The 288,358-nt window shown below is 42.4% G+C and overlaps 3 protein-coding genes across 11 annotated transcripts; 2 read left to right on the top strand and 1 right to left on the bottom strand.

Annotated features, from left to right (window-relative positions):
• Window positions 1-33,055: 33,055 nt before the first annotated feature.
• ANKRA2 (ankyrin repeat family A member 2) lies at window positions 33,056-46,858 on the bottom strand. 4 transcript variants are annotated; one of them, XM_077817070.1, is made up of 10 exons: window positions 46,509-46,828; window positions 44,264-44,364; window positions 43,435-43,839; window positions 41,142-41,300; window positions 39,394-39,459; window positions 37,669-37,766; window positions 36,869-36,994; window positions 35,227-35,293; window positions 35,029-35,109; window positions 33,056-33,588 (listed from the first exon to the last, which is right to left on the bottom strand). In XM_077817070.1, exons 3-10 carry the CDS (start codon window positions 43,721-43,723, stop codon window positions 33,533-33,535), a joined length of 942 nt encoding a protein of 313 aa, XP_077673196.1. In that variant the 5' UTR covers window positions 43,724-43,839; window positions 44,264-44,364; window positions 46,509-46,828; the 3' UTR covers window positions 33,056-33,532. The 4 variants fall into 4 exon arrangements, with proteins under 4 accessions (XP_077673196.1, XP_077673198.1, XP_077673194.1 ...); XM_077817072.1 differs by lacking the exon at window positions 44,264-44,364 and having other exon boundaries at window positions 46,707-46,858; XM_077817068.1 differs by lacking the exon at window positions 44,264-44,364.
• A 112-nt stretch (window positions 46,859-46,970) lies between these two features.
• Window positions 46,971-63,166, top strand: UTP15 (UTP15 small subunit processome component). Of its 6 annotated transcripts, none has more exons than XM_077817063.1 (14): window positions 46,971-47,127; window positions 47,670-47,725; window positions 47,989-48,178; window positions 48,955-49,047; window positions 49,133-49,317; window positions 50,398-50,576; window positions 51,628-51,753; window positions 54,033-54,168; window positions 55,227-55,311; window positions 60,207-60,356; window positions 60,741-60,842; window positions 61,049-61,176; window positions 61,843-61,901; window positions 62,463-63,166. In XM_077817063.1, exons 3-14 carry the CDS (start codon window positions 48,089-48,091, stop codon window positions 62,684-62,686), a joined length of 1,557 nt encoding a protein of 518 aa, XP_077673189.1. In that variant the 5' UTR covers window positions 46,971-47,127; window positions 47,670-47,725; window positions 47,989-48,088; the 3' UTR covers window positions 62,687-63,166. The 6 variants fall into 6 exon arrangements, with proteins under 6 accessions (XP_077673189.1, XP_077673188.1, XP_077673192.1 ...); XM_077817062.1 differs by having other exon boundaries at window positions 47,670-47,772; XM_077817066.1 differs by having other exon boundaries at window positions 46,974-47,127; window positions 47,673-47,725.
• Window positions 63,167-80,188: 17,022 nt separating this feature from the next.
• Window positions 80,189-277,582, top strand: ARHGEF28 (Rho guanine nucleotide exchange factor 28). The gene is made up of 38 exons (XM_077818012.1): window positions 80,189-80,358; window positions 86,688-86,788; window positions 99,269-99,312; window positions 135,247-135,394; window positions 138,408-138,701; window positions 153,922-154,105; window positions 156,083-156,263; window positions 161,002-161,074; window positions 168,184-168,236; window positions 173,058-173,118; window positions 197,709-197,839; window positions 205,597-205,898; window positions 208,425-208,614; window positions 210,754-210,865; window positions 213,698-213,778; window positions 214,524-214,566; window positions 216,043-216,166; window positions 217,203-217,329; window positions 217,702-217,757; window positions 219,401-219,452; window positions 220,915-221,062; window positions 221,155-221,276; window positions 223,531-223,671; window positions 225,383-225,633; window positions 229,326-229,448; window positions 230,145-230,262; window positions 231,179-231,433; window positions 232,482-232,558; window positions 239,340-239,518; window positions 240,555-240,643; window positions 242,810-242,992; window positions 245,403-245,531; window positions 246,329-246,417; window positions 249,788-249,826; window positions 249,913-249,960; window positions 253,063-253,548; window positions 255,215-255,485; window positions 277,419-277,582. Exons 1-38 carry the CDS (start codon window positions 80,189-80,191, stop codon window positions 277,580-277,582), a joined length of 5,439 nt encoding a protein of 1,812 aa, XP_077674138.1.
• The last annotated feature ends 10,776 nt before the right edge of the window (window positions 277,583-288,358 follow it).

Here is a 288,358-nt window from a genome sequence, read left to right as displayed (position 1 = left end):
TGGACTGCTGTAGTGTCTCAAAGCACTTATCAGAAGAGCAGTGGGATAAAGATGGTTGATGGAATGTGTTGCACAAAATCAAGATTTGATATAGGATGCTGGTGAAGAACTGTTCCTCAGCAGAGACTTCCAAGAGGTGGTACAAAGCGGAGAACCATTTTCACAAGACTTTACTTGAACATCGCAGAATAGCACCATTTCTGCCCGCCTATAGAACTAGCCAGAAACTTTCTTGTAAAAGTGTCCATTTTGTAAATTTACTGGGCAGATTTAATACTCTTAACTGAGTCTACTGGAGTTCAGGGCACACGGCATTTATCAGGAAATACTTACATTTCATAAGATAGTCCTAAATTAGTCAACTGACTATCCAAATATCTATCAAACCATGACTACAGTAGATCCTAAAAGTGAGAGGGGGCACGCTTGTTGTGGTTCGTGGTAATTGACTCTAGCAGATTCTAATTTTTTCTGTATGTACTCAGTCTGATTCCATGTTCTGTTGTCTCTACCTCTTGAAGTTAACATATTGATTGCCCTAAACATTTAGAGGTTGTCACTAAATATTTCCAGTTTCTGGAAGTTATGAGCTGATTTTTTTATTAAGTACTTTCATCACTCCAGTCTGTGCCATGTTGATTACAACTATTACAATACTAGGTATAGTCAGTCAGCAAAGAGAACTTCATGTCTCTACTCTGAACAGCTTGGACAACACAACTGCAAACATGTTCACATTTCCATTTAAAACAAAGGCCTATGCAAAACATTAAACCTTTGACCTAACTTCCCTGTACATGTTAAACCTTATAACAACTAGATTCTAGTATAGTAGTTCAGTGCTGAAAGAGCATTCTTTACCAGTTTTTAGGGTCACAGTTTGAGCTCTAACCTAGTTTATTTTTAAACTTGCTACCTATCCCAAACTGTAGCTGTCCTGCTGTCAATTAAAAAATAAAGTCCATAATAAAAACCAAAGCAGCTGCAGAGCCCTTGCACTGGACAACAGCAAGTCAGCAAAACTACCAAACAATCTCTCCTTTTCACAACTGCTTGAAAGAACCTTCTCAATACTCCTGATGCACAGACCTCAGCATGTCCCTAAATACATATGCCAAAAGTTACTCTTTGCAGCATATTCTAAGGATCAAAACATTTCAGGCCATTGTGGAACAGGGGGCATAAGCTCCAAAGTTGAGAGAGCCCTCAGGTTGCCTTTCCAGTTCATGGGAGTTTTAGCTTCAGTGACTTTGCTAATGGCATTAGGACAGATCACTTGAATGTGAGTGCCAAAATTTTCAAGCTTGTGCCTAACATTAGATACCCCAAAATCAATTCTTAAAAACCTAAACAAATGTTTCAGTGGAGGTTGTAGGTACTCTGTACCTTTTGGTAAACAAAACTTTTACTTGCCTAAATACAGTCTCTATAGAAAATCCTATAGATTCATGCTTCAGCTGGAATAGCTTTCTGTGTCTCCATGGCACTGGGTATTTAATCTAACATCTTTTCACCTTTTGCCTATTAATTTCTCTTTTTAAATGTTTAGATCATTTTGGGGATATAATTTATTTTTAGGGTCTAAGCTGTTGATCCTTTTCCTAAGATGGGAGGTTGAAAAACATGGACATTTAAGAAATTTGGCTTATCAAAGAGTACAAGTGAATTTGTATTTTATACTTGATCTAACAAACTTAGCAAGGGTACCTAGGAAATATGAGGCACCTTTGAATTTGGGTACCATCGTTCTGTCAAGAGGCTTTGATGACAAACCTTGAACTGGACTCAAGGCACTAAGACCTTGAGAAAATTTATAGCTCTGTAATTTTAAAAATTGCCTATGGACCCAAGTCACTGATCCATGTCCAGACACCCTCTTGCCCTTCTGTCTCAACATTTTCTGCTGCTATTCATTGGTCCTCTGACCTTTCTGTTGATGCTGCTATCTCCCTTCAGCCAGCCACTAATGGCTCCTATCTGCTACCTTCTCTTTGAGCAGTCCCAAAATGTTTTCTCCTTCCTTGGCAGCTTTTTCCCCCTCTATCCCTGGTCCAGATATAACCTTCCACTGTAGCTCTCTCCATCACTGAAGTGACTCCCCTTCTCAAATAGGGACTCTCTTATTGTCTGAGCCCCCACCTTCGCTGCCAAAGCTGCTATTTCCAGATGCTGTTGTGGTTCTGATTGAGGTAAACTGCTGGCTGAATGACTATCTTTTATCTTGTTTGGATAGAGCATTTTTAACTCTGCAATCCATGTGTGGTAAGAGTCCATGTTATACAAGAATTTATGGAAAACAAGCATCAGAAGTTTGCTTCTCTGAGATCTTACCTGGACAGTCTCTGCAGCCCTTTCTTGTGTCTCAAACTGTTTGGAGAGCCAGGTGGTCTTGTTAGGGCACTTAAATATCAAGTGTTGTGGAAGCCTGCTCAGTAGATTACCTGTTCAGATGAGAATTAAAATATAACTTCTTGCTATAGATATTTACCACTCATATACAATGACTTTCATCTTCAAAAGGCTTTACAAATTACTTCATTCTCCCAGTTCCCCTTGCAAGGTAGGAATATTACCTCCTTTTTACAGATGGGGAAACTGCAGCACAGTGAGGCTATGTGACATGCCCAAGGTCAAAGAAGTAGTTTGTAGCAGAGCCAGGGGGCCGTATTTAAGAGTTCCTAGATCCCAGCCCTGTGCTGAGACCACTACAGCATGCCTTTATCTTCATGCATGTTGGATCTGATTCAAAGTCCATTGAAGTCAGTGGAGTTTTTCTACAGATTTCAAATGGCTTTGGATCAGGCTTATTGCTATGACACCTCAGACATTTCAGCTGTTCAACTTGAGAAGATCCAAACACTTTCATGCATAGGTAGAGCTCTTTTATTGGACATTAAGGTGGAGATCTTACAAGAAAGCAGTTTCTTCCAAGATTGCTAGTCCGACCTGGTTTCATCTGGACTAGAAATACTCTTTAGCTTTTTTTTATTGAAGTATTTCTGCTTGCGATTTCTGACAAAAATGTGCTGAAATGCACACAGTTTAAGTGAACTATTAAGGGAAGATAATGTAGTGGTATTGTCCAGGGAACTCCTTCCATGCATAAAGAGAGGATATGGGAAAAAGTAAGAAGGTGGTTGTTGGAAAACTCGACAAATGGGCAATCAATGCTGGCCATGGTGATAAGGCAACCTCACCTTTGCTCTAATAAAGCATAGGTTCAATAGGCTAAACCCACAAGGGAGTCCTAGTCAGCCCCTCTGCAAGAACTTCAGGGGGAAAATTCCTCTCTCCTTCCCCAACCCCACAAGATGACTCGCTAGAATTTGAGGTATATCTTGAGGTCTCTTTCTCTGCAAGGAAAAGGACTAGCTTTATTACTTTTTAAAAGCTAAAACTTTAGGTTTCCAGCACCTTTTTTACATATTATGCTAAGCTTCCGAGAACTGATGTTCCATAACAATATTACTAATTTAAAAGTTAAAACCTTTTTGAAATTAAACTTTAATGGGCAGCAGGTTTAAAACAAATAAAAGGAAGTTGTTCACAGAGCACACTGTCAAGCTGTGGAACTCCTTGCCTGAGGAGGTTGTGAAGGCTAGGACTATAACAGGGTTTAAAAGCGAACTAGATAAATTCATGGAGGTTAAGTCCATTAATGGCTATTAGCCAGGATGGGTAAGGAATTGTGTCTCTAGCCTCTGTTTGTCAGAGGGTGGAGATGGATGGCAGGAGAGAGATCACTTGATCATTACCTGTTAGGTTCACTCCCTATGGGGCACCTGGCACTGGCCCCTGTTAGCAGACAGTATACTGGGCTGGATGGACCTTGGGTCTGACCAGTATGGCCATTCTTATGTTTAATCAATGACATGTTGGCTATGGGCATTAGATCACTGGGGGAGTTTACTAAACTAAGACATTTCTCTCCTGGGGGCATTTTTGTTTTGGGAGCTTTTGTGACAAAGTAGCATAAAATGTTACAAGACTTCTTTAACTTTGAACCATCCCTGTAGTTAGGGTGTGGTCATGAAGAACAAACACCCTATCCAGTTTTCTTCAAATTTTGTAAAACAATTGTCTCTACCTTAGATCTAATTATCAAAATTTTGAGTCTATTATGTTACTTTGTGGATTTTTGAGAAGGGCTCGAAATAGTGCTTAGAATGACAACTCAGTTGCAACTGTAACTATCCAGCAATTACTGTTGCTTCATAAAACAGATGTATCTGTCCTCAGTTGCGTCGTCCCCCCCCTCTCCCCCGCCACTCTAATTGTTCTGAGTCATATGTGAATCCTTTTAGTGTTGTTTTATGGTACAAGTCTTACCAAGGCTGTATACAAAGGAATTATTAATTCCCTCTTCTCTCACGCAATACTTCTCTAGATACATTTCAATATAGTAATAGCTGCTTGTTTCAATAACTTCACATGTAAAATACAGACTGTTAGAGTTCACAGACTAGCTGCGTACTTGATGGTTGCCCTGGTATTCCAAAATTAATTCCTAGGCTGCTAGCAGCAACTATTATACTGTGTGGCAAGGGCACCCCTTCGGCCTTGCTGGGCTTAGCGCTCCCTCCTCTGGCAGGGACAGGGGTAAATCAGCTCCCACTCTGGAATGTGTCTGTCTTCCCTCTGGGGTTTTTTCTCAGAGCCTTCCCGGTAGGCCTGTGAGCAGGCCTGAGGAGTGCTCCTCTGCCAAACAAAGGGGAACAACTCTATAAAGCACCAAAACAAAAAGGGAATACCTTTCCCTGGCCTCCTCACTGGGACAGGTGTTGTCCTGTCGCTGGCCCAGGGTGTCAGTCCTGTCCCTAAACAGGCACTGGGTTTTGGGTATCTTGCCTATAGGGAGGAGCACAGTCTCTAACACTGGAAAAGCCAATCTCCCTGCTGCCTCCAGCCTTGCAGCAGTTTGTCTCTCCCTGCTTCACCAGGAGAGAGATTTTGACAGGTTTCAGGCAGCCCTTAATTGGACTCAGGTGTCTTAATTGACTTGGGGGTATGTCTACACTATGAAATTAGGTTGAATTTATAGAAGTCGGTTTTTTAGAAGTCGGTTTTATATAGTCGATTTTGTGTGTCCCCACACAAAATGCTCTAAGTGCATTAAGTGCATTAACTTGGCGGGGTGCTTCCACAGTACCGAGGCTAGTGTCGACTTCCGGAGTGTCGCACTGTGGGTAGCTATCGCGCAGTTGCCGCTGCCCATTGGAATTCTGGGTTGAGATCTCAATGCCTGATGGGGCAAAAAAACATTGTCGCGGGTGGTTCTGGGTACATGTCATCAGGCCCTCACTCCCTCTGTGAAAGCAACGGCAGATAATCGTTTCGCACCTTTTTCCTGAGTTACCTGTGCAGATGCCTTACCACGGCAAGCATGGAGCCCGCTCAGCTCACTGTCACCGTATGTCTCCTGGGTGCTGGCAGACGCGGTATTGCATTGCTACACAACAGCAGCAACCCATTGCTTTGTGGCAGCAGATGGTACAATAGGCCTGAAAACCATCCTCATCTCGTCCGAGGTGCTCCTGGCCGCCTTGGTAAGGTCGGTCAGGAGCGCCTGGGCAGATATGGGTGCAGGGACTAAAGTGACTCGACCAGGTCATTCTTTTTAGTCCTGCAGGCAGTCCTATTGCACCATCTTATGGTGAGCAGGCAGGAGATGTGGATGCTCACAGTCCTATTGTACCATCTTCTGCTGGGCAGGCAGGAGATGAGGATGGCTAGCAGTCCTTCTGCACCGTCTGTTGCCAGCCAAAGATGTAAAAGATAGATGGAGTGGATCAAAACAAGAAATAGACCAGATTTGTTTTGTATTCATTTGCTTCCTCCTCCCTCCCTCTGTGAAGTCCTGCCTGAAATACCAGAGGGAGAGATAGCTTAGTGGGTTGAGCATTGGTCTGCTAAACCCAGGGTTTTGAGTTCAATCCATGAGGGGGCCATTCTGTGTGACAGGTGTTTTTGTTTCTCCTTGATGTAAAGCCACCCCCTTTGTTGATTTTAATTCCCTGTAAGCCATGTCGTCAGTCGCCCCTCCCTCCGTCAGAGCAATGGCAGACAATCGTTCCGTGCCTTTTTTCTGTGAAGATGCCATACCATGGCAAGCATGGAGCCCGCTCAGATCACTTTGGCAATTAGGAGGACATTAAACACCACGCACATTATCCAACAGTATATGCAGCACCAGAACCGGGCAAAGTGAAACCAGGCGAGTAGGTGACATCAGCACGGTGATGAGAGTGATGAGGACATGGACACAGACTTCTCTCAAAGCATGGGTCCTGGTAATGCGGGCATCATGGTGCTAATGGGGCAGGTTCATTCCGTGGAATGCTGATTCTGGGCCCGGGAAACAAGTACAGACTGGTGGGACCACATAGTGTTGCAGGTCTGGGACGATTCCCAGTGGCTGCGAAACTTTTGCATGCGTAAGGGCACTTTCATGGAACTTTGTGACTTGCTTTCCCGTGACTTGCTTTCCCCTGCCCTGAAGCGCAAGAATACCAAGACGAGAGCACCCCTCACAGTTGAGAAGCGAGTGGCAATAGCCCTGTGGAAGCTTGCATTGCCAGACAGCTACCGGTCAGTCGGGAATCAATTTGGAGTGGGCAAATCTACTGTGGGGGCTGCTGTGATGCAAGTAGCCAACGCAATCAAAAATCTGCTGATATCAAGGGTGGTGACCCTGGGAAATGTGCAGGACATAGTGGATGGCTTTGCTGCAATGAGACTCCCTAACTGTGGTGGGGCGATAGATGGAACCCATATCCCTATCTTGGCACCGGAGCACCAAGCCGGCGAGTACATAAACCGCAAGGGGTACTTTTCAATAGTGCTGCAAGCACTGGTGGATCACAAGGGACGTTTCACCAACATCAACGTGGGATGGCCAGGAAAGGTACATGACACTCACATCTTCAGGAACTCTGGTCTGTTTCAAAAGCTGCAGGAAGGGACTTTATTTCCAGACCAGAAAATAACCATTGGGGATGTTGAAATGCCTACAGTTATCCTTGGGGACCCAGCCTACCCCTTAATGCCATGGCTCATGAAGCCGGACACAGGCAGCCTGGACAGTAGTCAGGAGCTGTTTAACTACAGGCTGAGCAAGTGCAGAATGGTAGTAGAATGTGCATTTGGATGTTTAAAAGCGCGCTGGCGCAGTTTACTGACACGGTTAGACCCTAGCGAAACCAATATTCCAATTCTTATTGCTGCTTGCTGTGTGCTCCACAATATGTGTGAGAGTAAGGGGGAGACGTTTATGGTGGGGTGGGAGGTTGAGGCAAATTGCCTGGCCACTGGTTACACAGAGCCAGACACCAGGGCGGTTAGAAGAGCACAGGAGGGCGCAGTGCGCATCAGAGAAGCTTTGAAAACCAGTTTCATGACTGGCCAGGCTATGGTGTGGAAGTTCTGTTTGTTTCTCCTTGATTAAACCCCCCGCCCCTTGGTTCACTCTGCTTCCCTATAAGCTAACCACCCTCCCCTCCTCCCTTCGATCACCGCTTGCTGAGGCAATAAAGTCATTGTTGCTTCACATTCATGCATTCTTTATTAATTCATCACACAAATAGGGGAATAACTGCCAAGGTAGCCCGGGAGGGGTGGTGGAGGAGAGAAGCACTGGGAGGGGTGGTGGAGGAGGGAAGGACAAGGCCACACAGCACTTTAAAAGTTTAAAACTTTAGAATTTATTGAATGCCAGCCTTCTGTTGCTTGGGCAATCCTCTGGGGTGGAGTGGCTGGGTGGCCGGAGGCCCCCCCACTGCATTCTTGGGCGTCTTGGGGAGGAGACTATGGAACTTGGGGAGGAGGGCGGTTGGTTACCCAGGGGCTGTAGCGGCAGTCTGTGCTCCTGCTGCCTTTTCTGCAGCTCAACCATATGCTGGAGCATATTAGTTTGATCCTCCAGCAGCCTCAGCATTGAATCCTGCCTCCTCTCATCTCGCTGCCACCACCTTTCAGCTTCAGCCCTTTCTTCAGCGCGCCACTTACTCTCCTCAGCCCGCCACCTCTCCTCCTGGTCATTTTGTGCTTTCCTGCACTCTGACAGTGTCTGCCTCTACGCATTTGTCTGTGCTCTGTCAGTGTGGGAGGACAGCATGATCTCAGAGAACATTTCGTCACGAGTGCATTTTTTTCGCCTTCTGATCTTCACTAGCCTCTGGGAAGGAGAAGATCCTGTGATCCTTGAAACACATGCAGCTGGTGGAGAAAAAAAAAAAAGGACAGTGGTATTTAAAAAGACACATTTTATAGAACAATAGGTACGCTCTTTCAGGGTATTGCTTGCTTGCTGTTAACTTTACATACCTAGCACATGTGCTTTCGTTCCAAGGTCGCATTTTGCCTCCCCCCACCACGTGGCTAGCCCCTCCCCCCTCCCCGTGGCTCACAGCGGGGAACATTTCTGTTCAGCCACAGGCAAACAGCCCAGCAGGAACAGGTCCGCTTAAGAAAAGCACCCTATTTCAACCAGGTGACTATGAATGATATCACTCTCCTGAGGATAACACAGAGAGATAAAGAACGGATGTTGTTCGAATGCCAGCAAACATACACTGCAATGCTTTGTTCTACAATGATTCCCGAGTACGTGCTACTGGCCTGTTGTGGTAAAGTGTCCTACCATGGTGGACGGAATAAGGCTGCCCTCCCCAGAAACCTTTTGCAAAGGCTTTGGGAGTACATCCAGGAGAGCTGCAAATGCCAGGGCAAATTAATCATTAAACATGCTTGCTTTTAAACCATGTATAGTATTTTAAAAGGTACACTCACCAGAGGTCCCTTCTCTGCCTGGCGGGTCCAGGAGGCAGCCTTGGGTGGGTTTGCGGGGTACTGGCTCCAGGTCCAGGGTGGGAAACAGTTCCTGGCTGTCGGGAAAACTGGTTTCTCCACTTGCTTGCTGTGAGCTATCTACAACTTCTTCATCATCATCATCTTCCTCATCCCCAAAACCTGATTCCGTGTTGCCGCCATCTCCATTGAGTTAAACAACACGGCAGGGGTAGTGGTGGCTGAACCCCCTAAAAAGGCATGCAGCTCATCATAGAAGCAGCATGTTTAGGACTCTGACCTGGAGCGGCCGTTCACCTCTCTGGTTTTCTGATAGGCTTGCCTCAGCTCCTTAAGTTTCACGCGGCACTGCTTTGGGTCTCTGTTATGACCTCTGTCCTTCATGCCCTGGGAGATTTTGACAAATGTTTTGGCATTTCGAAAACTGGAACGGAGTTCTGATAGCATGGATTCCTCTCCCCATACAGCGGTCAGATCCCATACCTCCTGTTCGGTCCATGCTGCAGCTCTTTTGCGATTCTGGGACTCCATCATGGTCACCTCTGCTGATGAGCTCTGCATGGTCACCTGCAGCTTGCCACACTGGCCAAACAGGAAATTGAAATTGAAAAGTTCGCAGGCCTTTTCCTGTCTAGCTGGCCAGTGCATCTGAGATGAGAGTGCAGTCCAGAGCGGTCACAATGGAGCATTCTGGGATAGCTCCCGGAGGCCAATACTGTCTAATTGCATCCACAGTGACCCAAATTCGACCCAGCAAGGCCGATTTCAGCACTAATCCCCTTGTCGGGGGTGGAGTAAGGAAATCGATTTTAAGAGCCCTTTAAGTTGAAAAAAAGGGCTTCATTGTGTGGACAGGTGCAGGGTTAAATCGATTTAATGCTGCTAAATTCGAAGTAACCCCTTCCCAGCTTGTAGAAAAAAGAGCCTTTAGCATTCTAGGGCTAACATACCTGTTTTCACAGACCCTCCTGCAGCCATCCGCTCTGACTTTGTCACAACAGGTAATAAGGACCTATCTCCTAGATAGAAGCATGACCTCTAATCTAGCATGAAAAGTAGAAAAGGATAGGATTTCTAGTTAAATTGCTGCTTATGATGTAGATGTTTTCACACAATAAAGGCGTAGTGGATTTAAAAAAATAGGATTTCCAGTTACATGTTCAGTGAGCAAAGAAACAACATAAGTTAGATTGGAAATATTTTCTATTGCAAGGGAGGCTTGTAATGAAGGAGGTTGCAGGTCAACAATAAAGCGCTTTCTTGGGTAGTTGTGCTACTGTATTTTATTGTGGTGTGTATCGGCACCATTAGTAAATGTGGCTGTTGTCCACGCATAGTTTAAACAAAACTAACAAAAAAATTCACTGCATGTCACAACTGCTCGCCATCATTTGATGATTCATGAATTTGTGTTTGTCATTTAAAACCAAATACTCCCATTATTATGGGCCTGGTCTGGAAGCTAGTGGGAGTTTTGCCTGAGTAAGGGACTGTGGGTTTTGGGCTCCTTTTCCACTTATGGTGAGGAGAGGAGGAAATTAAAGTAAAAAGGGAGAGGAAAGCTACCAAAGCAGCTGTCCCAACTGAGGATTTGGGGTATCCTGAGATTTTAAAATGAGGTGCACAGATACCTACTGCTACAGTGATGAGGTATGTATACATTCTGATGGATAGATGGATGTCAGAAATGTATGCTGGGGAAGGAGCCAGGGAGCCACTGCTCTGCAACACCCTGCACTGTTCTTAGTTCCTGGCAAAGCTGTGGCAACCCTCCCACTCTGGAGCTGCATACAGTCTCTGGCTCACAGTGATACATAAACCATTCATACCCTTAATGCACTGTGGTCCCTAAATATTGCATATATTGTGGTTGCAATATGTGTCTCAGTAATCCCGTGCTAGATCATTCACTTATACTGAAAAACTCATCAAAGGAAGAGAGAGGGCTTTTTAAAATCTGTGCAATATTATTGTAATTTAAAGACTCTCATTGATGCAAATGTTGGGCACATCTTGTGTTTGCATAAATGCATGGAACAGGGTTGTCTACTTTTCTAGACTGTTCTTTATACCTGTTATACATCCCTGACTTAGGGAAGTCAGTGAGCATTAGATCAGGTACTTAAAGCACTTAATGGGATTTGAAAGTTCTAATGAAATCTTTCTATGGAGAAGGAACTGAAAGTAAAACTCTCTACCCATGTAATCTGAGTGATACTGTACATACAGTGAAAAAATATTGATCTTTGTGAATCAACTTGGATAGTTTTAGAGAAACTGAAAAGAAGGAGCTAATTTTGTAGCTGTGGTACTGAACAGGACTTTATTTACCCTGATTCTTTTGTGTACTAAAATCTGATTTTAAGCAGTAGTTTATGGGTTAAAGAGCCCTTAGGCTGAAGCACTTAGCAGAGCAGAACAGGTCCTTTTGACTTTTCTATTGTCATAATAGTCACTCTTCTTCTGTAATTACTTTTCATAAATGGCTTACCATTAGGGAATGATGGTGCCCAGCAGAAAGAAAACATTTATATAATGACAGGTTTCAGAGTAGCAGCCGTGTTAGTCTGTATTCGCAAAAAGAAAAGGAGTACTTGTGGCATCTTAGAGACTAACAAATTTATTTGAGCATAAGCTTTTGTGAGCTACAGCTCACTTCATCGGATGCATGCAGTGGAAAATACAGTGGGGAGATTTATATACATAGAGAACATGAAACAATGGGTGTTACCATACACACTGTAATGAGAGTGATCACTTAAGGTGAGCTATTACCAGCAGGAGAGCTGCTGCAGTCTCTATTCAAGCCTAAGTTAATTGTATCCAGTTTGCAAATTAATTCCAATTCAGCAGTTTCTCCTTGGAGTCTGTTTTTGAAGTGTTTCTGTTGAAGAATTGCAACTTTTAGGTCTGTAATCGAGTGACCAAAGAGATTGAAGTATTCTCCGACTGGCTTTTGAATGTTATAATTCTTGATGTCTGATTTGCGTCCATTTATTCTTTTACGTAGAGACTGTCCAGTTTGGCCAGTGTACATGGCAGAGGGGCATTGCTGGCACATGATGGCATATATCACATTGGTAGATATGCAGGTGAACAAGCCTCTGATAGTGTAGCTGATGTGATTAGGCCCTATGATGGTGTCTCCTGAATAGATATGTGGGCACAGTTGGCAACGGGCTTTGTTGCAAGGATAGGTTCCTGGGTTAGTGGTTCTGTTGTGTGGTGTGTGGTTGCTGGTGAGTATTTGCTTCAGGTTGGGGGGCTGTCTGTAAGCAAGGACTGGCCTGTCTCCCAAGATCTGTGAGAGTGATGGGTCGTCCTTCAGGATAGGTTGTAGATCCTTGATGATGCGTTGGAGAGGTTTTAGTTGGGGGCTGAAGGTGATGGCTAGTGGCGTTCTGTTACTTTCTTTGTTGGGCCTGTCCTGTAGTAGGTGACTTCTGGGTACTCTTCTGGCTCTGTCAATCTGTTTCCTCACTTCAGCAGGTGGATATTGTAGTTGTAAGAATGTTTGATAGAGATCTTGTAGGTGTTTGTCTCTGTCTGAGGGGTTGGAGCAAATGAGGTTGTATCGTAGAGCTTGGCTGTAGACAATGGATCGTGTGGTGTGGTCTGGATGAAAGCTGGAGGTATGTAGGTAGGAATAGCCATCAGTAGGTTTCCGGTATAGGTGTTTATGTGTGTGTTTATGTGACCATCGCTTATTAGCACCGTAGTGTCCAGGAAGTGGATCTCTTGTGTGGACTGGTCCAGGCTGAGGTTGATGGTGGGATGGAAATTGTTGAAATCATGGTGGAATTCCTCAAGGGCTTCTTTTCCATGGGTCCAGATGATGACGATGTCATCAATGTAGCGCAAGTAGAGTAGGGGCATTAGGGGACGAGAGCTGAGGAAGCGTTGTTCTAAGTCAGCCATAAAAATGTTGGCATACCGTGGGGCCATGCGGGTATCCATAACAGTGCCGCTGATTTGAAGGTATACATTGACCCCAAATGTGAAATAGACAGAGACAAACACCCCCCACCTCCCACTGTTCCTCAGACGTTCTTGTCAACTGTTGGAAATGGCCCACCTTGATTATCACTACAAAAGGTTCCCCCTCCCCACCGCTCTCCTGCTGGTAATAGCTCACCTTAAGTGATCACTCTCATTACAGTGTGTATGGTAACACCCATTGTTTCATGTACTCTGTGTATATAAATCTCCCCACTGTATTTTCCACTGCATGCATCCGATGAAGTGAGCTGTAGCTCACGAAAGCTTATGCTCAAATAAATTCGTTAGTCTCTAAGGTGCCACAAGTACTCCTTTTCACTTTACATAATGATATTTACATTTCCTGTTGCTAGATTCGATGCCCTTGTGAGAAGTATGTTTAAAGCAGGAGTGTTTATTGCTGTCACCTACACACCACACTGAAGTTCTAGCTTGGCAAGACATGAGTCACCCTCATAAATAGTCCTCTGTTCTGCAAGGATTAATGACACTTTTATGGCATTGGAACTACAGCCCAAGCCCTTTGCTTTACTAACGATTCTGAACAAATCTTAGGCTAATTAATGTTTGTAAAGTGCACTGAGATGCATAAGTACTATCATTATAATTCATTGTGCATCTATGCCAATTATGATTATGTAGGTTTTAGAAATTACAGACTCTATCCTCCCTCCCACTCCTGGGCCAGTTGAAGATCAAAATGGCCTGGAATAATTTAAAGCAACCTAACAAGGTCTCAGATGACATGCAATGGCAACCTCTGCCTCACTCCGAACCCTCTTTCCAAACACATTGGGTAATGCATTTCTTCCGCTGTTTCACAACCATCATGTGACTTTTTGTGCACTGCCTGCTGGTTCCATGCTTGAATGTCAAGTAGTCACAGCTGTTACAAATATGTTATTAATATTTTAACAATCCTATTAATTTAAAATGCAGAACTGGTGTGTTCCACTTCATTTTTTCCCAAGCTAAGAATTCAAAGCCATTTGAGAGTTCTGTCCTGCTGCATGTGATGGGGTGTACCAGCCCCACACTGGTTCAGCAGGGGTTAATCCTACTCTGGGCAAAGGAGGCCATGCTCCCTTGGCTGTGCTGAGCATGCTCCAGTTGGAACCAGGATATAATAAGGAGCAACTCAGCTCAGTCTGGGCTGACTGCCAAAGGGAGTGGAGGTGCGGTGCAGGTAGGCTCCTGTGGAAGGACTGCTGACACTTTAGGATTTGGAGGCCAGCCAGATGGTGGTGACCCATGGCCCTCAGGCTTCTGAGGCCACAGGGGAAGGAGAGACCATGAACTCCAAGATGACGATCTGCAGAGAAACGGGTAGGAAGTAACCCATAGGAATTTAACGGGGAATGGGTGGTAGAACCAGAGATTAGCGTGGCAGTTTTTTGGCAGGATCCCTGCCAAGCTGGTGGTGGGCAACCCTGCCACCACCAGGGCCCTGGGTTGGGACCCAGTGGAGAAGGCAGGGCCTGGGCCCTCCTACCCTGGCCACCACCCACTTCAAAGTGGCAGCCTATCCCTCCAACCCATCAGCTGCTAGGCCTCACAGCCCTGACAGAAAGAGCAGCCTGTGGTGTTTTGATGTTGCTTGTAATTATTAGAATTGGGAGCGCTGGCTGTTGGGAGTCTGAAAGGACAGGAAACAGAAAGGAGCGGGGAGGAGTTGAGAAGCTGGGAGAAAGCTGCAGAGAGTACAGCAGCAGCTTGGTAAAGAGGTTTCCACTTTGAAAATAAAGTCCTGTTGAAGCTTGTTAGTACCTTGCCTGGTTGATACAACACAGCCCTATTGGCTCTGGCCACTAGACCACACAGCCCTGACAGAAAGGGCAGCCCTATTGGCTCTGGCTGATAGGCCATACAGCTCTGACAGAGGAAGCCCTATTGACCTCAGCATTAGGCCACACATCCCTGACTGGGAGGGCAACTACAGGGAGTCTGGCCATTAGGCCACCCAGCCCTGACCGGGAGGGCAACTATTTGGGCTTTGGCCATTAGGCCACTCTGCCCTGACAGAGAGGGCAGTCATATTGACTGTAGCCATTAGGCCACGCAGTCCCATGTGGGAGTGAAACCTCATTGCCTCTGGCTACTGAGCTGCACAGCCCCGCATAGGAGTGCCACCTTGTCAACCGCAGACATTAGGCCATATGACCCTGAAATTACGGGCAGTCATTCATACTAACCCACAAGACCAGAATGCCCCTCCACCTCTCCCACAAATGGTGATGGGGTGTACCACTCTCGTGACACTGCAGTTGAAGCAGAAGAAATCTCTGGGTCCTACAGGAAACAAAACCGCAATACGGGTTAAATAGCTGATTTGATCCAGTGGTTTAAAAAAAAAGAAAAGAGTCATTGAGAATATAGAAATGTATTGACTATAGAAACTCTGCTAGGTCGCAGCAGGCCTGAACCCTGTTATTTCAAGAGAGTCCATCAGTAATGGAGGAGACGACTGTCTAAGACCTCTTTTACACTGGGTTTACAACTACATTTAAACACAGTCGATGTCAGATCTGCTCTGAAAAGTGACCTTTAAGTGACAGTGTGAGGTTCCATGTTTGTGTCTCAGTGATTTCTATAGCACCTGTGCTCCATTTACAAGTAAAAAGATATTTTAACTGCCAGTCCTGAAAACTCAATTGGGATCTAAGAGTTAAGCTGTGGTCTTTGCTTCGCATGCATTAGGACCCATAATAAAGGTTCTGCAGGCAAAATCAGACCCTCAGCTACATCTACAAAGCCATATTGTTGTCACATTATGCCTACAGTCATAATCGCTGGGTGAAACTATCTGCAACTTAATAAAAAATTATATGAATAATGCACAAGCTAGAATAGAATCCATCTTCTCTGTCAACTGTGTTGTCTCTGCAGGGCTAACATGAGTAAAAAGCAGTGAAAACTCATTTTAGCCACTAAAATGGGGCAGATATGCCTCTGAATACCCAAAGGAAGCAAGTAGGTACCATTTTTATAGTACTTTTTTTCATAGTAGAACCCCACTTTAAGGTCCATTGCTGTCAAACTGGTTTCTAAAATTGCTTGGCCTCAACTATGCAGGCCACTCTGCCAACATTAATATTCTATATTACTGCATGATGGCAATTCCCAAAGGTGCCAAACAAAATTGGGCCTTGTATAAGCACATAGTGAGAGAGAGTCAGTGCCCCACATATTTTACAATCTAAGATCCCGATCCTGTAAAGTTACACAGGAGTGTAAGTGTTTGCAGGATTGGGATGAAACCAAAAACCAGATTAAGTGAGGGAGAGCTGGACAAAATATAATACCGAAGTGATAAGGGACAGAACATGTTAGTTCCAGCTTTTGACTGGGCATTTTTATTTTTGTTCCCAGGACAAGGGACAAACAAGGGATAGGAGACAGAGATATCATAAAAATGATCATCAGTCACCCTTCTGGCTGCTTTGCACTGCTCAGACAGCACACAGGAGCTGGAAAGTTGCCTTATAGAGGCAGCTGGGGATCCCTCTGGTACAGGGGAATTATTGGATGGTGTCAAGTCATCATAGCCAGCTCTCTGCTAGCCAGTCACTCTTGTCTCCAGCAGGGATAGGGGACGTGATTGGTGCAATGTGGGGATACGATGAGACATGACTGGAGTGTGTTATGCTCCAGTAATCTCCAGCCAGAGGAATGGTCTTCAACAGACTGTTCCTGCCCGTGTAATTTAGAGCAGCCTAAAGGTCCCAGGATCGGTGTAATGTAGAGAAGTGCTGGCACATTAAACATACTAAAAGGGCTACATGACATCCATCATTCTCTGGCTGATAATGTTCTGGAAGGGTTGGTTCATTCGTAACATATTATCCCAGGATGCGTGCAAGAAAATAACTGGATTTCAAAGATACCAGTATGTGAAGAGAATGCCAGCCCTAAGGCCACATTTTGTATCAGTGAAATAAAAATGCTAACGTATCATAAAATTGTGCTGGCTATGAAAAGGTCTGTCATCCAGCTGTATTCACCACCCTTTCATGCAGCTGTTCCACAGAAAAAATGAATCCAAATAACTTACCACCAATACAAGCAGTGCTGCTTGTTGGGTTTCTAACAGTTCAGAATTCCTTTGAGGTACCCAGGATTACTTAGCCTCCTTCAGCAGAAAATTCACAAAACATACAAATATCTGTGTGTGGATAAAAAACTGCTGCAATTCACCTTCCTTGCCCTCTTGCTGCTGTGGCTACTTTGTGTTCCGGACTGTTTCTTTCTTTCCACCTAGTTTTGCTACTCTCTCCAGATCCTCTAATTCTCTTGTGTGCATGGTTGACTTCATCAGTGCTTGTCTGTTGAAGACGGATGTGCCCTTCACTCCTGTATGCCTAAAGAACTGCTAGCTTCATTTGGTGACAAATCAACCTCAACTGAGAGATCTATTCAGACATCTTCCCTGGGAATAACCCCATACAATATCTTTGATCTTTTAACGTTCCAAGTGACTGGATTCTTAATTCACCCAGTTGATACATTCATTGCCAGACATTGCAGTGTACTTCCTGAAAGCATACATGTTGCACAGCAGGAGGTGCATGCAAGCGGAACTGCTATAACAATACTAATGAAGATCTGTCCAGTGCCAGGCTATGTCTACACTCCATGATTTTTATACCATTGTTTGGAGAAAAAATTGCTATCCACAATGGTCAGGGAAACTGTGCTGGAATGCTAACAACCATCTTTCTGGTGTAGGAGTGAAGGACTGGAGCAGTCATCACATGATCAGCCTTTTCTTGTTTCCATCCCCCTGTCATAAGAATGATGAAAAACATTTTCTTTAGTGAGTCATGAGACTATGGAGTCACATGTGGTTCATTTTGCAGTTTATATACAGCAGTAACTGAACTATTTAGGAGGAATAGATTACCTAGAATTGTGGATAAACTCTGTTTGACTGCATCTTTCATTGGTGATAATATACTGCTTCCAATATGCTTGTCCAAAAATGAAAGCAAGCCTAAAATAAAAATAAAAGCAATAAAATATCTTTGTCTCTAGTTTATTGCTCTCTATAAATGTTCTCAGTTGATTCAGGACTCAAAGCTTGCTTCAAAATCATATAAAGGTGGTTAAATGATGAGGCATAAGAAAAGAGGCACCTTCTCTATGGAAATCTAAAATTAGTCCTAGTTTGTCATGGCTATAAAAAGGGCAGCTCGTTAGTGACTGACAATGAGATTGTCCTCAAGGCATGTTTACTCTGTGGAGCCTGCATGAGATGGGCCATTTTATTTGCACAAGGAAACATAAGAGGTATAATGAAAACAGGCCAAGAATAAAGGATAGGAAGTGGACAGTTTTCAAATCTGGCTCACAGGATTCCTTGTTATTTTGTGTCTTCTGCTGCTCCCATTGAAGCCAAATGACAAATTGCCCACCTGGCTCTGCAAGAGCAGGGCCCTTTGCTAGTACAGGTCTTTAATAATCAGACTTTAGAGAGAGACTTGCCAGCAATGACATGTATTGCTATACTGTGCCTTGCCATTTCATCACTGACATCCACTCCCAGCCCACATCCTGATTCCCCCCTCCCACCCCCCAGATATAGACAAAGTGTTAAACAAACAAAAAAAAATAAACCAATAAAATGCAAATAGAATAAGAAGTATCTGTAATCTGACACTGTTGTGACCCTTTGTTTGTCATCCCAGGTTGTTTTATTGTGGTTGGCCTGTGCATGGGTGCACATGCAGGGGAGCCAGGAGCCTTCTTTTCCCTAAAATGCACAGGCTAAGTTCAATTGCATTCTTTGCACCGGGGGATGAAAGACCGGTTCCCTCGAGAGGCCCAGGAGGCATGAGACATGGCAGTGGGGAAAGGGTAGGAGAGGTCATGTAGCCAGAACCTGCCTCCAACTCCTAGCTGGCCCCACAAAGGGTATGTCCACACTGCAGGTGGGAGCAAGCCTCCCAACTCAGGTAGACAGACTCATGCTAGCAGGCTTTGAGCTAGTGCACTAAAATTATTGGTGTGGATGTTGAGGCTCCAGCAGTGATTCAGGCTAGGTGGCTCAACTCCCTGTGGCCGGAGCCCCAGGGGGCCACACTGGAGTTACTCAGTTAAGGTGAACTGCAAAGAATGGGGCAGACAATCCCCAAAGCTGGTGAATATTCCAATATTTAGATTTAACAAACCAGTACAAAACAGCTTCTTTAATACATTACTGGTTACCCAGAAGCCTTAAAGCGACCCAGTTTTAGGCCTCCACCCAGACACCCTAGTCAAATATGATGAGGATTACTGAAAATTTTATTCATAAGAAAGTTCTACCAATCCCAAAGGATCAGACACATTACCTCCCAGATTAATGAATATTCCAGCTCTTACCCAAATACACGCTTACAGCCAATTCTAATTAACTAAACTAAAATTTCTTAAAAAAGAAAAGAGAGAGTATTGGTTAAAAGAACCATATACATACAGACATGAGTATGGTTTTTGAGATTCAGATTCATAGTAGAGATGGTGAGCTTTGTATTTGCAAAGAGTTCTTTCAGAATTAGTTCACAGGTCATCATCCAATGTTTATATTCAGGGTGATTCAAGGTTAGGACTGAAGATCTTAGCCTTTTGGCTTAAGCTTCCCCTGCACGAAGCATCAAGCAGATCTGAGATAAAAAGGATCAGGACCCCAGACATTCTTATATAGTTCCAGGTCTTCTTTGACAGCTGGGAGTCCTCAGGTGCACAATAGGCAATTATGGAGACTTTGAAATAGACCTATTTCCTAAGCATCACTGATAATTAGCTATATAGCTTAACATAAGGCAATTGCCCATTTCCCACCATTCTCTGGTGATTTGCTATACATTTCAAAGAGACGAATACAGTGATTTACTATGTTTACAGTTCATTTAAATGTTAATATTTCCTTTTGATCTCTGAATTAATAGCTATAGTGACAGACAGGAACTGTTTACATGGCTAACATCTAACACGATATAAATACACACACACAGGTAACATCGCCTCCAATTCTCCAACAATACAGGTTTGCACTTCAAAGTTCTAGCCTATCTAACAAGGAGTGGCCCTAATGACCATTTATATACTTTTCTAACATGGCTCTACTGGTTGATTCTGGGTCATTTAGCCTGCAGGATGCTTAACCCTTTCTGGCTATGTATTGCTCTTTGTATAAGATTTGTTGCAATTATATAACAGTGGAAGCAACAATGATTTGCATGGTCGTATTCTAATTAAATAACGTCACATCCCCCCAGGCTTGAGCTCAGGTGGCTAGCCCAAGTCTCTGCCAGAGCTGCAGAGTCCAAACAGATGTTTGTAGCGTCCCAGGTTGAGCCCCACTAGTGTGAGTCTATCTACCTGGGCTAGGAGGCTTGGCGGACATACCCAAACGGGCTTACTCCAGCCGGCAGCAGGAGTTGCTTAAGGACACAAGGGGAAGCCCCAGAGACTACCTTTGGAAGTGTCTTCTGTTTGGCTGGTTGCGTGTACCTGTCTCATAAGCACAAGTAATGAATTCAGTATGGGAGGCTGATGGACCAAGAAGGCAACAGCGTGGAGCCAAGAGGGCAGGGCCCCAGAGCAGAGAAGCAGCAGGGTAATATATACTGCCTAGCAGTTTTATAAAGTGTCTAACACACTTTGGACACTAAATAATAATAAAGTTACTCCCATTACTTGTGGTTGAGAAGAAATTTCCCTAATGGACAGATTCCCCGCACCCCCATTAGCCATTATAGGGATTCTTGCATCTCCTTCTGAAGCATCTGTTACTGGCTCCGGTCAGAGACAGGACCCTGAACTGGATGAAGCACTGGCTCTAATTCACATATGCTAAAAGACTGCATGGTTTCTTCAGGCCTGCCAATCACTACAAGCTACCACAGGGAGATGCGTATGGATTTCAGAAAAACAAGTTCTTAAGTTTTATCTTTTGTATAAAACTCTCTTCACAGGAATGTAATCTCTTGTGATGTAAATTGCGTATCTATTTATATTCTCTTATGAGGACTATTAAATGAGTCCTTATTTTTTAATAGTGTAAATATTTAAAGTGTTTTATTTGCATTTATTCTTTATCTTTCCATCAGCTCTGCCTTCTCTCACTACTGCTGCCCCTCTAATCATGACCACAAGTCAAATAACAGTTCCCCTATCTAGACCATTAACTCTTGAAATGACATGGAAAGCAGAAGTGTTAATTTTCAGTTGATGTAACTAGTACTGTATTTACTGCTGCATTACATGAACAGAGCTTCTCTTTTTTCTTTGGCTTTCATTAGCCTGTCTTTAAGATAGCTCAAGGCTGTCTTCCGCTGCCAAGTGAGCTCAGCCTGTCACTAACAAAGTAGCAGCTGCCAATGTATTGCAGTCACGTAATTTTAGCTCTAATTAATGTATTATGTGCCCTACGCAAAGTAGATCACAATACACTGCAACTTGGAAACATGAATGAACAGAAGAACGGCTATACATTGCTCTGGAAATGTATTAGTTACTGCACCACATAAAACTGTAACAAGCAGCTGTCCTTTGTGAGGCAGACTGCAATCCATCTAGGAAGGAAGAGCTGCTCTGGTGGTAACAGGTCCATGGTATGCAGAGTAAGGCTGGTCAAAAATTTTCTGTTGAAACTGTGTTATCAGAAAACTGGGTTTTTGACTAAACTTTATTTTTTTTGGTATGCAAATTATCTACTTTCCAAGGAAAATTTTGATCTTTTTGTCAGAAAAACAAATACCCCAAAATCAAAATATTTCAACTTGGACATGTAGCTCCAGAGCCTCATGGGAGTTATAGTTTGGGGACACAAGGCAACTGTTCTCCTCTATAGGCTGAACTCCCTAGCCAGACTATGTCTCCCATGATATACCAGGGTCAGGGACTCCCACTATGCACCACTTCCCTTCTCAATATGTGAGACTGTGGTGTACCATGGGAAACAGTCTAACCAGAGAGCTCAGCACGTAGCGGAGACTTGGAGCACAAGGCTCCTGAACTGCAGTTCCTGTGATACACCACGGCAATATTTTCAAATAGAAATATTTCGGTTTTTTTTAATTTCTTCAGGAAAAAAATCAGTTTTTCTGTGAAGAAACATTTTTGACTAACTCAAATGCAGAGTGGCAACACTGAATGTAACACTTAGAACCGTGCAGGGAAATTGTTTTCTTGTGCCATGAGAATCTGAGATATAAAACAAAACCCTCTCTCTCATCAGGATGGAATGTTAAAAACCTGAAAATTTTTCCACACCAAAAATCCAAAAAGTTTTTTGGAATGAGTCAGTCAAAACATTTTGTTTCAATAATTTCTACAATTCCTTTAGATTTTGACCTTTTAAAATTTTACATTTTTCTTAATTAAAATAAATTAAATAATGAAACAAAAAAGGTTTTCAACCAAAAATGGAACTTTTTCTTTCAAAAATGCCAAAATGGGACATTGACAATTTGAAAAGAAAATCCAAAATGTTTTGAAATGGGAAATTCATCAACACCAACTTTCTCCCATGAAAGGTTTCAGTTTTGATAAATCGACATTTTCCAGCAAAAACATTTTGTGGAAAAATTCCTGGCTGACTACTAATTTGCAGCATGTCACACTATGTTTTGAGCTTGATTTGCTACTCTCTCACATCAGCTTTACTTCATTAATGTCACTGGGAGTTTTTGCTGATTTACACTGGAAAGAAGGAAAATCCTTCATTTTCAGAGCACTCCAGCATCCTTGTGAGATAGGTAGGGAAGCATTATTCTCATTTTCCGTATGGAGAGACTGAAGAAGAGAGATCAAGTGACTTGGCCAAAGGCACAGAGGGAGTCAGCATAAGAGCTGCAATCAAAATTAAGAACCTTCTGGTTTCCCAGTCCTATGGCCCAATCATAAGATACAACTATATTCAAACCCAGGATTTGGCTCACAGGTAACCAGTAGTACCATCAGAACCATATGACCCAGAAGATGAAGGCTAAAGAAGTCATTTATTCTATCAAAGCAAGTGTGATGGCCTAACTTTTGGAATGTCAGCAACTGTAGCAACTTTTGGAATGTCAGCTGTATGTCAGCAGCTTGTTCCAATTTTCCTCCTTTAAGGTACAAAACAAACCCTTTTGTATTTTGTACCACTGTTGTATTTTTATACTGAGTAGTGTTTACACCAATAAAAAAAAAAAGAGTGTACTTACATGTGGACTAGGGCCACCCTGTTGAATACAGAACAGTAACAGATCTCTACACTTTTTTTTTTTAAACTCAAATAAAAACAGTACAATAAAGGTAGAAGAGTTTTTTGTTTTCACTTAAACTCTCCCTTCCCAGTTCTCGTGCTCTTGATGGAGCCTCCCCCAGGATGCTAGAAGCATAGTTCATGGAAACACTTATCTATTCCCTATAGTGCCATCACAATTGCTACTGAGTGAAATTCAATTCCAGTTGCATTACTCTAACAGCAAAAGGTCAAGCTACAGAAAGTGCTCCTGACTTCAGAAAATAGGTAACTTTCTAAAGATGAACATATTCATAGGCATTTGTATGACATCACTGTACAACCCACCAAATGGTTTGAAATTCTACAGCAAAAAAGGTAAAGACAATTAGTTTTTTCTACTTTGTTGCTTTCCATTTATTCTATCTTTCATCCACCCAATCTGAAAATCCAAGTTAGGTGAAATCACATTTTAAAACTATTGGACACCAATAAATAAATGTATTGATTCAATTTATTCAGTACCAACTGAAGGTTAAAACAAAATGTGAAACAGCTTTTGAATGCTTATACTTTAAATGACCCCCTTTCCGTTATATAAATCCACAGGGAAAAGGATATTTTTGTTCTTTATGCATATTTATATACCATATATACTGTGACATGGTCAGGCCAGATGGCTATAGGAGAGTAATTTTTTTTTTTGAAGCAAAAGATGTTTTTTTATTTGCATAACACATTTACAAAGTAAAAACAGCAGCATATGCAATGTGTAACACAGCAGCCAATCACAATTGTTTTTTCATTAGCTTCAGGGGAGGGAAGTGTTCAAGCTTGCCTGGGCCCAGAGCGGGGGGCTTCCTCGACTCTCGTGGTCTTCCACCCTTCCGAGTTACCTGGTGGTCCAGAGCGAGGGGGCTTCATCGACTCTCGTGGTCTTCCACCACCTCGAGTTACCTGGCGCCACGCCCGAGTGTCACCAACAATTCCCTCCTCTGAAAGCACCCAACAAGAAGGGCAGGCTGTGGGGTGGACAATCCGGGGGGGGTGTGTGGATGTGCACCCACGTGTGAAAGGACCCCTCTAAGGTGGTGGTGTCCCGCAGCAGCAATGGCTGGGTCTGGGTCCCTTACTCTCCCCCAATCAAAGGGACCCGGATAGGGACACCGAGCAGAGAACCTCGGACAGTGCCCACGCTCCTCAAAAGCGTCAAGGGAGTCGATGGATGCTGCCCAGAGGAACTCCGCCCGGATACGTGAACGAACCGAGGATCGGAAAACAGCCCCACAGTCACAGGAAACTCCATCGGCCAACCTTCTCTCTCTGGTTTTATAGATGGCCATTTTAGCCAGGGCCAGGAGGAGGTTAACTAGGAGATCCCGCAACTTTGTGAGGCCACGGATGGGGAGTGCATAAATAAAAAGGTGAGGGGAAAAATGCAACCAAAAACGTAATAGGAGATTTGTGAGGAGCTGAAACGGGCTGCAGCCTGGCGCACTCCAAACATACGTGCACCAGGGTTTCCCTCACTCCACAAAAGGGACAAGTATCTGGGACGGGGGTGAACCACGCCAAGTACTGCCCGGGCTCACAGCTCCATGAAGGAGCCGCCAACTGATGTCCCTGATGGGCCTCAGAACCAAGGGGGAATATAGGCTGGCCCACCGGGGCTGCTCACCCTCCAAAGGTGGCAGAAGGTCTTGCCACTTTGTGTCAGGGCGGGACACTAGGGTGAGGGCGTGAAGGGTGTGGAGCACGAGCGTGTATAGATGTTTCCTTGGCGCGGTTTGGAAGCGTTCCGGCTGCAGTTTGTGCAGCCGGCTCGCAGTGAAGGTGTGAGGGGGTCGATTGGGTCTGCGGGGCAGGGGTCGAATTAAAAGGTCTGGCAGGCCTGGGGTAGAGGGTGGGCGGGGCGTGCCCTCAAGCAGGACCCGGTCGAGGTAAACTTGAGCAGCGGGTGGCAAAGCGGCCTTCGCATCCTGAAGTATGCGCCGGGGGGTGCGAGGTCTGGAGAGCCCCATGCGCCAGGCGAACGTCAGGGGATCCAGCCAGTCTCCCCGGTCATAGTCCAGGAGGTCTCCGACTCTCGTGACTTCTGCCAGGATCAAGCTCTGGCGCACCGAGCGGGACTCTGCCACCTGCACACGGAGCTGGTGGTTGTGTAGCAGGGGCTCCGCGAGGAGATCTACCCCCTTGGTGGCGGCAACGGACCTGGTCGTTAAAAACAGTTTCCAAGTCCAGAGGAGGTCCTGGTAGAAGACCGGCAGCCCCGAGAGGTCTCGCGGAAGACCTCCCGGATGGAGATAAAAGAGCTGCCGGTCATATCGGAGCCCTCGGATGCGGCGCAAGATGGCGTGCGCCAGTGTGCTCCACGCCGAACTGCCTGCACCATAGAGGAGCCTCTGTAGGGCCTGGAGATGGAAGACACGGACCTGAGTGTGTAGACACTTCAGGCCCTGTCCTCCTTCCTTCAGGGGTAGATGAAGAACCCCTACAGGGGCCCAGTGCATTCCTGACCAAAAGAATTCCAGAATCGATGTCCGGAGGTTGGTCAGGGAATCTGGGGCCGGGACCAGGGTGTTGAGCCGGTACCAGAGCATGGACAGGACTAGTTGATTAAGCACCAGCGCTCTCCCTCGTAGGGAGAGACATCGGAGTAGTCCCGTCCATTTCCGGAGCCGCTCTATCACCCCGCCTTCTAAATTTTCCCAGTTTTCCGGCGGAGAGGGATGCATGGCAGAAAGGTAAACGCCGAGGTAGAGCAGTGGACCCGCGCTCCACCGGATGGTCTGAAGCACGGGTGGGAGGGAGCTCGCCTGCCGCCAGTCTACTACTGCCAAGCCAGAGCTCTTGACCCAGTTGACCCGGGTGGAGAAGGCTGCCGAATAGATGGCCTGGCAAGCCTCCACCCGCGCCAAGTCGCCGGGGTCCTGGATCACGACGAGCACGTCATCAGCGTACGCCGACAGGACCAGCTGCAGCTCCGGCTCCTGCAGCACCAACCCGGTCAACCTCCTGCGGAGGAGACAGAGGAAGGGCTCGATCGCCAGAGCGTACAGCTGGCCCAAGAGGGGGCACCCCTGCCGTACTCGCCCGAAGCTGACCGGTTCGGTCAGGGTCCAGTTGAGCTTAACCAGACACTCTGCGGAAGTGTACAGCACCTGGAGAAAACCCATAAACTGGGGTCCGAAGCCAAACACCCGCAGAGTGCTCAGGAGGTACCCGGGGTCCACCCTATCAAACGCCTTCTCCTGATCTAGGGACAGGAGGGTGAACGACAGACTGTCTCTATGCCCGAGTTCCAAAAGGTCCCAAACCAGAAATAGGTTATCAAAGATACTGCGGTCCAGGACGGTGTAGGTCTGGTCTGGGTGGATCATGTCCGCCAGCACAGACCCTACCCGCAGCGAGATTGCTTTCACTACGATTTTGTAGTCCATGCTGAGGAGCGAGACAGGACGCCAATTTCGTAAATCGCGGAGGTCCCCCTTCTTCGGCAACAAGGCGAGCACAGCTCGCCTGCACGAAAGAGGGAGGACCCCACTCTGCAGAGACTCGGCCCAGATGGTGACTAGGTCTGGGCCGAGGACGTCCCAAAACACGCGGTAGAACTCCATGGTCAGCCTGTCCACGCCTGGAGACTTATTAGTGGGCATACGATGGAGGGCTTCTGAGAACTCGGCCAGAGTGAGAGGCAACTCTAGCCGATCTCGGTCGCTCGTGCTGACCGTAGGGAGCTCCTCCCAAAGCACTTTGCAAGCACTAGGGTCGGTCGGGTCCGGGGAGAAAAGACTTGTGTAGAAGGCTTGGGCCCTCCCGCACATCTCCGCCGGTTCTGTGAGGGGTGTGCCGTCTTCAGCCAGGAGGCAGGTGACGTGTTTCTTGGCCCTCCTCGTTTTCTCCAGGACATAGAAGAAGTGGGAGCTGCAATCCATCTCCCGAAGGAGGCGGATGCGGGATCGAACAAAGGTGCCCCGGGCCCGATGGTCCTCGAGGGCCCGGAGCTCCGCACGCTCCGCAGAGGAGTGGGTCTTCGGGGCTAGTGGCCAGACGCCTCTCCAGCTCTAAGACCTCCCGTTCCAACTCCTCTATTGCCGCATTTCTCCGTTGGCTGGTGCCGCGGGTGTAGTTGCGGCAGAAGAGCCTGGCGCGCACCTTCCGCGGGTCCCACCATAGCCACGCCAAGGGAAAGGCGCACCGCTGCCCTCGCAAGGCCAGCCAGAATTCCCGGAAGGACGTCACGAAGCCCTCATCTTCCAACAGGCTGTTGTTAAAATGCCAGTAGGTCAGCCCTGGCCTCTCCGCACAGAGGGAGGCTGTCACGGTGGCTAGGTAATGGTCAGAAACTGGGGCCAGCCGAATGCTGGAGGAGTGGGCTTGTGAGAGATGGAAGCGTGATAAATAAATGCGGTCCAACCGGGAGTGGCTCGACCGATGGGCTTCCACCTGGACAAAGGTGAACGTGGAAGTGTCAGCCGGGTGGTGGTCACGCCAGATGTCCACTAGGGAGTGATGTTCAACTGTCTCCCGGAGGGTGTCTGCGGCGGCCAGGGTCTGCTCGGTCCCCGAGCAGTCTCGCTCCTTGAGGGTGGTATTAAAATCCCCTCCCAGGACCAGGCACTCGTGAGGATCTAAGGTGCCGAGGAAAGCGGACGCCTGCTGATAGAATTGCAGCTGCTCCTGGCCCGATGTCGGGGCATAGACATTAACAAGGTTAACGACAAGCACCTCTATACGGACCCGGGGATGCAGCAGGCGACCCAGCACGGCCTCGGCGACCCCTAGCATCTCAGGCCACAGGTCTGGGGAGAACAGGGTCGCCACTCCAGCTTGCCGAATCGTGGAATGGCTAAAGTAGACCCTGTCCCCCCACTCCACCCGCCAACTGTCTTCGGTGGTCGGATCCGTATGGGTCTCCTGCAGGAAAATCACAGAGTACCCTCCCTCCCGAAGGAAGGAGAGTGCCTGGGACCTGCGAAGAGCCATCCTACAACCCCGGGTGTTCAAAGCTGCGATGGTGAAAGTTGTCATGGGGGGGCCGGGTGGGATTCTCACTGGCAGGGACGCTCGCATCCCCCAGCGGGCCACGCAACAGTCCTTGACCCATCCCGTAGGTGAGTAATTGGTCACGGAAGACGCAGACCCGCCAGTCGGCCGCGGCATCCTGCTTCCCCGTCCCTTTACCTTTCCCCATGAGGGCCCTTGTGGCCCGGAGGATTTGAAAAAAATCCCCCCATCGCCGGAGAGCAAGCTGTACCTTGTTGCGGGAGCCACAGACATCCTCTAAAAACTTCCGCAGCTCTCCTTGCAGCTTATGGGGGGGTGGGGTTACGGTTTCCCGGTTGTTCCCCAGCAGGGCCCTTGGTGCAGCCCTGTGGTCCACTAAAACGGACAAGCAGGGTGCGGACCCCCGACGGGATGCCTGATGGGCTGGAGCTTCTAGGCCCGCCTCAAGCTCTGGGGCGATAGGGGGTGGTGGAGAGAAAACAGCAGCTCCTAATGGGTCGGGGCAGGAGAACACAAAGGCCGCTCCCTAGGGGTCATCAATTGGGAAAGGGAAGGAGACAGCCCAATGATATTGCAGGAGGTAAATTGGATAGGGGTAGGGGCAGAGGCAAGGTTCTGAGTTTCGGGAAGCAAGCAGCTGGATGGTGGCACCTCCCGATCCGGCTCAAGGGTTAAGGGGGTGGGGAGGGAGCTCTCAGTGACACTGGGCATGCGCTCTGTGGTGGATTTAGTGGCCACAGCATCAAGAGGTGGATTATCTTCTGTAGTGCCCCCGCCCGGGAAGGAAGTCGATTGCTCCGCACCAACGGGGGGTGCCCCTGGTGACTCGTGCCCCGGCCGCGTGGCGCCGGCTGTCACCTGAGCAGGCTCGGTGGTCGTCAGCGGGGTGCCAACAGCGGCTGGGTCGGTGGAGGAGTCCAGGGGCTCCTCGGAGGTGGGAGCGGAAGCAACAGTTAAGGGGAGGGAGCATGGGGAAAAGAGGGGTGGAGTGAGGTCGCCCAGATCGAGATTTGCTGGCAAAAGGTCGTTCTCACCCTGGGCGACCGGGGTCAGATCTAAGGCCTCGATCTCCTCGAACATGGAGGAGAGGACACTTTCCGCCGCCCCGGGGTTCTCCCCGCTGGCACTCACCACGACGGTTGTCTCGGGGTTCACGGGGGCTTCGGGTAGCGTCAGGACAGAAGGGGCTTCCTCGAGGGTCTCGAAGGGGAGGGTCTCCCGTGGAGGGGAGACACTACCCTCCGGTGCTGCCCCGTCTTTCCCGGCTGACACTGGTGGATGGGACGCACTCGTGGGCAAAGCAGAAGGTTCGGCATTGGTGCCCCCCTTCCTGGTCTTCCGGGGGACCTCTACCTCGGGTAGATGAGGCGGAGCTCGAGCCTTCCGCTTGCCTCGCTTCCCCTGGACTAGGGCCCAGCCCTCCATGGCATCATCTGGGGGCTGGTTAGCAGGGGTCATGTCAGGGGGTAAAGGCATTGGCTCAGGGACTTGTGGGGGGGAATGGTGGGGCAGCATAAGGGAGGGAGGATTCTCCCTGGGACAGGCTCTCTCCTATGCCTGGTTGTATCTCTGCCACACCCTCCTCCATAGGCCTCGCTAGCTTGTCAGCAGCGAGGGCGGGGCTCTCCCACTCGTCTGGGCGTTGTAGGGAAGGTGCCCCTTGGGCCTGAGCGAGAGTAGCGGTGGTCCGAAGAGGAGGGGGGGCGGGTTTGGGTGGCCAGGGGTGTCGGCAACGATGGGGCCGATGTCCTGCCGGGTCTCGGGGATCCCAGGTGCCCCTCCTTGCCGGGCTAAGGGGCAGTCCCTCCAGACATGCCCTGACGCCCGGCAGAGGTAGCACCGGGCTTCCCCCATGGAAAACTACACCTGGTAACGGGTCCCCTGGTGGGGGACTAGGAAGGACCCTTCGAGCACCACTCCGTTGCGCGCTGCCGGCGGCAATAAAAGTTGCACTTGCCGGCGGAAGGAAAAAATGTGACGGAGGGTGGGGTCTTTGCAGCCCAAAGGGAGAGGGCTGATAACAGAAACAGGTTTCCCCACGGCGGAAAGGGCGGGTAGCAGGGCAGCACTGGGGAGAAAAGGAGGGACAGAGATCAGGACCAGCAGATGCCCAGGTCCTCTAGCGGCTCTAGGGGGACAAACACCTCCCCGCCACTGCCAGGCCCCTCTACACCGCTTCCTAGGTGGCAGCCTCTGATGCTAAGAAGAAGACGACCTTCCCGTACATTTTGGAGGCTGCCACAATGGCCGAGGGCCTTACTACCCTCGCCAACACCCGCACGTAGGTCTCCACGTGGAGCGAGGCGGGCACCAGGAGACATCGGACACCGTGCTTCCTTGTCATGGTGGGAAAGGGGCCCCGGCCGCTATTGATAGCGGCGGAGGCGGTGGGTGGGAGAGATGATGAGGGGGTAGTTGGGGGGGCTGCCGCCGCCCGGGCATACATCCTGGGGGCTGAGGGAGGGACATCCACAGAGCTGGTGGAGGGGGCAGCAGGGAAGGACGCCATGGTCGGTGGCGGGGTCGCAGCAGTGGGGGTGGCCCTTGCCATGGAAGACCCGGTGGTTTTAGCGGGGCCCTTCCTCTTCTTCTTGCCCTGGCCTTTCCCACCGGCTGGAGGGGCTTCCCTAGAGTCTGGAGAGGCGATGGGCATGGCAGCGGTGGAGGTCACCCCGGTGCCCTCCATTGCCGATGCCCCAGCGGGGGTGGTGGCAGGTGGTTAACAGGAGTTGGGGTCAGATAGAAAGGGACAAGCTATGGGGTGGACAATTCGGGGGGGGGGCACATAAACCACTGTACGCTTGTCCAGAGAGTCCTGTTTGGTTGGCTGGTGCTTCTGGTCCACGCAGTGGAATCAGGGCGAGCAGCTGAGTCCAGAGGCAGATGTTAGATAGCCAGCAAAGATGGCGGGGGGGGGGGGGATGGGACAGTGAGGAAGGTCATAGTGTGGGGCTTGGGAGGACACAGGTGGATCGGGGGGCAGCTCCGTGCCACACCCCCCGTGTCCCTACAAACACAATTAAGACACAGTCAAGGCCTCCCCCCACACTGGAGCACAGTTCGAAAGTTACTCAGTCTTAGGCCCCCTCCATGGCGATTTGTAGATTCCCTGGGTGGTGTTCCTTTGGTGGACGGCCTTTTTTCTGTCCATTCTGGGTTTTCTTTTTTTCAGCAACAGAATTCCAGAAATGCCGGAGTAAGTGATAAGAATCCTCTTGACCGAAAACGGGTCCACAGACAAACAGCAAGTGGCTGGGTCTGGGTCCTTCCACCTCCCCCCGCTCTGGGGAACGGGCCAGCAGGCCTGCCCTCTCTCTGGGGGAGGGGTTTCAGCTGAAGCAACAGCAGCGTCCGAGGGCAGGCTGGGGGGCCTAACAGCCAGCCGGCACTCTAGGAACAGCAGGAAAGAAAAAAAAACAAAAAAAAAAAAAGAAAAAGGGAGGAGAAGGGGTTGAGAGTGTCTGGCCTGGTCAGGGGGGAAGCCAAAAGCAGGGGCAAAAAGCAAGGAAAGCCCAGGCCAAAAGGCAGCAGCAGGACAGCAGGCTAAGTAGGTCCCTTTTCCCTGGGTAAGGTAACAGGGAAGGTTCTAGAACAATCAGGAACCTTCTGGAGACAATTAAGACAGGCTGATTAGAACACCTGCAGCCAATCAAGAAGTTGCTAGAATCAATTAAGGCAGGCTAATCAGGTCACCTGGGTTTTAAAAAGGAACTCACTTCAGTTTGTGGTGTGCATGTGAGGAGCTGGGAGCAAGAGGCGCTAGCAGCCGAGAGTGAGAACATGGACTGGTGGGAGACTGAGGTGTATAAGCATTATCAGACACCAGGACAAAGGTCCTATGGTGAGGATAAAGAAGGGTTTGGGAGGAGGCCATGGGGGAAGCAGCCCAGGGAGTCGTAGCTATTACACAGCTGTTCCAGAGGGCACTCTAGACAGCTGCATTCCACAGGGCCCTGAGCTGGAAATCGGAATAGAGGGCGGGCCCAGGTTCCCCCCAATCCTCCCAACTCCTGGTCAGACACAGGAGGACTCGACCTGGACTGTGAATTCAGAAAAACGGCCAAGCTGAGGACTGCCGTGAAGCTCCACGGCGAGCAAATCCGCCAATAAGCGCAAGACCCACCAGAGTCTAAATTCTGCCCTGATTTAGGCTTGATACCACTTCAGTGAAGGTACAGTGTAAATTAGGGGAGAATTTGGCCTGGAATTCAAGCTAAATTCATTTAGCTTGATTTAAATTTGCCTTCTTGTGGTTCATTCACTTTGAAACAATGAAAACAGTATTTGTATTTTATTATATCTCTGGTTCTGACCCAAGGACTGGTCTGGGGAGGTCCATGAGCCTTCCCAAACTCTTTGTTCTGAGGTTAAGTGTATTATACATTTTACATGGTGTTAATTTCCTGTTTTCATGGTGTCCTGTTACTTTTTTGAGGATAATTCTCAAACAGCGCAGTGTAAGGTACATGTAGTGGAAAAACAGTGCTAAGAATCGGAAGCTTTCTAACATTCTGTTTCAGAAGTTGATTTGTTGTTTGTGCAAAGATAAAGCATCACATTCTTTGCCTACTAGGGAGCCAGTTACTGCTTCCAAATTCTCTGCCTTTACCCAGTGCAGGTTAAATCGGCTTAACAACTGCTCTAACTCTTCACCAGCTGGCAAAGAGATCCTCAAGGGACCATCTCAGCTGAAAATAGATGGGTTACAGTGCACTCTAGGCACTCTTCCCCCCGCCCTGATGGCTGACATCCACTATGCCAGGCACTGTGAAGAGGGTGGTTTATGAGCCAGGTGTGCTGGTCTAAGACTGCTGGGGACTCCCTCATGCCAGGGGAATCCCAGCTAAGGGGATGCTGTCTCTGGGCCACTTGATTGGCAGAAAAGAAGCAGAGCAGAGAATCTGCCCCAAAGGTTTTAAGGACCTAAATCAGAAAAACTACTGAGCAGAATTGAGCCCATTAGGCATTAATAGGCATAATGCCTAATTGCTTCCCCACCCCAAAAAACCCCCCACAGTTTAATCAGACAAATACAGATACTGACAAAGTATTTTAATTCAACTGCATAAGATTTTGTAAACAATCACACACTGTGCACTTTTTTTGTCCTATAAACAATAAAGAAACTTGTCTTCTGTGGTACACACCTAAAAATCTAAAACAAAGTCTACGTAGATACCATATCATTGACACAACCTAGTGGAATACTCTGTAGAAAGTCAACTACTGTACTTAATGTGAACATTTACACAGCTACAATTATATTTTATTGAAGGTTTTCATGCAGCACACTGATTAAATTTTTTAAAATTTACATAATACATTTACAAAAGGATCAATCATCACAGATTTCTATGAACATCAGTGAAATACATAAACAAAGTGTACTAAAACCAGAAAATATTTCCACTGAGGTAAAGTTAAATAAGTTAATAAGCCTTTATCACTGATTGTGGGGCTAAAATACAATCCAAATCTTCAGGCATGGAACAATTTTCTATTAACAGCAGGCCATTACTCCTTGATATTTTGAAGGAGCTGCAATAAATGAGCCTCAATAACCTGTTGAACTAAAGTGGAGAAACAACCTAGTTAATTACTGTTCAATGATTTCCAAATCACTCTGTGGTTGTATTTTACTGCCAGATGCTGACTTGTTTATTTTGACTAGATGATTGTACAGGACATGAACTAATGCATTACAGGTTTGCATCACCTATGAAAATTTAAAGCATTATATAATGCAAAACAACGAATACACTAACACAGGACCAGTATGTTGAGTGAGAATGGGGGAAGCCATGGTCTGTGGCCTGGTTTGGAAATGCAGATGGGATAGGTTAAGGTAGGGCATGGGGGGATTCTAACCTATAAGTGGAGAGTGGGGGAGTATTAGGGGGTAAAATCATAGTCACAGTTGGAAACTTTGTAGTGATTTTCCTCAGTGTTCAGAATTTACATACTGAACTCCTATGGGTTCCACATCTGAGTGATCCATGAAGTTATCAATTCCAACATAAGCCCAGGGGCTTTCAGCAGTTACATGCATGGGTGGGCTTATTTTTTATTCAGTTCAGGGGTTAAAAAACAAAGATTTCACATGGTTCAAAAGCCAGGGTGACCACTGAAGAGGCCCCTTTTTGACTCCATACAACCCAAGGAGTGAAAGTGGAGCGCCAAACTTTCCAGCCTACCGTGCAGGACCCTGGAAGAAATGCCCTCTCTCCCAGGGAAATGTTTGTGGTTTTAGATGAAAAAAAATAAACAATTTCAAAATAGTTCACAGAGGTAAGTCCAAGAATACTGTGGCTATTTAATGTACATGACAGCAGAGGCCTGGCCCAAGTGTCCAAAAAACCAAACAGCCATGTCCCCCTCTCAGAGAAAGCTGGACCCAGGCTGAAAGTCTGCCTGGAGTGAGAGGGCAGCCTCAGCAGACAGGGCTCCTGTGTATCCCAACATACAGTTTAACGCTGTCTTCCTATGACCAAACCCTTGGGGGTGGTAGAGTCAGTGTGCTCTCCTAGAATAAATCTCCCCTCTGGTACGGTTGTCTCCACATTGACAGAGGAGTTTATAAATTAGATTCACTGTTCTTGAGCCATGTCTTTAGGCATAGTTGGGAGTGTCTTTCTCTCACTATTGACCTGAGCTCATGAACTAGAGGTGAAAGACTCCTTACCTGTTACTAGTTCCTTGAACAATCCAGGTCTGTCCTCTAAATTACATATTGCAAGATGTATACAGCGCATGCTGCTAGAGCTAACATTTTAATGGACTTTGAAAGCACAAGTCAAGCAAATAAAACAACGTGAGTTTAGTCAATTAACATTTACATAATTAAGATGTTTAACTAGCCCATAATCAACTGGAAATAACAGCCTAACAGCAATCTAACCCATTTTGTGGCAGGGACTTTTGTCTTCTTACATCCGTAAAGCACTGTTACTGTAACTACATAAACAAACTGCAATAAAAATAGCCAAACCTAAAGGGCTCTAAATACTCACCGCTACGATGGCCTAAAGCCACAGCCAAATCCATGGAATTATAACCAGAATCTGTCTCAATAGTTGGATCAGCACCATTTTCTATGTAAAATAGAAGGAAAAAACCCCTAAATTATGCAGTTAATTAATTAGTTGATCATTATCAGTAATATAATTATTTTAGGTTTGATTTCTTAATGTTATCCTTAATGTGCTCACCTAAGAGAATTTTCACACATTTCACATGGTTTCCATGTACTGCATATAGAAGAGGTGTCCCTCCATTCTGCAAAAGAAGAGAAAAGACTTACAGTCTTTGATAGCTGGAGTTCATGTATCTAGTTCAAAAACTAAACAGACTGTATTTTTAATTCCCTCCTGAGAATAAGAAGTACACATATGTGAGTCCTTCAGATAACAGTGGTCATAATGTGCAATGAAAAGGTCACCAGCTCTTCTCCAACTGTGGTTTTGTGTGTCCCCCATCTTTTATTGGTCTATTTTTAGGCCACAATCCTGGAAGTGGGTTGTGTCTGCAGACCCCTGTCCCTGTGAGGAGTCCTAGTGAAGTAAAAGGAGCTTTGCATGGGCAAATCTGTTCCTGTGGGTCAGACTGCAAAACCTGGTTTGTAGACTCTTCAAGACAGAAACTGACCCAAATTGTTTGGGTTTCCATGAAGGCTGTTCTAAATTATAGCAGCTTCCAACAGCCCAAAGGGCAGGAATTAGCAGATCAACTCCTACACAAGGGGTGATCATTCCAGGGCTGGTTATGCCAGTTCTATGCCCAGACTCTAGCATGACACAAATTAACCAAACTACATCTCAGTTCTGGGTCACTGTTTTTACTGCTATTGCTTAATACTGAGCAAACTGTTGATGTGATATAAATAATAAATTGGCAGACATTTTTATTGCATTAATATGGAAAATATTTAACTTGTACAAAATCTTCTGAAGCGCTCATCAAGTACAAAAATTCTAGCCACTTTAGAAAACTGTCTGTAAATTCAAAATCTGAAAACTGAAACCTTTTCAAATGTGACATTAACCTGAAATACATTCTCATCTCTTATTTATATTTTTTACTGCTGACATTGTTCTAAAGGAATCCTTATGGTGAAATAATTCAACAGTAATATTCAAACCATAAAAATTGATTAACTTGACGTTTACGTTAAAAAAGGGAAAATTGAATAAGTGAATATTTTTTTAACGTAGACCTTTTCTCTGGCATGTTATGATGCAGGCTTTTTTGCCCTGATGTTTCTGGCAGTGCAGTTTAATCAATGAATGACATCTCCTTTGAAATAAAAAAATCACAAGAGTCAAAGGCCAGTTTCTGTCTTCTAAAAGCAATTACATTTTAAATGTTACCTCAGCTTTTGCTCTTGTCCCAGAGATATTTTTTTCCTGGCTTCAAGGAGTAGCCCTCTCCCGTGCTGATAATATCATAGGTAATTCTCTGTAGTTTTCTGCATAAGGAACTCTTCTACAGTAAGTACTACTATAGCAAAGTTCTTCTGTGGCAAGAAGACCTGGGTAGGGAACATCCCATAGTTTGGGGAAAAACAAACATTTCACCTCCCCAGAAGGTCCATAGGCTGTTCTGGGGTGTGAGGACAACACTCAAGGTCCCCAATTCACAGCCAACAAGTGAGCCCAGGAACAATCTCATCTAGCCCTCCTATTTCGGCACAGTACATTAGTACACCATGTCCTAGGTTTTCCAAGCTTACATTTCTGAAGACTTAACATGGTTTTCAAATCCATGTCAGTTCTAGAGTTTTGAGCAAATTTCTGATCAATGCACACTAAGTCACAAGTCACACACAATGTCACACTCCAGTGACAGACTTACCCAGTCATATTCATTTACATCAACTCCACAATCAAGCAGCATTTTGACAATATCCGTGTATCCCTTACTACAGGCCAATGACAGTGCACTTTCTCGCCCTTTCCCCAAAATCTGAGCATCTGCACCCTGAAGAAAAAAAAAAAAGGTGTTAACAGTCCTATTTAAAAACCTTACTGTCACAGTCTGGAGGGCCCTTTAAGACAAGCTGGGATCAGCCTTGCCCCTGATCTAGCCACAAAAGGGCAATTAGTGATCCCAGCTGGGTGCACTAGAGTTAGAGTGACAGACCCCAGCTGCAGCTCTAGAGACTACAGAGGAAGCAGAACTCTACTGCAAACAGAAACCCAAAGGGACGGAGTTTGGGGGGTAGTCCTAAAGAGACCCATAGTGAGTAAAGACGGCTCTTGTGGGGGTGGCCCTGAGATAGTCTTTTACTTACAAATCCTTCAGTAGCTGAATGGAGCAAGAGCTTTATTCAGATTTGTTTGGATTTTCATTTGGACCTTTCAGTTACCCAAAAGGGGATTTAAGCTGTATATGACTTGGCTGGAGAGCTGAGCCACAGAAGAGCTGATGAGAGAAAGATACTTGCAGGAAGTGCTGCAGCTCACGATACCAGTGACATTATGCACTGATATAAGTCAAAGCTCCAAAGGTGAGTATGCCCCCACCACACTTGCCTTTTATTTCCCCTTTGTGGGGCAATTAATGCTACTACTTTTAGAGATGTAGTAGCATCTGCAAACTTATCAATATAAAATGAACTAAGGATTTTGAGAAAAACTGTATTTTCTCCTTACATTCTGAAGCAGAAACTCTACCACTGCTATCTGCCCATGTGCTGCGGCCCACATCAGAGGGGTAAAACCTTCTTCATCTTTATGGTTGATTACATTTTCTGTTTAAAAGAAAAATACAGTTCAATGATCATTTTTGCTGCTGTACTGCAAGTGCTGTTAGAGTAAAGTTTGTGTCAACATTTCTGTTATGAACAGCTACGTTTATAATTCTCCCATAAAGTCCACTCTGGCCTGACATTTTACATATAAAATCTACCCCTGACAGTGACAGAAATACACTTATCTATGCTGAATGTGGAGTGGGGGGAGGGGGGAAAGAAAACCTAGCTTCTGAGAACTCTCACATTTTTACAAATAAAGCTGCAATATTTTAGTATAAAAATAAAGGTCATTTGTCCATAATGTTGGCTATGTATATTCTTGGAGATAGCACAGCAGATGCCCCCAAAACAAACAAATGTTCCATATTAATAGTTTTTAGGCAATCTAAAATGTGCTTTTCCAAGGTAGTGAGCCATTCTAGTCTCTCAAATAAATAACATGTAAATCTAAGGGACTAGAATAAAGAATTGGCAAATTAATGTATTTGATTGAGGTTTTGTGCAGAGGGTTAAGTGTGTTCCCAGAAATGAAGGAGGGTGGCAAGCATGTTTTTTGTAGCTGATTCATTGGCTGGATGAGTTGAGTTAATTTGTTCCTGATGGAAGTTTGTTTTTTTCTAATACTGCAGAGTATATTTACATTGCTGTAAGATAAATTAGGTGTCAGGGTGCCCAAAGCTCTTATACAGGTAACTTTTTTACCATTAGTCAAATCTAAATAAATATATGCTCAAATTTTTAAAAATGAATTTGCTTTCTCTGGATTCCCAATCCTTTGCTTCCTACAAAGGCGAGGTAGTTTTACTTGCATGAATGCCCAGAGAAAGCAAATTTGTATATTCAAGCATACCACCACCTTAGGCCAACAAACAGATTTCAGATGGTAATGACTTTCAGTGACTGCCTACAATGGCCAGATTCGTACCAGAGAAGTTTAATGTAAATGCTTGTATAGTCTGTTGAGCCAGCCAGTGAGTCTTCCATCTTCACACTAATATAATTACTTAAAATGACTGATTTACAGTACAGTGGATGCTATTTCACAGTTTATTTTACAGAAAATATCCATTAGAAAATTACAATAGTTTAACTGCAGGATACTGCATAACTCAGATTTGGACTGATAAGCAGTGAAGAGCTGACTGAAACTACAATATAATGCTGTATAGGTTAATTGATAAAATTGAGTATAAATACACTCACTCTAGTAGGAATTTGTTTCAAACTATAAATACAGTAAAGAACACTACGGTTAAATCATCCCAGAACTCATTTGCGGATTTTTGCATATCTCACTTTCACATTTTCTCTATATGCAGTGTAAAGGGTTTTTCCCCCTGCTTCAGAACAGAAAATGGGAATTACATGTAATTCCCATTAACACTAATGTTACTTTGCACACCCAAACTGCAGATATGGGAGAATAGACAGCTTTAAATGTACAGACAGGTATAAAAAAAATCCATGTTAATAAAGAATGGATATCATGAGTTTATGGGGTTTGTGATAGATCTGTGGGGGATATTCTATGCAGTTCATGCATGTCGGGGGGATATAATCCAGTGTAACAAGGTTAAAAATCCTCCTAAGAAAAGAGGAGATTTAAAGCCCCTCAGACTCTCACCTTGTTCAATACGTGTGGCCAAATAAAGCATTTCCCCTTGAGCAGCCAGCTGGTGAACTGACAGAGCTGCAAAAAGAGCACAAATATGTATTATGTGCACATAAGGCATGGTCCTGCTCCAGCTGAAGCCAATGACAAAAGGAAGTGCTCATATTGATTTCAGCTTAACTGCTGAATCAGGTTTGCAGTCTTCTTAAAAGTGTTTCCATATGGCTTAATATTTTTCCACCTATCCTATTAGAAGGCAAAATATTTTCCATTGATGTTAAATTACAAACTCTGTTATCAATATCTTCATGAGATGGCTTTTTGCCACCCAGCTTGTAATTTAATGTCACTTTGCCATCAAGATTATATTGTCTTCAAGAACATTTAAAGGAAAAAAAGATTAAAAATACCAAAATCACTGATACACTGAGGACATGTTCTTTTCAGTTTTGAAACTATTAACCAATGTTTCCTCCAATGTTCCTTCCTTTCTGTTTAATTCTTAAACTTATCTCAGGTTTGTTCATCAGCGCTGAATTTTTATAGAGACCTGCTGATAATGGTTAGACAAAGGGAATACTCTCACTTGTCTTAAGAAAGCTGCAAGCACTTATCAAACTCTTTGTTCATTAGAATATCCAAAACACGCTGTGATGGATCACCTAGTGTTCAGTATGAACCTAGTTGACTGCCTGTTGAAGTCAATAGCATGACTCTCATTGAATAGAATAAGCACTGGATCAAGTCTTTTGTAAGCATACACAACATGACCTACTTTTCTACTGAAGAGGAAAATATTTCCATTAACTTCCCTCCCCCCACAATCCCCTCCCACAAAAAATTTGTGGATAGAATCAATTACAGCAGAGTGCTTTAATAATATAAGAGCAAACATTTAAGGCCTTGATCCTGCAACATGCTTTGTACAGGCAGAGGGGTCTGCCTATGTCAAGCTCACTGTGGGTGTGGAGACTGAGGGTACAACCATTCTGTCTTGGGGAAAGGCCATAGTTATACATACTAACTGATAACAGTTTGTGATGTTTGCCAGTGGTTATCCATTAAATAAATGTCCATTTCACTGTTAGTTTGATTTCTCAGAAAGGATACACCTTTTATTCAGAACAGGGCATTCTATGGTATACCTCTATATTCACTTGCCCAATAAGAAAGGGGAAATTTTGTCATCGAACTTGCTGAGTTTAAGAGGGATGTATGTTTAAGATTTCAAACTGTGGCCAGTTGTAGGGTGAAAACTCTACCACATTATCAGTTTAAGAATTTAAAAAAATTAATTAATTTTACAACTTCCTCTGTCAGTCCATCTTCTGTCTCCTTAATTATAATGGCTACAGAGCAGAGACTGGCTGAATATTTATTATATAACATCCAGGACATTGTTGGCACTTACCGATTAATTAAGTTCTACTTGCTGTACCTACACTGATAACAGATTAACAGGGATTTAAAAAAAAATCAATACTTTCATTTAAAGACTACAAAGAATTAGAAAGGTCATCTGTAAGGTCTTCAGCTCAAGATTTGGATACTTTTCTGGAAGATGTGCTTAGCTAAAGCGTAACTCATTGGCTTCAATACAGAGTGAATGGATGAAATTCTATGACCTGTGCTATGCAGGTCAGGCTAGATGGTCTATTCTGGCCTTATTCTATGAAAGGTCCCAATGAAAAAGCCAAAACATCTGACAAGCAGTAATTAACTTACGATTCACAACACTTACTATACCACAGAATACTTACAATTTACAAGGAGAGGTGTTGTAGAGACCTCATTTCCCCTATGTTTGTTAGTTAAAGTAGTTGACTGTTTTATGGGCGAAAAATGCTTAGTTGTTGATGGAGTGTAGACATGTCTTACTTGAATTCCAGGAGAAGGGGAAGTATGGATGTTGCATTCAGCTAAATTCAACAGGGAAAAAAGATAAATGGTTTTAGTGACTGTAAGAATGCTAAAAGGAAAGCTACAGATTCTAAATCAAAGTAGGATATGCTGATGTTATAGAATATTTAAAACCTGAATTAAATAAGAGTGATGGAATGTATTTCTTTCCACTATTAATGACATGTACAGAATAATAAAGTGAAAGGGCCAAATTCATCCCTAAATCAATGATACTCTAGGGATGAATATGGCCTACAATCATCAAATGGCCATAATGCAAATTTTCAGCCACCTGTCTACATGAATGGTTTCCTTGTTGGTACAGTTTCACAATTGCTTTAGCAAAACTACAACTGCATTGTGAACAATGTCTTATGACTATTGGTCTAAGAAAACGGAGACCTCCCAAATTAATTGATGTCTAGCTGTTATAGTGTGAGGAAGCTAGAGTCCTAAAGGTCACTCTATGCCATGTTTTATCTGCACTTTGCACAGGCTTATTTTCCTAACTTTCCATTAGATGAGCATAGGAACAGTAGTTTAAAATGTTATTTTATATACATTCTACTTTGGATTCCAATTCTTAGAAGAGGCTATATTACTTCTGAGAACTTAGATTAGAAGCCACAGAATTAGAAAAACAAAACAAACCCATCCACTTTAAATGTCAGAAGTCATAACTAGGATTAAGTTTCATTACTGGCTGAAGTGATTTGGCATTAGTGAGCAATAGTAATTAAATTATTTGAGGTTAATTAACATGTCCAGTAACTCTGTAGTCATATGGTAAAGAACTTCATGGTTACAAATCTGAGTGCAAATTCAAGAAGAAAACTGATTAAAAAAAAAAGCGCGTGACCCTGGGGCAAATGTAGTTTAAACAAAATTACATTTTACTTGTAGGTCAAACAGCTGCAGCTGTGGTTACAAAGTTAAATGCCCTCACCTGGTGGCCAAACTGCAGCCAAGTACAAGAGGGGGAAAAATGGAAACCCATAATGAGTCAAAGCTTGTATTCATTATGGCAAATTGATTAGATTCAACACCATGACAAGACTGATCACTGATGGTTTGATATAGTACAGAAATGTGAAAATTAAGTTTAAAATCACAGATATTTAAAAAGTAAGACATAAACCTCAGTTCTGCAAGCTGTTGTGTAAGCAGCCCAATGCCTGCACAGAGCTCCCCTCAACCTCAATGGGACTGCACACACAGGTGTTAGGGTCTGCCCACATGGAACCGCTCACAGAATTGGACCCAGAATCACTAACCACTTTCAGAAATAAGTGAAAATGACTCAACAAGGCAATTATTGCAATGACTGCACGTCTAGCAGCATTATACTGACAAAACAAGATCAAAAGAGGCCACTGTCAGCAACAAACTTATTTTATCAATATTAGCGAAAAGATAAAACTCTCTGAACTTCCCCCAGAAGTGTATTAAAGCTAACAACTGATCCTGCAATTCTTTCAGTGGGGCACTGTGTGGATAAAAGAGTCTACCTGTGTGCAACACATTGCAGGGTTGGGGACTAAGCCAGCAAAAGACAATTATATTCTCAATATGGCAGTATTTAATTTTTCCAAAAATACAGACATCTGCCTCAATATAGACTCATGGTCTAAGTACATTCATTTATGACTTTTCTTCAGTCCTGTTGCTTTTTTTAAAAAAAAGTCTGAAAGACATGTATATTTATGTACTCTCAGGCAGGAAATGAGTTTTGAATTAAGCCATTTTTGAACTGGATGTATAATAGAAATGTTAGGGAATAAATTATAGGAAATTGCTAATGATTAAAACATCAAGAGGTTAGGCAAGATAGTTTTACAAGTCAGCTTGCATGCTTTGCAATGGAACTTGCCTCCTGCACCCAAAATTTTCAAAGACTTTAATGGGAGTTTTGGGTGCATAAGGAATACAGGAATGGGCACTACTTATATTTCCCTATGGAATCTTTTGCAAATAGAAGACAGTAGCATAATCATCCTGAACTTTGTTTTTTAGTTTTAAAACCACTCTAGAATGTTAGGAAACTATATGAATTGATCTATAATCTTGAGGACAAGAAGCAAAGAAAATACTGAAAAGTGAAGGGGGAAAGGGGAAGATACTCCACACACAACTTGTACCATAAAGTTCAACCTTTAAATAAGACAGACGCCACTTCAAGGTCAGAGTTGACCTGGTCTTGAATATTTTTACTATCTTCTTCATTCAATGACTTCACAAACCGAGAACAGACATTCATATCAAATCTATTAGGCAAAATGAATTTCATTCCCATGGCGACACTCTGAGCTGGGCCTTCTTCTGTGGTGGAGTCAAGCTGATGCTCTACTTTAATGTCTGTCATGTGAGACAGACTATAGCTGCTGGTGCACTCTTCCACAATTATCTGTGCCCCAACGTCTAGATTTGTTGAAGATGCCATGATTTCAATCTCAACTATGTAAAATGTTGATTCATGGTTTCCAGTTGGTAGTGGTTTACTAGCATAATTTCCAACCAGTCACGCAGTCTTTGAAGAGATCTGGACTTCAGAATAACCTACAATTGAACACAAATATTCTTCAAGTTTGAATACGTCACAACTTCATAATGAAATAAAAATACTTTATTACGACTACTTTTAAAGTTGCTGCAATTATGTTAATATGGATACAAACTTCAGACCAAATCACAAAATCTGTATTAGATTTTATTTAGTTTTTATTCAAACAAAATTCATATTGAAGCAAACAACAATTGTACCTAAATAAGGATTTCAGGATTGGACCTTTTAATTACTAAGATTACAGTCTGCTCAGTGCAAAGAAATAAGACATAACATTGTTGATAACAAAGGATTTTGCTACTCTGACTATCATTAAGCTGTCCCCAGCTATCGCATGGAAAATGTGGTTTGAGGAAGCACTGAAAATGTTAGTCTGAAACTCTGATTTATTACTATGCACCTGCCTGAAACACTCACCCTTTTAGTGGATACTCATCTTGTGAAGAAAGGATTAGGTGCATTTTATGACTCACTGAGGGAGGTGGTTCACTTTTTCCCACATGGACATAAGTGACTCACTAGAGAAAGAGAATCAAGACTGAGCACTAATGAGGTAGGAATCCTAGAATCAGCGACATCTCAGGAGAAGTCTTAACCTGAACTCTGTTGTTAATTTCTGTATTAAAGATGTCCGGGGTAGGGGGTGGAAGAGCTTGGTCTTTCTGATTCTATACAGTGCATAAACTTTGCTCTAAAGCAGCTTGAGAAAAGCATCTCCTCCTAGGGCCATATCTTGAAGGCTTCATTTAGAGCTTTGCCTCAGTAAGAACTGTAGGATTTGGGCCTAAGGCCAAAGGAAACATTTTTTCTTTGATCAGAAAAGAAAATTGCTCAGGAAAAATGTACCGTTTCAGTGTTTGGTAGTGGTTGTTTTTTTCTCCCATAGCATGACTGTGTGTCTTGGGTAGAAAACGAATCCTGAGTGTAACCTGCTGGTTTATAGTGAAACTGCAACACATTATTGGGCCTGATTCTGATCCACTCATGGTTGTTTTACACCATTATAACTCAACTGACTTACAAAAATGTAAATAAAAAATTATTTTTTTCTGATATCAGGACCGGACACAATGCTGTTAAACAAAGCTTCTAGATTTCAATAAGCATAATAATTCATTGAACCACGTGAGTTAAGTGACTTTACATCTCACAGGACTGTATCCTAAATCAAAGCCTAAATTGCCATAGACAGGATCCAGTTCGTAAGTTAGCAAGAAACAGTTAGATTGTCCTTTATCGTACTATATGTCACCTTACAGAATCAAGAACTTAACAGAATTAATATGGCTTAGGTGAAACAAGTGGCCATCCATTTCACTGTACCTAGGAAAACCTTTTCCAGCTAATTTTGCTCTAAAAGAAGTGTGTGTGAGAACTGCAATACATTCAGAACTAATTCAAATCTCTAACTTGTGTAGACAAAATCCAGACTATTATTAAACCAGAACAGAGTTCAGGATTCCAGACGTCGTCATCTTTTTTTCTAAATAAATAAATAAATAAAAATAAACTCCAAGTGCTGGATCCTATAAGGAGGAAAAATAATTTATGGGTTAGGACATAGGACTTGCAGTTAGGAGAGCTAAATTCTATTCCCAGTTCTGTGTTATCTTCGGGAAGTCACTAATGTAAGTCTTCCTGGGCCCGTGTAAAATAAGGATGTTTCCCTAACTTGCAGACATAATACAAGACCTAATTTGTTAATGTTTATGAGCTACTAAAAAACTTTCACAATCAGCCCTAAAAATGCCTATATGTAAATTAGACTGTGTAGAATTACATGTTTAGTTCCTCCAAATTCAGAGTCTTCTGTAATTCAGTCTTTCAGAGAGAACAAAGATGAGGTAGGAAGGAAAAGGAAGACAACAAGGTGCAAAAAGATTGTAAACATAAGCACAGAGAGCCTAAAATGGCAAGAATTTTTAATAATCATATGTTTTATTTTTATTGTATTTAGAATAAATAAAAGCACCCCTCCCCACATTGAACCCCCTACAATTATCTACAATTATAAAAACAAAACTCAATTATCTTAGCTCATCCTTTGTACTAGGCAATTAAATACTAATACCCCCACCGGCCAGAACTTTAGTTACTAACTCTCTTCAAAAGTCAAGTGAAACAAGCCCTGAAAGATGGTAAATCCAAGCTGTTTCAGATGAGGGCAGAAAGGCAGTCCAGAGTCCTGGGATCCTTGTTATTATTCTAAGGTGGAGTTGTCATCAGTGCCTCCAATGATTACATCTGCAGCAGTGTATTATGGAGGCAGGCTAGATTTAGGTTATTTATGACTTTCTCTCTCTCTCTCTCTCTCTATATATATATAAACCAACACCTTAAAATTTACCTGGAAGTTCACAGATCCTGAGTATAGGAGTCAACTGATCTCTATAACGTGTCCTGCGTCCTAAGCAAGCAACCACTTTCTACCCCAGTCCCAGCTTCCCACTCAGGGTAAGCGGTGACCTCCTGCAAACCACACTGCAAGACTCCTTAGGCGTGAAGTGACAAAGACACTAGCTAACGGCAGCGTGATCAGTATCCGGAACACAAGTTCTACCCGTTGGGCCGCAGCTTCTAAAGCAGCGGTTAATCTAGCAAGAGCCCCACGTTACAAATGCTGGTTGCACTGCAGGTAGTTTCTGGATACAGCGATTGTTACCTTATTACGGCAGCGCCGCTGGCAGAGACTCACCCAACGCTGCCTGGGGCGAACCCTAGGCCCGCTACCGCCCGCTCGCAGCCACTTTAATACTCGGCCGCGAGCCTGGTGTCCCCGTTATTCGCACGGCGAAGCAGGGGGCGGGGAGGGAGCTCTAGGCGCGAGCCGCGGCAGGTCTCTGGCGTCGGCCTTTCTCACCTGCGGCTCCTAGGTATTATTACCGACGTTGTTGTTGTTGTTGTTCTCAGTAACGTCACTTCCTCTCTGTTTACAGGCTCCGGAACAATGAAGTTCCTCCCAACCACGCGGAGCGCGCGGGTCCCGGAAGGACGTTCCCATTCACGTTACCAATAACGCTCGGTGCGATTGGACACGGATGGTGCCCTTTTCTCATTGGGCCCCTCAAGAGGTCATGCGGGTCAGAGACGTGGGTGTGAGAGGCGACGCGCTGCGTAGCGTAGCACTGATGACGCAGTTCTTCAGCGACAGGACCAACCTGATGCTTGATGGCAGCCGCTGCGGGACACAACGTGACTTCTGCCTGCTGAGCCGGCACCTGGCTCCTTTGTCCGGAGCTCCCCCCGTGACATCCGGTCGGGACAGAGGATCCGGCTCCGAGGTGGGGATCGCGATGAGAGCGAGCAGCGCCCCGCCCCCCGCATGGCCCGGCAAGGAGCCGCGCCGCTCGGCCTGGAGAGTAGCCGGGCCCCGGTCTCTCCCGCCCGCCTCCTGAGGCTGGTGAGCTGCTGGCTCGTTCTGCTCCGGCCGACGCTGCAGCTCCGCTGCTGGAGTAACGAGCCTAGATACCCCCGCCCCGTGCAGAGCGCGGTGTGAGCCCGGCCCGACCGGCGTTGGGCTGCCCCGTCCCATGGCCTGCAGGCGGGGCCTGCTGCCGAGCGACGGGGCTGCTCCTGTCCTAGGCACCAGGCGGGATCCCGCTACTGCGCGCACCGCTCCGCAACGGCAACTCCGCAGCTATTGGCTAAGCTGGAGTCCTGCTGCTCTGCCTGGGGAGGGGCTGTCGCGGTGTCTGGGGGCGGGGAGGAGGTAGCCGGGTGGCGTGGAAAGCGGGGGTGGGGGAGGGGAGGTATCACAGTGGCTGCGTTGTGCAGGCGCTGACTAGTGAGTCCTTAGTCTGAAATGTATCTACTATCTCTTCAGCAGGGCTCAGGGATACTGACACGTTTCTGTTGTGAGGAGCGTGGATGGAAGCTAGGGTGAGCGCACGTGTGATCTGATCTGATCGAACTGCAACGCTCTAGATGTAAGGTTGCTGTATTAACCTACTGTGTCCCTCCCCACTGTCCCCTTCAGCCTTGGTCCTTGCCCCCAAAACTTAAAATCAGGAGGCTGGATAAGATATTTCAGCACATTCATAATGGAATGTCACTTGCATTTTGAATGATTTCTTAAATACATTCACATTTGTTGTGTTGTTACGGTTCAAATTTAAAATTTATTGTAAACTCTTGTTTTTCAGCTGCACTTGCAGTTAAAAAAAGAAGTACCCCTTTTGCTTTACCGAGAGCATAAAAGTAGGGGCTGCACTTGCTGCTTTTGGAACTTCACTGTACGAAATAATGGCTAGTTATAAACCTGTAGTGGTTCAGTCATTTCCCAAGCTTGGTAAGAAAATCACACAAGATACTTTGTATTGGAAGAATTACAAGGTAAGAATGTATAGTTAATATATGGGGCTATAACTTAAGTGTTTTATGTAGTATTTTTTGCTTAAAGGTTTTTGTCTTGATTTTATGCAACAGTATAACTTGTGGCCAAAACTTAAAAACAAAAAAGACTTTCCCATCCATTGTTGTAACTGGACTAACTCTATGCACTTAATAGCAAAATAGCTTCAGTAGGGGTGACAACCTGACTATGTTTTTTTTTAAATCAAGTATCCATCTTACTTATGTAATGGGTTTGTCAACACTTCAAGATCCCAGACTGACTTGAATCTCAAATTGCTTCCTATAATATATGCAGTTCACTCTAATAAAATATGGTCCCTTTCATTTATCTTACTGGCAATCGTCACAATAAGTTTGTTCTAGTAAGTCTTTTTTAAAATGAAAATGTATACCAGACAATTTAGGTATAATGTACATATCAGCATTTGAAAAGTACATATTTATACAGTATGAGCATGTTTTGCATTTTGGCAAATTCCCTAATAACAAAGAACATCATGCTTAAAACATAAAATTAGAAACAAAAATTTCCTAAAGCAAAAAAGAAGTAACATTTGGGGAGGGGGGAAAAACTTAAAAAAAAAAAAAAAATACAGCCATGATTTTTTCTGTTCTAATTTATAAGGATTTTGTAATTCAGTTTAGAAACTAGACCATGGTAGAGTATCCATGTCAAACTTTCATGTTTAAGACTACAGCTAATAAAAATCTTTGGTAATAATTACATTTCTTTAATTTCACTTCAATTCATTTAGACTCCTGTTCAGATAAAGGAATTTGGTGCAGTGAATAAAATTGACTTCTCTCCAATTTCTCCACATAATTATGCTGTCACAGCCTCTTCAAGGGTAAGTTTTCATAATAAGTCCTATATCTCTTTTCAATTAGTGTTGTATGAGAATGTACTAATTTAAAATTTGTGATTTTTATTAGATCCATATTTATGGTCGGTACTCTCAGGAGCCAATCAAAACATTCTCTCGCTTCAAAGATGCTGCTTATTGTGCTACTTATAGAGATGATGGCAAGCTACTTGTTGCTGGCAGTGAAGAAGGTGTCATTCGGCTATTTGATATCCATGGAAGAGCAGCACTGAGACAATATGATGGTCACACTAAGTAAGACAACATGACTTTTTTCATTGTGTATAAGCTTTCTCCTTTGTAAATTTTATGATTGAAATACCATGGAATACTTTGTGAAGGCCAAGACACTAACAGGGTTCAAAAAAGAGCTAGATAAGTTTATTACCCTAAATTTTAGATGTCAATTAAAATTAGCCTACGATAGTGTTTCTAATTTAACGAAAGGGAAACAAGGTTGTGGCCCGCCCTAAAGGAATTGCCAGGATGTTACCAGGCAGCTTGTCTCTGACCCGCAGAGTGCTCCCCAGAGCAAGCTCGTCTTGCTAACCCTTGAAAGGATACGGTTTCAGCCTTCCATTCAAGGATGGACACGCAAGCAGAAATTCTTAGAAAACAAAAGAATTAATTATTTATTTAAAAGAAATAAGTGGTTACAATATGTTTAATAAAGCAAGAAAGCATAGAGGATACTAAAATGCAATATGATTACATTTAAAGAATCATATAATTAAAGCAGCACACCAATATAAAGGACACAGATTATAGTTCTAGATGTGATATAGGAGTATTCCAAATAATGTGATTACATTTAAATGATGTTACAATTTGATATTACCATTCTGCAAGCGGGGGCCAACCAGTCACAGAATGGAATGGGGTGGATGTCACTCAAATGCAGGCATCCGGCTTTGACAACCATACTTAGGCACTCCTTAACAAGAAATAATAAAATTAGACTAACATTCACACCAAAATCCCTTACAACTTTTGTATAGAATTACTAGGCTCCTACCCTATTTGAATCTTCCCTTTATAGGCAAAAGAATATGTAATTGTCCGTGACGGAGGGGTGGGTGGTGTTAATGCTTGTTCTAAGAAGAAAGTCGGTATAGCCCGTATTTTGTGATCTGTGCTTTTAATATAGGCTTTGAACCACTGAAGGAGTATCTGACTTGCAAGCTGCGGCACTATATCTTCCAGCAGCAGATATTTCATTAGTCAGTTTATCGTGTACCACTTCAGATTAAGTGGACATATTTTCCTATAATAACTCTGCACTCAAAGTTTGAAGCACTTGTAGTAATCTTGGACATTGTTCATTCTGGTTTCTAGAGCAGTACATGTAGCGGACTTTCTGTCTGATAAATACCGTATAATCTCTGGTGCTGACGATTATACTTTGAAGTTGTGGGATATTCCAAGTGCAACAGAAATCGTGTCGTACAGCGAGCACACGGATTACGTGAGATGTGGCTGTACAAGTAAACTGAACACAGATCTTTTTGTAACAGGTTTGTTCTGTAAAATACTTGTCTGTCTTGAATTGGTCTCATATAAGGAACTCAAAAAAGTAGTTTCTTCTTGGTCTGGGTTCCACATCTTAAATGGCACTAATTCTCTCTCTTTCCTCTCCCCTGGGATTCTCCTGCCTTTCATGTGTCGTCTTTCCTTGATTTTTTCTGTTTAAAATCTTGATTGTTTTCGCATTTATCTTTACAGGATGACTCTTGTTCCCACAGTAGGACAGTGGGCTTGCCTCTTATGCCAGTTCTTTGGGTTTTTTTGTTTTTTACCATGTTTCATCGTGAGTAGAACAGTACTCTAGTCCTTTAAGGTTAATGATTCTGCTAAAATACTGATTAGACTATTTCTTTGAGTTCTTAAGAATAAGTAAGCAAGCATTCTACTTACCTAATACATCAATGCAATTGAAATTTTTTGCGAAGTCTTTAGGAAAAGATGGCACCAGTGAACATGGCTTGTGTGGTCTAAAAGTTGAAGTTTCAAAACTGGAATAAATGCAGTTTAAGTAGCTATTAGAACCAACTACTGAGTTTCCTGATATTTTCATCATAATCTAGATTAAATACCATGCACGCTTACAGCACGATACAACTGATAACTCTTAACCGTAACTTTACGTTAGTTGTGTTCTGTGTATCAAACCACTGGTTGGACTATAGTAATGGTTCATTACGCTTGAAAGCTGACATTCCAAGTTTGTACATGGTATAAAACATTGACTTCTAGCTCTAGTGGTTCTTGTGATAATTGCTGCTAGATTCATATGAATTCAAGGGTGGGTAGGAAGAAAAGTGATCTGAATGACATGGTTTGGAAGGTCCAGTGTCTTAGTAGGACTTATACCATCTAAAAGATGAAAATTCACTTATGTAAGATACTGGCTAAGTGCTTTTCTGCTGGTCAGCAGTTCCTATGGACTTTGGTTTGAGACTGAACATTTCATCTTAAATGTGTGTGTGTGGGGGGGGGGGGGGGGGTTTAGTTCTTGAACTGTTCTGGGTTCTTAAATTAAAACCTGTTCACTGGGGTATTTTTCAGGTTCATACGATCACACTGTGAAAGTATTTGATGTACGGACAGAAAAAAGTGTTATGACTGTAGAGCATGGACAGCCTGTGGAGAGTGTTCTTCTCTTCCCTTCTGGGGGTCTTCTAGTGTCTGCAGGTATTTGAACAGAATGAAATTTCTTTCCTTCTCCCCCTTAACCCACTCTGTGGCTGCAAGTTATTGCATTTGTCATTGCTGAGACTGAAACACCAAGGCTGCATGCTTCAACTGCGTTATGAATTAATAATGTATTGAACTCTCGATTGTCATGCAGCTAGCCATAAGTGGCCTGGTACCAGCTGTCTCTGAGATCCCACTGTAGTAGTGAATTTGCTGTCTGTCCCAAGAGCTAAACTCAAGGAGTAGGTAGCAGGACATTCTCAGGAGAGGGTCTGCTCCCACTTGCTGTTAATCAAAACTAAAAAAGAAGCCTTTAGGACTGGAAACTGACTCTCGTTGGCATAGTGCCATATTGTGCAAGGGTGGAGGAATGGGATAAATTGTTTCATGGGACAAAGATTATTCTTGAAAGATGTGACTTTTTCCACCCCTGATCTGAAGAGCTAGAATATTCATCTCCTTCAGGGTCTTTTTCCCCCACATTGCTTGAACACAAACAGAAGATCCCCCAACTCCAAACTGAGCCTCCATAATATTCTTATAGAGGAGGGGTTGGCAACCTTTCAGAAGTGGTGTGCCGAGTCTTCATTTATTCACTTTAATTTAAGATTTCGCGTGCCAGTAATACATTTTAATGTTTTTTAGGGGGTCTTTCTCTATAAGTCTATATATTGCTGTATGTAGAGTAAACAAGGTTTTCAAAATGTTTAAGCAGCTTCATTTAAAATGCTGATCTTATGCCACTGCCCCGCTCAGCCTGCTGCCAGCCTTGGGTCCTGTTCACATAGGATGGCCGCAGGCTGAGCGGGGCCTACGGCCGGGACCCTGGCTGGCAAGGGACTGGCAGCCAGAACCCCAGACCAGCAGTGGGCTGAGCGGCTCAGCCTGCTGCCACTCAGCCCGCTGCCAGTCTGGGGTTCCGTCTGCCGGCCCTGCTCAGCCCGCTGCCGGTCTGGGATCCCGGCCCTGCTCACATAGAATGGGAACCTAGCTTCTCCCTGGTTCTAGCCCATTCTCTTCCTCTCTCTCTCTGCACTGAGCTGAGAGTGGGAGTGCACTGAACACAGGGCTGGGGGTGAAGGAGCAGGCTGGGGGATGGGGTGTAGGGTCTGGTCAGGAGCTAGAATGAGGGAGGGGGCTCAGGGTTGGGGCAGGAAGTTTGGGTGTGGAGTGCTTACCTGGGCAGCTCCCATTTGGTGTGAAGGGTGCAGGTGGAATGTGAGGGGAGGGGCGGTGCAGGAGCTACAGTTTGGTCCTCAGGGTGGGGGTGGGAATGTGGGGGGGCTGGGTATGTGGGGGGGTGCAGGAGTCAGGGCATGAGGTGTGGGGGGCTGGGTATGTGTGGGGGGGTGCAGGAGTCAGGGCATGGGGTGTGGGGGGAGTGTAGGGGTCGGGGCAGGAGGCTGGAGGGTGTGGGCTAGGGTCGGGGGGGGTGCTCACAGCCCTCTTCCCAGAGTGGCTTATGCTAGGGGGCTGGCAGGGATATGCCCCGTCCCCACGGCCCCATCCCCACCTCTTCTCCGCCTCCTCCCCGGAGTAGCCAGTGTGTTGCAGCTCTGCTTCTCCCCCTCCTGCGCAAGGGCTATCAGCTGATCGGTGGCAGGGAGGGAGAGGAGGAGGGGCAGGAACCCAGCACGCTGGCGGAAGAGGTGGGGGAGGGGAGACCTTGCCTGCCCTGCAGCAGCAGCTGGCAGGACCAAGCTTCTTCACCCTGTCCCCGCAGGGGGCGGGGCAGAGAAGGGTGGGCCGGGGCGGGCAGGATTTTTAATGGCACCTGCTGCCTGCCGGGGTCCCGGCCGCCAGCCCCACTCAGCCCACTGCCAGTCGAGACTAGGGTTCGGTGGCGGGCTGAGCAGGGCCAGAGGCTGGGACCCGGCAGGCAGCAGCATGCCATTAAAAATCAGCTTGCGTGCCATCTTTGGCATGCATGCCATGGGTTGCCGACCCCTGTTATAGAGGGAAGTTACAAGTTTTCTCCTTTTTAACATCTCTAATAGACCGTGATTGACACCCACAGCTGCTATAACCCAAGTGATACAATATTTTTCCTCCCAGTTGCTTCTAGAGGAAGTTCATGTCTCCTGTAGAGTATAAACTCAAATTGTTCAACAGCCATAATCGTAAGTGGGCGAGGGTGGAGGCAGTAAACTTAGTGTTAAAAGGAAACCATGACTTTTTGCTAGTTTGTTCTTTTGTGTTCTTAACTTGAAAACTTATGCAAAGAAGCTTGAACGTGTGCATGTCAAAACTGCTTTGAATGTGTTTCCTGTTTATAGGAGGCCGGTATGTTAAAGTCTGGGACATTCTAAGAGGAGGGCAATTACTAGTATCACTGAAAAATCACCATAAAACTGTAACCTGTTTGTGCCTCAGTAGCTCTGGGCAAAGGCTGCTCTCAGGATCATTAGACAGGTTAGTGTCTTTCACTATGATCTAACTTTTTAGGGGTTTTGTTATTTTTAAATTTGGGAAAAACACATTGTAGTTATGACTGCTATAGATCAAGGCAGGAGACTTAGGAAAACGCCAGACTAAAGTAATAAAAGCAATATTTTCCATAATAACACTTCAGTTACTGGTGCAAGTAATTTTGAAACACATTCTGGGGCCTTGTTCTACTTTTAATTGTGCACTTGTAATTCCCATTAAGTGGCAGATGCATAAATCATTCTGAGGGCCACGCACACAATTGATCCCATTTTAATATGAAAAGATAGCAACACTTACTAGTGCCTCTGATTTCAGTCTAGGTCAGAGTTGAGCCTTACATCAAAAATGGCAACCTCCACTCCACTCTTCGTTCACATTAGCAGTTGTTCCCTACCCCCAAAAGTGCGTGCTCTGGTCCTTCCTGTCTACTCGTGGTCCCTGGATTTAGTGACAGTTCAGCAGAAGAGCTCAAAGGGAAACTATCTCCTCAACTTTATTCTGAGTATTTCCTTCTAACTCACTAGCAAGAGCGGTCCAAACAGGCAGAAGGAAGTACCTAATGCAAGAAGAGCTTAAAAAGATAAAAGGTTCAGATGATTGAGCCATTGTTTCTGGCTTTTCCTTTGGTGCCTAGGGAAGGCAATAGTACGCTGACACTCCGTTCATGTTTGGAAGATTATTTGAAAACTAGAAATTGAAATATTATTTTAAATGAACGTTAGTTTCCGCAGAATCTGCACATCATACACCACGTAAATATATCGTGTAGGCCAGGTCTGGACCATGAGCCAAATGTTTGAACCACTACCATATGGTACAGCAAGTGCGAGAATTTGAGAGTATGAAATCTTTCTACAGGCAAGAGATCTGAAGAGACTAGTAAAAGCAGAATCTGTTGTACAATGAAGAAACTTTTATGTAAAATTTGTTGAAATCTCTGTAGACAAGTCTGTAACATTTGTAAGAGGTGAAATTCCTGTAAAATATCTAGACTGAGACATGGAAATGTAAAGTTGTAAGTAAGTTGCTCTTCTATGCAGGCATGTGAAGGTTTACAGTACAACCTCCTACAAAGTAGTCCACAGCTTTGGTTATGCAGCGTCTATTCTGAGTCTTGCATTGGCTGTAAGTATAATATTAAAATTATTTTTTTTAGGCTCTTTGGGAACTGGTGTATTTAAAAAAAATTGTAAGTGGCCTACATAACTCACTTTAGCTTTTGTTGTAATTTCTAAATGTCAGAGGGATTCTGTGTGTGCGAGGATCACTGAATGAATTCTACACCTACAAATATTACCTGGAGACTTTGAGTATTACACATTAGGCTGCCATAGCAGTCCATTGGCTTAACATGCTGTCCTGCAGCTGAGTCTGGCACTTGTCTTAGCATTGTACTCTGAGCTGGGAGTGTCTCAAGAGCAGTGTGCTCCCCCAAGGAGTGAGTGATTGGAAAGGGAATGTTGCTGTGTTCTGATCTTCACTTTATAAAGAAGGCTGTACTCTTTCTTGCTGGGAAGGCTTCTACAGCTCCAGCTGAAAGTGGACCAGTTGTTGGAGCTAGTTAGCAGCTGTGGGTTGTGAGGGGACCTGCACCAGGAGCCTTTTAGACATGGACCTAATCAAATAATTCACCTGCCGATACCTTCCTCACTCTCCATACAGGCTTCCCCTGTGCTGAAGGGTTAAGGATAGAGATATTAGAAACTAGTTTCCATAGGAGGAGCTATGGAAAAACAACCTCCTGGAAGGGATTGCAGGGCCTGGCTTTGCTTTTCTCTGTCTGCCTGACAGCTCACTCCTACTGCAGGCAGAGCAGGCTGGGGCTGCTCTCCTGTCAGAACTTCTGCAGAGGAGGAAGGGAATGAGCTGCTTGGCAAGCTACCCCTTTACATTCCCTGCCTGACAGTCAAGGGAAGAGCCAAATTCTCTGCTTGGTGGGGCTGAGAAGGCTGGGCAGACACAGCTCCCGTCTCCCACCCCAGTGGTAGTTCAGAGGGCCACCCTGATAGCTGGTAGAGAATCTGGCATCAATTGACTACCTCTTCTCCCTTCCCATAACGCGCACACCTTTCCTCCCTCCCACCCCCTTTCTCTGGCTCTTCTGGGGGTCTGCTTGTCTTGGCCCCTCACAGCCATCTCTTGGTGTGTCGGAGTCCTAGGGGGTCTGTGGTATTTAAATAAATCTGAGCCCAAAGAGTCAAAGGTGTTAACACTACCCTGTAACTGTACAAGATTAACTGTTTTAAACAAAGGTCAAGGTTCAGAGTATAGAGACCTCAGCCTGTTTAGTACCATGGCAAACATAAGAACTACCATACTGCGTCAGATCAATGGTCTGTCAAGTCCAGTATCCTGTCTTCCATCAGTGGTCATTACCAGAGCTTCAGGGTGAGTGTACAGAACAGGGCAATTTTGGAGATATCCACCCTGTCTTCCCTTCTTGGCTTCTGGCAATCAGAGATTTAGGTTTGCCCTGAGCATGGGGTTACATTCCTGACTATCTTGGCTAATAGCCAGTGATGGACCTATTCTCCATGAACTAATTTAGTTCTTTTTTGAATCCACTTATACTTTCAGCCTTCACAACATTCACTGGCAATGAGTTACACAGGTTACCTGTATTGTGTGAAGTGCTTCCTCTTGTTTGTATTAAACCTGCTGCCTATTAATGTCATCAGGTGACCCCTGGGTTGTTTTTTTTTGTATTGTGGGAAAGAGTAAATAACACTTCTCTATTTTTTTTCCACACCATTCATAATTTTGTAGACCTCTATCATATTCCCCCATAAACATTGCTTTATTAAGACGCCCTAATCTTTAGTCTCTCCTCTGGAAATTGTTCCATGCCCTTGATCGTCTTTTTTCCCCCTTCTCTGAGCCTTTTCCAATTCTGATGTCTTTTTTGAGATGGTGCAGGCACAATTGGATACAAAATTCAAGGTGTGGGTATACCATGGATTGATATAGTGGCATTATGGTATATTATCTTATTTTCTGCCCATTTCCTAATAATTCCTAACATAGTTAGCCTTTTCGACTCCATGCACAGCAGCAGCTGAAATTTTCTGAGAACTATCCACAATGATTCCAAGATCTATCTTGAGTGGTAACAGCTAATTTAGAAACCATCATTGTGTGTGTAGTTGGGATTATCTTTTTCTACTGTGTGTTACTTTGCACTTTTTAATGTTGAATTTCATTTGTCATTTTGTTGCCCAGTCACCCAGCAAAGATCCCCTTGTATTTTTTCACAGTCCACGTTGGTCTTAACTAACTTGAATAATTCTGTATCATCTGCAGATTTTGCTACTTCACAGTTTACTCCTTCTCTAGATCTTTAATGAATATGTTGAACAGCGCTGGTCCCAGTACAGACCCCTGGGGGACGCTGCTATTTACCTCTCTGCATTGTGAAAACTGAACATTTATTCCTACTCTGTTTCCTGCCTTGTAACAAGTTACTGATTCACAAGAGGAACTTCCCTGTTATCCCATGACTACTTAGTTTCCTTAAGAGCCTTTGGTGAGGGACCTTGTCAAAGGATTTCATATAGTCCAGGTACAGCAGGACCTGGTTTATCCAGTGTAATTGGGATTGGTGCCAGATTGGATAATCAAAAATTTAGATAAACCAGAGAATGAGAGTGCAATGCTACGGTGCCATCTAGCAGCCACAGGAGTGATCATCCTCTTCTGGATCTGTGTGTGCTGGTTGTCTGATTAACACAGACAGATGGATAATGGAGGGTTGGATGAACAGGGTTCTACTGTACACTATATCCGCTTGATCATTGTTATCCACATACTTGTTGATACCCTCAAAGAATTCTAATAGATCAGTGAGGCATGATTTCCCTTGACAAAAGCCATGTTGACTCTTCCTCTAACAAATCATGTTCATCTATGTGTCTGAAATATGTTCTTTACTATGGTTTCTACCAGTTTGCCTGATAGTGAAGTTAGACTCACTGGCCTGCAATTGCCAGGATTGACGCTGGAGACTTTTAAAAAAATCAGCGTTACATTAGCTCACTTACAGTCATCTGGTACAGAGGTTTTTTTGTTTTTGTTTTTTCAGCAGTAGGTTACATACTGTAGTTAGTAGGTATCCATATTTGAGTTCCTTCAGAACTTTTTGGTGACTATCATCTGGTCCCCATGAGTTATTACTGTTTAATTTGTCAGTTTGTTCTAAAACTTCTTCTATTGACACATCAGTGTGGGACAGTACTTAAGATTTGTTACCCAAATCAGAGCTGTTTTTTTTGGGCATCTCCCCTGCATCCTTCTGCAAAAAATTCATTTAACTTCTCTGCAAAGTCCTTCTCTTCCTTGAATGCGCCTTTAGCACCTCTGTCATCTAGTGGTCCCCCTGCCTCTTCAGCAGGTTACCTGCTTCCGATGTACTTTCAAAAACATTAAGACATTTTTGAGTTGTTTCTCAAGTTCTTTCTTAAATCTTGTCTTAGAGAAAAGGAATATTGGTTAGTCTCTTATTCGGTCAAGAATCTGTTGTCTTGCTGGGGAAGAAGGGGTTCATTCTGTTCCGTCTTGTTTGGGAATTATAGATGCTTTCTTGCTTTCAACAAAATGGACACACAATTGGGAGAAGAGGTAGGATACTAAAGATGGCTGAAATACAGCTTTTGTTGACATTCTCAAGATAGAGGGTGGCTAGTCAGTCACTGATGGGTGCTTTGGACTGGCAGATCAGCCATGACAGCTGTTACTGTGGACCCTGGCTCAAGTGCTTGGTCAGAAACCTCATCTAGTTGTTTGATGAGGCCTCTCTACTTGACGGTCTTGCTCAGGCCAAGCAGAGATGCATGGGCCATTTCATCTCATGCTGGTGCCTTGCAGTCCAGTTGATTTCAGGAACAGGTGAAACACTAAGAGAGGGGTCAGGAGGAAGATCAGGGGGCACAGAAAGGAACATATGAGAGAGGAGAAAACAGAAGGAATTCACATGTATCAGGCTGGGGTCCTCACTGGTGCAGTGGTGATGGTCAGGTGTCACCAGTGGTGTGTCCGTGTCTGGATGTCACCATAAAAAAATCCTGCAGCAGCTGTTGTAGTGGTTGGTAGTCTTCCCCACCTCCCAAGTCTCCAAAAAGGGGTGATGGGCTGAATAGCCCATCTTCATTGCTTTGTCCACCAATTAGGCCTAATTTCTGGTCCCACGCTTCTCATGCCTTCCAAATCTAATCTTAATACAGTCTTCGGGTGGTATTAGCAGATCTTTGTTTAAATTAATTCTGTCTTTTTCTTCTTTCTTAAAGAGTTGTAACAGATCACTGACAATTTGTGAATGTTTACCCACTTTCCTCCAGATAAGCTTACAATTGGAGTACGATTCTTAGGCCCCAGTTATTACCAAAGGAGATATTTTGAATATCAACAGGAGATACGGTTTATTCCTCTCCTCAAGCTTTCTTTTAGAGATTGAGAAAGCTAGTTCATTGTTGGGCTACTGGCCCTGACAGTTCTTTACAAAGTGAAGAACGTTGGGGTGGGATGAGAGTTAGGAGGAAACCATCCTGTAGCTCTTTCAGGGTCATCAAAACATTTAGTGTTTAAAGCTAGATCTATTTATCTAAATATTAAGTGATAGTCAGAATAACACATATGTGGAAAGCAGTATTTTGAATAACTTTCATTCAGTTTTAAACTCTGATATCCTAATAATCCCTCATTCATAACAGTTACTCATTACAACTGTTTAATATATCCTCTTATGTATAAACTGGTCTCAAGAATCTGGGTATATGTTGTACATCCTATATTTTTAACTTATGTATAAATATTCAAAGTAGTGTTCAAAACCTAGAACAGCAGAGGCTAATGGGTCCAAAAAATTGTGCTTAGATCAGCAGGCCTTAGTACTTGGGGGTTTTTTATCAGACCTGTTTCATACAAAATATATTAACAATATTTATATAACCTGAGAACTCTTCCTGCTATGGAAAGCTTCATCACAGCAAAAACATTTTGTTACTAAGTCAATTTCTTCTTCATTTTAGCCTGAAGATGAAACTATAGTTGTAGGTATGACCAATGGGGTACTAAATGTTAGACACAGAAAACACGAAGAAAGCAGAGAACGTTTTCCGAAGAAGAAACTGCCAGGATACAGAACCTTTGTAAAAGGAAAAAACTACATGCCAAAGCAGGTATGGGGGAGAGGAAGAAAAGTGTGTGTGGGGGTGTGTGGTAGCTGCATTCTGTATAATTCTCCAAAATAAAAATTGCTCTTTAAAAAAAAAAATCTATCCACCTAATATTAGTACAAAGGGTTTTAAAGAGAATAATCTAACTAGCTGTGCTGACCACTGTATTTTTAACGTGACTTTCCAAATACACTTTTTTTTTTTCCCCCTGAAAACTTTCCCAGAACTCTGATAAGAACAGAAGGCACCTGCTGTGGCAAATTGCAGCATCTGGAAAAACAATATAAAGAAATTGAGAAGCAGCGTTAATGCTAACAAAACACTTCTAAAAAAAAAAAAAAAAATTAAACATGTTTGCTCTATCCTGAACTGTCCTTTCAATTCTAGGAGGATTTCTTTGTCAGTAAACCTGTGAGAAGTCACTTGAAAAAGTATGATAAACTACTAAAAAGCTTCCAGGTATCCAAGGCTCTTGATGTAGTACTTGAGGTAAGGCCATTACTGCTTTGCGTGTCAATACGCAGTGCATTCATTTGAAATTTATATTTACGGTACATATTATGAAATAATATAACTATGAGACAGTGCTAGAAAGGGAAGAAATCTCTTTGTGTACATAGACCTGCTTATGCCTATGTAGATTTCATTTCATGTTGAAGATGAGCACTGGTACTAAACTCTCTACATACACTTAGGCCCGTAACAGGACACCAGAAATTACAGTTGCAGTCATGCGGGAGCTAAATCGCAGAGGAACACTGAAAAATGCACTTGCGGGACGAGATGAAAGACAACTTAGCGTCCTCCTGGCTTTCTTGATAAGGTATCACTCACCTAAATTACCTCTGACCAGGCTATTTCATAAGGCAGATGTTTCTTGTTGCCAGCTTTTGCCACACTTACCTGCAGACCCCTCTTTCAAGACCATTGGAGTGAAACCCTGGCCCCACTGAAGTCAACAGAAATTTTGCCCCAACCTCAGTGGAGGCACAAGTTTCGACTTTACCCCTACCATTCACAATTACTTTGTGTTCTTAATAGACTTGTGCTTATATGGTAACTACACTGCCTTTCATTTTATAAAATGCATGTTGATCAAGTTTGCTGCTCTGTCTCTTTAGAGGAAGTCTGAAACCCACCAAAAAGAGGATGAAGTTTCTTTAAACTTGCCACCTTGCCCCTTTGCCTGAAACCCTCCCACTCCACCTTAATGAGTCTTGTTGTCTGAAGTTTGTGTTCCTTTATTTAAAAAGAATATTGCCACCTTTTGAAGCCCCAGTGCTTTCCCCACTGAGGGGTTGCCACGTGTGACTTCCTGATTATCCCATCCCTGGGACGTCTTTTATCCCTTCTTGTGAATGAAAAGTTGTCTAGTTAAAATTTTGTGTGGAAAGTTGTACATAAGTATAGGAAAACTGTTTTATGGATACTGGTGGTATGGGAATAAATGGCTAGTATCTTAATTTTAAGAATTGCTCTGTCTCTGCAGGTATGTGGTTGAGCCAAGATTTGCCCCTATGCTGATAAAAGTTGCAGAAATGATTATTGGTAAGTACTATACCAAAAGGAAACTCCTAGTATTACAAGCTAAGCTTATGCTGTTCCAAAGAGTAAAGTTCTACATTTTGCCTAGACACCCAGCGTGGAATTTAAAACTGATATAATAAAAAACCAGTGGTCAAAGTAGAGATCAGAAAATTCCAAGCTTTATTTTTTCTTGCCAGATGATTGATCAGACTATACACTTCACTTTGATTAATGCTCACTATAAAAAAGAGCATCCGTCCCAGGCTCTGAGTGCCCTTGGCACTATTCTTATGTAGTTGTGTGGTATGACTAGCTTCCCCAGCTTCTCCCAGTACATAATACCACAAGTAGTAAACATGTAAACAAAATTTAAGCCCCCTTCAGGCTTACTAGCTTGAAAGTTACTATAAGACTATATCAATAACTTTTCAGAAGGCCATTAAAATATTCTCCATCTTGCCACAAAGCAAAAGTTAACAGAAAACTATATATTTAAAAAGTAAAATATATGCTTATAAAATATGAACCAAGTGAAATGGATATCCACACATAGACTAACTTAAGTAACTTTCCTTCCTCCAGATATATATCTCCCAGTGGTTGGACAATCGGCAGTCATTGATAAACAATTCTTAAGACTCCAAGAGATCATAGAAAAAGAAATTGATTACCAGGCGGAACTACTTGAAGTTCTGGGAATGATGGATGCACTGTTTGCTACCATGACAAGGAAAAAGGCCACTTCTCTAGAGGAGAACAAAACTAATGGTATTTTGAGGGTTCTGGAACAAACTACGAGTAACTAACTGTCTAATTCCATACATCATATTTGTGGACAATTCCTTGGATTTGAAATCTGCGAAGCTTTCCCCAGATAACTTTTTTTTTTCTGTAGCAGCTTTCAAAATACTACTTTTCTTCAGGAAATGGAAACAACTCCTGCAGAATGTGTTTTGAAGAGACTGGATTACTGATGACAGAAAGAATGGACCCTTTCAAGACAAACTTTCCATGTAATTTTTTGACCACCAAGATTTTAAAGTTTTATTCCAAAGCTATTTAACTACTAAAATACATCTTGTGGATCAGTACAAAGTGAGACTTTGTTCCTCTAAATGTGTCTATGAAATTCATTTTATATTGCTCCTTTTTTCTCCTCCTCCATCCCCTCCGTCCCCCAAAAAAAGATTGTTTAACTTTAATATTCATCAATCCTGTAAAAATTGGTATATCTCAAATCTCAGGTACTTGGCCACAGGAATAAAACTAAGTATGGCTTTGATATAGCTTGACTGCATTGTGGCGTTTTTTTCATTCCCTTTTCATTTCCCAGTTCAAATCTTTGGTATCTTAATAAAAAAGCAATTCTCTCTGTCTCAGAAAATAGTGGATAATAGTGAAGCATTTTTTAGGGGTACAGGAACAGTCTGAGCTCAGTATCTTTACTGAAATTCTTGCAATGTATTCACTTTTGAAAAGTGAATGCTAACTCATAAGAAAAATCAATTCTAGGCAAAATAGGTTATTTGGATTAAGTTTTTCCCTTAAAGCAACTTAGATTTATTTTATTTTTTTTTAAACTAACTAAATGACTCATCAGTGAGGAAATCCTCAGTTCCAGCTCCAGCATCAATATTAACTTTTGCTCCTTCCCCTCCCACTCTCCCCATATCTGCTGAATCCCTTCACTTGCACTGTGCAATGTACTTAAATCTGCCTTATTGCATACATGAATTGTTTGTTATAACCTGCACCACCCTTCAACCTTCTCTCGAGTGTTTGGGAAGGGAATTTTTTGTCTATATTGCAATGAGGCTTCTGGTGGTCAATAGTGCATATATGTAGGTTGTGGTGAGGACACAAGTTGATTTCTAACATGCATCTGCTCTGACCTGGATATGGAAGGTGACTGGGATACAATATGATCTGAAGCCTACGAAGGGTGGTACACGTGATCTCGGTATCTTGGCCCGATGTGGCAGATATAGATATTAGTTGCAGAAATAAAATGAAAAATTCATGTAGATTTTAGCTAAAATCCTGGATATCTTGCAGTTTAGAGCCCTGATTGAATCTCCAGCCTGCGTACCCATTACCATGTGCAGGCCAGTGTGTATTTTACTTATGGACAGTACACAGGGAGAGTGAAGGAGAAAGATTACACTTGATACTGGGACACTGAAAACTTTGATTCCTAAGCATTAATTTATTGTATTTTTTTTTGTTTTTTGTTTTTTTAAACATTCCTGGAAACATAGTCTGAATGGTGACTTCATTTTTTTTATTTGGAATTCAATACATTATAAAATTAATATGTTAAAGTAATTCAGGTTCAATCACCTTTTGAGACTTCATGCGAGTTGGAAGGGCTGCTGGCACACAGGTGGTGGGATGTGTAATTTTACTTAGCCCTCTTAGTCCATAAAGTGCTCTTGAAAGTTTGCTCACGTAATCCCTCTGGTGGGTGAATTTGAATGCAATTCTGAGTCACAGAGGGGGATGTTTCTCTTAATAGCCAGATGTTTTATGGTCTTACTAGGGAAAACATCTTGGAAAGCTGCTTCGGTGATGTCTAGTTTCAATCTCCTGTGTAAAGAAATCTGGGCCTGTGAGGCAGGTATCTGGAACTCCAAGACACACTATTATATGGAGAGCAGAGCCGCAGGAAGAGGAGGTGCAATTAAAATGGTGGAATAACCAATAGCCCTGCTTTGGTCATTTAATATGAAAAAAGAATTGGTCATCAGTGGATGTCTTAAAGATGAGCTTGCTAAAGTAAAACAGTGGAGGTAGAGTGTAATTAGAAATATATAATTAAAACAGAAGCATGGCTCTCTTGTACTGCTAATGATATTTGAGATCTTAATTTTAGGAAGATTACTTAAATAACCTTGCAGGCTTTTGATTGAATTTTTCACTGGTACAAGATTGTACGATCCTAAGATTCATGTCATCTTGCTTGAGAGGAGTTTCTCAATAATGGTAAGTCAGGTGGGCATTGCTATTCTGACACAACAGCACTTCCAGAAACTGGGAGTATCTGGGTTGTAATCAGGTTCACTGCCCCGTACGGCATCAAGTTTCAGCTGGCTGCGCGTGTCTAATGTCATGGCTGCACCCACAGCTCCTACTACTTAACAGGATTGTGTTCATGCTATTCTGAAAATTACCTCAAGTCTTCTGTAGTTAGCAGGATTTTTTTAATAAATTTATGTTTTTCTCTCAGCATCTGTAAAGATCAGGGATATTTGTTACCAATAGGGCTTCTGTAATTTGTTTTCTAATTTTAGCATTCTAATAGGAGAGACTATCAAACTGAACAAATGACTGAAACAGATATCGACCAGTAAATGTCTACAATGGTCTGTCTTTATGTATGCTAGCATATGCTTTTTTTAAAGCACTAATGCATTGTTGATTGCAAATGTAAGAGAAGATACTTAAAGAGAAGCTAAGATTCTCATATACCATTAATCCTCCTGAAGTGCATGTACTAAAGACTAATATTGTATGCCTAACAATCTAGTAATCCACAAATATTAGAATGCAGTAGGATGGCTTTACGTTGCTATAAGAACACTAACCATGTGTGTCGCCTCTTGAATGTAGCTTTCTGGGTGTATGTATGGGGCTTTTCTCACCCTACAGGGGGCAAGAGGAAGAAACCTTTCATGTGCACGCTCCCTAGACCAGCAGGTCACTTTGGTATTACCAGGTTGGTATGTCTTTGAAATGCACAATTAATACACTTTCACCAATCCAGTTGTTATACAAAATGTGCATCTACCTGATTTAGGAAGGCTTTTGATGGGATGTGTTCTGCAGTTGCCTCTTTCAAATAGCTTTTGCATCTTATACCTTTGGTCCTCCCAAACATGGATAATGTGGAAGAATGACAGAAGAGCGGCTACCAAGTCCCTTCTCATGCACCCAAAAATGATGCTGTGTTGTGGGTAAAGTGTTAAAACTTGTCTCTTCCCTTTCCTGTGTCACTTGAAATGCAGGGGAGGAAGGACCAGGTGGGACTGTTCTCTTCTCCGCCCCACCCCCAAGTTTACTAAAGAAAGCATTCCTCAATGAGAACTCTGACCTCTCTTCAGTGGACGCTTTTTTGTGGCGCAATATGATTAAAGCTTTTATTGCCACTAAGTGTTCTAAAATTCTCTAGGGCCAGCACCTTTTGAATATCAACTGTCGTCCTTTGAATGCTGTTATGTTGGACTATACTACCTTTAATCATATTACTAAAGCTACTTAAAATGGGGAAGTTGTAATAACTTAGACTGTAAATAAATCTATTTTTCCCCATAACATTGCTAGTAGGCTATTTGGAAGACAACTGAAAGACTTCAAATCCCATTCAAAAGAACTATCACAAGTAAATATTTCACAAGTATAGTCAGCTTACCTTATTAGCCTCATGTTTTTTATTTTAACCCAGATATTAAGACCTTAGATATGTCATGCTGCTTGATCTAGAGAAGTTTCACAAAGTGTGATCTGTGGACTACTGCTGGTCCATGGAACACTTGCCGTTGGCCTCTATAGAGCTAGCTGGTTATGTTGAGTGTGCTCTTGTTTTCAGGAGCTAAACTTCTTTAGGCTAGCCAAAAATACATTTACTGCTACTCCTCCATGTGAACAATTTCTGTAGTTGCCAAATGGATGTTACATGAGCACAATTGCAGCAATGGTGGTGATTTGAGAAACCTTGGCTTTGAGTTCTTTTTTCATTAACAATATTAAGCCCTTGTTTCTTTTGCCAGCAAAATGGAGTAAAATGGTGATGTCGCTACAATGGCCTGAAACCCTGAACTGATACTTTGTTCTCTAATGTGGGCGTAGAGTACAAGCAAGTGGAGAAAGGGACAGAATGGTAGATATACGCTTGGAAAGATGCAGCTCAAGTTTCCATCTGTTGTGATAACTTCACCCTAGTCCATTCTTCCAAAGAGTCCTCCAGCAAGAAGAGGAAAGTAGGGACCTGCTATTTACATGGGAAGTGTTAAAGCCTGTGTGAGCCCAGATGCAATGGAAAAACTGTTGAGCAGCAAGAAGGAGGGGAGAAAAGTCCTTGGAAGAGAGGAGGTTGTAAATCTTAGCTGGATTAAGACTGGAAATTAGGGTGAACTCTCTTAAATTGTTTTTTAGCTAAAGACAGTCATTGGCAATGACTGCTTATTTATTAAAGGGTGTAAAAAGTAAACTCTTAAAGGGTTCATTGCTAATACTTGCATGACCACATTGGAGCCAACAAGTACAGGTCTAAGCACTCCTGGGTTTAGCCTGTTTGTAAGTATCTTGATCAAATTCTTCTAAATGTTTTGTTACTGTTTGGATGTAGTAAATTGCTTATTAGTTAGGCTTTTTAGGCATGTTTCGAGCAAGTGTATAAATACCATTTGGCCTTTAGATTTAACAAAGGAATGTATGGTTAAATTGGTGTTTGGCTTCTTATATCAATGTTAATTTCAGATATTAATAATTCTAACAGGATCTTAAGATCACACTATAGCAGCTCATGCTTTAAGTTCTGGAGGCTCCTGGTTCAATGCCTGATGTGTTAGCTAAGACAATGACTGTTACATAAGCATTCTGGGCTTCTTTGGAGAGCAACTGTCATTTCCCATGCCCCTAAGAAAGAGGTCCCCAAAGTATGGGGGCATGGCAGAGCCTGGGGGGGAGGAAGGAGCATCACCCAGCCTCTTCTTGCCCCCAGCTCTGCTCCAGTCCTGCCATTGGCTCCCAGCCCTATGCCTGATCCCGTCCCCTGTCTTGGTGCGGCTCCATTCTCAACCATGCGCCAGACCCCAGCGTTGGCCGCTGGCTCCATTCCTGGCCGAGGGCCAAGGCTGGGGGCAAGGTCAGGAGCAGAGCTGCACTTGGCTGCAGGTCCAGCTGCCAGCCCCCACTGCAGCCCAGCTGTGGCTCTGTTCCCGCCTCAGCCCCTGGCTGCAGCCCTGCTTGCAGCCACAACCCCCCCCCAGCTGTAGTCCCAGCCTCAGCCCCCTTACCTCTGTCCACATCCCTTCTCTCCCCCCCTTCCCTGAGCCACGGCCCTGCTTCTGGCTCCAGGGGGAGTGCCAACAGGGGTAAGGCGGGGCAGGATCCTCAAAAGTTTGAGGACCGCTGCCCTAAGGATAAGAAGTAGGGTGTGATGCTGCTCAAAATTGTGATACTTGAGTTGATGGGAGGAGGCTTCAGGGAAGTTGCATGAAGTTGTAAAGACTGGGGGTAGTTCAGCATCCTTTGCCTTCATCACAGGGGTGCAATGGAGAGGTTATGAGGTTCCACGCTGACAAAAGGGAAAGCTTAGGGGCATTGTGGCTGAAGGATGAGAAACCAGAGCCTCTTGGCCTCTGGGTTTGTATTTCTAGTGAGAACAGCAAATGCCACCGCTGTCTCTAGGTGAATGGGAGTCTCCTCTCCATGAAGCTTTATTCACTTTCTGATGTACTCGAATAATCTAGTCTTGGTTTTATAGCAAACCAGTGTGGACTGAGAGACAAGGCCCAACACCAGCTCTGAGGTAAATCAAGTAGGTCAGTTGCTGGCAAGAGAGCAGTGGTGTGGCAGAGGAGTAAAGTAGTGAAGCCATATTATTCATTTTTAATGGTGGAGAGCTACATCAGCCACCCCCATTCCTGGGGTACCTGCCTCTGCTTCTTGCTCTTCTCAGGACATAATGCTATTAAGAATGGTGCCATAAACCTCATGTCCTGGATTTAAAATCTCACGCATTCAGTTTGGTTTGCTGACTTTTGAGCTCTACCAAGTGACAGCCTAGCAAACCCAAATCTGGGAGCGTTACACCCAACTCAGGGCCACTCTCTCAGGGTCCATCCTCATGTAGACTTAGAGCATGATGAAGCAGACACAAATTGCATTTTTCACTCAGGGAATGCCTTATCATACTCTGGTATCCTGTCTTTTGATTTTTGGAAAACAATCTTTTCCTGATCTGCCTCACCAAAGAAGCATCAGCATTATATTGCACAGGTTTATCTGTACTAGAGACTTGTCTCTATCACCAATTTGGGCATCGTAATACCTCAAGAATACTGTCTGTGCATCAAAATGCTCTTAATGTTGCACAAACACAATCAGAACTATTAGCCTCCAGCTGCAGTGTAGTTAATTTCCAGATGGGTAGATGCACACAGAGTAGCTTTGCTTGAGTTAGGACACTAAAAATAGCAGTGGAGCCATAATGCCACAGGCAGGGTCTAGCACTGCCATAGCTACTCTGCTATTTTTTTAGTGCACTAACCTGCTCACAGCTAGCGCATGTACGTTTGTCTGAGCTGGTAATTAACCTCCAGTGAAGCTCTACACTCTTGTAAATACCTTACTTGTGTATATCATATGTTCATCAAATACCTTTGTGTACATAGTCACCATCTTCTGCAGTGTTATGTAAGCTACTGTTTTCTCTCTGGAGTTGCAATGTTAGCTTCTGACGTTCCTATCATTTACAGCAGAGCCTTTGAACCCCTGGGCCTAGAATCACAGCCTGCTGCTAATAGGTATGGTGAGAATTTGGGGAAAATAATCTTTCAGGCAGGGTATTGTGCTATATTCCCTTTATTATGCAATATTTCAACATTTAAAAGAATTAAATTGCTGGACATGTGGTGTGACAAAGTTCCTGTTCTACCTTGGGGGGTCTTGCGCTTATTGGCAGATTTACTCGCCTTGGAGCTTCACGGCAGCCCTCAGCTTGGCAGTTTTTCTGAATTCACAGTCCAGGTCGATGACTCCTGTCTCCGACCAGGAGTTGGGAGGATGTGGGGGGAACCCGGGCCTGCCCTCTACTCCGAGTTCCAGCCCAGGGCCCTGTGAAATGCAGCTGTCTAGAGTGCCTCCTGGAACAGCTGTGCGACAGCTACAACTCCCTGGGCTACTGCCCCATGGCCTCCTCCCAACACCATTTTTATCCTCACCATAGGTCCTTCCTGCTGGCGTCTCATAATGCTTGTACACCTCAGTCCTCCACCAGTCCGCGTTTTCACTCTCAGGTCCTAGTGCCTCTTGCTCCCAGCTTCTCACATGCACATCACAAACTGAAGTGAGCTCCTTTTTAAAACCCAGGTGCCCTGATTAGCCTGCCTTAATTAGCTTCTTGATTAGCTGCAGGTGTTCTAATCAGCCTGTCTTAATGGTCTCCAGAAGGTTCCTGATTGTTCTAAAACCTTCCCTGTCACCTTACCCAGGGAAAAGGGACCTACTTAGCCTGCTGTCCTGCTGCTGCCCTCTGGCCTAGGCTTTCCTTGCTTTTTACCCCTGCTTTCGGCTCCCTCCCCCCCCGACCGGTCCAGATGCTCCCCCCGATTCTCCTCCCTTTCTTTTTTGTTGTTTTTTTTTCTTTCCTGCTGTTGCTAGAGTGCTGTTAGCCCCTCGGCCGCTGCTGCCGCTGCAGCTTAAACCTCCCCCCCACCCAAGACGGGGGGCCTGCCAGCCCGCTCCCCAGAACGGGGGAGTGGAAGGACCCAGCCCCCGGACCCAGCCCCCAGACCCAGCCGCTTGCTGTTTGTCTGTGAACCCGTTTTCAGTCGAGAGGATTCTTGTCACTTACTGCGGCATTTCTGGAATACTATTACTGAAAAAAAGAAAACCCGGAATAGACAGAAAAAAAAGCTGTCCAACAGAGGAACACCACCTGGGGACTCTACAAATTGCCGTGGAGGGGGGCCTCAGACTGAGTAACTTTCAAACTGTGCTCTCGTGGAGGGGGAGGCCTTGACTGTGTCTTAATTGTGTTTGTAGGACACGGGGAGTGTGGCACGGAGCTGACCCCCGATCCATCTGTGTCCTCCCAACCCCCACACTACAACCTTCCTCACTGCCCCCCCCCCCCTCGCCATCTTTGCTGGCTATCTAACATCTGCTTCTGGACTCAGCTGCTCGCCCTGATTCCACTGTGTGGACCAGAAGCACCAGCCAACCAAACAGAACTCTCTGGACAAGCGTACTGTGGTTTATGTGCCCCCCCCCGAATTGTCCACCCCACAGCTTGTCCCTTTCTATCTGACCCCAACTCCCGTTAACCACCTGCTACCGCCCCCGCTGGGGTATCGGCAATGGAGGGCACCGGGGTGACCTCCACCGCTGCCATGCCCATCGCCTCCCCAGACTCTAGGGAAGCCCCTCCAGCCGGTGGGGAAGGCCAGGGCAAGAAGAAGGGGAAGTGTCCCCCTAAAACCACCGGGCCCTCCATGGCAGGGGCCACCCCCACTGCTGCGACCCCCGCCACCAAGCATAGCGTCCTTCCCTGCTGCCCCCTCCACCTGTTCTGCAGATGTCCCTCCCTCACGCCCCAGGATGTATGCCCAGGCGGCAGCAGCCCCCCCGTCTGCCACCTCATCATCTCTCCTGCCCACCGCCTCCACCACCATCAATAGCGGCCGGGGCCCCTTTCCCACCATGACAAGGAAGCACGGTGTCTGATGCCTCCTGGTGCCCGCCTCGCCCCACATGGAGACCTACATGCAGGCGTTGGCGAGGGTGGTGGGGCCCTCGGCCATTGTGGCGGCCTCCAAAATGTACGGGAAGGTCGTCGTCATCTTAGTATCGGAGGCTGCCGCCCAGGAAGCGCTGGAGAGGGGCGTGGTGGTGGGGCCGAGGGGGGTGTTTGTCCCCTAGAGCCACTAGAGGACCTGGGTGTCCGCCTGGTCCTGACCTCTGTCCCTCCTTTTCTTCCCAATGCTGTCCTGCTACCCGCCATTTCCACCCTGGGGAAACCTGTTTCTGTTATCAGCCCTCTCCCATTGGGCTGCAGAGACCCCACCCTCCGTCACATTTTTTCCTTCCGCAGGCAAGTGCAACATTTATTGCCGTCGGCAGCGCACGACGGAGTGGCGCTTGAAGGGTCCTTCCTAGTCCCCCACCAGGGGATCCGTGACCGGGTGTACTTTTCCATGGGGGAAGCCCGGTGCTACCTCTGCCGGGCGTCAGCGCATGTCTGGAGGGACTGCCCCTTAGCCCGGCAAGGAGGGGCACCTGGGATCCCCGAGACCCGGCAGGACATCGGCCCCATCATTGACGACGCTCCTGGCTGCCCGGTACCCGAACCCGCCCCCCCCGCCTCGGACCACCGCTACTCTGCTCAGGCCCAAGGGGCACCTCCCCTACAACGCCCAGACGAGTGGGAGAGCCCCGCCCTCGCTGCTGACAATCTAGCGGGGCCTATGGAGGAGGGTGTGGCAGAGATACCACCAGGCATGAGAGAGAGCCTGTCCCAGGGAGAATCCTCCCTCCCTTATGCTGCCCCACCGTTCCCCCCCGCCAAGTCCCTGAGCCATCGCCTTTACCCCCTGACATGACCCCTGCTAACCAGCCCCCAGATGATGCCATGGAGGACTGGGCCCTAGTCCAGGGGAAGCGAGGCAAGCGGAAGGCTCGAGCTCCACCTCATCTACCCGAGGCGGAGGCCCCCCAGAAGACCAGGAAGGGGGGCACTGATGCTAAACCTTCTGCTTTGCCCATGAGTGCGTCCCATCCACCAGTGTCAGCTTCTCCACGGGAGACCCTCCCCTCCGAGACCCTCGAGGAAGCCCCTTCTGTCCTGACGCTACCTGAAGCCCCCGTGAACCCCAAGACAACTGTTGTGGTGGGTGCCGGCGGGGAGAACCCCGGGGCGGTGGAAAGCGTCCTCTCCTCCATGTTCGAGGAGATCAAGGCCTTAGATCTGACCCCAGTCGCCCAGGGGGAGGATGAACTTTTGCCAGCAAATCTCGATCTGGGCGACCTCACTCCACCCCTCTTTTCCCCATGCTCCCTCCCCTTAACTGTTGCTTCCACTCCCACCTCCGAGGAGCCCCTGGACTCCTCCACTGACCCAGCCGCTGATGGCACCCCGCTGACGACCACCGAGCTTGCTCAGGTGACAGCCGGTGCCATGCAGCTGGGGCACGAGTCGCCAGGGGCACCCCCCTTTGGTGCGGAGCAATCGACTTCCTTCCCGGGCGGGGGCACTACAGAAGATAATCCACCTCTTGATGCTGTGGCCACTAAATCCACCACAGAGCGCATGCCCAGTGTCACTGAGAGCTCCCTCCCCACCCCCTTAACCCTTGAGCCGGATCGGGAGGTGCCACCATCCAGCTGCTTGCCTCCCAAAACCCAGAACCTCGCCTCTGCCCCTGCCCCTATCCAATTTACCTCCTGCAATATCATTGCCGCCCCCGGGGCTCTCTCCTTCCCTTTCCCAACTGATGACCCCCAGGGAGCGGCCTTTGTGTTCTCCTGCCCCAATCCATTAGGAGCTGCTATTTTCCCTCCACTGCCCCCTATTGCCCCAGAGCTTGAGGCGGGCCTAGAAGCTCCAGCCCATTAGGCACCCTGTCGGGGGTCCGCACCCTGCTTGTCCATTTAGTGGACCACAGGGCTGCACCAAGGGCCCTGCTGGGGAACAACTGGGAAACCATAACCCCACCCCCCGATGAGCTGCGAGGAGAGCTGCGGAAGTTTTTAGAGGATGTCCATGGCTCCCGCAACAAGGTACAGCTTACTCTCCAGCAATGGGGGGATTTTTTTCAAATCCCCCGGGCCACAAGGGCCCTCATGGGGGAAGGTAAAGGGACGGGGGAGCAGGATGCCACAGCCTACTGGCGGGTCTGCGTCTTCCGTGACCAATTACTCACCTACGGGATGGGTCAAGGACTGTTGTGCTGCCTGCTGGGGGATGTGAGCGTCCCTGCCAGTGAGAAACCCCCCTGGCCCTCCCCATGACGCCTCTCACCATTGCAACGTTGAACACCTGGGGTTGTAGGATGGCTCTCCGCAGGTCCCAGGTGCTCTTCTTCCTTTGGGAAGGAGGGAACTCTGTGATTTTCCTGCAGGAGACCCATACGGATCCGACCACCGAAGACAGTTGGTGGCTGGAGTGGGGGTACAGGGTCTACTTTAGCCATTCTACGATTCGGCAGGCTGGAGTGGCGACCCTGTTTTCCTCCGACCTACGGCCCAAGGTGCTAGGGGTCGCCGAGGCCGTACCGGGTCACCTGCTGCATCTCTAGGTCCGTATAGAGGGGGTTGTGGTTGACCTCTTTAACGTCTATGCCCCGACATCGGGCCCACAGTGGCTGCAATTCTATCAGCAGGCGTCCGCTTTCCTCGGCACCTTAGATCCTCACGAGTGCCTGGTCCTGGGAGGGGATTTTAATACCACCCTCAAGGAGCGAGACCGCTCGGGGACCGAGCAGAGTCCAGCCACCGCGGACACCCTCTGGGAGATGGTTGAACATCACTCCCTAGTGGACATCTGGTGTGACCATCACCCGGATGACACTTCCTCGTTCACCTTTGTCCGGGTGGAAGCCCATTGGTCGAGCCACTCCTGGTTGGACCGCATTTATTTATCACGCTTCCATCTCTCACGAACCCACTCCTCCAGCGTTCAGCTTGCCCCATTTTCTGACCATCACTTAGCCACCGTGACAGCCTCCCTCTGTGCAAAGAGGCCGGGGCTGGCCTACTGGCATTTTAACAACAGCCTGTTGGAGGATGAGGGTTTTGTGACGTCCTTCCAGGAATTCTGGCTGGCCTGGCGAGGGCAGCGGCACGCCTTTCCCTCGGCGCGGCGATGGTGGGACCTGGGGAAGGTGCGTGCCAGGCTCTTCTGCCGCGACTACACCCACGGCACCAGCCGACGGAGAAATGCGGCAATAAAGCAGTTGGAATGGGAGGTCTTAGAGTTGGAGAGGCGTCTGGCCGCCAGCCCCGAAGACCCGCTCCTCTGCGGAGCGTGCCGGGAGAAGCGGGAGGAGCTCCAGGCCCTCGAGGACCATCAGGCCTGGGACACCTTTGTTCGATCCCGCATCCGTCTCCTTCAGGAGATGGATCGCGGCTCCCGCTTCTTCTATGTCCTGGAGAAAACGAGGAGGGCCAAGAAACACGTCACCTGCCTCCTGCAGAAGACGGCACACCCCTCACAGAACCAGCGGAGATGTGCGGGAGGGCCCGAGCCTTCTACGCAAGTCTTTTCTCCCCAGATCCGACCTACCCTAGTGCTTGCAGAGTGCTTTGGGAGGAGCTCCCTACGGTCAGTGCGAGTGACCAAGACTGGCTAGAGTTGCCTCTCACTCTGGCCGAGTTCTCGGAAGCCCTCTGTCGTATGCCCACTAATAAGTCTCCAGGCATGGACGGGCTGACCATGGAGTTCTACCTCGTGTTTTGGGACGTCCTCGGCCCAGACCTAATCACTATCTGGGCCGAGTCTCCACAGAGCGGGGTCCTCCCTCTTTATTGCCGAAGAAGGGGGACCTCCTCGATTTACGAAATTGGAGTCCCGTCTCGCTCCTCAGCGTGGACTACAAAATCGTAGCGAAAGCAATCTCGCTGCGGCTAGGGTCTGTGCTGGCGGATGTGATCCACCCAGACCAGACCTACACCGTCCTGGACCGCAGTATCTTTGATAACCTATTTCTGGTTTGGGACCTTTTGGAACTCGGGCGTAGAGATGGTCTGTTATTCGTCCTCCTGTCCTTAGATCAGGAGAAGGCGTTTGATAGGGTGGACCACGGGTACCTCCTGAGCACTCTGCGGGTGTTTGGCTTCGGACCCCAGTTTGTGGGTTTTCTCCGGGTGCTGTACACTTCCGCAGAGTGTCTGGTTAAGCTCAACTGGACCCTGACCGAACCGGTCAGCTTCGGGTGAGGAGTATGTCAGGGATGCCCCCTCTTGGGCCAGCTGTACGCTCTGGCGATCGAGCCCTTCCTCTGTCTCCTCCGCAGGAGGTTGACAGGGTTGGTGCTGCGGGAGCCAGAGCTGCAGCTGGTCCTGTCGGCGTACGCTGATGACGTGCTCCTCATGATCCAGGACCCCAGCGACTTGGCACGGGTGGAGGCTTGCCAGGCCATCTATTCGGCAGCCTCCTCTATCTGGGTCAACTGGGTCAAGAGCTCTGGCTTGGCGATAGGAGACTGGTGGCAGGTGAGCTCCCTCCCACCCGTGCTTCAGACCATCCGGTGGAGCGCGGGTCCGCTGCTCTACCTCGGCGTTTACCTTTCTGCCACGCATCCCTCTCCGCTGGAAAACTGGGAAAATTTAGAGGGCGGGGTGATAGAGCGGCTCCGGAAATGGACGGGACTACTCCAATGTCTCTCCCTACGAGGGAGAGCGCTGGTGCTTAATTAACTAGTCCTGTCCACGCTCTGGTACCGGCTCATCACCCTGGTCCCAGCCCCAGGTTTCCTGACCAACTTCCGGACATTGATTCTGAGGTTCTTTTGGTCAGGAACACACTGGGCCCCTGTAGGGGTTCTTCATCTACCCCTGAAGGAAAGAGGACAGGGCCTGAAGTGTCTACACACTCAGGTCCGTGTCTTCCGCCTCCAGGCCCTACAGAGGCTCCTCTATGGTGCAGGCAGTTCGGCGTGGAGCACACTGGCGCACGCCATCCTGCACCGCATCCGAGGGCTCCGATATGAACGGCAGCTCTTTTATCTTCGTCCGGGAGGTCTTCCGTGAGACGTCTTGGGGCTGCCGGTCTCCTACCAGGACCTCCTCTGGACTTGGAAACTGTTTTTAACGAACAGGTCTGTGGCGGCCACCGAGGGTGTAGATCTCCTCATGGAGCCCTTGCTACACAACCTCCAGCTCCGTGTGCAGGTGGCAGAGTCCCGCTTGGTGTGCCAGAGCTTGATCCTGGCAGAAGTCACGAGAGTCGGAGACCTCCTGGACTACGAGCGGGGAGACTGGCTGGATCCCCTGATGCTTGCCTGGCACATGGGGCTCTCCAGACCTCGCACTCCCTGGTGCGTACTTCAGGAGGCGAAGGCCGCTTTGCCACCCGCTGCTCAAGTTTACCTCGACCGGGTCCTTCTCGAGGGCACGCCCCGCTCACCCTCTACCCCAGGCCCGCCGGACCTTTTAATTGGACCTCTGCCCCGCAGACCCAATCGACCCCCTCACCCCTTCACTGCGAGCCGGCTGCATGAACTGCAGCCGGTACGCTTCCAAACCGCGCCAAGGAAACATCTACACACGCTCATGCTCCATACCTTCACACCCTCACCATAGTGTCCCGCCCCGACACAAAGTGGCGAGACCTTCTGCCACCTTTGGAGGGTGAGCAGCCCCGGTGGGCCAGCCTATATTCCCCCTTGGTTCTGAGGCCCATCGGGGACATCAGTTGGCGGCTCCTTCATGGAGCTGTGAGCACGGGCACGTACTTGGCGCGGTTCACCCCCGTTCCAGATACTTGTCCCTTTTGTGGAGTGAGGGAAACCCTGGCGCACGTATGTTTGGAGTGCGCCAGGCTGCAGCCCCTATTCCAGCTCCTCACAGATCTCCTATTATGCTTTTGATTGCATTTTTCCCCTCACCTTTTTATTTATGCACTCCCCACCCGTGGTCTCACAAAGTCGCGGGATCTCCTAGTTAACCTCCTCCTTGCCCTGGCTAAAATGGCCATCTATAAAACCAGAGAGAGAAGGTTGGCCGATGGAGTTTCTTGTGACCGTGGGGCCGTTTTCCGATCCTTGGTCCGTTCACATATCCGGGCGGAGTTCCTCTGGGCGGCGTCCACCGACTCCCTTGATGCTTTTGAGGAGCGTTGTGCGCTGTCTGAGGTTCTCTGCTCGGTGATCCTGTCCGGGTCCCTTTGTTTGACCCTTTGATTGGGGGAGAGAGTAAGGGACCCCAGCCATTGCTGCTGCGGACACCACCACCTTAGAGGGGTCCTTTCACACATGGGTGCACGTGCCCCCCCCCGGATTGTCTACCCCACAGCCTGCCCCTCTTGTTGGGTGCTTTCAGAGGAGGGAATTGTTGGTGACACTCGGGCGTGGCACCAGGTAACTCGAGGGGGTGGAAGACCACGAGAGTTGATGAAGCCCTCTCGCTCTGGGCCACCAGGTAACTCGGAAGGGTGGAAGATCCTGAGAGTTGAGGAAGCCCCCCTTCTCTGGGCCCAGGCAAGCTTGAACACTTCCCTCCCCTGAAGCTAATGAGAAAACAATTGTGATTGGTGGCTGTGTTACACATTGCATATGTTGCTGTTTTTACTTTGTAAGTGTGTTATGCAAATAAAAAAAACATCTTTTGCTTCAAAAAAAAAATTACTCTCCTATAGCCATCTGGCCCGATCCTGTCACAGTGGTTACTAAAAGATATCTAAGCTTTAAATTCTATAGGGATTCACTACATTTTTATTGCAGAAAGACAATGGAATATTTAAAATATGGTGACATTTCTGTACCGTCTCTGTGAAGAGGCACTCTCTTGCTGTGCCTTTCTTAAAAAGTGAGTACAACTCAGTTTAAAATAAAATGGATTCAAAACTCTTCCCATGTGAGCTGTTTAGAAATGCAGGCACACAAATATTCTGTCATTTCCATAATAAAGTATTTCCTAGATTTTTGTAGAAGAGTAGGGTTTTTTAAATCTATCTACACAACCTGTCACAAATTGTGCAAACAATTGCCTTAATGATGAAGGGTGACTAAAATGGCAGTGCTTTTTAATTAACAGGTTTCCTGTGATGGGAGTTGTTTCTGGAGCACTCTGTGTTGCAAATTTTAATTCCCAAGTGGCGATTAGTGGGAGCTGTTCTCATTTTGAAGCAAATTAAGCCTGCATCTCATGTGCAAGAGAAGAATGACCTCCCTACTTTTGTAGCTGTCCCGTTCTTGGGGTAATGTACTACTTCATGAGATGAAGAAATGATCCTGTCACCCTGGCCCACAATGATACGTTGATTATGTAATACTATCTTAAAAAAATAATTTTGAGTAAAGACTCAATTTACTTTTGCAAATTGAATCAATTAACACTCAGCAGATCAAAAGTTTCAGTTTAAATGACAGGTGGGTTATTTCATAAGAGGCATCAAAGAAAAAAGCAGAGCCAATCAAGCTGCATAATTTTTTTTATGCAAAATTGCATGATAAATAAAGGATTGTCCATTAAACTTGGCCTGTTAAATGGAGCCAACAACTCTTCTGTTCACCCACATAAATATTGCTATGTGACACCTTTATTTCCTTGGCTGTTATTCTCTAAATAAAGTAGAGACACACAGTGCCTGTATTATGGGAGTAACAGATATGAATGACTTTTACTTCCATATTTGCTGTGCAGTAAAAAGACATTCTATACAGCATGACAAAATTAAATAACTATTAGTTAATTACATTTAACTGCATGACAACTCAGGTAACTTGATGCCAGGAACACTGCAAGCAGTGTATTTATCAAATATCCTGGATCTACATGTGATAAATACATATTTTAAATTGGGGAAAGTACTTTTGAGTTAGTAATGCTAAAATCTATATTATCTCCCAGTAAACCGCCTTGAGCTGTGGTCTATGTTAAGCAGAAATAAATCTGGTCAGCATTTGTTTGGGAGTCCTTTAAAGATACTTAGGGCATGTCTACACTGCAAACTTTTGCTGACACAAGTTGCATTGGCATAGAGCTGCCACAGTTAGTATATCACTTGCGCGCATGCATATTTGGCTTCTTGCATTGGCACTGCGTGTATTTACCAGAAGTGCTTGTTGTGATGCACCATAGGTAGGTATCCCAATGTGCAACTTTTCACTGTCTGGCACCCTGACTTTTGGGAAGTTTTGGCAATGAATAATTGGGCAGAAACAAGTTGCACAAGGGTGACTGGAATGAGGGGTCAAGTTCCCATCATGCAACTTTCTCCACCCCATAATGCCATCTCTATCCCATAATTTTCATGCCTGTTTTGAAAATGAACCTGTGTGGGACTTGTCACTGTCTGACATCTCTGACTGAAGCATGGAGCGTGTGGAGCTCTGCACTATTGTTGTTAGCGTTGCGAGCACAGAATGCACAATCATCCAGTATTTTCAGAGCTGCAAGAAGAGCTGCGGGGAACATTATGATTTCCTGGAGGGCAGACTGCTGTGGGACAAAGTGAAAACCATTTCAAGGTTGTTGGTGGCATACATGAAGCAGCTGCAAATGGTAGAGAACCACTTCTGCGCCCAAGAAACGAGCACTGGCTGGTGGGATAACATCATAGTGCAGCTATGGGATGATGAGCAGTGGCTGCAGAACTTTCAGATGCACAAGGTCACGTTCCTGGATTTGTGTGCTGAGCTTGCCGGCCCTCCAGCACAGGGACATGAGAATGAGAGCTGCACTGACAAGAAGTGAGCGGTGATCACACTGCAGAAACTTGCAATGCTGGATTGCTACTGATCAGTGGGAAGTCATTTTGGTGTTGGAAAATCCACTGTCGGAGTCGTTTGTCATGTAAACATGCAGGACCATTAGTTGTCTGCTGCTACACAGGACCGTGACTCTCAGCCATTTGTGGGACATAGTGCATGGATTTGGGGTTTCTGAATAGCAGTGGAGTAATAGATGGCATGCATGTCCCTAATTGGGCACCAGACCACCTTGACACAGAGTACATCAACAGCAAGGGCTATTTTGATATGGTTATGCAAGTGTTGGTGAATCACTGGGGATGCTTTACTGATATCAGTGTTAGATGGTAAGAAAGGTGTATGAAGCCTTCATCTTTAAGAACACAGGATTGTTCAGAAAGCTACAAGAAGGGACATTCTTTCCCAAGTGGTGGATTACCAGTGGCGATGTTGAAATGCCAGTAGTGAACCTAGGGGGACCCGGCCTACCCCTTACTACCCTGGCTCATGAAGCCATACACCTGCCAGGAAAGACTTAAATACTAGCTCAGCAGGTGCAGACAGTTCAATAAGCTTTTGGCAGATTGAAGGGATGCAGGCATTGTTTACTCACAAGAATGGAACTCAGTGAGAAAAATATCCCAATGGTTATTGTTGCCTGCTGTGTCCTGCATAATATCTGTGAAGCAAATGGTGAAAAGCTGCTGCCAAGCTGCAGGATGAAGGTGGAGTGGCTGTCTGCTGAGTTTGATCAGCCTGATGCAAGTGCTATTATCTGAAGAGCTCAGCACAGAGCCATACGGCTCATGGAGGCTCTAAAAGAGTACTTTAAGAGAGCCACAGTAATGCATTGTGGTGTACTATGCTCTACCAGGCTTTGCAGTTTGGGGGCCTGTTAGGAATTGCGTGGTACTTGGTGTACCTCTATGAATATAAAACTGACAATGCATCTATTCATTTTGTGGTGTTTGCTGTACATTTATAATTATTACAGAGTGTCACTGATCCTATGAGTTGTATCAAAGTATACAATCGCAAGTAAGTTGGTGCTTTCAATACCACCAGACAGTCTGCAGCATATGTTGGGAACTTATAAAAATGACTTTGTTTTCCAAACAATAGAGTTCTATTGAGTAACAAAAACATTTTAAAAAATTCTGTGCAAGTTAAAAGCAAAGATATTAAAACTTTAATTTATGGAACAGAGCTTAAAGAAGGGGAAGGAACATTCATGTCCATTTTAGCTACACATGCATCAACCGTGGCTTCTCAGGTCAGTGTATATGAAGTTGTGATTGTCCTTAATATCTCCCTGGTGTGGAGTGGTAGGAGCAGGGATGCGTCCCCTGATGCCACATGGAAAGTTGAGGGAGGTGCTAGCCTGGAGCTCTCCAAGGGCTGCAAAGGGAGGTGAGTTCAGGACTGTTGAACTTGCAGGTCCACAACAGTCTGAAGTATCTGTGTTTTCTGCAGAAGGAAACCCCATTATGTCCTGGTACGTTATGTCCCTCTCCAACTCCTGGGCCTTTCTCCTGTCCGCTCTTTCCTTCTACATACAGTCTGCATTATTCATCCTTCAGGCCTTCTGTTCACAGCCTGATGCATCACTGGCTTGCAGGATCTCACTGAACGTGTTATCCGGAGTCCTCTTTCTCTTTATCTGGCTTGGGCGTTCCATGGGTGTGGAGCGGGAACCCCTCAAAGCTGCACTGGCAGCTGCTACAGATAAAACACAGAGGTACCATTGTTAGTATAATCTCCCTTCTCTTGCTCCCCCAAAGTTTTAAACAAGACATGCTGATTGGCGCTTCTCCTTCAGAGTGCTTTTTGCATGGTGTCACTCACAGCACCAGCCATGGTGAGTATGGCCTTCCAGAAGGGAGGGAATTGTTCAATTGCATGAAGCTATGAGTATAGAGAACTGGTACCCAATACTGGCACCATTTTCAACAGGCAGAGGTGATTTTAGCTGATATTTCATTCCTGAGTTTGCAGCTTGGCACTGGATCATCTGTTGTTCTCTTTGGCCTTCTGATATGTCTGATGCAGTACCTTTGGTCTCACAGCTGTGGAGAGAGAGCTCAAAAACTGAAGGCAAAGCAAAAGATACAGTAATTATTTTTCAAATGTAATGCTTCTAAAGCCAATCTTCTGACTTTTTTTCTACTGTGAGAATTAATTGCTTGGGTTCACTGGGCCCATTGATTTCACTGGGACTGCTAACAAGAATAAAGTTATGCAAGTGCTCAAGTGTTTGTTGGATCAGGGCTTAAGTGACACTTCTCTCTAATTCAGTTATGAACCAATGTCCCAGCCTAATGCTAGAGGCCACTGTACTGTTGGAGATGAGATGTAAATGAAAGATCCTGAGCACTTATTTTCAAGAAAGTTTCCATAGCACTTTTTGCAAAGGGAGTGGGGAAGGGAAAAGAGATCTTCATTTGTATAAGTAATTCTTCACTTGCTTCATAAATTTTAATGAAGTGTGCAGGTGCCAGATGGATTGCTTGCAGATGAGAGGTGGCTGGATTTCAATGGTGGTGAAACAATCCCTCTGTATGCTGTCTTTAAAGCACATTGGGATTGGTTTGGATGAAAGGTCCTATATAAATAAGTTGTTCTAGTAAAGATTTTGCTGCAAGTCATCATCCGATTGTCTTGTTCCTCCATGGATCTGACTCTTATGTTCTTTTCACTCTGAATTTACACCATAATTTATTCTCTTTTTCCAGCTCTGACATCTAAAAGACCTGTATGCAAGATTACATCCTGGTCCCACTGAAGTTAATGGGACCTCACTGTACCCTGGATTTGGCCCAGAGAGCACAGAAGGTGACAAGCTTGGTGTTAAGCTACAAAGAATGGAGGAATGAATGATGATCAGCAAATTCTGAATGCAGGTTTATTTTTCCTTGTGGAGGGCAAGGTTCCTGGTCTTGCAAATGGTGAGTACATCACCTTGTTCTGATCTCCTTCAGAAATCCAATTCATGTGGGGCAGGGCTGCCTCTCTGAGCTGTATTTTTGTTGCAGCAGGGTGATAGGTCTGCTTCTTTAAATGGGATGGCAAAACTATTTATTTTTAAATAAAAGAAAATGATGGGCACGTAAGCCAATAATTACATTGAGGGCATCCTGTGCAAATAAATTAGAAGCTTGAGTCTTCCATTATATAATTTGAGTCTGGTAATGACCTCATGTTCTTAGCAAGGAGCCTCCAGTGTATTAACGTTCTTGGCCACAACTTTTCTATAAATTAATTTAATGTGTGATGTGTGGCTCTGGCTTTTAACACTGAGACAATTTTGGACCTAATTCTGTAGCTGCTCTCTATGCAGAATGTTTTGTTTTATTTATTTTGTGCATGCAGACAACTTACCAAGTGCTGTACTAAATGCAGACATCCTTGCTGCAAGGGGCTGGCAGTCTGAAAGGCACACAAAGATCAGACACAATAGATTGGAATCCTTTGAGCCTGGTAGTACATACGCTGCTTTTCAGTCAGTGGGTTAATATTGTGAACCTTGCAGAAGTGGGTTTCAGGAGAGATCGGAATGAAGAGAGTGGGCACTTGGCACACTGGGATAGGGAGAGCACTGTAGGCATGGGAGAAAGAAATATTGCATATGCAGCAGGTTTATAGTGATTTCCCAGGCAAGGAACCAAAGGAAGACAATTGCTTTCCAGATAATTTTTATTTTTTAATTCCAAGGGAGGCTCCCACAGAGCACAGTAACAAACCTCTAGCAAAGTGAACTTGTTACATTAGCATCTGTGCGTAGTGTTGGAATAACAGAACCTGTGAAAGAAACATAAAAATATAAATAAATGCCTGGTAAGGAACCACTTTCCCAGTTCTGCATACCTTTGGTCCAAGGTACACTATAAATTATACCCTTTGGGCTGATTGGTTACTACAGACTAATGCCCTCATAGGCTTCACGTGATTTTGGTGATGCCTGTGTAGATGGGACCAAACCATGTCTTAACTTTCTTACCAAACTGTGCTATAACCCAGTAATATCTGCATTAAGTGGCCACTCTAATATATTAATTTTCACAGTGTAGAGGGCAACAAATTTATCTGGGCGTAAGCTTTCGTGAGCTACAGCTCAAAGCTTATGCTCAAATAAATTTGTTAGTCTCTAAGGTGCCACAAGTCCTCCTTTTCTTTTTGCGAATACAGACTAACATGGCTGCTACTCTGGAACAGTGTAGAGGGTGCCTTTGGCCTACTGCCAGGTCAGCCACTTTGCGGAAAAGTCAACAATCAAGTCTGAGGGAAGGCTGGGAGACACTATGAGGATTTTCTCCTTGTCAGATAGAGGCAATCACAAAACATAATACAAGCAGTTTGAATGGGAGGTGAGCAATACCAGGGATAGGCTCAACAGAGTCTGTGGAAGATTCTGTAGGGAGTACTTCCATCATGATGGAAGAGGTTGTGCATTCATCAGGACCAGTTTTCCAGCAAATCAGGTTAAGACTTATGAAGTAAGACACTAAAACTCAGGATAACCATAGTAACCTTTTAAAATATGTTACAAAATGCAAATTTGTGTTAAATGTTTGATTATTTTAATAAAACAGCCGATCCAATATCATTTTAAAAAATAGGTAGGAAATCAAGAACAAAAAATTCGGCCAATTTGGTCAAGAGGACAATAGGTTATTTATCATTTTATTATCTATTAAAATTGTAAACATTAATAACTGATTTAAGACATCCCTTATTCTGCCTATTCAATGACACTGCAGTGGACCATTTCATTTGGGGATGAGACTAAAAAAAACCAACACAGGGAAAACTGTTAATGGTGGGCATGTAAGTGACTATTTTCCTTGAAGTTCTAACAAGCAGCTGCATAATGTAGTACAACAGAGATTGAGGTTTTGTTGCCCATAAGGGCAGGTTGCCAGGGTTAGTAGGTGACTGTTAACAAAAGTTTCACTATAGTTGCACCTGTTGTATCATATTAGGAAAATGCCACAGACATTGACCAGTTTATACCTAAATAGATAATTTATCACATTAGCAGTACAAAGGGCATATATATACTGTACATTCAGGATGGTATGGAAAGCAAAATGTAATGTGATCCTTTAGAATGAAAGTACTATTATATAAAAGACTATTGCATTATCTGGACTCTAGGGTATATTTTGCAAAGCCACTGTGTGGCTTTGAGTTAGTCAAGAAATCTTTTTGTATCTGTTGCCTTGTCTGTGAAGCAGGGATAAGAATATTTCTACACCTCACTGGGGCTGAGGGGCACAAGGGTTAATGTTTGGGTAGTGCTCTCTGTATTATAGAACACAAACCAGGCAATGATTAGTAATAGTGTGGCAAATCTATGGCATTCGAAGAATGAACATTTCTCACTATGCACTCTAGCTGCTCAAAAGGTGATGGCGGAGTGCAGGATTTAGAACTTTGATCCCAAAGCACAGCCTCCTACAAATTGAGTAAAAGGAAAGAAACGCTGCTAGATATATACAGACTATGGCATACAGTTCATCCCTCATGCCTTGTGAATCCATCCAGTAGAGGGCAGTGGTACCATCCTAGAGCATGAATTACAAGCACAGCCATACTAGAGAGACAAGGTGGGTGAGGTAATATCTTTTATTGGACCAATGTCGGTTGGTGAGAGAGACAAGCCTTTGAAATAAAAGATATTACCTCACCCACCTTGTCTCTCTAATATCCTGGGGCCAACATGGCTACAGTAACACTGCATACAAACATAGCAATAGTTTTTAAAAAAACATTAACATAGCAAAAGATGATATATAAGTTATTTTAGGATTAATAGGGCTTCCTTAGAGTTCCATGAAGGACATTGCGCATCATTGAGCTTTGTCTGTCTGGGTTGATGGAATAAAAGCTGTAACATTTCAGAGCAGAGACTGTGGCCCAGACCTCAAAGGTATTTAGGCACAAAACTCCCATAGAAATTGGTGGGATTTAGGTGCCTAAATACCTTTTGAGGAGCTGAGTCTGTCTGACTATGCATTTACAACAGTGTCTGTAACAATGTGGCTTTTGTGTGCTACCACAGTACAACTGGAGCTAACCCTCCTTAACACAGTTCCTGACTCCCAAGAAGGGAAAATGCGATGGTGCTGCTCCCTGTAACCTTATTGCTCATCTCGTGATAGTTGATGGTTTTTCTTAAAGCCCCAGCTTCTGGAGGCTGGTGACTCCCTGAGGCTCTCCAAAGCGCGGGTGTGAGGGGAGAAAAGGAACCTTTGAAAATGATCGCAAACCAGAAGGCAAACAAAGAATAATTAGTTTGGGGCCCTTTTCAATAAAGAAAGAAAGAAAGATAAAATCCCAGGATGCCTGGCAGCCTGACTCAAGAGTTTTAAACGTTTGGGGCCTGCCATGCCCCGCGGAGGGGTGCTATAGAGGCAGCCGGCCCCTTTCTCGACGTCTCTGTCCCCCTAGCTGGGCAGCGACCAAAGCTCCCCAGGAACCGGCAACAGGGCCAGCGCGTCTCGGGCGCCGGAGAGGACTGAGCGCGTCCCTCCCCCCGCTCAGGCGCGGGGGAAAGGCGGCGGCGCTCACACGCAGCTGCAGGTCCGCTGGGCTGTGCAGCGCCGGGCTCCTCCCCTCGGCAGCGGAGCCCGGCGGGCGCCGGTCTCTGGGCAGTGTAGGGCGTCCTCTCCATCAGCACGTCTCCAGCCCGGCTTCCCGCCTCTCCTGCAAAGACCGGCCCGCCTGAGGCGGGGGCAGCCCGGCCGCCCAGAGCGGGGCTGAGCCTCCCTGCCGCAGGTAAAGGTTGCAGCCTGGCGTTTGCGCGGTGCCGGGGGCTGAGTGTCCAGCTGTGGCCCTCGGTCGGGTGCCTTCGCCCGAGGCGGCTGGTCTCGCCTCTGCTGCGGGTTCGCGTCCCAGGGTTGGTCAGTGCCTCCGAGCAGCTGCGCTGCTGCATTGCGGGGCGAAGGGCTGGGGCGAGCCGCCCCTTGGGCAGTGTGACATGCAGGGTGCGGGGGGGCAGCGCTGATCGCCACTAGTACTGGGGTCCTTGGAGGGAGTGGGAGGCTAAGGATGTGTTTGCCGGGGAAATCGCACACCCGAGGGAGGGGCTGCTGCTGCTGAGCGCATCACCTCCCTTCCAAGGGCGGGTCCTGCTAGGGAGAGCTCACGGGCCAGGTGTCTGTCCTAGGCTCTCTGTTTTTGTAGCGCGGGAGTCCCAGGATATTAGAGACACAAGGTGGGTGAGGTAAGATCTTGTCCTGGACCAACTTTTGTTGGTGAGAGAGACAAGCTTTGGAGCTTACACAGAGCTCTTCTGTAGGCCTGGGAAAGGTAATCCCAGTGTCCCAGCTAGATGCCAGGTTGAACCGATAGAATGTGGTAAACTAGGGGCAGTCCATTATTGTTTGTCCAGGTCTAAATTTCTTGGTCAAAGTGTAGTGAAGGGCCAGACTCCAGAGAAATTAATAATAACAAAAAAACATCAATGATGATAAGTAAATAAAAATATTTCAGGGTCCATTCAAAAGCATCTGGTGGTCTGGATTTGGCCCGTGGTCCACCTAGTGCCTACCCCTATGCTAAGCTAAGGGACGATTCAAGGTGAACTGGCCTATTAACACCATAGGACAAAAAAGGGGCTTAGTGTCTTATAGATTGTTGTAATAAGCCATGAATCCAGTGTCTTTATTACGACTGTGATTTCCAGTGTCTAGCAAAATTATGAATTTAAGCTCTGAGGCTGGTCTTACGAGTGTGCATCTCTGACTGGGCTGTCATCGGGACAGCTGGTGAACCAGGTGCTGGCTTCCAGCCAACAAGTGGATTCCCAGAATGATTCTGGCTGGACTGACCCAGGGTGTGAAGGAAGCAGCAGTTATGCTCCTGATAATTTTTCCGCAAGTTTGAGCTAAGCACCAGCACTTTTGCTTGTTTTGATAGTATCTCAATTAACAATTGAGTAGCAGAAGGCAGAAATAATAAGCTAGGACTTTCAGCGAGTCACTTACATTATAGCTGTATTGAAAAATGCTTATACTGGTACTTCTGAACTGGAGTCAAACATTGTTTCAACTGAACAGCAACAACAACAAAGATGAACTGGAAAGCTAAAAGAAATAAAATTATGAAAGAAAACAGGAACAGTTTATTTGAGACTCTGATGGGAATGATAGGTTTCAGAGTAGCAACCGTGTTAGTCTGTATTCACAAAAAGAAAAGGAGTACTTGTGGCGCCTTAGAGACTAACCAATTTATCTGAGCATAAGCTTTCGTGAGCTATATTGGATGCATGCAGTGGAAAATTTTCCACTGCATGCATCCAAGAAGTGAGCTGTAGCTCATGAAAGCTTAAGCACAGATAAATTTGTTAGTCTCTAAGGTGCCACAAGTACTCCTTTTTTTTGTGTGTGTGGAATAGGATCAGATATGAGAATAAGTGTAGGAACAGGGCATTAAGTCTGGTGTCACTCTTGGAGGGAAAGAAAGGGACAATGTGGAAGGAGACAACATCTGCCATGTAGGATGAGAGAGCTGTGCCAAAGCCTTGAAGGTGAGGATGAGATATGTCAGCTTGGTGCAGTGTACAAGGGACCACCAGTGGAGGAATGTTAAAGGGCCATGTGTCAGTTTCCTACATAGACAAAGAGTTATCTTTGTCTTCACAAAACTGTACACATTAGCAAGCCAAAAACAAAAATTAGAGACTGGTATTTTCATAAATGTTTATACTAAAAATATATGTTTGGTTTTTTGGTTTTCTTCTTGCAGAGCAGTTTTTGTGTACTTGATGATAAAATAATTAAATTGATGAGCAGATCCTATGGTCTGGTATGTTTTAAAAATAAAAGATCAGGTAATCTCCTGGTCTTCTCAGTTAGGCAGAAAAGCTTGAGTTAAAGACTAGGTTTTGAAGCCCACAATCAGTTATTTAATATACAGCAATGTTCTCCCAATGAGCTTAAAACTGCTGTCCTAATTCAGCCCAAAATCCTATTGGCTCCATTGGGAGCTTCCCCTGTGGAGACTTCAGCATTTGGGCGCCAGAGACATTTCAGAAAACTATGGTTTAAACTTTCTTTTAATCCAAATAGCAGTTTTTAAGTATATGCTTCAGGGATGATAGGAAGGATGGTCTATGGCTAAGGCGCTGGGCTGTGATTCAGAGATCTGGCTTCAGTTCCCACTTTTGCCACAGACTTCCTGTGTGGCCTTGGGTCAGTCACTTAATACTTCTGTGCCCTAATTTCCAATCTGTAAAATGGGATGATGATAATACTGTAGACTCTTTGGGGAATATACTCTTACATAGTATTACATGTGTTTGTACAATGCTTAGTAGAAAGGGGCTAGTAGGTGCTATTGTAATACCAATAATAAAAATGATACCTGTACTGGTAGGTTTCATCTTATCATAGTCAAAGGTTATGGTCAAGTGATGAATTTCTGGAAATATTTATTTACACTGAAAGACCCTTTATTCTAGCAGCACTAGTTGGTGATGACATGATACTGAACCCAGGTTGTTCAGCAGGCTCTTTAGGTTTATTAAAAATGCATTGAACTGTATTTTATTGGTCCAGTATGGTTTTTTATTATTATTACTATAGAGATGTAAGGCTTCCCAAGTCACCAGAATCACAGCCATGCTTCGTTGCTTTTACTTGCACAAGCAAGACTTTGGAGAAAGCTGCTGTAACTTGTGGCCTGGTGCAAGGTAAAACATAAAAGAAACATAAGACAAACCTTCTGTTGAGTGCCCAGCTTAGATCTGGGCTATGCATTGCACAGATATAGGGAAGAGGGCAGGGGGCTCAAGGGAGGAATGCTCCCTGTCCCCACCAGCAGCTGAGCCATTCCAGTGCAATGTATCAGATAGCCTCCATGGGCCCTTACGTAGCTGTGCTTGGTGGATGATGGGAGAACCTGCATGCTGCTACGCAGGCAGCAACACAGAGCAGAGCTCCACGCTGTACACAGGGTGTACATGCTTATACATCTGAAGTCCTTAAAAACACAGGAATTTTCCTGTTGACTCTTCAGATCCTGCCTCAAAATCTCTCTTCAGCCTGGCACGTTATTACTATAGTGAACATTAAACGTTAAAATCCTGGTCTCTGAGCAACTCCATTTCCCCGACACCAATTCACTCTTCATGAATCATTTCCATTTTCCAGCCAGCCATACCGCTTCTACAGATGCTAGCTGTGTGATATACTGCAGCCTGCATAGATGCCTTGTACTTGCATTTATAGACTGTAGTCAGATGTGATGAGGTCTGTGATATTTTCATATACAAGACCCAAAATAGGTTACAAAACAGTTTAACAGTACTGAAGGGAGAAGTGCATCCAGAAATAATAGTTAGAAGGATAACTTAAAAGGCTTGGTCTCTGCACACAGCTCCTATTGATAGCATTTGGAGCTTCTCCATGGAGCAAGAGCAACACATAGCTTTAGGGTTATATCCGCATCACCCAGATGCTTGCACTCATTGTGGAAGTTATATTAACATTCACTGTGCCAAGGTGGGTGAGAGAACCTTCACTACATTTCTAGAACCTAGATATTTTTAGACAACAGAAAAGATGATTTCTTATTCCAGCTATCAACTAATGTGTGACTCCCTTTGTTAATATAAAAGTAAGAGGTCACACAACTCTTGTTGCCTGCTTAGGTGATGCCAGTGTCTGAGACAAAATTGAGGAAAGAGACCATATTATGAGGAGTGTGTGGTGTGTAGGGTAGAAATGGATCTATTTTACTAGTACCTTATCTAGAGGTTGGGAAATGCTATTGTACGTCAAAAAGCAAATTCACTTTTGTTGCATTAAGATCATTTGAGCTGAGCTACATAGTTTTGAAAACTATGGACCCAGTTTTCAGAAGTGGCTGCCTAGAATGCAGATTCCTCATAATCATTTGCATGCATATATGAACGCTTAGGTGGACAGTTAATCATTATGTACACCCAGGAGCCCATTTGCAAATGGGTTAGGATTTGCACATGCATTTCAGATCTACATTTGACAATTTCTGTCTGTCTATACCCAAACATTTAATTTATAGGGAAACTTTGTAATGAAAACTGTATTTAGTATACTTGTAAATCATCTCACATATATTGCTACAACCACAGCTTTTCATGCATCTAAACTTCCTTAGATGTCACTTCTCAACTCTATCTACTGATTGTATTTTACTCCTTTTGGTTCTGAATGGCTTTTCTGAGCATCTTGACACTTTTCAGATAGTTTCAGTTTTTTCTTCAAAGTTGTTCATTGATAAGTTAAAAATCAATGTATATTTTTGAAGTTACTACAGGCTCGTTGATACTTACAGTCTGAGTATCATTAAGATGGATACTGAAAGCCATAAACCAGGGGTTCTCAAACTTTATAAGGGGGTGGGGCCGCACTCTTAGGCCTGCTGTGTGAAAGGGGTCATCAGTACAAAAGTTTGAGAACCACTGCCATAAACAACAAGCTGAATTGTATTTATGATCAGAAAGAGACCATTTAAAAATAATGCCATCTTACCCAACAAAATCTGCTCCCTATGACACTGAGTCATATCTGATGACTTTACTGACAAAAATGTTACAATTACTTACTCCTTAATTGTTCTGCAATGCTAACGTGGCCATGGGAGAGTGAGCAGAAATCCGTTCTGTCTCATACATCATTAACATAATTGTTTAAGCAAGTTTAAATTGCAGAAATGTTATTACTAAGGATGGCGGTGTGAATAAAACAACCACACCTAGATTCTTAGAGCTCAGGTTGGATTTGCATTGCTGGCAGTTGAGGGATAGGGGGAGGAGGAAATTTCCATAGTGCTGCCACATTTTAAGGAAGATAGCAGGTAGAGTTGTAGATTAGACTGCTACAGTCCAGGACTGAATATATATCTTTTGTGAGCCTTCGTACATGTACAGCTCATGCTAAGGAGGAATGGATTTTCCTCCAGCACTTCTTGTGGAACTTTCAAAGCTTGCAGAGCTCATGAGCTCCCCATTGGGAGAGGGAGGAGCAAAGGGAAACTTCATGCTTCATCCTTAAGAAATTAGTTCTGCAAGAGGGGAAAGAGAATGGGAGGGTGACTGCAGGAATAGCTTGTGGATTTTGAAAAACCTGGGGGAGTTTCCTAGCAAACCCCCAACCCCCTTCATCCTGCAGTTAAAATTGAAAGCATGTATCGCTTTAGCCCAGGGGTTCTCAAAGTTCATTGCACTGTGACACACTGCATGATTAATGCATGTCCCAGGTCGGGGGGGAACCAAAGCTGAAGCCCGAATCCCATCACACTGGGCGGGGTGGCTGAAGCCCAAGGGGTTCATCCCTGGGTGTGGGGACTATAGCCTGAGCCCTGCCGCCCAGGGCTAAAGCTGAAGCCTGAGCCCCGCCACCCAGGACTGAAGTGAAAGCATGCAGATATATAGCTAAAGTCACCTAAACACCTTAACTCTGTTCCATAGTCACCCTCAGAACAAGACAGAATGCTGAGACAACTTTATGTCAACGTAGATGTATTTCAGCAATTCCTAATTTAGACAAATAGCATACTCATAGCAGCCTTTTCCCACTGCTCAAAAAGGCAGATGAACTGCATATTACAGAAATGTGATGAGACACACAGCTAGCATAGCTTGGTAGAGAAACCTCCTAAACTTTATTCATGAAGTTAGAGCACTTATGTGGAAAAGTCAAAGGTTGAAGAGGTGATGAACCATCACATTTAGTATTGGATTATATGTTTGAACACAGTTAGAAAAGCATTGCTCTAGCATTCATTTATTCAGTATTCTTACCAGTGAACAGTACAAGGGCAGAGTTTTTATATCATCTCCTACCTGTGACTGTGAGCTTTGTGGAACCTTTATGAAAAATGATGAAGAAAGAAACATTGGTTTTAATGGTGGTACAAAATTATTGCCCCCGTACAATGGCTTCTTTAGTATTTAAAATATCTTCATCAATAGTGTTAGCAAACAACACTCTTAAAAAGTAACACAGCTTCCAAAACTGGTACTAAAGGAGCATTTTTATTTTGGCTCTTCGAATATTTTCTCTGCAGTGCAACACAAAATAGTGGTGGCTTTAACTAATGAAAACACTAGTATTTTAACTGAGCGGTGAATTGGGTGATAATCTTCAGGAAGATAAGTGATCTTTTATTTTAGTCCCAAATAAAATGAGAAGTGTGTTTCTCTTGTTGATATGAACGGTGTTTGTAAAAGAAATTTTAGTTAAGTTTCTCAAGTTCTCTTGATTTCAAGAGCAGACGAGTGCAAAGTGAGGTGATCAAGACCTATGCAAGCTGTTTCATTATACATTTATAGGTAAGGGATTATTTTACTTCTCACTTTGAAAAATATTGGAATGAAGTGAATGACTGCAAGGCTGGTAGCTGTTCCCCACTTCCCCCCCCCCCCGCAGTTCATGCTATGCATCTTCATCAGAATTAGAATTAAGACTGATTTGAAAAACCTTGGTTATATGGTACAAATCCATGCATTTTGGAATTAAGTAGTCATCATATTTTTGCTTCAACTGGCTACTTTTTTTCTGTCACTGAATTATTTTAAGATCTTTTAGTTTTGGTCCAGGGCAAGAAGCTGTGCATAAAAGTACATTCTGTACTGACTAAGATTTGATCTCTGTGCAGTGTGTCCTGACAGGAAACAATGATAGTGCCTTTTGGTATATAATGTATTGTGATTCAAGTTGCCACATATGTTGCAATAAAACAGTTCCGGCCAGCAGTATTTTACTGGAAATCTCTGGTTTTATAAGCACCCCTCAGAATCTCATAATTTTGTGTAAGGGGCAGTAAGGGTATTGTGGGGTGAGGATGGGGGGTGTATGTGCGCGTATGTGCTCAGTGGAAGTATTTTCTTGCCTGCTAATGACCTTTACATGGCCACTATTGTTAAAATACAAAGACTCGTTTTGTTTCATGTTGCTCCGTGTAGCAAAGTGAGACTCACTGGCACAGCGCCTCCTGCTGGTGATCTTGGGAATTAGCTGTTTTCCAGCATATGGAGCTCCCTCTGCAGGCCAGTATCTCGCCTGCTGCTGGCCCCGTCCCTCCCAGACCCCGGTGCCCTTTACCTCAGGGTTCTGCCTCAGCAGTACCCCACAGTCTGGGTCTCTCCTCCACAGGGAACCCCCAAGTCTCTAAACCCACCTTGCCTAAGTGGCTACTGCCAGTCATCATCTAGCCCCCACTCACCGGGGCAGACTGAAGTCTGTAATGGCCACTCATCATTGGCAAGGGGTTAGGACCTGCTGCCTTTGCCAATTTCCCAGGCCGTATGTCTGCAGCCCCAGTACCTCTGTAGGCCTTCAACAAGGCTTGCAGCCTGGGGTTTTACCAGGCTGGAGCTCCCCAGCACTGCTCCAGTTCAGGTACCTTCCTTTCAGGCAGCTAGCCCTTCTCCCTCCAGGGCTGGAGAGAGACTTTTTTAGCTCCTGGCCCCCAGCCCTCTTATAAGGGCTGGCTGGGCCCTGATTGAGGTGGCCACAGCTGTGGCTGCTTCCCCAATCAGTCTAGCTTGGCTGCTTTTAACCCTTGCCTATCGGAGCGGGTCAGTTGCCCCACTCCACACTCAATCGATCAAAATCAAATTTGGGGTGCTGGCCTCTAAAATAATAATAGGACTTGTATTCCTCTAAAGTGTTTTACAAACATGTATTAAAGTATGGGGCATCACAATCATGGAAATGAGATATACATTCCAAGATACTCATGGCTTTTAACTGTAGGTTTATTTTCACAGGTCAGCATTTTGATGTTAGTAATTTACTCTACAGATTATGGGATGACAATAGATCTGTGTGGTACAGAGGAGTTGGACCATTATGCAAAAAGGAACATGTAAATGTGTCTACACACATAACTTTGTATTCTATATACAGTTTAAGAGACAATAGAAATATGAATTTAATTTATCTTTTGTCCTATACTTTATTCTGAAAGGCTTACAAACACTAAATGATGGATGCTCCAATCCTGATTCTGAATCTGATCTAGGCAGTCAAACTGCTTACCTGTGTGGAGCCCCTAGTTTAATGGTGCAGCAGTTTGTCTCTCCTGGATCACAGTGCAGGACCTCATTTTTGGGGAAGGCAAGGCTCAAATACTGAGTTGCAGGCCAACTTGTGGGATCAGGGCCTTTGACTTTGGATCAGAAAATATGTCCTTCTCCTTTTAGAAAGCATCTAACACACAGTAGGTGCTGCTGCAATCCAAATAAGATTCAGAAAATTCTCGTTGAAAAAAACACCATTAATAAAGTAATGTCCAATGATCACCTTGTCAAGCACGATAAAAGGCATTATTACTGGAATTTTTCCTGTGTACTTTCCATTATCTAATTTCTCTAGTATGTACAAACTGAAAAGGTTTGATAACAGAAACCTTTTCCATTTACATGTTCTCCGCATGACACACTTCCATTCACATTTTCCAGTGACAGATTTCCTTGCTGGATCCCTTATTAAAGGTACCTCCGGTATTTGGAAAAAACACAGTTTTAAAAACTAAAAGCAGTCGTGTATTTAAAAAAAAAGAAACTGAAATGTAATTTAAGATTCTTGTAAAGTAAATAGGCAAAAATTGTTAAAATGTATCTTTACTACGATAAAAGTAATAAACATTCTTAACCATCTCAAGTAGGTTAGGACACAAAAAATTCAATTTCCATTGGGGAAAGTGGCAAACTAGACATTTTCAAAACCCTTTTTGGGTAAATTCTATTCTTTTAAACTTTGGGGATAATCACTGATAGAATTTACCTACAACAATTCTTAAATTCACAGATTTCCCATTTGCTCCAGTGGTAAGAGAGTGTAAATTGATGTACTTGGTGCAGATTTTCTTAGATAAAGCGCAGATATTCAACTAGATTGGACAACAAGCCTATGCCTTGGACTTCTCCAAATTATGGCACATAATCATGTGCGTTTTTTGTCAAGTTCACTACTGAACTGACTCAAATTTGCGTATAATGAGGAAAGATCTGATTTATAGGCTGATCCTGCCGCTGTTGAAGTTAATGGGAGTTTAACTTCAGTGGGAGAAGGCTGAAATTGGAAATGGTGGTTTTTTAGGTCCAAATCCTTCTCAATTTTCTCTCCCATCACCCAGATTGACCCCTGACACAAGGGAACTCATGTAGTTCCACTATGTGGAGGGATGTATGTATAGCAGGAAATTCCCAGCAGCCAGGTGAGTGACTTGGGCTTAGCACTGGGGGGAAGACTTGGATCACTTGAGTGGAACTTTTTCTAAACAACAACTGCCATCAAAACAAATGTGAAAAAAAAACAACAAAGCAGAACTGTTTGCTTAGAACATTATTATTATATATATTAATGTTAACAGGTTCCTGTGCAGGAAGTGAAAAGAGGATCAATTAAATGCCCTTTTGTTTCTAAGAAACACCATTAAAAGTTGATTATAAAGTTTGTTTATAGACAATCACAAGTATGTTTTAAACCAGTACAGCCAGCATTCTACACTACATTTAACATTTTCATAAGGCTAGGCAGTTTGCAGGTTATGGGTATTTATTAGAAGAATATAAAAATACTAATAAAACTGACTACTTGAGAAATTGATCTTTTGTGTAAATAAATTTAAAATTTAGATATTATTGAATTCTGTGAGTTTGTTCTTGTTAACTCAGTGACACATTAGGGGTTCAATAAAAATTATGTGTATTTTTGATCTTCATATGGGTATACATCTCATGTGAGCAAGATCAAAGGTCAAATTCAAGGCCTCATTGGAAATGTAAAAGCTTCTTAGTATGTTAATTGTGATTTACATTTTTGAAGTGCTATACAAACGATCATTAACCAATTAATCCTAATAACTGGAAGGCTAGGTTAGTAAACATCATTTATTAGGGGAAATTGCCATTCAAATGACCTACTGTATTTATATTATTTATTGTCTCTATGGCATCAACATTATGCTAGACACTTTTATGTGTGGATATGAAGAGAAGATCCCTGTCCTGAAGAGCCTATGATCTAAATAGCATATAAATAAAGCATGAGGAAATGTATGTGCTAGGTCCATGTTTAAAGTGAATTTTATTTATTGTGTGTGCTGTATACATGGTATGAACTTCACTTCCTAATAAATTAAGAGTTGTACAAGTCTGACCATTGGCACTACCATAATCCCCAAATTAGGTACTAAATTATGCCTCCTCTTGCATAAGTGCACTGGAATAGGAAGAGGACATAGGGAGCCCTGCCTTTCCCATCCCCCTGTGCACTCATGCAGAATGAGAGGGGGTTGGTGTATATCTCTTGGAATTATATCTATTGTGTGACCGTAATTAGATGCATGTTTTGTTTTATTGAGATGCTACTGCGATTTATGTGAGGGTCAGTGTTCATGTTGTAAAAGAGGTTGTGTGGGTTTAAGTCTGATGGTCTGTGTACTCCTTTATGTACATGGACAATTGGAGATTAATAGATTCTCCAGAAAATAGAAGAGAAACGTTGTGGAGATTCTGTTAGCTGTCATGTTGCCGCTCAAAAGCAGATGTGACATGCCTTTCTTTTCATTGTCATGCATGACACCAAATGATGCAGTTCCTGCTGACTTGTTTATAAATATAACATGTTGGTGGCAATAACTGTGGCTTGATGAGAGATCCAAGATAGGAGGTAATGGGCTTCATCCTTTCTGAAATATGATACTTTTGGAAAACCAGTGTATTTGATAATTCCTCAAGAAACAACTTTTTGGGTTACCTTTCGTAACCCTCTTTAGTCTGCACAAACACGAGTGTGCTTCAGATGTTAATCTCAGTTTGGGTCAGATTCAGGGCTGTCTGCAGAATAACTAAAGAACCTTGTCTGTGCTTGGCAGTCAGAACAAAGCACCTTGAAACCAACTTCCTCCTTCTACCCCCCCCCCCCAACAAAACAAAACAAGCGCTTCTATCTGAATGTAGCTATTGACTAAATATTGACTTCATTTGACTACTGTTTGGGAGGGGTTAGCAGGCAATGCCTGACCTGTTAATCCAGACGTTGGTTTCAGAATGAGTATGAAATAGGGGGAGATCTACAAAGCTTATGGTGTGAAAGACTGGCCTTAGTTTGACATTTGCGCTCAATGTTCTTGCAAAGGAGTTTGCCTTTTTGTCAAAATTGTGTGAAAATCAAAACCTAGCAGCATGCCCAGTTTTGCTTGTGTGCATATGAAAAGATGGGCTGTATGAGACTAGTATAAATAAACCATTTGCTAAAGAAGTTTTTTGTTCATGGTGGAAACTCTGTAAGTAAATTTTGCAGTATGTAAAAGGGGAAACATTCCAATTATATCTGACTCATAGCAGGCTATCCATATGCGTGAGCAGGCTATGCACAACATAATCATATTATTACTGGAAAGGGTTCAACTTTAACAGCATAGCCACATCTGAGTTGAGACAGCCTTCTTTTCGGACAGGCTTTTTTTCTCTGTTTCAGTGAGTTGAGGAAGAGGATTTGTAAGTATATATGTCTGCCTGGGCTTTCTAAAGGCTTGGTTGCTTCCAGTTTGATTTTTTTCTAATTTTTTAAAAAATGTTAAATTTAGGGAATGGTCTCTGTGGATGCATTGGAAAAGGAAATCAAAATATAATACTAGAAATCAGTGTTATCTTGAGTATATTAAAATAGTAATAATTGAAATTGATCATCTAAAATGCATTTGTTAAATTACTCTAAGCAGTTGCTTGTCACTTTACGTGCTTTTTTAGGTAACCAATGACAGACTGAAGCCTGTGGGGTTCTTAAATGAAGGAGTTAAAAAAAAAAACACACCCAAAAACCAGACACTTGATTTATGGTGTTAAATACAAGAGTAGGTGCAACTACATCCCTGGATCAAATTTACAATTCCTTTCTCTGCCTCTGATATACTCAACAAGTTTTAATACTTCACTTATTGTCAATATTAACATCTTGGTGGCTGGACTCAGAAATGTTCACTGACCTGTTTTGTTTAGTTTACTGTGTATAGTATTGAAAAAAACACACAGCATATTAACTAGAAACGACCCCTCCTCCAGAAATACACATGCATTTCTTTTTCCCATGAGGTAAGAAACTGGAGAAGAACTGCACATTTGATAAAGTTAGTCTCTTAATGTCCTCATTCTGGAGGATATTCAGACACCATGGTGATTGGCGTGCTATGAGAACCTGAATAGTATCAGTGCCCCATGATTCAATGTGTGACAATTACTCTGGTTTATTCTGTTTGTAGATGCTGTAACAATGAAGCTGAGCTGCACTGAAGTACCTCTTTATGTAAGTTCTACAACATTAGGCTTTTGCCCTAAGAGGCTCTTTCTTTTCGATAACAGCTTATTCAAGGCAGAATGAATGAAACAGAAAGCTGTTCTCTGGTTGACTGAGACTTTAGGCCGCTGAATGTTGCTTTCTAATTCAGGCGTTTCTGGGGATAATGCTCTTTGAATGTTATGGCTCCCATTGCTGAAGTCAGTTTAAAATTCCCTTCATGGTCATTATTTTAGATTTTCTTAATTTCAGTACTTAGAAACATAGATAATACTTAAGGAGGGAAACCAGCTACTCCATAGTTTAAAGTTGCAACTGTGTTTCTGCTATAAACCCAAATTTTTCATTGTCCCCCCCCCCACCTTTTCCTTCCTCATCATATACAAAAGTCCTCTCAGTCTCAAAATTGGTAGTTTATATTTGGGGCTAAGGAACAGTTTTTCAACAAAATGTGGAGCAATTGGACAAGAAGTTTTTGCATGATGACACCCTAAAAATAGATGCACTCACCAGAGTTCAAAAAACCATCTGACTTTGAAGCAAAATAAGACATACAGTGAATAAAATTTAGTTTACTGGGCTCCTTACCTGTGATCTGGTGTCCAGGATGAAAAGTTAGAGGATTAAACTTTTAATTTCAAAAGTTATTAATGTTCAGATTTGTAATGGTGCTTTCTGCTGCAGCAAGCTTAGTATTTGGTCATCAAAGGACTGCTGGAGTTCTGCTCTTTCATTAACAACAACATCTCTTTTCCTTGTAAATGTAGACCTCCAAATGTTGTAACCTGTTGAGAGCCTTATTGATGGAAGAAGGAGAAAATGGTTGCAAAAAGGCTTGCAGTGGGGATGTCTGGGGTTCTCCTTTCCTGCAGACCTCAGAAAGTTCACAAGAAAGGGGGTATCCTTCTGATCCTCTTCTTTTCCAAGCCCCCTGCTCAGTCTAAGGGGCTGTAGAGAGCAGGGTTTGGATTGGTGGTTAGGGGCCAGGCATTCCCTCTTTCCTGTGGAGCTACTGAGCTTTTCAGGAGAGGAGAACCCGTAGTGAGCCTTAGGGGGGCTTATCAGCACCCCTGCAGGCCTTAAGAGGGTTGCTGGGTTAATCCCCCAAACTTTAGAATCAGTGAGTGCCTGTCACTATATTTGAGCTTTGGGAGGCTCATTGAAGGTCATCCTCAACCACACATAAACCTTAGTGGATTTCTTAGTCCCAGATAAGCCTATTTTGGGTATTTGGGCAGGGATGGTGTCAAGGTTCCTTCCCCACTCTGAACTCTAGGGTACAGATGTGGGGACCTGCATGAAAACCTCCTAAGCTTATTCTTACCAGCTTAGGTTAAACGCTGCCACCACCAAAGTGTTACACAAAGAACAGAGGAAGTGCCCACTTGGAAACGTCTTTCCCGCCCCAAAAAATCCCCCCAAGCACTACACCCCCTTTCCTGGGAGAGGCTTGATAAATATCCTCACCAATTTGCATAGGTGAACACAGACCCAAACCCTTGGATCTTAAGAACAATGAAAAGTAATCAGGTTCTTAAAAGAAGATTTTTAATTGAAGAAAAAGTAAACAAATCACCTCTGTAAAATCTGAATGGTGAATACCTTACAGGATAATCAGATTCAAAACATAGAGAATGCCTCTAGGCAAAGCCTTAAGTTACAAAAAGATACAAAAACAGGAATATACATTCCATTCAGCACAACTTATTTTATCAGCCATTTAAACAAAACAGAATCTAACGCATATCTAGCTAGATTGCTTACTAACTTTTTACAGGAGTTCTGACCTGCATTCCTGCTCTGGTCCCGGCAAAAGCATCACACAGACAGAGAGAACCCTTTGTTTTTGCCCCTTCAGGCTTTGAAAGTATCTTGTCTCCTCATTGGTCATTTTGGTCAGGTGCTAGCGAGGTTATCTTAGCTTCTTAACCCTTTACAGGTGAAAGGGTTTTTCCTCTGTCCAGGAGGGATTTAAAGGTGTTTACCCTTCCCTTTATATTTATGACAGATGGTGTCCCTAGTCTCTTTGGCCGGAAGCTGGGAATGGGTGATGGGATGGATCGCTTGATGATTACTTGTTCTGTTCATTCCCTCTGGGGCACCTGGCTTTGGTCACTGTCAGAAGCCAGGATACTGGGCTAGATGGACCTTTGGTCTGACCCAGTATGGCTGTTCTTATGTTCTTATTGGAGGCCCCATGAGCATAATTTGGTTTGCAGTTGGACAGCTGCCAACTATTCCTCTGAGGCTTGCTGGGGTGGTGGTTGTGGTTTGGGAGGGCACTAAAGATTCCCGCCAGGATGAGTGATTGTGAGTTTTGCACTTCCTAGGATTAGTGGAGGGAGCTCCTGGAGCAGCTAGTGTCCTGATGAGTTTTGTAAGTCTCTCAGAAGCTGGAGTTCAAGACATCCCTGAATAGCCTATTAAGACTGGCATAGAGGGGTTGGGAGATGAAAATCTTCTAGGGCTCATGGAGGACCCTACATGCCTCCTGGGGCCAATGGGAGAGAGAGATGGTTCCTATAAACTGTAGGTCTTGGGAACTCCCTGACAGACCTCATGAAGCTCAACAGGAGGGTGATGTAGTTACTCAGGTGGAGTCTATTTCTGTGCATCCCCCGTCAGATTCACAGGCGACAGGCTTCTTTCCTAAGGATCTTGCCAGTCATATTTTTCCCTGCCTGGATAATTTTCAGTTTAGATCTGAAAACAACCAAAAAGTCTGTTCTATCCTCTATGAAGGAGCCCTTGAATAAGGGTATTTTCTTTTAGCCAGGTCCAATTAGTGTACATGTGCTCTAATAGAGGGAACTTCCAAGACGCAACTCCTGCCTTATTTGCATGGCTTTCATGGAAATCACAATCTAGTCAGTATTTAAATTAGATGTGAAATTAGTTCTTTTGTCCATTTTCATGAAGCAGTTTTCTGGCTTTTTGAGTTTGTCTGAAATACTCTGATTTTTGGTCTCTTAAGAAGACTCTGAAGAGGTGCCTGAGGTGAGTTTTTGCATTAATTAGAAAAATAATGGAATTAATTGAGTTTCTCTCTTTTGAAGGAGGTGGTGGGGGGGAGGGAAAAGGGAGAGGGGGACACAGAATGAAAAATGATGATGCTTATATACCGAGCACATGTAACTTGAAAAATTCAGTGTTACATTGTAAGGTATTATGTCCAATAGGAGTAGAATTATTTTTAGCTCAATGTCTTCTCCACTCAGTCTGTTGGAGAATCTCACAATGAAAACTGGCAGAAAAGGAAAAACGCACTGGTTGTACTTCAAGACTGACTTATCTACTTCGTATTAGTAGAGCCCTGCAAATATGCAGATAGCTGTGCACCATTTTTGCGGCTGGTGGATCCGATGCAGATACACCCACGCAGGGCTCTATTTGCTAGTGGCACCTGGCCTGCGGCATCTGGCTTGGGCAACCCGGGGAGCGCAGCACACTCGGGGCTGGCAGCCAGTGGCTGGGACTAGGCAGCAGGTCGGAGTCGGGGCTGTCCAGCACCCACTCACCGCGTCACTTCCTGTCCAGCAGCTTGAGCCCCTTAGGGAGCACCAGTGTCCCCACCATGGCCTGGCCCGGCAGCACTGGCTGAGCACCTAGTCCTGGGCCTGGCCCTCTGGCTCCTGGGCAGCCAGGTGCATCCCTGCCCATTGGGATTGGAGCAGGCGGGGCCCCGGGGCCCCACCCCTCTGCACCACTGTGAGGCAACACGCACTGCTGCTGCCATGTGCTGTCACTTGTGAGCCCCCAGGAGCAGCACGCGATGCAGTGCCCCTTTCCCCCAGCCCCCCGCTCCACGCTGCCCCTTCTCCTCGGGACCCTGCCCCTTACCCCCAGTCCCAACCCTCGCACTGCCTCTTCCCCACAAGACCCTGCCCCCCCACTCGCTTCTTTCCTCCTCGCCTCTCCGCTGCCTTCCCCCAGCTTCCCTCAACCCCTCATCCCCCCAGTCACTAGACCTTGTGAGACGGCTTGCAGCTTCAGTTGTGGATGTGGATACAGGTAAAAGACAGCTAGTGGATCGTGGGTCAGATTGCGGGTTGATCCTGGTGGATGCAGATCCACATTTTTGTATCTACGCTGGGCTCTACGTATTAGGGCTAAATGGGCCCATGGAGTGTTTGTTTTTCAAACTCTTTCCCATTATTTTTAGCATCTGTGTTCACTGGTATCCACTGGACTATACTGCCTATAATCTGAGAATATCTGAAGTAAATATAAGACCGCCTCAGTGATGTATTCTAATAATGAATAATAATAATTAGAACAGAATAATCATAGGGTACGTCTAGTATTATGTTATTCTGTTGTAACTCTAATAATCATGAAGTTCAGGTAGGAGGTGAATTTTTAACCACCTGTGTGCAAGCTATCATTAAAAGCCTTCAGGAGACTTATTGAGATTGGTATGTGTAATGGAGTGTTATTTAGAATAGTCACTCAATACCTGAAATTCTTTGCAAGTCTAAGATCTTACCAGCATAGTATAGTCTAATCTGGTCAAATGAATAATGACTTCTGTTTATTTTTTGTTATTTAAAAGGAAATATATTCAGAAAAGTCAGTCAATGTTAGGTTATCTGATTTTATGTGAAGTATAATGAAATACATATGGTCCATGTTATTCCTCAGTTTGGAGAATGCATTATCTTGATACATTTTCCATATACATAATTTCAGTGACAGCAACAGGATCATAATCTAATTACCACACCTTTAAACGTCATGGTTTCAAAAATAAATTATAATGACAGAGAAAATTAGAGGTTTCAGGCACATGTTTTTCAGTTAATTGAAAGATCCGTTTCCAGCTCTCAAGAGCAAAGTATTATAGTCCACATTACAGAAGATTCCCTTGTAAACTACACAAATGTTCAGGGTTACTCAAACCAATAACACCTGATTAATAAAATAACATCATGTGATTCTGGGTAGTCCATCTGTCCAATAATTAAGATATATCATTTGAGTCAATGTAGTTTTACAATGTAGGTAACTTGAACTTTTAATAGTATCTTTGTTTTCTTCTCTTAAAATTTATTATTTTAATTTTTATCTTGAACAGAGTAAAGTGACAGGGACAAAACCAGCATTTGATGAAACACATGCAAGATGTTAAAAGTAGGTCTGTCAAGTTATTAAAAAAATTAATCGTGATTAATCACACTGTTAAACAATAATAGAATACCATTTATTTAAATATTTTGGATGTTTTCTACATTTTCAAATATATTTATTTCAATTACAACATAGAATACAAAGTGTACAGTGCTCACTTTATATTTATTTTTGATTACAAGTTTTTGCACTGTAAAAAAATAAGAAATAGTTTTTTCAGTTCACCTAAATACAAATACTGTAGTGCAGTCTGTGTATCATGAAAGTTGAACTTACAAATATAGAATAATGTACAAACAAACTGCATTCAAAAATAGAACAATGTAAAATTTTGGAGCCTGCAAGTCCACTCAGTCCTACTTCTTGTTCAGTCACTCAGATAAATAAATTTGTTTATATTTTCAGGAAATAATGCTGCCCACTTCTTGTTTACAATGTCACCTGAAAGTGAGAAGAGGTGTTCTCATGGCACTGTTGTAGCTGACATCACAAGATATTTATGTGCCAGATGCGCTAAAGATTCACATGTCCCTTCATGCTTCAACCACCATTCCAGGGGACATGTGTCCGTGCTGATGATTGGTTCTGCTCGAAAACCATCCAAAGCAGCGCAGACCGATGCATGTTCATTTTCATCATCTAGTCAGATGTCATCAGCAGAAGGTTGATTTTCCTTTTTGGTGGTCCATGTTCTGTAGTGTCCGCATCGGAGTGTTGCTCTTTTAAGGCATCTGAAAGCATGCTCCACACCTCGTCCCTCTCAGATTTTGGACGGCACTTCAGATTCTTAAACCTTGGGTCGTGTGCTGTGGCTAACTTTAGAAATCTCACATTGGTACCTTCTTTGCGTTTTGTCAAATCTGCAGTGAAAGTGTCCTTAAAATGAACAAAATGTATTGGGTCATTATCAGAGACTTCTGTAACATGAAACATATGGCAGAATGTGGGTAAAACAGAGCAGGGGACATACAATTCTCCTCCAAGGAGTTCAGTCACAAATTTAATTAACACATTTTTTTTTTAACAAGCATCATCAGCATGAAGACATGTTGTCTGGAATGGTGGCAGAAGCTTGAAGGGGTATACGAATGGTTAGCATATCTGGCACATAAATACCTTGCAATGCAGGCTACAAAAGTGCCATTGAAATGCCTGTTCTTGCTTTCTGGTGACATTGTAGATAAGAAGAGGACAGTATTATCTCCTCTAAATGTAAACAAATTTGTTTGTCTTAGTGATTGGCTGAACAAGGGACTGAGTGGACTTGCAAGCTCTGAAGTTTTACATTGTTTTGTTTTTGAGTGCGGTTGTGTAACAAAAAAAATCTACATTTATAAGTTGCACTTTCACAATAAAGAGATTGCACTATAGGACTTGAAAGAGGTGAATTGAAAAATACTATTTCTTTTTTTGTTTATCATTTTTACAATGCAAATATTTGTAATAAAATATACACTTTGATTTCAGTTACAATATGGAATACAATATATATGAAAATGTAGAAGAACATCCAAGATATTTAATACATTTCAGTTGGTATTCTATTAACAGTGTGATTAAAACTGCAATTAATCGTGATCAATTTTTTTGAGTGAATCGCGTGAGTTAACTGCAATTAATCGACAGCCTTACTTAAAAGGTTTGAAATAAGGGAAGTCTACTATAGTCCATAACTGAAAATAATTGCTAACCTACAAAAAAGCAAGTGGCTGCATATAAGAAGCCAGGCTTTTTATTTAGCAGTAAGTAGCTATTTTTTAGGAATGTTATTGATTCTCCATATTAATCTTTAAGCACTGGTAGAGTAAATACTTCAGAAATATTTCAGGAAGTGTCATGCTGCTATGGGGGAGAGACGGTCATGGGGACAGTAAAACTCACAGAACGGAGACAGAGGGCTCAGAGAAGTCTGTAAAGTACACTGCACTGAGACTCTGACAGATGCTGCACTCAGGGGGATGGGGTTTGGAGGACAGTGGAAGAGACAGGGGCATGTCCTTGAGATCTATCAGGAGAGAAAGCTCCAGTCTGGTAGGAGGGCTGCAGAACTGCATGGTGTCTCCCTCCCTTCTCACCTCCGACTGCACCTTACTCACTAGATGCCTTTGGTCCTCAAAATGTGCTTTCCTGAAATACCATACTGCTGTTTTCTATGACCCTATCGCTTACTCTGCTGAATTGAACAAGCGTGGGTCATTGGTTCCAAGTTTCCCTTGGATTCTGACATTCTCAGTCAGTCCCCTTAGCTTATGTTTCTTGCATTATGGGAGGATGTTTGTAGTTTCTTAAAACTTTTCAAATGATTAGACGTACTTCCTTATTTAAAAAACAGACTTCCGGTGTTTGCCGGCTGTCCATTTAACATTATTCAGTGGTGACACTGTCATCTTTATTTATTTAAAGTACAGTTAGTCAGAAAAGTGAGTATGTAGAAATGATACATTCTTACTCAACAGACCTGCACCCTGCGTGTATCCACTGCCCTATATGCTTGCTTTAGGGCTTAAGGCCCTATGTTCCCCTCTGCTGATGTGCATGGAAGGGAACAAATTCCTATAAAAACCTGTTGGAAACTATTCAGGTAGTGCAGATGTGGTGACGCCATTGTATGTTCCCCCTCCTCCCCTCAAGTCACTCCGGCCAGCTTTGAAGTCAGAGCTCTCCACAGGTTGTGGAGGAGGTATGCTGGGGCTGCAAAGGTGCTGGATAGGCTCTAAAGCTGTGTCTACACTTATGGGGCCTGTGAAGTACATACACTGCATGCCCCCCAGCCCAGGTATAAATAGCAGTGTAGACAGTACAGCTTAAGTGAATAGAGTAAAGACATGCCAGAACCTTAAAGTATATACCCTACACCACTCCCTGCATGCCCAAGCTGAGCCTCCCTTGTCTACTCTGCTCTTTTTAGCAGGTAGTGTCCTGCTGACTCCCTGCAGTGGGGAAAGGCTCCGGCAGCAGGAAGCTGCTGGAGCCTTTGCCCGCCACTAAAAGACTCCAGCAGCAGGGAAGGTTCTGGTTGGCAGCGGCAGGGGGAAAGTCTCTGGCAGCTTCTGGAGCCCTTTTCCCACTGCCAGAGCCTTTCACTGCTGTGTGTAGCTACATACCACAGTGTGGATGCAGCCTGCTTTTTACTGCTGCATGTAGCTACATGTACCCTAGACGCCACCATCACCACTATACACAAGGCCTGAGGCACCATCAACTCACAAAGTTGCAGATATTTCCTTGTAGAACATAACAGTGCCCCAGTTTGTATAATCAAGCAGATTCATCTTCTGTGCTGTGAAATCCTCTTCTGCTTCTGCGAGGCTGTTCTCCAGAAGGAGCCATGTTGCTACAGGGGAGAAGAGGCCAGGAGAGCAATTTGGAGATACTGGGTCTTTATGACAGGTTTCAGAGTAGCAGCCGTGTTAGTTTGTATTCGCAGAGAGAAAAGGAGTACTAGTGACACCTTAGAGACAAACCAATTTATTTGAACATAAGCTTTCGTGAGCTACAGCTCACTGTAGCTCATGAAAGCTTATGCTCAAATAAATTGGTTAGTCTCTAAGGTGCCACTAGTACGCCTTTTCTTTTTGGGTCTTTATGTAGCTGTGTTGATATCCATAAGATTCCCCTGCAACCCATAAGAATTGGGTAGGTCTCTCTTCCATCTTGTTTGGTAGTGCGTCGATCCCGTCCCTCCCAAAGGAACATTGGGACACTAACTGCAGTTTTTTAAATTCATGACGTTTCCTTGGTACTTTTGTGGGTTTTTGCCACACAGGAGACAGTTTGCTCCTGCAGTCAGTCATTACTGCTTTGTACTCCTGTAGCATTGCAGAGCCAATATAGCATTGTTTAAATGACCTGTTCCTCACAGATCATTAACAGAATTGTTAAAAGGAGAGTGTCAACTTGAAATCTTGTCTAAAAAAAAAAAAAAAGGAGTTAGCAGAAGCTTCAGGTACTACATCTGCCCCTTAGTTTCCCTGCCAATTTTTATGATTTTACAATCAAACTCTCCTATTTAAAAAAAAAAAACTCCCATTCAGTTCTGCTGTATTAAAGACCCATGTAAGCAACAGAGGAAATTGGCTAACAGGCTATACCAGGCAAACAGTGAAACTGACCATTAGAGCTGGTCAAACTTTTTCTCACAATAAACTTTCCTGCTGGGAAATGTAGTCTTGTCAAAAAAGAAAAAAAAAAACACCAGAGAGACAATATAAATTTTCTTTTTAATTAAAAAAGAAAATAAGATTTACCACTTGGATAATTGAAAATGAAAAATTTCATTCTGATTTGACACTAAAAATAAATGTGTTTGTTTCGTTTTGACAACAAGGTCATTTCATTTTGGATTTTTGGAATCCACGTGTTTGTAAAAATGTGTTTCCCTTTCTGATTCTGATTTCTGATTCCCTTTCGCTCACTTTTTTTATTCCCGCTCCTTTAGCTGTTAGAGGAAATTGTGGAAAGGCCCAGTTTTCACACTTTTTACTCTGTTCCAGCTGGTAAAAGTTAGAAAATGAAGCAAAATATTTCATTTTGTTTCAAAAGTCTGAAACAAAACGACGGTTTTTGTTTCGAAATATCATTTTAAATCAAAATTAAGTGTGCCATCTAGAACTCGCTCAGAGCATATGTAGACAATAGTGTGGTTAAAATGCTACCAGCCATTAGCAGCCTGTTTGATGGAACTTTGCTGCTAGTGCAAGGGATGGGAAATTAGAAACAAAATGCTAATGTAGCCAAGATCTGTGTTGGCTGTTTTTCTCAGAAGTCAACGTACAAATAGCCTATCCCTATAAAGGCATCTCTATATATTACAACTTACTTCAGTTAATTATACCTTGAGATACAATCTTCATTTCCTTCTGCAACGGTACAAGCATTTCAAAGTTCTTTTGATCTTTGATACCTTTTCAGAGGACGTTTCCTCTCTCCAGGGGTGCTTGGGCAAACACCTGGGCTAGTTAGGTTAATTAACTTCTTAATTATTTTCTTCTTTCAGGATATTTCTTTCTGGTAGGGTGAGTGGGCATAGTTCCTTAAGACCCAAACTGAAACCCATTACAGGTGTTTGTGAACAGCTACCTTTATAGTACATGGTATCGGAATAAGAACATACACAAAATTATGCCTGATTTTAAAAAAGTTAGTTGGCGGATCTTTTCCTAAAGATACGAGAAATGAAAAATGAAATAAAGGAAAAGTTACATCAGGGCTCCGCCCCAGGCCACCTGGGATAGAGAGTGAAAACAACAAATTCCTTGACTGACTTTCAAGGTTTTTGAAAGCACAGGCTGCCATACTCATGGGCAATTTTTAACTACCCAGATATCTGGTGGGTAAGAAACACAGCAAAACATGCATCCACCAAGAGAATCCTTGCTTATGAAAAGGATCGTTTTGTGATCCAAAAAACACAGCATCATACCAGGGAGAAACGATAATGAGTCTACTCTTTGAGAGGGAGAAATTGATTGAAAAAGAGAGAGTAGGGAATTTTGGTACTAATGACCATGAACTATATGAATTCATCATTATTTGTGTCACAGTAGTCTCTAGACGCCCCAGTCAGGGATCAGGGCCCCATTATACTAGGCACTTTACTCACATACAGTGAAAAATCTTACAAAATCTCCCCCCAAAAATCTTACAATCAAACTACAGTATAATAGGGAATGGATGTTAGATTTCAGGAAAGCACATTTCCCATTGACTTCAATGGGAATTTTGTCTGAACGAAAACTGAATGAAAAAGTGCATGAGGACTAAAGGAGATTACCCTTTGGACTGGATAACTTCAGAAAAATCACAGGGAAGAAGGAGGATGTCCATGAGAAGGGGGAAAAAAATGGATATGATATAATTCCACACTTGCCATTTACAGTGAAAAATTGTGTAGGCAGCTTCCATTATACTTAGACCCATTTGGTAAATTAACTGCTGTTGTACATGTGAATAAATTAAACGTGAAAACATTTAGACACTTGTTTTCATATTAGCAGTTAAATGGTTTTGGATTAGTAAGAGGAGCCCCTCTTAGAAGGAACAGAGCCCATAGGAAGGGATGGTGAGCATAGGCGTCACAGTTCCTTGGAGTCACAGTTCCACCCAGATCTGTCCTATTATACTGGGGAGGGTAACTTGTGAGATCGCTTTATGGGGTGCAGCACACTTCTTCCCTCATGCTCCCACATGTCCACCCTATTCTTTTGGCAAGCACTTGAGGGGACAGTGCCATAACTCTGCCTACTCCCTGCCACCTTTCTCCTGGGAGACTGAGGGAGGCTCCTCTCTCCTTTCTGCTCCTGTGCTCAGCTATGTTAGGGCCAGATACAATTCTAGCCAATAGTTTGGATGTTCAACCAGCCCAAAGTAACTGTCATATTTAAGGGTGATTTCAAGCTGTACAAATGAAAACACTATTTAAAATGTGATGACCTTTTATAATGTATGTTAATCTCCCATTTACATTGACTGATGCATAGAGCCCCACTTGCGGGGCTTGATCCAGATCTGATTGAAACCAGTGAGTGTTGCTATTGACTGCTGGGTTGGGCCTTTAGTGGGTAGATGGGTTGGTGTGAACACAAAAGTGCAAACATCGTTATTGGCCTATGTTTATATGCAAAGTCACTGCCAAAATAAGACATGCAGAGGAAATATATTTAGAACAATGGGATCTATTTTAAAAGAGAAGGAATTGGAGCTGACAAACCATGTCCCTCATCACCCTGACCACTTTGCTTGTATGGTGTATGCCTCTCCTCTCCCTTTTATTTAATATTTGGTCTTTAGATTGTAATCTCTGCAAGGCAGGGACTGTGTCGTCTTATGTATTTGTGCAGTGCGTAGCATATAGGGGCCCTAATAATTACTGGGGACTTTTTAAAACACATTATATAATAATAAATAATCAAGGTTATCCATTTACAATGAAGTAAACTGAAGACAATAATCTAACTAATGAGTCGTCTTAATTATTTCAGCTAATAGTAAAAATCAGAGGGCACATATCTCTTCATGGCCCTTTTGCAAATCAAAAAGAAAAAAAAAAGGGTCTCTGAAGGTTGGCAGTAAAACAGGTGAAAATTAGGGAGATGGGGAATTTTCAAAATTCCTCTCCATTTTGCATTAAATATCATATTGATGGACACTTGTTGGCTGTTGTCAACAGCTCATTCATAAGGTTCTTGAGGTAGCTCTTTTGTTTCTTAGATATGTTTCTATACATTTTGTATGATTTAGTCTAGGTAGTGAGTTTTAGCTTTTATTGGTGTTGCGAGAAAGGAAAGGAGAAATCTTGAGTGACACTTCTAATAATGAACAAGATTTCCCCCAAACTGTGTACTGAGTGGTGTAATGTTTAAAAACTGGTTTGATCACAGACAGAAAAATTGGGCTGGTTCGTCCAAGGCCTCCAGGTGAGCCCCATCTTCAGCCTGCAGCTCCACTGGAGTTAGGACCTGGCTGCCCCCTTCTCCAGCTATATTGATTACATCACCAAGCGGGAGAATCTGAAAACTCCCTGCTCCTTTCCCCTCAGCCTAGCTGCCATTTATACCTTTAGCAATGTGAATAGTGTTGTTTTATGCTGGGTTTTTTAAAAAGAGATTACAGGGAGAAGCTGGTCATTGAATATTTCAGAACGATTTAATGGGCACATCTGTCTGCTTTTATTCTTTAATAATTTTGTTAATGTTTGTGGTTGCTGTTTCTTCCCTGAGGCTGGACCATTAGCCTGTATTTTGAGTTTAAATAATGCTGACATAAAAGATCTTCTGAAGAGGTCAGGCAGCCTAAACAAGTCTGTAAGACACAGAGATCACTTGGCATGAGCCTTACATTTGGAGAAGTGGCTCCCGTGGGATCGGCTGTAGGTTGGTGGTTTTTAACCAGGCCTTTGTTATATGTCATATGTTCAGTTGTTTAGAACATAAAAGACATTTGTCTTTACCTTGTTGTAAAAATATCATTTTATGTTTTCTGAGCAACCATTTCCATTAAAGACTATTCCACACAGTGATGCCAATTCAAATATTACTTGGGGGAGAGAAAATTCAGGTCCCTCCTGCCCTCTGGCTGGGACCTTATTCTGGTCCCTGCTTGTTCCCTCCCCGTCAGGGACCTCGGGTCTGCCTTGGCCAGGGAGTCTGCCCTCTCTCTTATCCACACGGTGCATGAGCTGGTGCCGCCAGGATTCCCATGCTCTCTGCCATATAGGAACAGACTCCCTGTATGCTAGGTTGCAATCCCATTTTGGCTTGGTGGTCTGGGCAGAGGTACAGCTAGGCCATATTTGAGTGTCATTGTGACCACATGCACCAGGTCGCAATGCCATTCACTGCAGTTTGCCCTGGCCGCCTCTCTGTATGGAGGGGTGGCCGGGTCAAATTTCTGTGGCATTGTGACCATGCAGCTGGAGCAAAGCTTTGGACTGCTCTGGCAGCAGCATACTAATTTAGAATGGGACCGTTGGTTAAAAGTGGTCAGGCAATGCCTTCCCGTCCCGTCTCCTTGACTTATGGAACTTTGAGCAAACCCAAAAATCTTGGGGTTAGGGGAGAGGGTGTTTGTTCCCCTCAGCCCTCCCTAATTGGCTCCACTGATTCCACAGCTGAATGCATCTGATGAAGTGAGCTGTAGCTCACTAAAGCTTATGCTCAAATAAATTTGTTAGTCTCTAAGGTGCCACAAGTACTCCTTTTCTTTTTACTTTCACTAAGTTTTCCTGGATGTTCAGCCTAAATTTCTGAAGTTTGTCCCAGTACTCCCAGTTATATCTCTGTGTATCACAATAAATAACTCCTCTCCCTCCTTGAGGATTACACCTTTTGAATACTCATAAACTACTAGGTTTCCTTGCCATCACCTTACTTGACACTTGTACAAGTTGTACTCTAGGAACTTAAGCCCTCAATCTTACATTATGTATTAATCCCTTCAGTATCCTGGTAATTTTTATTGCTGTGCTGTGATAAATCAGAGGGATTTCAGTGTTTAGCTGGTAATGTGATGCCCAGACTTGAGTGTAATATTCAGGGTGTCTCCACACCAGAGTCCTATGCAAGAGGTCTTGTTACCTTCTTGCTGCATGACACAGTGTCCACCGTTTTTGTGTGCAACCATAATTAATTGTAAATTCCTGTCTTGTTTGTTTGCGTACTAAATCTCTCCCAGCATAACTGCTCTACATGCAGAAGGAGTGACTGAGCAGTGAGGTGGAACAGCAGCCCAAAGCTGGAAGGAGCAGGGTGAAATAAGGGGTACACCAGTTTAAATGGGACTGATAGAGTGAGATAGGGCCAGGGCATCCCCAGGTTGTGGGAAGATTGTGCTGTGGAAAGTTAATAGCTGGGTAGCAGTTGGTAATTAGGGAGGGGGTTTGACAGTTGGAATCAGGACCAAAGAGGGAACTTGGGGGTTGGGTTGTGGTGAGGAGTTTGCTTTTCTTCTGCCACTTTACTTTCCCTGAAAGCATTACGTGATCTCATTTGTTTGTTTGTTGCATTTTCAGCACAAATTTTATTTTAACCTCAGACCTTTGACACTGTGGGAATGTCTTCACTGCAGCATTAACTGGAGCTATCTATGCTTGAGTTACTTCTCTCAAGTTAGCCTGGCTCGAGTGAGGGCAGCTGCACAGAGAAATAACACTCGAGCTGTCCTGGACACTCACTCATGTGTGGCACTAAGACTTCTGGGGGCTTTTCCTATGAGTTTTTTTGCACTGCAGTAAGTTGAGCAGCTCTATTATTTTTTTCCCAGTGAATTGTGGGAGAACTTGTCTGTCCTTTCCGTGCACATGGAGAATTGTGGGAAGAGTTTGGAGGACTTGTAGCACTCTAGCATGTGCACTGTTGCAGAGCGGTTGTGTTAGCAGCTGACGAGTTGTGCTAACTACAGCTTTAGCTTTTACTGGGGTTCTCAAACATCATTACACTGCAATCCCCTTCTGACAACAGCAATTACTACATGACCACATGAGGAGGGACTGAAGCCTGAGCCTGCCCAAGCCCCACCGCCCTAGGTAAGGAGGCCAAAGTCGAAGCCCTGCCATGCAGAGCTGAAGCTCTTGGGCTTTGGCCCAGGGTGGTAGGGCTTGTGCTTTGGCCCTGGGCCCCAGCAAGTCTAACTCCAGCTCTGGTGACCCCATTAAAATGGAGTTGTGACCCACTTTGGGGCCCCAACCAACAGTTTGAGAACCACTGGTCCATACATCCTGCCGGGCCATCCAACTCAAGTTAAAAGCACCATCACACTTCTGTTAAGGGTTTTTGTGTGTGGATAGGATGTGAGTTGAGACAATACTTGTTATATCTTGAGTTAACTTTGCAATGAAGACAAGGACAAAGTATTAAAGCCACATTGGCTGGTCCTGGATCTCTTCCATTTCAGAGGAATTGTGTTTGGTTGTGCCATAAATAAATGGTCTTTTACGTTCCTCTCGTCTTCTATGATTTTAATTCCTCCCTCATTGAATCTTTCACATGAAGGGCTAAATTAGCAGTTCCCAAACTGTGGGTCATGACCTCAAGTGGGGTCACTTCATCACCCAATGGGGTCGTGGCAATCCAAAGTGTGTGGAGGACACCATTTTATACAATGGCATCCTCCTCATAGTGTAACCTCAGATGCAACATATAAATGAGGTCGTGCGGCATGAAAGACGCTATTTTGCTCTACAAAATGGCACCCTCCATGCAGCGTAACCTCACACACACTGTATGCAGGTGAGATCGTGCTGAACAGAGGATGCCATTTTTAAATGGCATCCTTGGTGCTGTCTGGGGTCACAGGAAGCAATATTTGTGAAAATGGGGTCACGCATGGAAAATGTTTGGGAACTGCTGGGCTAAATCCTGCAGCTCTTAGGTGCGGGAGTTCATTTCTACTTCTGTGAGCACATGTGAGCCTGTGTCAGCACTTCTTGGCTAGGTGGTGGGTTCAGCAAGCAGGAAGTATGGCTTGATCTGACACACCTATTGTGGGAATATGTTAGTTCTCTCCACATATTTCTAGGACCAGTGAATGAGTGGACTTCACTGAAGATGATTTTAGGATACAGTCTGAGAAGAAATAAGGTTTGTGGTTTTCTTTTGTAAGAACTAGACCTGCTGCTGCTGCCAATCTGATCTTGCTTATTAAACGAAAGTAACATAGCTTCTTATGTTCACTATTTACACGATGAATGACTGCTTAAAGAGTGGCTCTCCATCGTCTCTGTGCACATACATGCCAGCTTTCCCTGTGCAGATAAATATTTATTCAAAAGGCCTCTGGACGTGGTGTTAAGTAACTGACATGGGAGAGAGGTGGCAACAGCGACTCAACATTTATTTTTCTTTTTAATGTGAAATAAATCAAAACCAAACTGGTGAAATTCCATATCAAAGGGCATTTTATGGGCCTTCAGCAGGAAATTCCTCTGCTAATGCTTCCCGACACAAGATAATACTGATACGTTATGCTCTGAGAATTGTAAGGATCCTCCTCACTCCTTTTTCTCTCTGTTTTGACATGAACTGTGAGAACAGCCCTAAGCCTGAGCTGCCAGTTATCACCACTCTTCCACCTCAGCATCTTCTTGTGCAAAAGGGGAATTTTTCACTTATTTGAAAGAGGTTTCTATGGAAATTCTTCATGTAAATTTCATTGCAAAGCTTCATCATTGTAAAAAAGCATTTATTCAATCCAGTGCTTGATGTGTACAGCTCATGTGTTATTTTCAGACCCACCCATATACTTGTAAACAAAACACATGCTCGAGGCTTTTTTTTGTGTGTGTGCATATCTGGAGCATACTTCTTAGTGTCTTGTGCACACGCTCACAACATAAACTCCAAGAGTTGATTGTTAGCTGGTGTAAATCAATGTAATTCTGTTGACTTCAGTTGAGCTTTGCCAATTTAGACCAGCTGAAGATGTGGCTTTCACACACTCAAAGGACCATTTGTATATTACTATTTGAATTTTTGTAATAAGTGCATATGAGTAAACTTGTACAATTTATAACACTATTTTTGACATTAGTGTATCAAAGTGCATCCCCTGTTTCCAGGGTATTTGTGTTTATAGATGATAATGCTTGTACATGTAATTGGATGTGGAGGAACTTAGTTATTAGGGCTGTCAACCAATTAAAAAAAATAATCACAATTAATCATGAGATTTAAAAAAATAGTCACGATTAATGTCAGTTTTAATTGCACTGTTTATAATAGAATGCCAATTTGAATATGTCGTAGAAAAACATCCAGAAATATTTATAATAAATTCAGATTGGCATTCTATTATAAACAGCGCAATTAAAACTGACATTAATCGTGGTTATTTTTAAAAATCTAGTTAATTTGGTTTGCGTTAATCAGATGCATTAACTGCAATTAATTGACAGCCCTATTAGTTGTATTTATTCATTTCCTTTTTTAAGCAACAGAAACGGGGAAAAAAACTCTTTTAAACTTTATGTAAGATATTATTAGTCATACTTTGCTCCTAAGTCAATGACTACACAACGTGTTGGGCTATTTTCTCTTAACTTCTGGCTTGCTGGTCTGTGTTTAATTTAATACTCTTCCTCTTTATGTGTAGTTGTTGTTTTAATACCTGCTTAGCCTTGTATCCAGTTACATTCCATTCAAAGAGGTAGTCACATGCTTTTTGAACAAATCACCAGCAATTGTTTACTAAGCTTTAGCAGCAAAGGAAAGCATGCTAAACGTTATAAATGATCCTAAAGATATAGGTCATGTTTTTATTTTTGTCCTTGTTTTTAATTATTAGTTATAGAGCAGACAATATGCTTGGTTTGTGTTAACCAACCTTTGTTACTTAACCTGGACAAGGAGTGGCAGGTATTTGTCTCCTTTTGGTGGCTCAGGTTTTGTTCAGGTATTGTTGTAGTTACAGCTAAGCTTCGCTACAAAGGTCTTTGTGATGGCTCAGAGAAAATATTTTGACATTTTAACCCATTCTTATCTGACCAAAAAAATCACTGAGCTAAAATTTTTTTTAAGTGATTTGCTTTAAAATATTTAGTAAGGCTGTCAAATGATTAAAAATTAATTGTGATTAAATGCACAGTTAATAATAGAATATCATTAATTTAAATATTTTTGGATGTTTTCCACATTTTAAATTATATTGATTTTAATTACAACACAGAATACCAAGTATACAGTAATCATTTTATATTTATTTTTGATTACTAATATTTGCACTGTTAAAAATAAAAGAAATAGTATATTTCAATTCACCTAATACAAGTACTGTAGTGCAATCTCTTTATAATGAAAGTTGAACTTACAAATGTAGAATTATGTACAAAAAATAACTGCATTCAAAAATAAAACAATGTAAAACTTTAGAACCTACAAGTCCGCTCAGTCCTACTTCAGCTGATCGCTCAAACAAACAAGTCTGGTTACAATTTGCAGGAGATAATGCTACCTATGCAGGGCTGTCCTTAGGCATATGCAGCATAAGCAGCTGCATAGGGCAACGGGAAATTTGGAGCACCCCTGGGTCTTGGTGTCCACCCATCTGCCTCTTCCCATCCCTGTTCTGACCCTTCCTGCAGGCTCCCACAGCTAGCTGCTGCAGCCTGGTGACTCTTATTCCAGAGGAGATCAACCTTCCCGCCTGCCAGACCTGTTAGCACAACACTGAAACTGTTAAAGAGCCATTCAAGTGGTAATGAAGCCATTTAACATGAAGCATTTGCCAACCCCTATGTATATATTGTCCGTTTCTGAATTTACTGACAAAAACAGTTGTGCATTACTGTAATATTTACTCAGAACATGTTAGTCTACAGGACCTTAGTTTAAAATTTGCTTTAAAAATATTTCATTAGAAGACTTCTGAAGATTATAAAATCATATCTCTAAAAAATCCTTGCATAGATTTTTAGATCTACAATCTAAGCATTCATCTTTAGCCGTAAATGCGTGGATCTTCAGACACACAGTTTTTTAAAATAAATCCTTCAAAAGACCACTCTTATCTAAAATACACATTTTAATTTTAATTACTACAGTACAAAAAACTTGCTTCCTGTCCTTTCTGTCCATCCCTTTCTCCCTCCACCCTCCTGTTGAAGAGCGGCTAGCCCTTAAAGGGACAACACCCCTTTCCTTCCAGATAGCCGGACAAACGAGTTTCCCTTTCTTTACTTCTGATTATTGGATTAACTAGTTTTAAGAGAACCCTCCAGCAAAATCAGTACCTTTGTAAAATATAAAATTCTTTGTTATGCCTAAAATCTTTGGAAACGTATTTTTTAAAGTAAGTGAAATTTCATAAACATGTCTGTAGTTATGGAGATCACACCAAGTAAATTAGTGTTCCCTTTTTCTAAAAGCAATGAACATTATTATGATCACACTAAACCTCTGTGACTGATTAATTTAAAATAATGTCTTTCTTTCAGTGAGTTAAATACGAAGTAATCTGGAATGATTACTTTATGAAGGTTTAAGATGGGGTGGCCAACCTGTGGCTTCGGAGCCACATGCGGCTCTTCAGAGGTTAATATGCGGCTCCCTGTACAGGCACCGACTCCGGGGCTGGAGCTACAGACGCCAAATTTCCAAGGTGCCGGGAGGGTGCTCACTGCTCAACTCTTGGCTCTACCACAGGCTCTGTCCCCATTTGCGCCCCCTCCCCTGAGCCTGCCGTGCCCTTGCTCCTCCCCCCCCCGCCTCCTGCATGCCATGAAACAGCTAGTCAGGAGGTGCGAGGAGGGAGCGGGAGGCGCTGATCGGTGGGGGTGGGAGGCTCTGGGAGTGGAGGGGAGGTGCTGATGGGGGGGCTGCTGACGTATTACTGTGGCTTTTTGGAAATGTACATTGGTAAATTCTGGCTCCTTCTCAGGCTCGGGTTGGCCATTTAAAGAGTACATTTAAAATATAAAATCAGCTTAGAAATACTGATAAAGAAAATGTAAAACAGAGAAGAGCTGCATCATGTATTCCATAATACTTAATGTTGTATTCAGCAGGGCATCTGACTTGCCCTTACTACAAAGGTTTTGCAAATAAATCTCTGACAAATTTCAGGGTATATCAAAATACCTGTGACTGACCTTTTTTATTCCCAAGTTTAGTGCTTTTAATTAGGTACCTTCTGCATGTCCAGTCTTCACCTTCTGGCATGCAGTGGAAACATGCTCCATTTTCTTTTGAATAAACCTCTCTTCTGCAATTTCTTTCTCATGTCATTTGCTTCATTTGGGTTCAAGGATTTGACTGGAAGGGGGGTGAGCAGGGAGGGGGAAGGAAGGAGGGAGACATTGGGGAGGGGCGGGGCCTGGGCAGAGTCGGGGCAGGGCCTGGAGCAGAAGAAGTGGGCTGGGCAGCTAGCCTCCCCAAGCAGCAGCTTCACCCACCACCCATGACAGCAGGTAAGAGTGGGTGGCTCCTGCGCACCCAGTGCACACAGCAGCCTCCTTAGGCAGGGGCCATGTGCACAGAGCCGAATGCGCTCGTGCCGCGCATTCTGTGTGAGGGACGTATGAATGTTTAGCAGATCTGGCACGTAAATACCTTGCAAAGCCGGCTACAAAAGTGCCATGCGAACGCCTGTTCTCACTTTCAGGTGACATTGTAAATGAGAAGCAGTCAGCAGTATCTCCCGTAAATGTAAACAAACTTGTTTGTCTTAACAATTGGCAGAACAAGAAGTAGGACTGAGTGGACTTGTAGGCTCTAAAGTTTTACATTGTTTTGTTAGTGCAGTTATGTAACAAAAAAAATCTACATTTGTAAGTTACACTTTCACGATAAAGAGATTGAATTACAGTACTTGTATGAAGTGAATTGAAACATATTATTTCTTTTATCATTTTTACAGTGCAAATATTTGTAATAAAAGTAATATAAAGTGAGCACTGTACATTTTGTAGTCTGTGTTGTAATATAAATTAATATATTTGAAAATGTAGAAACACATCCAAAAATATTTAATAAATTTCAATTGATATTGTGTTATTTAACAGTGCGATTAATCATGATTAATTTTTTAAATCACAGTTAATTTTTTTGAGGTAATCATGTGAGTTAACTGCAATTAATCGACAGCCTTAGTATTTAGACTCACCTAAATGGTTCATTACAATGCTGGAGAAGTATTGTAATGCTCAATTTAAAACAAAACAAAACAGCCTTCAGATTTCAGCTGGCACAATCTCAGACTATGTATACGAAGGAATTATTTGGTGAAATTGTATGGCCTGTATTAGGCAGGAAGTCAGGCTTGATTATCATAATGGTGACTACTGTCCTTGAATTCTAGGCATGTGTGTACAGCACCAGCACAGTGGGGTCCTGATCTTGGTTAGGGCCTCTGTATGCTAGTGTAACATACATAAACACATTTATTATTATTAATAAAATGAGGTGTCCCCTGATTAAATAATGAAATGAGCTTAATGCAGTCAGTAAACCAGATTTATTTTAGCATACTGATGGTGCACAGATGCCTTAGTTGCTGGCTTTAAATATCTAAAATAACTATTCCTTTTTGGTGAGATTGCTTACAAATCAATCATGGAATGCGGTGGTTAGTATGTGTGTGACTATGTTGAATTCTAATAGCTGGTTACAGCTTACAGGAAGGGTAAAAGTTCCAGCTCAGTTAAGAGCTTATGGGAATTCTCCTCAAGTTGTTGAGTTCCATATTTCTGGAACAATGAATATGTTCTACCCAATGTATGGAGCTATATCTTCCATACAGCATACCACTGCAAGTTTACAAGGTCTCTTCTCACTTTTAGAGGTACATGTAATGTTGAGAGAATACTTTCCTTAAAATCTACAAAGTTTATATATAATGTCTCAAGCTATACCTAAAAGAACAATAATTTTTTCATGTAGTTCAGTGAAGACATTTGTTGGGTAGTTTTAGGACTCATGCTAGGGGCATATCAATAGGATTGTAATTGTGTAATATTGTCTCCTTACATAGTAAAGGCTAGATTTGTTAAGGCAGCTGGGCAAATGTGCAGGCAAATATGAGTGGGAGTCAAATGCTTAATTTCCAGAGTAAGGGTTTATCTACACATGGTACTGTTCCTGATTATTTGCATGGGCTTATGGTAAATAGGAAGAAGGCACTCTTGTTTTGGAATAGGAGTGTCCATCCAGGAAGCTAATCAGAACCAACTCCAGCGGTAGCAATCCTTTGGCAGATTCAACCTGCAGTGCACACTGAAGGGTTGCTACACCCAAAGTCCAAAAAAAGGGGACATCTGGGATGATCCCATAAAATTAGACAGCTGACAGTATGTACTGAGCACCCCCACAGATTTCTTGGGACAGCTATCTCAAAAAAGGGGCAATCCTGGGAAAACCTGAACAGGTAGCAACCCTACTCAAGTACAGCAGAGTGGATCTCTCTTTTGCATTGCATTTTTTTTCAACCAAAGAAAGGAGGGTGAAGCAAATAGAAAGGAAGAAGGAAAGGAAGGTGACAATATAACAAAATCAGTCCAAAGACGAAAATAATTTTTGGTTCAGTTCAGGATTAAGGCTGAAATTCAAAGTTTTCCTTACTTTATAAGAACTTGGGGTAATTTAAGACAAAGTGATGTCCAGACCCATCAAAAATCTAGTAGTCCCTTCTCAGTCCTGAGGAAGTTACTCTTCCCCAACTCTAGTGTGTTTCCGTTATTGTCCCTCCCCCTTGCTCATGGGGAGAGGCATGTCTGCAGCCTCCCATGTGAGCAGGAGAAGTGTTCCCAAACACTGCTGAGTCTTTTTGCTGACCTCTCTGATCAGTGTGTAGAGGGAGCTGACTACTGAACAGCTCACTCTGCGTTCTGAGGGATGAGCTGCTGCTCTCACATTATTGGTGCCAGATGTTTGGAGTTCCCTGGTTTGAAACTTCAGAGGCTCAGAACTTGGTGTTCCAGGAAGCTTGCCTTAATCCGCTCCTGGCAAGAACCAGTTTGCCCATCCCTGCTGTAAATTACCATCAAATTCCTCACACAGACTAAATCAATCTATATGTGTGAAAAACCTGTTTTTTCTATTTGATTAAAAGAAAGAGAATGCCTGGCTCTATAAATCCTGTTAGATGCATAAACGCTTCTAATCTCTTCTTTGGCTCCAGTGCCATGGCTGCATTTTCACTAATACGAGGTGTGCTCTGTTTTTTAAGCCCCAAATTGAGGAAATCAATGTCACAGTTGCTTAGTCATGGATTTAATATGTTTAGAATTCGGTACATATGTTTATAAATGCTCAATAACTTAGCCCTGCCCACACTCTGTCCATTCCTTTTGGTGTCTTAAAACTCTTTGAGCATTTATGTACTTGCTTGCACAAGTTATGAAGCTCTTTGGTTCTGTGTGAAAATCTGTTTGCCTCTGTATTTTCTGCCACGTGTATGTCTCGAACCAGGTTCTGTTCTTCTTTACAAGGAAGGGAAATCAATGGAGTTGCTCCTGATTTACATAAGTATTATCAATGAATTGAGATCAGATCTCTGTCCATCGTGTATGTATGTTTGAAAATGTAACTCTTGCTTCTCAGCTGGAGAAACTATTAGTGGTTTGCAGTAATATTTTAATTGAATTTAAACAATGAAATCCAGCCTAACTCTTGGTGACGCGCTTTGTTACTGTAGAGAGGACATGCTTAAAATTATAGGGTGCCAGGATTTCACCCTATAAGTTCAGGGCAAATCCCCATTCACTTAAAGAAGGCTAGGATTTCATCCATCTTCTCTAAATGCTATGGCTTCTTCTATTAAGCAATTTTTGGATGACAGCAGGCGGTCTGTGGCTGAATCTAGATATGTTGGAGCTGATGCCAAGAGGCTTGGAGAAGGGTTGGAAGGAGGTGGCCGTGTTGGTTCCTGCCTCTGCTGCTGTAGGAGTTTGATTAGTCTACTGTGTTTTCAAGTTGTCTGTAAACTAAGAGTCAGCTTGAATCCCTGGCTCCTTCTGGAATTCCAGGTAGCGCTGGTGGTCAGTACAGCCTTTTCTCACCTGCATTTGGTTAGGCATTTGCAAACCTTTCTCTAGATCCAGACATTGCCACAATGCTCTGTGCCTTTGTGGCTTCCATATTGGATTACTACAGCAATATGCTCTGTATGGAAATTAGCTTGAGGACCATCTGGAAGCTATAGCTTGTGCAGAATGTGACTGCTCTTGGGGTTACTTGCAGGAACACTGTCTAAAACTGCATTCTTCAAAGTTCCCCTGACTTCTGTGTACTCTTCTGGGTTCTGGTTTTGTTGTATGAAATTCCATATGGCTAGGGCCCTGGTGGTCTGAGACACCTCCTCTCTCACCATGTGCTCCCAGGACAGCAGAGGTGCTCAGATTATAGTCCCTGGATGGAAACATATGAAGGATGATGGCAGGGTGTTTTCTGTGGATGGCCCTTGGGTCAGGAATTTGCTTCCCAGCTAGGTCTGCCAGGACTAAATTTTGAGTATTCAAGCATGATACAAGGCCCCTTTCCTAGGCATTTGCCTAAGAGACTGAGGGACAAGAAGGCAGGGGACTAAATTTATTTGGTGGGTACTGAGGGGTGGGGTGGGCATGTTAATATGTTGATTGAACATATTTTTATGGATGAATAAATGAACAATGAAGATCTACTGGTACTATGTTCTTCCCCGTTAATCAGGAAACAACATAGATGTGCTTGGCAGGGGGAGAGGAAAGAGAGAGAGTTTGAATCGTCAATAGACAAATGAACTTGTGAAAGTAGTGTCAAGAGGGTATGTGATCAATTTACTAAGCGCCATGCAAGTTCCTAGGAATCTGGCCAAGAGAAGTTCTGTGCTGTCCACAGTATCAAAGCTGCTTTGTATTCAGGCCACTTGTCCAGTTTTTCAGTAGAGGAGAGATCTGTGTGGCTTTTTTAATTTGGGGTTTTGGTACCTAAAAAGAACACTAGTAGTTTTAGATCAGTTCTATATCTTAAAAATGTACCCTTTGTGCAGAATAAATATGTCAATAAGGAAAACTGCTTAGCCATAGTGTCTGAAACAGACCTTGAAATACCCTTGGTTTTCAGGATGCACATCTGCCCTTGAGTTTAAGGTTTACAGCATGGGATATTTCCTTTTAGTCTTCCATTCTATCGAGCTATAAAGGAGTGGAAGATAAGTTCTGAAAGTATTAAAAACTTGATGCAGCCTCAAAGGAGTATTGGCTCAACAGAGGTAAGAGGATATAATAGTTGGAGTGTTCTATAATTTTCAATGTAATGCACAATGACAAATGTTGTGCACATCTTTAGAGTGAAAATATTGGGGGGGGGGAAAGGTTTTCTGTACTCTTTGTATTTTAATTACAATTGTAATTAATAAGTGAAGATTAACTTTTTTATTACATCTTTTCATTAGGTCTCTGGACCCTAAATGCACATTGCCCCCCATAAGTAATAACCACTTGTTTTACAGATTATATTTTAAAATAAGTCAATCATTTGAAGTATCAATTTCATGTACTATATATGACGTAGAACTTTACTGTCCTTTTCACTTTTGTGTAGTGATTTGTTAAGGTTGTTTAGGACTGAATTGCACCCTTTAAATGTTCAGAACCCTGACTTTGCTCACTTTGCACTTTACAGTTCATGGGCTGAGACCAGATATGCTCTAGCTCAACCAGGCGTAATGGACTAGATGCAGGAATCATGAGTGAAATTATTTGGCCTATGTTATGCAGGCTATCAGACTCACTAGATGACTATAAAAGTCCGTACAGGTCTTAAAATCTATGCATCAGTGCCTTCATAAAGTTCAAGAAGTGAGTTACTAATGGCAGCATATGAGTTGCATGAGTAGTGGGGTGGCAACAGTTCTCAAACTGTTTCCTTTCCTGATTCTAACAGACAAGAAGCACCAGCAGTACTAAGAACATCACCTGTGAATAGGGCTGTGAAGAAATTAAAAAAATTAATTGGGCGATTAAAAAAAAATAGAATACCATTTATTAAATATTTTTGCATGTTTTCTACATTTTCAAATATATTGATTTCAGTTACAACACAGAACACGTGTACAGTGCTTACATTATATTTATTTTTGATTACAAGTATTTGCACTGTAAAAAAACAAAACCAAGAGAGTATTTTTCAATTCACTTAATACAAGTACTGTAGTGCAATCTCTTTATCATGAAAGTTGAACTTACAAATGTAGAATTATGTACCAAAAAACTGCATTCAAAAATAAAACAATGTAAAATTTTAGAGCCTGCAAGTCCATTCAGACCTACTTTTTGTTCAGCTAATCACTCAGACAAACAAGATTGTTTACATTTGAAGGAGATAATGCTGCCCGCTTCTTGTTTACAACGTCACCTGAAAGTGAGACACATGAATCTATTTTCTCTGATAACCATGTCTCTTCCATACTGAGTACCTGCACTGAACATCTGTCACAAGTTTTACTTATTAAGCTGTGACATTATAACCTTACCCCACCCCACCAGGTCCCAAACTCTTTTGGGGAAGGTGAAAAAACCTTGACTTGGCCAGTTGGGCAGCACGAGAAAAATTCCTTCCCAGCCCTCAGGGAAAAAGGGTGACTAGCATGATGCTCACAGTGGATCATGAAGGGACTTGGTCCTTTTTTAGATTTTAAAGATCAGAGGGCAGGTGCTGCCAGCCCAATCCAGGTGAAAGATGGCTCCCTGGGACTGTATGGGTATAAATATCACCACCACCACCTGGTCAGCTGGAAGGGCAGTGCCCCTCCCTAACCTGGTCCAGCTGTTTCCTGTTCCTCCCTGCTCTGCACAGATAAATTTTCTGCCTTCCTCCTCTCTGCTACTAGTTGTGGGGGGAGCCCTTAAAGGGGCAACAACTACTTCCAGACAGCCGGACTAAGGCCCACTACATAAAGTTGTGTGAGCACGATAGTATATAATATGAAAAATTAGCTGATGGCTGAACAGCAAGGCTTGGGAGAAATCCAGTCTCCACTGAAGTCAGTGGCAAAACTCCCATTGACTTCAGCGGGCTGGGACTTCACCCTGTATTTTTAATATATTGTTCAGCTTCTGAAAGCATCCTTAGATCATTTATAATATACAAAAAGGGTATATATGTAATATTATTATTTAGCAGTTATATGGTGCATTATGTTTTCAAATCACTGTGTGAAGAGTGCTGATATTAAAAAATAAAAGTCAGGTTTAGAACACGGGAGAGATGAATTGTGCAAATACTATGTGAAACTTTTCCTACCAGTTTTGCAGAGCTCTGACACATGCACACCGATTCCACTTACAAGCTTAGAAACCTTCAGTCAAGGTTTCTAACTCTAGGGTACAGATATGGGGACCTGCATGAAAACCCCCTAAGCTTATTTTTATCAGCTTAGGTTAAAACTTCCCCAAGGTACAAACTATTTTACCTTTTGCCCTTGGACTTTATTGCTGCCACACCAAGCGTCTAACAAATATATAACCGGGAAAGAGCCCGCTTGGAAACGTCTTTTCCCCCCAAAATCCTCCCCAAACCCTACACCCCCTTTCCTGGGGAAGGCTTGATAAAAATCCTCACCAATTTGCATAGGTGAATACAGACCCAAACCCTTGGATCTTAAGAACAATGAAAAGCAATCAGGTTCTTAAAAGAAGAATTTTAATTGAAGAAAAAGTAAAAGAATCACCTCTGTGAAATCAGATGGTAAATACCTTACAGGGTAATCAGATTCAAAACATAGAGAATCCCTCTAGGCAAAACCTTAAGTTACAAAAAGACACAAAACCAGGAATATACATTCCATTAGCACAGCTTATTGTATCAGCCATTTAAACAAAACAGAATCTAACGCATATCTAACTAGATTGCTTACTAAGTTCTAAGACTCCATTCCTTTTCTGTTCCTGGCAAAAAACAACACAGACAGAGAGAGCCTTTGTTTCTCCCCCCCTTCAGTTTTGAAACTATCTTGTCTCCTCATTGGTCATTTTGGTCAGGTGCCAGTGAGGTTATCCTCGCTTCTTAACCCTTTACAGGTGAAAGGGTTTTTCCTCTGTCCAGGAGGGATTTTAAAGGTGTTTACCCTTCCCTTTATATTTATGACACCTTCTAATCAAATGCTGTAAAGTAAGAGAAACTTAGCCATTAGCTGACTGACATTGCATCACATAGGAATAGCTTTGCATCACAAGTAGTTTGCACTAAATGAAGATGTTTCTAATTACCCAAATAAAATAAAATACATTTTGAAGAGCAGCAGTAGTCTCCTTTATTACACGTTTTCTAGGTTCATCATTAAAGTCTAAAAAAAGTCACAAGGTGTAACTAACATTGCTTTAGCTTTAACAAAATTATTAAAGCTCACATGGAAATAATACATAATTATATAGGGTTTGAAGATGAGTCAAAGGTGCTTGTATAAGAGGCAGTAAGAGATGAAAAGTAATGGAAGGGATTCAGGGTGGTGAGTAGGTGATAACATGGATGGACCAGTGGGAGATTTCAATGATATTAGCAGGAGTATTTTGGGTAGAATCAGGTGGGAAGAGGAGAGGGATGGTGTTACTGGAGAAGAGACATTTATTGTAATCAAGACACACAATTGCTACTGTAGACAATGGGTTTTACCAGAGGGAATAAAGACCAAAAAGAAGATTTTTGTGTTATTAAGCAGGAAGATATGAAGAAAGAATCTGGATGCGAAGGGAGGAAAGAGAAGTTTGAGATTCATATGTGAAGTACCTGGATCCAATGCCAAACCAATCAGCCATCACCAGAAAATCTGGGGCTCCCGTTCCTCCTCTAAAAGCCCACTTTCCCTAGCATCTTGAATTTTCTGTAGTAACACATAGTGAAGTCTTCTTATTGCAGGATTTTCCAAATGAATAACCTAAATGTTTTCCAGTTACAATGTAGCTACGAAGATGCCTTCTTCCTATAAAATCTTTCCTTACAGTATTAAGCAGATTCTTCCTCTGTAAGGTACAGGCCATGAAAAATCAGTATCTTATCCTACATCCATTAGCTGTCCACTGCTTTTTCTTCCCTTTTTTCCCCTTTCCCTTTTTGTTTTGGTGAGTTGTCATGAAAATACTGAACATCAAATAATATGATTAGTGTTCCCCATATCTTTCTCCTATCTTTACGTAACCTAAGTGTTTTTAAAGAACAGAACAACGTTGGCCACTGGGTACAATAATAAACTACATTTTAAAATTAGAGTAGATTGATAAGACTAGAAGTGCTGTCCTGCTGCATCTCCCTTGTGCCAGTCTGCTGTTGCAAAGTGGGTAGCGCTGGCCATGCCTGAGGGGAATCCCCAGGTGGTATAGCACTAATACAGGGAAAAGCGGACACGGCTGAAGTTTCCCTGTGCTCCAGTGATCTCACTGGATCAGCTCTTAGAAGACATAGGCATTCAGGTGTAATGTAGAGCAGTTCCTGAGGTGCTCTAAGTTATGCCAGGGACTGGTCCAGAGAAGTGAGTCACAAAATTGGAGCTCATGGCTAAAACGGGATGTGGGATGTTCACACCTGAAGATCAACAGTTTGCTGAGTATAAACAAAGGTGTACAAGCCAAGCGAAAGTAGGAGAAAGCACTTCACAGGCACGGCAATGTTTCAGACTAGCCTTGATACGCTAACAGATTGAGAGGTAGGAACAGATATGTATGTTTGTAGGGCATGTGTACACTACAAACTTTTGCAAAAAGAAAAGGAGTACTTGTGGCACCTTAGAGACTAACCAATTTGTTTGAGCATGAGCTTTCATGAGCTACAGCTCACTTCATCACGAAAGCTCATGCTCAAATAAATTGGTTAGTCTCTAAGGTGCCACAAGTACTCCTTTTCTTTTTGCGAATACAGACTAACACGGCTGTTACTCTGAAACCTACAAACTTTTGGTGACACAAGTTACTTTGGCATAAAGCTGCTGCAGTTAGTACATGGCTTGTGTGCCTGCTTACTTTGCTCCTTGTGTTGGCACTGTGCATACTCACTAGGAGTGCTTGTTTCAGTGTGTGGTGTGGTGCCCCATGGATAGGTACCGTCCGACTTTTGGGAAGATCCGGTAAAACACAGTGGGGCAGAAATGAGTCGCACAGGGGTCACTAGGATTGTGGGGTCAAGTTTCAATCATGCTACTTTCTCCACCCCATAATGCCATTCCTATCCCATAATTTTCATGCCTTTTTTGAAAATCTCACAAACCCGAATGGGACTTGCTGTCTCTGACAGAAGCATGGAGTCCACACAGCTCTGCACTGCAATGAACATTGCAAGCACGGGGCATGTGATCCTTGGGTATTTGCAGAGCCGCGGGGAATGTGATGATTTCTTCAAGGGCAGATTGCTGTGGGACATAGCGAGAACCGGTTCAAAATGGTTGATAACGTTCATGGAGCAGCTGTAAATAATGGCGTGCCGCAGAAATGAGCACTGACTGATGGGATCGCATCATACTGCAGGTTTGGGATGATGAGCAGTGGCTGCAGGACTTTTGGATATGCAAGGCCACATTCCTGGATCTGTGTGCTGCGCTCACCTCAGTCCTCCAGCACAGGGATACTAGAATGAGAGCAGCACTGGCAGTGGTAGGGCAAGTGGAGATCGCCCTGGGGAAACTTGCAATGCTGAATTGCTACTGGTCAGTGACAAATCATTTTGGTGTTGGAAAATCCACTGTGGGGACGATTGTTATGCAAGTGTGCAGGGCTATTACTTACCTCTGCTACTCAGCACTGTGACTCCAGGCAGTGTGCAGGACATAATGGATGGATCTGCAGTAATGGGGTTCCTAAACTGCAGTAGATCAATAGACAAGATGCACATCCCTATTTTGCTACCAGACCACCTTGCTGCAGAGTACATCAACTGAAAAGGCTATTTTTCTACGGTTATGCAGGTGCAAGTTGGTCATCGGGGATGCTTCACTGACATCAATGTTGACTGGTTAAGAAAAGTGTATGGCTCCTGCATTTTTAAGAACTCAGGACTGTTCAGAAAGCTACAAGCAGGGACTTTCTTTCACAACCAGTGGATTACCAGTCACAATATTGAAATGCCATTAGTGATCCTAGGGGGACCCAGTCTACCCCTTACTACCCTGGCTCATGAAGCCAGACACTGGCCACCTTGAGAACATCAAGGGGAGATTCATCTACAGCAGTGGTTCCCAAACTGGGGTTCGTAAAATGTTACAGGGGGTTCTCAGGGAAAAATTCCTGAATGGTGGACAGAGCTGTCCCTAGGGACTCAGGGCAGAGCGGGCCAGCAGCCTGGAGCCCCTGGACTTCCAAGAGCTAAGCAGATCAAAGCAAGCATATCTATCACACTGAGGAGTTTTAAACTTTAAGACTCCTTATAAGAAATAGAAATGGAGGTGGATATTTTTTGGAGTTTTTAAAATTAAATAGGCAGCTAGTATTGTTTTTAAAATTATTATGAAGAACAAGTTTAAGCTTTGTTGCAACGTGCGTTGTTTGCCTGGACTGCTCAAGACCTGAATGCTTGTGTAGGAGAACTCTTTGCATTGGCTTTTTAAATACCTTCATGCTGTTTCACATCTGATACTGCTTGATGAAACATAGGAGCCTTGTCTTATAATAGGCTTATTCAAAGTGATACAAGCTACAAAAGTGAGATCTTGGAAGAGTGTTGCCGTTTTCATAATGTAATAAAAATACTGTAATGATAAATAATAATAAATAGCGTGTAATAAGCATGTCATAAAAACAAATTTTATATTTCCAAGGTCACTGCTTTTATAATTTATACTCCGGTAAAGGAGGGAATCCCTGGAAATATTCATTTTTAGGAGGGGGCTTGTGAGACTTGACATTTTAGTGAAAGGGGTTCACAAGTTGTTAAAGTTTGGGAACCACTGATCTACAGGCTTAGCAAATGCAGAATGACAGCTGAATTGGCTTTTAGTAAACTGAAGGGATGCTGACATTGCTTACTGACAAGACTGTATCTCATTGAGAAAAGTAGTCCAATGGTTATAGCTGCCTGCCATGTCCTGCATAACATCTGTGAAGTAAACGGGAAGAAGTTGCCACAGGATAGGGGGGCAGGGTGGAGCGGCTGTTTGCTGAGTTTGAACAGCCATACAGTGGCTCAATGGTTTAGGGAGGCTTTGAAAGAGCACTTTAACAGTGAGCCATAGTAATGTGTTGTAGTGTACTATGCTCTACCTGCCCTGCAGTTTGGGGGCCTGTTAGGAATTATGTGGCGCTTGATGCTCATCTGTGAATATAACACTGTCAATGTATCTATTCATTTTGTGGTGCTTGTTGTAGATTTATGATTATATCCTTGCATGTGTCACTCATCCTATGAGTTCTGTCAAAGTATACAAGTACAGCTAAGTGGGTGCTTTCACTACCACCAGGCATTCTGCAGCATATATTGGGAACTAATAGCGATTAATTGTTTTACAAACAATAGAGTTTTATTGAGTGATGAAAATACTTTAAAAATTCTGTGCAAGTTAAAAACAAATACATTAAAACTTTAATAAATTTATATCACAAAGTTTAGAGAAGGGGAAGGAACATTCATGTCCATTTTAGCTACACATACATTAGTCATGGCTCTCACAGATCAGTGTGTGTGAAGCTGTGGTTGTCCTTAGTGTGGAATGGTAGGGACAGGGGTGCCATGTGGAATAGTGGAGGGAGGCATGTAGAGAGGTGCTACACTGCAGTTCTCCATGGCCTGCAAAGGGAGGTGAGCCTGACATTGAATCTGTAGGTCCACAAGAGTCTGCAGCGTCTGCATTTGCTGCCAGAGAAGCCCCATTATGTCCTGATGCAGCTTCCTGGCCTCTTCCTGCTGGGACTCCTGGACCTTTCTCCTCTCTGTTCTTTCCTTCTCCATAATCTGCATGATTCATCCTCCAGGCCCTCTCTTCACGCTTTGATACAGCACTGGGTTGCAGGATCTTCCTGAACAGGTCATCCTGAGTCTGCTTCTTTCCCGTCCTTATCTGGCTCAAGAGTTGTCATAAATATAAAGGGAAGGGTGACCACCTTCCTGTATACAGTGCTATAAAATTCCTCCTGGCCAGAGGCAACATCCTATTACCTGTTAAGGGTTAAGAAGCTCAGCTAACCTGGCTGGCACCTGACCCAAAGGACCAATAAGGGAACAAGATACTTTCAAATCTTGGGGGAGGGGGCGGAAGACTTTTGTTTGTGCTCTTTATTTACACATGTTTGTTCTCTCTTGGGACTGAGAGAGGCCAGACAGAAATCCATCTTCTCCAACCCATCCTAATCCAAGTCTCCAGTATTTCAACCAGTATAGGTAAACCAAGCAAGGCGGATTAGTTTATCTTTTGTTTTATGTGAATTTTCCCTGTGTTAAGAAGGAGGTTTATTCCTGTTTTCTGTAACTTTAAGGTTTTGCCCAGAGGGGGATCCTCTGTGTTTTGAATCTGAATACCCTGTAAAGTATTTTCCATCCTGATTTTACAGAGGTGATTCTTTTACCTTTTCTTTAATTAAAATTCTTCTTTTAAGGACCTGATTGCTTTTTCATTGTTCTTAAGATCCAAGGGTTTGGGTCTGTGTTGACTTGTACAAATTGGAGAGGATTATTATCAAGCCTTCTCCAGGAAAGAGGGTGTAGGGCTTGGGGGGATATTTTGGGGGAAGACATCTCCAAGTGGGTTCTTTCCCTGTTCTTTGTTTAAAATGCTTGGTGGTGGCAGCATATTGTTCAAGGCCAAGGCAAAGTTTGTACGTTGGGGAAGTTTTAACCTAAGCTGGTAAGAATAAGCTTAGGGGATCTTTCATGCTGGTCCTCACATCTGTACCCTAGAGTTCAGAGTGGGGAAGGAACCTTGACAAGTGTGAAGGGAGAACCCCTCCAGGCCACAGCGACAGCAGCTATAGATAAACCATGCACAGATACCATTGTCAGCACAGGCACAACGAAAAGCAAAAGTTAAGATTCAGAACTCCCTCCTTTTGCTCCCACAAAGTTTTAAACAAGACTTGACACTTCTGCTTGGGATGACTTGTGCATGGCACCGCTCACAGCACCTGCAGAGTGAATAGGGCCCGCAAGATGTGAGAGAAATGAGGAGAAAATTGCTTGGTTGCATGAACCTATGAATATAGGGCAATGGCACTGGATATTGGCACCATTGTCCCACAGGTGGTGGTGATTTTAGCTGATATCTCACTCATGCAGGTAGCAAATAAATAGAAAGCACAGCTGCTGCTGGCATCTCACAGCTGCCCACACCTGTATGCTACTAGTCTGTTGACTGCAACCGGGCCTGCCAAAGTTATCAGCGGCTGGCGCAGGGAAAGTGTCTTATTGCGGAGACAGAAAATACACGTTTAGCGACATGTTAGGACAATTCTGTCTGTGGCTTATTAAAAGTAATCGTAGCGACCAGCAACCCTTGTGAAGCAAGCTGTTCTTCTCTTTTAGGAAATGCATCTTCATCTAAATTTCCTCCCTCAGACGTTGCAGACATTTGTTATTGTTTGCTGCTTTCAGATCCCTTTCCTGTGCTTTTTTTGAAGCTATTGTACAGTGGCTTTTTCTTGGCTTGTTACTTTCTATTGATTATTTAAAAAATAAAACAAAAAGGGTGGCTATCTCTGGGACGTCATATTTCTTCGATCTTGCACAATTGTACTAGAGCAGTGGTTCCCAAACTGGGGTTCGTGAAATGTTACAGGGGGTTCTCAGGGAAAAATTCCCAAATGGTGGACAGAGCTGTCCCTAGGGACCCCAGGCAGCACGGGGCCAGCAGCCCGGAGCCCCTGGACTTCTAAGAGCTAAGCAGATCAAAGCAAGCATATCTATCACACTGAGGAGATTTAAACTTCAAGACTCCTTATAAGAAATAGAAATGGAGTTGGATATTTTTTGGTGTTCTTAAAATTAAATAGGCAGCTAGTATTGTTTTTAAAATTATTATGAAGAACAAGTTTAAGATTTGTTGTAACATGCGTTGTTTGCCTGGACTGCTCAAGACCTGAATGCTTGTGTAGGAGGAACTCTTTGAGCTGGCTTCTTAAATACCTTCATGCTGTTTCACATCTGATACTCCTTGATGAAACATAGGAGCCTTGTCTTATAATAGGCTTATTCAAAGTGATACAAGCTACGAAAGTGAAATCTTGGAAGAGTGTTGCCGTTTTCATAATGTAATAAAAATACTGTAATGATAAATAATTTAATAATAAATAGTGTGTAATAAGCATGTCATAAAAACAAATTTTATATTTCCAAGATCACTGCTTTTATAATTTATACTCTGGTAAAGGAGGGAATCCCTGGAAATATTCATTTTTAGGAGGGGGCTTGTGAGACTTGACATTTTAGTGAAAGGGGTTCACAAGTTGTTAAAGTTTGGGAACCACTGTACTAGAGGGAGATATTAGTGCTTTTTTTGGTCAACCAAGTGTTAACAATAAGATTGTTTCATTTGAAGAAAATTCTGAAATAAATTAGCATAAAATAAATTTCAGAATGCAGACATTTTTTATTTTTAATAGAATGTTCTCATGAATATTAAAATATACTGGTTGATTGGCCTACTTATTTTGACCCATTTATTTATGCTTGGTTAAAAGTTGGATATTCTTCTGTAGGTATGAATTGTGATTACAGGAATTAGTTAAAATATTTTAAAAAAATTAATCCTATCCATTACAGTTTGATAAATATAGTATTGCCTTCTGAACAGGGATGGATAATAGCAGATTTTTATTTGAACTACTGTTATGTTGTAGAGCTGAAAAATTAACCAGTAAACTTTTAAAATCTGAAATATATATTAGTAGGCTTATTGGCTGTTAGAACACTGCTGGGTGTATACAAAGTTATTTTCCCTTTTCAGGGACAGATGACTGTGTATGCAAAGTTTGACAAAGATACTTACCTCCGAGAAGATGCTGAATGTTACTTTGTTTACAATGGATCCACTCAGAGACACATAACGTTTGCGGAGCGAATTAATGATAGTGCTCTTCAGTCCATCATTCCAGGTGAGCACTGTTGTTATATCACATTTTTATTTCTCTGTCCCACCCCCACTTTCCTTTTTGATGTGAATTAAAATCTGATAGTTTGACATAGTTGTGTTTTCTTATTAAGTTTTTATAATGGGAAACATGGTACGGTGGGGTGGGCTTTGGGGATGAGTTTGTGTGGTTAGTCTTGTTTCTGCCCTCTTGTGCTTTTTGCAACACTATATATATTGTTTGCAATGGGGGAGCAGTACAGTGCATGTGGTCTTCAGATGTGACTTGATGATTAAGCCTCTGTGATGTCTACAAAACAAGCCAAGTCTTAGCTCAGGCCTTTTGCTACTGGACTTCTGAAGCCTGCAGAACCCCTCTGTGTCAGTCTGTGGGCCATCCCAGAATGTAGTGGTTAAGATCGTCCAGTTCCTCAATCTTGGCTTGATCTGGGGATTTTACTGAGAACTGTGGATTTGTCCAGGTCTGGGTTATGTGTGTGCTGCTCTGTGGCTTGCTGGGTATGGCGTTTTGTGGACAATTCCAGCCTGCATTGTATCATTTGACAAATGATGTGAAGAGATTATATTATGGGAGGGAGATCCAAGGAGGCAGCGTTCAGGTTAAGTGCCTCGACCTGCCTCTGCATTTTAAGTGCTTGTTTTTATGGCCTTGGCCTTTCAGTGTTGTTTCTTTGGGTTGTGGGGGAAGGCAGAACAAAGAATGAGAAACACCCTTGTTGGTGAGCAAGTGAACCCTCTTGTTTCTGGTGGGGTGAGAAATGCCCATACTTATTTGACTTCTGGAATTGTTGTGGCGCCCAGGAACGTAGTGCTACATCAAGACCTGGGTTGGAGTCACCTTGCAGCTAGGGCCACCATCCCTAAGAGCAGGACTGGGGAGCATCACTTCTTCATTCTCTTCTGATTTGAAGTCTTGTAGTAAGAAGTCATCAACACTTGTATTTGGAACATTGCCTAAGCTGATGATGTATGTGGAAGAGGAGTGGGATGCAAACATATGATCCTGGTGCTTCACAATGAAGGGTGTGAACCTGGACTAGCCTGACACCCCATTTACTGCCTTAAAAAGAGATTATCTCCTTGGCTGCTATAATACGGAAACTGATTGTTTTTTAAAAAAATATTATTTGTGAACGTTCCGTTTGTTAGTAAATAGCAGATATAAATACAGTCTTCCAGTGCAGTAGGCTCTGCTTGTTACTTGTTCCTATTTACTTATGCAATAACTAGAGGAGATTTAGATTCTGCAAACAGGCAGTTGATGAAAAGGAAAAATTCTTTGCTGTCCCATGACTGCTTCTTTAATTCACTAAATGGGAAGAGATTATCATGGAATAAAATGGAAGAAATGTCATGTTTTATTTCAGGGTATCAAACTAATTTTTTTATAGAGGAATGAATTTGTTTTTGAACAAGAAATAAAAACATAAAGCCATAGACTACACTCAACTTTCTGTCTATTCCTACAGAAAATAATGGGTGATTTAAAACAAAGATTGAGGGTTGAATAGTCTTTATATTGTAACAAAACTTTACTTAGTAAAGTTGCCAAATAAAAGTACTTTGTATCATTTTATGTTTAAAGACGACTGCTATCACTGTTCCTTGTTTATTTGCCCATTTTCTTGTGTATTTAATTTACCTGATTTGTATGAACAATTGTAGTATGCAGAAATCAGATGCATACCTACATTGTTTTAAAATCTACCCTTTAAAATAGTATCAGTAGGTTTCAGCATTCACTCATGTGAGACGTTTAAGAACAGTGCACAGCTCTTGTAGAGATATTTCTAAGACATCACATTTAGATAACTATCTTTGAAACTAACCCTGGGGTTATCAAAAGAGCCTGAGGGAGTTAGGTGTCTAGGACAGTGGGCTCCTAACACAGCTGGGCACCTGTGAAAATTCCAGCCATAAATTGAAAACTTAAAATTGCTTTAAATCCGTGTTGTCAAAAATGTGGTTGCATAAATAGAGACATACATTTGTGGAAAGCTTCTGGGGAGGTCAGTGGGTATAAAATCCATGTTTTAAAAAAAAACTCCTGGTGCTCCCACTCCTTGTTCCTCAGGAATCCCTTTTTTGCTGTCATCATTTTTCTTGCTTCTGACCCAAAGAACTGTTTCTGTGGTTGGTGACAGCAGTCACAAAGGGCTGATCTTGCTAGGAGAGCAGAAGGGAGGTATAGAAAAAGTTGCCACTGGGGGCGAGTCACCATCTATACTGGTCCTCCACTGAAAGTTGTGATTTTTCCATTCATATGACTGTTACATCTTTAATTTACATGTCAACATCTGCTACCCTGCAGGTGACATCTGCTGCCCTGTCTATTCACTGCCCCCGGTTCTGTTCCCCCCTCCCTACTCTCACTCACTGTGACCTAGCAGATGTGCTTTGGGCATGGGGTTGGAGGTACCTAGCTGTGTTTGGTCCCAAAATGTGCATGCTGGGATCTGTTCAGCTAGCACCCATGCTCAGATGTGGTCTGCCAATGACCACTTACCCATCTCCCACTTTCAATCCTGCTGATGAATACTGAGGACTTTGCAGGGTAGAACCAAGACTGTTAAAGGAATTCTAGGACTCAGATAATTTAAATTTACCATTTCACATCTCTTTTTTCTTTTTTTTTTTTCTTAAATTACTGTAGGTGTTGAAATGCCCTAAGCCACCTCATCCTTTTGAATTAGGGCATTCAGCACTTACTGTAATCTGAGATGTGTTTTTAAGCAGACCATCTTAAAGTACCCAGGACTGGAAAGGCTGGTTTTGAAACCAAATACATCCATATAACTGGGAGGACATTTGTTATCATTATAGTCAGTTTTAAATTTGTGACCAAATGTGAGTGATAGATTCCCTTTAACCAAAGGATTTAAATGGAGGGAAATAAAATAAAGCAATGTCAGATACATTTTCGAAGTATTTCTTAGGTTAAACAAGAGATGAGGGAAGAGCAATATATATTCTAAAAGTAGCTAATGTGTTAATGATTGATCTACGTTATATTTCAGGCCATGGATGCCAAGAAACAGTTTCAGTCTCTGTGTTCATGTACACGAAGGGATATTCACCTGTGACCCTGGGCTGCTGCTCTGTCACTTACAAACAGAATCTGTCTTGCAAGTTATCTCATTTTCTGGTTAGCCACTTTGACTGCGTCACTTCTACTAGTCACCAGACACTACTCAGTAAGTTTGGGCTAACTGTGGAAGATTTGCAGTCACTGGATCATGATATGATGCTGGCCATAGCTCATGAAGAGCTGCCACCTACATGGAACGTCCTTGGAAATTGTTCAGAAGACGGTAGGATTTTTCACTGAAAAGCTTTTAACTGTAATTTGCCTCTACCTGTACAATTCAAACTAGTGTTTGTGACCTTTCATAGCAGATTCCCTGTGGTTTTATTTTACTGTTATGTTGGGCAACTTACATTTCAGAGAAGGGAAATCAAGGCTTCAGTTTGTTCCTGTATCATCATATTGTTATTGTAATTCAGTCTGTCAAAGAATCTTTTGTACCTTGACTCTCACTGTGAATTTAGTCCTTTTGATGAATAATGCCTGTCTACAACTGATGACAATTTTGGTGCTTCAAAAAAAACTAAGGATTATTATAATGCTTGCTGAGCAGGACCGGCTCTAGGCACCAGCAAAGCAAGCACATGCTCGGGGCGGCACAATTCCAGGGGCGGCATCATTCCGGCCATCCCTTTTTTTTTTTTTTTTTTGCTTGTTTAGTTGTGCTCTTGGAGCTTGGGTCGGCAAAAAACCTCGAGCTGGCCCTGGTGCTGAGGAGCGTGAAATTTTTCTTTAGACCCACAAAAAAAAATTATGATGTCATGAAACAGGCAAAAGAATGTCACAGTACAGGAATTCTAACTAGTGACTATGCATATTGTTTACCACGCTACAGTCAATAGTGATGCCTCGCTTAGGATTGCATTGACCCCTTGAAGAATACATATTCTATAAGTTTCAGGGCTACCCTATACAAAATGGAGTCCTCATTAATATATTAATATGCTCTGCTAGGGGAGCATGGGATTTTTTAGTGGCCGGTTGTGTGCTGAGAGAACGTAGAATGAAAAATAGCCATGGTACTTTATTTGAGCAGTATTACTAAAACTTTTGTCATGAAATCAGGTGAAATGTCAGTTTCAGGTTTATTTACAAACACACAACTAGGGTTAGGTTTGCTGAGGAGCATGAACTTTTTCTTTAGACCCAGCGGATTTATAGCTTTGCTTGTAAGCCGTGTGAAACTTCATGGCTTCACGTGTTTTCCACTGATGATCTGGTACGTTTGGCTGAGTTTTGTTTTGAGTATTTGAAATTGTTCAGAATTTGAAGACAAGCAACCCCATGTGAACCTAAGCTGAAAAAAGACATTTAGGAAACACAAGCACTGAATTTCACCCAGTTATATTTATTGCACTCTCTGGTGTGAATTGTTTCAAGACTTTTCTAATTCCACTATGTGTGTAGATAATAGTGGATTTCATACTGCTCTGGGGTGTTCTTTTTGAAAAAAGGTTTTTCAGGAGATTGGAAATCTGTTTTAAAAAATGGTTTTAATTCATAGGATTATTTTTCCCTACAAAATTTGATATTAGGGATATACCTGATTAGAGTTTAAAAAAGAAAAAGTAGAGTGGCTTGTGTGGTGCATTGAATTAGTGCACGCATGTACGGAGAGTTGCTGGCTTCGGCAATAAGAAAGTGTGTGTTCAGTTGTTTCCTTCTCATGTGTAGTAAACATTGGTTCACATCACTAAACTACATTGTAGTTGAGCATAGTTTCTAATCAAGGGCTTGAGCCAAGGCCACAGAAGGCCATGGGAATCCTCTCATTACTTCAGTGGGTTTCAGTTTGGGGTTGTAGCGAGACCCATGTCTAAAGTATCAGTAGGCATAGCAATATTCTGAGGTAGAAAGCCAGGGCTGTGTTGGGACACTTGCATGGCACCTGCCCACACTAAACGTGCTGCAGCTTCAGTTACTTCCACTAGGCCGACTGAGTTTTAAAGTCATAGGGTCATGAGACTGTCTCAGCCAGTATTAGGCACTCCTGTGAAAATAGCAGCTTCCATCTAAGTATCACTGGACTCTTCCTTTAATTTTTAGTTACTGTCCAGCAAGTTTACTTCAAAATGCTCCTTTCATTCTGAATATTGCACTACTCACTACCAGAAGAGTCTGAAAGGGCTTCACTTTACCTTTTGTTTTCATACCTTTTGCACTTGCTTTCCACTTTGTTTGAGACTGACAAGCCTCAAATGCAGTGATAAAGCTGGGAAATGTGTCCCAACTACTGCATTAAATGTAATTGTTTGAAATATGTGATCACTTTGCCCCAAATGTGTTTCATTATCAGTTATGTTGTGTGGATACTTTCTATGTTTTAGATTTTCCTTGTAATCTGTGTTTCTGTTTTAGCCAGTAACTAATGGTCAATAGGTAGTCCAAGGGTGGACAAACTTTTTGGCCTGAGGGCCACATTGGGGTTCCAAAACTGTATGGAGGGCTGGGTAGGGAAGGCGATGCCTCACCAAACAGCCTGACTCTCGTCCTCTGACTACTTCTGTCAGAACCTCCGACCAAGCCAACCCCTTCCGCTCCTTGTCCCCTGACCGCGCCCTCCCGGGACTTCCTGCCCCTTATCCAACCTTCCCCCCCTTCCCACCCCCCGCTCCTCGCCCCCTTACCATGCCGCTCAAAGCACCAGGACTGGCAACCACGCTGCCGTGCAGTGTAGAGCACTGTAGCAGGCTGGAGGCTCTCACAGCTGTGTTGCCCGCAGGAGCTCGCATCCCTGCTGCCCAGAGCGCTGGTGGCACGACGAGCTGAGGCTGTGGGGGAGTGGGGACAACAGGGAAGGGGCTGGGGGCTAGCCTCCCTGGCTGGGAGCTCAGGGGCTGGGCCGGACAGTCCCACGGGCCGGAGTTTCCCCACCTCTGAGCTAGTCCATCCTCCTTGAAGACCACATGGAAGCATCAGCATGTGCAGGATCCCTCCCACCTATGCATGGTGAACTGTTCTGAGCACATAACAGCTTTACTTAAAGTTCTGTTCTGACTTCCCATTTGTTTCTGGGTGCATTTCAAGGCAGTGGTGACAGTCTCTAATGTGGTACTTATCTATCTGTGAAACCACCTCTCACCTTATACCTGTATCATGGTTGTTAAAATTAGCAGTGATTCTCTTTTTGCTGGTTCCTGAATAAAACTCCCCACAATTGGTAGCACGATTGGTGCGGGCCCTCACTTCTATAGTCATGAATGTAGTAGTGCAAAGGCTTGAATTGTATTTATTTGGCAAGATAGGGTATATTCTTCTTTATATGTGTGCAAATCTCTTGCTAACACTAATAGGAATTACATACATAAATCAAGAAGAGAATATATCTATTCACTCAGGAAAATGAACTCTGATTACTCCTGTTGATCCCTTCTGATTTGGAGCGTCCTGAACAGCTTTTCTCACAGTGCCACTATTCTATACAGCTGTCTCTTGTTTTGGTTTTTTTTTGCACCAGGGTATGTACACCAGTGTAGCTACAGCTCTGCAAACCCCACATTGTAGGTGCACTGCAATGGTAAGATGGACCTTGCACCAAGGTGACTTGCTCTGCTAACTTACTGGTGTAAATTGCACCAGTGCAATTCCTCTTTGTACTGTTGCAGTGTCTCTGCATCATGGGCATTTGTATTAGCTACATTGTTGTAGTTATACTGGGTTGCTTTTTCATAACCTATATGAGCTCTCTTATTCTTGATCCTTTTTAGCTCCAATGAAAAATGTCTGAATGGGTCCCTTATTATTCATTATTTGCATTTCATCTGTGCCTGGGGACCCCTCTCCAAACATGGATAATCAGGGTCCCATTGTGCTAGGCTTTGTGTGAACACCCAACCAAAAGGTAGTCCTTGTCCCAAAGAGCATGTAATCAAAGTTGTCAGGGAGCATCTCTCTCAACAACTTGATAAGTTTACAAATTCCTGAGCAGCATTTTGTGTGTGTGTGTGCGCGCTAGAATTATAGGACTGGAAGGGACCTTGAGAGGTCATCTAGTCCAGTCCCCTGCACTCATAGCATATATGCTGATTGACTTTAGTTCTGTCAACTTCTTTGTCTACACTGCATGTTTTTTTTCCTTTTCCCTTCACTGTGTCCTTTTCCTCTCATTTCTATGTGTATGGTTTTATTTTGTTTCTTAGGTTTCTTTTTAAAAAATCTTGTATAACTAATACCTTACCTTTCTCTTATCCCAGGCTAAGAACTGCTAGTATACATGATTTGTTCACTAATTGGTTGCTTATCAGTTACTGAAAGAGTACCTACGTTAGGACTACACATTTATCAGACAAAAGAACTGTTTGTTTGAATTGTTAGTTTTCAAAGGGCTGCTGTTATCTATTTCCAGAGTGTTTATTCAAAGAAAATGACTTTAGAATGACATTGATGGAGGAAATTATTCTACCTTATGGTGTTTTTGGACCTCATTTTTTTAATGAGTATTTAGAGACATATGGTTTGATGGAAATACAGTCAAAAGAATAATTTATTCATAAGAGTTTTGGTATTTGGAACCAGTTCTTGTAATCCCTTTGTAAGTGTATAAAATGGGTTGGATAAAGGGAGGAATTGAATTGGCTACTGAGTGTTCTAAACAATCCAGGAATTTAATACAATCACACAGATCAGAACTTGTTAGCCGCATTATTTAAACTTGAAAAAAGGAACAGTTAATAAAAACATGATCCTTTCAGGAAGCATAAATTATTATTGTAATATGTGGCTGTTTGTACACACAGAAAGCAATGTCACCAGCTACCCACATACATAATACATGAGGGGTCATGATGTTCTGCTTCACAGTCGCAACCAGAGCTAAGGGAGACTCCATGCATTCAAATACCCCCCCCTTTTTTTAAATAATATGTAGCCTGTATTTCTGAAAAAGAAACCCTACAGGATGCTAATCACTAATGTGGACTAAGGCACAGCATTTGTTAGAACTGGCCAAAAAATTTCAAAAAAATTGGATTTTTTCAAGCAGCTCTAGAATTCATATTTTAAAATACTTCCTGCGATAGGTACTTTTTATTCCCTTTATAGAAAACCCCTGTAGAGCAGAATAGAGATTAAGGGCTCTGTAGAAATTGCTGAAAAAAACCTATCAGCCCAAATAGACCCGTCTCATGGGCAAAACCTGTGGGAGAGGTCTGGGCCAGGCGAGGAAATCTCCGCAAGGATCCCTGCACAACGTGTCCCCTATTTTGTTGGTGGGGTAGAATTTGTGGGGAACAGGCTCTGGGACTCACCCATACATTTTGAAGACCCATGGGTGATGGATGGATGTTCTCAGGGGTCTGCTACAGGGTGGAGTTAAGATTGTCTGGATGACTGTAAATGTGCTATTAATGAAATAATAATTTCTACTTCCTTTGTCACAAACCATAATAATTTTCAAGGTAAATAATGTTCTTTAAAGTTTGGAACCATTAGTAGAAGCAACATAATTTTCTGTTTCTGAATTTTCATGAATGTTATTCACCTTGAAAATCAATTATAGATATAGCAAAGGAAGTAGCCTATGCTCATGTTTAATTTTCTAGCATAAACAACATTGATTTCCTGTTTCATAAATATGTCATAATTATTTCTTAGGAATAGTTCTTGTATGAGAAGCTGGTAGAGAATTCATACCCATTGCATTTATCATCTACTTTTCTGAACAGTATTCATTATTTCATGACATTTTAGATCTTATCTACTTTTCTTTGTTTACTGGCATAATTCTCTTTACTAGTACTTCCTGTGATAGTAGCCATTCCTGATAAATCTCAGTTATTCACACCCAGCTTATCCACATTGTATCCTTGCTCTAAATTGAACAAAAAAATTGTGTACATGACTTTTTCGCTTAATTTGTGTTAAAATTTGATATTTTGAGAAAGAAAGGTGGAGGAATTGGCAAAACACATGTATTTGCCTTCACGGATTTGGGGAAATATTGGGAATACTGGATGCATAATTTAGTTAGCATGGAAGATATTTCTGGTATCCCCCACTCCATATCCCACCCCATTTCAAATTTTAAAGGGCTGTTCGAAAAGGGATTGGACATTTGTAGAGATAACAAAAATATCGAGAGTTACAGTTGCTAGTGCTAACAAATTTTGAAACAGGCTTCATATTTCAGTGGTTAAACCAGTCTCTGACTACTGGGGATTTAGAAGGTTTCTTGCATCTTCCTCAGAAACATCTGGTACTGACCTCTGATGGCAATGGGCTATTGAACTGGATGAGCCTTGGGTCTGCTCCATTATGGCAGTTTCTATTTCTTCTCGGTATTTGTTTTCGAGATCCTAAGCTCTCTGCATTAGGCACATTTTCAGTGCTCAGTAGACAATAACAACAATAATAATAAGCTAGACAACTTCTGAGTGTTTGGCTACTATAGAAATGGAAGGGAAATATCATTCTGCTAACAGACCCCGTGTTGCCTCACAACTTGTTGGAATTGCCCAAACAAGCAAACATAACTGAAGCTGTGGCTAAACTAGAAAAGGTTTGCGGGCATAGTAGCAAACCCTCCTACTGCAGATGCAACAACCAGGTGCTTTTGCTGATATAGCATATATCTGTTCCCTGGGTGAAATAAACTATACAGGCAAAAGAACTATTATGTTGTATAACTGTAGCTACACTAGTGGCATTTGCTGGGATAGAAATGCCACAAAAATTTTGTACCTGTAACTGACATTGCTATACTGGGAAAAGTTTCTAGGCTAGATTTGGCCTGTGTCTGAAATCCCCTGATGACTGCACGCGGGAGATTCTGTGCTGTGCCTCTGTTATCATTAGGGCCCTACCAAATTCACGGTCCATTTTAGTCATGGTCTTAGGATTTTTTGAAAGTGTAATTTTCATGATTTCAGCTATTTAAATCTGAAATTTCATAGTGTTGTAACGGTAGGGATCCTGACCGAAAAAGGAGTTATGGAGGGGTTGCAAGGTAATGGTAGGGGGTTGCGGTGCTGCTACCCTTACTTCTGTGCTGCTGCTGCTGCCGGAGGCGCTGCCTTCAGAGCTGGGCAGCGGGAGAGTGGCGGCTGCTGGCATCGGGAGCCCAGCTCTGAAGGCAGAGTCACTGCCAGCAGCAGCGCAGAAGTAAAGATGGAATGGTATGATATTGCTAACTTTACTTCTGGGCTGCTGTCTGCCGAGCTGGACCCTCAGTCAGTGACTGCTGCTCTCTGGCCATCCAGCTCTGAAGGCAGTGTAGAAGTGAGGATGGCAACACCGCGACCCTCCTAAAATAACCTTGTGACCCCCCCACCCCCGTAACTCCCATTTGGGTCAGGATGCTCTAATTTGAGAAACGTTGGTCCCCCCTCCCCTCCCCGTGAAATCTGTACAGTATAGGGTAAAACACAAAAGACCAGATTTAATGGGGGGGAGAGCAGATTTCACGGTCCGTTTCAGGATTCCTTCCCCACTCTGTACTCTAGGGTACATATGTGGGGACCCGCATGAAAGACCCCCTAAGCTTATTCTTACCAGCTTAGGTTAAAAACTTCCCCAACGTACAAACTTTGCCTTGGCCTTGAACAGTATGCTGCCAGCACCAAGCGTTTTAAACAAAGAACAGGGAAAGAGCCCACTTGGAGACGTCTTTCCCCCAAAATATCCCGCCAAGCCCTACACACCCCCTTTCCTGGGGAGGCTTGAGAATAATATCCTAACCAATTTGTTACAAAATCATCAAAGACCCAAACCCCTGGATCTTGGAACAATGGAAGAATCAGTCAGGTTCTTCAAAGAAGGATTTTATTAAAAAAAAAGAAAGGTAAAAATCATCTCTGTAAAATCAGGGTGGAAAATACTTTACAGGGTATTCAGATTCAAAACACAGAGGATCCCCTTTTGGGCAAAACCTTAAAGTTACAGAAAACAGGAATAAACCTCCCTCTTAACACAGGGAAAATTCACATAAAACAAAAGATAAACTAATCCGCCTTGCCTGGCGTACCTATACTGGTTGCAATATTGGAGACTTGGATTAGGATGGTTTGGAGAAGATGGATTTCTGTCTGGCCTTTCTCAGTCCCAAGAGAGAACAACCATGTAAACAAAGAGTACAAAACAAAAGCCTTCCTTCCCCCAAGATTTGAAAGTATCTTATTGGTCCTTTGGGTCAGGTGCCAGCCAGGTTAGCTGAGCTTCTTAGCCCTTTACAGGTAACAGGATGTTGCCTCTGGCCAGGAGGGATTTTATAGCACTGTATACAGAAAGGAGGTTACCCTTCCCTTTAAATTTATGATAGTCCGTGATGAATTTTTCATGGCCGGGAATTTGGTAGGCCTCTAATTATCATCCTCATACAGGAATTTGCTATACCTATATAAATCACCTGTGTATTCATATAACTATGTTCACATTAGGGGTTGCTTTTGGAATTGGAGAGTCCTATGGCAGAATTTAGACAAGTCCTGGTGAGACTGTTCTGTGGGCCTCAGCACCACACAGACTCACTGCAATACCATAAGAACATAAGAATGGGTTTACTGGGTCAGACCAAAGGTCCATCTAGCCCAGTATCCTGTCTTCCAACAGTGGCCAGTGCCAGATGCCCCAGAGGGAATGAACAGAACAGGTAATCATCAAGTGATCCATCCTGTCGCTCATTCCCAGCTTCCGGCAAACAGAGGCTAGGGACACCATTCCTGGCCATCCTGGCCAAAATAGCCATTGATGGACCTATCCTCCATGAATTTATCTAGTTTTTTTTTTGAACTCTGTTATGGTCTTGGCCTTCACAACATCCTCTGGCAAGGAGTTCCACAGGTTGACTGTACGTTGTGTGTGAATATATACTTTCTTTTATTTGTTTTAAACCTGCTGCCTATTAATTTCATTTGGTGACCCCGAGTTCTTGTGTTATGAGAAGTAGTAAACAACACTTCCTTATCTACTTTCTCTGCACCAGTCATGATTTTGTAGACCTCAATCATATCTCCCCTTAGTCATCTCTTTTCCAAGCTGAAAAGTCCCAGTCTTATCAATCTCTCCTCATATGGAAGCCGTTCCATACCCCAATAATTTTTGTTGCCCTTTTCTGAACCTTTTCCAATTCCAATATATCTTTTTTGAGATTGGGTGACCACATCTGCACACAGTATTCAAGAAGTGGGCGTACCATGGATTTATATAGAGGCCACATGATATTTTCTGTCCTATTAGCTATCCCTTTCTTACTTATTCCCAGCATTCTATTTGCTTTTTTGACTGCTGCTGCATACTGAGTGGATGTTTTCAGAGAACTATCCATAATGACTCCAAGATCTCTTTCTTGAGTGGTAACAGCTAATTTAGACCCCATCATTTTATATATATAGTTGGGATTATGCTTTCCAATGTGCATTACTTTGCATTTATCAACATTAAATTTCATCTGCCATTTTGTTGCCCAGTCACCCAGTTTTGAGAGATCCTTTTGTCACTCTCCACGGTCTGCCTGGGTCTTAACTATCTTTAGTAATTTTATATCGTCTGCAAATTTTGCCACCTCACTGTTTACCACTTTTTCCAGATAATTTATGAATATGTTGAATAGGACTTGTCCCAGAACAAACCCATAGGGACACCACTATTTACCTCTCTCCGTTCTGAAAACTGATCATTTATACCTACCCTTTGTTTCCTATCTTTTTAACCAGTTACCAATCCATGAGAGCACCTTTCCTCTTATCCTGTGCAGCTTACTTTGTGTAAGAGCCTTTGGTGAGGGACCTTGTCAAAGGCTTTCTGAAAATCTAAGTACACTATATCCACTGGATCCACATGCTTGTTGACCCCCTCAAAGAATTCTAGTAGATTGGTGAGGCATGATTTCCCTTTACTAAAACCATGTTGATTCTTCCTCAACAAATTATGTTCATCTATATGTCTGACAATACGGTTCTTTATTAGAGTTTCAGCCAGTTTGCCTGGTACTGAAGTCAGGCTTACAGGCCTGTAATTGCTGGGATCACCTCTGGAGCCCTTTTTAAAAATTGGCATCACATTAGCTATCCTCCAGTCATCTGGTACAGAAGCTGATTTAAATGACAGGTTACAGACTACAGTTAGTAGTTCTGCAATTTCACATTTGAGTTCCTTCAGAACTCGTGGGTGAATACCATCTGGTCCTGGTAACTTATTGCTGTTTAATTTATCAGTTTGTTCCAAAACCTCCTCTAATGATACCCCAATCTGGGACAGTTCCTCAGATCTGTCACCTAAGAGGAACGGCTCAGGTTTGGGAATCTCCTCCACATCCTCAGCTGTGGATGTGAGGCCTTGCTCCCCAAACACCCCCTTTGCCAGGGCTTGTGCGTGGTCCTCAATAGGCAGCCTCACAGCCATTTTCTGCCATGCCTGCACCAGGGAAATCCTTCCACAGCCCAAACTATCGATTTTTAGGGCCATTTGTGCCACTCCGGCCCTTTTACACTGTGTGTGTGTGTGTGAGAGAGAGAGAGAGAGAGTCTCACCCCATATGACTTGGTTGGAAGAACTAGTGAGAATTAGTATCTTTAAGGAATCAGTTCTCTTGATACTTTCCAGGCTGTTGTGTTCTGGTTTAAAAAAAAAAAAAAAAAAGTTGATTGATGTAATCTTAGACAGGTCAGAATGATCTCTGAGAAAAATATCAGTTTGGATTCCTACTTTAACTGCAATGCCTAGAATGTCAGAGACCAATATTCAGGCTGTTTGAACGAGCATTTATCCAAACTATATGCACTACTTAGATTGATTAAAGGATGTTATTAGATAGATGTACGATAGGCTAAAAGATGCTGTAGCCTGCACTACCCTTAGGAATGAGGGATAAGTGACCTATCTCAAAAAATGGAAGATACAATAGGGAGGACTGTGGATCAATATTGGACAAGCGGAGGTCATCCAATCTAATCACATGGCACTAACCAAGGCTCTGATCCTGCAAAGACTTACTCACGTGCCCAGCTGTGATTAGTGCCACTGAAGTCAACTCACATGACTGTTCACAGTGTGTAAAGATAAGTATGTGTGTAAGTTTTTCAGGACTGCGGTATACTGAAGAACATTTTATAAACAATCTCTTTATCTAATATAAAGGCCTGACAATGCATTAGGAGTTCATAGGAAGATGGAGCCAGGAAAAACTGGAATCTGTCGGCCTGTTGTCGTCTCCGTCTTCTCTTCAAGTTACAAGTCTGGAGTTTTCAGTCTCCTTCCAGGAAATGAATGAGGTTCATAGCCCAGAAAGAGCTTAGTCATTTCTGTCAGAGAGAAGTATTTGTTTTGTTCTTTTATTGTTTTGGACAGAGGAAGGGATTCAGGTGCAAGTAAAAACAAAAGGATTTATTTAATGTTTAAAACAGATTGTTTGGCTCAGATTTTTATCACTCGAACACAGTGTTTTGGCAGCAGAATCAAGATCTGATGCAAAACAAGGTCTAGCTGGCATATCCCCTCCCCAACACCACCTGCTTTGCAGCATCTAGGCCTTTATTAAACAACTGCCATACTCTTATGCTTAGAAATGGTTGAAAACTTTCACTCAGCTCTTGAAGGGGAGGGGGAATAGTTCTTTAATGAAAAACGACCTTTTCTCAAAACTGAAAACTTCTGCAAAAAGCGTTTGCCTTTTCAAATCTTTCCATTTTTTAATCTAAACTTTCCCCAGTCTTTTCTTTTCTTTTCTTTTCTCAACTGAATGCAATACAATGAGTGATGCTCAGGTTTGGGTTTTTTTGTCCCACCCACTTTTTCATTTTTCTTTCTTTTTTCATTTTTCCTTTTGCCAGTCAGTAAATTTTCAAAACTTCCTCAAGTTCTCCCATGCTGCCGTCACTTGGTGTGAGTTTTGACGTGAGTCTTTGAGCACTGAGCAGTCAGAATTTGACCCTTGGTATGGAAGCAGATTATCTTTCATCTTCTAAGAAGACATGAAAATCCAGGATTATTAAACCTATTAAAATATACTGATAAAACAGGATAGTGCCCATTTAAGCATTATTCTTTTTCAAGGCAGAAAAAAAATAGACTAGAGGTGGCCATGGCCATTCTCAAGTCCTCTGAGATGTGCTTAGACGATATGGCATGGAAAGACTCATTTCATCTTTGTTCTGGGCGGTATTTGTTGTCGTCCCTAACTTTTCACAAGTGATTAGTTCATCAGTTCAGAGTACCTAGATTTTTGGGGACTTTTAAAGGAGCTCAGTATTGTGAAAAATCAGGCACAAGGTGTCTCAGGGTGGGTCACCCAAAAATTGGGGCACCCAAGCACAGTGGTCGCTTTTGAAAACTTCCACATCAATAGCAGTAACTACGTAGCTTACCTGAAACTTAACCTAAGGAATGATTTTTTTAAAACTTCATTTTCCTTCCCCTAGTGCAATTATAGTGGGCTTTGTTTTTGTTACAGAGCCAGGTGCGTTGTTCAAAGTGTTTTCTTTAAGTGGTATAAGGTGATTAATGTTGAGCCAGTCATGAAGTTTGACTGGCTGAATTATCATGTGATTTTTAAGTAATAAGTGCCTTATCATATAAAACATATTTTTGTATGTCTTGAAGATACAAATAAATAAGTTACCACAATGCCTATGGTAAGTTATAAAATATGTCATTATAGGGCAAGGGACTGTTCACTGTATTGATGGTAGAATCCGTCCCACGCTCAATTCTGAGTCACTGTAGTTGTCTGTTGTTACAGTGATTGCACTGATTGATTCAGCAGTATTCTTGGGTAATATAATTAGTTGCTTCTTTCACCAACTACCCTGTCTCTCTCTTTTGAGTCATCTTTCTGTCACTCTATTTGTTGTAACTATTGTGGTGGGGCATAAATTTTACAAACTGTGCTGGTCTTTGTTAATGGATTATTCACCCTCCCACCCCCACTCCAATCAAGGATCACACCTTTCCATTGTCATTGATGGAACGGTAACCTGTGATTCTGCTCAATTTTCACAGTCATTTAGAATATAATTGGAAGGGACCTCGAGACGTCATCTAGTCCAGTCTCCTGCATTCATGGCAGGACTAATTATCATCTAGACCATCCCTGACAGGTGTTTGTCTAACCTGCTCTTAAAAATCTACAGCGATGGAGATTCCACAACCTCCCTAGGCAATTTATTCCAGTGCTTAACCACCCTGACAGTTAGGAAGTTTTTCCTAATGTCCAACCTAAACCTCCCTTGCTGCAATTTGAGCCCATGGCTTCTTGTCCTATCCTCAGAAGTTAAGAACAACATTTTTTCTTCCTCCTCCTTGTAGCAACCTTTTACATACTTGAAAACTGTTATCATGTCCCCTCTCAGTCTTCTCTTTTCCAGACTACACAAACCCATTTTTTTCAATCTTTCCTCATAGGTCATGTTTTCTAGACCTTTAATCATTTTTGTTGCTCTTCTCTGGACTTTCTCCAATTTGTCCACATCCTTCCTGAAATGTGGTGCCCAGAACTGGACACAGTACTCCAGTTGCGGCCTATCAGTGTGGAGTAGAGCAGAAGAATTACTTCTCGTGCCTTGCTTACAACACTCCTGCTAATACATCTCACAAAGATGTTCGCTTTTTTTGCAACAGTGTTACACCGTTGATTCATATTTAGCTTGTGGTCCACTGTGACCCCCAGATCCCTTTCTGCAGTACTCCTTCCTAGGCAGTCATTTCCCAGTTGGTATGTGTGCAACTGATTATTCCTTCCTAAATAGAGTACTTTGCATTTGTCCTTAGTGAATTTCATCCTATTTATTTCAGAAAAATGGATTTACTTGATGAGATAATGTTTACATTGAATTGTATAAACTAGTGGGTCCAAAATGAGATTTTTGTTCCTTCAGACGTTGATGATTGTTGTTATGAGGACTATAGACTGACTAAACTGAAATATCAAACATATTAATAGTTCTAGCCGTTCATTTAACTCCATGTTGAAATCAGAGTACAAGATGCTGGTCAGAGGAAAATATTTTGAGGAGTTTGCAGGCACAGTGCAGTCTGTGATTGAAGGTTCACTCCACAATTGATTAGTTCAGTCGGTAGTCTTGGATTCCTTGCTCTGCTGAGCTCTCTCAGAGCGATGGCTGTGAGTGGAGTTTTCCACAATCTCCACTTGTATAGGACACTCAGTCCCACCCTGTTGGATGAAGACCTGGCCTCAGTTATTCATGCCTTCATCACCTCTCAGTTGGACTACAGCAATATGCTATACCTGCGCATGAAACATTCAGCACTTAGGAAACACCAACTAGTACACCATGTTGCAACATGTCTCCTCAACAACACAGGCTACTGTGAGCACATCACACCTGTCCTCCACTCTCTGCACTGGCTTCCCATAGAATCCCAAGTTCAGGGTCTCCCAGTCCTTATCTTTAAAGTGCTCCATGGCTTGGGCCCAGCATACCGGTTAAAGCTCTAGGATGAAGACTGTGATAGTCAACTTCACTCCTCTGGCATAATGGAACTGTCAACAATAAGAGTAAAGCTCGCCTGTGCCAGAGACTGAAACTTCTTCAGGCCGAGACTGTAGAATGAACTCCTACAGACTGTCACAAACCTAACCACTTTCTCAGTGCGAGGCATATTTGTTTGATCTCTTCCCCCCCCTCCCCCGCACCCCTCCCATGTAAACACATAGTAACAGGTATATTTAACAAAACCAACCTCCGCTACACACACTTCTCTCTCTGGATAGAGGATGAGAGAACAACCAGCATGTGACAGGTATGTGGTCACATTGCTTAATCCACTACGGGAAGGTACTTAGATACTACGGTGATAGATGCACTCTAAAAACCTGTGTAGAACAGAATGGAAGAAGAATCTGAGCTGCAGGCCTGCTTTTTTTTTTTTTTTTTTTTCAAATTTGCTGCCCGAGCATTTTCTTTATGAAGTGTGAGGGTAGGACGTGACGGAAAGAGACTCAGTCTATCTTGTTCACTATTTCTTTTAAGCGTCACCTTTCATTGACCTTGATGTTTACATGTGAAAAAGCAGAGAACAAAGAGGCAGGTGAGAGGAAAAACAGGCAGGTGAAACCATGTTGAAATGAGAAATGAAAGAAATGCATCCTGTACATTTTATCTGCATGTCTGCATCATTAAGAATCTTTTGCTGTATTTATAAACAGCCTTACTGGATAAATCACATGCCTTGTAAAGAAACTGCTTTAGATTCTTGGTCCCAGCTGTGGCTGTTTTGTGCTGTTGAGGCACTGCGAAGCAGCTGGAAAGCTGCCTTGTTATTTACAATTTGTAGTATAGTAGAGCCTAGAGGGCCCAGTCAGCAATCAGGGCCCTGTTGTGCTAGATGCTGTACACACGGAGAGAGTTGAGATGTAGAAAACACAGACTCCGACTCCAAGCATTTTCTTTAACTTTTGGAATAAGTGGATCTTTGGACTATATGTATTTTATATTTGCACAGACTTTAAAAAGATTTGTATGATGCTTACTAACAAATACACATGTGTTTTTTAGAGTCTAATCACAAAGAAACACTGCTTCATCTCACAGTAAGATTGGGCTTGGTTAAACTCTCGCAATTCCTGTTATCTCAGCCTGGTGGGCCATTGGCATTAGCTTTACCTAATGAAGCTGGAGCAACACCATTAGATTTGGCTTCCCAGAATGGGCACTCCAGACTTGTTGAAATCTTCATGAAGTGAGTGTAATGGCCCGTTACTTCTGTTAAACTATTAACCATTAAAACTGAACAGCAAAATGTTTATTTCAAAATAGTTTAAACTGAATGTTTGTTTCTGTTCTGTTGGTTGTTGTCAGCGTTGTGTTTTTAGGTGTGAAATCTTGTATTTCTTGTTAAAAATAAGGGTTTCATGTATATCTTCCATTCTACGTCTGTGGCAAAATTGGTAACATTTTTAACAGTAATATAATGGCAAACATAAGAACCTAAATTTGGTTTAAACTCTGGATTGATTAGATATTTACATGAGGGAATTCTTTTATTTTTCCTTTTTGGAGTAAATAGTTTAGGTTTGGCATCTGACTTAAGACTGTTGCTTTAAGAATTAATATTTTAAAAATACCACTGTTTATTTTGGATTTGTGGGACCTCATCACAAAATTGTACAGTAGCACGTAGTCATTTTTCCATGATTATCTGAGTGTTTATAGCCTTTAATATACTTTTCTAGTCTGAAAAGTGACGTAGAAATGGCACACTTTTTTACTCCTCTGAGCTGCTCCCTCTGTATAGTCAGAGTTATATCTGCTTAATTTAATGACAAAAATAAATTTTTACTGTTGTTAATCTTGCAGTACCAATGTGGCAAAAAGGAGGGAGTTGTGTTTTATTCCTTTTTGTGCATCGCCAAAATTGTTTACTAAGTCCCAATTACAAGTTTTGGAGGGGAAAAAGGGAGTTATAAAAATCTGTTATTCGTAGAAATGCTTCATGAAATGGGAAGATAAATTGAAAACTGCTTTTTGGGTAACTTTAAACATTCATGCCCCTGTAGTGTTTGCAGCCCAACTCAAGGATTGCCACACTGGTCTAGTGCTAGTGCACCAGAACTAGAAAATGAAAGTGACTACTCTCAAAAGTGGAAGTTTATTTTCATTGTCCAAGTTCTGGAGATGCAAAGAAGCTGTGAAAAAATACACACTGTTAAAATGGTGAAAATCAAAGTAACTTTTTACAGGTTTTTGTTTTAATAATCTAAAGTGCTGTTAGGAACTAGGGCATGGAAATTTGTTTTAAAAAATACAATTGAACCCCAATTTTACAAAGGTCTTGGAGCACTTTGAAACATCCATAGCACAGAGGTTTAGATAAATGAAGGTGCTGAGTATCAACCCAGCAGGGCTAAGTTTCTGGAGTTGCCAGGCAGCTTCAGCCCTGACCAGTAACTTGCAGGACTGAAGCTTCCAGACCTTAATTATCTGAAGTTTCAGATGTATGGAGTTTAGGACCTCCATAGTATTTGTATTTGTCCTGCAGTATCAAATAATCATATTCCACCATCAGAAAGTCCCCATTAGAAATGAAAAGCCACAAGTGAACAGAAAAAAAATACATGCAAGAATTCAGTTACATTTTTGTTTTGGAATGGAGCTCTTTTGTTTATGGCTCTGCACAACATACAGTTTGTGTGAGTATTATGCCTACTTTAATTTGCATGAGAAAATGACTTACAATGCTGGTACAGTACATTTTGTTATGAATGTCTCATTTGTTTGTAACATCCAAACAGTGCAGCGCTCCCTTGAGACACTGTCTGTTTTTCACTGTAATCGGCTAGTAAGCCTGCCAGTTCCTTCACGCTACTATATATGGCAACATTAACAGGAAAAGGTACTATTTCTATTTTACAATAGTAGGGAATACTAGATGTTGTTTAGTGTCGCTGTTTTATTTTGCTGCAATTATTCCTAATGTAACCATTTTTTTCATTTTGATGGCTTGAAACAGCAGAATTTTCTTATGGTGAATGGATTCACTGGTAACTATTTGTTTTCCCATATGTGTTTTTCATGGATGTTTCATATTTTCTGCCTTAGATTTTTTTTGTAGAATTCTGAAGTGCTGTGAACGAGAACAGAAAGTGCTGTGTGTTTATATTTTCATTAAACCTGTGCACAGAGCATATGTTTTTATTTAAATAGTGTGTTGTTTCAGTTTTCAGGGCAGTCATTCGTTTGACATTTCTAGAGCTGAGATCAGTGAGTGTGCTTTCCTACAGTTTGTTCATTCATCAGGAACTCTGACACTGACATTTAATCACACGGCAGAAGGTTTGTTGGAGTCTGACATTAAGCTCTTCAGGAAATACTTCTGGGATAGAACCTTTCTTTACAAGGTAGGTGCCAAATTAGCAGAATGCAAAAAGCATATATATTTTTTGACAATTTGCACCATTTGCTATTCATACTCAATATGTTTTTCTTGAGTAGCACTCTTTGTTAGTTTAAACTGTTCAGGTTTTAGGGATGGTAAGTGTGTTGGTCTTGTAGACAAAGGATTATTGTCATTACCTTTTCATTTGTGCCAAAGTGGTTGTTTTCACGCATGAAACTGAAGTGTAGAAAAAATATTAAAGGAGTACTTGATAAAGCTCTTGTATTTCCAGAGATGTTTTTAGAATGGCCCTATGGTAAATACCTTTCTTGTAAAACCCTTTCTCTCTGGTTTTTAATCTTGCCTTTTCCATTTGTTTTCATGTTTTGTAGTGGGAGGTATTTTTTTTAAGTTGTTGTTACTAATTATAGCAGCAAGCAGCCCCAGTCATGGACCAGAACCCTACTGTATGCTGGAATCAATCATAGAATCATAGAATATCAGGGTTGGAAGGGTCTTCAGGAGGTCATCTAGTCCAACCGCCTGCTCAAAGCAGGACCAATCCCCAACTAAATCATCCCAGCCAGAGCTTTGTCAAGCCTGACCTTAAAAACCTCAAATGAAGGAGATTCCATCACCTCCCTAGGTAACGCATTCCAGTGCTTCACAACCCTCCTAGTGAAAAAGTTTTTCCTAATATCCAACCTAAACCTCCCCCACTGCAACTTGAGACCATTACTCCTCATTCTGTCATCTGCCACCACTGAGAATAGTCTAGCTCCATCCTCTTTGGAACCCCCTTTCAGGTAGTTGAAAGCAGCTATCAAATCCCCCCTCATTCTTCTCTTCCGCAGACTAAACAATCCCAGTTCCCTCAGCCTCTCCTCATAAAAATAGACATTGTACAAACACAGAGAGGAAAGATAGTTCCTGCTCCAAAGAGCTTACATTTATATTGTATTTGTTGTATGATATATTGGTCACTTTAGTCTTGATTCAGTGAGGTACGTAAGCACATGCGTAACTTTAAGCATGGTGAGTAGCGTAATTGACTTCAATGGGAATATTCATGTGTTTAAAGTTAGACATGTTCTTAACTGCTTTCCTAAATTTGGGCCTTTGTCTGTCTGTATCAAATTATTGGATTAAAAGGTTACATAAAATTATTATTATTTATTGTTTTTCCCTTTCTTGCTATTAAATTTCCCTTCTGTTTTTGCTTTTCTTTTCCATGTTTTGTTTTTCTGTTTAATTATTTTTAAGCATTTATCAAAACGGTTATAGGTTTTTAAACTAACAATGTGCTACATGATATGCTTTGACCTTTGCACACCAGTTTTGTGCGTTTGATTTATAACACAGCCATTCCTATTTAGTCATTCCCTAGATTTCTAGGCTTTCCAATATAAAAACTGGTCCCAGATTCATAGCTCTAACTTGCGTCCAACAACTTTCACACAGGTGCCCTGATTTCCTAAGGCAAAAACAAAATCATGACAAATATTGTAATATTGTTTATACCCCTTGCACTCATCAAACCCTGTGTTTTTTGCAGCACTTGGGAGAGAAAAAAGGGAGAAAATGGTAATCAATGTGTCATATTGAAAGTGTCCATGGCAAAATTCTTAGATTAAAGGTGGCAAAACAATTATTGTTCTGATCAGTAAAACATTCTGCCAGTCATCCACATGGGTTTTCCCTCTTCCTGAAGAGACAGATGCAGATCTGTTCTGTAGCTTAGCTCCTCCTCATTGGGAAAAACCACTAGAAATCATCCTTTCAGTGATGCAAGATTTTTAATGGTAGGCTTACTGAAACCTAGGTAGAGAAACAAGCCACTGTACCAAAGCACATGATCTTTTTATTTAAATATTATACGGAGCCTAGGAAATCAAATTGTCATTAACTCCATTTGAGAAATTGTCACCCCAAGTGGGTGGGTCAGCTTGTCTGATCTAGCTAACTTAAGCTAAGGAAAGTACAGAGTAAATACACATTTTTCTTTCTTTGTCACAATCAGGAGGACCACCAGTCCTCATAATGGGATTTTGACATCTTTGAAAGCTAAGGGGTGCGGGGAAGAGCAGTGAACATTTCAATGTAGCTACTTATATTGAAATAGATGTAGAATTTACAGCATTCAACACTTCTACCACAGGCTGAAGATTGGTTTCAGAGTAACAGCCGTGTTAGTCTGTATTCGCAAAAAGAAAAGGAGTCCTTGTGGCACCTTAGAGACTAACCAATTTATTTGAGCATGAGCTTTCGTGAGCTACAGCTCACTTCATCAGATGCATACCGTGGAAACTGCAGCAGACTTTATATATACACAGAGAATATGAAACAATACCTCCTCCCACCCCACTGTCCTGCTGGTAATAGCTTATCTAAAGTGAGCAACAGGTTAGGCCATTTCCAGCACAAATCCAGGTTTTCTCACCCTCCACCCCCCCACACAAATTCACTCTCCTGCTGGTGATAGCCCATCCAAAGTGACAACTCTTTACACAATGTGCATGATAATGAAGTTAGGCCATTTCCTGCACAAATCCAGGTTCTCTCACTCCCTCACCCCCCTCCAAAAACCCACCCCCATACACACACAGACTCACTCTCCTGCTGGTAATAGCTCATCCAAACTGACCACTCTCCAAGTTTAAAACCAAGTTAAACCAGAACATCTGGGGGGGGGGGGTAGGAAAAAACAAGAGGAAATAGGCTACCTTGCATAATGACTTAGCCACTCCCAGTCTCTATTTAAGCCTAAATTAATAGTATCCAATTTGCAAATGAATTCCAATTCAGCAGTTTCTCGCTGGAGTCTGGATTTGAAGTTTCTTTGTTGAAGATTGCATATTTAACATATAGTGTCTTGAGAATGTATGGATAAATGAGCACATGGATGCTTTATACATTGCTCCACAGACAAAGTGTATAACTATGACCCAGGAAGCAGACACTGGCAGAGCAGAATGGGCTTTAATCCATTGTGGTGCCAAACATCCTTTGGTTTTGTATGTTTTCCTTTGCATAAAATGGCTGCTGATAGCTTTGAGGCTTACTTTACCTCAATTGCTAGAACTAGTTCATGCCATTCTGTCTCCGTTTAGTGAATGGACTGATGTTGGGCAGCGTAATGGAAGAGAGATTTCCTGAGATGGTGGAGAACGGAGTACAGTTTTGGAATGAACAATGGACCCGTCCTCAGAACCATCTTATCCCTATGGAAATGACAGTATTGATACTGCTCCCAATTTTGAGATGTTGTGATTACATTATAAACAATTCCATTTTGACAGCAAATGTAGGGAGTAGGGGAAGTCTACACCAAATGTAGGGGAAGCCTGAGTGGTGGGGCTCAAAAGGAAGCTCTGTTAGGGAGTCCAGGACAGGGTTAAGTTTTCATCATGAGGGACAATGGATGTCCTGCAGGCTGAGTAGCCCTACTCCCTTTAAAAAATATCTGACTGTGCGGCTGCTATGTTTGGGTGTATCAGCTGTTGATACATTAGTAAATGCAACCAGTGTGAGGAAAGAGGACTCTATGGAACATCAGTGGAGAGAACAAATCCTGTTTCTAGTGACCAGATTTAAACAGTAAAACGGAGAGGGGACAGATGATGCATTAGATCATTGTTTCTAAAGGTTCTGCATAGGGAAGCCCTTTTGTTGCCTAGTATCAGAAAAATCAAGTGGTGCATCAAGGAGGAGCTAAGCTGAGTTGCTGTTTCTGTTCCTTAGCTGCAGGAATAGGAAAAACTCAGACTTGGGTTGACAGTTAATGGTATTTAGGCTCCTAAGTGCCTATCTCACTTTTGAAAATGAGATCTGGGCTCCTATATCAGTTAGGCATTGTCAATGCTGAGTGCAGCATTACCTAAATGCTATTTAAAATCTGGGCCAGAGTGCACAGCAGTCCAGCTCAGCCTCATCTGGTGGGGTAGTCCCTCTGAGACTCCTGCAGCTGATGTAAAATTGAGTAGTCCTTAGGCTGCTTGCTCTAAATTATGTGAGGGCTATTTTGGCTCCTTGATCTTTCTGGGATCCAGAGACTATAAAGATGGCAGTGCAGTATGCATGTGATTTACTGTCTAATGCTCTTATAGCTTGGAAAATACTTGGAAACAGGTAACTTTGTATATTTGTTAATCCTTTATTTAATTGTGTAGCATCACAGGATACAAATTCAAACTGACTACGTGACACACAGAGTTCAATTCAATACCATCTTTATATGGATTTCCATGGTACGAAGGAATGAGCACAGAACTAGGAGTCAAGGAGGTGCTGAGTTCTAATTCTGGCTCACCTACTCATTCATTGTATAGCCTTAGGGAAGTCATTTAACCTTTCCATCTTAGTTTCTTCAGCTGTAAAATTCTTGTACCTTACAGGACAGTTATGGGGGTTAATTTAGTACAGAACTTTGAACATACGAAGTGTTATATTAATGCAAACACTATTCTTTTTTTTCCAGAGAGAGGGAGGAGAAAGGGTATGCTACATAAAATACAAATCTTAAATCTGATATGTTACACAACCTATATGTTACAAACACAAAGTAAATTTTCCCCAAATATTTTTAGTTTAAAATATTTTATAAATTTCTCTCCCCAAAATATATGTAGAAATTTTTAATATTAACTTAAATGTATCTATCTGACTTCCTTTGGTTTGTGTGTGTGAGTGCATACATGTATGGGTTTATTACTATGTATGGGTATCCAAGAAAGTTGTTGTTTGAATTTGGTGTTTTTTAGAGTCTTAATTCAAAACAAGCTGGGACAGTGGAAGGACCACAAATGCCCTGCAATTCAACAGATTCTGCAGAAGGTACAGCTTTTCATCTTTGGCTGTAATAGCTTTCTAAAGTCCTAGGTAAGGTAGCATGTGTCCTTGTGCCATATATTTATTTAGGAAGATCGCTTTGTATACATGATATCAGAGAGCTGTGCAATAGATAATGGTAAAATACATAAGGCATTTCATTATAAGGGAGGTATGAAATCATGCATTCTACAGACTTTTGAAATAATTAATTTACCAGTGTGAACCTAAAAATGTTCACAAGAATTTATAATAATTGTTAAAAAATTACAACAGCTAAATTACAACCTCATTAAAATTCCAGAAGAGGGCAGTATTCAGCTGAAATAAAAACAGGTCAACTTGCAAGAAGTTCCAGTGAAGTCAAAAAGATCTGATTAATAAAGATAGGAATGAATTAAAGAAGAGTGAATTAAGCATTTTATGAACAATTTTAGTGGCCAGTCCTGAACTCTTTACTGTGGTATAGAATCATAGAATATCAGGGTTGGAAGGGACCTCAGGAGGTCATCTAGTCCAACTCCCTGCTCAAATCAGGACCAATCCCCAATTAAATCATCCCAGCCAGGGCTTTGTCAAGCCTGACCTTAAAAACCTCAAATGAAGGAGATTCCATCACCTCCCTATGTAACGCATTCCAGTGCTTCACAACCCTCCTAGTGAAAAAGTTTTTCCTAATATCCAACCTAAACCTCCCCCACTGCAACTTGAGACCATTACTCCTCATTCTGTCATCTGCTATCACTGAGAACAGTCTAGCTCCATCCTCTTTGGAACCCCCTTTCAGGTAGTTGAAAGCAGCTATCAAATCCCCCCTCATTCTTCTCTTCCGCAGACTAAACAATCCCAGTTCCCTCAGCCTCTTCTCATAAGTCATGTGTTCCAGTCCCCTAATCATTTTTGTTGCCTTCCGCTGGATGCTTTCCAATTTTTCCACATCCTTCTTGTAGTGTGGGGCCCAAAACTGGACACAGTACTCCAGATGAGGCCTCACCAATGTCAAATAGAGGGGAATGATCATGTCCCTCGATCTTCTGGCAATGCCCCTACTTATACAGCCCCAAATGCCGTTAGCCTTCTTGGCAACAAGGGCACACTGTTACTCATATCCAGCTTCTCCTCCACTGTAACCCCTAGGTTCTTTTCTGCAGAACTGCTGCCTAGCCATTCGGTCCCTAGTCTGTAGCGGTGCATTGGATTCGTCCATCCTAAGTGCAGGACTTTGCACTTGTCCTTGTCCTTGTTGAACCTCATCAGATTTCTTTTGGCCCAATCCTCGAATTTGTCTAGGTCCCTCTGTATCCTATCCCTACCCTCGAGTGTATCTACCTCTCCTCCCAGTTTAGTGTCATCTGCAAACTTGCTGAGAGTGCAATCCACGCCATCCTCCAGATCATTAATGAAGATATTGAACAAAACCAGCCCCAGGACCGACCATTGGGGCGCTCCGCTTGATACCGGCTGCCAACTAGACATGGAGCCATTGATCACTACCCGTTGAGCCTGACAATCTAGCTAGCTTTCTGTTCACCTTATAGTCCAATCATCCAGCCCATACTTCTTTAACTTGCTGGCAAGAATACTGTGGGAGACAGTGTCAAAAGCTTTGCTAAAGTCAAGGAATAACACGTCCACTGCTTTCCTCTCATCCACAGAGACAGTTATCTCGTCATAGAAGGCAATTAGATTAATCAGGCATGACTTGTCTTTGGTGAATCCATGCTGACTGTTCCTGATCACTTTCCTCTCCCCAAAGTGCTTCAGAATTGATTCCTTGAGGACCTGTTCCATGATTTTTCCAGGGACTGAGATGAGGCTGGCTGGCCTGTAGTTCCCCGGATCCTCCTCCTTCCCTTTTTTAAAGATGGGCACTACATTAGCCTTTTTTCAGTCATCCAGGACCTCCCCCGATCGCCATGAGTTTTCAGAGATAATGGCCAATGGCTCTGCAATCACATCTGCCAACTCCTTTAGCACTCTCGGATGCAGCACATCCGGCCCAATGGACTTGTGCTCATCCAGCTTTTCTAAATAGTCCCAAACCACTTCTTTCTCCACAGAGGACTGGTCACCTCCTCCCCATGCTGTGCTGCCCAGTGCAGTAGTCTGGGAGCTGACCTTGTTCAAAATTCAAATGGTTTTAAATGAGTCTCCCATATTGATTTCAATTGCAAGTTTGCCTGTATAAGGGTTGTAGGATATTATTTCATTATCATAATTATTTTTCTTTACCAGATAGATCATGCTAAGATTTACAGACCTTGTAACAAGAAGCACAAAAGAGTTATAAAAAAAAAATCACTAAAAAGTCTATAATACTCTGGTCTGGCATTTAGTTGATGGCTATCCCAGATTCAAGGTCTCATTGTTGCATGTACATTAGTGTCTATCTGTAAGAAATGGCTAGTATGCAGTGGCTAATTCTACAGGATAAGGCCCTAATCCTGTAAGCCATGCACATGCTCTTAACTTCATACACTGTAAGAAGTCCCACTGAAGCCGACATAAGGTTAAGCAGTTGCATAAACGTTACAGGGCCAGGCACTGCATGATGATGTAAATAAGAATTGGATTCCAAAGGTATTAGCTAATTATTCTGGGTGAGTTAATAGACTGAGGAAGTGACCTCCTTAATAGACACTAGCTCCAGTTTACATAGTTAAGAGTTCCTTACATGTGATTGTCACCATTAAGCTCTTGCTGGAAATTTGTGCCCAACTTCTCCAGCAACCTACAGGCAATTAACATGATAAAGGCAGATCTAAAGTCACCATCAGCACTAATCAGCATTGACACTAACAGTCTAAAATCTACTTTTGTAAATACAAGCAACCATTTATAATACAAGGAATTAGAAACTTTGCTATCAAAAACTTTATTATGTTGGGTGCAGATTTCTCAGAGTGCTCCTGGTCAATGTGATCTTGTACCTTCTGCTGTGTGTCACTAACAGCAGGTGAATTCATAGCAGCAGCTTGGGCAATGCATGTCATGCCTGGTCGTTTTTCTTAGTGCATGTCCAAGCAGTCTGACTTGGTGCATGCAAATAGCAAATATCAATAAATATTGATTTTGCACTTCAGGAATCATTTAATTTCTGACTATACCCTCTCATTTTGGGTTCAAACCTGCAAGCTGATGCTGAGCAACTTTGTGTGGTGCTGAGTGCCTTCAGCTCCTGGCACTCAGCCATTGCAGGAATTACTCATCACCTTAGCAGGCTGAGTACTTTATGCTCATCACAATTCAATGGCAAAGAGAGTTCCATCACTCTTCATTAGTGCCAGTTCTTCACTACAAAGTTTTGCCAGCATAGCTGTGTTGATTAGGAGTGTGGAAAAATCATATAGACACAGCTTATACTGGCAAAAGAGTCCTTTAACTGGTATAGCTTATGTTGTTCGGGGAGATGGTTTAACTATAGTGGCAAAATAATTCCTTTTGCCAGTATAAGCTGCCTGTCCACTAAGGAGCTTTGCAGGCATAGCTATAGTGCTAGAGATATAATGTAGTGTAGACTAGCCCTATGACTTGAGTAAATACATGGTTATCATTTGACTTTTGCAGAACTGTGTATTTGTACAGTGCCCAGCACAATGGGGACAGAATCCTGACAATGGGACCTTTGGGTGCTACCACTATAGAAATGTATAATAATAATGAATCAGTGTTTCTGTATCTTCATATAGTTTTGTACTGTCACAGATGTTCATATTTTCTATCAGCTGGCAAAAAGGAATATGTGTAGCTCTAGCTATTTGTGTATTTGTTGCTTTTCATACAGTCATTGAACCCAGATACCTGAAAATCACTAATATAATTGATAACTTTGGTCCATGTTCGATCTTCTGCTAACAAGAGCTAAAGAGACAAAATTTTTTTGGAAACAAAATTAATTTTTTTTGCTGCTACAAACAGAAATCATGTAACAAATGGTCCATAAAACTCTTTCTATAACATTCTACTAAATACTTTTGTTAATTGAGGTGCTAAGCTTAGAGCAAAAAATTCTTTGCAGTAACTTCATAAAGGGATGCCCCTTAGAGTTTAAAGCATCTATTGTTCCAATAAGTAATACGTATTCACTCCTGGGTGGGCCTAAAGTCAAGATCAACAGACCTTTAAAGCATAATGCTATCAGAAGCTCTGAGCTATTATCTACTGAAGGTTGCTATAGCAATACAGCAGTTTGATTGCATTTCAGGATGGGCAACGCAGTGGGTCAACGTAAGGTGATATTGCTAGCTTAACAGTGGATCTCCCATAGCAACTTAATTAAATTCAAATACACAGAATGACACATTCTCTAGTAAGGATGCAAAATCAAGTACAAATATATTTTACTTTGATTATTTCAGCCATTCCTGTGTTATAAAAAAAATCTTGTGGTTTTCTAATTTTGAAGGTTTGTGGCAAGTAATAATTGTGCAGAATATTATTATTTCGAGCCATAGCCAATTTATGTCTACATATTAAATCACTTACTGTATAGTAAACAGTGTTTCCCCAAGTACTGTAAGAATGAATTACAGTAAAGTCAACTGAACCCCAGTAGTATTAGAAAAAATTTCTAGAGGAATTTAGGGGAGCATTCCCTGGGCATTGTCTTTCTAAAGTTCAGCTCTTTTTCTCCATCTTGCTTTTTAAAATTAGGGTATGTCTCTACTGCAGCTGGGAGCAAGCTAATGGAGCTTGAGCTAGCATTAGCAGAGTTTGAGCTAGTGCATTAAAACTAGCAATGTGTATGTTCCGGCTTGGGCTCTGAAGCCTAGGGGGTCGGGTAGGCTTGCAAGCCCGAGCTTCCGCCCCAGCTGGAATGTCCACACAACTATTTTTAGCACACTAGCTTGAGCCCTGCTAGCACATGTCTGTGTATCTGAGCTGGAAGAATTGTTCCCAGCTGCAGTGTAGACCTACCCAGAGTTACCATGGCCATCATTCTTTATTCATGGTTACTACATAGTGGTGTCTGGGATGATCTGTTTCCATACTGTGGGTAAATATTACGTTATTGTGGCACCTGTTTTATTGGGAGGGATTCGTTGTTTTATAGAATTGTTGCCTGGTCCAAAAACACCTTTTGGGAATCTTGCCTTTAGACTTCGGCACTCATGAGATTCGATGCAACAATTGCAGGAAACAATACCAGTGTTCTGCCCAGCTATTTATATTTGGCCCTTATCCAGAGCATCTCCTAAACATGAGAGAGTTTACGTCTGTGGCAGGAAGATATTATTGTCCTCATTTGAGAGACGGAGTGGTAAAGTGACTTGCCCAAGGTCACATGAGAAGCCTGAGGCAGAGGCAGGAAGCAGAGTAGAAATGTACTAATGTTTAGAGCATTTTCTCACTCGTAGTGCTAATAGTTACTACAGTAGTCAGTAGAAATCGCTGCTGCTGTTGTGGTGCTTGTAACTTGTACCTCTGCGCCATCTGCAGCTTGTTTGGAGCTTGTGCACTGTGTACCAAGTGGGTCCTGCCTAGCATGGAAGACAGTGATCTCTCTGCAAGACAAGGACTGTCACATCTTCTCACATTCCTGCTGCATTTCAGTAGGAACCCTCTAGATGGGGTCGGGGAGCAGGGCGAGGCACACATCTGAGTTGCAACAGAAGATAACGATTAAATGATTCATTAAGAAATTAATCAGTGTGCACCCAATCCTGTGTAGCCTTTACTTGTACAGAATGGCAAAACTCCTATTGACTTCAGTGGGGCCAGGATTTCATTCCCAGATAGTTTAATTTGAATAAGGATTGAAGGATTAGACCATATTATTATTGCTGGAGTCTGCAGCTGGACTTAGATACCAGGCAGTTGTTCCTGTGAGGGGATGGATTGGTACAATGTTATTGGTTTGTAACCTCTCCCTGGGCTCTGCACAGAGTTCAGGATGAGAAAAGGTATAGCAAGCATCAAAGGACAATGAATGATATTCCCCCCAAATACTAAGATATACATGATTTTTAAATATTAAGTTATGGTTAAATTCATGTGCAGTAGCTGATTTTACAAAGGTAAACTGAAAATGCAGCTGCATATTTGTGTCTGGCTGGAGAGCCTTGCCCATGTGCTTAAGGTCTAACTAATCACCATATATGGGGTCAGGAAGGAATTTTTCCCCCGGATCAGATGGGCAGAGACCCCGGGGCTTTTTCGCTTTCCTCTGCGGCATGTGGCATGGATCACTTGCAGGTTTAAACTAGTGTAAATGGTGGATTTGAGGATTTCAGTGACTCAGCCAGAGGTTAGGGGGTCTATTAAAGGAGTGAGTGAGTGAGGTTTTGTGGCTTGTAATGTGTAGGAGGTCAGACTAGGGGATCATGATTGTCCCTTCTGACCTTAAAGTCTATTAAAATATCATCTGAGTCTATATCTGAGGGCAGACCTGAATCTTGAGTTACAAGCCTCAATATACAAGAAATAAAACTAAATATCAGGAAAGATTGTGAAAATGGGAGTGTTTATTTTATTTTAACCAACAAATGTGACAGTAGCTAACAGTTCTAGGAAGCCTTGCAGATGCTTGTTGTGCTTCTTTACATGCAGATTACTCCTGCTCTGTTTGCTGTTTCACAAATGTCTGTGCTTGGGCATATCCTGCAGAGTTTGAACATGTCTTTGTGTTCAATGTGTCCTTTCCAATTGTCTTGAGCAGAAACCATAGAAAAGAGAGCGACAGAAATGAAGTTTTTTATCACATTTTCTTGAAAATGCCAGGACTAATTTTTAAAATGCATGACATGTCTTTAGGACAATGCACAGCTGTTGGGATCTCCCATAGTTTAAGGCACAACTTCTGATTTGTCCTATTGTGTGGACCGCTTTGCACATCAGCAGCCTCGTCTATGAATCAACATATATTTTCGCTGTCTGTTCCTTTAAGCTCAAGAGCCTGTTTACAATTGGTCCATAATAACATAACAGCTTGTTGTACAACCATCTAGTATTCTGCCCACTGGTATGCTAGTTTGGGGGGATGTGCATGCTACAAAAGTACATTGTTCTGTGTTGCTTGCTTGCTTGCTTCATTATTTTTTTCCCTTCCTAGTTGAAAAAAGAGTAAACTTCCATTGTTGATCACTAGAAGTTGATAAGAAATCTCACTTTTACAGATCCCATGAACTTGGCATCTGATGAACCAGCACCTGGAAGTGAAGATGTGAAGGTACAGCTTTATCCTTGTATGAATAACTAGCCTCTGTCTAAGTTCTTCTACTGCACCTTACGTTGTGGTATCTGAGTATCTTCCACAGTTAAAAAAATAAATAAGGTGACTAATGCCTGCCAAGTGACATTTCCTTTCCATTCCTGCCCCAGGGAAAAGTTATGTGTATGTATGTTTATTATTTACTTCAATTAATCTGTTATGTGTTGGTGGGCTGGAAAGCCAGGTCAAAGAAATGAGGCTTACGTGTGGACTGGAAAGTCATGATGATTGTGGTCATTCCTACGGGAGTGTGTTCTACAGCCTTGGGACCAGCTGAGGTGAAACCCCATCTCCTATGTGCACCAGCTTCCTCCTTGAGATAGAGAGTTCCATTGTTCATGGGGAGTGGAGCTGAGGAGGGCAGTGGAGGTCCAGGAAGGTGAGGTGATGTTTTAGGATAATCTTGAGCCTGGGAGATAACATGGGGAAACTCTCGTTAGCAATATTTGCAGGATCATACACAGAGCCTGTTAGAGACTGACAGTGAGAAATTCTGGCATAAAAAATACTGCTCCTGCTTGGGATTACTTTTATGTGGATCTAAAGTAAAATAAGATATTTTACACTTGATAGGAGAAAGAGAAGCTGTGATGCTTGCATATAATCCAATTTTGATTAGTCAGCTCTATTTGATGTCTGTTTTAAATCATGCTTTATATGTATGTCTCCGGTTGTGAGAAATCCTTGGTCTCAATTTTACGTTTTCTAGTTTACACAGTTGAGATTTGGGTGTGGACGAGAGCTAGCTGGCTGAGGCTCAGAATGTACAAGGTTGAAGTGATATTTGTAAGTTGAGAAGCAACTGGAAGATATGGGTAGAATAATATCTTCCCCTTTTGTTAAGGCCTGTGCCTGTTTGTCAATAGAGTTTGCAATCTGGGGGTGGTGTTGGAGCTACACCTGGGTATAGATGATTATAACACCTAGTCCTTCCTTGAGTGCAGAAGACTGGACTAGATAACCTCTCGAGGTCCCTTCCAGTCCTGTGATGATTCTGTGTAGCAGTGGTGGTCTTGTTCATTTTCTTTTTTCTACGTCTGTCCAGGAGACTGACCATTTCTTGTGGACACAGACCATTCTACCATAATCCATGCCTTTGTCACCTTCAGATTTGATTACTGCAGCTACATAAGGCTACATGTTAAATCAACCTGGAAACTGAAGTTGAGGCAGAATGCAGCAACCCACCTATGTTGCTGGGAGCATGTGACACTAGTTATCCCCCATCTGCATTGGCCGCCTGTTGATTTCTGGACGGAGTTAGAGGCATTAGTTCTGACCTGTAAAGCTGTAAATGGCCTGAGACTGCCTCTCCCTGTATGATAAGTTCACAGCTTTGGTCATTAGAGATCTTTGAGCTGGAGCCCTCTCGTTTTAAACTTATATCCCACTCTGCTCCAGAACAGTCTGTAATTGTTGAACCTTCAAGGCACAATAAAGCCTGAGCTCTTGTGGAGGGAGGGTCACCATGAAGGCTAGTGCTTGCAGGGAGGTGGGGTATTGTCTGGGTTTGATTTTTATTTCTCATTGGTTATTTTTTGTCTGGAGGAGAGGCTGCTAGTTTTATCTTTTAGGCAATTTTATTTTTAATGTGTCGTTGCCTCTTTCCACCTCAGCTTGCTAGTCAAAGTTCAAGGGATGTTCCAGTTGGTGGAGTTTGGTATTTTCTTTGATGCAGTTTTGTTTATTTCCAAGGGATGGACAAAGTCCTGCTTTTCTGAATGCAGGGGGAAGCAAGAACAAAGGGAGTGTAATGTCTTATTTTACAGCCCCAAGCTCCTTAGACCCAAAAGTTCTGTCTCTTGCTTTTTCCAGGGTCACAGGCCACTGCTTGGCTTTCTTGCTTTTTGCCTCTGCCTCACTCGCTCTTCTGTCTCTTCTCAGTTTCTGGGTGTTCTGACTTGGCTTGCATGCATGCACCTGGTCATGATACCCAGTGAAGCCCCCTGCCCATTTTTGAGCAGATTCTATTAGGCCTTGTTTTAGGTGTGTCCCCTTAACTGTCTCTTACAGCTATCTTAAATAAAGGGCATTTTCACACACCAGTTTTAGAACAAGATTGTAACTCAACCCATAACAAGGTTTTACCCAGCTCATAATGGCATTAAGGGTTCACAAAGCCTGGGGTAGGCAGTTCTTTATTTTCTGTATTTATTGTGTAACCCTTCTGCCCATCAGAGTTGGCAGCAACAAGGGCCGGGTTCAGTATCTAGGGGTTCCATTTCAATAACACAATGCAAAACCGGCTCAAGCCCCCACCCAGTGACCTGGGACAATTACATACCACCCCCCTGGGCGCCTCTAAGAGGCAATACTTCCCCTCTCGCAAGCACAGAGTCTGAGTGTAGCAAAAGCCTTTTAATAAAGGAGGGAAACAATGTGGTATTATGTTGGGGAAGCACCACAAACAGGATTCATAACACCAACCATGAGCAAGAGACCCACCCCCAAGTAAGTTTGGCAGTATCCTTTTCCCCTCAGGGTCTTAAGTCCAGCAACCCAATAGTCAGCCCCCTCCCGCCCAGTTTCTGTCCTTGGTCAGTGCAGCCCCCGAGTTCAGAAGTTCATCTGCAGAGTTTACCTCCCAGCCTGGGTGGAAGTGGAGGGAGGTGTGGGGGACATCTTCCATGCTCCACTTCTCAGGTCGATGGCTGAGTGCCATGCCTCTCCATGGGGTTCTGCTATAGTCTTCACCATCATCCGCGCCTCTCCACCAGCTGCCCAGCTATCTGCTCCACTCTGTTCGCTGTCTGCTCCTCTCCACCACCGCCTGGTTATCCACTCTGCTCTAGCTGTCTGCTCACCAACTTGTCTTCAGGCCCCCCCCACTTAACACAGCTCTCAGCAACTTAGCTCTTTAGTGATTTCAGCTCTCAGTGATTTTTAGCTGGTAGTAGGGGAGCCTCAGTGCTGGTGCACCACTAGCCCAAAGTAGGTCTAATGCTTAGAGCTAGGTATCAGTGATTTCAGCTCTGCAGCATGTAACAAGACTCCTAACGGAGCCAAAATTAGCTCTGTTATTACACCATGGGGAGAGAGGAGGAGTCAACGTAGTGTTTAGGGCCCTCAGAAGGGGCCCACACTACTAGGTACACATACCTGTCCCCAGCCTCTCTCAATTCACTGGGTTTTGGAACCCATGTCCCTTGCCTAGTGATTGCTACTTAGTTGAGGGCGAGTCTCTCCATCATAAAATGCCAAGTACAGTTCTACTGTCCTTGATTCACATAACCAGGATAACAACCCTTTATTACTCCTGCCCCAGTAACAGAGAGACTGGGGATCCCACAGCAGCCAATGTGACCATTTGGGCAAGGAGTCCATCATGGTAGGCAGGGTGGGTGTTCCCAGTGGTGAGCTGGAGCCGGTTCTCACCAGTTCGCTAGAACCGGTTGTTAAATTTAGAAGCCCTTTTAGAACCAGTTGTTCTGCGAGGGACAACTGGTTCTAAAAGGGCTTCTAAATTTAACCGGCCAAAAGTGGCGCCTTAGGTGCCGACTCCACAGGTGCTCCAGCCCTGGAGCACCCAAGGGGAAAATTTGGTGGGTGCAGAGCACCCACCGGCAGCTCCCCACCCCACCCCTGGCCCCAGCTCACCTCCGCTCCGCCTCCACCTCCTCCCCTGAACGTGCCGCCCGCTCTGCTTCTCCGTGCCCCACCCTCCCCAGGCTTCCCGCGAATCAGCTGTTCGCGCAGGAAGCCGGGGCAGGCTGAGAAGCAAGTGGCGGCTTCCCGCTCAGGCCCAGGGAGGTGGAGGTGAGTTGGGGCTGGGGGGGGGCGCGCGAGGAGGGCCTCCTGCGCCACAGCAGGTAACCCGGTGGGGCGTGCAGGGGAACCAATCCCCTCCCCAGCTCACCTCCGCCACCCTCGGCCTGAGTGGGAAGCCGCGGCCTGCTTCTCTGCCCTCCCCGACTTCCCTCCGAACAGCTGATTCGCGGGAAGCCGGGGGACCATACGGAGAAGCAGATCAGGGCGGTGGGTTCAGGGGAGGAGGCGGAGCGGAGGTGAGCTGGGGCTGGGTGCGGGGAGCTGCCTGTGGGTGCTCTGCACCCACCAAATTTTCCCCATTGTGTTCCAGCCCCGGAGTACCCAGGGAGTCGGCGTCTAAGGCGCCACTTTTGATGTGATCAGTGGGGGAGTGGCTGTTCCCCTTGCTCCCTGCCAGCTATGCTCCCCCGCCCCTAGGAGCCAGAGGGACCTGCTGGATGCTTCCTGGGTGCTGCCCCAGGTAAGCGCTGCCGGGACTCCCCACCTCACCCCACAGCAGGTGCCTCTGGCTCTTAGGGGTGGGGTGGGCACCCATTGGGGTGGGGTGGGCACCCATTACGGTGGCCCACGAGACCCTCCTGCCCGGTTCTGGGAGCAGTCAGGGAACTGGGGAGGGGGGTGGATGGGGCAGGGGTCCTGGGCATGGGGCATCAAGGAACGCGGGGGGGTTGGATGGGGCAGGAGTCCCGGGAGGAGGGGGTAGGCAATGACCCCCTCGTGGGATGAGGAGGGAACCCATTGTTAAGATTTTGGCAGCTCATCACTGGGAGTGCCCATGCAAACGAGAGTGCCCATGCAAATAAGGTCAGCCCCTGAAGTCCTTTTCCACAGCTCACCACCAGATGTCAGGTTAGAGCTCATTCTGACTCTGCTTACTATTGAAATAAATGAAATGAACAAATGGTGCTGAAAAGATTTAAAGAGAATTCAGGAAGCACCAGGCATTGTTTGTAATGAAGTTCAAACTTGACCATTTAACTTAAAAATCTAGCTCAAATTTCCTTTTTCTAGCCTTTCAGAGATCCTCTGGTTCCGTCAAGTGAAAATGAAGACCAGGTCTTGTTGGATATAGGTAAGAAATTTTTAGCAGTTTTCACTCTTCAAAAAGTGATTGATCTATATGCTACAAAGCTATCATAGATCCAAATACATAGCAGACAGACAGGTGTCAGACAGTTTCTCTAAAAGAAGCAGGACAACTAATTTTAATGAGCAGCACCACAGGGCTGCAACCAAAGGGCGCACTCAGCCAAATTTTTGTTATTTGGAAGGAAAACTGTATCAGACTCTTCTATTGTATTTAGGTCCTTGTGTCCACCTGTGATATTCTAGGACCTTCCAGCAACGTAAGTGGAAATAAAAATGTTGAAAAGAATTGATACAATTAACTCAAATGAGTGAAGATTAAATGAAACGCACGTAAAGAAATGTCTAGATACTATGGGGATGGATGCATTATAGTTCCTGTAGATAGATTAAGGATATAGCTAGGTAAGCCCAGCAGCCAATAACACAATCAAATACAAGCAAAACAGTGAGGAAAATTTCCAAGTTTGGGAAAAGCTACAGTAACAAAGTGCAAACATCAGATAACACAAAGCAGAACAAGAAGGAAGTGAGCAAAGAGTCAGATAGCTCAGCCAATGAGAGCTGGGATTCCAGCCAGAAGTAGCCAGGCTGTTTTAATTTGCAATAAGGTACAGTGGCATAAATGGAACAGATAACTCAGATTGTCGATACTCAAACAACCAGTGTGCAAACTTAACAGATCTTGCTACAGAGATAAGAGCCGCCTTGTTTTTTTATGTAGGGCAGTAGAGGGAATGGGTCTGATTCTACAATGGTGTAAATCTACAGATGCCAGAGATAATATTCTGGCTCAATATTTCTAATGATTTCTTATAATAATCCATTCTCTAATCATCAGTATTGCAAATCACAATTGTGAGAGATGCTGTCAGTTCAGTAACTTTAGCACACATATGTTGCAGCCATGTATTGCCTCCCTGTCCCAGGAATGTAGAAGTTTAACAAGGGAATTAAGAGAAAAATAATAGTTTGTGAAATAATAGTTTAGTTTGTGTGTTTGTGACTTGTGTGCCTTTGTTCATAGACCAGACTCATATTCTGGAATAAGTCTAAGTGCCCTGCATAAATAATAATACTGTACAGGTATGTAAAATGATAGTGTCCACATGATCACATTATGTTTTGTTAAGCAAAACCAGTTATTGGACTGGATTTTAGCACAGGATGGCGTGAGCCATCAGGGAGCAATTATGGCTCACTAATTTTGAAGCCACATCTGTTCTCATTCCTGCTCTGGTTACACCAGCTGCATATAGTCTTCAAGGGACTGTACAGCAGCAGGTAATTGGTAGATCTGTGCTCTTCCTGGCAACTGACTCACCCCTTTTCACCCTTGATATACTCTGTCCCTCCACCAAGACACCATCTACCCAATGGTTCTCAACGGTGGTCTGCAGGCCACTTGCAGCCCAACCAGCACACAGCTGTGGCACATGTGACATCCTCAGAGCTATAGAGGTAGAATATTTATTGTGTGGATGCGGCCCACATATCACATAGAGAGCTGCATATGTGGCCCATAATTGTAAATAGGTTGAGAACCACTGATCTACACTGAGCCTAGAGGCAGCTGTCTGAGGAGCCAGTTCTGTGGGCTTTACACGAGCTCAGAGCTCCCCCACACACAGCTGAGAGAGAGAATGCTCGATCTGGCCACCTGCAATGTCCCATCTCCAGCTGTGGTCATCTCCTATTTATTTCACTAGGGCCTGGACTCCACCCCCAGTCTGAATTGTATGTGAGATCTAATGAGGTTAATCCATGAAGTGTTGTGGTTGCATGCTAGGAGAATTGAACAAGGGGTAAGATATAGCATAGAAATAATGCAGAAAAGGAGGGAACTGTATTTTAAAAAATATTTTGAATATTAAATTAAGGTGGTTTGATGGGTTTATTTAACAATACAAATCTATGCATGTTTTAACTTGAACCATACCACAATAACTGTCAAATAACAATTTTACTGTCCTGTACTGCTTTAGACTGGTTTTTGTTGTGTTTTTTTGGCATTGTTATGTTAACGGCTGTGTTTTTGGCAGGAGAGACACGCAGTGGGGGATAAGGAGAGAGAAAAGGGAAGAAGAAAAATAGAGTGAGATACTGAAGGGAGATGTGAGGGGAGAAGAATGAATAGAAAAGAGTAAGCTGTAGAGTGTCTCTAGGAGGTAGGGATGAGCAAAGCAAAGAATACATTTAATGGTGAGACTATGTAGTTCTGTTTGGTCATTTACATGTTTCTGAATATCAACCAGCTGATGAATATTAGCTTCTCCCTTCTCTGCTCCATTTCCCCCTCCCACATGGCCCCTCTTTCCAAAAACTCTGTCAAAAATTAATACTAATAATGGCAGCTCCTGAAAGGACTCCTAAGTCCTTTTCTACTTGCCTGGTTCAGCACCCTGCTCTTACACCAAACCCCTCAAGTTCTAGCAATACCCTTCTCCCAACAGGTATTTGCCTTTAAGGTATTTTGAGGTGTCCACAATGCCTTCTCCAGAATCTTCAGGGGAGCTAGGTCTCTTTGTCCCTCCTATACATTTTTTGGGGGTGGGAGCTGTGACCACATAGGTGCCTTGTGGGATTTTACCTTGCACCCTACAGAAAGCTTTTGCTGTTCTGCTTCTGTCCAGCAGGGGGAAGGTTGGCTTTCTGCCTCTCATCAGCCCGTGTCAGGATTAGAGAGGCAAAGAAGCTTTCCCCTTAGTCCCCTGATCCCCCTCCCTACAGAGTGAAGGTTGGGGGTAGCAGTCTCCTAATGCCCACTGAGCATCTCTGGGAGCATATGAGAAGCCATTTGAACTGTGCAGACATCTAACTAAAGAGTCCTAAATATTTTTGAAGGCAGTGTTTATTGTATTTGAGAATTGGTGGGGTAGGTGCAAGGTGCTGGGGGAAAGGAACTATTAGGTCAGGCTGAAAGTTGGATTATGGGAACAGCCATATCCAACAGTCTCTTCATCTCTCTCTCCTGGGAACTGATAGAGATCCGGTCTGTGTAATTAAAAATTAAAACATTACCAATACATCTTTCTTTATTCAGTGAAAGAGAGAGAGAGAAAAACTGCACAGGATGGGAGAGAAAAACGAACAGGGAATTAGGGAGAGTGAGTAAAAGATACAGAAAAAGGAAAAAAAACACAAACAAAAACAAACAGAAAGGGTGGTTTTTAAATTTAATGTTAAAACATGTGTCCTCACAGTGCATTGTATTTCTCCAGTTCCGCAACTCTTATGTTTTTGGGAAGGAGTCTGGGAGGTGACAGCTGAATGCTTTTACGGTTTGGCATTTAACTGAATTAACAGGGCATGTATTTTTAAACATTTATAATTTCTTCATGTTTTGCATAACTAGTTTGAGAAGGATGATGTCCACAAGGCCATCTATAAAGCTGTAAAAGATACTTTTTTCAATAGAAATATTCTACTTTTTCCAGAGAAATATTAAACCTTTTAACAAACGTAAGTGTGGACTTTCTTCTCAAAATATCAATTAAAAACATGGCGGGAGGAAGAAGTTACAACTTTTCAAAATATTTGTCTTGCTCAGGTAGTCATAGTGCAAGTGACCTGGCAGAGGGTTTTGTATGTCTCTAGTCTACCCTGTTTGCATTACTGGCAGCAAGAAAATGAAAACATAAATAAATTAAAATTAATTCTGCAGTCCACATTCTGCACTTTGAAAGATAAAAATACTGAAGCCAAATTTTTGGCAAATCTATGCCTGATCAGGGCAGCACAAAACTTTTAGTGGATTCTTGTCCTTTGATTTTTACAGCTTTCGCAGAAATCCCAGTTTAACCATATATTGTCTTAAGGAACTGAACATCATGATCTTTTCTTCTATATAAACCACTACAATGTAATCTGTATAAAATATGGTTTCAATGTTGCTGTTTTGTTTGTTTTAATTAGCTTTTCTTACTGCAGTTGGTAAGATTTAAAATGTTTTCTTTAGAAAGAAATTGATCTGTTTTCTTGATGTTCTCCTGTGCTTAAATAATATTAGCCTTTAGAATTAGTGTTAGGTCTATAAAGTAATTACTACTACTACTGGTCTGGATAAAATCTCTTTTTATTTATTTATTTATTTATTTATTTGTATAAAAGATATTACATATGTGCTGTCAGAGATGGGCAAACTATTTGTAACTAAGGCTTTTATAATCAAATACGCCTGTTTGTGACCATAGGAAGTAATGTTTTAAAAATATGTAAAATTTTATTAAATATTGTCTATTGAGATGACTGAGAATTTTGTGACAAATGTGTTATTTTTTGTTAATTGGCACTGTTCGTTCCTAGTTTCCCCCACTTCTGCTTCATGCAGAGTTGACACTTTAGGAAGGTCCCTTTCCAATCTGAAGAGTCTCAGAAACGCCTGTCTTTATCCAGTTTTATGGAAGAGGCACATTCTGAAAATTGCAAAGCAACATAATAACTGAGGAAACCCATGATTCTGTTGCCCTAGCAGTCCTTTAATGTTTGGGGAAATTACGCACCACTCTTGTTTGCAGGGGTCTAAATGTTCTTTAAGAGTTGTTTCTGGAATCTTTGCAAAACCTCAAGGAGAGTGCTACTGCCCAGTGAAGAGTGCTTTAGCCTCTGGCTTCTCACAGAACCTTGCCAAAAGCATTCTTTAAACAATGGATAGGTGATCCTAGTTTATTTCAGTAGAGAGACAAAGTGTATGCATGCTTATATGTCTATAAACAATCAAATGTCAGGGTTTACTTAACAGACGAGAGCTGAAGAAGACCTGAGAAGTAAGCTCTCTTTTATTACAAAAATCTTCCTAAGTATGTGAGCCTATAAACACAGCTTAATTAAAAGTTCATGGAAAAATCTCCAAGCATAATATTAAGCATTAAAATATGCAGGCTTTTTTGTTCTTGGCTCTCAAAGTTTCTCCCTCTTTTCTTAATTTGTCTCAGACGCTATTATGCAAGTAAATCTCTCTCTCTCTCTGAATATAAATATAGATAGAGAGAAAGAATCATAGGACTGGAAGGAACTTTGTGAGGTCATCTAGTCCAGTCCCCTGCACTCACGGGAGGACTAAGTATTATCTAGACCAGTGGTTTTCAAACTTTTTTTCTGGCGACCCAGTTGAAGAAAACTGTTGATGCCCGTGACCGAACAGAGCTGGGGATGAGGGGTTTTGGGTGTGTGGGGGGGTCAGGGCTGGGGGTGCAGGCTCTAGGGTGGGGCCAGGGATGAAAGGTTCATTACATACACTGTAACGATGCTGGTTCTGGCAGGATCCAACTGAGAGTGCCAATTTAGGACAAATTGCTCAAAGCAGGGCAGTTACAGCCCAAGGCTGTGGTTTTTATGCATACCAACGCAAACCAAACCAGCCAAACAGAGAAGACTTTGGTTTTACCCCACTGACTAACCACAAGTCACACAAGCAATTCCCTTAGACACCCCAGTTTCCCAGTATCACCATCAGCACCATTTGTTATGGAGACAAATGGTTATAAAAACCAATACCCCAGTAAAAGAAAAAAGGTTCTCTTAATCGCAAAGGACCAAGCCCCAGACCCAGGTCAATATATAAATTAGATCTTACCCACAAACCATGCTGTTGCCAGTCTTTTAGGATCTAAAATCTAAAGGTTTATTCATAAAAGGAAAAAGATATAGATGAGAGCAAGAATTGGTTAAATGGAATCAATTACATACAGTAATGGCAAAGTTCTTGGTTCAGGCTTGTAGCAGTGATGGAATAAACTGCAGGTTCAAAGCAAGTCTCTGGAGTACATCCGCAACTGGGATGGGTCATCAGTCCTTTCTTCAAAGCTTCAGTGTAGCAAAGTTCCTTCAGAGGTATGAAGCAGGATTGAAGACAAGATGGAGATGAGGCATCAGCTTTTTATAGTCTTTTCCAGGTGTAAGTACACCTCTTTGTTCTTACTGTGGAAAATTACAGCAAAATGGAGTTTGGAGTCACATGGGCAAGTCCCTGCATACTTTGCTGAGTCACAAGGCGTATCTGCCTTTTCTCAATGGGTCAGTTGTATAGCTGATGGTCCTTAATGGGCCATCAAGCAGGTGAGTCAGTGCTGACACCAACTTGTCTGGGGTGTCACCCAGAAGCATAGCATAAGTTTGAAATACAGACAGTATAGAGCCAATATTCATAACTTTAACTACAAAAATGATACACACATATAGACAGCATAATCATAATCAGCAAACCATAACCTTGTCTTAGACACCTCATTTGACCCCCTTTATATAAGATTTGATGCCACTACAGGACCTTGGTTGCAACAATGATCTATACAGTCCCAGCTTATGTCAATAACATCACACATGTCCCCTCTCAGTCTTCTCTTTTCCAGACTAAACAAACCTAATTTTTTCAGTATTCCCTCACAGGTCATGTTTTCTAGACCTTTAATCATTTTTGTTGCTTTTCTCTGGACTTTCTCCAATTTATCCACATCTTTCCTGAAATGCGGCACCCAGAACTGGACACAATACTCCAGTTGAGGCCTAATCAGTGCAGAGTAGAGCGGAAGAATTACTTCTCGTGTCTTGCTTACAACACTCCTCCTAATACATCCCAGAATGATGTTCGCTTTTTTTGCAACAATGTCACACCTTTGACTCAGATTTAGCTTATGGTCCGCTCTGACCCACTGGTTCCCTTTCCTCAGTATTCCTTCCTTAGCAGTCATTTCCCATTTTGTATGTGTACACCTGATTGTTCCTTCCTAAATGGAGTACTTTGCATTTGTCCTTATTGAAATTCATCCTATTTGTTTCAGACCATTTCTCCAGTTTGTCGAGATCATTTAGAATTTTAATCCTATCCTCCAAAGCACTTGAAACCCCTTCCAGAATGAATGAGTTGCAAACCTATGCTATCTGGCCTCCCAGAACATGTCTTCCTCCTCTGTCTAAATTCCCTCTCCCCCCCCATTCACTTGATGAAATAATTCTTCAAAAAGGAGGATCCCTTTGTTCTGATGTTTAAATCAGCTTCTTTTCCTGTCTTCTGCCTGCTTGGTCTCCATTTCACACTAATGTAAATAAACAATTTGGAATCCATAAAATGTGAAATTAGCCTTCAAGGTATTAAACATTATTTCTGGAATATAGTTATGGAACAGAGTTAGAATCTTTGCATTCCGTATATGGACACATACCTCTTCTTTCTTTCTCTTTGACACCCAGTTTGATTATCCCTGCCCTTGAAATCTCCCGATAAAACACGAAAAATACTAATGAAATTATTATGCAGTAATCTTGTTTCCAGTGTTGCAGGTTATCAATGTAAGCATAGACTTGCTTTCTATTGCAAGCCCATTAGCTAAACTTCTGTAAGGACTAGATCCAATTAAAGCTCCATTTAGCTTTCATGCAAAGCTATGCAAGCTCTAAATGTTGTTGGAGACTTTGGGCCTTGCATAGGCCTTCACTGCAGGTGTTGGAAGGAGGTTTTTTTGCTTTGCTTTGTTTTGTTTTCATTTTTATAATCGACTGTAGCCCTTAAGGCTCAAGCTTTTGCAAGATCAAGGGACCTTTTCATCGGAATCAGGGACAAACAGCTAATAGCTTTCTGTCCATAGCTTTACTATGAACCCCAACTAAGTATATCCTACTGTGGATTTGATGTGAATTGACATTGAACAAGAAGGGTATTTGGGCAAATTATATCAGTGTATATATTTTGTTGGATTTGTTTAACAGCAGCCACAGGAGTCAGTGGATCCTGTCACCTGAGAGTGGTATTAATGTGTTGTTGTCTTGACCAATGTGAGGTGAACGGGGCCAGAAAGTAAAGACCAGAGTCAGCCCTAGGCTCCTGTCACAGTTGTCTTACAAACTAAAGGCTCTGGAGCCAAGAAGAGCTGTGAGCTCCCAAAATTGTTGCAGTAAATGGAGGGGCAGATCCTGAGCTGGTGTGATTTATCATGATTTCTTTGGAACTATGACAAGTCACACCAGCTCAGGATCTGCCCCTCATTGTATATGGTGGTCAGTTGACTGCAGCACTGCTTTTCTTCATCCTAATCACATAGATAGTCATCTACAATTTTGGAGCACTGCCATACACTTATGAAAAGCTATTGTTCTTAATTTCAGTCCTTGCTAAGGTTAAACTGCTCTTAAATTTTGTGAGAGAAACAAGACTATTGAATACAGCTCCTTACAAATGTTGGTTTTTGAAAAGAGGGTATGTGTGTTTGTATCAGACCACCCATAGCATAACTCAGGAGGTTCCTTATTGCTTTTCTTCTCACTACACTTTTATTTCTCTTAGGTTATGTCTACACTAGAAATGCTACAGTGGCACAGCTGGGGCACTGTAGTGTGGACACTTACTACAGTAATGGAAGGTGGTCTTCTGTCGCTGTAGTAAATCCACCTCTCTGAGAGGTGGTAGCTAGGTTGATGGAAGCATTCTTCAGTTGACCTAGCAGTGTCTACCCTGGAGCTTAGGTTGGCTTACCTACGCTGCACAGGGCATAACATTTTTCACAGCCCTGAGCGATGCAGTTAAGCCAACCTCACTTTGTAGTGTAGACCAGCCCTTAAGTGGGTGTTCTTGTTTTTCTGTCATGCAGTGACAGAGTTGCTGGTTCTGAATGCTGATGAGATAGTACTTGGTGCAGTCCCAGTCTGTCGTATTCTGGGTAATATCAGCAACTGTTAAACACCCAGTTCACCTTTCTGGATACTCCATCATGAAGTTCAGCTTACAGGCTGCCTGTGGGCAGTAACTGTACACATTGGTGCCCAAGCAGATCAGTTATCCAACATCCACCCACCTCTAGACAAAACAGGAGATAAATCAGCCAAAAGAGAGAGGTCTAGATTGAAATAGTCAATTATACATCATAATTTTTTAAAAAAAATCTTGACATTATTTAGAAAAATAGCACATTAAGTATTGTGGTAGAGAGGGCAGCAGTTGGTTATACATGAGTTTTATGGCATGTGTTATACAAATGGTTAGATTAGATTAGATGATCTAGTGGTCTCTCTTCTGGCCTTAAAATCTATTAATAAATCTGTAATGTTTACTTTATCTTTTGAATTATCTATCAAATTCATACATATGGTAGGTAAACTTCTACCAATGCAGGTATATATTTTATTGACTTCTTTGTTCCCCAGCATATTAAATACACCTGTTCTCAATGATAAGGAGAAAAAAGAGTGGAAAGCAGCACGAAGAAGGGACCACATTCACACCAACTTACTCAGATGACGGACTCAATTATAAATCCATAGGCTGAAACCATGAGTATTTTTTTTTTAAACTCCAGGTTTTGTGGTGTTTCTCTAGTAGGTCTGTAAAAACAAAAACCGCTTTAATGTAAACGTCCATCAGAAGAACCCAGGTATTGCCAGGAGCAGAGCAAGTGGTAAAAATGTGATGAATAATTGTGAGGAAAACTGGTAGTTCTACTGTGGTAATTCTCCTGTCCTGCAGCATAGAGAATAATAAATGCCTTTGTTCTAAGCAGCTGGGAGTAGCAGTAGATTAGAGGTAGCTTTAGTGAGTGGCTCTGGCTGATGGCATTTTGTCAAATTACACTTGTGGAATTTTGAAATTATTGTTAAAACATAACTTGCTTATGTGCAGTTATTTACATTATCATTTGTGGGCTTTATCCAGGCATGGTGGCTGATCAGGAGCATTTGGCCTAGTGTGCAAAACCAAAGAGTCAGGTTGGGGAAAGCCATGCACACCTAAAGATTGCAGAGCTCTCTGAAGAGCATATGTAGATGAGCGCCTCACCACTTGTGCACCATAACTCGCTGTGCCATATCCAGCCCTCTCACCTCTAATTCCCCACTGAGGCTGCAGTATAGGTGCTGGTAACTACAGGCTCTACTGCCTCCTGGACAAGGTGAAGATGAGGAGAATTGCAGCTATCTCTGTTTTTGCAGAATGAAACAATATGCCAATCTTGGGTGGGAGAGTGTGGGGCAGAGAGCTGTGGCTTGGGAAGCTCCTGCCATGCATAATCAGAGATTATGATGAGGGCCTCATCTTCAGCTGTGTTGGTGGGGTCATTCCCTGTTGAAGTGGCCGCTCCATCTTCCATGCCACGTTTACTATTTGCGGGGAGGTGATTTCTGACTTAATGGATTTCTCTCTCTCCTTGGCTGAGCTCTCAGTCAGGGAGATGGGCTTCAGCCATGCAGTCCATTTAAAAGTTTTCTCGTGGTGACTGTAAACCAGAAGAGAGAGAATCTTCCTCCTTTTCTACTGCTCCCTTATCAGGGTGTCCCCTGAAGCTTGAGAATTTGCATGGTAGATAAAACAGCTGCTTCTGAAAATGCCATTGGTGACTTCAATACTCCATGTAAGCTAAGAAAACTGGTTACATTCCTGAGCTTCCTTCTCCTATTACTGCAAGTTTAGAGACTATTCAAACAATAGACAATAGGCTGTAATGTCTGCAAAGAACATTCGTATCATGTTGATGTGTCTTGGCAAGCACTGGATGTAAGAATATGAAACTTTAAGAAATTAGTACTTATCATATTTTTATAAATGATCCTGAGAAGGAGGGGAACAATGAGGAAGCAAAATTTATAGTTGACACAAAATTATTGATCTTAGTCAAGACTAGAGAAGACTCTGAGGAACTTCAAAAAGACCTAACAAAACTAGGCGAATGGGCATTGGGATGGCCGAGGAAAATCAATGCTGGAAAATGCAAGGTAATTAAAGCACGTTGGAAGGAATGATTTGAACTGCTGATACATATTACTGGGTTCTAAATTAACTCTAATGATTTAGGACAAAGACCTGGGTTTCACGGTGAACAGGTTGGTGGAAACATCTACTCAATGTGCAGAAAAATAAACAAAATGTGAGCATGAAGCATGTAGTTATTTAATGCCGTTAAATACATCAATTGTATGCCCTCACTTTGACAGTTGTGTTTGGTGCCAGTCACCCGTTCTCAGAAGAAACACAGCAGAGTAGAAGGAGTTCAGAGGAGGCTGATGAAAACAAATAAATGTATGGCCTTTTATAATAGTATAGACTAAAAATGTGAGGAGTGTTTAATTTAGAGAGGAGATGAACAATGACACATTATAGAAGTATGCAAAATAATGAATGGCAAAAAGAAGGGAAATCAAGCCCTCTCATTATTTACCCTTTATCATAGAAAGAACAAAGGGACGTTTGGTGAAATTGAAAGGAAACAAATTTAAAACTGATGAAAGGAAATACTTCCCCCGGTGCCCATTAATCTGCATTTCACCCATGAAACTCTCTGCCACTGGGTATCATTGAGGTCAAGAATTTAGAATACAAATTAGGATTAGATATTTGTATGGGTAATGAGAACATCCACAGTTACACGAGACTGGATAATTATGTATAAGGAGTGAATCCTCTTGCTTCTGGGCAAAAACCAACCACTAACTGCCTGTGGTTGGGGAAAAAATTTTTTCTGTGGACTAAAGAACACATACATATCATTTTGTGGTTTCTTGTCCCTGTTTCTGAGGGAACTGGTAGTGGCCACTGTTGGAGACAGGATAGTACCCTAGATGGTACCCTAGATAGTACCCTAGATAGGATAGGTTTCAGAGTATCAGCCGTGGTAGTCTGTAGCTGCAAAAAGAAAAGGAGTACTTGTGGCACCTTAGAAACTAACAAATTTGTTAGTCTCTAAGGTGCCACAAGTACTCCTTTTCTTTAGACAGGATAGTAACCCTGGTGCGAAATGGTATGGCAGTTCCCATGTTCCTGTATATCTATGGGATTTATCAATGCAATATCAACCTGACATTCCAGGAGGTCTAGGTATTCCAAAACTGATGCCTACACCATCCATTTAAATCAGAGTAACCCTTCTGAGGTCATCCGCGTCTTTTTCTAATTCACTGGGGTCATTAATGATACATATGATTCAAACAAAATGTGTGTGGTGGTATTTAATATTGAAGTAAAAACCCAACACTTGAAGCCTTTGAGGAAAGTGTTCTTCTCTGGCCTAATAAAAGTAAACAGATTTAGTTGAAGCAAAGAAAGAACGATGACCCATTAAATTACATTTTGCACAAATCAAGCACTTTCTTCAGTGCTTGTGTACTGCTGCTGTCTTCATCCATGAAAATTGATAGGTGTTTGTAGAATCGCACCTGTGAATTGCATTTCAATCGAATTATTTTCTTCCAACAAATGTATCATTATCTACTACAAAAATGTGGAATGGGGAATCACTTGAAACATAACACAGAAGTAGCCCTGCAGACCTCAACAGTCCGAAAAATAATTGAAGTGAAGTGAGGAATGTTAACAAGCTCAAATGTCATCATCTTCCAAACCTGACATTTAAACTGCATCACATATTCACGCTTCTCCTTTATGTAGAATACAAGAATACCTACATTGTGGGGTAATTAAAAGAAATGTTTAATGGAGTTCAGCTAACAAACAGTGGACATGTCATTTTTGTGTTGGCTCTTGTACAGCCACATTTGAGCCTGTTTATAAAATGTAGTTTGTATAGTGTAAAGATGTTGGGGGAGGAGGGGATAATGAGTTCCTGCTGAATACTAATTGCCTACGAGTTGTTCAGGGAGACTGTATAAGAATGGAGGATTTGTTGTAAATTAGTCACTAGCTCTATTGTGCATTGCTATGAGGTTAGACCAGTGCTGTAAAGGTGCCAGCCTTACAAAATCCTTATGATTCATTGTCTCACTTGGTGACAGTATGAAGGAGAAAATGCTATTCAGAGTAAATATTATTGGAAAGAGAGCTCCCCTAATGGCTGTATAATCTTTCTTTACAACATTTACGCTTCTAGCTCATTTAGATTTGGAAAGATGGGAGCTGCAGGGTTATTGGTGCTTTTTTTCAGCTGCAAGATCCAAAGGTCTGCTGAGACTGATGGGGCACTATTGCTCTGGAGAAATATATAGTCCAGCAGATTGATTACTTGATGTTATTAGCTTACTTCTCTAGATTTCTTAATCTTCTGCTTCTAAAGCCCCAACTTTTAGCATAGCTTTACATGCAATCGTTTTATTAAAAATTATAACACAGAAACAAGGTTTTGCATTTTGTTAAAAAACGTATTGTAGTGGGGTTGTTTACTTTTGAGACACATTTTCTCATTCCAAACTTAACTCCTATTGTTTTCATTTACATCAAAATGAAAAGGTGGGTTAATGATTCATTGGCACACAATGACCTTTCAAATAGCTGTGGACCATGATGTGGCAGCACTACTTTGAGTTCTCATATTTTAACCTCCTTGGGTCTGCCTTCATATTTACAGCCTGATCTGTCTACGTGCCTGGACGCCTGAAGAGAGCAAACATTTACAGCTTCTCCCTCCCCTGCGTTTAGAAGGCAATTTGATCCTGCCTTGTCCATTCTTTTATTTTCCATCACTCTTAGACTTGACTTGCTTTTGAATACAACTAAGTGCAGCTTTAAGTATCTGCTGTCTGATCTGTTTATTTTGTAAAAAGAATGGATTCAGATTCTGATTCACCTTTTAATTATTCTTGGCCTTCCTTACCCAAAATGAGGATTCGAAGAAGGGGAACCAAGCAAGGTAGAAAAAGCTGTCTTCTTTTAAACCCCTATTCCTTAATAGTTCTACCTCCTTTTCATTGTGTTCTTGCTGATCATGTGCAAGTAGATGTAAAAAGCCTTCTGGAATGAACAGATTTTTCTAGCTTTTTGCACCCTCAATGAAACTTGTCTTTTTGAAATCAGAGACACTCAGTTTGTTTAGTAAAAGAAAATAGTTTTATCCAAATTACATGTTGTGATTTTCCCTCTTGTTTATATTTCTTTATATGCCCAGTGAATTTTTCTTCGGGTTACAAGAGTTCTTTGACTGATCAGTTCTGACATACTAAGGACTTACAAAATAGTATTGCAACAACTGTTATAAACAGATTCTCTGTATGTATAAGACCTGCCTAAAGTCCTGTTTTGATTTTCGGGGCGATTTGTAACTTAACTGTGTGGCAGTGGTCAACAGCTAGTAGGGAAATATTTAGTTATAGGCAAAAATCAGAGGAGAGAGGAAAATCCTTTTCTGTCCATAAAATAATAGATGACAAGGTCATCTTTACTTTGACTTGCACGAATCCTTGTTTAATTTTAATGTTTAATGTTCTTTGCAGAGAAAGCTTTGGGAGGTAAGTGTTATGAATATCATTGTAGCAAGGTGGTATTGTAGAGAGCATAAATTCCTTAAAAGAAATTGTAGATGGAAGGTAGTAGGTTTATAACACAGAAGATTATCATTGAAAATCTTACTGAGGATAGCTAACTTTTACTTCATTCTATCAGAAGCAGTAAAATAATTGCACCAAAGGGAAACATGTAATCTTTACCCTTTCCTTTCATGAAGTTGTTTTTTAGAAAAGAAAAAATAAACAAGAAAAATAAACTCCACAACCTCAGCTGTAATTAAAATCAATGGAACTAGGCTGATATACACCTGCTGAGAGTCTGGCCCCAAGTTTGTTTAGAGCTCAAAATGTTTATAAAATGAACATTTTAAACCTGGTGGGGGATGGGAGCCTTTTTAGTTTGCTACATTTATTCCTTTCCAGGAATGTAGGGTTTTTTTGTCATGTGTGGTATGTATGAGTTCTGTCAAGAAGGTGAAATGAGTTTTTGAAGTCTCATGGGGGTATATTCTCTGTTCAATAGCTCATGAAGACCCACTTTATCTATGAAGTGTCAAGCTGTAAGCACACACTCTGTCATGGTTTTATAATTGTTCTTTTGCCTTCAGACAGTAAAAATTTTTGGGACTCTGTTGCTGTATTTATGCATCACATTTTACCTGCTGCACAGCACTGGGTACACCTGTGATGCTATATATGTTATAAGTATCTTCTCTCCTCCACAGGTGATTTTTATCTCATTAATGTTAATAGTATACCAATACATCTGTCTGTCAAATGCAGACTAGGTCATATGTGTGGTGGTTGCCTTAGCAAGAATGCATTACTTTATAGTGTGAAATGTATTCCACCTGCATAAATGCCAAGTACCCAGGGAGGCTGGGGAAGGGAAATCCAACCCCCTGCTCCAAACCAGAACAGGTCACTTCTATAGGAGGCTACTGGTTCGTGTCTCCTCCCTATTCACCTCTGGTCAGCCTCCACTGTGTCCTGCTAGGCCAAACCAAGTGGTCCCAGTACAGAGACCCTTTCTGTGGTACATAGGTGGTGTACACGCATCCCTGCCCAGCTGCAATCCCGATAGTGCCCCAACTCAATCCTTATGTGTTTATGGAGCTTAAGTGGTGCAAAGACCATTGTGCTTCCCTTCTTGCACAATGTGTTAATTCCTCTCAGATTGAATAACAAAGTAAACAGAAACACAAATGGTTGTAATTAAAACTGTGGACATTTTTTCTGAAAATTGCAGAGATGTCATTCTGTAACTTGAAGATACTTTCCATCTGGCTCTGTGGTGATTTATAAGGGATACAAAATATCAAAAAAGACCAGGCTTTCCTACCGACGGCTTAGTGTGATCAGATACACTTTCAGCAATATTTCTTCTGGCCAATACGAGTTAAAGAGAATTACTAATTGCTGCTACCACAACCAGCAAACCATACATCATAGGCACGCAGCAGGCATGGTGAGACATCAGAAGTAGGAACTGGTGGGGCCTCTCAAGGGTGCTACAGCTACTCTGCAGCTAACTGGTTTTAGTAACAGGAAACTGCCCTGAACAAGTTACGTATGCAAGTTTCTGCTTATTTTCCAAGCTCAACCCTGCTGAACTACATGGCTCTCATGAAAGAAGCATGTTGAAAATTATGGTCAAGATTTTCACACATGGGTGCCTAAAGTTAGTCACTGAGGCCCCTACTCCTTAAGCTCCTTAAGTACATGTCTACCTTTAAGCAGGCGAATAGTTCCACTGAAGTCAGTCTGCCCCTTAGACTCCTTATGTGCTTCAAGTTAGACAGAAGCTTAAGCACCTTGCTGAACTGGGGTGTGAGGGCCAGATTTTCAAGAGCTGGCCACTTCATTTGGGTGCCAGTGTGGGAGCTGAGCTCCTTCGAAAAATCTCACTCCATTTGGGGAGCTGAGTACTGCTGGAAATCTGGATCCAAATCTGGATTAAAATGCTTAAGCACCCAGGTTTGAAAAGGTTGGCCAATGTGTTTAATTGTCTGATTTTTCCTTCCTTGTTTCATAGCTGTAATACTTCAAGTTATACATTAATCCATATTCAGATTGCTGGAGGTAATTCTGGTGAGCTGTCTGAAAGCTATTTATTGTATCCACAGAAAGGAATTAGTCTTTTTTTTTCCTGGCTCCCAGTCTGGGCACATTGATGTATTTCAGTTCTCTCTCACTATGCATGCTCTTTTAAAACTTCTTGACATAGGCTTTGACTTGAGTGGAAAAAAATCTTCAGTGTTGTTATGTACTTGCCATTCTGTAAAGTAGGTCATTCAGGGCTAGAGGTTTTCTTGTGCCAACACAAAACACATTTGAAATTAGTGTTATTTTGAAGCTCTGTTGTTAAAAATGAACATATTTTTGTTAGCTTCCCTGCTTGCTGAAATGTGCGACTCTTAGGTAGGATGGCAACTTAACATGATGGAGAATAAAGTTAAATGATGCACTGTGTTTCCAACTATCACTTTTTTAACGTTTGGGCATTATTATTTCTGTCATTCAGTAACATTTTTCTTTTTTTTTGCTTCTGGATCTAAATAACAATAACATTCATTGCTGTCATTTAAATCTTCATTTACCATGTCAATGATGTTGATCTACATACTCTGTTAATAGAGAGAAAAGGTGGGTGAGTTAATATCTTTTATCTTTGAACCAACTTCTATAGGTGAGGGAGACAAGATATTACCTCACCTGCCTGGTCTCTCTAATATCCTATTAACGATATGGCTACAACAACTCTGTTAATAGAGACAGACATGCTTTTTTATACTAACTTTGCCTATTGTCTTGGTACCGAACATGGCATAATAGTATTGAGATTTGTCACTTAGACCAACCCAGCAGCCCTGCTTGAAAGTTGCATTAAAAAGTGAGGGCCTTAATGACCTCTAGGTTTTGAATCTGTCAGATTTTTCTGGGTAAATAAATCACAACCCCTTACAACAATCTGTCAGACATATAAACTTTTTAGGACATATTCACCATCACACTAAACACCAACTGCTGAGTTTTCACCAGTGTATGTTGGCTTAAAGTGTGGGGGGACCTCTGGGGTAGCAGAAACTGTGCTGAGGTACCAGGTTGTGGCTGCATAAAAAAACCATAACGCTGTTTACAGGGCAAGAGGACTACAACAGGATCGCACAGCCTGAAAGCAGGCAGTGCTGAAGCATGTGTGTCTAGGATGACCCACAGTGTTATCAATTGTATGACTCTTCTAGGAGTCTTCCACCTTCGGAATTCATACTGGAAGCAATGAAAGCTCCATTCTGTAGAATCTACAGTGCCAATCACAGGCAGATGGCATATGCCATCTAAAGGGGTGACTCAAATACTATGACCTCATAGGATTCACCATACTCTATACATCCTTGCACCAGCTTTGTGAATTTGGCCTATTTATTTTAATGGTATTTTACCTTGGGTCTTCAGTCATAGCAACAGTGATAGGGTTGATATATTTTTGTTGAAAACACTTTTTTAGTTGGCATTTCTGATTTTTTCAGTGACGTAAGTAAGGGCTTTCAGCATGTTAATATTGGCAGCTAATTTGTAATGGGCCAGAAATTACTTCCATTGAAATCAATAAGAGTTTTGCTATTGATTTCTGTGACATCAGGATCAAGTGCAGTATTTGAATTGTAACTGATTGCATGTCAGGCAGAAAGCAGTGAGTGAGGCTGCAGGAATCTGGTGCATAACATGTACTTGCTATGGTTTTGACTGTTTCAAAAAAATGACCTGGCCTTTCCAGAGGAAATAAGTTACTAGCGCGGTCAATGTATAATTATTAGTGCTCTCACATGAGTTCAGCAAAGTCTTGAAATACTTTTCCTGTTATGAAGTTAGACTGACTTAGTTGTCTTTTCATGCACGTATGAAATCAGTGGGAGGTTCTGCTTTTGTAAGAGCTGCAGGATTACATTATATTGGAAAGCCCAATTAATCCACTGAGGTTTAATTTTTAGTTAAAAGCTAATTGGACTATTCAGAGACTGCAGCTTTAAAAATAAACCAACTGAAACATCACCAGCAAAACACATTACCCCTATTAATTAATAAATTGCTATAATAAAGATTTAGTGGCTGAAAATATCCCAAAGAATTATATATTTTAATATGCCCATGTGTATTCGCAGCAGCTCTCTTTGTTGAAGATTTCTGCACCAGATTATTACTCCCTTACATAGTAGTAAAATCATGTAGTATTGTATGTGGTATTAAAAGTGCCCTATGAATAAAAATATAACATACGGATTTGTCTTCAGCTTGGGATGCATAACTTGTAGTACGGTCAGTTACCTGATTGTAGCGCTGCAGCAGTGGGGGCTGTTGCTTACATGAGTAAACCATCTCAATAGGAATTGGCTCTGATTTGCACATTGATTCGAAAAGGCCTGATACCTAGACTCTTATTCAGAGCAATATATCAACTCTATCCACTCGAATGTCTGAGTATTGTCCATGCCAACTTCAGTCGAAATTTTATATGTACTAGAGGGGGAGCATATTGTGGAGAGTAATAAGTCTGTAAGAAGCTGTGCAGGGCTCATTATTTTTATTTTCCGATCCATGGTTCAGAACCAGCACTCTAAAAGTTTACTTGCCACAAAAACATATTTACTGGTTTGCCAAATACCAACATTTTCCATGTGATTTAACTGCCAAATATCTGCCAAACTGCTGTAGAAAACAATGATTTATAGGGATTTTTAAAACAGGGAGTCCAGGTTTTAGTCAGGCATAAAGAATTGATTTATAGCTCCAACAGTTCTCAAGATGTCAGTCACTAAAATCATTTTAGAATTCAAGCAGGAAGGAAAAGCAAAACGGTAATATAAAGGATGTGGTTTTGTGGTCTGAAATCCCACAAACCTGCCAGGGTTAGAAACCAAATAGTTTATAGTATACCATTTAAAAATTGGAATTTTCAACTTCCAGGTGGCAAGAAGATTTTTGTTTCAATCGTCATGGGTTGTGAGAGATGAGATTTCACAATGATGTGAAACCTGCATTTGATCAGGACATGCAGGTGAACCAATGACAGATGTGGGATGAGTTTTAAAGGGCAGATCACAACTTGATTTAACAATGCGGAGGGATGTTATGTGCCCCACCCCCATTCTCACATACCAGGCATTTAATTGGGTCCTTGTGAGTTTCAGGGCTCCTACCATATAACCAGTAACCCAGGGAATACCCCTTGGCCTATGCCTAGGACTCAGTTCACTTCTGAATCCATTCCATCGCTCCACGTCTGCCCCACCTTCCACCCCTCCAAGTGGAGGGGTAGTAAAGGATCCAGCAGGGGGACCTCAGTCCGCAAAGACTTCAGGTCTCCTTTTTCTCCCATAGGTAAAAGGACATAAGGCCGGGTCTCATTTACCCCTTGGCAATGCTCCCTTTTAGCCTTATCTGCACTGGAACACTGCCTACAAGTAGAGATGAGCTAAGCAGTCCTTCCTAATATGAACCTTCTAAGTCTTAATGCTGTATCCTGACTGTGATAATGTGTCCTGACCATGATGTTGTAAGGAAGGCAGGAAAGAAACCCCACTAGACCTCTTGCCAATTTGGTTCAATAGGAAAAATTCCTTCTTGATCCCAAAACAGGCAGTTGGTCAGACCTGTAGCATCCTAAAAACTGCAGCAGCTACACTGCAGCTAAGGAGAAGGGAGTACTGGGTAAGTAGCAGGAGCAAGAGACTTTTGAAAAGCCTGTAAGAGTTTAAGTAAGTGTGGGAAGGGGGCACAAAAGCTGATTGGCTAGCCTGTTACCCCATCCCCAGCCAATGGGAAGGAGGCTGTTTGGGGTGGGGCAACTCCCCTCTCCAGCCAGATATGTGCTCCTGTGTTCGCTGCTCCCCCTCTCCTCCCAGGCACTGTGTACATCACCTGTGGTCCATTCAGGATCCTCTTCTGTTGATTGTGGGGTATGGGCATGGTTCCTGGGTCTAGCATTGCTATTTTGGCACTGGTCCTGGATTTAATAAAGCAAGTCCCAGACCTTGACCAGTGTAATTTCTAGTCATGGCCGTCACATCTTATCTCATGTCTCTGTGCACTTTGAGGGCCATACAGCATCCTCCAGAGGCAATTGCATTGTTTTCTTTGTTTTTCCACCTATATCCGTAAATCTTTATTGGTTTCCTCCTCCTCCTCTGCTTTGCAGGAAATAGGTTGTAGTCTGTAGAACTGAGAGGAAATTGCTGTATAGTTTTTGATGCCAGACAAACTTGGGTCAAACCTGTCTTTACTGAAAATTTTTATACTTTTAAAAGAGCCTGATGTGCCTCTCAGTCAGTTTTACATCAGTGTATTGCCGTTGATTTCAATAGGGAACTCCTGATTTTACATGTTTTTTTTTTGGAATGTCACCTTTCAAGTCCCTGACTGCCCATCCTGCCTAAAACTGAACTGGCTGGCACTTTGTGCGCTGTTGCTCCCTGATAGTTTTCAAATTCAGCAATCAGCTGCTGAGATGAGGCTACATTTACCAACTTGACTAATATTTAGTACTATCTAATTAGGCAGATTGGTCTGCTAAGTGGTGAATTTGTGCATGAGCCCTCTCCTCAAAAGCAGCTTGAAAAGTAAGGTGTCTGCAGAACACACTGAAAATGTTTCCATAGCTGAGATAGGTTTTTCTCTTGGATAAAACATAAAGGTATGGAACCACCATCCAAAGCTGTGGGTATTTTGGTAGAAACTAAAGTAAAAAATGTGTGTGTTATAGGTACAGTAATTTAGTATCCTTTTATTAATTAATCATGGAATCAATAAGTTGTTATAGTTTCAAAAGAAAAACATGCACAGCCTTCATTGACAGTGTCTTACTGTCAGGCCAAGTCCTGATTTATTACAACTGGTGATAAATGGTCCCTTATTAACTTCATTTTATTGATAGGTATTATTCATATGACTTACTGTATATTGGGTCTTGCAAGTTTGTTTATGTCTGCACATATGTCTCAGCACTCAGTCACACTCCTTGGACCTACTTGAGAATGTTCTGAATGCAAATATGATGGCTATGACCGATTATTGTCATCGGTGGCACCTTGATACCAAGTGGAAGTAAGACTGTATCAAGTGTCTTCCACTTGCATCATGCACAAGTGGGCAGAGAGCTGAACATAGTTGTCAGTGGTCAGAGAATAAAGCATGATTCCTACCCAGTCAATCTTGGTGTCACGTTGGATAGAACTCTCACATAGTGTGACCATCCTACAAAGACAGCGACTAACGTCAAAATGTGCAACAACTAGCTCGGAAAACTGGCTGGAACGACATGGGGTGCCAATGCCCAAACTTTACGCACTCCAGCCTTGGCACTCTGTTATTCAGTGGCAGAGTAGTATGCTCCAGTATGGGCTTGCTCGTCTCACACAATGATGATCAATTTACAACTAAATTCCACCATGCGTATTACTTCAGGCACACTTAAATCTATTGCTCTACCATGGTTACTGGTTCTCTGCAATATTGCTCCACCCAGTGTTTGCAGAGAGGAAAGCGTAGCAAAGCTTGTGACCAAATTGCTTGATATGCCACATCTGCCATTAATTAAAAACTCATTTAATCCACCACATGGTCATCTGCCCTCATGCCGCCTGTTGTGGATAAATTTACTGGGTGAGGGATTTACAGTAGAGGATCAATGGCAAGCTTTATGGTCTGCAGAGAAAATGACAGATAATTATTTTCTCTTGGACCCCACTCAACGTCAGCGAGGGTTTGATTTACTGCAAAGGCAATGGAACCTTCTGAACTGGGTTTGTACCAGACATAGAATTTGTGCTGCAGCAGAATTTCGGTGACGTTTCAGAGACAGTCCACTATGTCAATGTGGGCAGCCACAAACCATGACACGTATTGTTGAGGACTCCAAAATGACTCAACTTCCTGGAGGTCTTCCTGCCTTGAACATCATTGATAAGAACGGTGTGGCTTGGCTCATCGGATTCCATATGCCAAATAAATAATTGATAGGCATTATTTATCTATTTAGTTTTCTACCATATTGGAAGTAGCATAGTAGAATGATAGAGAATATCTGAGAAAATGAGGGCATTGTTTGAATGTAAATGTGTAATGACTTTTTACACAAGAAGTTTTAGACCTTATTTAATATACATAATTACATAAATTCCATCCCAGTCCCAAAATCTTCTCACCTTGTATACCTTTCAAATTCTGTCACTGTATATCAGGAACAGAATCCTAATGCAGTTTGAAAATAGAAATCAATCCTATCCAAGGGCCAGGAATCCTTGTTTTTAAATGGCATAAATCATTGTTTTCTGCTGAGAATAATAGAATATCAGGGTTGGAAGGGACCTCAGGAGGTCGTCTAACCAACCCCGTGCTCAAAGAAGGACCAATCCCCAACTAAATCATCCCAGCCAGGGCTTTGTCAAGCCTGACCTTAAAAACCTCTAAGGAAAGAGATTCCACCACCTCCTTAGGTAACCCATTCCAGTGCTTCACCACCCTCGTAGTGAAAAAGTTTTTCTTAATATCCAACCTAAACCTACCCCACTGCAACTTGAGACCATTATTCCTTGCTTCTGACAGCTTGTCCAGATACTGGTTTCTAAAATCATGTGGGAAAGATGGTAGTTTGACAAACCAGTAAATACGTTTTTGTGGTACGTAAATTTTTCCCAGTTTTTTTTTCTGAACCATGGATCAGAAATAGACATTGCCATCTCTGCACAGCTTTTTGCATACTTATCATCTTCCATAGTATGCTCCTCCCACATACACATTTTTGTTTAAAGTTGACATGGACAATCATCAATCACAGAGCTAGATTCCTATACCAATGAATGAATTATGCTGATGTCTAAATATAGATCTTGTCTTGGAGGCTGGGGTGGACTACAAGGTCTTTCCAATTTGTATTTCGTTATTATGGAAATAATAATGAAAGGCTTTCTATTGCACCCACAGCACTAAAGGTGCAGTACTGCAGAGTATTTAAAGATGAATGAAACTATGCCGTAGTTAATGCCGTCAGTCATTTCATTACAAAGCATACTGCTCTATATTTATAAACTGCCTTTATATGTCCTTCTGCAAAAATGTAAAAAGGAAGTTATTATCCTACATAAGGAAAATCCTGGAAGTAGTACACTGTATGCCTGGCTGGACTGCACACTGGAGTCTGTGTGGAATCAGGGGAGAAGTCCTTTCCCTGGGCTCTGGCATGGCTGCTGCTATATTCTGGCTTCTCCATCTGTAAAGTGGTGGTAATTATGTTTACTATAAGCAAAATCTGAAAATATGTAGGATTTGAGATGGTCCGCAGTGCCATGCTCGGGTAGCAAGTAGGTAGCTACTACTGTTCTCATTTGCAGTTGATTGAGCATTAATGTGTTGCTAGAGCTGTGCAAGTAACTGATTTTTTTGGCTTGTTGCAATTTTGAGAAATCGGAAAAAAATTCTTTTGGATCAACCCAAAAATGAAATTTTTCAGAATTTTTGGCCAAAAATGGTTTTGGGTTGAACAAAATGTCTTTGTTTTGATTTCGGGCATGCTTAGTGTTTTTTAATAAAAGCAAAGGAAATTTTGAACTGAAGGGCTAGATTCACCAAGGGGCTTAGGCACTGCTCACAAAACAGAGGAGATGGTGGGGGCAGCGGTGCCTCCTTGTACCTAATAGCTCATTGGCTAAGGCATTCACCTTGGAAATGGGAGACCCAGGTTTGAGACCCTGCTCTGAAGAAGGGATTTGATCCCCCGGTGAATGCCCTAGCCACCAGGTTGTTGGCTATTCTGGCCTGAGTTTCTCTGTTTCTCCTATTGAAGCCATTCCAGTATGTGTAAATAATAAAATATTCATTGAAGTAGGGACTAGAAACCAAGTGTCCCTGCTCTTGGTGAATGCCCTACCCACTAGGCTCCACTGCCTCTTCCATTTTATCAATGGCATGTAGATCTCTTCTTGAATCATGCCTGAAAAATCAAAATGTTTCATTTGGAAAGTGTCAAAATGAAATGTTTCAACATTTGTGGGGAAATTTTTATTTTTTTGACTGAAACAGTTTGGCGTAATTGGCAAAATGTGTTGGTCAAGCTGAATCTTCATTTTTTGGAGGAAAAAAAAAGGTTTTTGGCCAAAAAATGTCACTCAGCTGTATTTGTTGCTCACTAACTTCCGTTTGACAAATGTCGTGAAATCAGGTAGTTTAGCAGAGAGCTTCTGCATACAAATACAGATTTTTGAATGAATGCAGAAATGTTGTCTTAAATGTTCTGGGCATAACTAATAATAGTCTCTTTAAAATGTGATGCTTAATGACTAGGCTTAGCTATTTTTATGGCAGAATAGAGAAGAGAAAAGGAAGTGGTATGAAAAAATAAATTCTGTATTTTTCCATAATATTTCATTCCAGAGCAACGACATTCTACACTTGATGTCCTCAAGAAATACCCAAATCCACCTACCTTCTTTGCTGCACCCACACGTACTGCCATGCTGAATGGAAGTGATGAAGTGTATGCAAATTGCATGGTAGTGGATCAAGTAAGATAGTCTTGCATCTTTGTGCTCTCAGTACACCGCTGTTCATTGTCTCCTGGTAAAATATATTATTTGAATTTTAGTAAAATGTGGGTCAGTCGATAGAGCCTTCCAGTGTTTTATGTTTATAAATATTACATAGGTTTATTAGGGCTGTTGATTAATTGCAGTTCATTCACACGATTAACTCAAAAAAATGAATCACGATTAAGTCGCAGTGTTAAACAATAAAATACCAATTGAAATTTATTAAATATTTTGCAAAAAGAAAAGGAGTACTTGTAGCACCTTAGAGACTAACCAATTTAAATTGGTTAGTCTATAAGGTGCCACAAGTACTCCTTTTCTTTTTGCGAATACAGACTAACACGGATGAAACCTTAAATATTTTGGATGTTTTTCTACATTTTCAAATATCTCAATTTCAGTTACAACACAGAATACCAAGTGTACAGAGCTCACTTTATATTATTTTTATTACAAATATTTGCACTGTAAAAATGATAAAAAGAAAGAGTATTTTTCAATTCACCTCATGCAAGTACTGTAGTGCAATCTCTTTATCATGAAAGTGCAACTTACAAATGTCGATTTTTTTTTTTTTACATAACTGCACTCAAAAACAAACAGGGTGGATTTGATTTAAATCAAATGGATTTAAATCACTAGTCAGGAAGACTCAATTTAATCATCGATTTCTACAGAAAAGTGCATTCTTGTTGGTTGTTACAACTGTAATATATATTCTTCAGAACTCATAGATAGAGGTAGGTTTCATTTTTAGAAGGTACACACTATACATTTTTAAAGTGATTTATTTTGAAAACTTTTCAGATTAGTTTTACAGCTATATCAGAAAATGAATGATTGTTTGGTTATTTCATTTACCAAAGGTAACTGAAGCAGATATTTATGAAGTCACTGGGAGGTGAACTATCTCCAGTTCAACAGGTTAATCATTAATATTTGGAGGATTTTCTTGCCATGCTGTATTAGGAGGAGAACATCACCAGACAGACATTTAAATTGTTTTATTTAATTAAAACAGCAACATTATGTATTCTGGATTTTTTTCTTCAACAGCAAACATATAATATTTTTAACAAAACAAGCATATGAATTTTTGAATTTAAACATTCAAGTTTTTTAAAATCAGGTTTCTTTTTGTTAAAATTGTTTTTAACTAACATAGTTAAATGAAATATTTAAAAAAAAATTAAATGGACTATGTCAGCCAGGTCAACATGAGAAACTTAAAATATTGGCTTCTGCAGCAAACTCAGTCGTCTTCACCTTCATTTTCTAGTTTGTTCATAATCTGGAAAAGAAAAACAAGCTTTCCTGCTTTTTCAGGTCCCAAATGGTTTCTCAATTTGGAATGAATTAGTCCAAAGGAAGAAAATATTCTTTCTACACTGGTAGAAGAAGCTATTGCTGTTAAAAGTGAGATTATCACTTCAACAGTCTCTGAATCCAAGTGCTTAAGTGACTTCCACCAGTTCACTGGTGTGACTTTCTTTAAAACAACATCAGTCAAAATATATTTCTTGAATGGTTCACCCTTAGCTCTGAAGTTTTATAGTTGGCATTATGGAGGGCTGATTGCTGGATGCCCATGTCACAGCCAACTCCTCTTCTTCAGCAGTTAAGGTTTGACCCTGGTACCGAGTATTGAGAATATTTGCAAGAAAATCAGCTGGAGATAGTGCTTGTCCCATAATTTTTTTAAATACTTGTAATTTAAATCTGTCATTGCATATTTCTCTTTTTAAGATCTCACTCAGTTCCTTCCAAATTTCAACGACATCAGCGATAAAACAGCTATTTCCCTGCATTTTGTTCAAGGCTCCAGAAATAGGCTTCAGGGTACTCAGCATGTGTTCAACATGTCTCTTAAGCCCAATGTTGAGAACTTTGGCTGTGACAATGCCGTCTATTTTTTCACTATTTTGTTCACACACTGTCATCAGATTAGGCCAGTTCTTGATATAGTGCTCAAAACAGTCCACTACTGAGTTCCATCGCACGTCTTGTGGGAGAATTAGCTTGGTTCCTCCCAATTTTTTCAGAGCAGCTGCTGCAAAGTGGTTGTTACAGAAGTATTTTGCAATTTCAACAACATTAGCCTTTATTTCTGAAACACTGAAGTCTTCGGCTAGGAGGTGCATCAAATGAGCACTGCAAGCATATGTTATTAGCTTGGGACTCTCTTTTCTCTCTTCTAAATAATTTCTTCTCATCTTGGATACATTTGCAGCATTGTCTGTGACCAAGCTGTGTACTAGACATTTGAATTTTTTTCCCCACAGTTTGTTATAGCTTTTACTGCTACTTCTTGTAAGTATTGTGTGCATTTCCTGATGTATCAATTGTTCCTGTAAGGAAGACATTCCCTTCTTCTGTTGTCACACAAGCACATACAATAGGATCACTGTGGACATTGCTCCACCCATCAAGACTCAGGTTAACGATTTCACTCTCTAGACCTTTTGCACACTGCTCAATTTCTCTTTCATACACTATATCCAGCAATTTGCCTGCGACATCTATTCTGTTGGTGGACTGTATCCTGGTCTTAATGACTGGACCATGTTAATGAAATGTGGGTTCTCAATCATACAGAAAGGAGAGTTTGTTGCATAAACAAACGGGGCAGTTTTTTCATCAATTACCTCTTTTTGTAATCTGCTGGTTCTTATCACAATCTTATCTATGACTGTTTCTGGAAGATGGAGTTTTTTTTTCTTTTTGCTACAGGTCATATATACTGTGGCTATGTGAGATACATGATGTGACTGAAACACTATCATTGGCAGATAACTCTGAAACTATAGAAAATGATGGTCATCTTGAGGGTGGATAGTCTTCTGAATCCTGTATGTTGAGGATGGATTCTCCTAAACAAAATAAGTCAGTGCAGTTATTTAATTATTATTACCATATTGCTCATTTAGTATTACTCAGTGCATTCACTGACACGCTGTACTACTTTAAAGGTGAATTTGTAAAGGAAGATCTGCCTGTTTCAGCTATTTATTTTTTATCACAACTGCATCTAAAATGACATTATCATAGAGTAACAACTATATTTTTTGCTCAAACATGAGAATTCAAGAATAGTCCAGAAGGAAGACAGGCAGTCCTTAAGAAAGAAGGTTGAAATAAAAAAATTTACCAACCTGAAGATCCTGCATGTTCAGACATGTTCCTTTCATCATCTTCAACGCAGCTTCCTCCTGAGAAGGAACACTTCTCATGATGTCATTTCATTCGGGCCTTGCATTTCTTTGTTGCACTGTTTGCATTTTGCACGCATGCCTGTCTTACCCACAGGTAGAGGAACGTCATTAAAATATTCCCAAACTGGGTCTCTTTTACGGCCTGCTGCCATTATAGGTTTTCCCTTCTAGTAAGAATTGTATGATAGATCTCAAATCAATGAAGGCTACGCTCAGAAAGACATCAAGACTTCTGGAATATGTGGCTCAAACAGTTTCACTTTTGTTTCTACTGCCTGTCCCTCCCTTCTCACATTTATCTCCAGACTTCTTCTCCTTGTCCAGATCTATTCCGCCCCCAACAATCTTCTATTCATTGAACTTTTTGAGACTTTGCACTTTTAAAGAGAGGTAAGGGATTGACTCTGTGTACACAAATTTGCAGAGGGACAATAGGGTTCAGGTCTGTTGTTTCTCACTTCTATATATTATTTATTTATTTATATATTTAAACACATTTTTGCTGTTAACAAGCATGTTATCTTTGGAGACACACATCCACAGTCTGTGAACTTCAAAACTAAGCATCTCTGATAGTATCTTCTGGACTGAGCACTGAGTCCCATTGGGTAGATAGAAAGATTAATCTAAATAATCATACAGGAGCCCCTGGAACCCCATAAGATTGGGTCCCTAATTCTTGAACTATTGGAACTCATTTACAAAACTTTTCTTAAACATTACATGACTATATTGTCTCATATTATAGAGTTAGAATTTATAATCCCTATTCCATGATGAGATATCTTTGAGCTATAATGTATCTTAATTAAAACTATCTTTAGATAAGTTTTTTCCTCAAAAATCATTTGATCAAAAAAATCCTATTTAAATAAAAAATCTGTTTTTTTTAAATCATGGAATTTTATCCACCCTGAAAACAAAACAATGTAAAACTTTAGTATCTACAAGTCCACTCAGTCCTCCTTCTTGTTCAGCCAATCGCTCAGACAAACAAGTTTGTTTACATTTATGGGAGATAATGCTGCCTGCTTCTTATTTATAATCACCTGAAAGTGAGAACTGGCATTCGTATGGCACTTTTGTAGCCAGCATTGCAAGGTATGTACATGCCAGATATGCTAAACATTTGTATGCCCCTTCATGCTTTGGCGACCATTTGGAGGGCATTCTTCCATGCTGATGATGCTCGTTAAAAAATAATGTTAATTAAATTTGTGACTGAACTCCTTGGGGGACAATTGTAAGTCTCCTGCTCTGTGTGTTACCCGCATTCTGCCATATATTTCATGTTATAGCAGTCTCGGATGATGACCCACCATATTGTTCATTTTAAGAACACTTTCACTGCAGATTTGACAAAATGCAAAGAAGGTACTAATATGAGATTTCTAAAGCTTGCTACAGCACTCAACCCAAGGATTATGAATCTGAAATGCCTTCCAAAATCTGAGAGGGATGAGGTGTGGAGCATGCTTTCAGAAGTCTTAAAAGGGCAACACTCTGATGCAGAAACTACAGAATCCGAACTACCAAAAAAGAAAATCAACTTTCCGTTGATGGCATCTGACTGCACTGCTTTGGATCATTATCAAGCGGAACCTGTCATCAGCATGGACGTGTGTCCTCTGGAATGGTGGTTGAAGCATGAAGGGACATATGAATCTTTAGTGCATCTGGCATGTAAATATCTTGCAACGCCAGTTACAATAGTGCCATGCAAACGCCTGTTCTCACTTTCAGGTGATGTTGTAAACAAGAAGCAGGCAGCATTGTCTCCTGCACATGTAAGCAAACTTGTTTGTCTGAGCGACTGGCTGAACAAGAAGTAGGACTGGGTGGACTTGTAGGCGCCAAAGTTTGACATTGTTTTATTTTTGAACGCAGTTTTTTTTGTGCCTAATTCTACATTTGTAAGTTCAATTTTCATGATAAAGAGATTGCACTACATTACGTGTATTAAGTTAATTGAAAAATACGATTTTTTATTTTTACAGTGCAAATATTTATAATAAAAATAAATATAAAGTGAGCACTGTACACTTTGTATTCTGTGTTGAAATTGAAATCAATATATTTGAAAATGTGGAAAACATCAACAAATATTTAAATAAATGGTATTCTATTATTGTTTAATAGCGTGATTAATTCGCATGATTAATTTTTTTAATCGTGCGATTAATTTTTATGTAATAACTGCAACTTTGTTCCCTTGTCTGTCATTCTTGATTCATTTATTAGATGCTTTTAATAAACAAAATAAGTTATGAAAATGTAAATCTTTAGCTTTTTTGTTTTGTTTTCTATGAGCTGAACAGCTCCTCTTCTTTGATTATTTGCACTTAAATTCCCTCTTATCTAAAACAGGGTCATGTTTCCTGATGTTTGTTAATTAACAAGTCCCTCAATCATCAATTCAACAGGAATAAAAAATAAGTGACCAGACAAACCAATGTCCAATTATTGTTATAGGATACCACAAAGTTGGAAGTGCTTTCTGCCAGATGTGATGTAAAACTGAGGTCCTGGCCACTTGTGATTATTAATTGTGCTATATTACTTATCACAAGGAGACTAGCTCCAGTAGATTCTGGCCAAACTACATTTTGGGTAATTGCATCCTACCTATCTAAATTTTCCCCACAATCTCAATTCAAAGTGCTGTTCTTCCTCACTTCTTATCCTACTGTAAACTGTTGTGGATAGATGCTATGTATTGTAAAACACCTGCCAACTTCCAGCGAGAGGTGGCTGCATTTCAGTGGTGGTAGAAGTGATTCTTGTGCAGTAGAACCTCAGTTACAAACACCAGAGTTACGAACTGACCAGTCAACCACATACCTCATTTGGAACCGAAATACACAATCAGGCGGCAGCAGAGACCTTCCGCTCCCCCAAAAAGAAAAATACAATACAGTACCTTATTAAACGTAAACTACTAAAAAAAAATGGAAAGAAGAATTTTTCTTCTGCATAGTAAAGTTTCAAAACTGGATTAATTCAATGTTCAGTTGTAAACTTTTGAAAGAACAACCATAACGTTTCGTTCAGAGTTAAGAACATTTCAGAGATACAAACAACCTCCATTCCTGAGGAGTTCACAACTCTGAGGTTCTATTATATATATAGTGTGACAAAGTTCCTCCTCTGCCTTGGTGGGTCCTGCGCTTATTGGTGGATTTGCTCGCCTCAGAGGTTCACGGCAGCCCTCAGTTTTGCCACTTTAGTGGCTCAAATCTGCCATTCACTCAGTTAGCCTCATCACTGGCCAGCATGGGGAAAAGGAAGAACAACAATCCCTGCAGTCTCTGCTGATCCACCTAGTGGATTGGGAAACAGTCCAGAGACCTTCCCCTCTGGTGGAACCCACAGTCCAGGTCAACTCCTCTGATATCAAGTAGGGAGTTGGGGGGATGGGGGGGACCCCGGGCCTGCCCTCTACTCCAGGTTCCAGCCCAGGGCCCTGTGGATTGCAGCTGTCTACAGTGGCTCCTGTAACAGCTGCCTGACAGCTACAACTCCCTGGGCTACTTCCCCATGGCCTCCTCCCAACACCTTCTTTATTCTCACCACAGGACCTTCCTCCTGATGTCTGATAATGCGTTTACTTCTCAGTCTTCCAGTAGTATGCCTTCTCACTCTCAGCTTCTTGCACGTCTTGCTCCCAGCTCCTTGCACACACACCACAAACTGAAGTGAGCTCCTTTTCAAAACCCAGGTGCCCTGATTAGCCTGCCTTGATTGATTCTAGTAGCTTCTTGATTGGCTGCAGGTGTTCTAATCAGCCTGTCTTCCTGAATTGTTTCCAGAAAGTTCCTGATTGTTCTGGAACCTTCCCTGTTACCTTGCCCAGGGAAAAGGGACCTACTTAACCTGGGGCTAATATATCTGCCTTCTATCACTCTCCTGTAGCCATTTGGCCTGACCGTGTCACAATAGATATAGATATATGTTATAAAATAGTTTGGGATCCTTCAGGATGAAAGGCAGTATATAAATGTAATAAATTATTTTATACTGTTAACTGAAAATCTTGGAAGAAGGCAGAGATATTGAAAATGCATCTTCATATTCTTTTCCCTCTCATTGAAAAAGTCACCCATCGCATTAAGAGCTGATAGTGTTCTTTGTGACCGACACAAAGCATGTAGTTAGGGCCAAATTTTCTCAACTGAAAGTCAGTCATGACCTAAAATGTCCAATAACACCCCTTTGATCGCCACAATTCTGCATAAAACTACCACTTTTATGTGTGCAAACTGAATAATGGCACATGCAAATGGCTACTTAGGTGTGTGAACAGCCATTTGTATCTGTATTTGTCCAAGCTGCACATATACTCATGACCTGGAGGCCTGAAAAACCATATTAGTTTGTCTCCAATTTCTATGCCGCAGAAAAGTAATAAAGGAAAAAATGGTGGTACAGAGAAGTGTAATTTGAAGAAAGATCACTATTCTCTAGCGATACATCGTTATTTACTTTTCAGTATCATTAATACATATCTATCTCATGCTCCAGGTTGGAGATTTGGATGTTAACTACATTAACGTAGACAGTGTCACCACTGAAACAGGCACAGATCAGACCCACTCATCCCCGACACCCAAGGGCTCATCATCTGCCTCACTTAAGGAAAGCAACCAATATATTTATGCAGAAAATGAAGATAACCAAATGGTAATGAATAACATAGACAACGTAAGCACACAGCCTTTCACTTCACCTTCAAATCTGTATGCAGTAGGTTCATATCTACCACTCAAGTCTCGTGGATTTAATAAGGAACGAAGTCAACTTTATGCTGACATGAAAAAAAGAAGGTATGGAGTTGTTTTGATGGTATTGTCAGGAAAAGACTAACATTTAGTAATATGTTTATATATACACACACACACACAAATGGCATTGCATGGAACTATACTGTGAGGGTGGGTTTTCCTGACTTTGAGAAGAAGTGCGTGGAGTAGCTGGAAGCACAGTGCCAGGCATGGTAACAACGTGCAGCTCAATCAGAACAGCTAGGCAAATAGCTCTGTGGCCACTGATATAATTGGTCTATGGAGTCACATGAAGACCCATTAATACAAACTATGATTGTTGACGTCATCCTTGAAATTAAGGTAATCAGCATCACGTTTTGTGTATATGTGTGTGTGTGTGTGTATATATACACACACACACACACACACACATATATATACACACATTAAGTATATTTTAGTTCAGAAAAATAAAACAAAACCTGGAATATTAACATCTCTACTGAGAGAAAGTCTGAAGTATCTTCAAAAAACTATCCCCTAATCACTTATATCCCAAATTTTATGTGGTGCTTTATTTAGTTCTGTATTTTTATAAATTGGTTATAAAGGGTTCTTTTGGGCTTTTTTCTGTTTTTCTTTGGCTTTTGTTTCTTACAAACTGTAAGTGGTTTCTAAGCAACTTCATACTTTTTGGCGTAAATTGTGGTAGGTGCTGCAAAGTGTGACACTTGCTAGAAAAACAGAACCAGACAACTATTAATTTTGTGAATTTTCACTGAGAAATTTGTCAGAACATCATAAACAGTGAAAGTGAAGCATAAGCCAATTTATAACTGTTGTTCTCCACTGAGGGCCTGTTCCAAACAGACCCTAAAGGAATTGTACATTCCTGAATGCATATGACTTTTGCAGATTGACAGTCACCGTGCTATACTAATACCATGAACCCAAATCTCTGGTATGTTTGGCCTACTTTGTGCTGCTCTACTGGTAAAAAGCAGCCAAAACTCAGCAGGTCCAGCCACTGGAGGATTCTCCCACAGGCAGCTCTATGTTATGCTGGGAATAGGACCTGCTCCAGGATTGGGGAACACAAATATGGTTTAAAGCTACCTTTACACACACACCACATTCTTTCTGAGCTGTGCTTGGTGTTCCCCAGCTGCAGCGCATGATCTGTCCCCTATTTTAATGTGTACTTCAAAATTATCCCTCCCTAAAACATTCATTGGGAGTTTTGCCTGAGTACAGATTACAGGATCAGATCAGGTATGAAGTAATACTACAGTAAAATAATACAAATTTGTTGTTAAATAACATCCTCATTCAAGGACCTCAGAGTGCTTGGCAAACATTAATAAATCTTCAACACCTTTATGTAGGTCCTGTCTATATTGGAGAAATTTGTGCCCGTGCAACTCCTATTGTAAATTACTGTAATAAGCCAGGATAGACTAAGTCCTGCTTCACATGGGTGTAATATGTCTACACTAGGCATTTGCATGGTGTAACTTCATCAGCATGGTTGCAATGGTGATGTTTTTCTAATGTAGACAGGGCCATAGGTAAGTATGGTTATCCCCATTTCACAAATAGGGAAACTGACACACAAATAGCCTAAGTAACTTATTTTTCCAGTGTCACATGGCACATTTGTGGCAAATGTGGGGATGGATAATATCCAAAAGTCCAATGATCAAACAGCTTTGGACTGTGTTGAAAAAGAAATCTTTTAATTAGGTGAATTCTAATGCTGTGTGAAGGAGTTACAATGCTACAATTCTAGCTTGGATCTGTAGTTATTGAGAAATACCATGCATATTCTAAACGTTTTGTCCTGGAAGACTGGAATGTTGTTGCAAGCAGTCAACCATTCACTTCAGTCACATTAATAAAGAAACCATGGGCTTATGTATACAGATAAAGGGACAAAAAGATTGCAGAGAACACCCCTGTGGTGTTGATACTTCTAGGAAATCTCATTGTAATGTTATATGCAAGAACATCTGCAAATCACACATTCTCTAATTGTGTTCATCGTTGATTTCATGAGGGTTGGGTTTTTTAAGCTATGTCATGTTCCTTCATTTTTCTATCTTTTTTTTAAAAAAGAAGGATTAATTTATACACCTTAAAATCAGACTTACTCAAAAAGTGGCTTCTAGGAAACTCCTTCAGCATACCAGATGTTGGAGAAAATAGTCAGAGCGTTGCCACATTATATAGGCTATTCGCACTTTTCCTTATCATGCAACTTCTCACTTAAACTTGACTTTGAAGTTCAGAAGCAAAAGAGGAGCAGATATCTAAGACCCTGTTTACTCTACAAATGCATTCAGGTAAGGACCCCTGGTTCTAAGCCACTTGTATCTGGGCCTGGTTACAACATGACCACATTTTAAAGTATCGGCAAGATGCAACTGGAGTAAAGCCATGGGCACGATAAGGGAGGACCACAAAGCTGAGAAAGGACTAGAGCATGACTAACCCAAGCACCATTTATTAGACTGTTCACTTTGCTTGTTGCATTAAGTCTGATAATTAGATTGCTTTACATTCCATACATTTTGTTGTATGCTTTAGTTCTAGTCTTGATGACCTTGAAGTAGACAGTGGAAGTGAAGGGATTTCTGACAGATCCCACGGTCGCTACCCTTCTTTCAGTTCTTCAATGACCGTGGCTGGCAGCAGGCATGAATTAGATTCTTCTGAGACAAGCACTGACCTAGATTATAGCATCCACAGGATGGACTCTAACAATCTGCAGTCAAAGGTATTCGGATATCATTTTGGTTTTGTTTATTTTGCTTTCAACTAAGTTGTTGAAAATATATAAGAATTTGTATTTGAAGGGCCACATTCACCTCTCAATTATATTAGTATAAATTCGGATTAACTCCATAGAAGTCAACAAAACTTATCCCAATTTACACTTGTCAAAGTTTGACTCAGACTCACAATTTATCAGACCACTCTGTTTTATTAGCAAAGCTGCTCTGCTAATACATTTAGAAATGAGCCCCCCGAGTGGGGCTTGTGTCTCTTAATTTATACAGCTTACTGGGAGAACAAGTTACAGAGAAGTTACAGACAAAAGAAGAAAAAAGATTTTAGTCACCACCCTTCGAGATCCCTGAGACCAGTCACGTATCTTCAATTACCTGCCACCCTTAACAATCTCCTTTAACAGCTTCCAGTTAACTTAACTAATTGCCCTTCACACCTTCCATTCTGATGCCTGCTTCTTAGATGTGCTGGCTCTGTCTTAATTGCTTCTCCATTCAAAAGCTAACTGTCCCTATGTGTGCTCCCTCAGATACTTTGTAACATGTTTTGGCATGCCCTTTCATATACAATGTATCCAGCATGTCCCCTTATACAACGTTATACAAGGTTATACTTCCACACACTGGTATAACAGAGAGGAAAATTTTGCTCCGGTATTCTCTATAGCACATGAGGAAGGTTAATGCCTTTGCAAACAAGTATTTTTTTAAAAAGACAGTCATGGAGGAGGGTCTAGTTGGCTGAATTTTGTACACTGACTAATACAAGCTCCTTTCTCTGCTAATGCTTCCCACAGATATTCTGGCTACTGTAACTTCATTGAACCTTTGGCTATTTCTGGAAACGTCAAACACATACACAGAGTTCTTTTCTCTTTTATTCATAGGCATGAGATTTATTTTTATTTGATCAAACAGATAAAAAGTCCTGGCTGCCACTGGGCTTTACCTGATCTTTCATGTAAGGGGAGGGGGAAAGATGATACCGGAAGAAAAAACTACTAAACCTAAATGCAAGAGAGCTATTTTTAAAAAACACTGGTTTGTTTCTATCAAGCAGTTTAGCAAAATTCTCAGTTGAAGCATAAATGGTTTTCCCCCCAGGTGTTTTCCAACATGCTCAGTAGTATTTATCCTGCAAATCAACATACTGTTTTCACAATATTTTGGAACTCAAGGCTGCTTCAGAAAAGTTTTTTGCAACATGGAACTCTTTGCTGCAAGTGCACGATGGAAATTCCTGTTAGTATTTCTAGGCCAAGTTCATTGTGAGCAATACATTTGTAAGGCAATGTCAATGCTATCTGTGCCGATGATTTCAAATGATGGTCCTCAGTAGGGGTGAACGGTAGTTCAGTTTTCATGCAACAGTGACTCAGTCACATAGTGTCCTCTTTGGAGAAAAGACTGCACTTTATGCTGCATATAGTCATTGTTGGTGTCATGATGCAAGCTTCCATCTGATAGAGCGCAGACCATCACTATTGTTTCTTTCTGAGCTTTAAAGTTGACTTCAGATCTGGAATTGAAACAAACAGAATATTGTTTTATCTGTGAAGCCACCTGTGCACTTAGCATGTCAAAAACATATCTATATAGTAGTGAAAATATAGGTTTTTTTTTAATGCAAGTCCGTGTATTTAATGAACCACAAAAATCAGATAATGTTGGTTTGATTTAAATTCTCAAAAGAAATGGGTTTTGCACAGGTAATTATGACTTTGCTTTCAAGGCATATCAATAACTAATCACCAGCTGGGGTAAGAGATTTCCAGTCATGGTATCCAGGCACAATTAGGTAAATGTAAGGGAAAAGGAAGAGAGAGATTAATTTCTTCCTCTGGAATATCCAGATCGTAGCTGGAGACAGAATACTGGGCTAGATGGAACACTGGTCTTTTCTGCTCTGAAAACACTATGTTCAAGTACCATCAGAAAAAGGCAGGGAAGATAACTGGCCATCTGATATAGTAGAATAACATCACTGTTCAGACTTTGGTCCCCACCAAATTGAAATAATTCAGGATTTTTCTTGCTCTGACTTTGCACACACACACTTTCCTGTAATACCAATTGCCTTTCTTTAAAATTAATGTGTTTTTCCCCTTCATTTTGATTTCTTCTAGGAATCGTTACTTTCTGGAATCCGGTCACGTTCTTACTCATGTTCTTCACCCAAAGTTAAATTAGGGAAATCTCGCTTTGCACGTGACTTCACAGTTTGTGATTCAAATGAAGGTGAGCATTAGTTCTACTCCATTTGCGTGTATGGAATGCCACAAACTCCATGCTTACTACAAGCCAAATGCTCACTTCTTTACTCAGGTCAGGATTGTCTCCCTGGTATCCATGTAAAGAGTGGTCCCCTATGTGTGCAGCTCTCCACCAGTCCATGTGGAAGTGGGGCTTAGCTGCCTCCACATCATCCCTCTTGGCTCTTCAAGGGGCACCGTATAGGTCCAAAGCCTGCAGTGTGGGAGAACATAGAGACAGAGCTGCGAGGGAGAAGTGGGCAATCTGGAGGTGCGGCTAGGAGGGAGACACACGTTGTCCCTGCTCCAACCCTGCAGAGCTTAGTCAGAAAAGATAAGGCAGCCTAGGACACAACTTCCTTTTCCGGAGTCCAGCAGAGAACCAAGGGAGAGGCCAAATTTGGTGTAGAGGCACAGGCCCTTTGTGCCGAAGGTCCTCACATCCTGCAGATCCTTGGGAATCTGTGAGGTCTGTGTGTAAGCTGTGGCCTTTTCCATAGGCAGGGGAGCAAACACCACCTTCTTCATAGGATGATGTGTGGATTCATTGCGAGGGGATTCTCACAAACCTGCCTTCCCTCTGTTCCTATTCTGCATGTTTTACCATGGTAGGGATAATCTGATCCTCCGCTCCTATTCAGTCCTAACTCAGACAGATTTCCATTGAAATTAGTAGGTATTTGCTCATCCTTGGAAAACTTGTAAGAACCTTACAGCGTAGCCTCATGTTACATAATTGACTGTTCTGCTTATGTGCTGCCTGCAAGATGTTAAGAATTGTTTCTAGCAGCCTTAGATTTTAAGGGTATTTTTGTTTGTTTGCTTGTTTTTAAGCTTAGCAAACAACACAGGCCTTCTTTGGAGAAAGCTGTGTAACATGCTACATTAGAAATCCATGGAATGATATAAAGTATGAAATATGTACTCGATCTTATTCATGATCACATCTCTGAAAATCAGTTAATTTTCAATAGAATCCATTTTCTTTGTTTTTTTTTTAATTATTTTTGGGATAAGAACAAATCTGATTTTCTTCCAAAAGGAAAATTCATACTTAAAGCTATAAACATGAGAAAAGATGGGCTGGAAATTGACTGTGTATTTTTTTTTCTAATAAGTGCTGCATCATTTAAGAAAAGCATCCTTATTCAAGACAGCACTTAAGCATAACTTTAAGTGTGCGCTTAAAGTGAGGTGTGTGCTTAAGTGCTATCCTGAATTGGCTCCAGAAGCTTCATTATTTTATTTAGGCCTGTATCCTGGGAAGACTCACGCGCAGGCTTACCTTGCTGTACCATTGATTTCAAAGTTAAACATGTGTTTAAACCTTTGCAGGGTTGGGGCATTTTTCACATGATGCTTAGTAGCAGAATGCAAAAAACAGCAGCGACAATCTTGGTTAAAATGTAGGTGAACATTTTTTCAAATTCATTGGGTTTTGTCCCTCAAATCCACAATAACGCTTTGTTTCTACTCATAACTCTTTTTTGTGCACTGTCTGCAACACTGGGATGTTTACAAGTATTGTTATTGGTTTTTTTTTTTTAATGTAACTTTATTTTTAACAATTTTTCATCCTGCAGATTAGCTGAGAAGTCTTAAAAAGCAGATGAGGAACAAGGGCATATGTCCCATAAGATCTAAAGCCCTCAATTCAGCAAAGCACTTAAGCATGTGTTTAATTCCTGGTAATGTCAATGGGACTGAAGCACCTGTGTAAAGTTAAGCACATGGTTTAGAGCTTTGCCCTAATCAGTCCTAAACCCTGACCTCCTATATAAAGTCAGAGTAAACTAATAGGAGTTTACATGGGGCTTGGGAGAGCTAGAATTATCCTTCTTCCCAAGCTATGGGACACAAATAGTCACTTTGTAGCCCATCAAGGCTGCGGAAGTGTCTGTAGTCACTGTGTTCTCCAAGTATGGGGCGATTTGGCCAATGCATTTGTGTCATAAGTAGGGCTACGATTATGTCACGGAGGTCACTGAAGACACACAATCTGTGACTTCCAGGGACCTCTGTGACTTTTTCTGCCCTAGGGCTGTCAGCAGGCAGCCCTGCAGCTCTCAGCCACTGCTGATGGAGGCTCCCAGCAGCTCCTAGCCGCTGGGCAGCAGGGGGACCCCAGAGCTCCAACTCCCCAAGGGTAGCTGGGCTCCCAGCAGCTGCCCAGCCATGGCACGGGTCACACACCCCTGCCCCAGAAGCCCAGCTCTGGCGGCCAGCGAGGGAGGACGGGGAACCCCGCAGCAGACAGGTCACAGGCTTCCCTGAATTTTTGTTTACTGCCCGTGACCTGTCTGTTGTTTTTACTAAAAATATCCCTGACAAAATCTGAGCCTTAGTCATCAGGGATCTGCTGAGCACATTGCTGGCCCTCCTTCTGTCTCAACCTCTCACCCTCCCACTGCAACATGTTGGCATGGACAGTGCTGCTACATGGAACTACTTTGCAGCAAGCAGAAGAAGCAGAGATTTTCAGGTGCAACTTCTCGGCAGCTGGGAACTCCCACGACTCCACCACTTTAATGTCTTGTTTAGGATTTGGCCATAAATGAGGGTAGAAAATCTGATCTTGTAAATTAAAATCCAATCTGAGTTTGCTGATTTGCGTTTTTGAGTCTAAAAGGATTAACCCATAATAAGAGAGTTTCATTCTTGCATCATGAGCTGCAATCTAGAAGTAGGATATGCACTGCCTACTGCTGTAGCAATAACCAAAGCTTTTTTATACACATTGAAATAAATTGGCTACATATGTGTTTAAAGGAGGATATTTCTAGTATGTAACTGTAAAGAATTTGTCCCTGCTGTGTAGATGGTGTGTTCATGAACAGTGGTCGACCCCTTCTCCAGGCTATTTCACTCTCTAAATCAGTGTCTCTGCTCCATCCCTGTAGTAAGTACTGCAATGGCAACCCAATGGTGCTATTTTGCATGAAGCTATCTTCATTTTTCTATGGGAACATGGCCTTTATTTCTTCAGAAGAGCATCTTGTTGCACATGTTTGGTCTGGCAACTAACTGAAATGTGATTTGATTCTCAGTACGTACATGATAAAATATGCTATCTTACTTGCTGAACTGTTGGGTATTTTCTCATATGGGCCCTTTTTCAACAAGGTACTTGAGCATGGACCTAACTTTAAGCATGAGAATAGTCCCATTTAAGTCTTTGGGGCTACATATGTACTTAAAATTAGGCATATGTTTGCAGATAATCTCTACAAAGCTAAATAATGTCTGGTCTCGGAAATAATAGAAAAGAATCATGTATGTGTTTTACAACAGAATAGCTAAAAAGCAAAATGAAAGATTGAACCATTCAAAAAACCGGGTTGCTCAGAAAAAGATCAATATTAATTTTCTTTACTTCTTAAAAGCAATCCATCAGTTTGCAAAGACTGACATTCTCTGATGTTAACCCAGATCCAGGCAAACTCTGTCAAATACAACCTGTTTAATAAACGATGTGTATTATCCTGGGCAATGCTGCTTCTAATAATTTTTGCTTTCTAAATTCCCAACCAATTGTGCTAGAATATAATGACTGAGCTTACGTCCTGGTGGAGGTTATGTGCTTCAAACAAATAAATATCCCAATATAACCACGTTAGTTTTCATTAACTTTTTGTGTTTTGTAGAACAACGCGCATACAGCTTGCCAGAGCAATTGAAGGAAAAAAGGTATTGACACTTGCCACAGATGAATTTCTGCAGTGTAATTTTTATCCATCTACCATTATTTACATGTTAATGCTACTAGTTAAACACTAGTAGGAAAGATCTTTGTAATAATCATCATAACTGAAAAGTAGCAGACTCAAATAGACTAATATACCATGTTCTCTTGTGGTGCCTTTTACTAATGGAATTCAGAATGCTTCTCTAGGTTACTGTTATACTCCATACTAGTGTGAGAGTTGGATATAGTCTATAACAATGTTATATTTGCAACACATTTGTTGTCTGACTGTGCAACTTTAAAGTTTGGCATTTCTTAAGTCCATTTGGCATACACAACCTTAACTCTCTGTGTTTGTGCAATAGTCTTTACTTCTGTAACCGCTTACTGTTTTTGTTGAATATAATGTCATGCATTTTCCCCTAAAACCGTTAAATGTAGGTGTTCTGCATCTATGTTACTCTACTCATTATTTTGTATGCCAGACAAATGGACACCATGAGAGCTGTTTACGTATGAGGTGCATACTGAATGAGGAGAGAGTTTCCATTTACTGTGCACCTTAAAAAACTGTTGAAAAAAACCTGAGTGTTCATGTTAGTAAAAACTGTATTATAATGAACACACACAGGGGAGCAGAGTTACAGTTTCACAGGCAACCTTAACTGGTACCTCTTGACTTTTGAGTTTTTCATTTTGCAACTTTTACTGACATTTCCTTTTACATTTATTTATTGCAAATAAAAATCAGTTGCATGTTCTGGATCGATGTGGCTGGATGCCAGGGAACCATCCCATTATCTGTGAAGTGCAGGAATCCAAATCCCATCTTTCCTTTAGTCTGGCAGTGACACTCCCAGCAGGTCCCACTGCTGTGTCATGTGCTCCATCTGATCCTCAAGTCAGGACTGCACCGTGACTTTGTAGGCTGGCTGAGAGAAGCCTCTGCTCTAGTGCCATCTAGGGAGAGAAGGAGGGTAACAGCACACATCTATGACCAATTCAGCAGGCCACCCAGTATTCAATAGAGCATGTGCTAAAATGCTGTGCTGAATTGGGACCTATGGGGCTGGTGTTCATGCAGAAGAATCCCTGGCTGCTGCAGCCCCAGCTTCTTGTTTCACAGCTGACTGAGCTCAGACATAGCAAGGAAAAGGAGTTAATGTGGGAGCTTCCCAAAGGAACATGTAAAATAAGGGAATATACATGCTGAGGGGTTTGATAACAGTATAATTATGGCAAACTTGCAATATAGTTCACATTATGTACAATACCCATGCATGTGTTCATAATTAGTATTATGCAGGGACTAATGTAACTTTTTGGTTTGATGTTGACCTCTTAAATAATTATGGTTTAAACCTGAATACATCCTGGGATTGTTAAAAGCAGCTGAAGCAGAATATCAGCCAGGTGCTTCTCCGTTTTAAGATGTTATGTCCAGTGTAATGAGTTGTATTCACTGATTTACATTTTAGGATTCAGGAGGAGGAATGGGATAAGTATATTATACCTACAAAATCCGAGTCCGAAAAATATAAAGTGAGCCGTACTTTCAGCTTCTTGATGAACAGAATGTCTAGTACACGAAATAAGTGCAAGGTAATTCCAGATCTACATATAACTAGGTGCTTGTTAGCATAACTGAAATGCATTATAGCTTGGGATCAGATCTGTCTCGCCTCTTAAGTAAAGATAAGTGACTGATTTTTGCAATTATTTAAACTGTATTTATAAGACATTTTAAATTTAAAACTTATGACAAATATGTTGACAGTGTCCTTGTATAGACAAACAATATCGTTCATTTTTTAAAGTAACCTTGTTTTCACAGTACTGAATTCCCTTGCCACTTTTTAATTATTATTACTTATCTCGTGTCGATTTAGCCCAAGTTCAAATGTCTGCAGTGTATTTGGAAAAAGTTTTCTTACATGATATACAAAAATAGAAATATTAGAAAGTATATGTCTATTTTTCTTATTATCCACAATAAGGGCTTGATTCTGTGGCATTTATTCAGTTGAGTAGTCCTATTTGAACTTAATGCATGAGTAAGTGCTGCTGAGCATATGTGAGTTTTAGAATCAGGGCCCAAACAAAGTGCTAAGTGTAAACACAAAATTAATTGTGAAAAGTAAATCTGAAACTTTCAGTGTTTCATTTTTAATAATCTAAAGTCTAGATTGTGCAACATATGTCCATGCTGGTGAGCACTTACTCACATAGTAATTCTATTAATGTTAGCTGCTGGGACTACTCATGTGAGTAAGTGCTCCCAATGTGACTCAGTGTTGTACAATTTAGCCATAAGATGCTATTAGTAACACAGGAAAGGAAACTTGTTTATTTCAAAAATAGATGATTTTTAACCTAGCAGTGTCCCTTTGAAGATCAAAAACCGAGTTGTAAAAACTAATTTTAAAACCTACCTTTAATTACAGGTGCATGTATTTGTATGTCAGATTAGGTTAATGGAGGCACAAATCCCCACTGTCTCAGTTGTTACCAGAGAGAAGAGATAAATGTTTTAAAATCCATTTTCTCATAAGAGAAGAATGTTTTAAAGTTATAATATTATGGTGGTTATTTATCTATTTTAATCTCTCTCCTTTTGCCTGGTCTGTTGGATCTGAAGACAAAGAATAAGGATGCCAAAGACAAACTGAACAGACATCAGTTTATAACTGGGAACTTATCAGGCAGTATCCCGTGTATGGCATGCGACAAAGCCCTCTTAGGGAAAGAGTCATTGCAGTGCTCTTGTAAGTAGCTACTGTCTTTTATGCAGCTTTTATGTAACTTTTGAAAATCTGCTGAAAGATACTTGCTTAATATTCCATTTCAAGAGCGACAGTATCTGGATTTGAAAATACATACTTCTCTACCTACTCAGCCAGGGTCCCCAGGCCTCAGGGAGAGGGGACAAAGGTGATGGCCACTTGTTTCACAAGAGACTCTTGCTAGTTGATTCCTGAAACAGTCCTGGAGAAAGCTAAGAGAAAAATTAAAGCCGTCTTTGTGGCTATTTAGCATGTGGGTCTGAAGGAGGAAAAATGATGAAGTCCCAGAATAAAGTGCACTACAATGTTCGACCCCTTTCAATTTCAGGCTTTGAGATCTGTTTTTCCTTTCAGATTGCAATGCAATTGTGCATAAAAACTGTAAGGATTGTGCTCCTGCATGTACAAAGGTAACTTTCTATGCCTTACTCTTCTTACGATGTTGTTGTGTATATTCTCTCTCTCATTTTTTAAATCAATCTCCACAGTTTCTTCTGTGGTGATTAGCGTATGCTGTGCTTATTCAAAGTGTTTGAACAGTACCTTGTTTTTGTAGGCTGCTTCATAATAGGTTCATGTTGATTGACTTACTTGTTATATGGAGACCTAGAAATAATTAGTTACTAAAACAAATAAGATGCCACAAAATGAAGCTGAGAAAGAAAACAGTGCAGAAATGATCCACCCAAGTGTTTGTACACAAAGGGCTGAGAGAATGCCAAATAAATATCTGACACAACCAATAGCAATAAGCAATGTCCTTGAGCAAATACTGTATAAAAGGAGTGAAAACAGGTAGGGTCACTTCCTTTTTATCTTTGAAGCGTTGCAGGATAAATTGGGATGTGTAGTTTGATTTGCATTTCTAAGGTGTACTTAAAAGGGCTGAGCTGAAGCGTAGCAGAGCCCCTTGGAGTGTAACAACCAACGTACTTCAGTAGGTAACCCCCAATTAAAATGAGGGCTACATTTTCAAAACTAAAGGAGTACTTGTGGCACCTTAGAGACTAACAAATTTATCTGAGCATAAGCTTTTGTGAGCTACAGCTCACTTCATCGGATGCATTCAGTGGAAAATCCAGTGGGGAGATTTATATACATAGCGAACCCACTGTTCCTCAGACGTTCTTGTCAACTCTTGTCAAACCTGTCATTTTCAAAACTGTTCACTGAAGGGGGCTTCTGTTTTTTAGGGACTAACAAGTGATTTGCACTGGAATCAGCCACACCAGTGCAAGTCACTTTTCAAACTGTTGCAGTGCATATAAACAAGGGATTTGCACCAGTGTGGCTATATCGGAGTAGCTGTTGCAGTGCACAGATCTTCAGGGTAAACATGCCCAAGGTTGCACTTATAAAACATGCATTTTTTATTTTATTTTATTTTATTTTATTTTATTTTATTTTATTTTGTCTTTATCAGTGTACACCCACTGAATAGCCTCTGGGCAAACTTACAAAAAGGATCTAAAACGTAAATTATAATGCTAAATCAGCTGCCTCTAACAGGTACTATAACTACTAGGACTGGTGGATATTTACCAGGAAGAGACAATAGCCCCAACCAATCATCAAGAGGATAACAGAGGAAAAACTACTTACTTGCTCTCCTTAAATGCAACACTTGTTTAAGCATATAAGCCTTGCACAATGTAGCAAAGGACACAAATTCTGGCTCAGACAGACTGACTTAGAGTCAATTTCCTGCCTCAGGTCTCTTCAAACTCATTTAAAAAGTGTAGCCCTACAAGTGTAATTGTTTTCTTTAAGCCCTCACAAATCATATGCATGTCGCAAAAGAATAATTCCATAACAACACAGTAATTTGAAAGAAAATAATTTGAATTAATTTTGTATTATAATGTGGCTGAAATCCATTATCCTTTTACTTAGGTTTGTTTGTCAGCAGCAGAAATTCAGGATCATAATTCAGTATCAAAATGCAGTTTGCTTGAGGGCTCTTCCAGATGATTATATGAAAGTAGATTATTGACTATTCAGTGCGTAATCAGCGGTTATTTCATTTTAATAAGATGAAATTCTTCTTTACCAGAAATTCCAAGAGAGATACCATATTAAGACCAGACCACAAGCTGTCCTAACAAGTAAGTATTATAGTAAGCAAGCAAGCTAATAGGCATAAATCTCTCATTTTAAAGTTTAGTACGTTGCCTGAATAATAAAATAATAGGACAAGTTTGTTCTTTACAATTTTGTATGTGTGAGAGCATTTTTACATGTGACTCCCATATCTACTGGAAAACAAGTGCATTTGCTAGTATCTAATACATATAAGGTAGGATTTTCGAAAGCACTCATAATTGGTCTAACTCTTCTTCCATTGAAGTCCCATATTAAGCAGCGGCAGCTGTCGTTTGGTTGGAAAAGGTGTGTACTCCTTTAAGGGCTAGAGAGTCAGAGTGTGTCTTGTTGTGGCAGCTTCATATCCGGTTAGCATGGGGCTGTTGACCCATTTCCCCCTGGCACCAGGTGACTGGAAAGGGGGTGGGAACTATTTAGGTCCATGCCAGTGCAGGAAAAGCCCTCTTTTACCTTGACCAGGCAGAGCAGCACTCACCCTCCCACCCCTGGATGTAGATAAATACCAGGTTTTATCATGAGTGGCGGTGGGCATTACACTAGTTGCTCCTTTCTCTGGCAGCAGTGAAGGAATGTTCTCTCTCTCTCTCTCTGCCAGATTGGCCAAGGTGGGGTGGGGTTTTATTCACCTTCTCCACAGTGATTTAGGGGCTTAGTTTGGACATAAATTAATTGGGGGTTAGGTTGTGATGTCACAACTCCTTATGTATGCCTGGGGCAGATGTCCAGTGCAGTACTCTGTAGGGAAGGGATACAGTGATCAGACAAAATGGATTGGTAAAGGATTTAAAGGAGGTATTCTTTAAAGGAGCAGAAATGGGGGCAGGGTTGGGGCTCCTATGACTGGTACAGCAAGGAGTCAATCCACCACTCCTTTATATCCCTCCCAACCTCATTTGGATGGGGACCAGGATGGGTGAAGGGGGAGGGCTGACAGCAGCACCCCACCACACCAAGTATGTGTAAATGATTATGGAATTACCTGCACTGCACAGTTTTATCTGCCGATCCACCAAGACATTTCAGAACAAAGTTGTGGCCTAATTAAATCACATCCCATTTCTCCTGTCCTTCCTCCTGCATAGCTGGACGATGGAAGTTTTACCAGTGATAGCAATGAGAGCAGAGGTAAGCCAGTGTTGAGTGCTTTTGAAAATCCTCCCCGTCATGTACCCCCAATGTACATGGTTTAGCCATGTGTGAGTGTGATGTAAGCATGTCCATAGCTTCAACTTGTTCTCTCTAATTGACAGTGTGGGCACCAAAGTCACTCAGCTTCACCTTGTGGCTTGTTTTTCCATCCAACTCAGGAAAGAGCACAGTGCTCTTGCACCATAAGAGAATATGCCCAGTGGCATGTATTAATCGACAGTATAAGATAATTGTGTAGTATTTCTTGCTATAATCATAAGAGGCAATAACATATGAGGTTTTCTATAAGACTTACACATATATTTCACTTCACAGATTCATCATTTAGAGATATTCCTCAGCCCATGTTCTCCTCAATGCATCCATCTTCCTCAATGCCCGTTGGACTTTCTTCTGTAAGGAAAGAAGTCTCACAGCAACCTCACTCTTTATCCAAAAGTGTTCCAAGCGCCAGTTTTGAAAGGTAGAAGGCACCTACCAGCACAGTACGCTAACTAGATTATTCAGCATTCCTAAGTGAGTTGTTACAATTAAATGCATTTTTTTTCATTGCAGAAGATCTATGCCATCTTCCGACCAAGACACTGATAGTAGCAGCTGGATGTCCAGCTCACACTCTGAAACGCTGTTACAATCTATAGGGACCCTTCCGTCAATGGATTCTTTTGTAATGGAAGGTGAGATGTAAACTGAGAAATCTACATGTTGTAACCTATTGTTAGCCAACCGCCAAGGATGTTTGGTGAGGTGCCAGCTATGCCCGTTTATACCATCCGTGACTTTAACCGCTAGGACGCACTGTCCCTTCGCGGCGGGCAGCCCGGGCTAGGCTGACGGATGCCCCAAGGTCCTAACCACCCGTGACTTTAACTGCTAGAGCTCAGAGCTCCTTCGCAGCGGGCAGTCAATACTGACTGACAGGTGCCCCAATGGCAGCACTAAGAGCCTCTCCACACCCGTGACTTTAACTGCTAGAGCTCAGAGCTCCTTCGCAGCGGGCAGCCAGGATTGACTGACAGGTGCCCCAAGAGTTTGCCCCGTGGAGGCGGCACAACTCAACGCTAGGCTCTTAGTACTCTCACCTAATGGCCAGGCTTTAGAGCCAAAACGGCTGAGGTTCTTTAATTGTGTTGGCTGCTTTACAGTAAACCAGAGAAAACAAGTCAGGCTTATGCACAAATGGTTACCAAAATTTATTAAGCTAGATTCTAATCATGTGGTTACAAAATTGCTGGTGCCTACTTATTTAAATGTAGAGATGTTACACACACAAACAAGTTACAAAACTGAAGCCACAATCCCAAAGAAAGAAAACAAAATATAGAGCTCTATTTCAAAATATGTGTACACTAAAGATAGGAGATCAGGTGTGGGTGCTTCTTACCCTCCTTGCATCTCTCGATTCCAGCGGTGCCAAGCCAGGATCGGTCACTCAATTCCGCGGAAAGACGAATAAGGGACAAGGCTTAGGGACCCTCTTAGCTGCAGAAGCCTTGGGAGGCTGTCACTTATCTGACCAGCAGATAGATAGTGAAAAGCACTCAAAAATCATGGTGCTGTAGGTCCCCTACTTATACCTCTGTACTCCTTTATTCTCTTTCTCCTTTCTTATGCCAAATTGAGGCTGGTCTGTCTGGGTGACGCCAGCTTTCGCAAGAGTAGTTTACACTTGCAAGGGAGAGAAACAATAAGTGTCGACTACTGGACATTTCTTTTATCAGGGTAAATATTTTCCCACCTAGGATGTTGGTGTGTGAGTTTCACGCTATTTAGTAGGGGCTAAGAGCCATGTCTGTCACAGGGCCTCTGCCTGCTGTGAGCTTAATTGTTGTATCTGTTCCCAGAGGCACATTGTAGCAGCACTCCTGTGCTTTTCATTGCTTCAAAGGCTGTGCTGGAATATATGTTAAGTGCCCTGTTCCGGCTTCCTCCTGTGTTTCCAGCAATGCTGGTCTGAGAGGGCGGGGCTGGCTGTCTGGCTACACCTATGCTGCAAAATGCAAAGTGGAATAATTAATTAGTAAGTCTAAGAATACTACTTCCTGTATCAAAAGAAAATGTGTATGTAGTAATTTAATTATGATTCTGACCACCATTAAAATGACACCATCAGATAAATAAGAATTAAAATTTGACCCATGATACCTTGCAAGTGGGTCTAAATTAGTGATGAACTCTTTGCTAATATTAAGTGTTTTTTTTATTTGTTGTCATTATTAAAAATTAACAGGTAAAAACTTTTATCCTGGACTTTCAACATCCTTGCCACAAATTAAAAAATATAATATAAAAGAGATTACAAAACCAAAACAGCCTCATATTTCTTTCTGGCACTCAGATAGCCAGCCCTCTCCCGCCCTCACTCAGCACACACATTACAAACAGTATCAGCCATCACTCATATTCCTCCCACAACACAAAAATCCCACCTCCCAACTACCCTCCTCCATCCACCATTCATGTCTGGAAAGTCAACAGATATGGGCTATTTCAGAAAAGGGGTTGGGGGTGTGAATTCCAGAGCTGAAGGGCATTCATAGAGAGAGAAAATCCAGCACAAGTATTCTCAAGTTGGGTATGCATAAATTTGAGGCACCTCAAATCAGAGGGCACTTCTGAGGGGGTATTTCAAACAATGGATCCAATCCTGAAAAAAATATTCCCTCTGATCCCCAAATCTCTGCTTGCCTCCACTCTGTTCTGTTTACATTTTAACGTGTAAGATAGTGATGCTGTCATCACTGGCAGGTTTTGTCTTTTCATTTTAATCTTTTCTCAGTACTGGTTAGAATCTTTAATTAAGGCTTACTTCAGTTCAGCAATATACTCACTGAATGAATAAACATGCATGCACATGAGGATCTTCCCTTGCTCTGATACTGCCAACCTGTTTGTGCGACCAGTGTTTACAAGGTTTTTATTTTGTCATAGATGATGTGGATGCCTCCCTGTGGACTGACCTCAGCACAGAGGCACAGGAGTTTGAGGCAGAATCTTGGAGACTTGTTGTGGATCCAGCATTTTGTAGCAAGCAAGAAAAGGATGTTATCAAAAGGCAGGATGTAATTTTTGGTCAGTGTTTCAATTATTTTTAAAAAGTTGAAAATAACTTGGCACAGGCAATAAGGTAGGATACACAAGTCATATAACTGGAAGAAAATTCTCAGTGCTTAGATTTGAATATGAATAACGAAGAATATTTAAATAATATGTTGTCACAAATAATAATGTAATGTATAATAATGTAGAGCTAACAGAATATTGAAGACAATTGCCTAAAAATATTCATTTGGATTTTAAAGTTAATTTCAATTTAACGGTATTCTTGAGGCATCCATGTCCACCTCCTGTGAACACTTGAGTACTCAAACTTTACTAGCATGTATATTCCTGAGAAGTGAATTTTAAACTCAAATGTTGGAATAGTAATGAAAAGCAAATTTTGAATTGTATACTCAATTGTAAAATTCACAATTTGCACTGTTTGATAGATATGTAAATTATCCAGTCAGGGAACAGAAATTATAGCCATATGACTTGTGTAACTAACCAACACAACATGAAATACAAATAATTGTGGTGAATTGTTCATGGATGAGCTGCACACCAAAGAATTATTTGCTAAAGAAAGTTACAAATAATTTTGAGTAAATGATACATTTGAGAAGTTCACAACTTTTCCCTGACAGTTTGTGGGGAAAAAAGTGACAGGAATTCCTTACCTTACTCATTGCAAATTATTTCCTCTGTTCTCTTGTTTACTTACCTTTTATTCTTCAGAAGTCAAAGTAAAGTTCCTAAAATGCTTAAATGTTCCGTATTAAATAAATCTTTAATAAAAAGTGCTTTGAAAGAGAAAGCTAGTAGGTATTTGTAAGAATAAAATATCGAAGATCAACGTTCAGACTTATAGATGAACTGAAAATAATAATATTCTTTGCAGAAAATTAATATTTTTTAAAAAAACATTCTGGGGCCAGTTGGGAGATCCTTACTCAAGGTTTTATTCAGTTCTTACTCAAGTAATCTTCCGGGGACTTCAGACTCACTGAAAGAGTAATGACTTCAGGATCTGGATGCCTATGTATTAGTGTGCAAATACAGACTAATGTAAAGCAGACTAATGTAAAGAATCTTGGTATTCAGTTACATATGATTCCTAATGTTTACTACTAGGACTTGAGAGATTTAAGTTTAATGTAAGTTGTTAATACTGTAGAGGTTGGGAGTTTCCATGTTTGAGTTGACATGCTTTGCATTAGTGCAGCATATCAGTAAGTTGTAATTTTTTGATGTTAAAGTCAAACTATGGTGAAAAATTTAACAAGAATCGGTTCAGGCAAGAATCAGATTTTAATATTTCTGGCTGTGGCTCTGCTGACTTGGGCTGTGATGCTGTATTGGTCAGCATAGTGCAGTAGAGGGAGCCAGAGGAGCTTTTTGCAGAGTAGCTGCATCGAGACACCTGCCTGTGTGAAAATGGTATTCTGCTCTCTGCATGTGTTCCTGCATGGAAACGCCTGCATTGCCGTCTTCGTTATCTGCCTCCTTCAGACCCAAAATTTGTGTCATGGGGCAGAAAGTGTAAAAGAGGAACTGGGCTGGTTGGAGACCACATGTAACCATAGCTAGGGCTGTTTTTATTAGTTTTAATGCGTAACATGGAAGAAATCATATTTATGTCCATATATTTGAATGTAAAACTATGTGATGCATGTCAAATAATGTGAGGGAAAATGTCTAGTTGGATTATAACACTGTACCATCTTCCTTTAAACTATAGAGCTGATGCAAACAGAAGTGCATCACATCCACACGCTCTTCATTATGTCTGAAATATTCAGGAAAGGAATGAAAGAAGAATTACAACTAGATCACAGCACTGTAGACAAAATATTTCCCTGCTTAGATGAACTGCTAGAGATTCACAGGCAATTCTTCTGCACTATGAAGGAGAGAAGACAGGAATCGTGCGAGGGGAGAAATGAGAGAAATTTTGTAATCAACAGAATTGGAGACATCCTTGTGCAGCAGGTAAAGAGATCAGCAAAATTAAATCTTCACATATTCAAGACCAAAAAAAGATATTTGTTGAGTTCAACATTTTTGTGGGGCAGGGAGATAACTAGATCTCTTAGGATTGGTTAATAGGATGCAAAGATTTTCATCTCTTGGTTATTGCTTCAAATTCTTCTAGTGTGAGAAAATTATTGATAACGCGGTGAAAAAAAACACTGATGACAGTTTTCATAACCTATTTGAGTACTGATGGTCTGAGTCAAGTTCATAATGGACAGTTGCTCCCATCACTTAATCTACCACCGAAACTGACACTAGCTGACACAGTTGTTAGAGAGGCAAAGGATTGAAAGAATGAATTATCCTCTCACCTCTTGAAGAGGGTCTTCCAGAACTGTGTCGATGTATGCTGGCAAGGGTATATGGGGCAGCTTGTGCTACTGCTGCATGTGTTGACCTGTACTTGAAAGTGAGTGAAATAATAACTTTTATTAGACCAAGTTCTATTGGTGAGAGAGACACAAGCTTTCAAGCTTACACAGAGTTCTTCTCCAAGTCTGGGAAATGTACTCACAGTGTCGCTTCTAAATACAAGGTGTGTCATAAATATAAAGGGAAGGGTAAACCCCTTTGAAATCCCTCCTGGCCAGGGGAAAGCTCCTCTCACCTGTAAAGGGTTAAGAAGCTAAAGGTAACCTCGCTGGCACCTGACCAAAATGACCAATGAGGAGACAAGATACTTTCAAAAGCTGGGAGGAGGGAGAGAAACAAAGGGTCTGTGTCTGTCTGTATGCTGGGTCTTGGCCAGGGATAGACCAGGAATGGAGTCTTAGAACTTTTAGTAAGTAATCTAGCTAGGTATGTGTTAGATTATGATTTCTTTAAATGGCTGAGAAAAGAATTGTGCTGAATAGAATAACTATTTCTGTCTGTGTATCTTTTTTGTAACTTAAGGTTTTGCCTAGAGGGGTTCTCTATGTTTTTGAATTACCCTGTAAGATATCTACCATCCTGATTTTACAAGGGGGATTTCTTTATTTCTATTTACTTCTATTTTTATTAAAAGTCTTCGTGTAAGAAAACTGAATGCTTTTTCATTGTTCTCAGATCCAAGGGTTTGGGTCTGTGGTCACCTATGCAAATTGGTGAGGCTTTTTATCCAACATTTCCCAGGAAAGGAGGGGTGCAAGTGTTGGGAGGATTGTTCATTGTTCTTAAGATCCAAGGGTCTGGGTCTGTAGTCACCTAGGCAAATTGGTGAGGCTTTTTACCAAACCTTGTCCAGGAAGTGGGGTGCAAGGTTTTGGGAAGTATTTTGGGGGGAAAGACGCGTCCAAACAGCTCTTCCCCAGTAACCAGTATTAGTTTGGTGGTGGTAGCGGCCAATCCAAGGACAACGGGTGGAATATTTTGTACCTTGGGGAAGTTTTGACCTAAGCTGGTAAAGATAAGCTTAGGATGTTTTTCATGCAGGTCCCCACATATGTACCCTAGAGTTCAGAGTGGGGGAGGAACCTTGACAAGGTGGAATAGATTGTTTAGCATAATGCATATTTTAAAGGATCATTCAAGGTGAAGTGAACCGTTAGCACCTCTCCAGTCATAATGGGGAAAGAGGAAAAAAGCTGGCAGGGTGTGTGTGTGTGGGGGAAATAAATGGGTTGTAGATTAGATTTTTGGCTCATTACAACACTGTCTTTATTCAGTCCCTGATTTTTAGTATCTAGCAAAGTATCTAACAATCTGCCAACCTCTTCATGGATCACCTTGAAGAATTTCTGGACAAATGCACCACAGAACCAATGATATACCTGAGGTACATCAATGATATTTCCATCCTCCGGCTAGATGACCTAAACTCCCTCATAGATTTCCACTGCAACTTCAACAACCACCACCCTTCCATTAAACTCTCTCTAGAACACTCCCCAATTAGCATCAACTTCCTGGATATCATGATCAGCTTCAACAATGGAACTACAGATAGCTTTTTATAAGAAACCATGGATCACCACACCTGTCTTCACAGATCCAGTAACCATCCTAAACACACCAAGAAATCCTGTTATCTACAGCCTGGCACTCAGATATCATAGAATATGCTCTGAGGAGAAAGTCTGGGATATATACAGTAACACATTTAAAAGCACCTTCACCAAACAAGGACAATCCACTGGGGAAGTAAGTAGCATCAGGGAGTGGGCCACCCAAATACCCTGAGAGAACCTGCTTCAGTATGGAATAAGCCCTGTACCGACCTCACATCTCTAGTTGTCCTCTAGCTCCCCTCAGTGGAACCCATATGACAAGGTGCTGGAACAATTTGTATAGAGCGGGTGCTGAGAGCCATTGAACCAAACTATAAACCCTGTATATGATGGAAACAGCTTTAAGTCAAGTGCAGCACCCCTACTTCCAGCCCCTATGCCATATGGGTTAATTTCAAACAGTTACGATCTATACTTGGTGGGGACCACATTCTGAAAGAAACCTTTCCTCAACCTCCTCTTCTGGCCTTCAAACAACCCCCCAACCTCACCAAGCATGTAATTAAAAGCAAGCTCCCCACAGAGCAGGACTCACCAACTCAAAGTGGCACCTGACCTAGCCAGAATAACAGATGCGAAACCTGCAGACATATCTCCAACGCTACAACGATCAACATACTGTCCAGGATTCATGGATCCTATCACAACATGCCTATCACAACATGTGGTGTACCTCATCGGTGCACTAAATGGTCTAATAACAACCATGTGGATGAAACCAGATAATCAGTGCACTCTTGAATGAATTCACACAGAAAAATGATAAAAGCCAAACACTATATCACCTGTGGGTGAACATTTTCACAAAATGATCACTCTGTGGCTGATCTCTCAGTCCTCATCCTCAGAGGAAACCTGCAAAAGATGAATCTGGGAGCTTAAATTCATAATTCTGCTAGATACCAAAATCATGGACTGAATAGAGACACTGGATTTATGGCTTATTACAACTGTCCACAACCCACTTAACTCTACCCATCCCCAGCTTTCTCCCCGCACCACTATGACTGGAAAGATGTTAACAGGCCACTTCACCGTGAATGGTCCCTTGAAATATGTGCTAACTACTTATGCTAAAAATCTGTTCCACCTTGTATTTAGCTGTGATGCTCTGGGTGCATTTTCCAGACCTAAAGAAGAGCTCTGTGTAAGCTTGAAAGCTTCTATTGTACCAACTTCTGTTGGTGAGAGATACAAGATATAACATCACCCTTGTCTCTCTCATGTCTTGGGACCAACATGACTACAACAACACTACACACTGTACTTGAAAGTGACAGCACAAATAATGGTTAAAACAAGTAGACTTCTAAAATTCTCTGTTTTATTAAACTAAGGTAATATTAATAGCAGAGCTAAGGAGATTTGTTTGAGGTTTAAAATTAAATATATGGGACCACATTCAATTCACCTTACTTGTGTGAGTAGTTGTTTTTACAGTCAATCTGCTATATATATTCCTGCCTCTATAGGCCTGATTCTACATTCCTTGTACAGATTACAACTCCCATTGATTTATAGGATGCAGTGTCAGGATCCTATAAGTGGTTTATTTTCATTAACATTGATAGGAGTTACAATCAATAGTATGCAAAAATCCTTAAACATACTCTTTACAATTAGGTATATTGTTGAGTAAAATTGTATTATTTTCATCAGTTTTCAGAGGAAAACGCCAATAAAATGAAGAAAATATATGGAGAATTTTGTAGTCATCAAAAGGAAGCTGTTAATCTCTTTAAAGAGCTGCAACAAAACAAGAAGTTCCAGAATTTTATTAAAGTAAGCGCTTACAAAAATGTGACTGTTAACAAAGTGGCCAGAAAACATGTTCATAATTTGTAGCTCTGATTTAAACAATGCAGGACCTGAGTTTAGGAAGCAACCTCCCATTTTATTCATGCAATCTTGTGGGCACAAATAATTGTAGATGCAAAGTGGGAAATTGGATTGAGTTCCCTTTCAGAATCAGGTCCATGGTATTCAATAGAGCTATTGCAATAGCTTATAAAAACTAGAGAGTCCTGCTTAATCAGAGAGTTGGTAAATTCCAATTTTGTTTAGATTAGAAAAAACTTTGGACATCAGTCTATAATAGACACACATTCCAGTTATGAGCCACCTCATCAATTACACCTTTCAGACATCCAGCTAAACCACCTCTGACTGTATAGGAAAGACCTCCACACTAAACAAAGGATTATATATCAAATGAGGCACAGATAATGAATGTAAAGCTTGGTTTTGTGTATAATTTGCACTTTCTCAGCATTAATTGAAAATGTAGCTATAGACTCAATAGTTGGGAGTATCAGGATGTTATGTGACATTTCACTGTGGATAGTGCAGATAATTGAACATTTTTTTTTCAGTTTCAATTTATTTAGCACATGTAGAGCTAAGGCCTTTTGCTAGTAAATTATTGTTTCAGTATAACTTTCCTACTTACAATGAAATATGCGTAATTATTTTTTAAAGCTGCGAAATAGCAATCTTTTGGCTCGACGTCGAGGAATCCCAGAATGCATTCTGCTTGTCACTCAGCGCATCACAAAATACCCAGTTCTGGTAGAAAGGATACTGCAGTACTCAAAAGGTGAGTAATAGATTCAATCTTGCCTCATATCAGAGACAAATCTGGAACCTTAATACATCTCTTGCATAATATATGCAACATAGTCCCAAAGCGTGAAATTTGAAGTTGTGCTGAGAGCCAACAAAGCCTTTGTGCACCACTTAAGCTGTCTACACAGGGTAAATGTCACCCAAACAGTATGTGTGGCATATATATTTGTTAAGAATGGGCAAACTTTAAAAGTTTAAGAGGTCAGGTTCAGATAAGCCTCAAAAGTCTGAAGAGTCTAATTGTTTTAGCAGAAGATCTTGAATGTCAGATATGGAACTTTTTTGGGACTAAGCCTGGAAAACTCTTCAAATGAATTCAAGGAAGCGTCTCATAACTTCTTCTGGGCAATAAAATAGTACAAAGTGTTTTCTGTTAATAATCATACAAAGTTGCTTCAATTCTCTCTGTGCCTTCTTTGAATAGTCTAGTGATCAATAAACTCACAGGCATATTTGTAAAAATGGAGAATATGCAACTATTCATGCTATAAACGAGATTCAGAGTTTTTTTCATCCAGTCATGAGACACAACATGCCATGCGATCTATGTGTATAATCTAAATTTTACATCTTGAATACTGCAAGTGAATTGCTTATAAAGGATCAACAGTACATGAATTATTTGCAGAAACTATCTGGAAAGTAATTTTAACTATTGACTAAATCTGAGATAATTACAAACTGCTCAGGGACATTTCACAAACACAAAAAGGGTAATATTTTTCAAATAAATTATCTATTGGAAATTAATTTCCCAAGTCTATTTACAACATATCAGTTGATTTAAGTCTTAAACTGTGTTAATCAGATCATATAAAATCAGAAAAAAATGTCATCTCTTGAATTGGGTGAATACTGTAATGTTGTCTGTTCTTTGCTTTACACAGAAGGAACAGAGGAGCATAAAGACTTATGCAAAGCCCATTGCCTGATTAAGGACATGATTGCAGCAGTAGACTTGAAAGTCAACGAATATGAGAAAAGGCAAAAATTGCTGGAGATTCTCAATAAAATTGAAAACAAAACTTATACCAAACTGAAAAATGGCCATGTTTTCAGGAAGCAGGACCTGAAAAAGAAAGAGAGGACACTTTTGCATAAAGGTTTGGTGTATTGGAAAACTGCTACTGGACGTTTCAAAGGTACCATATCTTTGCAAAGAAATTCCATAGCTTTTTATTTGCAAATAATATATAAAGATTAACATTTGGGTTAAAAAAATAAAATAACTTGTAACAATAGTTCACAAGTGTGAGTTTGTGGGTAGTGGAATTTAAGGTACCATAAAGGAACAAGAAATGCTGCTAATCGCTGACACGGTATTTCTGGAAGGTGTTGTGGTTTGTATGTGATGCACAGCACACCTAGGCATGGAGCCAAATTCAGACATGACATAACCAATCACATAAGATTCTTGCACTCTGCTGCTATTTGCATTTCTTGCCGCAAACCTGCCCCTCTGCACCCCTATCATGCAGTTTACACGCACACTGTCTCATGTCATGCTGACATGTAAATTTACACCACCCAGTACTTCACATCTGATTTTGGCCCCTGGTGTCAAAATCACACTCACCTGCACTTGCAACACCTTCATTTGAGAGGAAAACTCAGGATCAAATTTAACTGGAGCCACATATGTACATCTAATTGCAGAATTTGGTCTTCAGTGTTTTATCATACACAGTTTTCTTTTTTGCTATCATTAACATTCCATTAAAAACCATCTATTCATGGTTTGTCTTATAAATTAGAAAAAAAATGCACAAATGCTTTTACCCATATTTCCTTGTGCTGTGATTATATCAAGCCTCCCAAACATCAACAACAAGAAAATAAATTAGGGTGAGTCTGTCCTTGGATGCGGTTTCTCCAAAGAACACCTAGTCACTTCAGGAAGAAGGGCTGGCAATTTGGTGAGCATCCCTTTTTTCCATCCAAGTTAGTACTTACTGATCAAGTGCTCCAGCATTCTGTTGCAGAAAGGTGGCAGCAAAAAGTGCTGTCGTTCACACAAACTGTAAAACGGTAGCCTGAAATTGCTTTTGGCAGATTGTGATGAGATGCAGATATTTCTTACTCAGTTTACTGTAAGAATTCTTAAGTTTCCTTTGATCAGGATTTGTCTTCAGGTTAAAAGGAGAAATTGATTGTGATGTCTTTCATTAAAACCACTTTCTTTTTTAAAAGACAGTTTAGCTCTGCTTCTAACTGATGTGCTGCTGTTTTTACAAGAAAAAGACCAAAAATATATATTTGCAGCTGTTGTAAGTATATAAACAACATTTTTAATAAGTATTTTAAATATTTTATTTGCACGTTTCTTAAAAGTTAGATGATCTTTAGGTTTTGTTATCCAATTATACTGATAGTTACGTTGTTTTTTTTCTGGTGTTGGGAATCTTGTCTGAGCAAAAATGTATTTGTATACGGAAAACTAAGAATATTTCCAGTGTTAAAGGAAATGTTCTTCTTTGAGTGCTTGCTCATGTCCATTCCACATTAGATGTGTGTGCTCACCACATGCACCGGTGCTGGAAGTTTTTCCCTCAGCAGTATCCATAGGTGAGCGGCTCTGGCACCCTCTGGAGTGGTGCCTGCATGGCACGGTATAAGGGGCGCTGCCGGCTCTCCCCACCCTCAGTTCCTTCTTGCCGCCAGTCACTGTGCACGGAACGTTTGCCACTCTTACTAGCATTGCTTAGGCTTCCTTTGTACAAACTAGAGTTCTTGTAAAGGTTGTGTACATAGTAATCAAGTTAGTTAGCCTTTATCAGTAGTTAGTTTTGTTAGTCCTGTCGGGGACTTAGGCAGGGGACGGGGCATGCCCTGGTCCCCAGACTTTAAGCCCCACGATCGCTGCAAAAGGCCCATGCCTGTGAGCGATCCGCGTAGTAGCTGTCTCAGGTGCCTCGGTGAAGAGCACATAAGTGGTAAGTGTCAAATCTGCAAGTCCTTTAAACCTAGGACCAAGAAAGAGCATGAGATTAGATTCAAAGCGCTCCTGATGGAGTCGGTGCTCACTCTGACCCCAAGCAAAGGTCCGACTCAGCACCCAGCACCGCAGCATCGGTGCGTAGTGTCCCGCCAGCACCGTTGACGAGCCGGCACCGATCCCCATTCACAGCTCCAGCCAAGAAGTCAAAGAAGGCCGGTAGGGGATGATCTACTCCCTGCAAAGGGAAGGAGAGGGCTGGGGCTGAGCTAAGACCCACACCGGGCGGCTCATCTCCCCCGTCGGGAAGTCGGACCTCAGCTCACACCGAGCGATGCAGCCCTCCCGGTTCCTTGCCTGGAAGCCTGGACACAGAGGCGAGCCTTGAGCAGCTTCAAGTGCCATCGATGCCTGAAGCGCTTCAGGCTGCGCAGGAGATCCTGACGTTCCTGATGCCACCCGTACCGGCTCCGTCCAGACCTAGGGGTAAGCCTGCCTTGGGACCTTTCCTTCCGCCCTTGCCTCAACGGTACCGCTCCCCATCGCAGGGGACGTCCCACCACCGTTCACCCACTTGAAGCCGTCATGCCTTGGAGTTAGGGAGGCAGATGCATCGGAGCCCTCTACAGTCACCAGACCTTGGGCACCGGAAGTGGATTTCGAGGCGGACTTCGCCGGTGACTTGGCACAGACCCTTGGAGGCACCTGCTCCCCGGCAGGAATGTCAGGACTGGCCCTTCGTGTCACCAGAACACCATTACAGATCCCGGGAACGATCGGAGGATTGCAGACATGGGCCCTGCTGACGATCCCCGAGACAGGTGTCACCATATTCTGGGAAATCCCCCTGGCATCAGGCCCGCAATACCTCCAGGTCACGCTCCTCGTCCCAGTACCGGTCTCGAAGCGTGAGGCATGGATTGCCAGTCTCCCTTCATGGATCTGCTGAGCGCTGCTGGTCCCCGTGGAAGCGCATGCTCTGCTCGGACCAGTCCTCCTCTAGACACGACTGTGAGTCCTGGTCATGGGGCAGCAATCACTCCGGATATGGCTCCAGCACGGAGCAAGGCTTCACATCAGCAGAGCAGCCTCCCAGACCCACAGTGCCTCCTGCATCGTCGGTACCAAACCCAGGCCCAGTGGCTGGGCCCATGGTACCCCTGGAACCTGTGGGGGTTCACCCAGCCCTCCCAGCCTGCCTGCTTGGTATCAGGAGCCTCTGACAGGCCTGTGGCATCGACCCAACTCCTTTTGGTGCCCGAAGCCCCGGGGGATAAGACCCAGCAAGTCCATGTGGACTAAGGGGAACAGCCTTCTGGGCCACCAATGGGTGTCATGGAACCTGCGGTACCGGCCTCCTCCTCCTCATCACTGGATGAGGCCATCATGGAGCCCCTCACCCGGTTCCTCTGGATGACACTAAGGTGCACCAGGAGCTGTTGAAGAGGGTCGCGTCCAGCCTTGGCCTGCAGGTGGAGGAGTTGGAGGAGCAAGTGGACTACCTGTTTGATGTCCTCTCCTCCACAGCCCCAGCTAGGGTAGCCCTTTCCCTTCACAAAGGGGTATGAAGTTATCCAGAGCCTTGTGGCAAACTCCCTCCTCTCTGCCCCCCATTTCCAAATGGGCAGAGTGTAAGTATTTTGTCCCAACTAAGGTGCACAAATACCTTTACTCCGATCCTGCCCCAAATTCCCTGGTGGTCGAGGCAGTTAACAACAGGGAATGCCAGGGGCAACTCGTAGCTACGCCAAAAAAATAAAGACTCCAGGAGACTGGACTTGTTCAGATGAAAAATGTATTCCTTGTCTAGCTTACAGTTGAGGGTGGCCAACCACCAGGCCCTCCTTGGCTGTTACGACTTTAATATGTGGCAGACTGTGGCCAAGTTTGAGACTGCCCTCCCAGAAGGTTCCTGCAAAGAATTCCGGGTGATCCTTGACGAGGGTACGGCTGCTGCCAGGGCGGCTCTTCAGCAGCCCAGCATCTGACGCTGCAGACTCTGCCGCCTGTACCATGGTGTCCGCCATTTCCATGCAGCAAGTATCCTGGCTGCTCTTCTCCGGGTTGTCCTCCAAAGCTCAGCACTAGATTCAGGATCTTCCCTTCGATGGCCAGGCCATGTTTGCAGTTACATGGGTTGAAGGACTCCCGTAACACCCTGGGGTTCTACGTTCCGGGCCCAGCATGTAAGCGGTTCAAACTGCAACTTCCCAAGGGGTAAGGGAGCCAGCCCCGGCAGGACCTGCCGCACAGAACGCCCATCTCCAGATGGTGCACGAGCCACCTGCCCCCACCCTCTGCCTAGTCAGGCTTGACCAACTCCAAGCAAGGAGCTAAAAAATCGTTTTGAGGGTGTGCCCAGGGGCGACCTACCAGTCTGTTTCCTGGATCCTATTTTCCCAACTTTTTGCCACCGCCTTTCCTTTTTCCTTCCGCTGTGGTCGGCGATAACTTCAGACTGCTGGGTCCTCAGTATGGCAGCGCAGGGCTACGCCCTCCAATTTACTTACACTCCTCCTCCACCCACCCGGTCCCTCTTTAAGGACTCTTCTCACTAGAATCTTCTTGAGCAGGAGGTTCAGGGACTCTTACCGCTGGGGGCGGTGGAGGAGGTCCTGCCTCCTTACCCGAACAAGGGTTTCTATTCCCATTACTTTCTGATTCCAAAGGCCAAGGGTGGTCTGCGTCCCATCCTGGACCTGTGAGACCTCAACAGATACCTAAGGAAGCTAAAGTTTCTCATGGTCTCCCTGGCCTCCATTATCCCATCCCTGGATCTGGGAGACTGGTATACTGCTCTCGACCTGAAAGATGCATACTTTCACATAGCAATCTTCCCAGGACACAGATGCTTTCTCTGTTTTATGGCTGGCTAGGCCCACTACCAGTTTACCGTCCTTCCATTTGGCCAGGCTACAGCACCAAGGGTGTTCACCAAGTGTATGGCGGTAGTCGCGGCCTATCTCAGACATCGGGGTATCCAGATTTACCTGTACCTTGATGACTGGCTTGTCAAAGGCAGCTCCAAGGCTCAGGTCCAACGTAACATCACTATACTACAAGCCACATGCGGCTCCTTGGGACTACTGGTGAACCACGAAAAGGCCATGTTAGTTCCAGTTCAAAGGATGGAATTAATTGGGGCCATGCTCGACTCGACCTGGGTGAGAGTGTGCCTACCTTTAGACAGGTTTCGGGCCCTCCTGGACCTCATTGTGGATGTGTCCATGTTCCCCCTGACAACAGCCATGTTCCCCCTGCGCCTGCTAGGCCACATGGCAACTTGCACATATGTGGTCCGCCTTTCCAGACTCCACATGCGGCCACTGCAGCAATGGCTGGCGTCGACCTATTCCCAATCCAAGGACCACCTGGAAAAGATCGTAACCATCCCTCCGGTCGTTCTCACCTCGCTGCGGTGGTGGACTGATCGTGAGAAGGTCCTGGAAGGAGTCTCATTTGACAGTCCCACTCCATCTGTTGAGCTAGTGTCGGAAGCACCTTGAGGGGTGCACCTTGAACATCTCTGGACCCAGAGATGTGGACTCCGGAGAAGACAAAGTTACATGATAAATGTCAAGGAGCTCAGAGCGGTCCAGCTGGCCTGCGGGGTCTTCCTGCTGCACCTGGCGGGCAAAGTGGTGAGAGTCCTGACGGACAATATGGCCTCAATGTTCCACATCAACAGGCAAGGTGGAGCGCGCTCATTGGCTTTCTGCCAAGAGGCTGTCCATCTGTGGGACTTTTCATCGACCACGGCATCCATCTGAAAGCTGATCACCTGCCCTAGCCAGCACTGGTTTGGCATGCTCATGAATATGGCAGTGGCCCCTCCCAGGCCCCTTCCCTACTGCCCAGACCTGCTGTCACAGGATAACAGTTGGCTCCTACAACCCAGCCTGGAGTCTCTACACCTCTCAGCGTGGATGCTCCGTTGTTGAACCCGGAGGAGCGTACCTGCTCAGAGGAGGTCCAGCAGGTCCTTCTTGGAAGAAGGAAGCCATCCATAAGACTAACTTACCTGATCAAGTGGATCAGGTTTTCCCGCTGGGCATCAGAGCACAGAATTTCTCCCTCGCGTTCTTCAGTGCAGTCCATCTTGAACTACTTACTTACTGCAACTCAGGACCCAGGGTCTGGCGCACTCTTCCATTAGAGTGCACCTTGTGGCCATCTCCGCGTTCCACCAGCCTCTTCTCACAACATGACTGACAGCTTCCTGAGTGGCCTTGAGAGGCTTTGCCCGCAGGTATGGGCCCCGTCTTGCAGTGGGACCTTAACTTGGTCCTCTCCAGGCTCACCGGCCCGCCTTTCAAGCCTCTGGGCTCCTGCTCCCTTTCCTACTTGTTCTAGAAGGTCGTTTTCCTGGTGGTGGTGACGTTGGCGAGACTAGTCTCAGAGATTAAGGCCTTGACCTCAGAACTGCCTTACACAGTGTTTTATAAGGATAAGGTCCAGCTGCGGCCCCACCCAGCCTTCCTACTGAAGCGTTTTCTTCCACACCACCTTCGGTAGGAAGGCTGGGTGGGGCCCATTCGACTAGAGCACAGGCGTCTTCGGCGGCCTTCTTGGCGCACATCCTATCCAGGGACAGGACATCTGTAGAGCCGCAACGTGGTCCTCGGTCCACACGTTCACATCTCATTATGCCATCACTCAGCAGGCCAAAGATGATGCTGGGTTCGGCAAAGCTGTATTACAATCTGTGCAGCTGTGAACTCCTACCCACCTCCACGGGAACTGCTGGGAGTCGCCTAATATGGATGGACATGAGCAAACACTCGAAGAAGAAAAGACAGTTACCTTTTCCATAACTGGTGTTCTTCGAGATGTGTCGCTCATGTCCATTCCACGGCCTGCCCTCCTTCCCCACTGTCGGAGTTTCCGGCAAGAAGGAACTGAGGGTGGGGGGAGTCAGCGGTGCCCCTTATACGGCGCCATGTGGGCACCACTACAGAGGGTGCCAGAGCCGCACCGCTATGGATACTGCTGAGGGAAAAACTTCCGGCACCGGTGCATGTGGTGAGCACACACACCTCATATGGAATGGACATGAGCAACACATCTCAAAGAACACCAGTTACGGAAAAGGTAACTATCTTTTTTTAAGGAGAGGGAGTTGAGCAGAAAAGAGAGGGGAGAAATTGTTTTTAAATTGTGTCTCACCTGATTCTGAAGGTCCATAATAGAGCAGGTTCTTTTAGTTTTTTTATAAAAATAAATTTAAAATTTCTAAAGCAAAACTGAAGATTTATTTTAATTGCAAATATAGTAATAAATACATTATATGTCAAATATATAAAATGTCTGTGGGTAAACTTTTCAAAAGCACCTACATGAATTTGGAGCCTAAATCTCATAGAAAGTCAATGGGACTTAGGCTTCTAAATCGCTTGGATGGTTCTGAAAATTTTACCCTTGAGGAACACTACACAAGCCTATGCAATTAGACATCAGGGAAAAAGACAGAAACATTATTACTAACCCAGGTAGTCTATATGACACTATATGACACTATGTCACTATAGAGTCACATTTTTAACATATAAACACCAGTTTTAGCCGAATAATTTATCACAAGGACAGTGTAAAATAAATTGTAACTTGACGATTGAAAGGAATACTTGATAGAATATTTGTTTGCCTGGTCATTCAAAACTTGAGCTCACCAGCTGATCTTTGGCAAAATCCACTTAGGGCTTGTGTACATTACCTGCAGGATCGATGGGCAGCTATCGATCCAGTGGGGGTTGATTTATCACGTTTAGTCTAGACGTGATAAATTGACCGCCGAGCGCTCTCCCGTCGACTCCAGTACTCCACCAGAGCTAGAGATGCAGGCGGAGTCAATGGGGGAGCGTCAGCTGTCGACTCACCGCAGTGAAGACACCGCAGTGAGTAGATCTAAGTACGTCGATTATTCACGTAGCTGAAGTTGTGTAACTTAGATTGATCCCTTCCCTCCCCCCCCAGTGTAGACCAGGCCTTAGAGAGTGACCATAAAAGTCAAGACTAAGATTAATTTGACAAAGTAACAATTGTGCTTTTAAAAATACTTATCTTTTGTAACAGGATAATTTTTCTTCTGCATATGTCATGATTATTTTCTATAGGACCAGAAGCCTTCAGTTATTTCACTTCAGAAGCTGATAGTAAGAGAGGTGGCCAATGAAGAAAGAGGGATGTTTCTGATTAGTGCTTCATCTGCAGGGCCTGAGATGTATGAGATTCATACAAATTCTAAAGAAGAACGCAATAACTGGATGAGGCAGATTCAAGATGCAGTGGAAAGGTACAGGAAGGTGTCTGTATTTCTTTTTACCATGCAAAGCAGGAGCATGTCTTATGGCAGGAATTGTATATCACTAGAGCTGTGCCAAGCCTGTCAGTTCAGGCTTCCATGGAGCTCAGCAAGCCATTTTGCTTGTTGGTTTTGTTTCACATGGATTTTCACCCCATGGCCAAATTCAGCAATGGCATAAGTGGGCTCAAGTTCATTTGACATCAGTATCTGGCTCCCACTACTCTATGTCAAGGTTTAGTGCATTGCCAAATACTTACTGGAGTCACCCATATGTTTCAGTGGTGAAATGGAGTTTTTTTCTTTGAGTTTGGGGCTCACATAAACCCCCAAACCTCAGAGTGAAACTTGGCCAAACAGCTGAGTTTCTCAGAGCTTCCATCTTTCCCTGTGAGATCTCATGTGCAAGCCAGCTCAGGTTCCCTTTCCCTAGTCTTTGGTAGTCATGATATTCTGGGGTGCTGTAGGCCTCCAGACCTTCTCATGTCCTTGGGAAATCGCCCTCATATCTTCCTAGGATGGCCAGCTGGCCTACTGCCTCAGGTTTAGTTGACAAGGTAAATCGGCTCCTGATAATCCCCCAAAATATCTTTACAGTACCACAGCTATGAGGGGGCCATCCATTCATTCTTAAAGACATTGGAGGGAAGGGTCAAGGCATACTATTAGCCCACAGAATGGGGACATGTAAGAAGTAGGTGTGGTCTCAATCTTTGCCCAATTTGCAAATCTCAGTGAACTCAGGTTGGACTGAATATTTGCCAGGTTTGAAGATTTGTTATGACATATTTGCACAGCTGTAGCTCTTCTTTTTGTTTTATTTTTGGCAGTCCTACTGTGGTGAAGAGGAACAGAGAGCTTAGTTTCGAACTACTTAATTTTAGAAGAAGTTGTAGAAGGGTCTGCTTCTCTGTTAGAGCAGAAGTTGCTAACGTTGCATTTTATTTTTTACGGCTGAAAAATTTCTGTGTGTGTGTGATATACAGATTTTACTTTATCTGCCTTTGTTTGCATTTCACCATTAAAGTTGCCCAGAGGAAGAAGGAAAAATTAGCGAATCTGATGAAGACAGACGGATAGCTGAGGCCAAAGCAGCCAAGATTCAAAAATGTCAAGGTACAGTGCCTCTCACACTACGTTTAAAATTCCACTGCCAGAGAGTTAGGAGTGTAAAAAATAATCTGGATTACTGACTAATAAAGGGATATACAACAGGTGCTCAGACACCACAGTGATGACTTCAGGATGGTTGGATTGACAGATTAGCTTCAGAAGTGGTAAAGCAAGGGAGGGCTTTGATGTGTGTGACTTGAGCCTAGACATATTTGTTTCTTTGATATTTCATTGTATCCACCTGTTTTATATTTTTACCCCACTGCAATCAATACAAGAAAAAGTATTGAAAAAGCCAAAGAAATTGATGATTTCAAATAAGCATTGAACAGGTATAGTTCTTTATTTACCGAAATAGCCTGAACCTTCAGTAGTTACATGGATTTGTATCTCTTTATAACTACTCATCTGTCACTGCTTCATTGTGTATTATCTAAACATGCAGCACTTAGGCCTAGGCTTAGCACTTTTGACACAGTGAGACACAAATTGCACATCTTTTCTGCTCGATTGACTCCAGGGGAGAGTAAGTGGTAGAGTTGCTAGCATTTGAGTATTACGTTCCAGGGGTGTAATCCAGACCTGTGAGGGGTTGTCATTGCCTGCCCTGCAACCATGGGTGCCTCACAATGTTTTGCTGCTGTCGCTCCAAACCTGGGCTGCTCACAGACTGCCAAACAGCATGCAAGTCACACCCTCTGTGCCTGTGTGTAGCTGCAGCCTGCCAGCTACACACCAGCCACATTCTGGCTTCCAGCAGCCTTAGTAACCACTTTCAGGGTCACCTCAACACATTTCCAGTCCCAAACTTTCCCCAAATATATGTGTTCTGCACTGTGCAGCCCTCTCCTGGACAGTTCCAATATTACAGGTCTGTTGCCCCTGGAAGGGGTCAGTGAACAACAGTTTGCTACTTTAACTGCAGTTACCAAACAATTCAGTTTAAACACTACACATGATTAGTTTTGATTAAAGCAAGTTTAACTACAAAGAGAGAAATTTTAAGTGAATATAAGTACAAGGTATTAAAGTCAGAAATGGTTACAAGAGAAATAAAGATAGAATGTTTTCTAGTAACTAAAACTTAACAAACTAGACTTGGTTCAAGGTAAAATTCTTACCACAGGTTCCCAGCAATATTGTTGATCAGATTTTATTGTCAGGATCTCTCACAAAGTCCAAAGGCTGGTTCCTTTCTCTTCTTGGGAGAAAGAATGAGTGAGAGAGTCTGGGGTGTTCCTCACTGTTACAGTCCAGGCAGCCTTTGAAATGCATTTTCCTGAGGTTTATCCCTAGATAAAGTTCCTTCCCACTGTGAGGATTGAGACAAGAGTCTCGTGGTGAAAGAGGTTCCATGTTGTTGTTTGTTAAAATGAAGAATTGATCTATTCCTGCCCCACGCCCTTCACTGCCAAGGAATGGCCACCTAATGGGTGATTGTCAGTCAGATTTGATGACATGTGGCTAGAGGTGCCAGATTGTCTTTTGTCTTTGAAAAACAGGTTTCCCCCCTCTCACCCTGATTTGTCTGGTGGGAACATTTCATTCATAATTTCAGCTTATGTTCATAAATTTACATATCATGTTGCTACACACATTTCACCATGATATTATTGACCTGCAGGTTATTGATACTTCACAAGGCATATTTTGTACAAAGATTACAATCACATATATGATATGAATACTGGGGTGCATTTGGTCACAATGGTGAGGACAACTTTAGATCTCCACTTGGACCTTTGTGGTGGAGGCTGATTAGATATGCACAGAATCCTCACTTCCTCTAGCTGCCTTAGCCAGGCCTGCTTCCTGGAATTTGCCCACTTTGAGGGCTGCATCAGATGGCCGAGGGGCCCACAGTATAGTCAAGATTGCATCATCAGAACTCCTCAATGGTCAGACTTTCCGCCACTGTGGGGACTTTGTCAGAATCTGGGTCAACTTTCATCAGTGCAGATTATGGACGGAATGAATCTTGTCCCTTTCAGTTTACAAAAGGTATCATGCAAACTGAGTCATTCCTCGGCTTTGTTTGTAAGTACGTAGTAGCTTTGAATTAGCAACGATAATGTGGCAGATGGATAAGAGGAGGAGTGGGAAGTGTACTTTACCTTCAGAACAGAATGGTGTTATTGCTAACATAATATGTCCAAATTTGATTAATAGAATCTCTGAGTAGCCAGGACCAGCAGATCTGCAGTTATTTGGAAGATAAGTTGCATATCTATGCAGAGCTTGGAGATATGAGTGGATTTGAGGATGTCCATGTGGAACCACATCTCCTTATCAAACCTGACTCTGGAGAAATGCCACAGGCTTCCTCATTGTTGGCAGCAGCACTCAGGGAAGGTGAGATTGTCTAGAAGGAAATGAAGCAGCGACTGTGTAGATCACAGACGTCGGCTTCCAACTTTCCCTGGGGTGTGCTTAACCCCCCCACTCAGCCCCGAGCCCCGCTTCCACTACACCCCTTCCCCCAAGCTCCCACCCTGACTCTTCCCACCCTCACTACACCCCCGCCCAGCCTCTTCTGGCCCAGTTCCTCCCCCTCCCTCCCAGCGCCTCCTGCACAGCACGGAACAGCTGATCTGTGGAAGGTGGGAGGTGCTGGGAGAAGAGGAAGGAGTTGATCAGTGGGGCCACCAGCGGGCAGGAAGTATTTCGGGGGAGGAAGGGCATAATTTTTTTTCCATGGGTGCTCCAGCTCCTATGGTTTAGACAGGCCCCAAGGGTGGTATTTGAAGTAAATAATCCATTGATATCCACTTAGTTTGTAGCCAAATTGCTTTATGGTATGGTTTAGCAAGGTCTCAAAAGCTCAGCAGGGTTGAGCTACGTGAATACCTGGATAAGAGACTTCCAAGAAACATCTACTCTCGTGCTGTGGGAGGTGATGCTGTGGGTTGCATGTTTTATGGAGTCATCGAAATGTAGAGCTGGAAAAGGGACCATGTAAACCTAGACCATTCCTGACAGGTCCAACCTATTCATTTAAAACCTCCCATGTTGGGGATTCTACGACCTCCCTTGGAAGCCTTTTCCAGAACTTGACTACCTTTATAGTTAGAAAGTTTTTACTAATATCTAACCTCCCTTGCTGCAGATTAAGCCCATTACTACTTGTAAAAAGAAAAGGAGGACTTGTGGCCCCTTAGAAACTAACAAAGTCCTCCTGTTCTTTTTGCGGATATAGACTAACATGGCTGCTACTCTGAAACCTGTCATTACTACTTGTGCTATCTTCAGTGGACATGGAGAACAATCGATCAATGTCCCCTTTATAACATCCCTTGACATATTTGAAAACTGTTATTAGGTCCCCCCTCAGTCTTTTTTTTTTTTCAAGACTAAAAATGCCCAATTTTTAACCTTTCCACATAAGTCAGATTTTCTAACTCTTTTGCATTTTTGTTGCTCTCTTCTGGGCTCTCTCCAGTTTGTCCACATCTTTCTTAAAACGTGGTACCCAAAGCTGGACACAGTACCCAGCTGAGGCTTCACCAGTGCAAAGAAGATATGGACAGTTACCTCCTGTGTCTTACATACAACACTCCAGTCAATACGCCACAGAACGATATTAGCCTTTTTCACAACTTCATCATGTTGGTTCATATTCAATTTGTGATCCACTATAAATCCCAGATCCTTTTCAGCGGTACTACTGCCTAGCCAATTATTCCCCATTTTATAGTTGTACATTTGATTTTTCCTGCCCAAGCATAGTACTCTACACTTTTCTCTATTGATTTTCATCTTGTTGATTTCAGACCAATTCTCCAGTTTCCACAGGTCATTTTGAATTCTAATCCAGACTTCCAAAGTGCTTGAAACCTCTCCTAGCTTAGTGTTCTCCACAAATTTTGTAAGTAAACGGTCCACTCTGTTATCCAACTCATCAGTGAAAATGTTGAATAGTACCAGACCCAGAACAGACCTCTGCAGGACCCCACTAGATACATTCTCCCAGTTTGACAGTGAACAATTGATCACTACTCTTTGAGTATGGTTTTTCAACTAGTTGTGCACCCGCCTTATAGTAATTTCATTTAGATCACATTTTCGTAGTTTGCTTATGAAAGTTTCATGTGGGGCTGTGTCAAAAGCCTTACCGAACTCAAGATGTAGCACATCTACTGCTTCCCCACATCCAACCCTGTCAAAGAAGAAAACTGTGACTGATTATGGGTGAAATCTGTAGGAAAAAAATTGTCCAGGTTTTGTAGGTGTTCATGGATGGAAGAATATTTTCTTCTATTATTTCAAACAAGTCATATTTGAATTAAATGTACTGTCTGACTATAATGTTATCATTCTGTCTGATGAGAAATACATAGATTTACAGTGGAAAAACCCCAAGTTCTCAAAGTAAGTTCATCAGTTGCCAAGAAGGTATTACTTAGATGCTAGAAAGATGTATCTCCATTTTCATAGTGGAGCCTGACCTCTCTGAGGGTGCATCTTATGAGATAATTATCTCTTGGTTATAGGGTAAAAACAATAATGTATATGGGAACCCTGTGTAAGTCACTTACAACTAAGTATAATAGAGCATACACACATCCTCCTTTTTCTGCCCATTTTTAATTTTGATTTTCCTTCTCATCTCTGTTGCTCTTGACTGTGCCTTAGACATCCGGGTTTTGAGTTTAACGTTACAGCAATTGCCAAGGGGATCACTTTCCAGTAACAGAATACTGTAATTATTTATGCAGAATGCAGCTATTTCGTTGGTTTTTATAACACATATTTTCCTCTCCAGCTGAAAGCCTCCATGTTGCTGTAACATCATCACAAGCAAATGATGCAAACAAGTCATCAGAGGCGACTACTGGAGACGCAAGCTTGACAAACACACTTAGTGCCAATGAAATATTTGAATCTCCGACTCGTAAGTAAAACCTGACACTTTTACTTGCCCCGATAACAGTACTAATTGTCTCAGGATGTTTCCCAGCCTTCTGCAATCCGTAACAGTCCAGGATCAATAAAGAACAATATAGTAGTAATAAAAAAATACAACAAATCCAATCCTCAGCTGGTATACATTGGCATAGCTTCATTGAAGTCAGTGGATAATTTACACCAGATGAGGATCCGCCTTGATGTATGCCTTCCTTCAGTCCACATTAATATTTCATATATCTATAAAATACATTATCTTGTCTTTTCTGTTGAACTCCATAGCAAGCATATATTGCCTTTTAAATAATTTCTGCTGACTTTCATGAGAGGCCCTATACATCAATTGATGTGCAGAGCTTGACATTCCAATCATTAGAGCCATTATACAGTGTTGATTTCTTAACCAGTTGAAAATTCTGGTACTAAACCCTGTAAAACTGCTAATACAGTAAAGTTCCAGCTATATTTATTTCATAACGTGTTTGTTGGGGGTTGTTTTTTGTTTTTTGTTTTTTTTTTTTGCAAGTTGGGCATTTCTTATTTTTTGAGATAGAAAAGGAAGAAATGCCACTTTTTCTCTCACAGTTGTATTTTCTCATCAGCATCTATATGTGGGTTGGGGACAATTTATGTAAATCTGTAATTTCAGCATACTGTAGGTTTAACACACACTGTGCTGTTTGTTTCTCTATTCAGAAAAGCAGTGTACTGTGTAATGTTTAGCATTTTTCTTATTTTTCTCCACCCCGCACATTTTGTTGGTGTTTTCATCACTAATTACAGAAATGAAAAGAGACGAAGAATCTTGTGACGTCAGTCCCAGGATTTGTCATGCTGTGAATGAAGAGACAGGCTCTCTGATGGGGGATAAGGTACTGTAGATGATCTATCTTCCTGTGTGTTAGTATAGCACCCACCCCAATGGGCACTGCAATCCAGACTGGAGGTTCCCGCAGTGCAGATAAATAAATAATAATAATGTGGTATTTAAGGACTGTATCTGTGCCCACAGCACTGGATGGGTGCATTTTATTAAGCCCAAATAAAGAAATGAAGGTCACTGTAGCTAACTGTGACAGCCTTACAAGCCTGTGGGCTTGGAGTAGCAGCTGCAGGGCCACTCTGAGCCACTTGTGCAATGTCAAGGTTCCCGGATCCATCCTGACCCGCTACTTAACACCAACCTATGTTGGGCAGATAATGGCACTCCCTCCACTCCCCTCTCTGACACATGGTAGTGAAAGCCCCTGCATGGAATAGATCTCTGATGGCACAAATAGGACATGTGCTGGCTGTCCTTACCATGGTGACTTTCACCTCACTACCAACTCCCATATAAAACAGACTTGGTGTTCTTACAACAAGTTACTGTTGAATTTTAAGTGGACACAAAACAGAACAATTTCAAAATAAGAGAAACTACCAATATTTCAAAATCCCTTAACTCTTTAAACAACTCATGCAATTAATTCCAAACTGTTGGACTCAAAAATCTCTCCCTAATGGAGCATACATATGAAACATTTCAGGCAGCAGCAAGATGCTTTTTCAAAAAGTTAGAACAGGGATTAAAATTGGGCAAAAACTAAACAAAAACTAAAGAAAAAGGGGAAAGAGGGTTGAGAGAGAGAAAGATGGGGGGGAAATCTTTAAAATGGAAAGCAAAATTGTAAAAATGCTTAGAAATGGCAGGGAAAAGACAAAAAGGAAAAAAGAGATCAGAGGGGTAAAAGTGAGAGAGAATGGACAAAAACTAGGTGAGATGCACCAATCCCACCTGGGGTTTGAGGAGACACATTCAGACCCATTGCAGACTTGGGGCTTCCAAGGCAAAACAGCTGGGAACTAGTTTCTTGCTTTGTAGTAAATCAACCACCAGGAGGTGGCAGAGCAAGCACACACAAGAGAAGAGACAAGGGATTTCAAGGGCAGCCGATGTTCTCAAACCTTTCTTAGAGCAGTGGTTTTCAACCTTTTTTTCTGGCGACCCAGTTGAAGAAAATTGTTGATGCCCAGGATCCAACAGAGCTGGGGGGGTTGGAGTGTACGAGGGACTCAGCGCTGGGGCAGTGGGTTGGGGTGTGGGAGGGGGTCAGGGCTCTGAGCTGGGGATGCAGGCTCTGGGGTGGGACCGGGGATGAGGGGTTTGGCACGCAGGAGGGGGATCTGGGTTTGGGGGGGGAGGCTCAGGGATGGGGCCAGGGGTTGGGGCACGGGATTGGGGCACTGGCTTACCTCAGGTGGCTCCCAGTCAGCGGCTCAGCAGGGGTGCTAAGGCAGGCTTCCTGCCTATCCTGACGCTACGGACTATGCTGCGCCCCGGAAGCAGCCAGCAGCAGGTCCAGCTCCTAGACGGAGGCACGTAAGTGGCTCCACGCAGCTCTTACCTGCAGGCACCGCCTCCCCATCTCCCTCCTCCCAAGGAGCCAAACCTGCTGCTGGCCTCTTCCAGGGCACAGCAAGGTGTCCGAACAGGTAGGGACTAGCCTGCGTTAGCCGGGCAGCACCGCCAATGGGACTTTTAACAGCCCAGTTGACGGTGCTGACCAGAGCCGCTGCGACCCAGTGCTTTCCATTCTGTGACCCAGTCCTGGGTCACGATCCACGGTTTGAAAACCACTGTCTTAGAGGATGGTCATGGGCACTGATTGTCCAATGCTATGGCAATGCAATGCTATTGGCCCATTCGGCACTTTTTAGTGATGTCAGCTGCCAGCCGGGCACAGCTGTGATCTCAGTTCCATCTCATGCCCATTATATGGAATTTAAAAGGTTTAATAAGAATAAACAAGGGAGAATGGTTGGTCATCTTTTCCCCCATAGACACTCCATTTAACATAAGACCTGTAGGATTTTATAGCAATCCCCCTCTGCCCTGCCTTCTGTGCCAACCTTCTCTCCTGTCCTTCTTTTTCCCCTTCCCTCCTTCGTGTCTCCCTTTCGCTGCCTCATGGTCCCCCTCTTTCCCACTGCAACTTCAACCAAAGCAGCCCAGCTTCTTCTTCAGTGCTACTCAGCTCTGCAACTGGGCCACAAGGGCAGGCAGCAGCTCTTCCATTTTTTAGTGCTCCTGCTGCACTGGGACTTCAGCAGGGAATCTGCTGCAGAGCTGAGCAGCACTAAGGGAGCAGCTTTTCAGCTAAAGTGTTTACAGTAGGGAGGGAAGACAGAAAAGATGGAAAGGGAAAGGGAAGGGAAAAATGTATCAAATTTAATGTTTCCACTTCCCCCTTGACCTTGGCTGCATTCTCAGCAGCAGCTTGTGGCCTTTCCGTCATCATTTTTGGTTATCAAAACTAAATTAGGCCCCTGATTTACTCTTTATAATAGAAAGTAAGATCAGCAGTGAGTTTTGGTCCACAAAGTGCTGTAGAAGATGCTGCTGTTGTCATGGAGAAGTGAGAGAGAGTCCAGATATTCTAGGCAACCAAAAACAGCGTAACAGTGATCACATAGCAAGTGTATTCAAAGTAGTCTAGAAAGGATTGTGTTTGGCTTTTTCTCTATTTGTTTTTCCTCATCCTTCTCATAGGAGCTGTTTTTCATGATAGAAGGATTGTGGGTAACTTCTCCACCCCCACCCACACCCTTACTCCCGAATTTTAAAAAGGTTCTTAGAAAAAAATGAAATGTAGAATTAATGACCCGGCTCTAATAGCAACAAGCTTTGACAGGATGCATATTAGTAGGCCATTGATGTACCTTTCAGGAGGCTGAATGCACTCACCCTTCTGCTTCATGCCTCATAACACATCTAAGGCATTCACCCTAGTTTGTTAATATAAACCCTGTTGTGGTTTCTTGCTGTGTTAGTACATAGCTTGTGGTTCTTCAGAAATCTGTTACAACTGACTGTGAGTAACACAAGTCACTCTACTGTACACTCTGTAATCAGGATACTGTATTTGGAAAATTGTCAAGGAAACAAAGTGTTAATGGAAATATAATTTCTCTGCAGGAGTTGTCCACGTGGGGATTAAAATTGTAGATGAAATACTTTTGTTTTTACAGTTGTCCTTGGGATCGCTAGTGATTTCCAAGTAATTTCTGGTGTTGGTGAATTATTAGTCTTCATAGATTACTGTTTCTGTCTTTTGTCACATGACACATAAAAAGGTTTGACTTAGTATTGCATGAGTTAGCAATATGAGTATTTGGGCTAGGAAAAAACATTATCTAGAATATCCTATTTCAAAGTTTATAACAGATATTCACAGCTATATGTATTTACATTTATTGTAGGTAGAACACATGAATTTCTCAGGTTCTACACCGACTGAGGTGAGTATAAAGTCCAAATATGAACGTATTATTTAGTTAATCTTTATAGTTTTCATAGTTTTGCAAATCCTTCTCTTCTTTTCCAGATTGTACAAGCAATCCAGAATTTAACCCGCCTCTTGTACAGCATACAGGTGATTACTCTGTTAACTTCGTACAGTAATACATCTATTAATGTTTCCCTTAAGAAAAAGTTTCTTTATCTTCCCCTACTTTCAGACACTGTCACCATGTCACATTCTATTGACTTTTTACTCTTGCGTAATTTAAATAATAAAGTAATATAACACATGTTGGTTTATATTATGCTACAATGATATTCTCCTTCCAAGAATTCAGAAGAATACTTCTTTTGGAAAACTTTTTCCAGGAGAGGCTTGTACAATCCGAAGGGCTGTGGAGAAAATAAGATGGAGGATCTAAACTAATCAGTCAAATTGCACCTTATCTCCTTTCCAGATACCATTCAGAATCTTGGAAAATTTGGATATTTAAATTAAAACACTCCCCAGATTATGTAAATTGCACAGATAGCTCTTGCATAATAGATTCCTGACTCCTAACAACAAAGCCAAGACTTTGAACAGTTTTTGTCTAATGCGTAGAGTAACCTGCTGGGAGTTGGACTTCTAGGTTCTGTTGCCAGCTGTATGATCTTGGCTATATTATTTAACCTCATAACTGTAAACAGGGTACAATTACCCAAACTGGTCAAAAAGTGGAATTTCCATCCCACAGAAAAATCCTGTCTTTCAACAATAGTTTTCATCTCACATCAAGACAAAACACTGAAATATCAAAAATTTTGCTGGAAGGAAAAGTTCTGAAAAATTTTGATTCAGAAACTTTGAAACACAAAATGTTGACATTTACAATCAGAATGACAACATTTTTGACATTTTGAAATGAAATTTTTTTTTGTTGAAGAAAAATTGAAAAAAAAATTAAAAATGACATTTCCCATGAAAAATTTTAATTCTGATAAAGCCACATTTTCCCACAGGAAATTTTTCAGTCCAAAGATTTGGACCGGTGCTAATAATTGCTTGGCTTCATTCAATGGTGTTGTGAGGCCTAATTAATTACTGTTTGTAAAGTATCTGAGGTTACATATAATTTACAAGCGCGACAGTGGTATAGCTGTTTACTCCACAAGCATCTGCATGGCAGTAGGCACGTCCTGCAGCAGTGGAAAGCTTTTTCTGTTGATGAGGTTAATCCATATTTCCAAGATGCAATAACTAGGTTGGTGGAAGAATTCTTCCATCGACGTAGCTGTATCTACACTGGGGGCTTTGTCAACCTGTCCATGGCAATCAGGGCTCGAAATTTATCACAGTCCTGAGTCTACATGCAACCGACGAAGTGGGTATTCACCCACGAAAGCTTATGCTCCAATACATCTGTTAGTCTACAAGATGCCACAGGACTCTTTGCCACTTCAATAGTTAGGTGGATCTAATTTTTAAGTGTAGACCAGGCCTGATACTTTTGAATGAGCGGCCCTATATACATGCACAGTTCTGTTGTCATTTATTATAAGATTTAGGGCATTTATGGGCAGGCAGAGCCACTGATCTTTTCCCACTTGCCAGAGTATTTATCTATTTTATCTAATAGCTAAAGAATTTCGTTCCGTAAAAATTTCAAAATACAATAGTTTGGCAAAATACGAAATTGATAGTTAATTATTTTATCATTTCTATAACTTCAGTATTGTAGACCCAGACCGGGCCTGGCAGAGGGTGAATGTTCCTGGGTGAGGGCACTGTGATCTTGCCACCCCTTAAATTTCTGCACAGGGGCCAGCCATAATCTCTCCCTAATGTTAAGAACTATGATAGTTTACTTCTGTTGTAGTAGCAACCATATGGAGCAGAGAGGAGCAAGGAGAGAGAACCATGGCCCTCCCCATCTTCCAAACTAGGCAATGCAACTAAGCCAATATAGTAAGCAAGAGCCAGGAATTATAATGGAGTCACTTGGAAGCCTCAGATGATTCCTGCTGGAATGGATTCCCTCAGCCGCGCCAGCCCCAATGCAGGGTGTTGCTTAATTGCTTAAGTACAACTCTTAGTGAAAGAAGTAGTTATTCTATAACAAAATAAACAGGGCTTTTTTCATCTCTTTACTTATGTGGACCTCATCCACAGTCATTAATGTAGTTATCCTCACAACACTCCAGTGAGATAGGGAAGTGCTGTATGTCCCCATTTTACAATGAGAGAACTGAGGCACAGAAAGGCTAAGTGACTTGCCCAAGGGCACACAAGAAGTCTGTGGCAGAGCAGGGACTTGAACCCAGATCTTCCAAGTTCTAGGCTAGTCCCTAACCACTGAACCATCCTTTTTCTCTGTGAGCTGTTTTGAGACAAGGATTGTGTGGCCTACTGGATAGAGCACTCGACTGGGACTCAGGAGACCTGGGGTCTATTCCTCACTCTGCCACTGGCCTGCTGGGCAACCTTGGGCAAGTCTGTGACTCAGTTTCCCTATCTGTAAAATGGGGATGAAGATACTGACCTCCTTTTGTAAGGCTCTTCGAAATCTACTGATGAAAAGCTGCATTTCAGGTTTATCTGCATAAGCTCTTTCTCTTTATTGTTGTTATTACAATATAGCATCTAGAACAATGAGGCCCTGATCCTAATTTGGATTTCTGGGCATGGCTGTAATATAAAAATGAGATGATAATATTCATCACTAACTAGAAACTCCCTGAAAAAGAGTGAAATGATTCAGTTCATTACAAAATGTCTCTCAGAACATGCATGAATACGAATTCTGTACTTTTAATAGGCAGCAGGTTTAAAACAAACAAAAGGAAGCATTTCTTCACACAACGCACAGTCAACCTGTGGAACTCCTTGCCAGAGGATGTTGTGAAGGATAAGACTATAACAGGGTTCAAAAAAGAACTAGATAAATTCATGGAGGGTAGGTCCATCAATGGCTATGAGCCAGGATGGGCAGGGATGGTGTCCCTAGCCTATGTTTGCCAGAAGCTGGGACTGGGTGACAGGGGATGGATCACTTGATGATTACCTGTTCATTCCCTCTGGGGCACTTGGCACTGGCCACTGTCGGAAGACAGGATACTGGGCTAGATGGACCTTTGGTCTGAGCCAGTATGCACTTGAGTGCTGATGCTTAAGGAAAATAGTAATATTTTTACATAATGTTTATTAAAAAAATTCAAAACCAGGTGGAAATTAATATTTGGTTTTGGTGACTAGGCAGCCTTAACCATCCAGGACAGCCATGTGGAGATCCATAAGATACTACTGCAAGAGCATGAAAGGACCAGTCGGAGTCACAGTTCTCGTGGAAACCTACTGCTAGACCAGGAAAAATACCGAAATTTGGAAAAACAAAGGGAAGAACTGGCAAATATACACAAACTTCAGCAACAGTTTCAACAGGAGCAGCAGCGTTGGTCCCGCGAGTGTGACCAGCAGCAACGGGAGCAGGAGATAAGAGAGAATCAGCTGCAGGAGAGGGAGAGAGATTGCCTATGTCAGGAACAGCTTCTTCATCGGAACCGGGGAGAACTGGAGCTTCAGCTGCAGGAGTTCCAGCAGAACCTGGAAAGGCTTAGGGAGGGCCAGAGGATGGTGGAAAAGGAAAGAGATAACGTGAAGATGCAACAAAAGATATTGTGGCACTGGAAACACAGCCGCCAGAGCAGTCTGCCTGCAGCATTTCCATCAGGGAGCAATGAGGTACATGATTTCCCTTCGATAATTTTACCCTAAGCCAGTCTATATTATTATAGTGACCTACCCTTAAGATGCTGAAATTGCAGAAAGTTTTTTCTGAGACAAATCTGATACTTCACTTGGCAACGTATTGAGTTGGTGTGTATGTGACCTAGCTTCAGAAGCATCCAAGGGTTTCCCAAAGGCTAGGAGCACTGCAGAATGACACTCGGCCCATGGGTATAAACGTGAGGAAATAGAAAGGATCATCATGTCCACATTTTACTCAACCACTTCTGCTTTCCCATTAAATAGTTGGGGAAATGTTTAGTTTTCTGGAGCAAGAGAACACCCCTGTTTCTTAGAGGAAGGCTATATCCATGTGTGGGGTGCAGACTGTCTAGAAACTTCTAAGGGACAGATCCTCAACAGTTGCTGCAGTCCCTTTGCAACAGTGCTGGCTCAAGTGAGCAGCTGGGGCTTTCCCCAGTGCGGGAATCCCTGGCGGGTATAAAACCTTTTCTGTGTCACCCTCTCTCACAAGCTGCATCTCAGATGCGGGCAGGAGGGGTTGTGCTTCAGGCCAGCAAACCCTGATGGTATAAAGGCCTGGTGGGGGCCATTGTCAGTTGACACAATTTGCAGAATTTCTGAGACTGCTCTGAGCTATGAAGGGAACCAAATTCCCGCCCCCAACAGTCCTGGGAGTTGGGGGCATGAGAGTGAAAAGTTGTCAGGAAATCACATATGTCCCTGACCAGCCCCAGCTGAGGCTCGGTCCAGGCCAGCGCTCAAAGTGAGAGGTGAGTGAGGGCCTCCTTCCACTCACCTCCCTATTTGATCTAACCTTGGTGAAAGCAGTGTGAATGTGAGTAAATCTGTATAGTTACCAGTCTGAGCACTGGTGCAGCTGGAGAGTATTTCAGTTTCCAATGCACGTTGGTTCACTGGGCAGGACTTACTAAAAGGGATGACAAAAAGAGTCTGTCCATCAACTGTAATAGAGGGAGTGGGGGTGTCTATTTGAATGTTTTAATGGGTGGGAGAAGTGCTAACAGACTGTGATGGAGAGAGAGGAACACCAGAGCGGTCTAGGGAGCCTCCAGTGTCAAGTTTCTGCTTCCCATTCCTTTAACTGAAAGCTATAAGCTCTTCATTGCTATGGCTGAAATTCAGTCTTTGTCCCCGAAGGCTGTCTCAGTGGTGGCCTCATGTATTAACAAACCCCCTCTGCCTGTTGAAAGAATGACACTCTCAAGATCTGCTTGAAAAGAAGACACTGATGACTTCTTAAAAGCTTCTATGAATTTGCAACTGGAGTGGTTATACTGCCATTTCTGCTCCTTCTTTCTAAGTGACATGGTCCAATGTTGAGCAGAGGGACAGAGTTTAACCCCTTCAAAGTGAATAGCAAAAGCTCAGCTCCTCCCTGGATCTGGCCCTTCGTTGTTTTCCATTTGGCAAACATTGATTTGTTTTCTTGTATTATGAATGGAGCTGAGACATTATTTAGCAGACTCTTGCTGATTATTCTTATACAACACAACCGACTTAATGTGTTCCTGATGAATAAAGTGGACATTTGTTATGAATTTCACCCTTATTGGCAGCTAGTATAAGAAGGGGACTGATGATGTCAGGCAAAGGTGAAGTGGTTAGCTACATGTTTTCCTTGTTTTCTCTTGTTCAGATAATGGGACATAATCAATCGGAGAGCTTAAGTGCTGAAAATTCATTCTTCATAAATGAAACTTTAGTACAGATGTCACTAAACAGTCTCAACAAATCAAATCCATCTCTAGTGTACCAGGATGGTGTATATGGGATAAACGTCACCAATTCAGATATAACCAGGACTAGTGAAAATCAACCAGCCATCACCAATGAACTTTGGAAATCTACTGCTCCCTGCCATCAGGTATCCTCCTCCTGCAAAAGCAACAAGGATGCTTGTAATAATGGTAATTAAACACCTTAAATCTGTATCTAATAGACAAAACAGGCAATCCATCACCTCTCAGAGGGATTATTCCTAAAAAATGAAGGCGATTCTGTAGTAAAAAGGAACACTAATAATATTGCAGTGGTGAGTTGTTGTGTGTGTGCCAATGGACGCATGGCTGATACTTGATCACGATTTGATTGTGATGTGTGAGAAGAGTTGTTAATACAGTAGATTTTACTGAGACAACTCTATTACGCTAACTGACAGGAGAGGAGAAAAGGAAGTCAGAGGAATGGAACAAAAATAGATGAATAACTCAATCTTTGCGAAAGCTATCCTGTGTGTCACCAAATCAAGGCCTTTTTTCAACATGCTAAGGTTTGCTTGCATTTCACATTACTGTGTAAAATATCAAGGCTGCAGACAAGTTGCTACTGCAAGAAACTTCCTGTTCAATACTTGAAATTTCTCAGTCAGAACAGATTTTAATTTATAACTGCTAACTGATGATTAGTGCTTAGAGTAATCCTTGAACATACCCTTTGCTTCAGGACCTCATTGAGGATCCACTGAGAATGGCATTGAAAGACTCACCTTAATCATGGAAGGAAAATCACATAACTTCAGAGAGTAAAGGAATCTTGAAAAATAAGTAGTATGAGTTTGTGAAGAATAGCTCTTACTGTATGACCTTGATTATGCCCATTCCTGCTCCCAAAATGCAAAATTACTGGATGCAGGAAAAGTTGTAGATAAAATGTTTGGATTCTGTTCCTGCAGTTGATATTATTTCATGAAATCTCACACTCAATACAGGCAAGCAAGAAACATTGTCCTATGGATTGAAAACTTGTTGAAGGATTTAAATAAAAGTTAATGATAAACTCCAAAGTATCAAGTTTTCAAGGAAGCAGCTAGCTGGGGTGCCTTCAGGTTCTGTGTCAGCTCTGGTCTTATTTAGTATCTTCATTGATTCATTACAGTTCGTAAGGCACTCTGATGAACCTGGTTAAAAAAGCCAAGAAATAAATAAGATCTAATAGATGTAGGGGACAAGCCGGCACTGGCAGGGAAATCGATTAAATGACCTAGTAGGGTTTTTACCCCTAACACTAACTTCTGTGATTCCAAGTGAAACAAGGCAATTTAGCATTACTGGGTGAGGTCTGAACACATTACCTCCTGCCAGCTCAAAGAATAAAAATATCCTGAGAATTGGATCTGAGCCTGGTTCATGGCAGTGCAGAAAGATCACTCTTTCTACAACCAACTGTGTAGGGGTTATGTTCAAAACAGGGCAAAAAAACAATGGAGAGTGGAACTGAGTGTGATCAAAAATTGAAAACATGCATATGCACAGTGTTATTTTCATTTATCTTGGGCCAAATCTTAAAGTTGTTACTCAAACAAGAATTTCATTGACCAAGGAGTTGGCTCCTTAATTCCCTTTTTTATGCATGAAAAAAGAATCAGCTCAAGTCTTACTTGAGCAAACATTATCCTTAACACACTTGCTTCCCATATAGCAATAACGATCAGTTACCCTATAATAATCAAAAATGGGCCAGTTTAGTCTGATCATTATAACTGTTTTAGATTGTGTAACAAAGCAAATCAGCTTAATTATTAATACATAGGGCCCTACCAAATTCACAGCCATGAAAAACATGTCACAGACCGTGAAATCTGGTCTTTTGTGTGCTTTTACCCTATACTGTACAGATTTCACAGGGGAGACCAGCGTTTCTCAAATTGGGGGTCCTGACCCAAAAGGGACTTGCAGGGGGGTTGCAAGATTATTTTAGTGGGGATTACAGTATTGCTACCCTTACTTCTGTGCTGCCTTCAGAGCTGGGCGGTCAGAGAGTGGCGGCTTTAGGCAGGTGCCCAGCTCTGAAGGCAGCGCCCTGCCAGCAGCCATGCCATGCCACCCTTCTGTGCTGCTGCCTTTGGACCTGGGTGGCTGGAGAGTGGCGGCTGCTGACTGGCCATACCACGCCAGGCCATCCTTACTTCTGCGCTGCTGCTGGTGGTGGCTCTGCCGTCAGAGCTGGGCTCCCGATGCCAGCAGCCACCGCTCTCCTGCTGCCCAGGTCCAAAGGCACCACCACCGCCCGCAGCAGTGCAAAAGTAAGGGTAGCAATACTGCAACCCCCCCTCCTCCCCCCCGGCCCCACAACGTTGTGATTCCCCCTCAACTCCTTTTTGGGTCAAGACCCTACAGTTGCAACACTGTGATATTTCAGATTTAAATAGCTGAAATCATGAAATATACTATTTTTAAAGTCCTATGACCAAAATGGATGGTGAATTTGGTAGGGCCCTATTAATACAGGGTAACATTTTCAAAAATGCCTAAATGACCTAGGCCTAGTCAAGGTTGTTCCAGTTTAACTAAAACTGTGATTTTTATTCTGATGTAGTTAAACTAATGCAACTCTGTGTGTCAACACTTATGCAGGATTAAATGTATGGAAATTTATTTAGCTTGCATTGATAAATGTGCAGGTGCAAGCTGAACCAATGTAACCAGTATTAAACCTACAGAAGGGAATACGTGCCAAAAGTTGCACTGCTTTGATTAAATTGATTTTACGTTATCCTGGTGCAACTTCTGTGTGTAGACAAGCCCTTGGGCTCCTAAGTTACATAGGCACTTTTAAAAACATTACCCATAGTGTACTCCTAGAGCAGGTGATGCGTTGAACCCCGCAAACAGATATTGAATGATATTCCATTATAATGTTTGTAAAACAGATGAAAGGTATTTTGTATTACGGTCCTCCACTGCGTGAGTCTGAATGATTCAGGCCTCGCTCTGTCATTCATCATGTGCTGCTGTACACAGAGTACGGCATGAGAAGAACTTTAAACTTCTCTGCTGAAAGACAGATGGCATTCTAAAGCAAAATCAAATGGCTCAGCAGATGGAAATGAAGTAAATCACCCAACATAAAATAAGCTGAGTTGTGTGGATATTTCATATCAGGAAACTGATTTTTTTTCCCCATGCATTTTGTTAAACTTGCAGAGTTCAGGGAGATCTCTAATCATATGCACACATTTCCTGATACCTCGTCAGGATAAAGTCAGTTCTGCTCCGTAGTGTTCCAAAATTCTGACTGACATGTATGGCAATATCCTGCAATATCTTGGACAGACCTCATTGAATTAAGTTAAATCTTACTGTGTTAAATTTATGTTTCACTGTGGGCCAGGTATTCTATGTCATTCCCTGGGGTGGGGGACCCTAGCTTTCCAAGAACTAAGAACAATGGGGTATGATTAGGCAAATTCACTCAGATTGTAAAAACCTCCTGAGAGGCACCACCACCTGGAGAGACTTGCATATACTGGTTCAAACTGGCTTCTCCAGAGACCAGCAGACAAAGAATGGACTTTTGGATAAATAAACTGAGTTTAAACTGACTTGGGGCCTTGGTTCTGATCCAGCAAATGGGCAGGACGTTCAGTCCAAAGGGAGGGCCCAATCCTCTAGGGAAAGTTGGAAGTACTGACACCAACCAGAGTCTTTGTGGAGTTTGGGGGAAGGGTGTGATCTCTGGTAAGCTTATTAGGTGTTTTTTTAATTGTTTTTAATATGCTTTTCCTGTAATGCTTTTACCTTAAGAATAAATGTGCTTGCTTAGAAAGAGCCAGGTCATAACAACTGTGGGTAACTACCCTGTTTATAGCCTCTAAGAAGAAGGCAAAGGAGGCTTGCTTAAACAGTCTGGCTTGCTCGGGATCTCAGAGTGTAGGTAGGAAACTCTGCAGCCTGGGAAAAACCTGGTCAGGATGGAGAGAGAGAGAGAGAGAGAGAGAGACAGGCCTCTGTCCAGAAGAGGTGCTGGCTGGGGAGCCAGAAGCCTGAGAGTGGGTGCCCTTGCTTAACCGTGGAGGAGGAATACAAGTGCCATTGCTCTTAACTATGACATCACCCAATCAGAAATGTAGGAAAACGAGTTAGTGAAAACTTTTTGAATTTTCAAAGTTTTGACAAAATTGTGAAAGGTGTTTTAAATTTTTCAGCCATTTCTATTGAAAGCTATTGTGAATTCTTATAATTCTCTGAGGAAAAAATACACACAAGTTATAATTATAAGTGGAAATAGAATTAAAAAACAACTGTTGAATATTTTGTGCTTCTAGTTGACTAGAAATGGCAATGCACAAATAATTATATTGCAGGTACAGTTCTGATTTTAACAATTGACTGCATTTAGGCAATTGCTTTTACTGCATTATTAAGTGTTTTGTAATAAGTATGTAGGAATACTGGAAAAATAAGATATGAAATAATTTTCAGAAACAAGACATTTAATGCCTATAAATATTAACAAAAAGCTAATGATGCTATCTTCTATGGTGTATTACCTGCCACACAATTTAACTTTATAAATATACCCACATGAAAATAGCTACATTTCTTTACTGAATAATACTGAATTAATATTTTAAAAGGTAAGACATAGGGTTTCTTCACATAGCTGACACGATTACAAATCGTGTGTGTTTGCGAGAGAGCGCTTACCAAAGACCTAGGGCAAGTTCCCTTAAGCTGTAACTGGCATTAGTTCCCATACAGTCATTTAGTAGAAGGAAGAAAATGATTGATAGAAAAGTGTCTTCATACTCTAGGTCGGGGTGGCCAACCTGAGCCTGAAAAGGAGCCAGAATTTACCAATGTACATTGCCAAAGAGCCACAGTAATACGTCAGTAGTCCCTCATCTACTCCCCAGCCCCCAACGCCTCCCATCTGCCCGCAGCCCCCAACAATCAGCGCCTACACCCCCCCTCCCCCCGCCCACTGCAGTCATCTGTTTCACATGCACAGGAGGCTATGTGGGGGAGGAGCGAGGGCATGGCAGGCTCAGGGGAAGGGGTGGAGGGGGGGCAGGGCTTTGGGCAGAGCAGAGGGGTGAGCAGTGAGCATCCCCAAGCACACTGGAAAGTTAGCATCTAGAGCTCCACCCCAGAATCAGTGCCTAGGTAAGGAGCTGCATATTAACCTCTGAAGAGCCGCACGTGGCTCCGGAGCCACACGTTGGCCACCCCTGCTCTAGGGTAATTGTTGTCTTCTTTCATGCAGATAATTTAACTACTTCAGCTAATTGGAAAGAGGAAGAAAATACAGTTCTGTGTCTGGATAGCTTGAGAATTGAATAAATTACTTCCCGGAATTCAATTGACGTGTCGGGGTACATATCCACAATGATGCCTCAGGATTTAGCCATGCATAGTACTGAATCGTTATCTCTTAGATTTGATTAATGTGTACACTTTGAACCCCTTTTAAAGTCTTATATGAACGCTTCAATATAAGGTGCTGTAGTGCATTTTCTATTCAGATGTTATCTGTACCAGTAATTGTATTGAAGTCTGTACAAAGGATAAATCTGGGGGGAAATTGAAGTTTGATTTTTTATTTTTTGCAATCTCAGCACAAGATATGTCCATGTACTGTATGGTGTACTGAAAAGTATCACAAAAATATTTCTTGGGAATATACCAAAAATTATTGATATCATTCCAAACAAGCAAAAGATTAAAACATTCATAACACCATTTTACTTATACACGTTTTTCACTATTAATCATTCTGACACTTCTGAGAGCATAAAACACATTTTTGGGGGAAGGATGAAAACCTCACATCTTGAGTTGTTTTCTTTAGTGATCAGAGACAATTTTGAATGGATGCACCAATTATTCATCTCCTCTCATTTAGCTTATATACATGGGTGGCAGGTATAATAGGCCACAGGAGGCTCAGCCTCCCCTGGCGCAGCTGCTGCTGCCGGATGCTGGTTGTGAGTTTGGTGGAAGTTTTTGCTTACTATTATGCCTCGTGAAGGTTCCGAGGTAGTCAAGGAGGCAGTATCTGCTATTCAGCTTCCTGGGTTCTTCAGTAATCTCTCTGGACTTCAGGGAGATTGTTGGTGAACACTGGGAAGCTGCATAACACATACTGCCTCCCCAGCTACCCCGGAACGTGCATGGGGCAAATCAAAAGCTCAGGTTCTTCTTCCAGAAGAGAAAAGACAAGAGCTTTTCCTGCTGGGCGGCTTTGGTTCTGGGAAGGTGTGGCTTGGCTGTGGGGGGCTCCATCAGGCCTGGGGCTCTTTTGGCCATGGGGTGAAGGGAGGTGCTCAGGGCTGCATTTGGCCCAAGGCTCTCCTAGCCGAGGTGGGGGACTCGGGGCTCCTCTGGGTGTGGCGGGGGAAAGGGCTTGTGGGTCCAGCTGCAGGGGGGGGGAAGTGGGTCTCAGGGCTCTGGCTGTGGGGGGGGGGGGCAGCACAAGCAGAAGGGGTGCAGCCAGGAGCTAGCCTCCCTGAAGGGGATCTCCACCCACCGCCCATGCTTAAATATTCACAATGCTTCTCTATCTGTGGCATCTTGATCATTTTCAAATTATTGCCCAATTTAGCCATCATTTCAAAGTACAGAAGCCTAGCCATGGTGGTGGGAACCCTTGGCTTTATTGCAACAAACCTGTTTTCAGGGATTGGGTAGTGTGCCATGAGCTGAGTGCCTCCTAGGTAAAATTCATTCCTGTGCAGAGGGCCAGCTCAAGACCTGTGCACCACTTAAATCCCACTTGTGCTTCCCCAAGTGCTAAAGTGGGCTTTAAGTCAATTTAAGGCTTTGTGCCGCCCCTCTGAATAGGGGTACACTTCACACTATGATGTGCTGAGTGCCCTTAACTCCTCTTGTAGTCAAGCTAAGGGCATTCAGCCCCTTGCAGCATTATCCCTTTAGAGAGTTGACCCAGGTAGCCTCATAAATATTCAGGTGTTCTAGATAGAAAAGAGCAAAGTATGTTGGAGGGAGACTCAGGTGAACCATTCGAAGTCTAGCTGGTGAGTCCCAGGCCAGGGAACTTGAATTCATAACTTTGCTAGACATTAAAAATCAAGGACTCACTAGAGACACCGGTTTTATGAATTATTACACCAGTCTGTAACCCACTAACCCTCCTTTGTCCTAAGACTGCAGAGGTGTTAATTGCCCACTTCATCTTGAATGGTCTCTTGCAACTTGTATTAACTTCTTATGCTTAACAATCTGTTCTACCTTGTATTTAGCTGTGACACTCTGACTACCTTTCCCAGACGTGAAGAAGAGCTCTGTGTAGCTCCGAAGCTTTACCAACAGATGTTGATCCAATAAAATATATACCTCACTTACCTTTTATCTCTTATGCTGGGACCAACGTGCCTACAACACTGCAAACTCTATTATTAGACTTTCTATCCCCATCCAAGGAGGAGGTTTTCCTTTAGTTATTTTTCCAGTCCGTTTGCCTTTTTGTAGTCTCTTATACTTTTAGATACTCTTAAATCCTTTTAAAAAGTTGCTCCCTGAGGCAAAGAAACTGATGATTGTTTTGTTGAGCCCACTCTTAAAGAGTGTGAACCAGTTTCACTTGCTTTAATCTAATATTTAAGATGCAGTATTTAGTAATATGTTGATTTTAATAACCTTAACATTAGATATGACATAGTGAGATGTATTTACATATCATTTTCTGCAGTGTGCTTTCCATCCAGGAAATTAAAAATGCACTGAATGGGCATGATTAGAATTTACACTAGTGTAAATCAGGAATAATTCTGTTGAAGTCACAGGGCCCACACCATGTAAAACTAACATAAGTATGACGATCAGGTGATATTCACTTTATATTACATAGTGTTAAACACATTCTAAAAGTGCTCATACTGTCTCGCCAGGGCTCCAAGTTAGCAAAGCCCTGATTCTGAAAACCATCACTATTCAGAACAGCACTTGGGTACATATTTAACTTTGAGCTCATGTTTGAGTGCTTTATTGAATAGGAGTACTTGTGGCACCTTGGAGACTAACCAATTTATTTGAGCATAAGCTTTCGTGAGCTACAGCTCATAGGGATTCATTCATCAGTTGGGACTTTCAAGATGTTGAGTAACTGTTACAAAAATGTCAAGTACTGTATCGGGGGTAGCCCTGTTAGCCCGTATCCACAAAAACAACAAGGAGCCCGGTGGCACCTTAAAGACTAACTGATTTATTTGGGCTAAGCTTTCGTGGGTAGAAAACCACTTCTTCTGATTCAGTTCTTCAACACTGGTTCTCCACTTGTGAGGTAACTTCCTTCTCTTCATATGTCATTATATAATGCCTGCAGCTGTAATTTTCACTCCATGCATCTGAAGAAGTAGTTTTTTACCCACGAAAGTTTATGCCCAAATAAATCTGTTAGTCTTTAAGTGCCACCAGACTCCTTGTTGTTACAAAAATGTCATCACAGTTCCTTTATTTGTCTGTTTATTTTTAAATACCAAATTTTGTATCGAAACATAAACTTCTTTTGCATATATCATACTGTCGCTTACATAACCCATCAGCAATGAACCAATTCATTTGAAATTATCAGATGAGGAAGTCATCTGGTTCAGCAGTCAACATCTGCATTTAAAAAAAAAAATTGCACCCAAGTATAGTACACGCTTAATAGGATTTCTGATTTCATTTAGGGAAATCCTGTATGGCAAACAGCAAAACAGGGGCTCTGAATATTCCATCTGCATAATTTTAGCAGGGAAAAAAATTTTTTTTCCATAATTTTAGCATGGAAAAAATACCCTTTCCCCCACCCCCAAGTTTGCTTACTCTGTGCATTTGACAACATATTGTATATTGTCACTTTTTACTGTTTGCCCTGTATTCCTCCATTGCTTTTATAGGTCTTTCACCCAGGAATAAGGAGGAGAAACACTTTTTCAAATAGAGGACTATGTGGTTGCAAACCCACAAAATTGACATGGAGACTCATGGGCAGGTGTGGTATCTGAAACTACTTTTAACGCAGTTTTTGAAATTGACGAGATGCCAAGTTGACAGCATTCCATTAATTCTAAGATGAGTAGTTTGTGTCTTTTGTTCTAGACACATTCCCAGTACCCTTAGTCTGAGTGACTGCATCGAAGGTACCCATTGCTCAAAGCATAGTTGTAATTCAGCTAATTGAACAAGTATAGATATTTGTAAGACAAGGTAATTCCATCAGTGCTAGCACTAATGTTGCACAGATGCATTAATGCTAGGAGATAACCTCACAGGCAGAATAAAATCGTCTTTAAATTTGAAATTGGCAACAAGTTTTAGTCTTGTGTCATGACACAGAACACAACGTTTTATGTTCAACTTTAATAAAGCAATGTTTGTGGGATGCTTGGTGGAAGTGAATCATAAGGGAAGTATGTTTTCCTCTTGGGAATAACATCACCATTTGTTTAAAGCAGATGGCAAAAGGGATTAAATCACATGGCAGTGTGATACCAAAGTGAAAAATATGTCATTATATGTCATCTGCAATTAGCATATTTCAACCAACACTTGCTTTTGGCCTCCGTAGTTGTAGGGTCTTATACTTCTGTTACTAATTCTGTCAGTGAAAATATCTTATCTAGTCTTCGAACATAACCACAATGGATGAAGTGGTATTACATAGCCTTATAATTAAGACAGTTAACTAAGTGTTGTTTTTATAATGTTGGCTAATTTAAATAGAGGATTTCTTGTATAATTTTACTCTTTGCAATTTCCAATGTCCCTTTCTGAGGGTTTTGTTAATTAGGAGATAAGTCTAAAATAGCATTATAATTCTGTGGAAGTGCAGCATTCAGATTAATTATCCCCTTCCTTCGGACATACCACTGGCATTTTATATATTTTACATACGTGGGCACCTCTTTCTCAGTGGTGCCTTACATGCCAATTTCTCACACAAAAACAGGATAATGGCCAAACCTTTCTTATTTTATTCACACATGTAGTCCCATTGATTTTGGTGGAGTGGGCTTTGATGTCAATGGGACAGCTAGAGTAAGGAGAATTAGAGGATTTGGCCATGTAGGTATAAAAAATAAAGGCCATCATCAACCTTTACATATAGACTTGGGGTTTTTTGGGGGGGCAGGGGGTAGATAAGGCATGTGGTTGTTCCAATAGCATAAAACGAATGGAGACAACATGCAAGTTTTCAGTCCCTTAAAGTGACTCTATCCCCATAGTCTGTTAACTGTAACGATGGCTACATACTTATTTACTTTTATTTATTCATTCAGATTTCTGAAATATAGTTGTATGTGTCCATTCCATAAATTAGAAACCACAAAGTAAATAAAGGACACAGCATCCTTGGAGAAGAGACCAGAAGGATGGGCTTTGTAGCATGGCCAGAAGGTTAGCAGATCTGGGATTTGGAGAAGTGGAGTGCGACGGGAACAAGTTCCAACACGGAAGATTCCCCCCCCCCACCCCAACACTCAATCCTCAGCTCAACTTGAGAGGGTCTGCTGATCTCACATGTGACACTGTGTCCCAGAGAGAGAGGTGATCTCTCAGGAAAGGGAGCCGCCATTCAGTAGAACTTTACTAATTGTTTTTTTGAGGTGAAGAAGAGCTGATGGGAAGGCTGTGTTTCTCTTATGCAGTATGATCTATGGGTGTAGGCTTAGTAGGGGGCCTTGTTTTAATACATTATTAAAACTGTTTTATATAAATTTTGTAATGCACTTACAGCCTGGAATAGATACAATGCACCAGTATGAATAAATAATGCACTCTAATGGCCCAGAGAAACCCTTTGAAGATAATCAAATTTTGCAAAATAGTAAGGATGCAAGTACCCGCAATAAAAGTCTTGGCTACTGAATCACAAAATGTACCTTGCTTGCTTATTGTGAAAAATGCAATCTAGCTTCAATTATTTATTATAGTACTTCATAATATTCCAGGAAATGCCCTGTAGCAAATTATATAAAAATAATGGAGTCATAGTAATACGAGACCTCACAACAGTATCTGCTTAATATTTGCTAAGAAATCTGGGGCAGATTGTCTGTCTGTCTGTGTCTTGTACTGCCACCTATCACCATAGTAGCTGAGTGCCTTCCACATAAAATATATTGGCCATGGTATCTCTGGCTTGCCTTCCTTATCTGGTTATAGAAAGCTCTTCTTTGGGTAGGGTGTTTTGGTGTGGTAGTGAGTGATGATGGGATGTTGATGGTGTCAGTGTTATGTTTATGGTAGAAAAACTTTAGCACATCAGAAGGTTTTGTAGAATTTTCTAAAGGTAGGTCTACATTTGAGCTAGAAGGTGTAATTTCCCGTTCAAGTAGACATACCCATACTGTACTAGCAGCCTGAAGTACAATTCCATGAGTACTGGGGTGGCTAGCCAAGTACTCATATCACTGTGGCTAGACTGCTATTTTTAGTGTGCTAGCGGGATCAGAGCTAGCACAGGTATGTCTAATTTCCAATAAGCTGGAAATTACACCTCCCAACTCCAGTGTAGACATACTCTAAAGGTTGGCCAGACTGGATTTATCTAATCTCCTCTGGAAGTTTGTTCCACACCAGTTCCTCTGAATGTGAATGCTAATGAGAATAAGTGAGGTTCTACTCTACAGTGCAATTTTATTTTGCTTAGAGTCTTTCATCCAAAAAAGAAAAACACTTTAAAGAGTAACTGTAAAGAATATATTTCCAGAATTCAATAACAGATAGCAGATCAGGCGAGAAATTGGTCTTAATATATGCTGCAGCACGTCCATAAAAGCATAAAAATATGGAGGGCAATTTTGGACTGCCTCCAGAAATGACTGGAGAGCCATTGCAGTAGTTTGAGAATGTGACTGATTTGGTACCATTTTTTACTTTTTGGGAGGAGATGGCCTGCATTGTCACCTGATGGGGTCTGGAGAGGCTAGCATTTGGGAAGGTCATAAAGAAGGGGTTAGCAGTAGTTAAAGCAAGGGAACATGAAGTTACAATTGCAGATTACAGCGGAAGTGAAATCAGACCAGCATCGTACATGGGCACTGCTGCAGGATGTGGTGATAGATTTATAGAAAAGGGAGATGAAGGAAGTGCTGATAAATTCAGACTCAAGGGTAAGGCCAGGGTTATGGATAAAAGAGACAAGTGGGGAAAATGAAGGGGGAGGGAGAGAGGAAGAGTAATGTCTGAGGTTGTTCCTTTTGCTCAAGGGAAGCACTTCACTGAAAGGAGTTGAGACAAAGCCACAAGTTTACTTGGTAAGTGTTTTCCCAGCCTTAATGTAAAATATTCCCTTTGGTTTTACGCAAACTGTTTCAACAGCAGTTACTTATTCACAGTGTGTTTATCAAACAATCTAAAAAGAGCCCATTTCAAAGTATTTAATCACACCCCTAAACTTCCTGTGTCCGAGATGCACATAACACAGATTACATGCCAAGGTTCCGGTTTTGCAGTATTTTTTGTAAATGACCACAGGAGGCGAAATCAACACAGCATGCTTCCTGCCAGTGCTGATTAGAAGACAAAGCAAAGTCAGCAATGGCCACATTAAGATGACTGTCAGGAGATCCCTCACAGACCAGAAAAAGGGAACATTTCCCTGTCTGTTGAAATCAGCGGAGCATGAAGATTTTTTCACTATGACCATCAGATAAGAGGCTTTGATCACATGCTTCCAATTTTAGTGGTGTCCATGGTTTTCCTACAGTAATCAGCAGCTTCTTCCATTAAAGGGTAAGATAAGCACATAATGAATTTAAAACAAGCACTTGGCATTAGTTTAGCTACTGAAATGGCTCTTCACATTGTTTTCAGGCCTTTTGTACTCACATCACCTTGGGTTTTGGTCTTGGCAGCTTTTATAAGCTAAAAAGTTGAACTTGGTCAGTGCTTAGGAAATCACCAAGTAAAAACTCTGGTGCTTTGGGAAGTGTGCATAGTACCTCTGTAGAAGGCACTCTTCCTTCTGCATGGGTAATGAATCTGTGACTTAGTATTATATTATGGCAGTATTAGTCAAAGGGTGGGGCACGGCCCCTTGAGGGGCACGTGAATGATGACCTGGGAGGTGGACACAGCAGCTGTAGTTCTCCAGGACCTCAGCTTTCATTTTTTAAGTGTCTGTCTTTTATGATTGCAGAAAAGCCTACAAAATATCAGTTTAACCAATGCAGTGATGTCTGCCTGAGTTTGCAGAGAGCCTGAAACAACAGTAATGAATTAACCCTTTCATTTCAACAGGTGCTAATTCAAATGCCAGTGATCACACTTTAAATGTCTGCATGGTTAACGATTTAGCTGTACATTAACATATGTAAAAATGCATCCGATGAAGTGAGCTGTAGCTCACGAAAGCTTATGCTCAAATAAATTGGTCTGTCTCTATGGTGCCACTAGTACTCCTTTTCTTTTTACGGATACAGACTAACACGGCTGCTACTCTGAAAATTAACGTATGTAAGAAAGGAGAGAGAGATTTACTATGATTATCCACACTAGCATTGTAGCCATCACGGAGTGCAAAGGGTTAGCTGAGGTGGTGGAAGATGAATAAATTAAGATGTGTAGGCTTTTAGCAGTATGCGGCAGTGCTGGGGGGGGAAGGTGCAGTTGGTTTGATTTTTCCTGAAGGGGATACAGCTCCCAAAAGTATGGGGAGCACTGTTCTAAGGTGTGGTTTGTTACAGAATTTCTGTTTCTCCAGTGTGAGCTCATACTGAAGCTTTAGCTACCCACTGTAATTTGTTTTAACTTCAGTATCCTGGCTACATTCCAGCTCTGGTGTTTACATTACGTGGGGTATCTACCTGTGTTTCCCCAGTTTTATCAGTTGGATAAAATATTCTTTACTTTCTTTCTAAAGCTGATGTTTGTGTAGTGTGCTGGCACAGATTGGCTACTGCGATGGGTGAAATGATCCCTGTACTTACAGCCAGTAACATTCTGTGTGATTCTTTTGTATAAAAAAGCATTCTAAGGTTTTATGATGATTATTTTCTCTTGATCATTTGTGTGCAGCTGTGTTTAATGAGCTGGAAAAGAAGTAGGTCAATAAAATGTGTTCATTGTTCATTGTTCAAAGACTACCCATTGGACCACGTGTGTGTGTCATTAGCCATCTAAAGGTTCAAAGCTTACCACATAGACAACTTAGTAGAGAATTCACACCTAATTAAATTAATATTAAGCAATATCTGACAGCTGGTAGGCAGTGCTCCACACTGAGGTGAGACTAGACATTTAATGTGTAGAAGGGTGTGATTTCAAGTAATACCTGTTTTTAAATCTCTGCTGTCAGTGTCCAATGGAAATACTGTAGAAAGAAAGTGTTTTAAAAGCTGTGCACTTTTTAAAGCCAGCACAATTGTTGATGCGTCTATATAATAGGATAAAAACCAAAAATAAATATTTTAGCCTAAAGGAGGTCACCTTCAGCTCAAGTGGTGAAGAGACCTGTATATCTGATGCTGAAGGTCCAAGATTTAAACCTTGTTGACAACAATGGTATCTGAGAATCTTTACAAAACTGTTTTTAACGACCCCACTCCATAGGTCAACAACATGGAGTTGCACCCATTTAAGCCATGGACTTGGTCCAAAGGCTCTTAACAGAACCTTTCTAAACAACTGGGAGGCTAAAACAAAATCCACGCTGCTTTGTTTAAACTATGAATTGCACAGATAATGGGCCTGTGACACTCCAGTACTTTTACCGTGATCAACAATCGAAGGCAGAGACAGAAGAAAAGATTATGCTGTCGCAGACCTTTAATGTCATAGAACTAGACCTCTGATTCCTTCGTTTTAAATCCACTAACAACAAAATACTCAAAAGACTGACGAGGCTAATTAACCCTGGGTCTGTTTTGATCTAATTGCTCCTCTGCTTTTTGTGAAAAGATCTCTCATGCAGGAGGATGCTTGTTTGCCTGAGAAATGTAGCAGCTGGTTTTTCTTCTGTAGGACTGGTTAAAAGTAAAGGGCAGCATTAAAATTCCTAGGTCGATTTTCAGTCTTATTCAGCTGGTTAAGAAATGGATTAGGCTCCTCTTTCCTCAGTGGTATGAGGGTCAAAATTTTTCTGGGAGTGTGAGAGGTTCATAACACTTCCAGTTTCCAGTGTGAAGCCTTTCATGGAGGGACAGTTGAAGTAATGCCAGACCCCGGAGACACCAAAGGCCTGCTTGTGCCCAGCCCTCTGTGGAGGGGGGGAGTGGGCACAAGAAGCTTTCTCCCTTCTGTGCAGGGTGTGGGCCAGCTGCACTTCCCTGAGTGCAGGCACTGTGCATCCAGCAATTGCAGTGCACCCAGTAACTCAGAAAAGGGGAAGGAGAGGAGCCGTGGCACCACTCTGTGCCAGGCAGCAGAAATGGCCACACACAGGTAGGGGGCACATCCATATTCTTTCAAAGAGTGGCACAGAGCTCCCCTTGCACTCCAGCTTTCATTTCATTGCCTCCTGGCACCCCAATGGGGCAGCACACTTCAGGCTGTCCTCGCCCATGGCTGGTTGTTCACAGCCAGAAGTGAACCCCTAACATGTAAAATCCATTTAATACTGGGAAAATACTTAGCATATAATAAAAATCCAGATAACTCTCAAGTAGAGTGAATCTGCCCCCCAAAAAGGGAGAAGAGCCAGAGACTCCATGAATCCCACTAAGGACTTGGCTATTGCTATTGATTTCATATGCAAGACACTCAGATACTACGGTGATGGGCAGAAATCTAGACAGATGCAGTAGCAATATAGGCTGGAATTTTCAAAGATGCCTAAGGGACTTAGGCACTCAATTCCCATTGAATTTCAATGGCTGGTGGATGCCTATCTCCTACCTTTGAAAATCCCAGACTCAATCACATTTACACTAACACAATACTTTTGGCTTCTGCCAATGCTTTCCATTATGTAGGAATGCGGCTTTCAGGGTTAAATACAGTACTTCTGCCATTTCAAATAGCTTTTGGCTGAACTCGACATGTCAGCTGTCAGTCCAGATGAACGTGGGATAAAACCTGGTGCATGGTACAAAAGCTGTTTAGTTGTAAAGGGAAAAATGGAGGCGTTATTGTTTGTTTTTTTAAAGTATTTGATGCAAAAAGGAGCTGAAATGTACGCTGCATGGCTGTAAAAATCACAGTAACCCCGTTCAGTTCGTTGAACTGGTTCTGCACAGGACATGACAACAGTTGGGACTGGTGGACTGGGGCAAAGGAATTCTACACCTACTCCATGGGGAGGCCACTGCATATGGACCCTAAGGGGACCTGAGAGGAGAGAGGGAATCTGGGTCAGAGCAGGAGGGAGCTGTAGGGGATTTTCTGTTTATATACACCCACGTTTTGTGATAGGATTGCTCCCTAATTCCCTGACACCCTGTCTGTCTGTCCTTCCTGTCTGCTTACTATGGTGTTTGAGCACCTGAGGCCGACCTGAAGAGCACTGTTTCCAGGACAGAGTGGTGGTCAGGGAGACCATCTGTGGTATTTAATCAATACAGCATGACATGGGACTGAAGGTGGGGCGTCGGTTTGTCTTACACTGTCCTGTTAGTCGTTTTCCCTGCTGCATTGCCAGGCCAGTCCCTCGAGGTGCAAGTTACGTTCATTTTGCACACGCGCCGCATCCTCGATTGGTACAAGTTACACTGCTTTGTCATTTGCACCCATTTTCTGACCACTTTACACCTAAATTAAACCACATTTTATATGTCGTCAGGTTTTGGCTCAGATGTCCACGGGAGCTGAAACCTGCTTATATTTGCCCTCTGTCGTTCCAGTTTGGCTGTACAGAAACTACATTCTTATGAGTAAAATGTTCCTTGCACAGTTCATTTACATGCACTTTAGCCAGCTGGCTAATATCTGCTCTTATTTACATTTAAACAGAATTTGGTTCATTTTTAATACTGAAACTGCCTATGTGTTTCTGTGTCTCAATTGTTTGTGGACTTTAGTACTTACCAGCTATTGAAACTGCCTCCAGCTCCTTTTGACATAAATCGTCATTGATTGGTTTCAATAACTCTAGTTTAAACATACAGGGCCAGATCCTCAGCTGAGGGAGAAGGGTGGCTTGAAGCCATTTTTCCACTGCATCTATCCTGCGGTGGGCTGCTTTAGTGTAGCATACAGCAGTCTAGGGCTACTCAAAGTCACCCAGTTCCTACCCTTTCCTACCTTCGACACGCCCTCTGGGATAGGGTAGTTGGGAGTAGAATCTGACCAACCCAGCACAAGGGGAGTAGACCTTTTTCTCCTGCTCTCCTTAGCTCTGCCTAGAGGAAACGTGGTGCAGCTGAGGATTTGGCCTTGTGTGTTTAAATAAGAGTTAGTTAAACAGTTAGATGGTGATGATATATTTTGTTTCATATCTGAGAAGGAGCTACAAGATGTTTTGAGGCCAGCACCAGGACTAATCTGCTTGAGGGCTCCCCTTTGTCAGGAGGAATCCTCAGCTGCTCCTTCACGGCAACTTTCCACTTGTTTCATGCTGCTGAAACTGGGACCAAGAATCTGGCCCTCAGTTCAGGTTGGCTGCCACATCTCCTACCTTTCCCACAACATCTGCTTTTGCCGGGGTTACAGTCACTGGGGAAGTAACATCCTGTTCAGCACAATATGGTTATGTGCAATAACATTAATGATGTCAGTGAGAAATAATTGAATCATGAAGGACCTGGTGCTGCCGGGTGCTTATCTTATCTTGTGAGGGGCTGAGTAAAAATCAGTGGGAGCTGATAGTGATCAGTACCTCACAAGAAGCGCTCTGGTTTAAACCATGTTCTACAAAAGAGATCCATGTTTGGAGCTAAGCCTCAGTGGCTGTAGTAGAGTGGTCACCTAAAATTTGGAAATTTGCTTCAAAGTTGGGGGAAGGGCTGGAAAATCAGCAAAAAAGATCTTGCTTAATCCTAAAGGTAACAGAGACACACAGGGAAGATTATGAAACTGATTTAGTGTCTGGTGTAGCCAGGGGAATAAGATGGTACCCACCAAAAGAAGCTCACACAGACAGCCGTCCTGTACCTTTACCCACAATCTGCAGCAGCTTCTTACCTCCATTGCATATAAATACTAGAGAATAATACTTGACTATTTATTTCTAGCAGTATCCACTTTAGCACTTGACTATTATAATTTCTTCCTTTTGGTAAAGGAACTCTGTCCCAGTGTGGACAGTTTGGATGAAGAGTCTCATAAAGCACTGTTCTTTTCAGCTGTCACTATTATGCATAACAGGAGAGCAGGGTGGGCATAACTAAACATACAGCAGGCCCCATTTGTTCAACTCTTCCTACACCTGAGATACTTATTTGCTGTTCCAGGGCAGTTCCTTCATTCTTCCCCGAGCAGCTGCTGTCGTCATGGCATCTTGCTGCCTACTGTGGTACCAGCTGCTCTCTGGAGAGGTCTCATGGCACTGAAGCATGGAGACAGCAGGCACCCTCTCCATTCATAGACTGATTATGTCATCTTGGGGACACATTGTGCTTTTATTAGGCAGGGCCTATGTTCTGGCCTTTCCAAATGGCAGCCAAGAATGGCGCTTTCCTCATCTGTCAGCTTACACAGAGCATTTGTTGGCCAAAAAATACTTGTCACCCTCATAGTGGCTGAAACTTCCCCTATTTGAGACTTTCCTGAACTTTGAAAGAGCTATTTTTAAACAGCCTCATAATAAAGTACTGGCTACTCCTAACTTAGGCTTAACCTGTTTATTCCTTCACAGCTCTTGTGTACCCTCTCCCCCTGCCTCACGTGTGAGACCCACGAAGTGCGGGACTTTGGCATAGCATTGTAACATCCACAGAGATCACATTCCTCTGCAGCATGGGGTCGCTTACAGGTTTAAACTAGCGTAAACGGTGAATTCTCTGAACTTGAAGTCTTTAAACCATGATTTGAGGGCTTCAGTAACTCAGAGGTTAGGGGTCTATTACAGGAGTGGGTGGGTGAAGTTCGGTGGCCTGCAATGTGCTGGAGGTCAGACTGATGCCTGTGATGGTCCCTTCTGGCCTTAAAGTCTGAGTTTATGAGCAGAATTCCAAAAGCTGTCCATGAATAATTTGTTGCAGTAGTGATGGAGTCAGAAGTGTTTCCATCTGCAGTAAATGTTAATGCTTGCATCTCATTGTACAAACTGAACCGTTTGTGATCAGAGTTGCAAAATGTGTTCTCAGTTTTACAGATGGGGTTCGCTGAGGAAGAGAGGGAAGCAACTAGTCCAAAGTAATAGTGAAAGTCACTGGCACAGCCTGGATCAGGACTCAAGACTTGCTGATGCCAATGTCATGAGCTGAGTCCTCTGTGCAATGATGCCTCCTCCCTGTGATGACCTCAGAGGATGCAGTTTCCTTTGGAAGATGTTATGCTATTTAGCAAAATAGAAGAACACGAGTTAATCTAGAAAGTTTAGTTTAACCAAATATCTTATCCATCATAATGACACATTTAAAACACAGTATCACGATTGTAACAGTTGGTTTAGAAAGAAAACATGGATTGAAGTGTCTTTGCATCACAGGCAGTTACGCTGAAGATGTGAACTAGTGAATCACTTCACTGAAATATGTAGATTTCATTGTTAAACCAGTAAGCCACTCAAATGAATCCAAGTCCACTGCACAATGTAGTATAATTGGGCTTCATTTTAAGCACACAGAATGGAGGCAGAAGGTAGATTGACTTGTCCGATGTCACACTGGAAGTCTGTGGCTGAGCTGTGAAATCTGAATAGTTATAACTAGACTTGGCAGAATTTTTTATTTTTTAGTAATTTTGATGGATATCAATGTTTTCTTAGATTTGTATTGATTTAAATTTTCACAGTTTTGGGAAATTATGGGGAGGATCAGGCAATTATGTTGAGATACAAAAAGTTAGTTTTATAACCATTAAAACACAAATTGTCAAGATCATATAAAAATATACAAAGTAAATATCCTTAAATCAAATTCTAATCCATTCTCAAGCAGTGTTTTTCTTAATTTGCATTTCTGTACATTTTGATTATTTTCAATAGAAATATTTTTGTCGGTTTGTGTGTGCAGTGAAATTGACGTTTACCACATTTACCGATTTCAGAGTAACAGCCATGTTAGTCTGTATTCGCAAAAAGAAAAGAAAAGCTTATGCTCAAATAAATTGGTTAGTCTCTAAGGTGCCACAAGTACTCCTTTTCTTTTCACATTTACCGAGAACATCTAACACTTCCAAGACTCGCTATGCATCTAACTGCAGATTGCAAGTACAAATCAGATAGACTTGTAACTGTTAAGGTTTGCTCCCACAATTGGAGTTTCAGGGCTTGGACAAGGTCCCTCACCAAAGGTCTTAAGCAAAGTAAGGAGTCATGGGATAAGAGGAAAGGTTCTTTTATGGATCAGTAACTGGTTATAATACAGGAAACAAATGGTAGGAATAAATTATCAGTTTTCACAATGGAGAGAGGTAAATAGCGGGGTCCCCTAAGGATCTGTACTGGGACCAGTGCTATGCAACATATTCATAAATGATCTGGAAAAAGGGGTAAACAGTGAGGTGGCAAAGTTTGCGGACAATGCAAAACTACTCAGGATAGTTAAGTCCAGAGCAGACTGTGAAGAGCTACAAACGGATCTCACAAAACTGGATGACTGGGCAGCAAAATGGCAGATGAAATTCTGAGAGTGTTGATAAATGCAAAGTAATGCACATTGGAAAACATTCCAACTATACATACAAAATGATGGGATATAAATTAGCCGTCACCACTCAAGAAAGAGGTCTTGGCGTCATCATCGATAGTTCTCTGAAAACATCCACTCAGTGTGCAGTGGCAGTCAAAAAAGTTAACAGAATGTTAGGAACCATTAGGAAAGGGATAGATAAGACAAACTATCATAATGCTACTATATAAATCCATGGTATGCCCATACCTCAAATACTGCATGCAGTTCTGGTCACCCCATCTCAAAAAAGAGATATTAGAATTGGAAAAAAAATACACAAAAGTGCAACAAAAATGATTATGGGGATGAAACCGCTTCCATATGAGGAGTGATAAAGACTGGGACTGTTCAGCTTGGAAAAGAGATGATGGAGTGAGGAGGGGGCTATGATAGAGGTCTATAAAATCATGAATGGTTGGAAAAGTGAATAAGGAAGTGTTATTTACCTCTTGACATAACACAAGAAACAGCGGTCGCCCAATGAAGTTAATAGGCAACAGGTTTAAAACAAACTTCTTTAAAACAAAAAAGTACTTAACACAATGCACACTCTCTGGAACTCATTGCCAGGGGATGTTGCAAAGGCCAAAAATAACTGGTTTCAAAAAAGAATTAGGTACGTTTCTGGAAGATAGGTCCATCAGTGGCTATTAGCCAAGATGGTCAGGGACAGAACCCCATGCTCTGGATATCCCTAAACCTCTGACTGCCAGCATCTGGGAGTTGGAGAGAGGGGATGGCTCACTTGATACCTGCCCTTTTCTGTTCATTCACTCCGAAGCATCTGGCAGCGGCCACAATTGGAAGACAGGATACTGGGCTAGATGGACCATTGGTCTGAAAGAGTCTGGCCATTCTTATGTAATTTATCTGCAAGCACAAAAATATGCACCCACAAATAAAGTCTCAGCCTGGCTGAAAATACATCCCATTATGTGCTGTGTGACAGTGTAATACCTTTACGAAAGGGGTGGGCTCACTAACAAGGGCAAACAGAATATGTATTATTTACTGTATTCTACCTTCCAAACCCTTCTCTTACAGTTTTTATACCATTCCGTAAGTGCACACAGAATAACTACAGGATAGACACAAGCTTCTTTTATGGATAATAGTTGCTTATGTTTTTAGTACCATGGTTAAAAACAATGACATCAGCCCAAGCCCGTGGAAAGCAATGGAAAGATATCCATTGATTTCACTGAGCTGTGACTAAGGCCTACATTGTGCCCCACTGTAGGGTGCATTCCTATAGTAACTACGTTTTTCTTTATGCACAAATACTGTACATACACAGTGGTGGTTTAACAAATTGCCAATCACCAAGTAAGAATTTTGTCTGTTAGTTATGAGTCTGAATCAGCTGTTTATTGTACCATGTCCTCTGTATGTGTTACAGACTTAACGGCATCCCAGATCCGGTGTCCAAGAACGCACAGTCTGAATCCCGGACGCATCCAGGCCCAGTCTCTTGCCGATGTTCTGCTGGTGAACCAGCAGCCTCACAGCTCGCAGGATGCAGAAAACGGAGCGAGAGTTGAAGAAAATATCGTTTACCTCTGATTGCACGGTTTCTAATACCAGTAGCACTTTGGGATGAAATTGTATTTTGCTTTTCTAACTCTACGCAGTTGCTCCCTCGATGACCAAAAGGCTCTAAGAATAGTATTTAATATTCAGTGCAAGATTTCCCCCACCATAAATATAACAATTAAGTTATTTTTTTAAAAGCAATTTTTTGTAATCGTTAATTTATGACACATGGTTTCCAATGCTTCACAAGGAGTAACAGAAAGAAGGACAAGCTCAAAGGTAGTGATGTTTGGAACTGTCATGACATAAGACTGCTGGTAGGAACTGCAAAGATCGGTGTTGCTTTTCTCTTGAGTTTAAAAGTGCAGATTTCCATGTTTAGAGATAAGTGCCTGCTATGTGAGCTTTCATAGTATGAATCAGTAACTTTTTAACAATAGCGATATGATAGGGGAAGATGGACCAGTGAGTGTGGCAGGCTGTAATATTTATAAAAATGTACTCTGCTTGGAAGACTAGATGGGTTTCTGAGTTACTAGCCTTGCAGCTCTGCAGAGCTGGGTTCCCACATGGCTCACCTCACAAAGGAGGCTGTTTGGGGGGGGTCTCAGCGGAGGTCTGTTAACAACAGAGAATCAGCCTGTGTTGGGCATGATTTCTGTGCACAGGTGCTGTAGGTCAGCTTGGCAATGTATTGTAGTATAACTGTGCCTGGTTACAGAAAGTGCCCTAACTTACATTAGCATTAAAATTCACCAAATGAAGCTTTCCCACAGGGAGGGAAAAGAAGAGAAGAACATGTAGTGTCTTTAGTCTAACTGAATCCCATTAAGCCTTCACTGCTTTTCTAAAAAGGAGAAAGCCACCTTTCTACTTTCACTCGGTATGTTAGAGAATAATAAACCAGGACCTGTTCTTGGCTTTTGTTCTTCAGAAATATTTGTATACTTCTGTTGGATTTAATAAATATTCTGTACCTCTCTGGAAGGTTTTAACTTTCATGACATTCCCGCACTCTGAACAGAGTTAGAAGAAGAAAAGGAGTATTTGTGGCACCTTCGAGACTAACCAATTTATTTGAGCATAAGCTTTCGTGAGCTACAGCTCACTTCATCGGGTGCAACCTTAGAAGACCTTCTTCTAAAATGTGTGCTGTCTGGTCTTGTATCTGCGCTCTGCTACTGTCAAACACAGCAGTGACTGAACGCCAAATAAATGAATTACACCAGACTAGCCTAAATTGGTAGATAAACTGATTCACATTTCACATAGGCCTTAGATCAGTGGTTCCAAACTTTTTAGTAAGCAACCCACCAACTGCACTTCGTCTTTTTTTTTTTTTTTTTTTTACAGTCCATCCAGGGGTCAAGGGGGTCACAGGCCAGCATTCTTCTCCGCCAGCATTGATCACCTGCAGCACCACTCTCCACCCTAGGCCAGTGTGGAGGGTTGGGAACTGGAGTGGGATACTGATTCCACAGCAGCAGCTCCTGTCCCACGGGGCTGGGCTTGGCTTCCTGCTCTGGGTGTTGTGACCTGGTGCATGGTGCCACAATGCTGAGTGGTTGTGTGACCCTGGTTGCCCGGAGCAGGGCCCAGCCCCAAGGGACAGGAACTGCCACTATGGGTTGGGTTCGTTCTCCAACCTTCCATCTGCACCGGCCCCACTACCCATCCAGAACCTTCCCGTGACCCACAATCCATCATTTGGGAAATAGTGCCTTAAATAGTCACAAATCTCTACCAAGGAGTTGATAGCTTTATAGTAAATTTCTATTCTACCTGCCTGCTGAGAGCAGGCCAGTCTTCTGAACATAATGCCTGCACCCTCATTGCAATGACTTGCTTGCTTCCTGTTGTTGTAAACTGTACTTCTAGTGAGTTGGATTAGGAATAGTCCAAAAGTGGCCTTTTTCAAGCTTGATGTCATTGGGCTAGCAGAATGGGTAATTGACTCTTACTTAGACTTAAGCAAATGAGAGGCTTATTCCCCAAACACATTGGGCCAGCTCTACCGCTAATATTAATTGGTGTAACTCCATTCACAGCAGCTGAGAATCTGCCCGTAGATCTATTTTTGGGGGTGTGTTAAAAGTCCAAAGACAAACTATTGGACTAGATGGGCCACAGTTCAAAACCCAGTATGGTAATTTTTACAAACAGTATCTTTAAGGGGGAAAGATTTTACTTCTTTCATCGAGTTCATTGAGGAGGCTGGAAAGCTCCAGAAGTAGCTGGCTTGTGCTTCAGCTGTTGTTGAAATTCCTCACCCCCCCCCCGCCCCAACATCAAGCAATGTTTTTCGCTCACCTGTGTTTACAATAAAACTTATGAAACTGAAGAAGGCAAAGGCAGGAAACAGGTGGCCTCTGGATTTAGGTATTTGAAATGAAGAAAATATTTAAAAAACAGGCCAGCATGCCATAGGCAGGTGGTCTTTAAAATGAGATCTAGTGTGCAACCTGACCGCTTGCCATTATTCAGACGTTTCTAATATTTAGCTGAACTAAAACGTGAGCTTTTAAAAACTAATGAAAATCAGCTAGCTTAGGCTAACAACAATGAAATCACCTCCCTGAAACAGCACTGTACCTTTTCAATAGCCACCTCAGTAGACACATTTTCCAGGCATTGTCAGGAGAATATTAATGATCTCTCCTCCATTTCTCATTTTTATGTGCAGTAGAGAAATGTATTTCAAAGAACTGGTTCCACTTTTTCTCTGACCTTCTGCTGCTGTTTAGTAGTGCAAATCACCTTGCTTGTTATTACGCCATTTAGAGGCAGGTTTATTTTGCAGGTGCCAAGCATTCCTGTCAGAATTACTTACAGCTCATCAGGTATGGAATTGATTCCTTTTTCTACCATGACTTCCAGAGCAGCTTATCTTTGGCTCCTCAGCATTGACTTTGGTAATACATTTCAATATTGACAATAAAGAAGATTCATCTTACTGAGAGGCACCCACACCGGTGGGGTTCTGTTTTCTCTCTGCTGTTCGAAAAAAAATTTAACATGTTCCTCAATCATTTAATAAAGGGGGTGTTTCTTCAAGTTAATGCCCGGTGCCTTTAGTTTGATGTGATTATGTGATGCAAAGCAAAGATACAAAACAGCTTGGTAAAGTTTGTTAGTTTTGAGTTTGCCTTAAAAACTAAGCTTTTCAGCAAACCTGCAAGTGCTAATAATACTTATAAACAGCTTGGTTATGGTCCAATGACCTTCATGAAGGGCTCAGTCTTACAAGATGCTGAGCATACAATCTTTGGGCACTTGGTACGTGGCAAGGTTAGGCTGGAACATACTAAATACTTTATCTTTTTGTCATTTACAGCATAAAATAAAATAAAAATCTCTAGCCACCTATTAACTGTCTCTAGAGCCACATCATAGCATTTGCCTGTGTACAGAGATCGTATTTTTGAAATGATTAGGCCAAACTGTTTTCCAGGAATGTGACTAAATTCGATAAAAAGTTTTGATTTCTCAGTAGAGAGCAGAACTTATTTACTGAGCTGATTTTTAAAATCTCTTATGAGATTTGACACATAAAAACGGCAATGTTTCCCTTGCCTGCTGCCCCTGGGGCTGCATGAATTTATGTGCCAGCCCTTAACGTGCAAAACTGAGCAAGACTTTGCACTGCATTTCATCAAGCTGGTGTAAATTCTGTAGTAATGTGCTGTAACACTTGCCAGCACACAGAGTCATGTAGCTATTCAGTCAGAGAAAGACACAGAGAGAGCACATGCTATAGTGAATATACACCTTTAGTACTTGTATTTTTTTAATGGCAAGGAAAGGTGTTCCTTATATAATTGTAGTGTTACATTGAGGGAGTAGTTTTCCACATGGATTGACTTTGAGAAGTCAGGAGGGCAAGAGACTTCCTTGAGATCTTATGATGAACGAGCTGCTTAGATAAAATTTCAATCCAAGCTCCTTCTGGGTCCCAGCTCTTTACTGCCCACTGAACCATTCTTTATTTTATATATGGAAGCATGATAGCGCATTATGTGATGTTATTACGCTACTTCTCCGGGGTGGGAGGGGGGGTTGGATGTCTCATGAACAAACTACTGACCTTTCTCTTTTTGAATCATAGTCCTAATTTCACCTTGCTTCCCAAGTCTAATGTATTAATTCACTAATCCCCAGGAAATAGCCACATGGAAAAGCACTGCACAAATAACAATTAGCTGTCCAAATTCGAGAATCTTTGTAATGAGGATAATTACACATTAAGCTCATCTCTGAAAAGGATACATCCTCTCTCAACAACAATCAAGCCATGGGAAGGGACTGTGGTAATGACTGTAAGCTGGTTTTGTGTAGTAAGCAAGTAAAGGCTACTGGACAAGCAGTCGTGATATTCCTTCTGTGGAAAAGGACCTGGGGTGACAGTGGACGAGAAGCTGGATATGAGTCAGCAGTGTGCCCTTGTTGCCAAGAAGGCCAATGGCATTTTGGGATGTATAAGTAGGGGCATAGCGAGCAGATCGAGGGACGTGATCGTCCCCCTCTATTCGACATTGGTGAGGCCTCATCTGGAGTACTGTGCCCAGTTTTGGGCCCCACACTACAAGAAGGATGTGGATAAATTGGAGAGAGTCCAGCGAAGGGCAACAAAAATGATTAGGGGTCTGGAACACATGACTTATGAGGAGAGGCTGAGGGAACTGCGATTGTTTAGTCTTCAGAAGAGAAGAATGAGGGGGGATTTGATAGCTGCTTTCAACTACCTGAGAGGTGGTTCCAGAGAGGATGGTTCTAGACTATTCTCAGTGGTAGAAGAGGACAGGACAAGGAGTAATGGTCTCAAGTTGCAGTGGGGGAGGTTTAGGTTGGATATTAGGAAAAACTTTTTCACTAGGAGGGTGGTGAAACACTGGAATGCGTTGCCTAGGGAGGTGGTAGAATCTCCTTCCTTAGAAGTTTTTAAGGTCAGGCTTGACAAAGCCCTGGCTGAGATGATTTAATTGGGGATTGATCCTGCTTTGAGCAGGGGGTTGGACTAGATGACCTCCTGAGGTCCCTTCCAACCCTGATATTCTATGATTCTATGATTTGCAGGCCTGTGTGAAACCACACTGGCTCCATCCCTAAGTTCTCTCTGATCGAAACCTATAGGGTTTTCTTATTGCTCAGATGTGACCCACTGGGACATCTCCTTGTTCTGTACCACTGTATGTTATATTGTGCCTAGTAGGCAAAGCACTGAATATAAAACTAGTTCATTTGAATTAATTCATCTAACAATAGGGAAAAAGAAAAGGAGTACTTGTGGCACCTTAGAGACTAACCAATTTATTTGAGCATAAGCTTTCGTGAGCTACAGCTCACTTCATTGGATGCATACTGTGGAAAGTGCAGAAGATCTGCACTTTCCAGCACAAATCCATCTCCCCCCCCCCCCCCCCAACCCACTCTCCTGTTGGTAATAGCTTATCTAAAGTGATCACTCTCCTTACAATGTGCATGATAATCAAGGTGGGCCATTTCCAGCACAAATCCAGCGTTTAACAAGAACATCTGGGGGGGGGGGTAGGGAAAAACAGTATTGTTTCATATTCTCTGTGTATATATAAAGTCTGCTGCAGTTTCCACGGTATGTATCTGATGAAGTGAGCTGTAGCTCACGAAAGCTCATGCTCAAATAAATTGGTTAGTCTCTAAGGTGCCACAAGGACTCCTTTTCTTTTTGCGAATACAGACTAACACGGCTGTTACTCTGAAAGGGGAAATAGGTTACCTTGCATAATGACTTAGCCACTCCCAGTCTCTATTCAAGTCTATTTCCCCTTGTTTTTTCCTACCTCCCCCCGCCCCCCCAACGTTCTTGTTAAACCCTGGATTTGTGCTGGAAATGGCCCACCTTGATTATCATTCACATTGTAAGGAGAGTGATCACTTTAGATAAGCTATTACCAACAGGAGAGTGGGTTTGTGGGGGTGGGGGGGGGGTGGGGAGAAAACCTGGATTTGTGCTGGAAATGGCCCAACTTGATTATCATACACATTGTAAGGAGAGTGATCACTTTGGATAAGCTATTACCAGCAGGAGAGTGGGGTGGGGGGGAGAGAAAACCTTTTGTAGAGGTAAACACCCATTTTTTCATGATTTGTGTGTATAAAAAGATCTTCTGTACTTTCCACAGTATGCATCCGATGAAGTGAGCTGTAGCTCATGAAAGCTTATGCTCAGATAAATTGGTTAGTCTCTAAGGTGCCACAAGTACTCCTTTTCTTTTTGCGAATACAGACTAACACGGCTGTTACTCTGAAACCTAACAATAGAGAACCGACCCAAAGCTAACAGACTTGAGGATCATTTAAAGACCAAGAAGGACTAAATGGTTCAGAAAGGACCTCACTGATACCTAGTTGGTGGCGAAATACCCCAGGCTTCTTGCCCTGGGAGATTTCAACATTCATGAGTCCAAACTGATAAGGCCATAGATGTAGAACACCCCTCACCCTCAAAACTTATCTCTTCACTTGCCTCCCTAGGACTTCTGTAGGTCATCCCTGGTCCAGCCCACACAGCTGGTCACACCTTGGATCTGGTGTTCTGGTTAGATGTCAAGATCAAGGACATCACAACCCAGCCACCGTCTTAGACAAATCATCACCATGTTAAGGCAGTGGTTAGAGCTCTCCCAGGTCTCAGGCAACCCCAGACAGACCCATGACCCTGATTTGACCACAGAGACTCATAGATTCCATCAACTTCTCATGCATGCTAAAGGACAGCAGCATTCCACCACCCACAAGACAAGCAGTAGAGGATCTGGTGAAACCTCATCATTATAAGCTAACCTCAACCATTAACACGCTGGCCCCTAAACAGCCCATTCCTCTCCATCGCCCACACAGATTACCTTGGTGTTCTGACACCCTGTGGCAAATGAAGAAAGAAAGTTGGAAACGTGAGTGCCAATGGCAGAAAATGAAGGCTGAAACAAATGTGTTGAAACAAATAATTTCTCCAGACCTAAGCTGGGGCTGTATTACAGGCCAAGAGAACCTTCTATTGAAGCTGCCAAATCCTGACCTTTGGAGCTCTCCTAAGTGGTAAACTACATCATTAAACCAGAATGCCTACAGCCCACATCAGAACCAAGCGCTGCATAATAACTATCATCCTACTTCACTGAAAAGATTGTACACAAACAGGAAGGCTTTTCAAAGAAGCCAAGATCCACTTTCCCTTTACCACCCAACAAACAGCCTACCTGCATGCCCAGAGTTCAGTACATCCACTCTTCAAGGACTACTGGTTTCAGAGTGGTTGCTGTGTTAGTCTGTATCAGCAAAAACAATGAGGAGTACTTGTGGCACCATAGAGACTAAAAAATTTATTTGGGCATAAGTTTTCGTGGGCTAAAACCCACTTCATCAGATGCATGCAGTGGAAAATACAGTAGGAAGATATATATACACAGAGAAGATGAAAAAATGTGTGCTTGCCCCAAGCAATGTATCTGACATGAGCCCTTCCTGGTTGGTGAAAGAACCATGAACAACAGGTTAGAGAGCACACATCCATTATCATCACCCTAAATCTCTCAGCACCATTCACCACTGTTGACCATGAGATACTGGTATTTTGCCTGGGTGTCAAAGAGGAATGGCTAAAGTAGTTTGAGTTCTGCCTGAAGGAAGGCACACAAAGAGTAGTGATGGGAAACTGCACCTCCACTAGACCCCCCTCACAGGTGGAGTCCCACAAGGATCAATTCTCTCTCTGGTCCTTTTCAACATCTACATGTAGCCACTAGGTGAACTGCTAAGATGCATAAACTCTAGTGCTAGCAATATGCAGATGAGACACAGCTGTACCTATCCTTCTTCACACATGATCACACCACTACCATCCAGATGGCCCAGTGCTTGGATGAGGTTAATTAATAGATGAACAACAGCTAGCCAAAACTCAACCCAGACCAGACAGAGGTGATACCAGTGGGCAGAGGCAAGCACTTTGAAGAGTTTTCAGTCACAGTGCCATCTCCTTGGGACACACCCATGCTTGGTCAATTCAGTCCATAGGTTAAGAGAGCTCCTAGATTCTTCACTGAAGCCAAGCTCTCACATAGCAGAATCCACTAGTGCTTTCTACCCTATCTGATGGGCGAGAAAACTCCATCCCTATCCTGGTGGATGTTGACATGCCCTCAGTTATTCTTGGCTTCAGCACCTTCCATCTGGACTGTTGCAATGCAATACAGCTGGACATGATGCCTTCAGCCATTAGGAAATGCCAGCTAGTACAGAACTTTGCAGCGTGTCCCCTGAGCAAGCACACTAGAACTATCTGTCTTCCACTCTCCATTCCCACAGAACATCAAGCCAAGGTCAAGGTCTTGGTCCTTATCATGCTTCATGATTGGGCCTGGTCTTTCTAAAAGATCTCCTAAAGCTCTGGGATGAAGACTGTGGTTGACAACTCCGCTTCTCAAGCACAATGGAACTTTCTATCACAAGAGTAAATCTCATCTGTGCAAGAGAAAGAGCTTTCTCAGAGGATGCTCTGAGACTATGGAGCAAATTCTCATAGGATCTAAGGACCATCACAAGCCTCACCACCTTCTGCTCCACGTACAAAGTGCACTTCTTTGACCTACCTTCTCAAACATAAACACATAGCAACTTGTGCATAGAACAAAAATAAAAACCCTAGCAAAACAAATCACTCTGTTGCACACACAATTCTCCCCGTAGGGTGAGGATGAGAGTCAGAAGGAACCACACATGATTGAGGTTAGACATATCACTTAATGTCTTACTGGAAGGCACTCAGATATATGGTGAAAGAACAGAATAATGAATACAAAGAAATATATGAAAATAAGAAATGTTTAAAGATGGTCAGAATGATCAGCTATTTCATCTGAAGCCTCATATACTTCAGTAAGCATATCCTTTCTGTCTCTTACGCTTTCTCAGCTCTCGTCCCCTAAAGCCCCTACTCTACTTGCGCTATATTGATGACATCTTCATCATCTGGACCCATGGAAAAGAAGCCCTTGAGGAATTCCACCATGATTTCAACAATTTCCATCCCACCATCAACCTCAGCCTGGTCCAGTCCACACAAGAGATCCACTTCCTGGACACTACAGTGCTAATAAACAATGGTCACATAAACACCACCCTATACCGGAAACCTACTGACCGCTATTCCTACCTGCATGCCTCCAGCTTTCACCCTGACCACACCACACGATCCATCGTCTACAGCCAAGCTCTGCGATACAACCGCATTTGCTCCAACCCCTCAGACAGAGACAAACACCTACAAGATCTCTGTCAAGCTTTCCTACAACTACAGTACCCACCTGCGGAAGTAAAGAAACAGATTGATAGAGCCAGAAGAGTTCCCAGAAGTTACCTACTACAGGACAGGCCTAACAAAGAAAATAACAGAACGCCACTAGCCGTCACCTTCAACCCCCAACTAAAACCCCTCCAACGCATTATTAAGGATCTACAACCTATCCTAAAGGATGACCCAACACTCTCACAAATCTTGGGAGACAGGCCAGTCCTTGCCTACAGACAGCCCCGCAACCTGAAGCAAATACTCACCAACAACCACATACCACACAACAGAACCACTAACCCAGGAACTTATCCTTGCAACAAAGCCCGTTGCCAATTGTGCCCACATATCTATTCAGGGGACACCATCACAGGGCCTAATAACATCAGCCACACTATCAGAGGCTCGTTCACCTGCACATCCACCAATGTGATTTATGCCATCATGTGCCAGCAATGCCCCTCTGCCATGTACATTGGTCAAACTGGACAGTCTCTACGTAAAAGAATAAATGGACACAAATCAGATGTCAAGAATTATAACATTCATAAACCAGTCGGAGAACACTTCAATCTCTCTGGTCACGCAATCACAGACATGAAGGTCGCTATCTTAAAACAAAAAAACTTCAAATCCAGACTCCAGCGAGAAACTGCTGAATTGGAATTCATTTGCAAATTGGATACTATTAATTTAGGCTTAAATAGAGACTGGGAGTGGCTAAGTCATTATGCAAGGTAGCCTATTTCCTCTTGTTTTTTCCTACCCCCCCCCCCAGATGTTCTGGTTTAACTTGGATTTAAACTTGGAGAGTGGTCAGTTTGGACGAGCTATTACCAGCAGGAGAGTGAGTCTGTGTGTGTATGGGGGTGGGTTTTTGGAGGGGGGTGAGGGAGTGAGAGAACCTGGATTTGTGCAGGAAATGGCCTAACTTCATTATCATGCACATTGTGTAAAGAGTTGTCACTTTGGATGGGCTATCACCAGCAGGAGAGTGAATTTGTGTGGGGGGGTGGAGGGTGAGAAAACCTGGATTTGTGCTGGAAATGGCCTAACCTGACGATTACTTTAGATAAGCTATTACCAGCAGGACAGTGGGGTGGGAGGAGGTATTGTTTCATATTCTCTGTGCATATATAAAGTCTGCTGCAGTTTCCACAGTATGCATCTGATGAAGTGAGCTGTAGCTCACGAAAGCTCATGCTCAAATAAATTGGTTAGTCTCTAAGGTGCCACAAGTACTCCATTTCTTTTTGCGAATACAGACTAACACGGCTGTTACTCTGAAACCTGTCATTATGCAAGGCACTGCATTTAGCCGTATGGAGTGGAAATCTATCAACTGCATGAAAAAACTTGCACAGATACAGACAGACATCATCTTCCTTTCCAAATGCAAACAGATGGACATCGTACCAAAAGGACTGAAGGTAAAAAATCCATTACAATCTACATACCACACAGACTATGCTGACAGCTTG

Source organism: Eretmochelys imbricata, chromosome 5 (genome assembly GCF_965152235.1).
Source record: "Eretmochelys imbricata isolate rEreImb1 chromosome 5, rEreImb1.hap1, whole genome shotgun sequence".
Classification (NCBI taxonomy): domain Eukaryota; kingdom Metazoa; phylum Chordata; order Testudines; family Cheloniidae; genus Eretmochelys; species Eretmochelys imbricata.
The sequence above is the reverse complement of the archived record's forward strand: the minus strand, read 5'-3'. Positions and strand labels throughout refer to the sequence as shown.

Bases quoted from the DNA above. Each gene is read 5' to 3' on its own strand.
- ANKRA2 (XM_077817072.1), bottom strand. From the start codon at position 43,723: ATGGCATCTTCAACAAATCTAGACGTTGGGGCACAGATAATTGTGGAA. The intron at 35,294-36,868 runs GTAAGTCTGTCA...CTTCTTTTGCAG, and splicing joins ATGTAAATGAATATGACTGG to AATGGAGGGACACCTCTTCT. The intron at 35,110-35,226 runs GTGAGCACATTA...TATTTTACATAG, and splicing joins ATGTGTGAAAATTCTCTTAG to AAAATGGTGCTGATCCAACT.
- UTP15 (XM_077817063.1), top strand. From the start codon at position 48,089: ATGGCTAGTTATAAACCTGTAGTGGTTCAGTCATTTCCCAAGCTTGGT. The intron at 54,169-55,226 runs GTTAGTGTCTTT...TCTTCTATGCAG, and splicing joins CTCTCAGGATCATTAGACAG to GCATGTGAAGGTTTACAGTA. The intron at 61,902-62,462 runs GTAAGTACTATA...TCCTTCCTCCAG, and splicing joins AGTTGCAGAAATGATTATTG to ATATATATCTCCCAGTGGTT.
- ARHGEF28 (XM_077818012.1), top strand. From the start codon at position 80,189: ATGGATTTGGGGTTTCTGAATAGCAGTGGAGTAATAGATGGCATGCAT. The intron at 80,359-86,687 runs GTAAGAAAGGTG...CCTCTCCATCAG, and splicing joins ACTGATATCAGTGTTAGATG to CACGTCTCCAGCCCGGCTTC. The intron at 245,532-246,328 runs GTAAGTAAAACC...CACTAATTACAG, and splicing joins AATATTTGAATCTCCGACTC to AAATGAAAAGAGACGAAGAA.